At 42.1% G+C, this 250,576-nt stretch overlaps 1 protein-coding gene across 13 annotated transcripts; it reads right to left on the minus strand.

The window, feature by feature from the left end:
• Positions 1-61,022: 61,022 nt before the first annotated feature.
• On the minus strand, positions 61,023-205,743 carry RAPGEF2 (Rap guanine nucleotide exchange factor 2). Of its 13 annotated transcripts, none has more exons than XM_072120470.1 (30): positions 205,385-205,743; positions 155,334-155,404; positions 148,023-148,079; positions 138,582-138,665; positions 115,237-115,312; positions 114,392-114,559; positions 110,786-110,803; positions 84,265-84,396; positions 78,319-78,496; positions 77,367-77,503; positions 76,862-77,020; positions 76,164-76,316; positions 75,821-75,985; positions 75,335-75,442; positions 75,016-75,219; positions 74,684-74,792; positions 73,693-73,939; positions 71,919-72,076; positions 70,982-71,222; positions 70,299-70,682; positions 69,744-69,955; positions 69,538-69,661; positions 68,899-68,922; positions 67,738-67,961; positions 67,147-67,323; positions 65,465-65,572; positions 64,975-65,191; positions 63,614-64,173; positions 62,963-63,286; positions 61,023-61,395 (listed from the first exon to the last, which is right to left on the minus strand). In XM_072120470.1, exons 1-30 carry the CDS (start codon positions 205,451-205,453, stop codon positions 61,370-61,372), a joined length of 4,914 nt encoding a protein of 1,637 aa, XP_071976571.1. In that variant the 5' UTR covers positions 205,454-205,743; the 3' UTR covers positions 61,023-61,369. The 13 variants fall into 13 exon arrangements, with proteins under 13 accessions (XP_071976571.1, XP_071976539.1, XP_071976529.1 ...); XM_072120438.1 differs by having other exon boundaries at positions 62,963-63,268; positions 65,465-65,617; XM_072120428.1 differs by having other exon boundaries at positions 65,465-65,617.
• Positions 205,744-250,576: the final 44,833 nt, after the last annotated feature.

Consider the following 250,576-nt stretch of genomic DNA (forward strand, 5'->3'; position numbering starts at 1 on the left):
CATATTTTCTTTATATAAGAAATTTTGAATTTCTATACAATTTTTGCATTTTATTGCTACTTGCTACAAAGTTGCATGAATGTGGTAGTGTGTATGAATTAAAAAGTTTTTCTTTTTTACATAGTAGGTGTTGATTTCTGGAAACAAAATTGATTTTGACAGGATAGGAGCTTTTTATTTTGTGTGTACTATATTTTTAACACATTTGTGGATATCAACCAAATATTGCATGGTTTTTGTTTTAGCTTTTTTGGGAATGTAACTTCTTGATGTTATATTTTGTGGTATATATAAATCTGCTCACTTTGGGTTATTATTTTTAAATAATAAATAAACATCCACTTTGATGTGAGTTTTATGTAAAAGTCTAATAATCACAATTACACAAATTATTAAACAAAAAGTCAATTGAAATGTTTAATCATTTGTGTTTGTCGCAAAGTTACCTGAGGGTGGTCTGGGATGTCAACTGTTAATTAAGGCAAATGCATCGCCTGGTGGTCTGCTTTCAAAAATATACAGGTTTTAGGGGCGCCTTTACTTTTTAATCTGTGTTTTTGCTATATTTTGCAGGTTGTGACTTTCTTAAAATTTTTAACTGAAAAGCAAATTTTTAGTTATTTCAGTTTTAGTGATATTATGATGATTTATTCATGTGAACATATGACTATGAGGTATCTGTGAACTCTAAACATGTCCATCTATTACATTTAGGAGATGTGAAGGTAAATAGTTTCTGTTCGGAGCACAATTTATGCCCTCAAATTAAAATTTTAAGTATTTTTTTATAAAATGATTCAGTTTGAATCAAAATTGCATGATAGCGCCTATGTCTATAAACTCTTTAATGCAATTTTGAAAATGGGGCAAGTATCTGCTTTCAGAAAATGGTTTGTTGCAGTTTACTTTAATTCTTTTTTGCTGTAATTTCCAGAAATGTCTGGCAGTGAAAGGGTTAATAACCCATGGTTGAATTCCCGTGTGAAGATGCTTATCATCTATCTCCTATCTACAGTATATATCTATCATCTATCTATTTAGTTATCTGTCTCCTGTAATCTGACCATTTGTATATCTTGCTTTTCCTCTATCTATTCATCAATCTTTTATCTCTCTATTTCTGTCTTCTATCTCTCTTCTTTTTCTACTCTTCTTTCACTCTCATATTTATCTACTGTATATATAATCTACTTTATAGTTCTGCATCATATTTATCTTCTATCATAATAATAATTCATAATTTCTCTATTTATATAGCGCACACAAATTACGCAGCACTGCACAAAGCTTGCCAGATCAGTCCCTGTTCCCAATGGGGGTCACAAGCTATTCAACCTACCAGTTTGGTTTGGAGAGTGGGAGGAAACCGGAGGACCCTGAGGAAACCCATGCAAACACGGAGTGAACATACAAACTCTTTGCAGATGTTGACCTTGGGACTTGAACCCAAGTCCCCTTTCGCTGCAAGGCTGTAATGCTAACCACTGAGCCACCAAGCTACAAGGCTGTAATGCTAACACTGAGCCACCATGCTGTCCATAAATCTCATCTATCTATCTCTTAAAAAATTCTCCCATATTACATATTGTTTTACCATACTAAAAGGAACATCTTACTGACTGTGAATGGTCATAAAATAGTTTTACTTTGGGGCACAACTTTGTCCAGAACCCCACTTTGTCTAAAACCGGCATTTGTTAAGTGACTTGCCAGCTCAGATGGGTACAGTAAAACATGTGTACTGTTACAAACATATTATGCTGCACATTGTACAGCATATTAGTTATATAACATACCCTTAAGGCCCTGTAGCACCTGCTATGGTTTCTACCCCTGTTGTAACACCCCTGCATTTGCCATATGATACTGCGGAGACAATTTCAAAATATATCAAACTGTTACCCAAATCCAAACATTGTTTCTTGGTTCTACAGTTAAATATGTTATACACAGGAATAAAGGGCCCATCGTTCATTTAACAATCTACTGAAATAGTTAATTGTGTGAAGGATCAGGAAAAATTAAATATTCCTTATATTAAAGTATATTTCCTGAACGAGGCAGGAGGGTGCAGGGTACATTATAGGCCCAACACTTGTACAAGCTTTATTATTATACAGTAAATTAGAAGGTCCCTTATGTCATAAATAATTGAGAGTCCCACTACGGAAACCACAGCTGCTGGAGTCATGCCTGCCAAATAAATATACATGAAATCTGGGTTTGATTCCTTTATGTGTTTTTCTTTTTTTTTTTGCTTTCTATATTGTACATTGTGCACATACAGAGACGATCCTGCAAGTATTTCTCTGCTGTAGTTTCACCTCATGAGACATATTCTTTACGCCCTAAAGCTTTAGGTCTATTTTTCTTCAAGTCAGTTTTCCTTTAGTATTTTCATGTTTACTCAGTATTTTATACAACATTTTACACATCTTAAGGGATTGTTAATTCAATACTTTCCATCTAATCAAATAATAATGAAATTACCTTCTTTGCTACTGGCAATCTCCTGATTACGATACTAGGGAGGTGAGAAAGTAGAATAAATGACTGTGCCTTAGGTTTCTACATAACAGATGCCACTAAGTATTGTATATGATTAAGGCACCTTGCACCTAAATGTACGCATTAGGTGGCTGCTCCCAATGGACCATGTGCCAATGACTATAGAATAGCTTGCCTAAGCCACAAACACGGTCAGGAATAGGACATGATCTAGAATTTGTGGCCCAAGCAGATACTTCTTACATAGGATCGCCAAATAAATAGGACCATGTGCCAGCTGTTTAAATAATGGCAAATAAACAGAAAATCAGTGTGCATGTGGCCAAACCTATATCCTTTCACGCACTTTATTCTTTATTTAAAATCCTTTTTCCAGACAGTGGAGGAATAATACCCAAAATGATGCGAAACTATGCTTTTTTATATATCAGCCAGCAAAACATGTTTGCTTTTTTATTATTAACTCAATTTGGCCATTTTTTACAAATACTTCAAGGAAAAGATACTCATTTCTTCTCCAGTTTTTAATATCAAGCACATACTCCTTTAACTCCTTAAGGACCAGGACATTTTAGTTGTCTTAAAAATCCATTACTTTTTATTTTTCCATGTACAAAGCTTTAGGAGGCCTTGTTTTCTGTGTAAAAATTGTAAGTACAGGCGGTCCCCTACTTAAGGACACCCAACTTACAGACCCCTAGTTACAGACGGACCCCTCTGCCCACTGTGACCTCTGGTTAAGCTCTCTGAATGTTTTACTTTAGACCCAGGCTGCAATGATCAGTTGTAAGTTGTCTGTAATGAAGCTTTATTGATAATCCCATTACAGCTAAATAAAAATCCAATTGTCAATTGTTACATTTATAAAATATACAAAATATACAAATTCAACTTAAGAATAAACCTAGCCCGTACTTAACCCAGGGGTACTTCCTAGTGGCAGCATTTCATATTCCATGCTGGTTACTGGAAAGCTGGAAAATTGTAGAAAAAAAGCGCATTTGCACCATTTTCTTCTGGACACAGTTTTTACAGCTTACACTGTGCACTCTAAATGACACCTGTACTTTAGTCCTTGGGTAGGTAAGATCACGAATACCAAATTTAAATAGGTATTATTATGTTTTAATAGATTTTAAAAATTAAAACCTTTTGTAATAAAAAAAATTCTTCATTTTGCCCTATTCTGACGCTAATAACTGTTTCATACTTTGGTATATGGTGTAATTTTTTGTGGGACATGACAATGTTTACATTGTTACCATTTTGGGGGCTGTACAACCATTGATCACTTTTTATAATTTTTTTTGTTGTTGCAAAATGGCAAAAAAGTGGTGCGTTGGGCATTTGGGCACTATTTTCTGTTACATGGTTTACAGCTGGGAATATAATAATAATATTTTGATAGATCAGGACCTTTGCAGGCATGCTGTGATCATGCGGGGATACTGCCATGTGATCAGATACATACATGGGGTAGATGTTGCAAATGTAACTGGGTGAAGAACACACATGATGTGCTGAGAAGTCATGAGATATTGGAAGTTGTAAATGGGAGAGGCCAGCTGAACAGGACACACCCCCTCTGATGCCAGGTAATATTAAAGTTGATTTATAGGGATGTGAGGGAAATAATTTTTAGCTAAAACTAAAACAGTTAGTTAATACGGCTCTATGGGGAACCTGTCACTAGCTGTATTGGTGAAAATGTGGTGACTTGTTGCTTTTAAATGCAGATAATCTATTTTATGCTTGTTGTTGTTATGGAGGGTGGCAGTTAGTTGTGGTCAATTTATAAAGGTCACCTCATCTCTAGCCTCCAAGAAAGCATTTATCAAGTTTACAAATGTGCTTTATGAGGAGGTGTTCATGTAACAATTCCTATCCTGGAGCGAACTTTATGAACAGAAACAAAACTTTTCCTTGCAAACAGAGTTGATAACAAATTGTTCATTTTCTGCAACAGAAAAATTGCTCAATTACCAGGAAAAACCATCAAATATGGAGCATGCACATTTCCTCTCTATAACAACTAATAAACAACTGCAAAGAGAAAATTTCCAATGGAGCTAATCTTGTACATACCGTAATACACTATGCAATATATTGTAGTGGATTCTACTAAAGATGCAGAGTAGTTCTTCTTTCCAGCAGTGAAGCCATTGTTCTAGATAGAGTAAATACCAAAGTTCCTGCCTCAATGGTTAAAAAGAAAGTTTTAGCACATTATGCCTTGTCCAGACACAGGTGGGGGCACTTATTTTTTGCTTTGCGCCAGTTTTTTGGCGTCCACTTTTTTGTTTGTGCACCATGTGTGCCATATTTATTATATGACGGTTTCACAATTTAGCTTCCTTCCACACTCACTCTGGTTTTTTAATGCTGAATTTAGGCACAGCTTTTCATTCCCGACACTTTTCCAGCACTTCTAGTTTCTCTTGTAATTTCAATTTTTTACATTACACCAACAAAAAGCAAGTCTAGCAAGTTCTATTACACCTTCTTGAATGTGAAGTTATTTCAGGCACTTTCTGCTGTGCGTCAAATTACTAAGCCCTTGCAACAAGTCTAAAATCACAGTCTAATAAACCATACAACTGGGCACCAAAAAAGTACCTTGCAACACTGGTCACTGCTATAACTGCTATCACTGCTATTCTATTCATCTCTATGGTGCCGATGGAAATAGCCAAGTGCGCCGTACTTGACTATCTCCATCAGCGAGGGTGAACCTAACCTATTTTCTGCCTGAGGTGAACTATAGAAAGACAACCCGGCCTCTGTAATGCTTGTAATTGGGGTATCTACAGTTGGGGTATCTACATGCTCCCTGCTACTGTATTTATCTCTATGGTGCTGAGGGAGATACTTCTGCACTGTACTCAGCTATCTCTGCCAATGCCAGAGACTGTGAATGGAGTAGCAGCGCTCATATCAGTCCTGCCACTCCATTAATTTGGGATAAGACGAACCTCAGTTCTTGTGGCACTTAAACACCACAGCCCTGTTCTGTTTTTGGCTTCTCACCTTCCAATGGCTATACATTTTTTATTTCTCCATTTCCAGAGCTGTATGAAGCTTGTTATCTGGAGGACAGGATGTGCTCCCTAGTGGCACCATGTTATATTTAATGCCATGTACTGGGAAGGGATAAAAAATCCAAATGCAGGAGAATTCTTATGGGTTGGGATGCACATAGGGACAAGTAAAATTTTTATGATTTCAGGGGCCACACCTCTGCATCTACCATGTGATGTTACATCATTTGTGCAAAGTAAAACAAGGGAACATATTTCCCTCATAAAAACCTCTGATGTACCCCCTTCCTCACACAGTCCCCATGTCCCCCCTCTACTCACACATCCCATTCTGTTTCCCCTCTTCTCACACAGACCCCCATGTTTCCCCCTCTACTCCCACAGCCCCCATGTTTCCTCCTCTCCTCACCCCCCCCCCCCCAGTGTTTCTCGCTCTCCTCAAACAGCCCCTCATGTTTCCTCCTCACACAGCACACCATGTCCCATCCTCACATAGTCCCCAATGTCCCCTCTACACAAAGCCCTCCATGTCGCTTTCTCTTTCAGGCTGCAGCCTGAACACTACATTTCCCTGCGGATCATGTGATCACGACATCATCACAGGTCATACAGGGAAATACAATGGATGCAGTGCACAGGCTTCATTGCGTTTTTGCCAACAAATTGCAGCAAAACGCAATGAAACTGGACTGAGAGAAAGTCGGGGGCTCAGTATTAGTCCAGTATTAATCGCCCCTGGGCAATTTTCGTGAAATGTCTCATGAGTGGTGCACCCCTGTCTGTCAGTTCCGTAGAAAGTGAATGGCGTGGGACCGTGCATGTATAACCTGCTGCTCCAGTAATTTGGGGTGCAATGGGGGTTCATCGAAGTGGTGCCACTTCTGAAACCTTCATTGATCAGCAAATTTGTCCTCCAAATAGAGAGTAATTTGATGTTACTAGAGAACCTCTTTAAGTCCTTAGTCTAGAGAGAGTTTGCTTCAACAAACTTGCTTTAATGGACTGAACCTAGAATTACTGAACTGAACTCAGCATTTTAGTTCAGTGATTATAGGTTTGGTCTGATAAAGTTTGAACAAACTTGTTTGTGGACACAAAATAGAGAAAAATATTTTCACTATGACCGGAGCTCCAAGGATTCTTCTTCTCCCTCTTATTTTATCTTAAAACTTCGATGAACAGCATCAATCTTCAGTTTCTCCTGCTGAAAGTATGTCACCATTCAGACTAGCACCATCGCACTCTCATTCTCCTCCTTTAATTGTATTGTAACTGGAAGAAAATATGCAGGCAGATGGTGTGGTACGTTCCAACAAGGTTAAAATTTATTCCAATTCATTATACTCACAAAAATCCAATAAAAATGTGCATATCACAAATTCACATAACGGGACGCTAGCTTTCTATCCGCCCGACCCAGGGTTTCGCCGGCAAGGCTTCTTCCGGGGCCTGCACAGCGTTTCTCTTCTACACCAGGACCTACATGGCCTAGAAATAAACGCAACAGGCGAATTTTCATGGCACAAAGATATAAAAAAACATGGACATTAAAGGGCAGAAACTTATAAGATAAGTTGAATGCAACATGTGTATTTTCACGTATTTAATGCAATAACACGTAAAGAGCTGCAAATATGCAGAGATATATTTATTTCGGTTGAAATTGTTCTTCTCAGATGTCACCTCATGTACTCCCTCTCTGTTTCTTGGCTTGTTTCACCTACTGAATATGCACAATCTCTCATTCTCTTCTACTTCATCAAATGAAGCTTACAAGCAAAATCAACAGATTTTGGTGGAAGTGGTCATTTCCATTTGGCAGATGAGTGTTTTTTAAAATTTCCAGATAGATATGAACATCAAATTTCATGTCCTAGAAACAATACTGAGTTGAGGTGTTTTCTCATAATGATACAGTTTTTTTCTGACCAAATGTGTCAAAAGCATATTGTACATGAATTTGTCTGAATATTTGTACAAAGCCAGATTTAAGATAAATGTGCCCCAAGTTAAATACATTCTTGATTGAATCATCTTAAAACTACATCACAACCACCTTTTCATCATATACTTAGGGATCACCAATCCGATCTTTTGTAATTAAATATAATGAATTGTATAAATAATTTTATGCTAAACAAAAATGTATGACGTATGACCACTTTTATAATGATGCCAAAGATGTGCACTTCATTTAACCTAATCATCACTGTAATACCTAAAGATTGTCATATTACATATATATTCATTGTTTCCTGCCATCAGCGGGTGTATTGGCTCACTTTATATGCTATATTTAACACTTGAGCTAGAGATGATCGTGTCAACTAACTGTATAATCAATAGGATCATCGTATCAAATCATTTAAATTGCTGCAATAAACAAGGTCTGGTTTGTGTAGAAGTATGCGGATACATGCAACAAGAAAACACACACCCTGGCTCCAAAGGAAAATCGTGTAGATAAAAGTCTGAGAACCCACCAAAAATGTAAAAAATGTACCAATATTGATAATAGCTAAGTTAGTTATTGTGCATGGGCTTCTGTCCCCCAGTTCTCTGTTTTTCTCTTTTTATGTGCACTTTATGATTTAAACAAAATCACCAACTCCACACCCAGTTAGCAGTAAATATTATTTGAAATAAGTCTCCTAGTTAGTCCTCTTTCATCTCTGCCATCTATATTTACAGTCCCAGAAGGCTTTTAAGTCATTTTCACGTAACACAATATAGAACAGCAAGTAATTTCATTTAATAATAATATGGGAGTAGAGTTCATTTTTTGGCTAACCGGAATACAGGCATAACTGGAAGCTACTGTGCTTCAAGCAAATCTTTAAAGGGGTTGTCTACTTTCAGATAATAAGTGATATTGTGTGTGTAATGAAAAGTTATCCAATTTTCCTATATACTTTCTGTATCAATTCCTCATGGTTCTCAAGATCTCTGGTCATGTGATGTCACAGGTGCACGATACTAGCCACCATACTATCAGCTGGAATGTTTAGGTGACCTACACCAGGTACACCTCGGGGGGTCACTACCACCCACCTTGCATACATATATACCCCATGAGTCAGACATCTCTAATGACCACATCTTTCTACATATTGGCATCCTTTCATTTGTTATCTATTTTTTCTACATAATCACATTCCTATTGGTCAGCATATTATCTTGTTTTCATTTTGGCAAGTGTATGCCAGCACACAGGTGTTGTAACTTTTAATGTATTTCTAATACATTTTGTGAGTTTTATACAGTAATTGATTTAGGAGCTCTCGGTAAGTGATATGCTGTTTCAGAATTTCTATAATTGGAACGAATGTGAAAATTTACTCTTGCGCTTCAGAAGAATAATCAGTTTCCCATTTCTGTTGATTTCAATCATAAATGTGCGGTATGTACATTGTGACTGCATACTTATGCAAAACATGTTCAACTGCCTATCCTTTGATATATTTCTGGGCAACTTGCATCCTCACAGATTTGATGAGATTTACTTTGTGCCGAGTTTCCTGAGCATCCGGCTTTCTATTTACAATGCAGCTTAAACATGGACTAATTGAAGTGAACACGCAGCATGTTTAATTTAGAAGTGATTGAATTTTAATGGCCCGTTTGGGAAACTTAAGTATATTTCAATAAACTGACTAAATCCATTTGCTGTACTGTATGTGATGTGAGAGGTCACATTTTACTGAAGGTAGTATTCTTTCGGTATTTTTCGGAAGATATTTTCCAAGTAAGAGATGTAAACTTAAACATTGAAATGCACCCAGTGATTTTCTTAGTCTCTCATGGAGCCTGCGAGTGATTCAATATAATGAATAATGAAGCTGCACCTAAACAGTATTCTTGAATTGTAAGATATGAAATATATATTTCATTTTGGCATGAAATTTGACCAAGAGCAAGCCCTTAGCATGGTCATATTGTGCCTGGTGAGGCAGAAGTTAAAGAGAAAATATGATGGATAGCTAAGGTTTAAAATGTACCATGCAAATATTATGGATGCGATTCCTTGCATTTCATACAGTTTACCAAAGAACTTAGCTTTTACTGTTTTTACCGAGAGAAAGCAAAAAAAAAAAGAGTATTTTCACTAACTAGAATAGAAGGTAATGGAAAATACTAAGAACTTAAAATATATGGAACATATTAAATTGCACTTCATGTTAAGAAACAAAATTGAAGGGAAATGAAAGGGTCTAAAACAATTCTTATATTTTGAGATTAGAATGTCTCATAATAGTTCTCAATAAAGTCAGAATCCAAACACACAATTTTGGCTTTGTTGATCTTGATGTCTATGAAGCACATCTAGGATCTTTCTTTTTTATTTACAACTGTGCACCTAAAATAATCTCCCTTTATAGTTCGCCATGGTCAAGTTTTCTGCAGTTTTCCCACTCAAATAAGCTATCACCCAACTCTAAATGTGAAAGTTTTGACTTTTAGTTGCTAATTATGACCATGGACTCTCATTAAATTAAGATCTGCTCATCAAAGGTCAGGAAATAATAGATCAATATATGTCTATATCTTAACTTAAACTGCAGTCTGAATATTCTCATGCAATACACTTCAGCTCATGTCCTGACTCCTCCTTGTATTTAATAAGCTTCTCTCTGTTAGTAATTACAAGCAGGAGGCAGAGAATAGCAGTATCAAGCTACATATCATGAAAATACACAGGAGATCCTGCGTACAAATAACCGGGATAGGCGAGGAGAGTAATGGGGAGAATTTAACTCTGCAGCTAATTATGGTAGGTTCTCATATAAAACAGTACATCACTTAACTCACACATTAACCCCTTAAGGACCAGGCCCTTTTTCGTTTTTGCGTTTTTATTTTTCACTCCCCACCTTCAAAAATCTATAACTTTTTTATTTTTCCATGTATAGAGCCGTGTGATGGCTTATTTTCTGCGTAACAAATTGCACTTCATAGTAAAAAAAATTCTAAATGCTGAGAAAATTATGAAAAAACACATTTGCGCTATTTCTTGTGGGCTTGGTTTTTACAGCTTTCACTGTGCGCCCCAAATGACAGGTCTATTTAATTCATTCGGTCAATACGATCACGGGGATACCAAATTTGTATAGATTTTATAATGTTTTCATACATTTACAAAAATTAAAACCTCCTGTACAGAAAAAAAAATTCTTCATTTTGCCGTGTTCTTGCGCTAATAACTTTTTTATATTTCAGTGTACGGAGCTGTGGGTGGTGTAATTTTTTGCGACTTCTGATGACGTTTTCAATGCTTCTATTTTTAGGACTGAGCGACCTTTTGATCACTTTTTATAGAATTTTTTCTATTTTTCAAAATGGCAAAAAAAATGCCATTTGCGCTTCGGGCGCTATTTTCCGCTACGGGGTTAAAAGCAGTGAAAACGGTTAATATATTTTGATAGATCGGGCATTTTCGGACACGGCGATACCTAATGTATTTATCATTTTTACTGTTTATTTATATTTATATCAGTTCTAGGGAAAGGGGGGTGATTTGAATATTTATGTTTTTTTAATATAATTTTTTTTTTTTTTTTTTTTTACTCCCTAGGGTACTTTATTCCTAGGTTGTCTGATTGATCCTACCATATTGATCCTACCATATACTGCCATACTACAGTATGGAAGTATATGGGGATTTTGCATACCATCTATTACAATGTGCATTGTAATAGATAGCCTCGATCATGATAGCCTCGGATCTTTGTGTGATCCGAGGCTGTCATGACAACGGATCGCCGCTCCCTGGTGACGTCACGGGGGTCGACGAACGGAGCCAAGATGGCGGCGTCCACGCGCCGCCGGCACTTTAATGCCGGCGGCGATCAAAGTGTTAACACCCGCAATCGGTGATTGCACTATGAAGCAAATGCTTGGTGAGTATGAAGAGGGCTCAGCCCGTGAACCCTCCTTATACTCCCCCATGCGCAGCAAGACGTAAGGGTACGTCTTATTGCGCTATGGGGTTAATAATAGTGTGTCTCAGGTTCCCCTTTTTTGAGCCTGGTTTGTTCCTTTTCTTGTCTTGTAATTTGTCTATGTTATTTTTTTGCCTTCTTAAATTTATTTTGAATTGTTGCATTGATTTATTTGCACCTAAATTATCGCAACTTATTGCCTCTATAAAGTAGATCTCATTTGCAACCAATAATGAGGCTAGAATGAGAAATGGTGACATTCAGGGCTTAAATTTTGCACAATAAAGTGAATGCTTGTACAATGTCCATACTACAGTCTCTGTAAGTGCAGTGTAAGATACTGTATGTAAAAAAATTAAATATTTCTTTCTCAAATGAGTATCTGACCTTTTTATTAAAATGTATATTAAATTGCGCTTGCACATTAAGATTGACAATAATCCCACTCAAAAATGTGATTTTCTATAGAAAATGATAAAGTAGTTACTTGAAGCCATTTTAAAACTGTTCAGAAGTATTTTTCATGTTGCATAGAGTTCATTTGTAATTTTGAAGCGTTGGCCTTTGTTTCTAGAAATGAAAAAGGTGTTTTTTTCAAGTGCACTTGCTCAGTTTTCTTGCAACTTTTTAGGCGCAAAACATCTGCAGAACACCCATTCATTCTGTCAGATAAGGTGCAGAGACTCAAAACCACTGCTTGCACCCAAAAAAGTCACAAATTAGAGATGAATTTAATAACTGCCTCAAAATATTGTTCAAAAAAATTTGGAGACTGGAGACATCCAGTCTACATAGAAGAGAAAGTTATGTGGTGGAAGTCACGCTAGATGCCCATAGTGAAAGAATTCATAAACATATAAATGCAACTGAACTGGGATGAAACATATTCATATTCAACTCCAGTTGGATTTTGCCTGGCGATGTTTTGCAGATAGCAGTTTGCAATGCAGAAAATAACTATATGGTGAATTTTAGTAACATACAGCGAAAAAATGCTGTTTAGGGTCCGTGACAACAGCAAAGTTCACATTACAGCAATGAGTCAACAAATCTGCTTGAAACATCTATAAACGTGGCAGAGAAAAAATATTATAACGATGAAAGAAACAGATGTTTGTTAAACAAAAAATGTATTTGCATTCATGCTGGAAGATGCTGTAGTACTGGTCTGCAATTGCCATAACCGCTTTGCCTAAAGATGGGCATTTCTAGGTGCATAATTATTATTATAGAAGGATAAGCCAAGGAAATGTTCAGAGTTTGTTAACTGTATTCAAATATTCAACTTGTCAAGTTTCATATATCAAAAATTAAACATGCCTCACTCTGAAAACCATTTCTTGCAGAACATTGTAGCCCAGTGCACTGAGATTCCCCTGGCAGGTTAGAGATGCTGCCAGTCAAGCTAAATCGATGCATTTGCCCAATTTTTGAGCTGTATTTGAATCAATTTCATCAAGCTAACCATCTGGTTCATATCAACTCCCTTCTCAGCCCTCGAACAATTACAGATTTTGAATCAATCATTTTTAAACAAGCTTTAGAGAGCAATGCACAAGTTTCCAAGCCTCTCATAGAGAATAATAAAGTCAAACTTCAGCGAGAATTTCCAAATCTCTCATAGAGGAAAATAAGCTCCAAACTTTATTCAGTATGATTAATGCTTCAAGTAACACCTAGGAACACTTTTTAAATATGCATTTTATTCAGTCTAGTCCTACAGATACGCAAATAGTTGAAAGTGTTTTCATATGTAACTTGTTAATGCACAAGAGTAAGAAAGTAAATCGTTATGAATAATTTGTCTTTCTGCACTCATTACCAATAAAACTGTGGTCTTGGGCTACAAGCAAAGGCACCGTATATCAGCCCTGAGCTAGCCACACAAATTGTGACCCCTATTGACTACTTTTAGATATAGTCATGGTGCAGTGAGGGCACTTTGTCTTAGAACATCATGAATGGGTCATGCGGGTCAGGCACTTTGAAAGGACAAGGGCAAGGGGAGCGGAGCTCTTGGGGAGCTGTCCATACAACAGCACACAGCCTGTTGTTTGCAGTGTAGATTTTGCACACAGTCATGTGTATGCAGCCTAAATGTTATTGATCCTGCACTTATGCCTCCTGACCACTAACACTGAGTGCTCTCAGACGACAAACAACAATCCCATGGACCATTGCTTGCAACCCTTGTATAATCAGTGTGTTCTGCCTGCGTACATGATAGCAGAAAAGAAGTACGGAATCTAAAGGCTCAGACAGGAATAGGACCTTCTCTATAATTTTCACCTCTGGCAGGATCCTCATACACGGGGCCTGGGAAACCACAACCATGTGTATGAACCAATTGAAATAAATGGGTCGTGTACTAACTGTTGAAGCAGATCACCAAAAACAATGTTCATGTGAATGAGACTTCATAGACAACATTTTTTTTAAACTAATTATGCACATATATTGCAGGGAAGAAAATAATATTGATCCTTGACAGAAACTGTCTGTGGGTACTCATTATAAGCTATCACCTCCAAGGGCAGATACCCATAATGAAAGGTATGCAATTTCTTGAGATAAGGGATCCCTACACCATAATGGGATGCAGTAAATTAACTGTATCAGCATCCACAGGACGCCAATGCTCTTAAAAGATTTGGCAGAGCGTAGATTAATAAAATCCTGCTGTACCATTTGGAGCAGATCAGTTTCTGGGGCTCCAATCATTCCTTAACTCTGGGGTCTGGTTAATCCACCTCTCTACTCATTTCTTTTGCCTCTCCCCTCTGCCAATAACATCAACACCCACTGCCCAACAAAACAATACAAAATATTAAGACCTGCTAGCCCGTCCAAAACTTGCCTTCTCCTTACATCTAAGGACCAATCTCCTGCTACATCTCCCCATGAAATCTTCAATTCTCACAAGGCATGTGCTTCCTATATAACCATCTCAAAGATTTTTCCTGTGCATTTACCTTATTCTGGCTTGTGAGTAACGCAACACATCAGACCATCCCTCATCATCTAAGCAACCTGAAAACCTGTCTCTGCAGAAAAAACTTATAGTAACCTGCTGCCACTAATGACTTAATCTCCCTTCTCTTATAGAATGTAGAACTCTTGTCTTTGTCTCTGTGTTTTGGACTTTTTGCACAAGGAGGGAACATCTTCTAGCTGTCCCTTAAAGCTGAGGGTAAGTGAGGCAAGAAGTAGGGACAGCTGGTTGGGGGATACGTCTCAGGGTCCACTGTCTCTGTCTTTGATCTGTTACCAGTTCAATATAAAAAGTATTGTATTGTATATAAAAATAAATTGTATTTAACATGGAGAAAGTGAAACTAAATTCTGGTGCAAATGCAAAAACTCCTATAGAAAAATAAAAGATATTCCTACCCAATGTTACTATAAGGATATTAACCAATTTTCTTACGGCTACTTGCAACATCTGTCCCATAACATTCTCTCGCACCACTTGCATGCAGGTTGCATATGACATCAACTTGCTACAAATTGATAAGGAAACTATCAGGCTAAATACACATCAGTGATCGACCGATAAAAATGGGCACTTAAATCCCTTTTTCATGCCCTATTTATATCAAATTGCCTATTTATATTAATTTGGCTTTATATTAAATTGGCAAAAGTCAGATCGTTTTAAAAACCTATGATTTTTACAGTCATACAGTGGATCGCTGTCTGTTTTTTTCATCGTTCTATTGGACAACAGGACAGGGAAAAAGGATCTTGTATAATAAAGTATTTGAATTTTAGTTAATGCTTTATTTAAGATTCAATCAACTTAGTGATCAATTAATACAATCCAATACTGAATGCCTTAGAAATCTTGTAAAGCATGGATGGCCTGGTGGATATACCATCTGGAAAGAGTGGCCTAGGCATCAGTAGTAAAGTGTGGTTTATCCGCTGCATAAAGGATACTCTACATCTTACTTTTGATGCCTAGCTCACTTTTTATACACACCAGGTCATCCATTCTATCCAAGACTAAGGCAATATTTGTCTCATGCAGGTTTTTCATAATTAAAACATCACAAAACAGTATTGTATTGTATTATTTGATGGCTAAGCTGATTTCATCAAAAGTAAAGTATTAACTAAAATTCATAAAAAAGCACCAATTACTTTAGTATACATGATACAAGGGATTTGATCCGCAATGGGAACAAGTTACCTACCCAAGGAGTTATGTGTACACATAAGTGAAAACAGATTTAGCACGTGCTCTACTTTACTAATGGACATGCACATCCTTCCATTAGAAAGATGGTGTTCAGTGTTGCCATGTACTTCTCCCCTAAAGTGTTTTTCATTGATAACCAACTTGTGTGCTCCTTTACGAGCCCCCGGACACCCGCCACTGTGCTTACCTCTCCATGTTGCCATACTGGCTCTGGTGGTCAGGCGTGTGTGTCCCCCACCTCCTAGGTCGTGCATGCGCAGGCTTCCAGAGATTTAAAGGGCCATTTGGCACTGGCCGGCTGCCAATTTCTGATAAATTCTTGGCCCCTTCCTGTCTTCCCTGCCAGATCTTTGTATCTTGTTGCCATTGAGAAAACTTGTTCCTATGTCCTCTGCATTTATAGTGATTTCCAATTGTGACCTCGATTCTGTTCTTGACTCCAATCCCACGCTGCCTGTCTTGACCTTTCGCTATATCCCCGACTCAGCTTCTGTGCTGCCTGTCTCGACCTCCTGCCAAGAGTTGCCTTCCAATTCTGCACTTGGCTGCCACCGCGGACAACGTCATGCCTGTGGAACAACCTGGTGGTACCATGCCGCAGGAGATACAACCCGCTTTGCAGCGGACCCTGCTGAAAACCGGGTACCACTTAGGTTCCGGTCCCAGGTGTCAGCTGCGGTGGTCCAGAGGGTCCATTATCACTGATCCTGATCCATATTTCTAAATAAGTCAACATTTATAGGGAAAACTGCCAGGAAAGCAACTATTAATATAACTGTAGCTGATAAGGTATTAACCACAAACAATCTGCCATACATTTTATCTTAAATATGCATAATAAACTTGTTATAATAAAATATTATAATAGATTTAAAATTTCATTTGAACAATCTATCGCTGTCTTGATTGTTTGTTGCTGTTTACTACAACATCCCTGATTCATTATGTTACATTCGTAAAACAATATTATCAGATTAGTCTGGACAAGTGTCAAACATGTGTTTGATAAATTATGAATGATCAGAACAAGTCTTGAAATGTGAGTAAATTAAATATCATGATGTGTTTTCCTGGAGATTTTGCCACTGGCAATAGTGGGTTGCAAGAGGTTTTCTTTTTTCCAGCATGAAGTACAATCCGGATTATATACAATCATTGCAGCAGCTGCAAGAAGAATATTATCCGGGCCGTACTGAGCCTGGCATCTGTGTACAGAGACTTTTTTCTGATTCCTTGTTTCTTGTATTAATGTGTGCATACTATTTCCTTAAAAATCAATAGTCCTTGAGCTCTTTATATTGGTTCACTGGCATCTGTAGATAGACGCCTACTGTTCAGAGATTTTCCCTTCTGCAATGTTTTTACATCAGCGGCCTTCTTGTTTAATCCTTTATCACTCATTCTTGCTTTGCTATTGAAATTTCAGTCAACACTTATTGAGTAGCTTTGTGAAATCATTGGCTGCACATTGATAGTTTTCACATTATACCTTTCCCACTTTTTCCAGATGACTGACTTGCTGCAAATGTTTAGGTTGCTGCATTTAACAAACATAAATGATGAATAAACAAACACATTAGCTCTTTAAACAATAACATTTAAAAAGTTACAAAGGCTTTTTAGCTAATAAAGCATATGGCATGCAGCATTAACTATTATAACGCAATAGTAAAGGATTGGGAGGGCACTCTTCAATAAAAGAATGTGCCTGAGGAATGTGCCTGATACTGTCACGTATTTCCTCAGGCACATTCTTTTATTGAAGGAAAACGAAAGTTACAAAGCAGGGGAGAGAGTGATGCATACAGTGCATAGCAAAAGCGCGGCCATTTCGCGCTTTGTGCACTTCTTCCAGGTTTGCTCGTGATCATGTGACCAAACGGATTTCCCTTTATTCATCAATAAAGGGAAGTCCTTTCGGGCCCACATGATCACGAGATAAAAGAATAAAAAGAATGTGCCTGAAAAAATATGTGACTGCTACTTGGTGATTGCCCTCCCAATCCTTTACTATTGATACTAAATAATTGTTTATCTTGGGGATTGAGGACCCCCTATTGCAGCACTTTTTATTTACTACTTTACTGTCCTGCAAGAGTCCTGGTCGGGTCAGAAGAGAATTATGGTCACAAGTCAGCGAAGGGAGTAGTAGCCATCATTTTTCTATATTTTGTTATTAACTATTATAACACTCAAGCGAGAGATGGATTTAGTAGGAGATGAAAAGTTGGACCTTGTTTATTTGAGGCATGTGATACTCAAATGTCATATATTGTCTTCTGATAATATGGCCAGTGTTTTCTACAATTGTCCCATCACACCACATCACAGCTCCCACAATGGAAACAGTGGACTGGCTGGAGTGAATTTTAACCTCTTCACATGTACATCTACATGTACAGCGTAGAGGTGTGGAGGCTATATGAAGAGGGCTCACGGGTTGAGCCCTCTTCATACAGGGGTGTTTGCTTCATATTGCAGCAAACACCCACCACTAATACCTGTTATCAGTGCTGGCACCAATTGCAGGTATTAACCCTTCCGATGCCAGCAGCATCATTTAAAAGACATCTTTGCAATCATGTTGCAATCATCGCTCCCCCAAATGTCATCAGGGAGCGACGATCGATTGCCATGACAGCCTTGGGTCTTCGGCAGACCTGAGGCTGTCTGGTTTCTGCAGTTTTGTTACAATGAGCCAGTATGAACGATCAGACCATCTAGGGTTAATGTAGCCTAGAGGGTCAAAAAAATTGTAAAAAAAAGTTTTAAAAAGTTCAAAAAATGATAATAAAAAAAAAAATCTAATCACCCCCTTTCCCTAGAACTGATATAAAACATTAACAGTAATATAAAACATTTTAAACTGTAAAAATAACAAACATGTTAGGTATTGCCATGTCTCAAAATGCTCAATCTATCAAAATGTAAAAACGGTTATTGCCGGCAGTGAACCCCATAACAGAAAATAGTACAGGGCCATAGTTGTACAGGTTGTTACTGTGTTCAAGGAGCACTCCCTGCTCCCACTGTATGCTAAAACTTCCTCTTCTGCAGTAAGATTACATCAGACAGAGATAGGGGGAAGTGCTAATGCAAGCAGGGGGAGGAGAGGTGCTCCTGTACAGTGTAAAGGAGCATGGTGGGGCTTTAGTAACGCTTCCCAGAGCCCTTCAGACTCAAATCAAAAAGTTGATTTTAGATGGAAAGAAGACAAGGATAACAGATATAAGAAAATTACCACAGTCACAGTGCTGGAATCTATGAGTAAGGTGGATTTCATTTAAGAATTTCAGTACAAAAAGATTTACATTTACTAAAATGTTGAAAGCAAAGTACTGCTTCCAACCCATTTAACAAAATTTCCGTTTCATTCATCGTGTACGAAGACCCCAAGTTCTCTGATCAGTCCTTGGAGAAAAACATTTAGTAAATGTATTCATAAGATTTACCCAATATAATTCAGAGACAGAATCACTTGAGCCAGTGAGCCTGTTCCTCTATTAACCTTTCAAGGTTACATTTTAGCAATATTTTTCTGACTGTAATACAGTATTACCATAACGCCATTTTATGCTGCATATTTTGACTTGAGGGAGGAACACATTTTTGGGGCATATTATATATTTATTTTTTTTTCACTTTATGGCCATCAAAGGTCAGAATAGACTTGGTTTTGGCTTTTTAAAAAACTTTTTTATCATTTAACTTATACACCATAGCTGTGTTTACAACCAAGGTCTCTGCTCTCTACACAGCAAGCTGAGTTCTACCCATGGGTCAAATACAAGTTCAAAAGAATGCAGCACCTTATTTGTGGCAAGAGCTCAAACGACGGTCGCGGATGGGTCCCCTGCAACTGCCTGCAGCAGGGAACCCGCCATTCAAGTGTCTAATCGCTCAGGTAGGCGCATAAAGAGGGTGGTCAGTAACCACTGAAACCACTACGACAGAAAGGGGAGGAAGTTCTCTGCAGAAACCAATGTGAGAGAAAGTGAAGATATAGAAGATGTATACATGTATATGTGTACAGATAGCTTGAATTCAGTTTGGTCTTCATTTATTAATCACAGCTCTTTATAAAACCTTTCCTGTTATGGCTCTTGGGTGCTGAGATTGTTACAAGGCGGATGTACCTAGTCCTACAGCAATGTGTCCATGGTCAAATGACCGTGGCTGGTCAAAAGGAAATAAACAATACAGGTTTTGGGATGACTTGAAGGGAAGATCTTTAAATGTATATGGAACAGATAATATTATATAATATTTATTTTTGGAAATCAGAACAGATTTTTACTAAATGACGCATGCTTCACATTTTGTTACTAACCATTTCTGAATGCTTGACAGAGAAGAAGCATGGACTTGTCTTCAAGCAGTTTCTTAAATGGTATTCTCAAGCTGAGTCTCCATTTGTAGTGGAACATTTCTGCTCTGTCAGTCGACTCCCACCATTGCACTTTTCCCTCATTTCATTAAAAAGTCAGTGGTGTGACTGCTTGATACTGTGTCTTTAGCTTGAGGACTAAAGGCAAAGTTGAGGTTTTAAAAGATGTTCTGGTAAAGTCCTCCCTGATATATAGAATATGAAGTCCACATGCCCAGTGTGTTTGTGTATTAACCCAATACCATTGCACAGGGCATTAGGTATTAAAAGTAACAGAAGTTTAGTGAGAGCAGTAAATGTGTGCATAATAAACACTCTAAGCTACAGTGGCAAACTGGGGAACAAGATTGAATCAACTTATCTGCAGGACACAACATTTACAGTAGTGTCATTCTTCGCTTTACAGTCCTTTTATTTTCTCAATAAAAGCGTTTTCCTACAGATCTAACTCCAATGTTAGAGTGCCCTCTGCTGTAAATCTACAACTCTTCAGGTTCTCCCAAACCTCATTGTATAATGTATTATTTAGACTTAAAATAGTAGAATATTCATTACATCGCTACATGTGTATTAATATTTATTTGTTACTCTTAATGCTCATTTTGTATGTGGTAAATTCGATATAATTTACTGTAACAATCTAATCATTTATTGTTTTGTCTCATGTAGAACATTGTAGAAGGTAATCATTTTTGATCTATGTCAATGTAGTTTGCTACATTTTTATAACCTCAGGAATCAGTACATGTACAGGTATATATAGTGTAGGTGCAGTAATGTCAGGAACAGTATTTTATTTACAGAGGGGCTTCTGCTGAAATGGTCAGCATTAAAGTGAATATGTCAGTTAAACGAACCCTCGCTTACTAAACATATCTTTGAAAACTGCAATTATTCCCCTAGCCTGTAAATTTCTACAGTCTGTAAAGTTGACTCACAATCTATGTATATTCATGTTTTTCCAGCTCAGCCGTGCCACCAGCTTCTTGATTGGCAAGGAGCTTGCTTTCTCTTCAGCACAGGGAACTTGGCACAGTGAAAGCCTCCCGTGTGTTTCCCGAGTTCCCGTTTCCTATGTGTTCCCCGAGGTCCCGTTTCCTGTGCATTTCCAGAAGCCTCCGTGTTCCTGTGTGTTTCCAGATGCCTCCGGTGGTCCGTGTCTGGTGGTTCATATCCTGTGGTCCGTTCCCGTACGACTGTGCTCCTGCTGTGCCATCCAGGGTTCCAGCCCAGTGGTGACCTCCTGCTTTCCGGTGCTTCTGCCATGCCTTCCAGGGTTCCAGCCCAGCGGTATCTTCACTCCGTACCAGCTTTACCAGTGCTCCTCTGCGTTCCTATTGTCATCTCAGGTTGTGACTATTTCCTGCATTTGTTGCCTTGAGATGAACCGCGGTGGTCCAGAGGGCCCACAGACTCTTCCCAGAGAGACTCAGAGGGTTCGTCCCTCACAAACTGTGACATCACAATAGTCGTCCCTTTTGCCTGCCCGAAACTATACATATTATATATAAAAATGACCATCACACAATAGGGAAATCATTTATATTGGTCATTTTAAGCTAATTTGAAAACTGAAAAAAATATATATTACAAAATTAAGGTTATGGCACCTAGACCAATAAGTATAAAAATTTAGAAAAATGCCCCTGTCATTAAAGCCTTTTAAGGGTTTAAAGACAATTCTGATCATTTAGCTTATGTAGGCCATCGTCATAATGCTTTAAAGAGGTTTTCCCACAAAAGAAAATTCTCATATTTCAATCCCCTAGTGATGTTAACAAAATAAAAATCATTTTATTTCCAATTTTACTCAGTTTTATTGCTGTTTTAGCTCCTATCACTTTCTAGGCTGTGCAGTGCAAAATCCCAGGTTATGGGCGGGGCCTCTCTAAGCAGACACATTATCACCCATCTAGTTCTATGGGGTGACAATGTGGTTACATTATCAGGATACAGGTGTAAATACACTTTCATCTGGCTTCTGACATTGTTCTCTGACACAGAGAGATAAGACAGATAAGAGATGCATGAGATTACAAAGATGCATAACAGACACAGGCTGACAGGCAGAGGCTGACAGACTTTTGCACAGTTACACTGTGAGCTCTACTACATCTCACAGATATGTGCCTGCCTCCCCCTTCCCCTGGATTACTTATCTCCTTGTAGTTTGCAGCCTCTTTCTTTCTGCTCATGATGTCCTGACAGGAAGTAATCAGTAAGTGTATCTGAGCTCCATGCAGGGGGTGTGGCTACAGGCTCAGAGCAAAGACAGAAATCTCAGCTACACAATCTCACCCAAAAATCCAAGATGGCAGCCCGACCCTAAGTCAGAAGTTACAGGGTTGTGTCTAGGGGCAACTGAAATTGTGTACACCAGGACTGATAGAGACAGGTTGGACTTATATCTGTGAATTGGAGAATGTGTTATTTTGTTATCCTGAGTATATTTAATAATCTTTAATAATTACCGACGTGTGCCGTAATAGTATGGTGCACGTCAGGTGCATGGAGAGGGCTCATGGGCATGAGCGCCACCATCTTGATGATGATTGTCCCTCCCCGTGATGAGGCTGTCTCATTTTAACCATTTCATTACAATGTGCAGTGGCAATGGCAGTATATGGTAGGATCGATGAGACAACCCAGGGTTAAAGTACCCTAGGGTGTCTGAAAAATAGTAAGAGTAAAAATAAGAGAAAAAAAAATTAGAATAAAAAAACCTAAAAATTCAAATCACTCCCCTTTCCCTCAAACTGAAATAAATATAAATAAACAGTAAAAATCATAAAGACATTAGGTATCACCGCGTCTGAAAATGCCCAATCTATCAAAATATAATAATGTTTTTTTACTGTGTTAAACCCCATAATAGAAGTTGAAAATGGCACTTTATTACCATTTTGTAAATATAAAAGATGGATTAAAAAGTGATCAAAAGGTCATACAGTCAAAAGTCACAAAAATGACACCACTCACAGCTCTGTACACCAAAGTATAAAAAAGTTATTAGCGCCAGAAAATGGCAAAATCTCCAAAAAATTTTTTGTAGAAGAGGTTTTAATTTTTGTAAATGTATGAAAACATTATATAACTTATACAAATTTGGTATCCCCATGATCGCACCAACCCAAAGAATAAAGTAGACATGTCATTAGGGGCTCACAGTGAAAGCCGTAAAATTCAAGCCTACAAGAGAACGACGCAAATGTATTTTTTCACCATTTTTATTGCATTTGGAATTTTATCCCTCTTCCCAGTTCACAGCATGGAATATTAAATACCATCACTATGAAGTGCAATTTGTTATGCAGAAAACAAACCCAAACACAGTTCTTTAGATGGAAAAATAAAAAGTTATAGAATTTTGAAGGTGGGGAATAAAAAATGGAAATGAAAAAACAAAAAACGGCCAGGTCATTAAAAGGTTTATAAAGACCAGGAGGAGGTTACAAAAGGAAGTGGTTAGCAAAATTAAAGCAAATCTACCATCAGGATTATGGATTATAAACCAAGTACACTTACATGCTGGTGTGTGCTCTCTTTGTCAGGAACCACTCTTCTTTAAGCTTTTTATGCCTTTATTTTTACGAAAAAAGGCTTCAAAATGAGCCTAAAGGGCTCCATGCTCCACAGAAGTTAATGGAGTGTAAAGGCCCTCAGGCTCATTTGCATAGTTTCTAAAGCATATTTTCTTACAAATCGAGGGCATAAAAAGTTAGAAAAGAGCAGATCTTGATAAAGGGGGCACACACCAGCATGTATGTGTATTTGGTTTATAATCCATGATCGTGATGGTAGATTTCCTTTAAGTGCAAAGGTAAATAATATGAGAATATTTTTTTTCATATATAACTTGTCAATGTTTTATCTTTGGGGTTTTGTAATTTACTATTGTACACTTTAATATGATGACCAAATGTGCACTTCATATTTTAACTTTGCCTCATTAAAAATCTACAGGTCCCAGACCACCACAGTGTTCCAGCTTATGATAATTCAGCACAAGTGGTCAATTTCTAATTTAAGCTTGGAAGTGTTTCCAAAAAAAAAGAGTGAATGCCTGTTCATCTTTATGTTGATGTTATTAACTGTGATATGATTAAAGAGAGATAGACAGTCACACTGGGGATAATTAATGGTTTCCTCAGCGAGGCAATTACACCAGGAATCACTAGCTGGCTGCATAGAATTAGCCTACGGCTCTTTAACCCACTACTTTTACATTCATCCACATCATTACTATTCTCTACTATTATTAAACCGTTCTGCCCTAATTACAATGTTTGCAGTAAAGATGTTAAAAAATAAAGAGATGATGGTATTTACTTTTTCTTTGTAATCATTGGAGGATTAATTACCTTTACATGTATTCCCAGAACAGGCCTTCAAACACAGGAAATTCAGACAAAGGTGTATGAACTAGGAGGAAAGCAAATTATGATAAAGCCTTTAAAAGTTGTTTGGGAGAGTAAGATTGTGTTATTTAAAGCTTGTAAAGTTTATAAAGTTTTTACTGTAGCAGCAATAGCTGAAAACTAACATTTTCCAGTGTTTATTCATTATCTTATTGCAGCTGTTTGTTAAATCTGTGATTTCTGCATCAGCCCCTCTCCCTTCAGCCCTGCATTCTGGTTGCCAAGAAGAAGCCATAGAGTGAAACAGGAGGCATCAGGAGGTAACAGGACAGTCTTCAGGGTGGTGAAGGGGCAGCAGGCTATGTACTATGCACTCCTGTCTCTGTTCAGTAATTACAGGAAGCCAGCAGCTGAGGTACATGTCTGCCCTTTATTGTCTACAATCTGTCCACCATGGTTCCACACATAGTCCAACTACCCCCCTGCAGCTGCTCAGCTTAAAAAATGTGCAGATATATCACAAATAAGCCTGCTCTACTCACCACTCCTTCTCACTAGGATTTGACAAGGCTTAACCAGGTCAGCGAGGAGAAGGGTCAGCACAACAGTCCAATACACAAGATGAGGACTATTTACTTGTGTATATGCTGTGTCTTCTTGTCCTCTTGCATGCCAGCAGCTGCTTTCTTATGGTTTTCTGTACTCCCAACAGATTGCATAGTAATCATAAGGCCATATTAGATTATAGGTCCATCTGTGCATATGTGTGTGTAATAATCTGTGTATGTAATAATCTGTGTGCGGGGCCACTCATCTGCCTTCGGAGGGAGGAGGGATGAAAACACCTCCTCCTAAATTCAAGAGAGCAAACAGTAGTCCTTACTGGAAATGTTTTGCATGTTAGTATGGATGTGAGGATGTAAATCTGACATTGAATGTGTCAGGTTAGAGTCACATCTGTGTTGTACAGCCGTAACGCAGAGGAGAAGTTTCAGCTTGAGACAGTGGCATAACTAGGAATGAGTGGCCCTCATAGCAAACATTTGGCTTTCCCTATTCCTGAATACCTTACAGAGGACAGAAGTACTTGCATCATATCAAAATATGATGCAAGGACTTCTGATCTACAGCTAGCTCAGTTAATACAGTTCCAGGGCCACAAGAAGACCTTACATCATATTTTGATATAATCCAAGGTCTCCCATCCTCTATAAGGTGTGCAGTCCGTGGGGCCAGGCCGACACCCCTGGTGGCTGTGGGTACCGGGTAATGATAAGGGGGTTAGTGTTCGCCTTTTTTACTGGCTAACACTAGGCCCCAGCCCTAGTAATGGGTGCTGTCTTTCAGACAGCACCATTACTAAGGCAAGTTTTCAGTTTGTTTAAAAAAAACACTATTTTTTTTTTGGAAATATATTTTATAAAAATAAAAACTCCCCAACACACCCTTGTTAGGCATTTTTTTAAAAAAAATTAATCTAGGTCACCAATCAATGTAGATCTGAAAAATAAAAAAAAGCGTCAGTATATATATGTATATATACAGTGCCTACAAGTAGTATTCAACCCCCTGCAGATTTAGCAGGTTTGATAAGAAGCAAATAAAGTTAGAGCCTTCAAACTTCAAACAAGAGCAGGATTTATTAACAGATGCATAAATCTTACAAACCAAAAAGTTATGTTGCTCAGTTAAATTTTAATAAATTTTAAACATAAAAGTATGGGTCAATTATTATTCAACCCCTCAAGCCACCAGAATTCTGTTTGGTTCCCCTAAAGTATTAAGAAGTAGTTCAGGCACAAAGAACAATGAGCTTCACATGTTTGGATTAATGATCTGTTTTTCCAGCCTTTTCTGACTATTTAAGACCCTCCCCAAACTTGTGAACAGCACTTATACATGGTCAACATGGTAAAGACAAAGGAGAATACCAAGGCCATTAGAGACAAGATCATGGAGGGTCACAAGGCTGGCAAGGGGTACAAAACCCTTTCCAAGGAGTTGGGCCTACCTGTCCCCACTGTTGGGAGCATCATCCGGAAGTGGAAGGCTTATGGAACTACTGTTAGCCTTCCACGGCCTGGACAGCCTTTGAAAGTTTCCTCCCGTGCCGAGGCCAGGCTTGTCCGAATAGTCAAGGCTAACCCAAGGGCAACAAGGAAGGAGCTCCGGGAAGATCTCATGGCAGTGGGGACATTGGTTTCAGTCAATACCATAAGTAACGTACTCCACCGCAATGGTCTTCGTTCCAGACGAGCACGTAAGGTACCTTTACTTTCAAAGCATCATGTCAAGGCTCGTTTACAGTTTGCTCATGATCACTTGGAGGACTCTGAGACAAACTGGTTCAAGGTTCTCTGGTCTGATGAGACCAAGATCGAGATCTTTGGTGCCAACCACACACGTGACGTTTGGAGACTGGATGGCACTGCATACGACCCCAAGAATACCATCCCTACAGTCAAGCATGGTGGTGGCCGCATCATGCTGTGGGGCTGCTTCTCAGCCAAGGGGCCTGGCCATCTGGTCTGCATCCATGGGAAGATGGATAGCACGGCCTACTTGGAGATTTTGGCCAAGAACCTCCGCTCCTCCATCAAGGATCTTAAGATGCATCGTCATTTCATCTTCCAAAAAGACAACGACCCAAAGCACACAGCCAAGAAAACCAAGGCCTGGTTCAAGAGGGAAAAAATCAAGGTGTTGCAGTGGCCTAGTCAGTCTCCTGACCTTAACCCAATTGAAAACTTGCGGAAGGAGCTCAAGATTAAAGTCCACATGAGACACCCAAAGAACCTAGATAACTTGGAGAAGATCTGCAAGGAGGAGTGGGCCAAGATACCCCAGAGACCTGTGCCGGCCTGATCAGGTCTTATAAAAGACGATTAGTAGCTGTAATTGCAAACAAGGGTTATTCCACAAAATATTAAACCTAGGGGTTGAATAATAATTGACTCACACTTTTATGTTTAAAATGTATTAAAATATAACTAAGCAACATAACTATTTGGTGTGTAAGATTTATGCATCTGTTAATAAATCCTGCTCTTGTTTGAAGTTTGTTGTTTGAAGTCTAACTTATTTGCTTCTTATCAAACCTGCTAAATCTGCAGGGGGTTGAATACTACTTGTAGGCACTGTATATATATATATATATATATATATATATATATATATATATATATATTGTGGAAGGGTAGCTGCCACTACAGTAGATTTTGGGTATAGAATGAGTACGTTGCTGGATGGATGTGGGAAAGCTGGGTGTTTTTGTCACTAATGAGGATTCATTTGCATCCAGCTGGAAGTCCTGCATAACTACCTGGTGCAGACTTCCCACATTGGCTCCACCCTGGGGAAGAGACAGGCTACGCCAAAGGCCTGTGGAGCTGTGGCAGTGAACTGTTACTGTGAGTTTTTGGGGTGCCTGGCAGTAGGCCAGCACCTGGTGAGGTAGGGAACCTCAGTGTATAGTTAGTGCCAGAAAGGCATAGGCATTATTTTTGCTGTTTTGTTTATTTTGTTTTTACTGCCGAATAAAACTGGCTGCGGTCAGTTATACCCAAGTCGCACAGTGTGGACAGTGAAGTTACTTGTGTGCTGGTGAATTGTGCCCGTCTACCCCAGGAGACGACGATCCCGGACCTAATCCCTTACAATATATATATATATATATATATATATATATATATATATATATAGATATATATTCATATATACAGTGTCTTGTGAAAGTATACAGCCCCCTTGAACTTTTCTATCTTTTGCCATATTTCAAGCATCAAACATAAAGATATAAAATTGTAATTTTTTGGTGAAGAATCAACAAGTGGGACACAATTATGAAGTGGAACTAAATTTATTGGATATTTTAAACTTTTGTAGAAAATAATCAACTGAAAAGTTGGGGGTGTAATATTATTCAGCTCCTTTACTTTCAGTGCAGCAAACTCACTCCAGAAGTTCAGTGAGGATCTCCAAATGATCCAGTGTTATCCTAAATGACTGATGATGATAAATATAATCCACCTATATGTAATCAAGTTTCTGCATAATTACCACTGCTCTGTGATAGTCTCAGGGTTCTGTTTAACCGCTTAAGGACGCAGGGTTTTTTCGCTAATTTCTCGCTCTCCACCTTCAAAAATCCATAACTTTTTCATTTTTGAGGGCTTATTTTGTGCGTAACAAATTGTACTTTCCTGTGATGTTATTTATTTTAACATGCCGTGTTATGCAAAGCTGGAAAAAAATTCCAAATGTGGAAAAATTGAAAAAAAAGTTCTTGTGGGCTCAGTTTTTACTACTTTTTACTACTTTAGTTTTTACTACTTTGTAAACACTGCAGCTTTATTCTTTGGTTCGGTACGACCACGGTGATACCAAATTTATATAGGTTTTATTGCGTTTTAATACATTTTTAAAAATTAAACGAACGTGTACAAAAAAGAAAAAAAAATGTTGCCATCTTCTGACGCTAATAACTTTTTCATACTTTGGGGTACGGAGCTGGGGGAGGTGTCATTTTTTGCAAAATGAGCCGACGTTTTCATTGCTATCATTTTGAGGACTGTGTGACATTTTCATCACTTTTTATTACATTTTTTATGTGATGTAAAAAGGTGTAAAAGTCGCATTTCAGACATTTGGGCGCCTTTCCGACATTTGGAGGTCACCGTCGGCCGTAACCGTTTTTATATTCTGATAGCTCGGGCATTTTGGGTCGCGGCGATACCTATTGTGTCTGTGATTTTTACTGTTTATGATGCTTTATATCAGTTCTAGAGAAAGGGGGGTGATTTGAATTTTTAATATTTTATTTTTTACATTTTTTTTTCTTTTTTTTCACTATTTCTTAGACCATCTAGGGTACATTAACCCTAGATGGTCAGATCGCTCCTATCATATACTGCAATACTTCTGTATTGCAATATATGGCATTTTTGCAGGTCGCAACGAATCTGCAGAAGCCATGTAGCCTCTGGTCAAACGAAGACGCTTGGGGGACCGCCGATCGGATTAAGGATGGCGGCGCCCATGTGCCGCCGTCTTTTAAATGCTACCGGCGACTTTGCCAGCGGCAACGAATGGGTTAATAGCCACGGTCGGTGCTTGCTGCAATATGCAACAACCCCCATCATTGTATGAAGAGGACTCAGCTACGGCGCAGAGGGTTATGGGGTTAAAGTACAGAGAGCATCATGAAGACCAACGAACACACCAGGCAGGTCTGTGAAACTGTTGTGGAGAAATTTAACCCCTTACCGATATGTGACATAGTATTGTGTCACACTCATGGGCGCCGCCATCTTGGATCCAATCACTGCCCCCCCATGACTTCATCTGCTGGCGACGATCAGTTGCCATGAGGCCAGACAGCCAGTGGCTCATTGTAATGAATACTGTGCAAAGTGCCATATACTGCAAAACTGTAGTATTGCAATATATGGTAGGAACAATCAGACCATCTAGGGTTAATATACCCTACAGGTCTAAGAATAGCAAATAAATTCAAATAAACAGTAAAAAAAATCATAAACATGTTAGGTATCGCCACATCCCAAAATGTCAGATCTATTAAAATAAAATAGCAGTTTTTACTCCAGACCCTTCTCAGGGAAGCCTGAGGGCCTCACAAGATTCACAAGGGGCCATGGATAAAGCTATGGCCGAAATAGCTTTCAGCCAACAGAGCTCAGCGGCCTCAATTGACACAGAGCAGCCTGAGGTAGGTCAAGGGGACTATCACTACTCTGGAGATAAGATCCTGATAAATTCTCTCAACAAGAACTAGGCAAAGCCTGTAAAAAGATTACCTCAGATATAAAAGAGGACTTTCAAATGCTGGGCAACCGTATCGATTCTATTGAGACTAAGGTGGACTCGACAGTAGCCAGGGGCGGACTGGGAATTTAAAATGGCCCTGGAAAAAAATATAAAAGTGGCCCCATCTTATGGGCGGAGTCAAAACAAGTGGGTGTGGTCAGATAATGTGGGTGGAGTTATAACAGACAAATTGTTGGTAGATGGCCTTAATGCAAAACAAGAACATCTTTTGCTAGTAAGTGAATCTAATGTGCAAGGAATGTGACCTGTCGATCAGTAAATTATGCCTTAATTACCTTTCCCCTGTGCTATACATGTAGAATTCAGAGAAAGAATATATTGATACTGCCTCCTATGTACAGGAATAATGCTACAATAACACATTTAGAATAACACATTCAATCCTGCCTTCTATATACAAAATAAAACTACTACAATACCTTCTCCCATATACAAGCCAACTACTATAATACTGCCTCCTATGTACAGGAATATAACTCCTATAATACTGCCCCCTATGTACAGGAATATAACTCCTATAATACTGCCCCCTATGTACAGGAATATAACTACTATAATACTGCTCCCTATGTACAGGAATATAACTACTATAATACTGCTCCCTATGTACAAGAATATAACTCCTATAATACTGCCTCCTATGTACAGGAATATAACTCCTATAATACTGCCCCCTATGTACAGGAATATAACTACTATAATACTTCCCCCTATGTACAGGAATATAACTACTATAATACTGTACCCTATGTACAAGAATATAACTACTATAATACTGCCCCCTATGTACAAGAATATAACTACTATAATACTCCCCCCTATGTACAAGAATATAACTACTATAATACTGCCCCCTATGTACAAGAATATAACTACTATAATACTGCCCCCCTATGTACAAGAATATAACTACTATAATACTGCCCCCTATGTACAAAAATATAACTACTATAATACTGCCCCCTATGTACAAGAATATAACTACTATAATACTGCCCCCTATGTACAAAAATATAACTACTATAATACTACCCCCTATGTACAAGAATATAAATACTATAATAGTATGAATAGTGACATAAAATTACGAACTATCTTAAAGGAGGGAGTGCAATTTGTAGCCAGACGAGGTAGAACCATTGGAAGCATAGTGTCCCCTAGTCTTTACAAAGAACAAAAAAACAAAAAAATTTGGCTCTCACAGAAGGGCTTTTTTCCTTGTCATGGGAGTAGGTGCAATATGTGCGCATATGCCAAAAAATGTAACACTGTGAAAAGCAATGACAGATCCTTTGATATTGAAACATTCATTAATTGCAATTCAGACTATGCGATTTATGTCATTGAATGCACAGCATGCTGCATAAAATATGTGGGCAGCACAAAAAGAAAAATAAAGGACAGAATAAGTGAACATATAGGGGATGTGTCAAAGAAAAGTAAGGGAATATCAGGGGCGACAAAGCACTTTGTAGAAAAACACAATAGAACAACAAATTTTTTGAAATTCTTTGGTGTAGAGAGGGTTAACCGACCAGAAAGAGGTGGTGACTGGCTAAAAGCATTAAGAAAAAGAGAGGCTTATTGGATTATGAATTTAAACACTAGGATCCCCTCAGGTATGAATTTCAGGGAAGACCTTATGATGATTTTTTAAAGAAATGTATAAAATGTTTTGTAATGACAATTGTATCCACTGTGTATTTGTAATTGTATCTGCTGTGTAAAGAGGAAGTGATGTCCAGACTTGGGTGTACCCGCCCATGTCAGTCCTCTTTTCTTTTAAATATGGTTGTGCATTGAGCAAAATGTTACCATGATTAAGGGAGATTATTCTCCTGAAACGCGTTGGTCTTTGCTATGGACTTTTTAATTTAAATGAAATAAAGAAGAATGGATTTTTACTACTGATGCTGAGCTATTCCTTGAATTTGAATTTTCACTATTTGTGTCCGTGGCCGGCGGACTAGGCTCTCTTGCATCCCAGAGGAGTGGAGACTGGATTACAGACTACATGTCCAGGTGTGTGAGCGCTTATACCTGTTTCCCTCTCATAAATACTATAATACTGCTCCTATGTACAAGAATATAACTACTATAATACTGCCCCCATGTACAAGAATATAACTACTATAATACTGCCCCCTATGTACAAGAATAAAACTACTATAATACTGCCCCCTATGTACAAGAATATAACTACTATAATACAGCCCCTAAGTACAAGAATATAACTGCTATAATACTGCCCCTATGTACAAGAATATAACTACTATAATACTGCCCCCTATGTACAAAAATATAACTGCTATAATACTGCCCCCTATGTACAAGAATATAACTACTATAATAGTGCTCATATGTACAAGAATATAACTACTATAATACTGCCCCCTATGTACAGGAATATAACTACTATAATGCTACATATATACACAGAAGCGAACATGAAAAAAATCAGTATTTACCATATACAGCTACAGAAAACACATGAGATCCTCACCTATTGCATCCAGTGACATCAGGTGAAGTGTCCTCGGATAGTATTCGTTCCTCATCTTCTCCATTAGTTCCACCATCACCTTGTCTCTTCCTCCAGGTACACAGCTTTCCTGCAGAGTTTACCACACAGACGTCTTATGTTCTGCACTTTCCCATTGTCCCTTCTTCTGCTACCACCAATACTGTGCCCCAAATACTGTAATAGAGCCACCTACAATATTAATACCACACAAATAGTGCCCCATAATGTAACTGTAATGGTAAGGATAATTTATTTCTTCTTTCTCTTCTATCCACTACTATCCGACTGCCTCGAAAGACGACGCCTCTTTCTCCAATATGGAAGAAGAAATTGCCAACTACCTGAGGTTACATTCTAACAAAGTCTGCTGATAGAAAGACACTATGACGTAGAAAGGTGCCTTATGTTTTCATTCCCAAATTACTAATTTTTTTCTTTGATGTAGAATGATGGTTGGTAGGATACCCTTGCTGCCTTAGGTCTGGGAGGTAGTCGCTTGACCTCCTCTGAATTTGTGACCCACCCTGGTAGCCAGCTGGTCTGCTCCTGGGATGGATCCAAATTCCGTTTTGGGGTTATGGTATTTGACCGTGACCTTACATTGATGAACGGAGTTTATGTCTGTATATAACATATTATGTTCTGTATATGTTAAAAAATTTTTATTGTATGAAGTTTTCCCTCCCCCCCCAGATTCCTTTCCCCCCCTGGCTGTGTCTAGGTGAGAGTGAGGGTTTGCCCAGAGTACAACAAGATAATGATGGCTGCTGAACATTCTTCATCTATCCAGTCATTTAAATTAACTTCCCACAATGTACAGGGCCTTAACTCTCCAGTCAAAAGGAGAACGGCCTTTAAATTATTTCACTCCATGCATAGTGATGTAATCTTCCTTCAGGAACTCCATTTCTCTACTACATCTTGTCCCAGATATATGCACCATCATTATCCATTGTTCTACATGGCATCTACATGTCGTTAGAAAAGAAGAGAGGAGTGGGCATATTTTTCCCAAAAAGGTTACATTCTCATTAGAGCACACACGACCCAAATGGCAGATATATACTTATTACTGGATCGATTCAGGGAGCTCCGGTAACATTTGTAAATTATTATGCACCAAATGAAGGCCAACTGTCCTTTTTTTCTCAAATGTTTAAAGACTTATCACCTCACTTTTAGGTGGGGACTCTAATTTAGCATTGGATCATATTTTAGATAAATCGCATACCTCTAACTCAACACTACGTCCACCACCTAAACAGGGGCTGAGTCTAGCTAAGCTCCTACATTCTTTTGATCTAGTAGATGCTTGAGGACCAAAAATCCTTCCGCCAGGGATTACAATTACTTCTCGGCGGCTCCATGGAGACTTAACGAGTCAATACTCACAAACCCAGAAATAGCAGATCGAATAGAAAAGGCTATCAAAGCATATTATAGCAAAGAACAAAGAGTTCCTACTTCACCGGCAGCTAGCTGGGAGGGACACAAGGTTTTAATTAGAGGCCTACTAAAGGAATCGGCTTCTAGATTGAGGAAACATCAGGATAAAGTGAGAAAGGAGTTGGAAAGGAAATATTATTCTATACTGGCCTATCATAAAGAGAACCCTAATAAAGACCTTAAGGCCCAAATTGAGGAGGCGAGGACGGATTTTCATCTATGCCTTACCTCAGCGGCGGAGCGCAGTATTAGATGGCCTTTTCTATTCCCAAAATTCGGAAGCCAGATGGTAGATTAACCCAGCATCCCAAAGAGGTACTGGACATTTTTGCAATTTACTATAAAGACCTCTATGGTCATGAAATTCCCTGTCGGTCTCCTGACCTTCTATTCGCAGATATACAGCTTCCGGTACTAAGTGAATCACATAAAGATCTGGTAGATGCCCTCTTTACCCCTATGGAGGTTCTGAAGGCTATAAAATTGCTTAAACCATCTAAATGCCCGGGACCAGATGGATTTTCTAATTTTTATTATAAGAAATTTGATGATCTATTGGTGGCTCACTTAGTACAATACTTTAATTCTATTAGAGAGGGATCGTTTCCCTTCCCAGAAGCCCTAGCGGCTCATATTTCTCTAATACCCAAACCAGGGAAAGATAGTACTAAATGTCAAAAATATATGCCAATATCTCTGATCAATAGTGATGTGAAGCTCCTTACCAAAATTCTGGCTTAACTAATTCAGAATTAATACCTTTCTAGAGGGTTATATTCATCCTGACCAGGTGGGCTTTGTACCTTCCAGACAGGTGGCAGACCAAACCCGTAGAGTGATAGATTTGATCTCCCTGGTTCATGCTAAGTGGGATAATACCCCACCAAAACAGGCTATGTGTTTATCAATTGATATTCACAAAGCATTTGACTCCCTTCAATGGGATTATCTTTTTTATATCCTCAAGCGTTGGGGTTTTGGGCAAAGTTCATAACAATACTGTCTAACCTGTATTCCGTACCAACTGCGGAAGTTAACATTAAGGGGTTCATGTCAGATCGCATAAAAATCAAATGTGATACTAGACAGGGTTGCTCCCTTTCTCCCATTCTTTTTATTTTAGCTGTTGAACCCTTGGCCCACTTGGTCAGGATGAATTGTAATATTAAGGGTATCGGGGTGGGAGGTAGGGAACATAAATGTGCTTTGTTTGCAGACGATATTTTATTTATGATTACGTCCCCTCTAACTTCGCTACCAAATTTGTACCAGGTTCTGGACAGGTTTGCATCCCTCCCAGGCCTTAAAATTAACCAATATGAAGCCTTGAATTTAACTGTTCCCCCTCATATGGCGAAACTAATATAACTAAATTTTGAGCTGCGCTGGAGGGAAGATAAAATCTCCTATTTAGGTGTCAACCTGACGTCCAATTTTGCCAACTTATTTGAAGCAAATTTCAAACCATTATACAATAGATTTTTAGAGGAGCTGAGACCGGTTATAATGTGCCCACTCCTCTTTTCCAACCTAGCAATGTGGGATAGGTTGAAACGAAGGCTTAAGATGGTTTCTCCTCATACACCAGCTGCGAGGCTTTTCTCCAATCCAAGCTTCTCTCCGGGCTTAATACCATCAGCTTTTCAATCCCTTTAGGATCCCTTTGGGTTGTTCATCAACACACTGCCGCTAGATGACACCGGCAGTTCTGGCCTCACAGAGTCACCACTGCTGCAACATCCGCCTTACTCTGCTGCGACCTGTGCCTGCTCCACCTGTCACCTCTCTGTCTGACATATTGGTTAATCAACTATGTTGATTTGACACAGATTTCTTGATATCTACTTCAAGATAGAAGTAGCAACAAAAGAAGAATTGAAATTTGGGGGAATACAGAACCCTAAAAACTACCACCCTAGACTATGAGATAAAAATCACTCCAGCAACTATGTGGATTTGACACAGATTTCTTGATATCTACTTTAGCAACAAAAACAAATTGAAATCTGGGGTATACAATTCACCCAAAATGGACACCATGGACTTTGAGCAAAAATCACTCCATCAGCTACTGAGTACAAGCAGCTAGACACTAGAGACAGCACATGCAGTGTGAAATAATGGGATTGCAAATGGCGGTCTGTTTTTATAGGGCTGTAACATCACATAAGCCTGCCGGTTGCAGATTGGCTTACAATGTAAGCCTTACATGTCTGCACATGTAATCGAGGGTGTGTCTTTCTTCTTCCCAGAGTTCTCTGCCCCATGTAAAACGTTGTGCTCGCGGCCATTTTGCTAAACTTCAGATTCGTTCAGAACCAAAGTTTTCCTGAAATTCTAAACAAATCACCCATCTCTACTCCTTTCCTCATACTAATGTGTCCTTTATGTTTTCAATGGACGTCCTCTCCTGAGCTGCTGTCAGAGACCACTGTGAGAGGTGGAAAGAGGAGGAAAACTAGGCAGAGGTTATGTCATCACCTATTGCCTATTGAGAATAATGGAACATCTCACAGGAGATGTCTCCTTTTCTTCTAGATCATAGAAATCCTCTACTGCGGATTCTCACTTATAGGAAAAATATATCTCACAAAGATTAAATCTGCTGCCCCAGACCAGGTATTCTTGCTGAGGAAGGAGAATATGCAACATCCCCCACCGGGGCCTAGCCTTTTCTCGGGGCCTGGAGTCAGCCGGGGCCCGCAGTACCTGAGTGGCTGGCGGTTGCGGCCTAGGCACGCTATTGTCACGGTGCTTGGTATGGGGAACCGGAGGGCTGTCCTACAGCCTGGCAGGTCTCCAGCAGGGTGGTGTTGGCAAGAAATGATGAGGGAGAGGCTGCTATAGCGGATCTCCCTGGGGCAACCCTTTGGTCTCTAGAGGATGAGTCTCTGTGTAGTGGACAGGGTGCCTGTGATGATAGTAGTTGTAGTAGCAGGGACCAGACGGAGGCAGAGGTTGAACAAAAACACTTACAGTTCTTTATTGGAACCGACAAGAACTTCAGCAACGTGCCTTTAACAGAGTGATGGAGTACTGAGATGCTTTTGGAGGAAGCCACAGGAGGTAGATCGCCAGCCTGGATGCAGAGGGCAGGCTGGGAGGTAGCTGTGTCCTAATAGGAAGCTTCAGCTCGTCCTGGAGTGCTTCAGGTATGACCTTTGAAGGTAGGATGATACCCCTTTCCTCACTAACTCTAATCTATTAGCTCCACTCTTCAGAGGCAGGGGCTAGGCTCTTCCTGCTCTTATCTGGTATGCTGGCTGAATAGATTCTGGACTGGAGTTCCCAGTCTGCTTCTTCTCATCTAAGCTAGGCTAAATCTAACCTCTAGCTGGTGTCCTGCAGACCCTCAGGTCTGACCAGGACCGGTCTCTTCTCCCTCCTGGGGAGAGACTGCTCTCCTCTCTCTCCTGAGAGAGACTCCTCTCAGAGTGTCCTCTAGAACATTCCTGGCCAGGGGTTTTGTAACTCCTCTGGTCAGGTGGTGGCTGCTCCTCCAATCACATCTCAGCTTACATAGGACAAGATGTCACACAGATCATTGGATAACAGATCTAGCATCATACAAAACACTTAACTCCTGCCCTGCCAGGCAGGAGCTACCACTGCAATGTCCCCTGTGTGATGTGATGACATGCTGCGGGGCTTATTCGCAAGCACTCCTTCGCCATTGCATCGGCGAGGGTGTTGCATACCCCCGGGGCAATTGAAAGAGCCGCCCTCGGCTCGACTACAGATGGTTGGGGGGCGCAGAGGTGGATAAGGGCACTTCTGGGAAGTGCAGGCTATGTGAGGTGTAGGGACAAACCGCCCATGGTCCTGGAGACAGGCACCTGGGTTGGTGTCGGACTAAGACAAAAACATGTAAGTGCTTGACAGTTGGTCGCTGACGCCATTAAACCGAACTGTACAGTAGGAAAGGTGTGGTGTCATGTCCTGTAATCCACTCCTTGCACCAAGGCCTGTATATTTGTTATGTAAACACTTCTTCCCTGGCGACAATTATATAGTGTGTATATCTGCATTGCGTTAGCATATGCAACACGAGTACCTCCTGACTGACATCCTTACCCATAGTATGAGCGGCATCCAGGTGCTATCTCTGTAACACCCCCGGTCCCCTAAAGACCCGCAGTTTACGGACTACCCTCACGTGCAAACCTCGGTTTGAGGGATAAGGTAGCGGTCAGTGTTTTACACAAAAAGACGGTCTGACACAGCCACACTACAACCTGTAAAGCCTTGAAAGGGTTAATGCAGACTACTGGCATATATGACAGTGTGCAAACATTTGGTAAGTTTACATTGGCTTAAGAGCCCAATGGGTACACATCTTGAACGTTACAAACGTTACAGAGGTAGATAGGCTACTCAGGGTAGCAAGATAGTAAATGTCTCTTTACCTGAAAAGAAAAGGCATAAAGAGTGCAAGCAGAATGTCCATACCTAAAAAGTGCAAAATGCATTTGCATTAAGTGCAAAATGATAATAAATTACATGGCAACTTTTCCTTGGAGTTGGCAAAAGTCTCACAGAAGGTCTTTAATGACAAAGTCCATCTTCTGGGTACAGCCCTTGAGGTGGGGAAAAGTGCACTGAGAAGCAAAGGGTCTCCTCTATATGCAGAGGGACAGAGTCCTTTGAAGAAATCTCTGCGGTGGCAGAGGAGGGGTGCTATCATAGCACAGGACAGTAGAAAATCTCTTGACTGAGATAAATAAGGGTAAGAGTCTCAGGACAGTTTCTGGCTCTATAGGGTAAGGGCAGAAATAAATATTTACAATGGACATAGTACCTGGAGAGGGCTACAGCCCTTCAGGGGTTAGTCAGATGCATCTTCGCTGGGTTCAGCAGGGACAGGATCCAAAGTCAGTAGGGAATTCTGTGCATCCTCAGCGGGAGTAGGTGCCGGCTGGGGACACCCGGTGGCAGTAGCGGGTACTGCAGGTGCAGCAACATCCTCCGGACCTTCAGGGGGAGGAGCGCTGTCGCCCGAGGTGTCGGCTGTTCCAGCCGGGGGCTCAACTGAGCCAGGGACCGCGGAGGGGTCCAGAAAGACATAAATAGGAACCTGCGGCAGCGCCGCGGCTCCTTCCAGCTCCGGTTCTTCTGGGGCCGGGTCATCACCCCATTGGTAACCGGCAAACAGAGAAGTGGGCCTCGCTGGAACCTCCGGACAAGGTTCACTAGCCGGGATGTCATCTCCCACAGAAGAGCCGCGGGACCTGGCAATACTCCCAGCAGGGGAAACGGTGGGGGTGGAGCCCTGGATCATGCCCGGCCCATGGATGGCAATGGGACCCGTACTCACGATCACCGTGGATGGAGCATTCACGTGGGTCACCGCCCGGGGACTCGCAGCCGAGGAAGAAGAGGTGTTCGGGGATTACGGCCACTCGTCATCCTCATACAGGTCGTTGTACGGTGGGTAGCGGTCCTCATCGGAGTCCGGGATCCGGATCACACCAGCCGCCCAGGGTCCTCGGGGCCCCTCCTGCAGGGAGAACTCAATGCACTCGCCTGGCTTCAGGTTGTGCAGGCTCTCTGGCAGATCAGGCCTCTTGACAGACCGGCGGGGAATAAATACCTCCCGTCCGGTGTAGTCTTGAGTGGCGAAGCCATAGCCACGTTGTTTGTCAAAGAACCGGACCATACCGGTGGTGCGGTTCTTTTCCACCCAGGCTCCAGCTGCAGACCGGCCGGCCATGTAGCGTTGGGCCTCCTTCTCGCGGCGTCGCTGCTCCGAGACAGCGTCTCGGAGTCTCTGGCGGGCGGCCTCACCTCGGCCTCCAGGCTGCGGAGGTGCCGGTGCTGGGGCTCGTGGCTCCGGTGCAGGCTCGGATCTCCGTGATGGTCGGGCAGGTGTCGGAACAGGAGCAGGAGCAGCCGGAGGATCAGGAACCATCACAGCAGGGCTAGCAGGCCGAACAGCAGGGACAGTAGGCCTCGGAGCAGGTGGCACGGCAGCAGTAGGCCCAGGCGTTGGCTCGACAGGAGTCGGGGCCTCCCCACGTGGTGCCTCCACGTGGGCCCGCGGTACCGGCATGGTAACCGGGAGAGGCACGAGGAACCGCCCGGGTGGTAATTGGTACTCCGCCACCGTCTGGACATACCTCCTGGTGACGAATGCTCGGGTCAGTCCTCGATGCAGCCGGTGCCGAGCAAAGGGCCTCCGGACCGGCTGCGCAGAGACCACCACCATGGTCTCCAACACTTCGAAAAACTCGGGACGCTCCACAGAAGGGAATGGCGGAGGACCCCACATGATGCTGACCTCACTGTCCAAGATCCGCACGAGTTCTGGCGTTTCGTTGAGGCGGGGCAGGAAGTCCGCTTCGCGCCAGAGGGAGGAGTCTAAGTCCTTCCCGCCAAGAGCTGTGGCGGGCTCTAATTTTTCCTGCGCCACAGGAGGCGGGGTTCGCGCCCTTCGCGCGTGGGTGGAGCTTGGCGTGTCGTCTGGGTTTCCCGCCAGTGAGGGTTTTGGCGGGCTGGAATTACTTGCTGCGCCACAGTTTCTGAGGTAAAATCTTCAGGCGCAGCAGCGCCGGATGTAGCAGAGCTGGTACAGTTCTTGCAGGGATTAACCTCTTGAGTGCTGTAGCGGCGCTCGACAGCACGTGGCAGCATTAACACAGTTCAATCCAGAAACACACAATCACTTGGGCCTAAACCCGGATGGCAGCAGGGTTAGGCAGCACAGTCTTTTCAATAAAGGAAAGTCTTTAATGCCGGAATAAGGCACAGAAGTATCAATCCTGTTCGTGACGCCACTTGCAACATCCCCCACCGGGGCCTAGCCTTTTCTCGGGGCCTGGAGTCAGCCGGGGCCCGCAGTACCTGAGTGGCTGGCGGTTGCGGCCTAGGCACGCTAGTGTCACGGTGCTTGGTATGGGGAACCGGAGGGCTGTCCTACAGCCTGGCAGGTCTCCAATAGGGTGGTGTTGGCAAGAAATGATGAGGGAGAGGCTGCTATAGCGGATCTCCCTGGGGCAACCCTTTGGTCTCTAGAGGATGAGTCTCTGTGTAGTGGACAGGGTGCCTGTGATGATAGTAGTTGTAGTAGCAGGGACCAGATGGAGGCAGAGGTTGAACAAAAACACTTACAGTTCTTTATTGGAACCGACAAGAACTTCAGCAACGTGCCTTTAACAGAGTGATGGAGTACTGAGATGCTTTTGGAGGAAGCCACAGGAGGTAGATCGCCAGCCTGGATGCAGAGGGCAGGCTGGGAGGTAGCTGTGTCCTAATAGGAAGCTTCAGCTCGTCCTGGATTGCTTCAGGTATCACCCTTGAAGGTAGGATGATACCCCTTTCCTCACTAACTCTAATCTATTAGCTCCACTCTTCAGAGGCAGGGGCTAGGCTCTTCCTGCTCTTATCTGGTATGCTGGCTGAATAGATTCTGGACTGGAGTTCCCAGTCTGCTCCTTCTCATCTAAGCTAGGCTAAATCTAACCTCTAGCTGGTGTCCTGCAGACCCTCAGGTCTGACCAGGACCGGTCTCTTCTCCCTCCTGGGGAGAGACTGCTCTCCTCTCTCTCCTGAGAGAGACTCCTCTCAGAGTGTCCTCTAGAACATTCCTGGCCAGGGGTTTTGTAACTCCTCTGGTCAGGTGGTGGCTGCTCCTCCAATCTCATCTCAGCTTACATAGGACAAGATGTCACACAGATCATTGGATAACAGATCTAGCATCATACAAAACACTTAACTCCTGCCCTGCCAGGCAGGAGCTACCACTGCAATGTCCCCTGTGTGATGTGATGACATGCTGTGGGGCTTATTCGCAAGCACTCCTTCGCCATTGCATCGGCGAGGGTGTTGCAAATATAATCACCAGTGGAATCCACTAAAGATACAGAAGGGAAATGACAAGCAAAAGGTGATTCTACTTTCCAGTCACTGAGGATAACGTCTTCCTTACTAAACCAGTCCTGTCTATATATCTTCAGAGTGGATGGAACAGGCTTAAAAATGGCATTAGCACTAGAGGTCCCAGTGACCAAGGGATGAAATCCTATAGTTTTTGCCACTACTGGCCATGTAATCTATCATAATTCCTCTTTGATGCTCCTATTACCAGCATTAAGGATTCCTCTGAAGTCATGGTTGCTTTGGGTGTGGCAAGAATAAGGAATAAGGACGCTCCAGCAAAAGGATTATTTGAATTTTCACAGTTTTTGCTTTGAAGACTGAAGTACTTTTCTTCAGATTGGCCAAAGTCTTTATCAGACATCTGGTGTCCTCAACAATACACTGAATATACACACCTGTAACCTTCCTGACCAGCAATCTGCTCACTGTAAATCTCTGCCTCAGAGGTATGACTGCACGGCATCAATTGTCCTATCACAACTTTATATTCCCATCCTGCCTCCACATCAGGAGAACGTTAGGACTTCAGACTCGGGTGCACTGCATTGCCACTCATGTCATTAAAGGTTCCATATCTGGATAACTGGTTACTCCATGGGACGTCTGAATCTTAAACTTCAAATTATTCCAGACACATTGAAGAACTACAACCTCTTTGTCAGACAGTCTTATCTTCCTCAGGCTTGGAAATAACACTTATATCAGATGAGCTTACGAATAATGAAAGACTAGAATGCATTTTTGGAAATATTTCTCTGCAGAATGGACTTCTCTGCCTCCAAAGGCTTCATTCTTCAACAAGGTGGCGCTTCAACAGGCGACTAAGACCCCCCCCCCCCCCCATAACTACTGCTTGCTAAGTATGTGTGCTGAAGGTGGAGGTCTGCAGGGGTCTTGTAACACCAGTGCTGGTGTTGTGATGTGTGATGTCCCTCAGCACTCCTAGAAGAAGGGTTTAAAGGGGATAAAGGAAACCTACCAGCAAAATCAAGCATGATAAACCAGGGAGATTTACTCATACATCTGGGAAGTGTGACTGTGCATAATTACAAGTGTTTCTGGTTTATCATGCTTGATTTTGATGGTAGAGCTGTCACCAGAATTTTATACCAGTGATACCTGCTGGTAAAGGGTTACAAGTAGAGATGAGCGAACACACTCGTTCGAGCATTAGCGTACTCGAAACTGCTCGTTGCTCGGACGAATATTTCGCCAGCTCGAGAAAATGGCATCTCCCGCCGTTTTGATTTCTGGCGGCCAGAAACAGAGCCAATCACAATCCAGGAGACTCTGCACTCCACCCAGCATCACGTGGTACACTTACACGTCGATAGCAGTGGTTGGCTGGCCTGATCAGGTGACCCTGGGATAGACTAGCCGCTGCCCGCGCTGCTCGGATCATTCTGTGTCTGGATGCCGTTAGGGAGAGAGCTGCTGCTGGTCAGGGATAGCGTTAGGGTGTTATATTAGCTTACTGTTAAGGCAGGAGTGAGTCTACAAGAACCCAACAGCCCTTGTTAGGGCTAGAATATTTTTTTTTCTTTGCTTGTGGCTTGGCTTGCTGGCACTAGTAGTGCAGCTAGTACCATATTGTGACGAATTTGCAGGGAGACTTGCGAACGTTATATTTAGCTCTTAGTGACACACATATCCATCTCAAACACCTAAGTGGAACAATCTATTAGGGGTTTGATTGAATTAGGCACAGTTTGATGATTTTTTTTTTTTTTCAAAACTGAAAGTCATCACAGGCACAGCTCAAAATCCTGTTGTGTGCTGTCAGTGTAGGTTAGAAACTAGCCATAGCAATCATCATCATCTTCTGTGGTTGCTGTGTGATTTCGTCTGATCATTTTGTTAAAAAAAAAAAAAAAAACACCAAAAATTAAAAAACAAAAAAAATTTACAGTTTACACTTTAATTTTGAAAATGTTGAACCCGAGGGCTAGGGGTAGAGGACGAGGGCGTGGGCGTGGGCGTCCAACTACTGCAGGGGTCAGAGGCCGTGGTCCTGGGCGGGGTGAGACACCACCTGCTGATGAGGGAGCAGGGGAACGCAGCAGAGCTACACTCCCTAGGTTCATGTCTCAAGTTACTGGGACTCATGTTGTGGATTGCGGACAATGCTTCTAGCCATTTGTCCACCAGTCTGTCTTCCACGCAGTCCACGCATGTCACCGAAATCAGCACTCCTCCAGCTCCTCCAACTCAGCCTCCTTCCCCCCAGTCTGAGGAACTGTTTTCTGGACCCTTCCCAGAAACACAAACCACTTGTCCGGTTGCTGCTGATCTCTTTCCCGATGCCCAGGTTTTCCACCGGTCGCAGTCTGTGGGTGATGATAACATTGTTGAGGTGTCGGACGATGAGGAGACACGGTTGTCAGACAGTGGTGAAGTTGTTGTCAGGGCAGGAAGTCCGAGGGGGGAGCAGACTGAGGGATCGGTGGATGATGAGGTGACAGACCCAAGCTGGGTTGATAGGCCGGTGAACACAGTGCTTCTGAGACGGAGGCGAGTCCTCTTGGTCCCCTTGAAAAATGCTCCAGTCTCCCATTGACTTCAATGGGGCCCGTTATTCGAAACGAGCAGTCGAGCATCGGGAAAAGTTCTTCTCGAATAACGAGCACCCAAGCATTTTAGTGCTCGCTCATCTCTATTTACAAGTTCTCCCCATATCACTAAAAAATATCTGTTGCTGGTTGGAGTCACCAGAGCCCCCTCGAGCTGTAGCTTCACGGGTGTTACATTGTACAGAAGCATGTCTCCCCCTCCCTCTGACTGTTACAATCTCATGCAGTGTGGAGGTTTAGCACACAGTGGGAGGGTGAGACGTGCCCTTGCACATTTTAACAGCCTGTGAAGCTACAACATATAGGGGCTCTGGTTATGCCCCTCAGAGCCCTCCTGGCTCATTTGCATAATCTTAAATGTTGATTTTTTTTTTAAAGATATTAAAAAATTATTAGTAAATCTCCCTGGCTTTTCGCGCTTGATCTTGATGGTAGATTGCTTTAAGTTCATTTATAATCTTACACACTCTGCCACTGTTTCCTCCCAAGCACAGCATTTATTCTATACTGCTCTAGGGTCTGTCCAGTAAAGTGGAAATGAAGATTTATCTCTTCCCTTGTGATTTATTATAATTATTAGACCAGTTCATTGAGTGCAGGCACAAAGGTAAATTGCAGTCCAAAATTTAATTTGCCTTTACAGAAAACTTTCACTGCTCTACATAATTGCTGAGGTTTTAAAGCAAGATAAAATATTATCTACCTTGACACTTGAGCACCAAAGAGTCCACTTATGGCACATTAGGGATGACATCAATTCTCCAGCGTCCATGAAAATGTTTTTTCTATTTCTTCTTATCCCACAATATCCGTTCTGTAATTTATGTGAGATGCAGGTATGGTTGATGTAGGTCTGTCTGGGATGATCATTTTGCCATTGTTCTGATAAGACAGCAAAGTCCTTATATAAGAAAAGGCATATTGTCTTACATTCAAGTGTAGGGAACATGTTCTTCTGCACTTGGTCATTTAATAGATTATTAAAAATGTGTTTACTGTATATGGTATATAATGTATATGGTTCATACATTACATTTACCAATTAGATTGAGAATATATGTTTGAAAATGTGAATGGCAAAGTATTAAGGGGTCACATATGAAGACAGTTTAGATGCTGATCTTGATGTTCCCCTCTACTGGTGAAATGTTCACCCTATTTATGATGATGAACAGAGGGATGGCAAAGATTTCTATAAACTATTATGGCAGTTTCTGGCATAAAAGAAGATGACTCTAGCAGAGGTCAGTGGCCCCACCTATTCTCCCGCTGATAACTCCAGGTGAAGTTAGTGGCCCAGACTATCCCCCACTGATAACTCCAGCATAAGTAAATGGCCCCACCTATTTTTCCGCTGCTAACTCCAGCAAAGGTCAGTGGTCCCACATATTCCCCGCTGATAACTCCAGGTAAAGTTAGTGGCCCAGACTATCCCCCACTGATAAATCCAGCTGAAATCAGCAGCCCCAGATATTTTTACTCTTAACTCTAGTAAAGATCAGTGGCTCCATCCATGCTCTGCAGATTACTCCAATGGAAGTCTGCAGACCCACCTATTCCCTAATTAGAAGTTCAGGGGAGGTCAATGGCCCAGACTATTCCCCATTGATCTCCAGCTAAGGTTAGTGGCCCTGCAATGTCCACGCACTAGGGCTTGACCACAGCGCAGGGGCAGCTGGATCCCTGAGTTGCAGGCTTGTAGTGAAACCTAGCACCAGGATCTGTCATGGCGGTGGGGTCAAGGTGAACAGGCCTCATCCACACCCATCAGGAGATGCAAGGAGAGGGGAAGTTGCAGTATAATGAAGGCTTCTGAATGCCTGAGGAGACACAAGACACACAGGACCTGAATGCATGAGGAGACACGGACACACAGGACCTGAATGCCCGAGGAGACACAAGACACACAGGTCCTGAATGCCAGAGGAGACACAGACACTCAGTTCCTGAATGCATGAGGAGACACAGACACACAGGTCCTGAATGCATAAGGAGACACGGACACACGGGACCTGAATGCTTGAGGAGATACAGACACACGGGACCTGAATGCATGAGGAGACACGGACACACAGGTCCTGAATGCATGAGGAGACACGGACACACAGGTCCTGAATGCACGAGGAGACACGGACACACAGGTCCTGAATGCATGAGGAGACACGGACACACAGGTCCTGAATGCTTGAGGAGACACGGACACACAGGTCCTGAATGCACGAGGAGACACGGACACACAGGACCTGAATGCATGAGGAGACACGGACACACAGGTCCTGAATGCCAGAGGATACACAAGACACACAGGTCCTGAATGCATGAGGAGACACAGGCTCCTCCGCTGGTACTCACCACAAGCTCTCTGAATCATCATTGTTCCCCTGCTGCAGCTGTGTGTAGAGATGACATCACAGCAAATAGCAGCAGAAGAGCAAGATGAGAGCTTTAGGGGAGTGTTTATTTTTTAATTAAGTTAAAACAAAAAAAAAGTAGGTAGAGTGGGCCACTTAGAAGGGGAGATGAGGGGGCTACAATTTGGGGGGTGAAGGTGGCAGAATATGAGAATAGAGATGATCGGGGTCCACAGGACAAGGGGTGAGATGAGGGAGGCAACGATATGAGGAGAGATGATAGGGGCCCACACAGACGTCATGTTAACGCCTGTACAAGCATCAAAGACACTTGTAAAGGCAATTTTTCTCCTTCAAAAAAAAAGGGGGAGGGGCCATCATTCATTGTCTTGTATGAGGGAGGGGCCATCATTCATTGTCTTGTATGAGGGAGGGGCGCCGTCAGCCCTAATCTGGTCTGAGGGAGGAGCCATAGTAGGGGGCGGAGTGTCGATTTTGCATCAGGCTTAGTCAACCCTTGTTTAATGCATGATGCAAGATTACTAGAATTGCCTCGATTGGAAATTTAAGCACAGAAAACAGGCAGGAATCATTTTCCTGTATAAATTGATGTCTATTAACATTATTTATGCCTATAACACTATACACTTATATGTATAAATAAAAATGTCACACTCCTTCTCCTTGATAATTACCACAGGATGAGGGTGAGAGGCAGAGGGGCCATAATATGAGGGAGAGATAACAGGGGCCACAATATGAGAAGGAGATGAGAGGTCACCTGGGGTACTGGGTGTGAATATGCTGTATGTGTATATTTGTGATGTGCTCTAAATGTGCATGCATATGTGATGTTTATATGCTGTATGTCTGTGTATATGATGCATGGGTGTATATGGTAGTGTATGTATGACTGTATATATGGTGTGCACATACTGTTTGCATAATTGGGACCCCATTCAGTAGTCTGCTATGGGGCCCTACCTCTCTTAGTTTCTCAATTTTTTTCTCCCCACTTCATAAATGTAGAAAATTTTACTACCTAGTGTCAGTATTTATTAGTCAAAGCAATGCATATCTAAATATATAAATTATTATTCCTGGAGCTAAACCTTGTAATGGAACATCCTAATGTTGAAATCAACGCTTGTTTGTCATTTCGCAACGTCTATTTCACAGAACCCATTATTATTTATGTTCTTGGGGGTGTTTTTTCTTTGTCTCTTTAACTTGTTTTTAGTATGATGGCTTATACCATATAGTGCAAAACTACTACAGATTCACTGCTGGTAAATGATCAGTACTCACCTTCCCATCTCGTCTCCCTGTGCAGTAAACTAAAAATTTTCAAGTTAGGCTGAGGCACTCTGCAGAGCCCATCTTAGCTCAGCCAGCAGAACTTGCAGAGAGCCGGTGATGTTTTTTTCCCAGCCACACTGCTACCCAGCTAACTGTGCAAGGAGTGTGAGTCCTCTCATTAAGAGGTGGGTATCACCATGATTGTACAGAACCCAAGAATAAAGCAGAGGTGTTTGGAGACCACAGTGAAAGTGACGCAAATTAGGTTTTTTGCCAATTTCACCACATTTGGCATTTTTTTCCAGCTCCCCAGTACATGGCATGCAATAATAAATAATGTCACTGGGAAGTTAACTTTATACCCTCACCCAGCTCTGGACATGGAAAAATGAAAAAGTTATGGTTTTTGAAGGTGTAGTGGGAAAAAAAAAACTGTGTCCTTAAGGGGTTAATGACAACTCTTTACAATTTACTGGATGGTCTAAGCTGCTCAGAGAGATGAATTATTAAGTGAAATTTGCTCTAGGTATAAGAAGATTTGAAGATTTTGACTTTAAAGGGTTTTTTTCTGAGGCTTATTAAAAAAACAAAAGGTGGCCGGGAGGGGGCTGCTTAAAAAAAATAAATATGTACTTACCTCCTGGTGCCCTCCAGGTGTCCCACACTGCTATCGCTCCAGTCCGTGCATGGCGGACAAAACACTGGATTCAGCTTCCGGCTGATCCCGACACCCATCCGCCCAGCATAAACAATGCTGGGAATAGGTATGGGTGGGTGTGGCTGGCCGGAAGTTGAATCCAGTGCTGCTCCCGTGTCCATGTTTGTTTACATGGAGCACGAACCGGAACAATAGCAGCGTGGGACATCCGGTGGCCGCCAGGAGGTAAGAACATCTTTATTTTTTTAAGCAGCCCCCTGCTGGCTACCTTTTGTTTTTTTTTTTAAACGCCTCAGACAATCCCTTTAATTGCCTGAATTAGGCGGACCTCAAACGGCTTTCAGATACCCTGCTCACTGCAGGATAAAGAGCAAGAAAAAGGCACATAGAAGCTGGTATTGAAGTATATTATAATGTTTACTATTGTCAGATTCTCTCTCCTCTGAGTCAGAGGTTGAAAAAAATTGCATAAGAATATGAGATTGTTTCATCCAAAGATTTGTTACCTTACACCAGTGATGGCAAACCTTTTAGAGACCGAGTGCCCAAACTACAACAAAGACCCGCTTATTTATCGCAAAGTGCCAACACAGAAATGTAATTTGTGATTTATACTCCCTTCTTTGTCACAGTTTTCATTGATACCAGCACTCTGAGGCACCAATAAAGCAGAAAATAGTCCCAGGTACAGCTGTCACTTTAAAATGGCTCTGTGCACAGCAAGTCCTGGGCTGTCTGGGACTGCAGGAAGATACCTGGAGTCCTCTCTGGTGATGGCCTGAGTGCCCACAGAAAGGGCTCCGAGTGCCACCTCTGGCACCAGTGCCATAGGTTAGCCATCACTGCCTTACACCGTTTACATCTTTAAAAGGTTCTACATTGCTTGTTGACAAATGTCAAATTTGCTATAGCGGAGATTAGTCAAATATCGAAAGAGCACTGGGTAGAGGATTGATACACACGGCACTGAAGCATCGAGTCTTTGTCTTGACATTCTCTTCTCTAAGCATTTTTATATTTTTTTACAGATATAGAGTGACAAAAATAAACTTTCTGCTTATCAAGTCACTAACATAAATTAGTACCTTTCTGGCCCAGATAGTATAAACCCTAGGCATTAGAGGGAGCATCTTACACACACTAAAAAGTAAGGAAACCAAAGCACAAGTTGGGGCAGCACTGCCTACAAACATATGGCCACTAAAGGGATAAAATCTGATAACAAACAATGACGCAAAAACACAACAGCATAGTAGTATTCAACTATAAAGCATGATGTACATAGCTGGAAATCTTATGCTGTACTAAACTGCATTTCTCACAATTACCACTAGATGTCACCAAAGATTTATATCTAAGATTTTAAGTACAGTCTACATCAGTGATGGCAAACCTTTTAGACTCCAAGTGCTCAAACTACAACCAAAACCCAGGTATTTTTTGCAAAGTGCCAATGTGACCATTTAAGCAGTAACTTATTACTCCCTGCTCTGTCACAGTTTTAAGTTGTATAGGCCTATGAGGGAACCAATATAGTAGAAAGAAGTTTGGATTATCATTGTAGCTTCTTTCCAGGGTGCTGGGATGCCTGTGACAGCAGGAGGCGTTGAGTCCTATCTGGTGAGCCCTCTCTGGGGTGATGGCATGGGTGCCCATAGAGAGGGCTCTGAGTGCCACCTCTGGCACCCGTGCCATAGGTTTGCCACCACTGGTCTACATTGACTACATGGTAATGATAATAAATAACACTTGCAGCATGTAAAGGACAGCTATTATTACAGCCTCTGATACTTAGTATGCAATACGTGCAGAGGGGGATGAAAGAGGGAAATCATTTAAGTGTAAAGAGGCCACAATAGGAGCTGGCAGAGGCACAGATTGCTTCTAATAATGCCTACCTAATAGTGGACCGTAGGTCCATGACCTTAAAGGGGTTGTCCACTCAGAAAATAATCGATATTATTCCTGTAAGGAAAAGTATTACAATTTTCCAACATACTTTCTTTATCAATTCATTGTGGTTTTCAAGTTCTCTGCTTACTTTTATTCTATAGAAAGGTTTTATGTTTATTTACAGTGGATGGAAATGATGGACAGACGCAAGCCATATTTATCAGAGAGAGTACTCGGAGTCGTGTTGAAACTAATGGCTGCATGTCCATCACATAACCATGGACGGAATTCTATTCACTGTCAGCAAACAATGAAACAGCAATGACATTTTAAGAACAGCAAATGTCTAGAAAACCATGAGAAATAGATACAGAAAGTATATTGGAAAATGGTATAACTTAACCTTAAACAGATCATATTGATTATTTGCTGAAAGTGGACAATCCCTTTAAGATTAAATTTGTGTTTTAACCCCTTCCCGACGCACGTACCCAGGGAGCCGAGGCCCGAAGCAGTCTTGTTTTAACCCATTCATTACAATCAGCACATTGTAATGTATGAGGAGTAAAATCCCCATATACTGCCAGTATGGTAGCATATGATAGGATCAATCAGACAACCTAGGGTTAATATGCCCTAGGGAGTCTGAAAAATAGTAAAAAGTAAAAATAAAAAAAAGTTAAAAAAAAAATTATAATAAAAAAAACCTAAAAATTCAAATCACCCCCACTTTTCCCTAGAACCGATATAAATATTAATAAACAGTAAAAATCATAAACACATTAGGTATCGCCGCGTCCGAAAATGCCAGATCTATCAAAATATAATAACATTTTTTATTGCGTTTAACCCCGTAACAGAAAATAATGTCCAAAGTCAAAAATGGCATTTTTTTGCCATTTTGAAAAATATAAAAAAATTAATAAAAAGTAATCAAAAGGTCGCACAGTCCTAAAAATTATAGCAATGATATGCCATCAACAGTCACAAAAATGACACCACCTACAGCTCGGTACACCAAAGTATGAAAAAGTTATTGGCGCCAGAAGATGGCAAAATCCCCAAAAAAATTTTTGTACGGGAGATTTTAATTTTTTTAAATGAATGAAACCATTATAAAACCTATACAAATTTAGTATCCGCGTAATCGTACCGACCCAAAGAATAAAGTAGACACTGTGGTGCTCACAGTGAAAGCTGTAAAATCCAAGCCCACAAGAAAACGTTGCAAATGTGGTTTTTCACCATTTTCACAGCATTTGGAATTTTTTTCCTGCTTCCCAGTACATGGCATGGAATATTAAATACTATCACTATGAAGTGCAATTTGTTATGCAGAAAATAAGCCATCACACAGCTCTTTATGTGGAAAAATAAAAAAGTTATAGATTTTTGAAGGTGGTGAGTGAAAAATGGAAGTGAAAAAACTAAATAAAAGGCCAAGTTGTTAAGGGGTTAAAATGTATTTCAAGCTCAAGCATCCTCCCTGAATGCAGACGTGTTTAGATCTAAATGCCAGAAAAAACACAGCAAAATACATTACTACCTACTAAACACAAGCATCTGTGTTTGGGGAGGAGTTACTCCAGATGCGCAAGAGATGCATTTTGAAACGCAATTGAGTAGCATCTTGTGAACATGGCCATAGGCTGCACTCACACAATGGGGCAGATTTACTTACCCGGTCCATTCGCGAGCCAGCGGCGCGTTCTCTGCGGTGGATTCGGGTCCGGCCGGGATTCACTAAGGTAGTTCCTCTGACGTCCACCAGGTGGCGCTGCTGCGCTGAAGAGCATCGGAACGCACTGGAATACACCGAGCCGGGCTGAGTGAAGGCAAGTGCAATTTTCACGACATTTTTATTTTTTTTTAAATGCGGCGGTTTTTCCGAATCCGTCGAGTTTTCGTTCGGCCACGCCCTTCGATGCGCCACAATCCGTTTGCGTGTGCCAAAATCCCAGGGCAATTCAGGGAAAATCGGAGCAAATTGAAAATATTCGGGTAACACGTCGGGAAAACGCAAATCGGGCCCTTAGTAAATGACCCCCAATGTGTTTGCGCCTCAAAATACATGTGCAATTTTTACTGTCATTAAAACTGATGTGATTTGTGATGCGATTTTGTGTGATGCATTTGCTATTATTTTTAAAATGTAATGAAAATGCATTGTGTAAGCGCAGTCTAAGAATGTACAGGAAATATTTCCATGTAGCAGTAGCCCCCAGAATTAATTTCACTGGTGAGTCCTAGGCTCCACAGTCCAACCTTGCACACGGACACAAAATGATGAAAAAACGGTCATGAATAAAAAGAATTGAGCTGATTTTGTGACGTGCGCTCACACACCGATGACAGGTGAGTTGTAAACAAGGGATCATGGGCCTAATGCATGAGGCCTAAGAATGATGGCAACTGGGAGGAGCTGTTGCACCTTTTTCAAGGCTGCAGTTACAGGAATAACTGGAGGGCCCAAGAAGGAACTGAACACATCAACTATGGACAAAAATGGAGTGGCAACGATGGATATGTTCCTCTCCTCCTCCCAGGGTTCCAAAAGCCGGACAGCGGCCCCCTATGTGTCTCCCCGCCTCAGACCCAGCGCTGCGGAGTGTCAAGCTAGCCAGCTCAGTCTTGTGACATCAAGCACCCTCAAAGACAAGTACCAACCACAGCCATTGCCAGACCCCGGGAGACTAGTTCCAGCTCTCTCAATGGCGCCAGCGACACGTCAGCAGACACCATGCCATTAGAGGCTCAGTGATGGGAGGAGAAGGCAGGTGGGATGGCAGGTGACATATGCTGCTCATACAGAAAGACTCAGGCAACTTAGCTGCAGCCCCCGGTGAAGTGTCCCCTAACCCCCCTTACACAGTCACCAGGAGGGGAGCGGTGCCAGGGCACAATCTCCTTAGACCGCCAGGTTTCAGCAGTGGCCACACATTGATGGACCCCCCCAGAGAGATCCAAGGCTGGTCACAGATGTGAATTCAACACAACTGTTCCAGGGTGCCGTCTCCCCTTTACACAGCCATGAGGGAGGTTGAGGCAATACCCTTGGTATACCACAGCACCATGTGACAGCCATGTAGAGGAGTGCACCGCCCCTAGACCATATGCCCTACCACAGATGCTACCGCAGAGGCTTCTTATATCCTCTAGTGCAGTTAGCGGTGAAGAGGCAGCCTAAGCTTCCTCTCAAAACACTCACAAAATCAAATTTCACAAAGCTCTTGGTCCATGGGGACAACGACAAGACCCAGAGATATTATTTGCCGTCTGGTGGACTACGAGACAAAAGAACACATTGTGATGAAAGCGAAGAAAGCTGCTTCTCTAGAGATGCAAGATGCCCCGGTCCAGTTCTTCGCAGACCTGTCGTGGGTAACACTGTATAAAAGGCATCAGTTGAAGCCATTGCTATCCCAGCTACGAGACAACATTCCATATCGTGAGATATTGGGCTCATCTAGCCCTTGTGGTTGACCACTATGACTGGCCTAATCCTCGTTAACTTGCTGCTCCCTATGTTTGTGCAACACCCTTACCAATGTGTAGGCAAGGGGGTAGTTGCGAATAAGGCCCTCTACCTGTCAGGATCCATCTAGTGAGTCTGATAAACTCACCCAAGGGATAATACAGAGAGATCTCAGGTAATTAACAGCTTTAGATTCTGCCTGAACAGGCAATAGTCAAGTTGGTGTAAGTTATTGACCAATGAGTTGGCTGTATTGTAAACTGGAATGTGATTGGAGAGGTGCTACCACCTGACCAAGAGAATAAAACCACTGGGCAGGGAGAAGCACATGGTCTGATTCCAGTCCTAGTTGGTCTTACCACAAGTTCTTGGACCTCATGCTACTTCTCAGGAGCCTGCTCTTTAGTATCCACCAGCAGTTCAGACCACGTGATCTGAGTGAAGAGATAGACAGTGTTCAGTACACCTTTAGTGCTGACAGTTAACCTAATCCCAGGACCAGTGTCAGGAGACTCAAACCTGGAGCTGCAGCTTCCACAGTTTGGACACAGCTCCATCCAAATTTTCATTTCCGGGCTGGTGCACTATTCCTGAGGGCCCTCTCCACGACCGATCAAGTACCAGAATCTGCCATTAACTGTTTATGTCCGCTGCCTGCGACTTGTTGTTCAATAAAGAACCGTGAGTTGATTTGCACAACGTTGCCTCAGTCTGATCCCTGGATACCGCTGTCTATCACCACGGGCCTCCCCATCTATTACCCAGGGACTTATCTTACAGACACTCAGGGGTTGCCCCAGGGAGAAACCAGTACATCAGCCTCTCCCTCCATATTTCTTGTGCACACCACCTGCTGGAAACCTGCCAGGCTGTAGGACAGCCCTCCAGTCCCCATTCCAAGCACCATGACATCAGCATGCTCTTGGCCGCAATCGCCAGCCACTCCAGTATTCTGGGCCCCGGCTGCCTACAGGCCCCAAGAAAAGGCTAGGACCCGGTGGGGGATGTTCCATTTGGTTTAGGATTTAGGCCTAATTGATTTATCTTTCAGTAAGTATCCAAAGGGGAGAGAATTTTTATACACACATGTGTTTGTTCTGACCTAGGTTTGCCTTGCTTTGCCCTTCTGCCACATCCAGAGGTGCAGTGTGACTCCCCCTGGTGGTGTCTTAATTTACCAATGTCTTAAGAGTGCATTTTCTGGGAAACAGTCACCCTTGCAGTCACTGGACATCTGTGTGTATGATCAGATCAATTAAAAAAAAAGTACTATTTGTGCTAATTTGTCTTTTTTTTATGTCCCCCTCTTCCTTACCCTTTTACTTCTTCTTTCCTTATAGGTGAAGACTCTGATCTGCTTGATAGGGCTCTCCACACCCCGAAGGAATTGATGCAGCTGGGCTCTCATGATGCTTCTACATTCCGGATGGGGTAGGAAATTATTTATGCCGATTAACCATTGTAACCATGTAAAAAGGGGGAAACTTCTAACAGTAACTGTGAAGGGTCTCAATTCCCCTTCTAAAAGGAGGCTTGCTTTACTAGAGGGTACAAGGCATTGACGTGGTCTTCCTTCAGGAGACTCATTTTGACTCTACTGGTTCCTATGACTTTGCCAAAGGGAGGATTCCCACTTCATATCATGCCATAGGGGAGAGGAGAAGCAGTGTAGTAGCTGACCGGCTGCCCGTCATCTCGGGGTGCAAGGGGAGGACCCATCACTGATATCCCCACCGATCAGAAAACAGGAACAACTTACCGGTAATGATTTTCCTCGAACCACGACAGCACCACCTGAGAGAGGGAGATCCGCCCCCCCCCCCCCCCCCCCACGGAGAGGAAACTTTGAGCAGAAAAAGGAAACACCTCTCCTAGCCTCAGTGGTTTACACCATACAGACTGAAAAACCGAAATTGGAGAGACCATTCTTAACAAATTGTTCTACCTAAACTTTTCCCTCTACACAGTTACCGTATTTTTCGGACTATAAGGCGCACAAAAAATCCTTTGATTTTCTCAGAAATGAAAGGTGCTCCTTATAGTCCAGTGCGCCTTATATATGAACCGTACTTACAGACAACAGCTGCCTTGAACTGTGCACAGGTCTGCCACCTGCTGGTCATTCATCCTTATAATCCGGTGCGCCTTATATATGAACCTAGACATTTTAGCAGGCATTTATTGAAGGTGACCTTATATTCCGGGGCGCCTTATTGTCCGAAAAATACAGTAGTTGTTTAGAATGGACACAGATTTGATCTAACAAGAGACAACTAAAGAACTGTAGGCTGCGCTAATAGTCTAAGTAATACAACTTACTTGACATAGATGTAGATGGTGCTTTATAAGGTCTAGACCACCGGAGAACAGATTACTTGCCTTTCACCGAATACACATTCTTTTAAGATATACCATAACAGTGTTCCTGGCATACAGGTTAGGATAGCTTTCTTCCCCTTCAGACTTTGGTTTGGCACAAAGGAACGGAATAAATATACTGTATGACCAGTGAAAGATGGTGGAGGCCAGTTCCCAAATACTACTGGATAAAGCTACAATTGAAACAGATCCTGTGTGGTTAAGGACATCCGACTGTGGAACGTAATGTGGTGACTGCCTGTATGACATAATCACCCATAGATTACATATCCACATACTCTCCAGAAAGCAGAATGTTTTATCTCTTCCGGAGGAAATCTGATATCAGAGAATATTAGAAAGTCTTAAATCTAGTAGAGATTTACATATGAAGGACAAGGACTGCAGATTGGCCAACTATATTCTTCTTAGAAATACCGAAGGAACTTGTTACAGAGCATTTCCCTTCATATGCTGCTTACAAGAACACACAAGAAGCAGTTTATGCCAAAGGAGGTAACAGTTGATGGTTATAATCTTCGGCTCTTATGGTTCCTAGACCCTAAATGGTTATTGTCCATGATCACTATAAGAACGTCCATTAGGAATCCTAACAGCACCTTTTTTGACTTCAGGGGTCTTACCACTAGACTGTCTAGTGAGGATTACAGCCTGTCCCATTCTCCCAGACACAAAGTTGTAGTGGTCTTAACAGGAACTAAGCCCAGGTACAGCTGGTATGGGGCCATCATCAGACATAGGAGGGAAATGGCTGACCCTAAGACCTAGATTCTAAAACTGGTTTATTCTATATATTTTATACCTTCCTATAAGAAAGGACTTTTGCCAGGATGGCAGATAGCTTCCGATGATACAAATGCAGTACAGAGGAATGAATGGAAACATCAGTGCCCTCACCCTTATTGTTCCAGATGACTGCTTAGAGTCTGCAAAATATTACTCCATCTACAGGACCTGAAAAGCATCAATGAATATGACGACACCATACAAAGACCATCATCCTCATTATCCTGACTTGGTCTATTCTTTGTGTCCTCAAGTCTTGAAGGGAGGCAGAATGTTGGGTTTAAAACCAATAAGCAAACAACCATATCTGATGGGAAAAATACCCTGACCCAACACATTGTTATTTGGAGCCTGCTGCACTGGTAAAACACACAAGGAATAAAGTATATGCTATGAGTAAGGATGCTGCTCACTTGTAGAACAACTGCTTCCAGCAAGGATTCTGGAACCATTCACATTAACTTGCTTACTTGTGGAACAACTGCTCCCAGGGGAAAGAAATGCCCAACTGGATACTTTGGGCATACTTTGTGTCGCCTGCCCCGACAGAATCTCTGTTGGCCCTTAATGCCCTGATTAGTGCAGAGAAACTTTGACACTTTAAACCAGATCTTGCTTGCCCCACACTGGATTGCCTACCCGTTTCAATAAAAATCACTCACGTTTGATTTGACCCTTGGAGTGCTGCCTGCCTTTTCCGATAGATAGAATAGGATATATAGATATATATATATATATATATAGATATACATATATACACGTGCTAATACATACAACTGGATACTTTTCTACCCCCCCTTCCCCAATAACAAGCATATATAAATGGTCCTAAATACACAGTCCCCTCACCCTGTAACAAACATATTAACTATAAACATATTAACTGGTCTGGGGGGGGGCATAGCTCAAAACTCATATTACTCATCTTAAAAGGACATCTACCACCAGAATGAAGGATTGTAAACCAAGCACAATGACATACTGGTGTGCATCCCCCTCTGGCAGGATCTGCTCTTCTTTTCGTTTCCTAAGCCCTTGTTTTTAAAATTATGCATATGAGCATGAGGGGCTCTGGGTTCCTGAATGCCAATGGAGCCTGGATCCCCTCATATAAATAAACTTTACAACCTTTATTTTTTTGTATAAACAAGGGCATCAGAAGCTAAAAGGAGAGAAGATGCTGCCAGGGGGAGCACATACCAGTAGGTCATTGTGCTTGGTATTGGGATGCTAAAAGCACAATGTTCTCACAGGCCACAGTAGTGTCATCCATAGCAACAGAGATACAAGGAGAAAGTCACAGAAAGACATAGCAGTGGATGTTTTTTTTTAGCCACATCCCACAGTGACTAACACTTTAGTGTGAGCAACTGCCTGTGGAAATGGATGATGAATGACAACTCCAGGCTGATTTAAGGGATTTAAGATACAGTTTTATGTCAGCCCATTCAAAACCACAGTGTGGTCTATGTAATTGATACCCGAACACAACACCAGGTGGTACAGAAGTCATAGTCTTGTATGGGCCCTGGGACATCTATGTTGGATGAGGGACCAGTTGATCTCAGTGCTGTTCACTGATGAAAGTTGAATTAGACCAATCAGAAAAGATGTTCACTAAAAATGTTGGAGACATCGAGAAGAGCGCTACATGTCTGCCACGGTTGTCAGCCGATGAGCCGTTGGTGGTTGCGGTGTTCGCGGTGGGTGAAGTGTTAGGTGGCTAGTCAATACTAAACTGCCCTACACTTAGAGAATGGTGCAGTGACAAGACCATCTACTTGTATAGCGTTGTTAGTCATTGTCCCTCTGCAAGAACACAATCCCTAACGTTTTGTGAGTAGTGTATGTATATGAGGATAGAAAAGTTGAGCACTGCCACAGCCCAGGTATTACAGAGCTGTAATAATTTGTTGGGAATCTGTTCCTTCCGGAATAGATATCCTGGTTTTGCTTTAATCCCACATCATTTTGTTAGGCTTCCTTAAAGTCATGCTTAATGGTAAGGGGGCTGCCTTACAAGGAAACCAATAGAGGCATGGTATTCCTTGTCCCATTTAGGAAACCTTATTTGCATATTACTTTGACATATGTGACACTGATTTAATGTCCAACACAGACTATGAAATGAATGTTAGATGTGTGCACATACACAAGTGAACCAGCCGAGGAATCAGTCACCGGGAACTGTTATAATATTTATTTATTCTCCAGCTTCATACAAACTGGATGTAGAAGCATAAACATAGTACATTTCTACCATTTTCAACAAAAATATAACCAATATGTACAATTATTGTATTAAAAATACAAAAGAGATACAGACTATACCAATGTCTTTCTAAAAGACATACAGGTACAAGTAGTATCAAAAGCATGATGAAATCACCAGTTAGTTGTACATTCTGCACTTGACATCACAGAGCGAGGTTAGCAGTCCTATAATCTACCGTTATATGATGCTTCAACGTTTGTGCAATGTGAGATAGATCTGGTCTTCTGCCTGCCTGTGTGCAGCAGGTCCATCACCTACATAAAAAAAAAGCTGGCAAATAAATGCATATTACATGGAAAATTACATAGGCATAACTAACAATGTGATATAGAGGGAAGGTAGACAAAAGCCATGATAACAGGATAGAGAATCATTAAATAAAGCACTGTCGTCATTGGAAACAGTGAAAAAAACACTGTCAATTCATTCCTTGTTTTCTTTAAAGTTGTATACACACACATATATATATATGTTTAACTACTGATCAATATGATCAGTTTAGATCAAAATGGAAAAAAAAAATCGTAATAATCCAAGATCATAAGTTCCTCACACAGGAGTATTACTCGGATTGGCAGCCTTCAGATATCCGGAGTCTGTGCAAAGGGATGGCGATTCAGTCATGAGCGTGTACAATAGCAGCTGTGAGCAGGTGAATGCTACACATGAGCCTTCCTACAGTCCGCACTTCATATTCATATACATGAAAGTGCTGCCTCGCTAGGGATAGCAGAATGACAATGGCTGTGGATTTTTTTTTGTAGATGGAAGGATGAAAAAGAAAAAAAAAAAAGCTACCGATTTACTCAGTATTAACAACTAGTAGCATTAATTGAATGTCCCAAGCTGCCGTCACTTTTATATAATCCAGTTCTTATTTCCACTTAAAAATCTCTATATAAACATAAAAAAATAAGTCATAACTTAGGTGTGAAATAACACTGTAAATATCCTGATGTAACAAGTCAGATCTCCAAACTCAATGCGTGCACCTCCTCTCAGAGGCCGATTCACGCCGGGGGTCATATTGTAACAGTATTGTAAACAGAACAAAACCAACTAGAAAAAAAAAGAAAACTGTGTGTAAAGAAACTATTGAAATGCAATCTCAGCTAAAGTTAAAAATGGCTGATATAAGCACATGGGCTAGCTTGCCATACAAAGCGTAGACAAAGCTAGATACAGGACTAAAAGTTAAAACCGAGAGTTTAAAAAAAAAAAAAAAAAAAAAAAAAACACCATCCAGGCATGAAGAAGTGCAATAGAAGTCATTGCTGATGTGGTGACTGACAAGTTTGGAATGATACTGTGCAAGATTCAGCCAGCTACCATCAGATCACAGCTTCCTGCACAGTCTGTCTCAGAGAGGACGAAAAGTGCCACGGTGATGTCTTCACAGTATTTCACATGCCAGGGAGTAGGACAGAAGTATATTGATGCCCAGTGCTGCTTATAAGGCAGAGGGGGAGGAAACGGGTCCACCGCCTCCGGTCTTAGCGGGCATCCTCTTGTGCTCTCCTTTACAGGTGGCTGATCCTAGAACCGGACAAGGTCTGAACCTCATACAGCAGACACTTGCTCATCATCTGCAGGAGGAAAAGAAATGCATATGATGAGACACATTTACAGAACAACTCTCAGAGTGCATCTACTGTCGATAATATGGGAATACTTGTCAATAACGACTCAGGACATACACTCCCCCCCCCACCTTGGAAGCTGGGATTAAGAAAAAAAAAAAAAAAACTCCACAGCAGTAAATGATTATGTTTCTTAGAGGACATTTACCACCAGATTAGTGGGGTTTTATATAGGCTGCTCATTACTGGCAGAGCGGCAAGAGGAGGCGGCTTACAGTGGGAGGCGTGCATAAATTAAAGTCCTTGGAAGACGAGAAGGACTTTTACAAAAAGTTATTTCAGTCCCCTAGATGTAACGAGCAGCCTATTTAGGGCACTCTACCTCCAGTAATCTGGTGGTAGATAAACAAAAAATCCATTTAAAGGACAACATTATGGAAAAATATTAATAATAAAAGTGAACGTTCCTTGTTTAAGAAGGCAGATTATTGGTCACCTGCACCAACATTTAACCCCTTACTTAGTGCAATACTTGTGGGCCCGTTTCATGTATCCCTAACAGCGATGTGATGTAACAGCATGTCATGTGTTTAATACATTTTACAGCTCTTGAAACTTAAGTTATGAATATCTGAAGTTACAAAGCCTTACTTAACTCCTAAAGAGTAGCTAGTCCTTTGAGCAGGTGATAATAGTAAACTCTGTAAAATACTTTACCAAGTATACTATAATATACTATGTACTAATGTAAGCAAAGCAGCTTCTTTATGAAGAGATTAGAATCTCCAGGGGCTGTCTGTAAAGAGTTAAGTTGTTAGGAGCTCTATCAGATTAGTATCTGTGGAGATGCCCATGTTGTACAGAGAGACAGAGCCAATTTACATTAATTGCTAAAATAAGGAAGAAAGGGAGGGGAAAAAGACACAGAACCCCTCTCTTTAATAAAGGATAGTACAAAGTTTACTATCTGCACTTTTCATTTATGAAATGTTGCAGGACGTTTAGTTATACTTTAGTGCTTTAGGGTGGTCTCACCTACAGTTTCCATTTTCTTGGAGCAAAGATGTTGTATATATCCACAATGGTCAGTTCCAGTGGGTCATGTCGAAATATAAGCCATATCAAAGACTACTGGAGACCACCAGAGCTTGGCCAATATATTACAGAATTATAGCTAGGTTCTTCTCTTAAAGTTAACTTCTTAAAAGGTCCCAGCATGTGCAGCATTCAGTAATTACTCTCACTATAGGCTTTTAAAACCTTACATCAACATATGAAACTCCACCTAATCTGGGCATGTGACAGAGCGGCTTCTGACATCAGGGTGCGAGTCATGTGGTCCTCACACTAAATCACATCCTATGAAACAGCTTCCTGCCATGTGACTAGTTAAGGTAAAGTTGCTTATGTTAATATAAGGTTGTGAAAGATTTCAACTGGATATTTAAGTAGCAGAAATCTCAGTAAGGATTACCATATCTCATTACTTGACGCTGCATCTACACGGAGGAACCAGTTTAGAGCAGAAAAAACACCTGACAGTTTCTCCTATAGAGACCCTTACATCACTTACCGTCATCTTTTGCAGCTACCCCTTGCGTCTGATATATAGCAAGCCTCGGGTCCGTCTCATTTGGTTTATGCCACTGTGGCTTGTTAACCGTCTTGCTACAAGGCGTATTATGAGAAGGTGGAGATGTGGCAGGCGCTCCTTCGCTGTCACTTCTTCGGGCCATCATCCTGGAGCGCTGTAGTGCTACGTTATAATCTGGAGGTTTCCTAGATAACTGTGGGTGTCCGTCCGTAAACTCTGCTATGGGAATTCCTACATATCCTGGCGGAGTTGGAGGCGGCTCTCTGTATCGTCCATCCTTCCGTGCTGTGGTAACACAATACACTACCATAAGAGACAATTATTGTCACAACAGAAACGAAACAAAGAAAATAAAACAAAACTAAGTCTCAAGTCTAAAAACGTCTAATGCTTTTCAGTAATGTCTAACTACACAGCCGTGTCGGTAGGCTCTAAGGCCCACTTCTTTGAGGGAAATCTATTACCATAATTGTAATTACAAGTACAGGGAGTCTTAGGTGCAAAAGTCTGCAAAGCAACCCTGCCTCCCACAAGTGTAGAACTAAAGCTTTTTCTATTCTACGAATAGTGCCTAGAATCTAGAAAAAAATTATACAAGAAAAAGCAAAAAGTGATATAAAACTTTCTTACCGATCAGGCCTTTTGATGAAGATGCGGTTACTGCTATGTGGGTGGGCACAGGCGGAGCCTTTGTGTCCTCTGACGTATGGGAGGTCAGGCTACTGGTTTCTGCTTCTAGAGAAACATCTTTTCCACCTCTTCTCTTAATGGTGCCAGTGTCTCCCTCAGAGTCCTCTCCCCAGTAGCCAGTGGATGATGCCCAGCTTGCTCTGGACTGTGCTTGATCTAAAGACTCTCTTCCCTGATTGTGTCTGCCATACTTTGTGCTATGATCAGGAAAAATGCCCTGGTCTAGATGAGTCCCTGGTGGCCAATATCCTGCTCCATCTGATGTGCCATCATAATGTACATGACCAAATGGAATAGTGTCCCAGCTCCTCTGATGTGGTATAGTCTGTATGTTATCATGAGAACCGCTAGAACAAGAGGTCCAACTACCACGTCCACTGTCAGCAGCATCCAGTGATGCCCTGTCACCTTGGTCCTGGGAAAGCTCCTCCATGCTGGGGGACGACAGAACTGTTGCAGCAGCGTATAAGCCTCTATTCTCTGCCAGATGTGCGTAAGGGCTAGAAAAGAGGGGGAAAAAAAACATTCAATGATGATGTCATTTTCACCATTCCCCAACCGCCACACACCACGCAGATGTAGTATTTCCATTTTCATGTTGTCCCCTGGTCCAAGGTAGCCACTCACTGAGTAAGGCGGTCTTATGTACCCCTCAGAAACTCTGGTTGGTGGAGAATGTGCGGTGGGGCTCACTTGAGGGTACATTCACACGACGTATGTTCGCCCAGACTAACATACAGCCGCACGCTGGAGAGCCCTGCTCACTCCTCCTCTTTCCGTAGAGAAGCAATTGGCCGCACCGTAACACAGTGAAATATAGGACATATCCTACATTTTGTTGTGCATGGTCAAAATGCGGTGTGACAATGGGGCTTATTTACGGGGCGGATGCGCTTTCGTCGGATATTCTGACTTATTCAGGGATTGCGCGGCTGTGATAGGTATTTAGCAGGGGATTGTGTCGCACGTGATCAAATTTTGGCACAGCTGTGCTGGCTTTTATGCAACAGAAATCGGGGGGCGGACCGTCAGACAATCCGACTGATTTGGACTGACCGCGGGATTTAACATTCAAATTGTGTCACAATCCAATGCACTTACATGCACCAGGAAGTAGAAGGTGAATTCCAGCGTACCTGAGCGGGGAAGCGACACATGCAGGATATCTGGTGCACGATCTTAGTGAATTAGTGATTTCCTCTGGACGTGTAAGTAAATGAGTTCCTGAATGTGTGCTTACTGCACTGTAACCGGGCACTGTGGACATCACACGTAAAAGAACCAGATACTTAGACACTTACCCTATGCAGGGGTCTACTTCCATCATGGGTCTTCTGTCAGGTCGTCCCACTCCTAGATTGGTCTCCACAATGCTCACAGAGTGCCTCTGTCGTCGATCATCATGCAGATGCATGCCATCAAATGAGGAATTGCTGACAATGCTGGACCGGGAAGAGATCTCACTGTGACCAGAGTCTGAGAAGTTATCCACAGTGCCACTGGCTGCCAAAGTGTAACCTGCAATGTAAATCAGGAAAACAAGTTAATGGAGGGTGAAAATTTCAGCGCCCACTACAACACTAATTTCTACTTTCTACTATTCCAATTTACATAAAGCATTGGAAAGAAAAATTGGTCTGGTCATATAGTCTCATGAATGGTTAATAAACTTGCTAGCTAAGAGTTGCAGATGTAGAAAGATGGGATTACTGTTTCTCTTCTGTGTCAGGCACAACAATTACAGAGCTACACACGAGGGTGACTGTTTTTCGGAAGAGCGGGCCATAGTACCTTTTCTAGGAGAGCTCTGTGGAGAGGTGGGTGGAGAAGAGAGCTGCGATGAAGCATTCGACAATGTGTCATCTGCCCCTTTCTTGTGCCGTTCTAAGCTTCCTTCTTCTGATAACGAAAGAATTTTCTTTAACGCTTGTGGTGAGTTGATGCCTTTTAGAAAGGATATACATCAGAATGAAAGAACCTTGTCTAATTGTATAAGGGTGGGGGGAAGGAGTCTGACTCATTGTAACTTGATAGTTACAACATGACTTAAAGAAGCTACATGTCTATAGAGCAAATAGAAGGAAACTAAGCTTTAGGGGATGTTCACACAATGGTAATCCGCTGGATCCTGCTTTCAAGCTTCTTTTTTCTGCAAACGATTTTGCCACAGATTTTCCAAATGAAAAATCTGCTGGAAACCATCATGCGAGGGAACTTCATTCACTTGTAACGAATACTAAGTTAAGACATTTTAAACTTTAGGATACAAAGGTGCTAGTGTCAAGAATCTTTCCTGGCTACTGTAGTGAACTAGCTCCTAAATCTACTCCTCACCTTTAATGGGAGTCTGCCTCCTCCACAAGTGTTATTATCTACTGTCAGCATGTTCAAGAGGAATGCACTTGCCATACACTTATATTATGTATGCCCATGATACCATCTACAAGATACCCAATATAATCTGTATGCTAATGAGACCGTTGGTGCGTCAGGAAGTGGCTGGAGCATCCAGAGAACTGCTATTCCTGCCTAAATCACTTCCCTCTTATTCCAGTGTGGCTCAGTGCTTCTAACATGACAAATCTCCTGCTTATCTGATAGAGGGTAATGGTCTAGGCAGGAATAGCTACACTATGGGGTGCTGAGGTCACGTCCCGGGTGCACTAACTGCCTCATTAGCATACAGAGTAAAAAGGAACTTCACATAATGGACAGAAATAAAAGTAATATTTCATACAGCATTTCTATAAAACATGCTGCCAACAAATGATGAAAAATGATGGGGGGGGGGGGGGTAAAATCCCTTTAAAACACAACACACTAAACTGATTATCATCTTGGAACAAGAGACAAACGTCAGTGGCATTATAAGATGAAAAAGTGGAGAAATTTTAATATACAGATAAGACCATAAAAAATAAAATACTCACCACCACCGATCCTCTACCTTTTCCTGTGTTCCCAACTCAGTTCTGCCTGCTAGTACATCTCCACATACAGGAAATGCTACTCAGACAATAAGTGGACATTTCCTATGTGTGTAATGGGACTAAGAAGGAGAAGGCAATGGTGACCTGCGCTTGGGATGGTTGTAGCTGGGAATCAATAAGGCAAGTTTATATTTAACCCTCTCTGAAATGTACAGAAGTTGCAGTCATTATTAGGACCGTCAACACGCTAAATTAATTGTGTAGCATAGATGTACTTGCTTAATATATGCAAGTACTTGGGTATGTAATGGCAGTGGTGCCTACATAGGACATGCCGGTGATAAAGGGAAAAAAAAAAAACAAAGCCAAAAAAATGCAAACTGCAAGCCCTGTATCCTCATCTATGTACCATTGTAGCACATGAGCTATGGTCATTGTATTTAATAAACATCTGCACCTACTGCCCATATTATAAACTCCACAAAATATGGTATCAAATGGTAACAAAATGGTAACAAATCCAGGAGAATTAAGTTCACTAACCGAAGGGAGGAAGATCCTTGACTGGCACCTTCTTTCTAGAAGGGTAGAGAGATACAGCGGGCACCTGCAATGCCTGATTGGTCTTTAATGTCTGCTGCTTCTGCTGTGTTGCTGCCCGTGGTGCCACTGGTGATGTATCTGCTTTTCCTGATCTCTTCTCACAAGGTGTTTTTGGCACTTAAAAAAAAAAAGTTATAAAATGAATGTACGTGACAACATCTATACCGATGTATAGGTAGAATCAGAACATGTATACAATTGGAGGCATTTTACGGTGTACAAGCCATGAAAAAGTTGATACTCCTAGTTGTGTGCCCCTCTACACCATCTCCATGACAATAGGACTGGGACGGCCAAGCCTGGTGTTTTAGCTGGTAGAGGCCAGAGTAAAATTCTCCGCCAGGGAAGACTTTGCATACAATTCACTTGTGAGCCTGATACACAGAGAGCGCATCGTGGGCCAGAGAAGGGAGTATCAGGACTGGAGGTGGGCATGTCCAGTCGTGGTAAATAACCCTGAATGAGTGCAGTTTGCATGAAGCCTTCATGCCAAAAGTGAAGCAGTAATACTATACGTAACATGTTTCTTACATGTATTTGTTGCTGGCTCACACTGCACTGATAACGTCTGTAGATTTTCTTCATCCATTTCAAGATCCAGATCGGACAAGTACTGTTTTACTTTGCGAGCCATCTGTGCATCTTCGTACAGTTTCTTGGCATTTAGAAAAGAGCTGCGCCGCACTCGCTTTTTGTGACCGCCCGTCTGCGCCACATCAAGGACAGCTGCATTGGTGCTACCTTGACTGAGTGACCTGGAAACAAAAGACCATTACCAATGAAACAACTCATTCTCTATAGCATGTTATGTAAAATAATGTAGTCATGCAAGGGTCACATGAGGGGAATTTACGCTGAACATGCCTCATTCCAGTAAGTTAAGCTACTACAAAAACAACTAAAGATCTTAAGGGGAAACAAAAAGTACCTAACAAAGCAAAAGGTTTTTAAAGCACTATCCACAAGCCATCACTACAGTAGAAGGATGAAGCAAAAGTAACCTAATCCCAACCAATCTGACTCTGGATAATGCTGCAGTTGCTTACCGCAAATAGGAGGAACTTAATAGGAATAAAAATATATATATCTACAAATACTCATGCAGCAAAAACTGGCTGATTTTACTGCAGTTACTGGAGGCGGCAGCTAAATGATAAGGATTAAAGTGTTAACTACGAATGTTTTATGGTCAGTATAGTAGCTGGTTAGTGTATGAGGCGGTCCACATTGATGACCATGCAGCACGGACCTTTAATGGTTATTGAGAAGGATGAAGCAGTCTTGTCACTTTGCGTTACCCTCTGCATAATATTTCACTTACCAAGCCCATGGAACATTTGTAACCAATGCTTAAGAGTGGGTAGGCTCAGAATGTGTAAACTAGATCTATGGCAATTCAGCAAGTGATCAGATATACACTATCTGACAACAAGATATCGGACTGTTTTAAGTGAGTTGTTAGCTCCTAAAATCTCCTAATATTACAGTGGTGTCACTTTTTACAGGAACCGCTATAACGAATGACATCCTGTTTCCTTTGAGGGACTGATTTCACAAAATCAGTAAAATATCAGTCTGCTGGCAAGAGGGTTAAAAGGTAACAAAAAGCGAAAAGCAAAAGAGTGGAAATAATGCGAATGGGTAGAATGGAAATAATGTGGCAGTGGGCAACGTGGTCACCAATAAACTCACCCCAAACTTCTCCACTTCTTCTTCCTGCAAGTGAGAGCCATGGAGGGAGAAGCAAGTGTATAGAAAGAAACAGGGAGAAAGAAAGATCACAAGCTCAGAAAGAAGGGCCAAGACCACGAGACACATGGGAAGCCAACAGACACTTCTGAATGGCACACATGGGGGCGTTATCAGTGGGGGATATTACCCTGACATACCAATATGGAGAACCTAGTCAGACCCAGCAAACATTAATGACATAGAGATATAGAACTGTTTTTTTTAATTTGAAACAGGTTGAAGAATGCCAATTTGTATGATGAGGTAAAGTTTCATAGTAAACCAAAATATTCTACATTTATATAAAACAGTTTAGTAAAACTAGTAAGGTCAAAGAGATTTTCCAACAAACACCCTTTATCCATATGGATAAGCTGGATGTGCTGTGTCGCCCTGTATGACTACGGTAGTCATACATTATGCTGTAAAGAGCCAATTACTGTAATAAGACACTTATTCGCTTATCACAGGATTGACAGCATCTTTAACACAAATGACTAGTGTGCCACTTATACATTCTCCAAAATACACAGAAAAATCTGTTGTAAGCAACAATTTTGCCACACGAAAGGAAAAAAACCTCAGAAAACCTCAACACACCTTGTGCGGAACATCAGAGCAGGGTCCATGTTCACCGAGGCCATTCTACCAACATGGCGAATTTCCTTTGCAATCATCCTCAGTTTCTCAAAGTTTACTAATCCTTCCACCTTTGAGTCATTGCCTGGATGAAAACAAAAATGTTAGTTTTGAGTCACCCTGAAGGATTTCTTATATGCAGACAGACTGGAATGTAATCTGATCACCTTCATGTAGGAAAGTAAGGTCTTTCTTAATAACAGGAAACAGAGGGATGATGGGAGGTTGTAGGTTCTGGCTGTTCAGTACATTCCGATATTTTGCCATGTTCCTTGATGGGTCAAAGAGGTCTTGCAGATCTTGGAAAAGTTTCTCATATTTACTTGGAAGTTTTTCCCAGGTTGTTCTCAGTCTTGACACTGGAGCCAAATTTAAGCCACTGGAATGTAACAAAGAATAATAAACGTGTATTCTAGATCTACCAATTTCTCACAAATCAGACATCAACATTTCAAACTTACAAAGGGGTTCCTTTATATACTGAGCATTTGTGCTCAGTATCTTATAAAATAGTAGCTATTATTTTAGCCTAGAGCCAAAAAATATACAGATAAATGTGTTTTGAAAAGGTTCCTAAAAAAGGCAACAGATTACAATATTAATTTTTATTCCTGCATGCAATTACAGTGCAGTAATTATCAGTTGCTATTTATCACTGACAGCTGGATGGAAAAGCAAAAATCTCTAAATTTTAATTGTATTATGGGTAAGATTAAGTTTACCTTATAATAGCAAACATAGAGTTAAAATTCTTGCACTCTCTACAGTGCAGTGCGATTTTGATGAAATGTTTGATGATCTTCATTCTTTTAAGCTGGTTAGTCTCTCTTAAAATTTCAGAAGCCACCCAAAAAGTTTCTTGGTTAATGACTTCTTCAAAGTTCTTCAGGTTGACACAACCAGTTTTTGACTTTAGCTTGAAAAGGTCGTCGATGTACTCTGTTGGCTCAATGTTCCGGAAAAGTTCAAAGTTTCTCATTGACAGCTGAGTTGCCACCTCAATAGTACTTAACTGAAGCAAAGAAATCTGACTCTCTCTTAACAAGTCCTGGGCATCTTCATCTGAACATAATGTCTCTGTTTCCATGTTGTTTTTAAGGTAATACCTGCAAGGAAAAAAAATGGTAATACTGACTGGCTTACTGATAGGACAATCATAAAAGCATCTTCAAATAAAATGTGAAATGATTGTACACTTAATTTGTTAGGGACATGGCTGCAATTAAATAATTTGCCACTAGATGGCGGTATGAGCCAATGTTAATAAACAGCCAGCAGAGCTATAGGATTATGTCATCTTGTGGAAATTCAAGGATCTGGGCTGGAGGGGCTGATGCAGAAGAATCAGGAATTTAGCATCTATTCCACTAAACATATACGCTTATAGAAAGGACATGCAGTATACCTGCCGCTGAGCTGTATTCTGTCTGCTAGCTTAGACAGCTGGTCGGGGAGTCGCCTCTGCTTGATGACACCTTCAGGAGTAACAGAAACCTCACACAAGGAGTAAGAATCGGGTACGGCAGTCAGGGCAAACTCCCTTATAGCCTGAATCACCACTTCCTTTGCAGTGGTGTCTTTGCTGATCATTATATAGCGGCTTTGTTGGTCGGCCTTAAACACTCGCAGCACCTGATCGGGGAGTTCTAAGCAGGGGGGAAAAAAAAAATAGACAAATACGAATATTAATTGACATCAATTGATATAAAACCACTTGAAAATGCACATCCGTGACTAAATGCCACTATAGAGCTATGAATTATTATTCTTTTTGGAGAGCCCAAAATATCTGAACCTATTAAAGCAAAGGTAGTCTTACCACCAATATATATTGGAGCACAACTACAAAGGGCAATCTGTCAATTTAAAGAAAATCCTGTTTTTACACTAGCAGCCTACACCCTTGGTCCACTGACAAAATTTGAAGGCAAAAACAGAATTATCCCAGAATTTTTTGTGTTGGAAGACTCTTTTTAAGTGCAGAGAGTAAAAATAAAGTGTGACATCTGCACAAAGCAAACAATGTACAAGCAGAACAATAAAGTAAATCAGATAAACTGAGATTTATCTCAGCCCAGTTTAACGATTTACTTTCTGTACAAGGACAGGTATAATAGAATACAGTAGATTAAGAAAATTGTAGATTAAGAGAAGATAATTAAACCTGAGAGAAACCTGAAATCCATACATATTCTAGAAATAATGGAGGTCAGATAAAAATAGCTTTAATGTGGAAAAATAAACACTGGTTGAAAGCCGTGGCGGCCGCATGTTAATGGGAATAGAGCAGTGTTAGCGGCTTCTTGAGAATGTCACTGCTTAGTGACAGGCAAAGGTCTTACCTGGGGTGGTATTAAAGTCTAAGATGCGATGATGAGACTGCAGTAAATCAGGGTTGCTGGATGACAGGGTGCCACTGACTGGGAGTGTGGCGGGCATGTGCTTGGTTTGCCTCAGACCTACAATGCTGTCATCTTGAGACTGTCCTATTCCAATGTCACTGGGAACAAAGAAACAGCACATGTTAGAGAGTAAAGGACAGCGGTGAATGTGGAGTTAGCACTAACCATCTAAGGCTATGCTCTATTCAGAGCTTCTCTCACAGGGACTGACAAGAAAAATATCACTGCCAGCAGCAGTCTTTTACAGAGACGCAGTCCTCATCATATGTTTCCTGACAGATCTAGCACAGTCCAGTCTTCCATTGTGAACACAGAATAAATCTTTCCCAATAACAACACTATGTATTATCCATTCTGCATAAAAGAGCTAAGCATAACCAGCAGATAGCCATAAAACCAACACAAGATCTTCAGAAATAGACCTGTGGATGGCTCCAGTGTTGCGTGTGGTGAAGGGGGATGGTATAAGATCCACTCGCTGTGCGGTGATAAAATGTCAGCGAGCATCCAGAGGTAATGTGTGTTTTCACCTGATACTCAGGAGAATTGCTAACGGGGAAGTACAAATTCTGTCAAGTGAAAATTTTCTCCACATCTACCTCAACAGCCACAAATTAACGTCAAGTAGAAGGACCATGGGGGTTGTGTGATACAGAGAGAAGAATAGAAAATATTAACTCTTCATTTGACATCAATTTTCTCATTATGTAAAGATGCAGAAGAGACCCGTAGTTATGGCATTGCTATGTTATCAGGTATCTATGGTGTTTATTCCTTGGAGCTCCTCATACACTACGTCACCCTGTCTTTATGGCATATGTGTTGTGAGGTATCCATGGTCCTTATACACTATGTCACCCTGTATTAGATATCAGTGGTCCTCATACACTACGTAACAGTGTAGTTATGGCGTATGTGTGAGATATCCATGGTCCTTATACATTATGTCACACTGTAGTTATGGCATATGTGTTAGATATCCGCGGTCCTCATACACTATGTCACGCTGTAGTTATGGCGTATGTGTGAGATATCCATGGTCCTTATACACTATGAGGACCACGGATATCTAACACATATGCCATAACTACAGTGTGACATAGTGTATAAGGACCATGGATATCTCAAACACACGCCATAACTACAGCGTGACATAGTGTATGAGGACCACAGATATCTAACACATATGCATAACTACAGTGTGACATACACTGTCACACTGTAGCCAGCGCCATGGATGATGTGAATATAGCAGAATTCCTAGGAGTCAGGCAAATAATTGCCATTTTCCAAGGATTCAATATAGGACAAATAATTTGATTACACAAATCTTCCACCCAGAAGATATTGTGGTCTGAAATTACAATGTGATGGGGAGAGACTCCGTTTTATGTCCAGTCTCTGTGATTGCCTTGAAAAGCCCTTCTGCAGTGCAATGAACTTTTCATGACTTCAGGAATTAAAGACACAAGGAGCAGTACAAGTCTTTTCCAACTATCACACATGTAATTGGAAAAGGAGAAGAACTATACAGTTTTCCGTACGTAATACATTTCATGTAACAAGAGGAAACTAACAAGTTGCTATTAACACACATAAATCTCATTTGCCTAAAAACTCCATCAAACGCATCATACTAGGACATCAAGAAGTAATATATGACTAGACAAATATTCATAAGGAAAGGAAATATCCCATAAATTGGTCTCCTTACTTATAAGGCTTCTGAGGCAGAATGCTGATCCTGGTTTTATCAAGAATCTTCTTTAGCTTATTCCTTCCCCCAACAGTATTGGCTTTGCCCTTCTTGCTGACTTTTTCAAGCCCGATAACTTGTTCGACGTCAACGGCGAGATCAGGTATAGAGTATCGACTGGCCTTCTTGATATCACCGATTTTGGGTAAATGAGGAGCACTGTTTCTCTTTTCTTCCAACATTCTTGCCAAGAGCTCTTTAAAGACTAGTAAAGAAAAGACACCAAGAAAGATGTATAAATAATAAAATATAATAATACAGGAGGTTCACATCAGGGTAGATCTGTCATATCTGAAAGGAAAAAGAGAAATACGGACTAAATATTTTTCCCGTTAAATTGACGGACACCCTAGCAGACCCCACTATAAGTCAGAAAGACTGTCAGGTACTGCTGGTGTTCATTGTGTAATGGATCCAGCATTGCGTAGCAGTGTGAGCAAAGGTTTACAGAGCAACATGAAAGTGAATTATCAGGTTGTTAACAGTGGACCTGTGCTCCGTTTTTTTGTGACTTGTGCGTCACTGCTCTGTGAGGTGACAAGCAAAAATACTGCCCGAGTCACAAACTCACACGGGAATGGGACCTGCTCTAAATTTGAGGGTGGGGTATTCGGCTCATACATGGGGCAGTGGAAACAACAGCCATATAGGAGACTCCATAGAAAAGCATGATTTCTATGTTTGTGTGCAAGAAGCCAAAATCCTGCAGTGAGACAAACCAGAGCAATTATTATTGAAATAAATCTAGACACTTATAAATATATACTAGTATATGGGATAAGATGTATAAAACAAAAACTATATAAAATTGTAACCTACACAAGATAACATATTGCTATTGCTATGTTATCTATTGCTATTCTGTATTGCCTCACCTATTTCACAATAAATATTACTTGGGACATGCATGCTGCTTCTAATGAATGTTATTTCCATTAAATCCACTTACCAAACAAATTGGTTTTCACAGTGATAGACAAGTGAGTGTTATTCTTCAGGATTTCCATAGCCTTTGTTAGCTGAATGTTCTCAAAGTTCTGACCGTTCACCTCCAATATCTACAAGTAAAGGGCAAGAAGCTCTACGTGATTAATAATCCAAGCTGTGACATTTACCTTCCTGAGACAGAACTGTTTGGAGCTGCTTTTTTCCCCTTTAATGTACAGAGATTGTAGAGGTAATAGATTTAATTGACATGAATTATTGAACTGGCTCTTTCTTCCCTTTCTTTCCCAGCAGTCGCTAGCATAGATTTCTCACAGAGTAGGTGGTCTACCATACCTGATCCCCTCTCTTTAAGCCGGCCTCAACAGCCTTGCTTCCAGGATCCACGCTGTCAACAAAGATACCAAATCCCTTGTCTGACCCCCCCAGCAGGGTGAAAGGCAAGGGGGCTTCACGAGACGGCTTTGTTAGTGTTATCAATCTTCTTTTTGCCTTGGCAGCACATGCAATATTTAGTAGCCTCAGATGGCCTCCCATTTTCTGAAAGAAAAAAAAAAAAACACAAGCATTAGAATTGTGGTAAAAATGAATGAGAAGATACGAAAGGAGGTGCTTATTGTGACAACAAACAACAAGTAAATAAATAAAACTTTACCTCTCGTTCCAAGTTATTCTCAAATTCCTCTAGAAACCGCGTCATAGCAGGGTCACCTTCAAAATCATTAAAGTGATTGTTCACCCATAGCAGCACGACTCGGGTCACCTGAAAGTACAGGACAGGAGGGAAGAAACACTGTCAGACAATGATTTATAAATTCACACAAGAATATGTCAACCAATATAAAAGCCTGTTAACACTTTACACTGGAACTGAAGGAAATATTTACTAGAAAATGGTGTGCAAATTACTCATTTCATACAGTTCTTATTCAGCCATATATTGGATTATGTGACTGTATGTATGTACAAGCTCAGTATATAAAAAGCAGACTAATCAGCAGAGGCCTTTAGAACTACAAACCTCATAATGATGACAAAAAGAAAACTTGAACATTTACACCCTCCCCAAGGTAACAGATGTAAGAGGAGGTGTGTATTTTTCTGTATTTTATAAAAAGTATCATTTTATTTTCCCTCTAACCTTGTCCCTAAGGCTTGGGTCATTAAACCACTCCAACAACTTCTTCCCAACTTCCATAGGACTTGACAAAAAAGTTCTGTATGTTAGGAGGAAATCTTCTATATATGTTGGGTCAACCACAGAATGTTCTTCTACCAGATGCATTGTTAGTCGTTCCGAAGTCCCCTACAAAGAAATGTAAAGAGTTCAAGAATACATTAAGCACATTACAGCACCATAGGCTACTATTCTAGTGTATGGAGAAGTCTCTAGGAGATTCACTGCTTCATGTATAGTATAGTTTTAGTGCTGTCATCTCTGCTTTATAGTACCATTACATCTGTGGCACATGTCTCTCTGTTACCTTGATGACAATGTGGCCTTTCCTGGTTCCAGTACGATCCAGCTCTCTGTGCTCTTTTACCATCACAATTTCTCCCTCCTCTTCAACTTTTTGCATGTTCTTCTCCACCTGATTCAGGATGCGGCAATAATCCTGCTGTGCTATGCAAACAAACTGTGGAAAGAAGGCATACATTTACATGATGAATAGAAGATATCAAATCATCCGTACCAAGTATATGGGTGACTGGAGCCTGGGGATGAGCCACATCACAAATAACTGTGTGTCTGACACAAAAAGATAACAACTTCAACAGCTTTTTTCTCATTGTACCAAGTGTACAAAGTCTGAATTTCACATGTCTATAAACTGTATCTTTTAAATTGTACCATAGAGGCTTTATAGAGAACAGTCTGGATTCCTATGCAATAGGTGGGCAATGTTTAAACGTAATCCCCAATACTGCGGACCTTTATTACTTTTAGATAGACCCATACATATCCCATAATCACAAATGAATACTTAATTGCTAAGAGCTACATTTTTTTTTTTATCTCTACACACTTTGAATGCCTGTTTTTACATTTATAAGCCTCAAATTTTAGCTGAAAAAGCAAAAAACTAATAATATGCGCTACTTAAGACATTGAAATTCAGCAACAGTTACACGGTACTGAAGGGCCAGACTCTCCGCCTGGCTCAGATCTTCACCTACATACCTGGCAATCGTCCACTTTGGTTCTCATCACTCCCTTCATGTATTCCTTCTCCATGGTTGGAGAGACTCCAAAGCTGTTTCCCATGCAAAGAATTTCTGTCCTCCCGTCAGGATATGTCACTTCAACTGAGCCATTTAAAATGACTGACCAGGAATCGAGCTATAGCGCCAGAAAAGGGGGAAGATTAATTAAACCGATATTAAAATCCTGCTGAATGCGTTTTACACACTGCAGTGATCAGCTCTGGGTATTTCACCTTTGTGGGCTTATGGAAACTCGGATACAAATAATATAGATAATTCTTACAACAAACGAATAAGAAATATATTACTTTTAATTTTTTCTCTATCCTACATAATTACTGAGCTCACAGTCACCATCTGTCTGTTTTGCGATCTTCACACATCTATAGCGTAATTCGCACGACTACAATCATGGCATATCCACTTCTCACACTGTGTCACACTATGTCATGTAAAGAAAATCTAAAAATCCAATCTCTCACCTCCTCCCCATCATTCAGTACGACTGTCCCTGCCCGCTCTACCACAGCAAACACCATGACGGCACACAGTTCACGCCTGACAGACATCGTCATGTTGGCAAAGGCTGGAAGCTGATGCATGAACTCCAGGAGTTGTTCTAAAAGTCAGAAAAAAAAAAAAAAAAAGAATAAAGATATGTAACATCAAAAACACATTCGTTGTATAGAAATATAGAAATACTGAGAAACAATAACAACTACCCAAGACCCTTGACATCACAAAACATTGATGTAGGGAGTAACTCTGAGATACCACTAAGGCATATTAAAGACTGAATAAAGAAGGACGTATAATCCCTGTTATCCCATAATACATCTGTTCTTGGTTTTATTTATACTTCTTATTTTTAAGGAGTTATTTAATATTAAATCTCTCCAGAACACCACCACACATTTTACCTACTCTATGGAAGTCGCCCCCTTCTAAGCAGGCTTTTTCAGTGTAAAACTGGGAGGTCTGCTCAGAGAAGTTTCACTGTGTGCAAGCGTATATTCAGATGGGACGAGAATTCCAATTTGTAACAACCAATATTTAAAATGTTATTTTATGTTAGGATAAAAATTTTTTAAAAAAACCCTACTGACGGCAGCACAAAGTTCTTTAAGAAAGTGATCAGCCATGTAAAGCACTCGATGTTCAGACCTTACAAAGTAATTGGGAGTATAAAGAAATGGTGTGTGCAGATAACATGGAATACAAGGTCTTGGGAAGGGGATTATCACTCATCACAAGGACAGAGTACATTATGTGTGTATACATATTGATGAGGGGGCTTCATTCATCTCTGACCACTATCTGGAGTTGTTCTAGTGATTGATCACTAGATTGTGACCTTTATCTGAGGCGTCTAAGTCAGCAATATATAGGATTAAAAAGGTGGGGATGTCTGTCACCGCCTCGGACTGCGCTTACCAATGTCGTCATCCGTCCGGTCAATGGGATCTTTCTCCAAGCAGTCTCTTACAATGTCTCGGCTCATTAAAGGGTCGGATGCTCTCTCAATGTCCTCTTCATCGTCATCGTCTTCAGAGTCCACAGCAGTTTCTGGTAGCCCACTCAGGTCCATATCTCCGGGCTCACTTTCTGTGGCCTGAGAACAATATGAAAGGTATCATTAAAATCTGTAGCCAACTACACCATGTGATACACCCCAGGCTTATGGGAATGATAAATAGCCATTTCCAGAATCGTATATAGAATGGATGAACAACTATAATTTCCTCACATAAGCTGTTTGGGATGGAAGTGGATTTTACATTTCGTGATTTACAGGTGAAATCTGTCAAACTACAGCAATTATGCCATTACACCCAGCGAAACGTACACTATTCCGTGCTGCAGATATGCCAAGTATTTTTGCATAACATTTGTATACAGACATACCTTACTATTCCCTCCCAAACTGCAGCTGAGTCACTAGACATTTATGAAGAAGAGGGATGACGCATGAGGTCATTTTATCATGCAGAGATAATTTATACTATAACAACCATACAAAAACCCCAAGGCCTATTATCTGCTGCTAAGATGTGTATTATATGTAACAGCAAACGCCCCCAGGCCAAGCCTGCAGGGGGTAAAGATGTATCACACATGATGCCCTGAAATGTTATGCGTCACAGTGAAAAGATGACATATCTCTCAGAAAAGATGGAGAGCACATGCTCACTTCATGAAGGTTGTATAATGACAGTACAGAACACCTGCAGACCTTCCTGGCACTGAAAGTGTTAATGAAGCCTGAATGGCTAATACCAACATTGTAGGAAACAGAGGAGTGTGACAGCGCTCCTGCAGAGGACATAATGAACCAACATTCAATTTGTCTGCATTAATGCAGTCTTCCCGAACGGCCACAGAGAACAGCCAGCTGCTAGCTGCTTCTTCCAGGTAGCCACAGGCTGAAGGCTACACACCGACATACAGCCCCTCGTGTGTCATGGAAGCAGCATATCAGCACTGTACTGCATTAAAGGGGTTTTCCACTTTCAGTAAATAATTGTTTATAAAATTAAAAGTGATACAGAAAATATATTGGAAAATTTGTATCAATTCCTTATACTTTTCTAGATCTCTGCTTGCTGTCATTCTATAGGAAGCTTCATGATTTACTTCCTGTGGAGAAAAAAAAACGGCCCCTGGTCATGTGATATCACACAGGTGCATGGCTCGTAATATCACTCATCTCTGAAGCTTCCTACAGAAGCACAGCCAGCATAGGGTTCATTCACATTACCGTAAGCCCACCCGCATACCGCTGGAGAGGAGGAGGAGGTGCTGGTGACCCCTCCCCCCTCCATAGAGAAAAGCGCCACACACAAGGGGAAAGATAGAGCAGGCTGTATGTTTTACCCCTGTAAGGTGCGGAAACTGTACTGCCTCCAGGCACCTTTGCAGTCTATGGGGACGTATATGCGGCTGTAGATTTGAGTCCGCATATATATCCCCCCAGACAGCCGTCTGAAAGTACCCATACATCTATGAAACCATAAGGCAGTGGTGGCGAACCTATAGCACGGGTGCCAGAGGTGGCACTCAGAGCCCTGTGCAATCACCCCAGGGTAGAGTTTGCCAGGCAGGAGGGAGGAGGGGTGTAAATTTTGGTGCAGATTCAACTGTGTATGTCAATCAATGGCGCTGTGAGAAATGTGATCTATCCACAAAAAAACAGGGTAATCTCCACATAAAAAGCTGCAGGACGCCCACAACTTGATTTTTATTTACACCATGAATGAATAGTGTCTGTGGATTTAAGTCATGTGCACAGTACTTTATAGGTGTGTGTGTGTGTGTGTGTGTGTGTGTGTGTGTGTGTGTGTGTGTGTGTGTGTGTGTGTATGACACTTGTGTACGTAGTGTGTGTGTGTGTGTGACTCTTGTACGTAGTGTGTGTGACACTAGCGTATACAGTGTGTGTGTGTGACACTAGTGTGTGTGTGTCACTAGTGTACGTAGCGTGTGTGTGACACTTGTGCACATAGTGTGGGTGTGTCACTAGTCAGCCACACTGATGTTCTACAACATTGATGTAGAAGACCGTGGTCTGTAATGACATTTCTTACCTTACTCCACTCTCTTTAAATGCAGAATTCCCTGGTGGCTTCCCCTTGCATTTCCACCATCATAATATAATTGCTTTATGGCAACACATGATGCTATTCAGGAAGCAGCATGCCCCCACTGCTATAGTAAGCATACATTATATAAACGGGGGCCGGTCCTCAGCCGCTCCTTACACAGGCCATAATATATTATCCTCACAGACAAGGTAATAATCAGGTCATGTCACAAGTGCAGCCAAGGTCACTGTCCACCTTTCTTAACCCTTTACTAAACACCTCATGTTTATTGGTAATAAATGACATATCTGAACCTGTACAGTCAGTATCAGCGCTCTCTCTCTGTGGGATAGCAAAGTAGAGGTTGATGGGGCAGCGTCCATCCAACAACACACAGTATTACCCCCGCTCTATATGGATTCCCGCCATCTAAATTCACAGAATAATACTAGAACCGGAGCACTAGACTCTATAGGAAAGAGTCAAAGAGCAGACAAGCAGCAATAGATTTCACAAGGCTACAAGCATGTCCATCAACCCACCATACACAGGAGACGCTGCAGGAGCTGAACAAATGATCTGTCTGATTCATTTTACCAAATATGTCTGTCTCTTTCTTAATGACTCTTCTTACCATGCAAAATGCTTGACATGCAAAATTCAGAAGGGGAATGAATATTTAAAGAGGTCTGTTATGAGATCAATCCTGAGAGCCATCCATGATTTATTCACATATGAAGAACACATCTGTGTTATTTTCCCTGTGAAATGCCCCCCGTGCCACGATTACCATCAATGCCCGTGGTAACCATAATACCAGACTATGCCAAAGGAAAGAGAACAAATCTTGTGAGGGTTTACTGATTACTTATCAACAATACAATTCGGTAAAGGAACCAAGTTTATAATTGGTGCTGATTAATGGGGGGCTTCATAGTGACAGCCCAGGTATATATATCTCTGATCACTCTCATTATTCAGCCTGGAGCACTGAATATGTATGAGGGCGCCCACAAGACCCGATACCTTACAAGTGAATGTTTGCACTCGTTACAGACCTTTAAATGGCTATTAATACTAATGCCAGCGCTTATTACCACAACCAAGTAGGCAGAATCATTTGTCTTGATTAGAAGCATATTGATTTTTACCAATAAATTACCATAAATTGAGCTGAAGCACAGTACTCCGTTACCAATGATACACCTGAAAAAAAAAAACAGGGGCATAGGTGATACTAAAAGGTGTTCACCCTATGGATTTACCTACTTCGGCTGCCTTCACAGAGCAGTTGTGGGGACGTATATATCTGGTCGCATAGACGGCTATGGTGTCCGTTGGTGGTACAGTGACCACAAACGTGTGGCACGTACCATACATAGGAAAAGGATATTGTAGTGCAATAAAGAGCAGAGAGGTGAGCAGTGCTCATCCCTGCGCCTCTCCAGCACACTGCTGTAGCTGTATGCTTAACCTGGATACGGCCGGCCAAGCAAAAGGCAGTGAGAAAATGGCCTAAATGCAAAAAGGGACATCTATAGCCTGCTTGCTCTAAGGAAGAAAAGGCCAACTCCTGACCCCACAGTAGACATTCAGTACAAACCCAGCAGAGTGATAAGACTGTATATTTTCTTTACTCTACATGGTGACTCCAGGGTCATATTTTATCCTTCTTATGTGTAGACTCGGGTGACACCGAATTCTATTGTACCAGGTTGTAGCTTTCAATTATTATTCATTATTATTCAACCAAAACCATAAGCGTCCGGTCTAATACTTCTAAATTCAGTATATGACTGCTTTCCTTCTGACCTAGGGCTTAAATGGTTACACCAATATTTATTCTTATCCCTATGCACTGGGTAGGGGTTAACAATCTTATATGTGGGGGTGCAAAAGAAGAGATCTCGACCAATCGCGAGAACAGGGGTCTGGTTTACACCCAAAATGAATGTAGCGGCAAACATTTAACACTGGGAGCATTAGAAATTGACAAGCACTGTGTTTAAAACTCCCATTTACGCTACGAGTGGCAGAGACCCCAACCGTTTTGCTTGTTACTCCCTATCCTCTAGATAGGGGATGATGATAAATCTTGGGACAACCCCTTAAAGATGACACTGACTTATAGCAGTGTGCATGTATGCATATCTTATGACATGTCATATAGAGTGCCATGAGGGAGCTACATACATAGGTAGGTGTGTGTAGGTGTGTGTGTAGGTGTGTGTGTGTGTGTGTGTGTGTGTGTGTGTGTGTGTGTGTGTGTGTGTGTGTGTGTGTGTGTGTGTGTGTGTGTGTGTGTGTGTATATACACACACATACACATATATATTTTAGAAAGAACTTCTATATATTGTTGAAATGTTGATGTGATGGCAGATTTTGCAATCCTGCGCTGCCTTCTTCTGCCAGGCCGCTGGGTTCATGTTAAGCTGGCAGAAAGCTTTTAACAGACCTTCTTAGTACATTACATCTGCCAGCTTTGGATTCAGTCTCTTGGTCCGCATGCAGCAATTTAATTACTAGCAGATTCTCAATCTGCCCACAGACTGGAAGTGCAGGACAGCGCTATCTGATGCCATCTGCCAGAACAAGATGAACTGAAGGAGGCTGCAACTAGTAATCCAATAACAAGTACGAAGTGTCACTTTAAAAACGCCCTGTTATTAGACTGTACTTGTATCTGAATTGTGCGGGGACCACGTGAAAAGACTCTCAAGCAATGACCGGAATAAGGGGAGTAGTAGTAATACAGACACACAACCTTTTACTCACAGATACTAGTCAACTATCAACCCCCTATCCAATCGTTCAGGCAGGGGTCATACATAGTAAAGCCACGGTATAAGCAATATGGCTGCAAACATCTGTTCTCTAGAGATGCATTTAGGGAAACATGCAGCTTCATTACCAAGATCTTTAGCCTTTTTAATACAATATACATCCTGTGTGAATACCGCCTTACAGTGGCTCAGATCACCTTGAAATCCCACATCTCCCATCCAGAGTGCCTGCAGACCATGTGATGTGAACAGGAACCTAACCTGCCATTAGTGCTTTGGTCATCCTGAGTAGAACAGGATATTGTTGACAAGGTCAGACAAGAATAGATGTGAGTCAGTGTAAGAAAAATAGACATCAGTTGAGAAAGAAATGCGGCCATAGCACCACGATGGCTTCTTAGCTCACAAGACAACAATGTAATAACAATCCTGTGGTAGCGCAGTGTCACCCTTCACTATAAGGGTAATGGGTGATGTCGGAGAAGGTGCAGGCAGATCGCTCTCTGTGAGGGGTCTGCTGAAGAGATGGTTTCACGGAAGAAAAACCTTCTTAGAATGAAGTTGAATGAAAGTTGATAGAATTTAAAAGGGATGCCTTAAGGGTTCACAAGTAGCATTACAGGAAGTCCCCTACTTAAGAACACTCGACTTACAGACAACACCTTGTACATACAGACCCCTGGATTTCGGTAATTTACTGTATTTTAGTCCAAGGCTACAATGATCAGCTGTAAGAGTTATCAAAGGTGTCTGTAATTAAGATTTATTGTCAATCCTGGTTCTTTTCGATTGTCATAAGTTTTAAAATCCAATTGTCAAAGAGACCAAAAAAATTTGGACTGGGTTTAGGATTATAAAATATACAGTTCCAACTTACATACAAATTTGACTTAAGAACCTCAGCATGACTCCTATATGATTTAATGAGGGATCATCCCACCCCATATATAAAAAGAACACCGGACTAACATATAAATATGTGTGTGACAGAAGACATGACAGCTCGTGCCTACCTGGTAGATGTCAGACAAGCTGCTGCTCCCAGAATCGCTGGTGATGCTACATCCTGAATGACTGGAGGACACCTGGGTCACCTGTGGATGGAGGCTGTCTGTAATGTGCAGCTTGGTGAAATCAGCAGGGAGCTGAGGAGAAAACAGGAAGAAAGTGAGTATACACCAGGAACACGCACACAGAAATATGACAATAGAGACGCTCATTCATGAGACAAAACATGAGAGTATTTATCATGAAGAGGACAAGTCTATATTCTTACATTTTCACAATTCCCAACAGAGACAAAGTGTAGACAATTTTTGGAGTTCTGTTAGTTCCCAATATCTAAAATTTCTTACCAAGCATTTTTCAGCAGAGTTTGCAGAGTTTATTGTAAGGACTTCAATACACCACCATTTCTACAACTCACCCTAAAGTCTGTTACCCACCACAGGCTCGGTGAGCTAGTGGGATTTACCGGACCGGACCTAGAATCACTGAACTGTATGGACATGCAGAGTTCTGTTCAATGATTCACTCTGGTAATTCTTGCAAGCACATGCAAACTTTCTTGTGGGCAACAATCTCTACTCCCACCAGGGAAATTTAGCAGCACCTTTGCCAAAACTAAAATAAAATTTGACAATTTTCACTGGAGACCACCTGTAAGAACCTTGCGGGTCTCCCATGCTTTGCTATGTAAATGCTGAAAGCTACAGATAAGACTCCTAGCAATAATGAACAAAAATACAACAGTGTGTCAGTAGGGGTTTTTGTTTCAGCATGTGTATGATTCGATAATGGGACTTTCGGAAATCACATAGTACGGTCATTGTTTTTTTGCAAGGCAGGAAGAGGCGAGGGAGGATGTTTTTATAGAAAGAGTGCTCTGGAGATGAACAAGACCATGAGAAAGAAGAAATGTAGGATAGTGGAGAGAGTCGTCAAAGGAGAAGGCTCGATAAGGAGTTCAGGGCCTCAGGAATTGGGGATGAGTAATCTCGTGAATTGGCTACTTCATGAAGGCTATACATTAGGCATGATTTCTAGAATTTTGTAATAATTTTTGTTGTATTATATTGTCTGAGAATTTATATCTGACACATGGATTATGTGTGATACCGCTGCTGGGGGAATGCATCATCCACTTCTTCTTAGGTAGAGGCTATGCTCCTACAGCACAGAAATCATCATCTCAGTGATAAGCAGGAAGACTGGTTAATTATGCGGAAAGCAAATCACTGGCAATTATCAGTGTGCCGCTACATACATGGGCAGCAGCAAGATGCTGCTATTATAATAAAGACGACAAGCCTATAATCAGGCGGTATTCACACACACTGAATCACCTCACATCAGCCCTCCCCCACCTGCTTCACTTGTTAGCATCACATAGAACAGCTGCACTGACAAAGGCCAGCAAGGGCCAAGCCACAAACACCAGCAGGCAGAAAGGCCACAGTGTTCATGAAGAACCTGGAAAATCCGTGCTCGATATAGGAAGAAAGCCAGAAATGTTATCCAGATGTGAAGCGGTGCCATTTCTCTCTCTTACCCCCAGTACAAGTATAGACCCAGGTTCTTTCTATAACAATAAACGCATGCATATAGAGAAATTGAGACAGTAACAGTCCTGGGGACACTGTGGTTTCTAGAATGTCATCTTCACGTGTGCAAATACAGGTTTTTTTTGTTTTTGTATTTTTTAGAAGAAATCCTAATACTAATTATTTACCACTATGTACACTATGGTATCAAAACTGCATAAAAACAGCAAACACACAAATGATAAAACTGCAGCAGAACCAGAACACAAAGTATCCGGGTGTAGCATTTGTGTATCTTCTTGCAACAGCATGAATAGACCTTCCAAGAGCCTGGCCTATCACTCCAGGGCTGTGCATTAGGCCATAGGTGTGTATATGGCAGGATTACAGAACATATGGGCCTTTACTGTACCTCCATATTTCTTCAATTCATACAGAGGTCTGCTTCATACGATCGCAGTGCAGTATTTCAGAATTTGATATATAGGAGTGTCTTTAGGAGACAACTCCCTGATGCTAAAGATGACAGTATATGTATCACATTGGGGAGGTTATTAGAAGCCACTAAAATGAATTACTTTTATGTATTTTATTGGGATAAATAACAATCTTGTAAAGCTTGGTCACCATGTCATTCAGTGCACAGCTATTGATACATCACAGAGTTGGTGCTCTAAGATGGAAAAACAAATCTACGGCTTTCATGTGTTTGCACTGCATTCATTTGTACCCCTGCTTTTTTTCGGACTAACTAAGCCCCTCAAAAGTGTATTTGACTTGGGAACTATCATCTGTGTGTCACCTACTTATAAGTAAACATGTTGATTAAGATAATAACACTGTCCCCCCAGCAGGCAGAGATGCTACTAACTGTAGTGAATATCTGATGTTGTGATAAGACATAGGAGGACTTAGAAGCAAACCATTATAGAAGAGAAGGCTGTGTGCAATCCAAAATTCAAGATGGAGCCTGGTCATATGGAATCTTATGACGCAGGCATCTAAAGTATATAAATCTAAGTGAGAAGTGCATTAGTTATATATACACACATACATACACACACGTACGAATATAAATATATATATATATATAATTTTTTTTTTTGTGGAGAAAAATCTTGCAAGATTCATGTGATAACTCTTCCTAGTAGCTAATGAATATAAAGTCTGATCTATGTGTGAGGATAGCTCACTGGGCTATTGATCTCCTCCAATTATGTTAATGATTATCATAAATAACATTTTTATGACATCCATTACTATAATGAAGAATAAAAGTGATAAAAAACCTGCTTCACGCACATATAAAGGGCACATGCTGTATATTGTAACAGGGGGCTGGGAATTAAGATAACGCACCTTGAATGCCAACCTTATTTTCGAAAATTAATGTAATTAGAAGAATATTTTGGTCCACCAGAGACGTTACAAAGCGGCCCTTCACGTTCTGTGCTCTCAGACACTTTACAGTTTGCATTACTACTACTTTTTCTACCATAAAATTAATGAGCCCTTAAAAGATTTCAGCTCCGCGGCTGCACAAGCAATGGCTCTGCCATTTATCTCCAGGAATATGATTTCATCGCGTTGGCAGGGCTCCACCTTGGCACTGATCATGTAGTACACTAGAATATAAATACAGGCCTGTCTCCTGGCATTACAGGAATCCTTACTTTCTGTTTTTATTTATAGAACAGCATCTACTACTTTTTTCAGAATAGTAAGAATAAAATAATAAAAGTGATGATTGTGTACAGGAAATGGGTACATAGTGCTTGAAGTACGATCTGGTCATGGATGTGTCCTCGCTCTGTGATCCACTGCTGGTCTGTAGGGCAGGCTTGCCCTAAATTCTGCTCTCCTACACCTTATGGCACCATTCACTACAGAAAGAAGGTAAAGCAAGTATAAAGACCCCAGTATTACATTTTGGCACCAACATGCTGCCATTGCTTAGTGCCATAATTAAAGGGGTGTTCCCATCTGGGCATTTACATTTAATTTCATTCATTTGCCATATGTAAACATTTCTTCAATTAGATGTTATTAAAAAAAAAGTTCCTGCTTGAAGATAATTTCTCATAAATGTAGCCATGTTATCCCTTAGAAACGAGATAACGTCCTCGGATACAACCACCTCACATTTTGGCAGCAGTGACCAGACATGGGCTATTGAGTCCTGCCTGACCACCTGGATTCAGCGATCATTACCACAGAGATTTCATTACCACCGGAGATTTCATATACAAAAACCTTTTGTGTCTTTGTGCAATCACTCCACTAGAGGTGGTCGTATCCAAGGAGTCAGTCTTGTTTCGAAGGGACCTTAAACCTTCACACAGGTACATTTTCTAATTGAAGAAATTGTTTATAGATGGCAGATTAATGAAATTGAATGTGAATGAGAATACCCCTTTAAGAACAGTTCACCTGTTTGAACACACTGGCTCTTTTACTAGATGCCATTCTGAAGTTTTTAATGTATCATTAATAAAGTTACAGCGTTTGCCATTTGGCTGGTTCGCTCAAAATTTTTACTAAATCCGCCCAAATTGCATAGACATTACTCCTGCACGTAGTGACCTGGGAGTGTCCCCAAAATTCAGTTCCTGTACAAGGGTTGAAAGAGTGAAAACCAAGCGACCACTTATATAATGCCCTTATGGAAAACCTCACATCAAATCTTTTCAGGGATACTGGGGGTCCACAATGGCTGCAATACAGGGTGGTACAGTGATGGTCACCATATGCCTGCTTCACAAAAAAAATGCACTCAAAAGGAATATGAATGTATTTTTTTATCCATGTGCTAGACATTGCTTCCCATGAATTTCAATGGGATCTCACACACACAGTTTCCGCAGCCCTGTGTACGAGTATCCAAAAATATATAACTGGACGGTATGGGCAATCGTAAAGAATTTTTACCTCCAGCTGTACAAATGTAGATAGCCGAAAAAAGGAAATTCATTTGTATTTGATCTATACATTTAAACAAATTCATTTACTTTGTTCAACTTTTCGGCTATCTAGCCCTTTGTATGAGCCAACTGCAGCCCATTTCTTCTACCACCACTTGAGTGGACCTTCATGTATATATCTTGAGGCAAAAATGCCAAATGTTTAACAAGGTTCACATACCTCCTAGTAGGATCTCATATTCCATCAATCCAGCCATCCCTATGAATTGCACATGGCCTTTACAAAACCCTCAGATAAAAATGTCATTAACATACAAGAACCAATTTCCCATTAAAATTTACTGTGTGCCTAATGTAGTACAGAGAAGCATCTAGCAATTAGGGAGGGATTGGACACTTAGGCGACATGTAAAGATTATGGCCATTCATCATGGGGTATAATGCATGCTCATTCCCTGTCTACAGATAGCAAACATTAAGGAGCGCAGCGGTTGTAGGGTTCAGTGATTTAACAGCACAAGTCAATACATGTAATTACACGAAACAAACTAATTTCCATTGATCCTACTTAAAGGCATAATTCGCAGTGACAGGTAAATTGTCAGAATTTCAGAAGAGATTCCCTTATCTTAGTGGGAAAAAAATTAAAAGGAAGAATGCCTTGTGCAGGAATCTACATTCCGTTCAAGGACTGGAAACTAAGAATAAAAGAAAAAGTTTAAAAAGTAGGGTGCACAACCTGTGAATAATATCGATACCTGGTCCACAACAATGACGGATCCTGCTGCCCCGATACTACACACCAGTGACTGATGCATGTCCGTTGTTTTATGTCACATGACTATTTGCAGGTACTGCACACTAATTTTAGCTTTTCATTTGGTCCCCAAAGCCAGTTTTAGAGAGCAAGTGATAAATATAACGCTATGACAATGCCATGCATAATGGGCCGCTTCCCTTTAAGACCACTGGCATCTGTACTGTTGGTTACTGCACACTGCATTGTAACCCAATGGAAATCATAACGGTAACCATATATGACGTGACGTGTAACTTGCCAGCTTTCTATTTTAGGGGATGAGTAATGTGTTTTGGTTGGCTTCTGCGTCCTCCTTACAAGTCCAGGGTATATATTATTTTGCACTTTGGTAACTATGAATTTTTAATGGCCACACGGTTTTCAGATGTCAGCATCTCCAGTGTCCTACTGCTATTACACAGAGGGATACAATGGTTAGGTGTCACAATATTTTGTGTGTGATGTATCGTATGTCGCCGTTGAATGTTAAATCTCTTTAAAATTTTGTATGATCCGTTATATAGCTATATAGAACTTGTACAAATCTCAGTCAATATTAGAGATGAAAATCTACTTTTCCCAGTATTTCAGGGATTTGGGTAATTTCCAAAGATATCCATTAACAAAGGTCTCTCAACTATCCTGCTTTAGTCTACTCAGGTCTTCATATGTGGAAAACTGTCCTGGATTATCTGTGCATAACTATTCTACTGAGTGCTACAATTTGTGGGGTGATATGTATTATCTAAGGGAGTGGGGCATGGCTCATTTCATTGGTGAGGGCACATAGTGGCACCATCTCACATCAATACAAACAATGCTTCTATGTTTTGGGAAAATGAGGGACATTATAGACCCCCAGCTGTTGCCTATACAAGTAAAGTGGTTGTTCTTTGGTGCTGGCTAAAACAACTGAACAACAAAAATGACTATGTGCCAAAGTAAAGTCTGCAGCATGTGGAATAGCAGGGTCTCTGTATACACTACTTCTTCACACCAGGCAAGCCATCACGGCTCCTATAATGAACTGAAGCAATGAATTCAGAGCGGGAGGTTTATATTGAAATGCAAACGTAGCTTAAAATCTGGGCTAAAGTAAACTTTTCCATGACTGCAGCGAGAGAATAAATCACTTCATCCCGTCCAGACCACAGGGCTCTTACAGTCAGGTTTTGGTCACATGAATGTCCTCATTGAGAAGGCCGCCATCTATTCTCTATGCTAGGCTTATTATAAGGAGAGATAATTATAGGGTAACTAATCCCCTCCCAGACAATGACCCTTCATTGGTATTTGGTTTTATCAGATGACTACCTGGGTGTTCCCCCACATAATACATTTCAGAAAGCTCTCTCTTAGCACCTCACATGGAAACACACTTTAGGCAAAGCCGAAAGCCTAAATTCAGCCAAAAATATTTAACAATAAAGTGTAACTCTGAAGTTATCTGGCCAAAATTAGTATTAACACTGCTGGAGAGAGACTTCAATGACAACAATTTCAATGACACCTTCCGTATATACTCAAGTATAAGCCAAGGCACGAAATTTTAACACAAAAAACTGGGAAAATATATTGACTCAAGTATAAGCCTAGGGTGGGAAATGCCTCCCCGGTATATGGCCAGCACCTGCCCCAACCACCCCAGAGTGCTGGGCTGAAGGGAGAGGGGCTGAGGCAGGTAGAAAGGAGAACATTATAGTGATGGATCATGCACCAACCAGCCGGTTGTGTCAGCTAAACTACGGGAGCATCCTCCTGGCCGAGAGCAGATAGCTCACTTAACCACACTCCCTTTAATCTGTTAAAATCAGGTTTATAGTGATGCTGAGCTGGTTACAATGTATTACTAAAAATAGGTAAAATAAGGAGCCGTTTTGGAGCTCTAAGAGATGGTTCTTTTTAATAAGCTGAGCAAAATGATCCAGCTCGCTAAAAAGAGCCGCAATTGCCATCACTAACAGGCAGCAATCTGTAATAATGTAATAAATGTATATTGGAAAAATGTTAGTTTTCAGCTATTTCAGCTACAGAAAAAAAACTTTATAAACTTTGAAGTTATGCTTTAAGGTACAGAACTGCTTCACCTACCAAGGACAAGATGTACATCTACATAGAAAGGCAAGAAAACAAAGAAGACAACATTTTCAGGCAGATATCAGGCATCAAAACTGAATCCAGCATCAAAAATGGATCCAAAGCCAACAAAGTTGATGTAATAGTAGGTAGTCAGTCAGCTTGTTCCCAGTTTAGGCACCCCTTTGCTTTTCTATGGGAATAGTTTTGGCATCTGATGGATGCCTGAACTTGTGGTTCTGCATCCAGAATTTCCATCTTTGACTACATAGGATCCTGGGAAAATATGCAAATACGTTTTCCATAACGGGATAAGGAAAACCACACCTCTGTACCACCTTGTAAGGCAGCTCCCCTGACATCAAGCATGACCTACAAGAGGCCTTAAAGGAAACCTACCACCCTGTAGGATACTTAATGCTGATGCTGGCACATAGATTAGTTCGGCTCGGTGTACTTTTGTTTAGCAAAAAAAAACTCTTACATATGTAAATGAGCCCTCCGGTTCTACCCTACGTCATCTTCGGGGTGGCGATGGCTTCCGATGTTTAATTATTCCCGCCTCCTTCATATTACCCGTCCTCATTCAGGTGCCGAGAGACGCAACGTCACCAAGCTCTCGGCACTTATCACCGGCTGGCTGTGCCGAGAGCTTGGTGACGTTTCGGCACCTGAAGGAGGACAGGTAATATGAAGGAGGCGGGAAGAATTAAACATCGGAAGCCATCCGCAGCAAAAGATGATGTAGGGTTAGCACCGGAGAGCTCATTTTTTGAAGCTTAACTTAAGTTCGCCGAGCCCAACTAAACTATGTGCCGGCATCAGCATTAAAACAAAGGCTCATTCCGCGCCGAAAAGCGGGTCGGGGAGGGTGCCATCCCGGACAGTGGAGCGTTACCTTTAAAATACCAGGGTAAGACCTTTTTTACGATGAGGCGCTATGTCTTTTGATTACTATGTACAATGCTTGTATAGCATACAGCCTTACTGTTGGTTCACGCTAAGTGTCCCATTCTCATCTTAACAAACAAGTCTTACCCATTTATATATGTATATATGTTCCTCCACCTTTTGTGTCCAGCGATGCCCCCCTGTTCCTCTGTTTTTGCCACCACACGGATTTTTTAAAATGTTTTAATGATTTGTCTAAATAAAGTAATTTTCTCTATCACTTGTGTATATTTCTAGTCTGGCTTCTTTCCTCTAGGGGGGGGGGGGGAGGGGGGCTAGAGGTACAATAGGATATATGTATAGCTATTAGCCATTGTCTAGGGTGCATTTACAGGGGATCTAGATGCTCAGGCAATTGAAATGTAATGATCCCATCATACCTGTCTCAATATAGTTTCCTAATCAGCATTAAGTAGCCTACAGGGTGGTCTGTGTATGTGTATGACCCTATAAACTGAAGCAGTACAGAATAGCTTGGGCAAATACTGTCTGAAAATTCGATGTAAAATGATGTACAATAGAGCGCCAGGTCATATTTTGTTACACTGAGTGGTCATACATGAAGAAACATTTGGGTACAGTGATTGGATCCAGTCCAAAGATCTGTTCCACATGTGTAAAAATGTAAGGAAATAGACAGAGCATTGTAGTTCCCTCCCAGTTAACCAGAGAACCTCTGACCTTCAGAGTCAGGTTTCAGTCTCTTTGCAGGAGACTTAAAATCAGTTACTGGACTATTTTTGGTATCACATTTCTGCATATTCTTTGCTCCTAAGGGTGCGATCAAACGTTCAGTTTTTTCAGATACAGTTTTCAAAGCAAAAAGCAGGTGTGGATCATAATGGGCGAGAACATGGGTGCTACGCCTCCTCTTTTTTTCACTCCACTCCTGGTTTGGACATCCAAAGCTGCATCGGAACTTGTGAATGCACCCTTAAATATTGAAGACAGGAAAGATAGGTATACAAAAGCAAGAAATGTCGGTAAGATGGCTACTGCTACTACGAATCACAAAAATTATTATCGCCACATAGGGAACGCCTTCCAAGTATTGTGCAGAGGAAACATCACATGCTATGGAGGTGCTCTAATACAAATTACCGAATTCAATGAATACAAGGAGACAAAAGAACATCACCCACCAAAACGCAGGTTGGTCACTTTTTATTTCATGATTCTTGGCAAATTTAGTGTAGGGGAGTGATGCAGTGCTGCTCTAGGATACCAGCTTCAGCCATTTCCCGCATGTAGCGCTTCTTCCGGCTTGTTGAAGCACGACACGCAGAAAACAGACGTCACATGTATCAAAGAGCACCCTGAATAACTCCCTTACCCTGAATTTGTGCAAAATCATGGACTAAAAAGAAAAGATAGGTATGCAGACCTATTGTTATAGGAGCTCAGTATTTGCAAGAAACAAAAAGTGTTAAAACTTCATTCTCTTATTTCTAAAAATCCACGTAAAACTTGGGTCTGGAGACGGAAATATCCGATATATTGTATTTGTTATGTACAGTATTTGATGGATCAAACCAAGCTCCATTATTTGTAAAGGATTATCCCAATGATTTCCCTTTCTTTTATCTCAAACCTCCTGCCATCTGAATTAAACCATTGTTCATAAACTGCAAAGCTTCAACCGTGACCATTAATTTTCCAGAAATTATTCATACACAAAAGCTTAGGCTCCGAATCCCTGCAAGGTTTATGTCTATTAGATTCCACTAGGCTGGTCACCATCAGAATAATAAGACATGAATGAATATCCTCAACTCTGACAAAGAGGTCTCACACATGGGTCTGTAAGAGAGCTCCAGGATATGCCTACACCCCCCATCACAGGAAATACAGGTAGGCCACCATCCGGTGTGGCATGTATGATATGGTAACAGGGTCCCCTGAATTCACTTCCTTATACAGTATGTAGGTTATATCTGGTATGGTTTTACCACTTGTGAAAGCAGTTCTCACTATGTGGGGGGGTAATAGTCATTACCAAAGATTTTTTTTATGCTTAGTGATATTAATTATTTATAATTCGTCACCAATGCCACATAGCAATTAGTGGAATTGTGTTATTACAAGCAACTTCCAGTCAACCTTTCGAGACACTTGGGAACCATTTAAGGGGCTGCATACTAATTATACATTTGCTTAAAAACTATAAGTAGCTATAAGGAGTGAGCCGGTCACATCTATTTTAGGTTTTTTTTTACAATAAGGACAAAAAAATATGCTGAATATGCCACTGTGTTTTTTTTTTTTTTTTAATAAACTGCACATAAATTCCCCCTCAAAAAAGACATGTAGGTCTATGCATGTCCTATACTGTTGAGTTTTTTTCAGACCACAATTGTGTATTCAAGTCTAGGGGAGAGTGAAAGAAAGCTACATTACACAAATGACAACCATCTGTGGTCCTTTTTTTCTTTTAACATCCCGTAAGTCAAACCATGAGGTATAGATGTGAAATTTGGATGAAATACGGATGTACAAAATGATAGAATGAAAAATGGTGTTTTCTGAACATGCAAATCAGAAACTAGTGTGTATAAGGTCAAACTAACCTTGTCCTGACAAGTTCTGCCACCTCATATCAGCACCTTATTACGTTTGGCTGTTTTATTGGTCTATAACAGTTATTTCTCTGATGTATATATTGAACGCTCCCTACAAACTTTGATTTAGCTCAGTATGCTAAGGAAGGGGCAGTGTTTTAAGTATATTTTGACTCCGGGGTCCTCTACAATATCCATGACACTAAGGCACATGTGTCAAACACAAGGACTGTAGGCCAAATCCAACCCGTCATCCCGCCCCTTCGCCACTCTAGTCAGGAAAGCAGCATAGAGGTAATGCACTCCGAAACTCGCAATTTCCTGGTCCCCGTGTTGGGTAACTCATTCTATAAATTTCTTCAGGTAAAACCATAGAATTCCCCTACTATAGCTATAACCATTGCATTAAAGTCCAAAAACAGACGGCCAGTAGTACAGAATAGTGTGCAATTCAGTATACAGGTTTAAAGGGGTACGGTACTGAATGGGCGGCACCGGAGATCAACTGGAGCGACAGAGAAGATAAGCATAAAGTTATTTTTTTATAGACCTCCCCGAACCAGTTATTTAGATTTTGCAAAGTTGGGACAACCCCTTTAAGGCCAGTCACTGTCTCCAGCCAGAACAAATAGGCACATCACTGATCTTCCAGACATTTTTAGATATCAAAAAGAGGGGGTCAATGTTTAAGGTATTCCAATGGACACATCCAATTTCATATTATTTAGGATCCTAGCCAGTAGCCCAAGTGCTGGTACCATTTTGTTTCTATGCTACGAAAATGCTATTAATCCTCGTATGCCTAGAGAGAACGTAACAAGAGGGATATCCAACTAAATGTCAATGATATTTCTAGGCCCCCCCCCCCCGCCCCCAAAAAAAAAATTAGATCCCTGACTACATTAAGTCTAGCTTCTGTAATTGTTATGGACCCACTGGGATCATGCAGCCAGTCATTTGCTGCACACCATGTGATACTTATAGAATTTATAGCTTTCACTGTGTCCCCCAAGATTCCTTTTCAAAAGAGACAAGTAAATTTCCTTGGAATCACTAGCGCTAAATAAACCAAGAAAAAGTCGATAATAAATCATTCACACATTAGGTTACATCTGTATATCGACACAGAGGAATACAAGCTAGCTCTTCAGCGCAGTCACGCACATACCAATTGTAATTTATGGGAGGTCGCGTGTATCGTAACTCAATGGTTGGCATAATGTCCATAAATATAATAGACCCTGCAAATTTTCTGTCCCTCAACAGAATGCCCAGGAGGGTGGAAGTAAATATCACAAGACTTATAGCTTCAGGGCATTATTTCACTATTAGGCGCTTTGCTATATCCTGCATCCCTGAATAACAGAACATTCATGACATTGCCTTCATCCGACAGACAAAATAGGGAATTTACCGGGAAAATATCAAGCAGTTTATGGCTTCACTATAATCTATATATAAATGGCTCTTGCCACACTTGCATTTGGGGGTTCAGTCAAGCTTTCTTACATATTGTTGTTAGCAGCTTAAAAATACAGGGATTTTAAAGTGACCAAAAGAGTCAATACGGTGTGTCTGTCCATCCAGTGCACTATTATTAGGAATAGAACTCCTTTGCACAACACACAGAATGTAGCACGCTCTCACCCTAGAGGTAATTTATAGTAAGTCAATTAAACTAATGGTTATGAAATGATATCATCTAAATATTTTACCTCCTGAAGGCAACAGTAAAATATTGCAAAACACAGAAACTAAGTGAGAACATAATAGAGATCCTAAACTCAAGCCCAATATCTCTGATTATTAGTTAGTTGAGAAATGGATTATGTAATTTTGTTCTGTGGCTTAACTCACTCCATGACTTTTAAAGCACCTGCTGGAACCTTAATATGTTGCTAAGTAACAGGCAGAAAGTTCCCGAGGTCGGTAATAGAAGAGACTTCACTAAATACAGCAAATGGCTCCAAAATCAGAAAAATAACTGGAACCTAGCACAGTAATAAAATGGATGACAACTAGTGACACAGAGGTGACACACTGCACTAAAGTATATAGTCATACACCGCGACAGAGAAGATGCCCGTACATGCGGGTGCAAGGCGTCCACCTCTGTCACTAGGCCATTACAAGTGTCTGGTTACACAAACTTGGAAACTGGGCAAAGTCCAGAATAGGTGAACTTTCAGCGCTCGTCACCGCATTGGACTTGTGGCTCAGTACAGGTTTGGAATACATAAGGTTATTCATGGCTTTCCAGCAGTGTGTCCCATTCATTCCAAATGGAGGCAGTAGAAATGTTTTCTTCTCCCTGTGCAGGAGTATCCGACATGAACTATTTCCATGTGTATTCCTCTCCAGTATGGAAATTAAGGAGGGGAGGCTCAAAACCCAGGTCAGATTTTGTCAAATTCCGTGCATTTTCTCCCTGTATTTGTATGGGTTTATTACAGGCCCTGAAGTAGCTTGTCTCCTCTGTGACGCCATCTTTCCTCCTATTCCGTGAGCCCATGAAGGTAGTACACAACACTGGTCTATGGGTCGGACAAAGGCTGCTGACAGCTATAGTAAAGATTTGTGAACAAAAATTTCTGTTTGTTTCAGTAACTTGTAAGTCCTACATGGACTTTGGCCAATCATTTCTATGAAAGTTAATATACAGGGTCAGAAGTGTAGGATGCAGGTAACTACCTCGGGAAGCACCTACCCTCACTAGATCACTACAAATATATTATTTCTTGTCTTGTTGTCTAAGTTTTAAGCATACAGAAAGTTAGCATGTCTACTGGTGACAGCTATGTTAAGGTTAGGAGTCTACTTAGGCTCACCCCTTTAAGTATCTTTTACATATAGAAAACAACATATTGCTGGGCATATCATAGGACAGCATAACAGCCGTGACAGGTCCGCCTGAAGGTAAATGCAACCCTGGTCATTTGTATGTAAATGTATGCACGTTCCCAAATGCCATGAAATAAGTTTCTAGGAATGGGGGTGGGGGCATTTCTGCCATCTTTACAGATGGAAAGTCGCTATACAAACAAATTTGGATGCATAAAAGTGCAATTTATTATTTGACTGGAATATTAGAAAAGAGGTTCTTCATGGCCAGTGATGACCTCCTAGGCCAGAGGGTGACCTGCCCAGTATGGTATGTCAAACAACAACAACTGGAGCTGCAGCAGCTGGCGCCAGGCTGCTGGCACAATGGTGGGTACAGTCATTTTCACTGTTTTAACAGAAAGCAGTTTTGTGCGTGAATTGCACAGGCCCGGGGATTCTTAAATGTGCCTCAATTTTACATTTTTGTTGTGGTGTTTTCATAGTGGTGTTTTCCATCACATTATTTTAGTACCATGCTGGGATAAAAACCAAGACCGCAGCGGCAACCATCAATCCTTGTGATGGCTTTAGTTGCCACTTGCTGTGGAGGCAAATGTCCATCTAGGTGTACTACACCCCTGCCATAGCTAATGAAACAGGGGAGAGGGAACTACCGAGCTTCTGGCAGTCTACATAGAGCACATGGAGCAGTCATTTATTTACATCTTTTGAAAAGCTGGTGACACCTAAGATGGACACCATTTCAATTCCTCCAGCTTTACTAAAGCACTGAATGGCAAATGGCATGGTTTTTTATACAGTTACATACTATTTGCCCATCAGGATCCTGGGAAAGAGGAAGAGCGGCCAATATATGGCACCAATTTTCCTGGGTATGTTTCACAGAGCCACAATCATATTGTAAACCAACAAATCTTATAAAGCAGATCAGTTCTCATCTGCTGCTGCTAATCCTTTTCTAAAATGACTATGTCGACGTAAACCCCAAATCCTGCTCCTGTCCGGGCAGCAAAGACCTCATGTGAGGACTTGGGAAGCTCTGCCTGTGTATGCATTTTAACAAACATAGGGATTACTGTGTGACAAAAGTGGAGCTGACTCATGGGATCAATTATAATACAGGAGAACCGGCTCATTAACCCTTGTGCAACCAAAAGTCCAAACCTAGTAGATCTCCAGTCATCTTCTTATTACAGGCAATACATTTATTACGGCAGAACATGAAGATACGGAACCCAGGGGGAAATGAAAACTTTAAATGTTGCTGAATTACGTAGACATCCAGGCACAGGGAAAATGGATGCCCGCTTTAGGTACCAAGGCAGCGCAAGACATGTCATATTATTCACATCAATACAGAAAGCCACAATTATCACCCACTTCTACCAAAACTTGACTCCTAGTCCAGTCCCCAAACTTTCTATAACAATATGTATATTCAATGTGCAATATAGAACGCTATGACAATTACAACATCAGACTTTAAAGTAGTCAGTAAATAAAACTCTCAGATGTCAATTAAAAAGGCCCAAAAGGTATGCATTCTAGATTTTATGGATATACATGTTATACATTTTTAATGTATTAAAATATGGCTGAAGAATGAAGACCTTTGAGCTCCTCTGTTACTAAGGAGACACCATAAGAGACACTTGAAAATAAATGAAATAAGTAGAAGCTCCCCATCAGCTCGTAGCATCTGCCGTCACTAGTGTATATCAGCAGACAATAGAAAATAAAGCACGTTGTTTACAGCCGGGCACATTTCACCTCTGGTATTGCACATACTCACATAGTGCTTCTCCTGCTGCCCCATAATTCCATGGCTAGATGAGAACGCAAGAGGTTTCATAATGAGGTAACACAAGCCGGGACGGATTCACACATCGTGGGGAAATTTCTCAACGGCTGCAACAATCACATCCACCGACACGCAGAAAAAAACGCAAAGGCAGCAGAGAACAACCTCAAAAACCATCCAAGGCAAAGGGATAAAGGATGATCCGGGATGCAGCAGAGCCGTCCTCACACCAGCATCTGTCTCCATGTTTTACAATGCTGGGAGCCCCAGCATCTCTGAATGCAAAGTGACTAATGAAATCCTATCCATCCAGCATTCTTTCAGAGAAGCAAGACCATAGCCCAAACTGAAGAATAGAAGGAAAAGAAGAGAAGGAGGAGGGGGAGGAGGAGGGGGAGGATTGCAAGTGGCGGGGGTGAGGGGTGAAGAGAGGAGGAAAAAAAAAAAGGGGAAAAATGGCTGACCGCCCACAGAGTCTCTTCCGAAGGGCTTAATATTGGATTGGATTAGTCCGAATAGGAGACAGCCCTAAGTGAGCAGCCAGGCATTGCAGATACAGTATTCGGGCATGGTGTACAGACATTACATGGTGTGGCAGCAGTTGATGCATGCATGTATGTCTGTGTGTGTGTGTGCAGATGGGAGGGGGCCCGGGTGCTGCTGCTGCTGAAGAACCTCCTCCCTGGATGAAACGCTGCGGTCTGATCACTGACCACTGGGCTCTGCTATGCACAACTACCCAAGTTTGCACAATGAATCACAGCGCTGTGACATTGATAGACATTTCATTTCACCACCCCATCCAACAAGCGTATCTCCAACCCAAAGAACCCCTGGCATCACAGCATGGCACATCAGACACACACACTATAGACGATCCCCCTCCTCTCTAATACCCAGAACGTAATACGCCAATATAATGACATTATTGTGCTTACTTTGGAGGACCATGGCTGCAGGCAGTTGGCATAGCAACGCACAAGGAAAGCCATTTCCTGGGTAGCGAGAAGGCTTCCTTTTCTAAATAAGAAATAAATTCCTCTTAGGAAGGGCTCGGCATTGCTGCTTCCTGCCGAAAAAAACAAGGCACTGCAGTGTGTTCTCCTACAGGGCTAGTGATGTAACAGTAAGCTGAATTCTCCCCTTAGTGTCTTCTCGCCTCATATTCTGAAATATTCAACTCACATGAAAGGCGCATTCCTCCAGAATCGCCCCCTCACGTTCTTAACTCTTTCAGGTAGCAAAAATGGACAAGTCAGATAATCAGTGGCAGCCTCCGATCTGGGTTACAGCAGCTTTTAGAGGGAGGGATTCCTGGGAACACAGTCCAATGAAGTCAAGGTAATGAGGAGAACCGAGGGAGAAATCCTCCAAAAAGGTGCACTCACTCCATAATCGCCCCCTCCAAAATGAAGATTGTGGCACACCCAGGCTCTGACACTGCATTGGCACAGTCTACAGCATCCAATTCCACACAGCCTGCCATCGCTAGTGATGTCCTTCAGCAGTGAAAAGGTTAAAGGCTCTTACCTTGCTGACTTCACCTCTGACTCACTCCCACAGACCCACAAAATAAAAACCTGCTATTACATATTCAGCAGGATGGTGGCCGCATGGCAGAGGGGTATTTTATTGGTCCTGCCACAGCGATGTAACATTGTAACTATTTCTTCCCTCTCTGGCTTATGGAGGCAGACAGGGGACTTCTTGTTAATTAGGATTACGCTGCCAAGCATGAAGGCGTAGTACCACTGCTTTATGTCCTTCCACCTACATCCTTGTAATCAGAGAGCTTTTATATGCCTGAAATGCCCCATAAAACCAACATACTAATAGGACACTAAATGAACGCTAGCAGCGAGGCGTGTGCAGGGCATCAAACACACAGGATAGAAGAATATTAACATTTTTAAAGCGTTTAGAAAAATCCTTAAGTGTAACAATTGTCCATTCTGTGAATCAACTTAAGGACTCAAGAGTGTCCAGCGTGTCCATTTTTTCCCACATCCATGCGGAATCTATGATCCTTATACATACATACATACATACATACATACATACATACATATATATATATATATATATATATATATATATATATATACACACATACACACACACGGTCCCCTACTTAAAGAAAACCCGACTTACAGACTACCCCTAATTAAAGACGACCCCTCTGCCCACTGTGACCTCTGGTGACGCTCTCTGAATGCTGTATTTTAGTCCCAGGCTGCAATGATCAGCTGTAAAGTGTCTGTAATGAAACTTTATTGATAATCCTTGGTGCAATTACAGTGAATAATTTTGAAACTCCAATTGTCACTGGGCAAAAAAAAAAATTTGTCTGGATCTACAATTATAAAATATACAGTTTAGACTTGCATACAAATTCAACTTAAGAACAAACCTAAGAAACCCATTTTGTACGTAACCCAGGGACTGCCTATAAATGGAACTTGGTTCTAATTCCACACGCTACCCATGGTCAAGCTTAGAAATATTTTTGATGAAAAAAGTCATGTTTTTCCAACCCCAGGCGATCTCTTCATAAAAGTGTTTATTAAGGAAAAAAACACACAAAGAAAAGCAATCATGTTGTTCCCTCATCTGCAATAGTGTTTTTTTTAACCTCATTATGAATTAGTGGGGGCCCATAAGTTCACAGCAGACAGAGGAGGGGTAAAACCAGCACTCCAGCTTATCATCCCAATATTTTCTGGGTATGATGATGGCATGATGGAGTAGTCTACTGTAATGCTCACATCTTTTAGGCATTGAGTAGTGTGAAAAATAACAAAACAAGCCATTATTAAATTGGGATAAAAATACAAAAAAAAAAAAAAACAGACAAGCTAAGAGGAGATGTATTGACAACCCCAGCAAAAATATAACATAGGTTGAAAAGTTCCATGAACTTTTTGAAAAAAAAAACAAAAAAAAAAAAACAGTGGAGCCTTCAATGCTAAAGTGAACACTTACCGTACGTAATTTTTAAAATATTTTCTTTTACATTTAATGGCTTGTTGAAAAAAATAAATTATGGTATATCCTGACGAAAAATAAACTAAAGTAAAACCTACAATACGAGTAGAGCCCATGAACAGACCACACGGACATGGCGCAAGGAATAGGAAAGGGTGGCATACAGTGCTAAATAATTTGCTGATGCCAGGAAATAGTTTCCTTCCAGGAAGGTCACAGATTTTGTTATTGCTTTTAGTGCAAGTCTATTGTTTCCACCAGCGATACAACAGCTCTGCCATCACAAGTAAAAACTGATCAATTGTTAGGATAAAAAATACTTGGGCTTATGGCAACCAGTTTCAGTATGTAGATCTGCGTGAATAACCCAACAAAATATACAATAGGAAAACATGTATAATTAATCCAAAGTGGACTTGTGGGAAATAGATTGACAACCCTTAAAAAAAATAGAACAGTAGACCCAACCCAAAGAAAGCAATGGATGTTGATAAATTCCCCAAACTCCGCTACGCTTGGGTTAAGGGCACTCATCAAACTTTGGATACCAAACTAATATGCCTGTTACCCGCGCTCTAGTTTGGTCTGACAAACTCATTTCATGTGTTTGTGGGATTTACAAGGCCAAACCTAGAATTGACCTCAACATCTCTGTTCAGTTCAGTAATTCAAGGTCCATTCCAGTAAATCCTGCAAGCCCACAGAAAGAGCTTTTCCAACTGGACCTATAAAGTAGTCAATGATATCTAAAGGAAGACTCTCAGTCACTTAAATGTTTTTTTCTACCTTAAAAGGGGAAGTCCTATAAAGACAAGATTCGTAAATATACTCAGGATACCAAAATAACACATTCTCTAATTCAATGTTATTAACAGCATTTCACATATAGAAATAATTCCAACCTGTCTCCATTAGTCCTGGTGTATACAATTTTGGTTGACCTGGGATCCGACCATAAATCTTCTAATTATGGTTGGGCAGGACAGATTCTTTGCATTAATAGCTTCTCCTCTCTGCCTCCAGCTCCTCCCCACTCATTTACAAGACAAGCTCAAGCACAAGAAGTGTCTTATTCTACAAGCTAAAGGCAAGATAAGATCTTTATCTGGGGAAGGTGGGTGTTAGATCTATCTCATGGATCTCATCTCGGATCTGTCTCATCTCTTTTTCTCTGTGTCAAATACTAGTAGAATATTCAGAAGCCAAGTGTAGATAAACCTGGACCTGATGATCTAAGTACATTGTCAGCACACAGCATCTCACTGCGCCGAGGGATCATGAAGGGACTTGCTCAGAGAGTCACATGTTCACACTCTGGGATTTAGCAATGACCATCATTGAGTTGCAGGAGCTAAAACAGCAATAAAATTGAGTAAAACTGTAAAGTAAGGGGGTTAAAATGTTCTTTATTGTGTGAATATCACAAGGAGATTCAAATTTAAGAGCTTTCTTTCATGGGCAAACCCTTTAATTTGATATTTCTTCCAGACCACTAATAAGGTTTAAAAAGGCTACATTTTCAGCAAATCAATTGCCTCCATTTATTTTTAGATGTCTATTTCTCAATCTCAGATTTTAAGCCAGGGAGATTTATGTCAGCTACCAGATAACAGCAAGAAGTAAAATGATTATGTCTTTGATCTACAGAACATCATTTTTCTTTGTTGTAAAACTGCAACATCAAATATTGTTCACATTCAAACGGTAATTAAAAAAAAGATTCCCTTCTCACAGCAAAACTTTTCTGATATGCTTTTGATACATATTTTACTACAGTATTCTATACACTCTGAGGAGATATGGTCATTGTCAGACTTTATCTGTATACTAGACCCCATAGATACAACAGATACAACCTAGTTTGTAGGCTGGTAGGGTCTTTTGCAAGGGGTTGAAGAAGGCTGGGCCACCAGAATAATTTAACATCAAATATGTTGGATTTCAAAGGTGGCATGAATTTTATTTCTGTTCATTTTCACTTTATTGGTCAACTGTGTGCATTGAGGCATTAAGGTTATGTTCACATGCAAGATTTGTGACACAACAAGGTTGCAGGAATCATAAAGAAAATCTTCCATCAAAATCATGCATAATAAACCTGGAGCATTTACTCAATTCAAGCACCATGGCTTTTAAAAGAGAGGTGGGCATGGATAATAAATATAAGAAGATTACCAGTATCCGTGTCTGGATCTAAGAATAAGTGCCCCTGGTTTACCATGCTCGATTTTGATGGTAGATTTCCTTTCAGCGTAGTCACAAGGATACAACGATTGTGAATCTACACAAGACTTCGCACAATTTAGTGCATGGGGGAAAAGACAAAAATTACATGCACATCTAATTTACAACAATATTTATGCCAAACTATCAGGATGAAGGTTAATGTGTCTTGGGTTGTTAGTATATCATTATAGAAAAAAGGTATAAAATAGCCATTTATGGTACTTTTGTGATACTGAGCAAGTGCATATAACAGTATAATAATTTCTGCCCTCCAACCTTTAAGAGTGTATACTAATGAAAAGGAACTGTGGGGAACAATTATGACATGAAATGCAGCTCTCCTTTCAAGACAACTGAAAAGAACAGCAAATCCCTGAAGACTTGTGTGCTCTGCAGCAAGGATGATGCAACTTGTAAAAATAGACTTGTAGCAGCAGAGCCGGAGATTGGTACAGCACACTATTCACAGCCCATCCACATGACTTGCTGCCCTTTCTTTACAGCAGCCATTATATACATCCATGGTAAATATATATATATATTATATATAGATATACACACATTACATACAAACACACATACAGAACTATTCATTCGTTTGTCATGAACCAGGGCCACGGGCCACACTCCTTATGATTGGGTTCAATCACACTGATGGCCATTCTGGAGAGGTCACTTAAAAAAATTAGAAAAATCTAAAAATCAATTTGTAGTAAAGAATGTGACCAGAATATTCAGTAAGACACGGCTGGTGACAGATGCAACAAGCAATTCATAGAAAGGTTGCACAGGCAAAGAATAAAGGAGAAAGGCTTTTCACTCTGATGAAATTATTATGTCGTGCAAAAGTCACAATATCCTCAGAATCGAGGTAAACCACATAGACAGTTACAGACTAAGGCTAGCTATACACAACCAGGATCTGGCCGTGAAAAACAGACCCTAGGATGGATGGACCACAGTGCAGAGGAAGGGAGTCCGAGCATTATAGTACTTCTTATGGTAAAAAGTGTTCCTGTTTACTCCAGAATCTTGATTATAGTCCACTGATTTTTGGCTTAGGGAAAGAAGGGAATCCTCAGGTAATACATCACTATGATGCAGGAGTCCCATCCTCGGCTTGTGAAGTATAGTCTGTGCGCAGAGAACTCGTTCTGTGAAATATGGAGGATACATCTGCTGTACTTCTCGGACTAAACACTGTCCAAGGAGCAAGACTCCCATCTTCATTGTGCTATATAGTAATGCCATAGTCACTACCTCCGTGTGAAAGCAGGATTGGTGTGGGAGACAGTAGTCATGCGGGGAGGTTGGGGTCCCCACATCATACAGGACTCCCTGCACAGACCAGATATCAAAGACAAAACATGGGTGGGGCAGTATCCTGGTAACTTGCATCACTATTTGTAGACTATAATCAGAAATGGATCCTAAAAACGAAGATTTACAAATCTATCACTAATATTGCTGTGTAAAACTCCTCTGCACTTGACTAGCAGAGAAATCCAGCTGAAATTATATGCAGACACATGATCATTGTATAACAACTGTTTACTATATAGAAACTATACATCTGATCAGCCCCTTTGAGGAGAAATCGGCACATATTGAGGGGATCTTTTTAATCCCTATTATATCTGGCCCCCGATATAATTCATGGTTAGTGATGAAGGTTCTTATTTCTCCTCATGAGAACACCTCTTCAGATGACAGGACGTGTAATATTCTGACTGAAATCACATCTTTACCTACAGAAAATTCAATGTCGGGTGTATTATTAAAAGCGCCTGGTAAGTGGCAGGTACCAGCCAAGCTTGCACATGAAACGGGATATTATGAGTCTCTTCACAGGTTTTCACTTCACTTTTCACATCAAACTAGGTTAATTTTCCTTGAATATTTCAGTGTGGAGCCTGCAGTCGAGCGTTCACATGGCAACCTCAGCTGCTTGAGGTGCCGCACCCGGCCTGGCATCACACTGCTATTACTACTCTGCAGAGCCCAGACACTTGTCACAGAACACCCCTAATCCCAGCCTGACACCCTAATATTACAACACCCCGTCCCCTTACATCTACACAGGAGCAATGGATTCATATAGGAATATTACATAGTGCCAGGAAAAACTAGCACAAGTCTATAGTGTAACCACTTCCTTTCCATCTACATCAGGGGTCTCAAACTCGCGGCCCGCGGGCCAACTGCGGCCCGCGGGACAACATTTTGCGGCCCCCACCTGGAAACCGGGTCGCGCTGCATGGAGAGGGCTCACGGGCTGAGCCCTCTCCATAGCCGGTAAGTCTTTGCTGCATATTGCAGCAAAGGCTTACTGGTAACACCCACGATCGGTGCCAGCACCGATCGCGGGTGCTTTCACAGCGATGGCTGCCGGCAAAGCTGCCGGCAGCCTCAAAAAGATAGCGGCGCATGGGCGCCGCCATCTTACCCGGGATCGCCGCTCCCCGTGACGTCATTGGGGGCGGCGATCCGTCTCCATGGTAGCCTCGGGTCTTCCGTTTCGTTTTAACCCCTTCATTACAATGTGCTGATAGCACATTGTAATGAATGAGGAGGAAAATCCCCTTATACTGCCATACTGTAGTATGGCAGTATATGGTAGGATCGATCAGACAACCTAGGGTTAAAGAACCCTAGGGAGTCTGAAAAATAGTATAAATAAAAATAAAAAAAAGTTTTTAAAAAAAAAATTAGAATAAAAAAAAATTAAATTTCAAATCACCCCCCTTTCCCTAGAACTGACATAAATATAAATAAACAGTAAAAATCATAAACACATTAGGTATCGACGCGTCCGAAAATGCCCGATCTATCAAAATATAATAACGTTTTTTACAATGCGTTTTACCCCGTTACGGAAAATAGCGCCCAAAGTCGAAAATGGCACTTTTTTGCCATTTTGAAAAATATAAAAAAATCTATAAAAAGTGATCAAAAGGTCGTACAGTCCTAAAAATGATATCATTGAACATATTATCAAATTTCGCACTGAGCCCCTGACTGGGCTCAGTGCGGTAGGAGCTTGGGACCCCTCGGTGCACAGGACGCGTTTATAGAGAAAACACGTCTCCCAGCTCGGGGCTTTCCTTGCGCTGGGAGACGCCATGACATTTGAATCTGAATAATGATATTTTGTAAGCGCATTTTGTGTGGAAAACTTGATGCGGCCCAGCCTTACCCAGAATCTACCTCCAGCGGCCCCCAGGTAAATTGAGTTTGAGACCCCTGATCTACATGTATGACACATACATGTAGTACTGTGTATATAACCATGCCATGGACATGATCACAGAAACAAATCTGTAATCCCACACTTTAATACATGCGACCAAGGCCCTGATCGCTCCTCTGTTCTGACCTCGCACTTCTGTCATTGTGGTTTCAATTGCACACGGATATGTTAAAACGTCCATGGATTTCAATGGACAATTACAACTTGTACCACTGCCGTTAATGGAACGCTGTCTATCTTTTTATTTTTTCAAAATAATGGAACTAAAGGAATTCCTCCTCTATAGGAGAGTGTTTATATGCAGAAGAACGACTGACATCCCCCATTTATTTTCCACCAATCAAATTATTTTTCTTTAAATATACCCCACCACCCCCACCTCAAAGTTTATAGGTGTTTATAGTACTGTGAGAATAGCTCAATATTGCCTTGACAAAAATCATTGTTATCAGCCACACAACTGGTAAGTGCGCCTTATCTGGGGAACATTTATCACCAGCCAGGCTTTTCTCACTAGCACAGCGACTTTATACAGACAAATCCAGTTATCTTACCCCCAGCTTCACAGCCATACTACAAATTCACATCCAGAAGAGTTCACATACTTATCACTCTTATTTTAGTGAAATTATCCAATAAACTTCATAAATGTAATTTTCAACACTCCGTAGGCTGACCTCTCTGTGAAAGGTCAGGACGTCTAGAGAAACAGCTGCTTATGTATGTGTGTGTGTGTGTTTTTTGTGAAAAGCACAGCCTAGCTCCGAGTATAATAAGAATTGACATTTCCCAAGACCTAATAAACATACAAATACACTGCTGATGTGACCCCGGCAGAGGGAGCAACAATGTGCAGCATCTCATTTATTTATACGACTGTAATCCATCACATTAGTGTTTACTTGTAATCCCTTACAACCTCTTCTTTTACAGTGGTTTATGGGACGGTCCACCCCTTCCATTGGTCAACACAATGCAACTACATGGCATATGATCCATGTATTAGTGAGAATAAACTATGTGAATACAAGTATCATACATACATATATGCACACAAGCATTTGCCATCATTTCATTGCTTGTGCGCCAGAAAACTGGCATTGGAGCAGTGATAAATCGCCCCATCAATTTCCATTTAGGAGAAGAGCAAAATCGGTCAGTGCCCCGACTGTGACTGATCCATTGAAAAGTTGTCTTTTACGGATTACTCAGACTATACAGTGAAAAGCTAAGATGTTCTAAGAAGATCCAAAAACATAACTGGGCTTTGTTAGTACACAATGAAATAATTTCTATTTCACACTTTTTTTCTTTAAAGAAACCTATTACAGAGGAACCCCAATATCTGCCCTGCAATAGGTATATTATATAAGCAGGAGCAGCCGAGTAGATCTGCAAGCGGCATGATGTAGGATAGAAGCAGAGCAGATTGATGGATAGTTGTCAGACAATTCAGAAGAACTTGCATTCATGTGACTCCCTAATAGCCCTGGGCGGGATTAGCTGCCATCTAAAAATGCTCTCCCATACAGGAATGGCTGTCAATCATGGAGTAATACTGATACTGTGATTTTTCCCACAAAACTATACGCCATATATACTCCAGTGTAAGCAGAGTTTTTCAGCACAAAAAAAAAAAATGTGCTGAAAAACCCTTATTTGGCTTCAAGTCAATGAAAAAAAAAAACCCTGTGTATTCACTTATCAGACACCCCCATAGGTCGTCTTCTGAAGCTCCGGCTGCTGCGTCGCATACGCCATGATGTCAGCTGCTTGCAGCTGCAAGCGTCATGGTATATGCAACGGCACCTTGCGGGACCCGAAGACAGAGCTGAAGACAGAAAAGGACCTGTGGGGAGTGTCAGAAAGGTGAGTACAGAGTTTTTGTTTTGTTTAGGATGGACAGGGGGCTGCTGGTTATATACAAGGGGACAGGCATTGGCTATATACGGGGGGGGGGGGAAGGTACTGGCTATATACTGGGGGAAAGGCACTGGCTAGATACAGGAGGCAGCTGGCTATATACTGGGGAGCTGTGACCAAGGCATTTCACACCCTCAGCTTATACTCAAGTCAATAGGTTCTCACAGTTTTTTTGTGTTAAAATCGTCTTCCTCGGCTTATACTCTGGTCGGCCTATACTCAAGTATGTACGGAAATCAACTTTGCTCCACCTGCTCTATAAAAGGCTGCCTGCAGATTACACTGCATTTCATGACGACAGGGTCTCATCAGATTGTACATGGCAGACATGGGACACAGTCAAATACAATCAGTGGAAAGCAGTAAGGCCTTGTTCACAAACTGGCGAGCACAGGTCAATATTGTGAGGTTGAAAAAAGAACCATTGGGATTCATCTTAAGGGACTTTTACAGGTATAAACCATCAATAACCCCTGAAGAATGGAGCCGCTGGGAGCTGAACCCCACAATCAGGTATTGATGATTCCACCCAAGGATTAAATTATATCATAAACTTTAATAAACCCCTTTAAATTAATGGGGAAGGTGCCTTTTGTGAACTTAGCCTTACACAGTTTGAATTTGATCTCACGACAAGACATGTAACATTTACAATACCTGAGGTTTAGAGCATTCCTGCGAGCCAAAATGAAATGAATGCCATAGGAAAGGAAAGGAAGAGATGAAGATTATCAAGACATGCAATTAAAAATCGGTATGACGTTCAAGTGAAGGGCTTTTTAATGGGAACCTCTATTTCTACAAATAAGTACACAAATATTTCTGTAAGTGGTACCATGGAATGACCAAACACCATACCCCACAGCTTCTTACAAATACTCATTCAGCCAATCACTGCATCCTGGAGAGAAGGGTGCTGGATATAGTTGAGCACTTGATAGGGTCTGTTCTTGTGATCAGCAGTGGTCCCAACAGTCAGACCCTCACCGATCAGATTGTTATCCCCTATTCTGTGGATAAAGGATAATTTGCAAGTTTGATGCAACCCCTTTAATCTCCATGCGGAACATGTGATTGACTTGTGTTATACAAAGCAACCAATAGGAGGGAGCAGCACTGGAGGGAGGTGGAAGAGATCAGAATCAAACCAATTAGGAGGCAGGAGGCGTGTCTCAGACACCCTGCCGGCACTGCACCTACTGACTAGATGATTGCTTAAAAGAAGAATTACGGGAAGGCCAAAATAAAAATAAAGAAGGTTTTTTTATGCAAATAAAAATACTGTATAATGTATATATCTTACAGGACTAATGCCCCCATATAAAATACTTTATACTTAGACCTCATAACATGAAAAGTCTGCTTAGAGAGTCTTCATCCACACTCTGGAATCTTACACTGCCCATCACTGAGTTATAGGAGCTAAAACAGCAATAAAACTGAGTACAATTGTAAATGGGGGGTTAAAAATTAGCTTTATTGTGCAGACTAGGGGATTAAAATTTTATATTGTTCATGGCAAACCCCTTTAAGAGTAGGATGATAAGGAACGGACTATAAATGGAATACAAAGAAGGGAAGGTGTGGAGTGGATATCCCATGAATGCATCTGCAGTACCGGATGGAGGCATTGGCTCGGCTCAGTAACATAAACCTGTGCGGATGAATCATGTGCCTGTAATACATTCTAAAGCAACAATGGAAACAGCAACATCAGACAAATCTTACATTCCTAAAGACTTCTACAAAAATATCCCGAATGCCTACAGGACAAAAGCACATAGGATGGAAGCAGACTACCGTACTCAACATGGAGAAAATCATGTAACGCCAAAATGCCACCTAGTAGCGGTACAGCACAGAGTGACAACGCTGCATCGGAGAAACCCAGGTCATCAGCCTTGATCTACCGAATAGCAAATTCTGTTCCTTATTTATCACACAGCCAAAAATAAATGATTTGCATATAAACTCCAGCATGTTATGCTAGGACATGGCTGCCAGGGGTGTAAATGAAGGAAGCACGAGTCAGGATGGAGGCTACCTCTGATATCACCTCACTGCTGTATACAATCATATAAACCGAACCAAACATGCAACCTCCCATTTTGGGAAACAATAGCCCTAACCTTTTTGGCCACTATGGTCAATGGAACCATTGTGGTTTTGTTTTGATAAAGGACACCTAATCCCAACTAATTTGTACCATCTCCACTAGGGATCCCCTTCTCTGACCTTATATACACCCTGTGTAATACATGTTCTCTGCTTACATCATCCATACACTGGCAGCATTCAGTCTCTCCTGAGCTCTTCTGTTTTCCTAGGAACGCCTGAATCCTCTTTGTGAATAAATAATTATCGGTTCAGTCACTTCCAGGAGTATTTCCATCTCAACATGATGACATATTCCAACAATATCCCATCATTTTTGATCATGGAGAACAAGCCTCTGAGAAACCCACTGATATTAAGAAAAAAAGAAGCCACGGCTCTAATTTATGGTCTCTTCCAGTACATTAGGGCTTCAGCCATACAACACTCATGGAAAATGGTGAATGGGGCTGGCATCGGACCTGTACACAACTAGCTAGGGGCCATATGGTAATAAAACAGAAGCGTACGCCCCCTCCACTTATTTTATTTTTTATAAAGATCAGTGTTGGTCTCTGAGGTTGCCCCCAATAAATCATTGATGACATGGGTATTTTCTGCAAGGGTCTAACCTATCAAATTCCATGTAGGAACTCCATATATATGTACAAAATCCATATAGAAAATCGGCACAGTTAAGTTTAATTTTTTAGTACCCAATACTTTTAGAGGTTAGTAACTGACACTTTAAATACTCAGATGAAGACCGTAGCAGAAAAGCGATTGTTGCAGACAATATAAAATGCAGCAGGTTTGTAATAAAAACGTTCCTGTATTTCTGAATAGAGAAATCCATGCACTGCCCACCAAAACCACTCCAGGTAGACGCATAGCACAGACTTTCACCCACCCAATCTCTGTAAAAAGTCTGCGGTGTCTGAATATATCCAAGCAGAGATCCCAACCCAACAAGAGGGAAATGACTATAGATTAATAAGTGTAGTTCTGTAAAACCAGGAGGAAAGTTGTAATATATGTGTAATAATAGTTTACAAATCACCTTCCTCTATGTGATCTGGGACAGTGTATACGGTATCAGGGCCACTAACAAGTAAAAAGCCTTGTATTCCAGCACGGATCATGTTATCAGGGGGGTTTCCCATCATCTGGAAGCAATATGAACATGTAATAAACTAGGAGATTCTTTCCTAAGAAAGCCCCATGTCCAAAGCATGCCAGATCCTTACAGGCCAATAAACCATATGAAACCGGAGAAAAAGCTCATTTCTAATAGTTCCAACTAGAAGTGACAGATAGGAGCCTCCATAATGTAGTAAAGATATACCCCTCAGACCAATGCACTGTACCCAATCAAATATTCTGGAATCAAGTATTGGGGACAAGTACATCTATCTGATTAATATGCTTCCCCATGTAGCATTTTAAAACTACAGGTCAATACAAGTAACTAAAATAGCACAAATATGTGTTGACTATGTGACCTCAGAGAAAATACAGGACTCATATTTATGAGGAGCGTCCTCTCCCCAATGACTGACTGGTTACTGTGTAGACACATATACATATCTGCCTGTCATGCAGGTGGAACGCTTCACTATACTCATGAATACAACGGGCTCATAAACTATGCATCCTGTGTATTATTTCAGCAGTCCTAGCAACTAAATGACACTTTTTTGAGCTATTTTTGACTGTACCTTGTATGCCCGAATAGAAGTCACTAATGGTTTTAGGAAATACTGTTCACCAGCTTAGATTTTAGATACTCTTAATAAATCAACATCTACAGCAAGTAGATTACATCTGAAGTAATGATAAAACTTTACTTATAACCAATATACTAAAAACTAGGGACTTTTATTTAGATCCTAGTTACCTAAACAGCATTTCCTGAAACTATAGAAAGGCAATGCCCCACAGTTTTATGATATGCCAATTAGGAACATCATAAAAGTTATGTCATCTTTAACCTCCTAGGAACCTCAGAACAGGATGGGCAAGGTGCTAAGGTTTCACAGCATTTGTGGCCAGTAACTATTACCATAAATGAAAGGTACTGAAACTTACATGTAGGCGCATGGTACATCAAACATACAGTAGATAAAGCAACATAACATTACAACTTATAGTCACCATGTTGTTACTCACCGTGTGGTAGCCTCTCGGCAATGGAGGTTTTCCAACTGGATAGGGTTCCACTGTATCAATAATTGTTTGCCGCTCTCCTTTCTGATTGATCTTTCTAAATCTCCGGCGGGACTGCCGATGGGAAGCTTGTCTCTGGAAATACTCTTCATTTTCATCCATATAGTCAACCTAGTGTAAGCAAGCAAATATAATGTACTCCCATGAACACTGTGAGGGCACTTCCATGTGCAGTTACATACATTTGTCATACAGTCTGTATTTGTGGCCATAATACAGTTGTAAATACAGGACAGAAAAAGCATTTAGCCGTGTGAATGTACCCTTAAGGCCGTGCGCTGGAAAGAAGGAAACCCCTCCCCCATCCATAGAAAACATCGGCGCACGGCCACAGACACGGGGGAAAGATAGAGCCATTGTCGGGCAGTCATTGCCGTCTATGGAGACATATATGCGGCCTCAAATTTTCGGCCGCATATGCATCCCCACAGAAGGCAGTCTTAATAAGGCCTTAACAATACAAATACTTATATTTTCTGCTCCTGAACTACTACTACCACTGAAAGCTGGTTATTTCTATGAGGCAATGAATGAGTTAATATATATTTTGCACTAATGTGAACAATTTTGCAGTGAATAGAACAAGGGGGATTGTGATGGTTTTTGCCCTGAGGAAGGAAGTGGTCCGATTCCTCCTCCTGAAATGCCAACGTTCTCACACTAGCCCAGGCCCACACCCATCCCACAACTTATCAACTAATACTAGGAAAGTGTCTACTCCGGGAAGACAATAAACAGGCCTGTGAGTAAACAGGGAGCAGAGTGAAATAGAGGATTAAAACACTTACCACAATCATTTCGGAGGGTTCCAAGACAATGCATTCACAGCCACGCCTGAAGCTTCCCGCAGATCTCTTGCCAAAGCTGTGGAGACATCAAACAAAGAACAACATTAGCTGCGAGTAGAAATCATATCTATGGACATAGGCCATTTCTAGACAATTAAGGGCACATGGATCAGAAATAAACATAATCTAATTCTTGAGAAACAGCAAGGTCTCTGGATACCAAAGCCATGGCGGCAAATATGGTTCTTGTTCACATGCTCTGCATTTCTCAGCAGATATCCTGATGACAGAACACATATTCCCAGAGAAATATTTCATGGACAGATGTTACTTCTTTACACACTGGATCTTACTGGCAGATTGCCACATCGCTCAAACCCACAGTCAGAAACCTTCTTCATAAAAACAATGAAATAAGAACACATCCTACAAATCATATTATTAAAATCCATCATGATAAACCAGGGACACTTACTCATAGATCCAGGCACCGTGACTGTGGTCATCTTATATTTGTTATCCCCCTGGCCGCCTCCTTTCTACAATCAAACGTTTAATATTATGCTAATTAGCCAGAAGGGCTCTGGGGGTGTTACCAGAGACCACACCTTCTGTAGAATCACAGCCTCTTAGATCACATCAGGCAGAGGGAGGGAGAGAAACTCATGCAGCAGAGGATGTCTCAGCGCACATCGGGAGTGGGGTCCTCTTCACTATGTAACAGCCTATGAATCTGCGGAATCTGCTAACACCCCCTAAAAGCCCTTCAGGCTCATTAGCATAATTTTCCAAGTTGAACATCTCTAATAGACCTGACAATTCAGATAATAGCTTTAAAGAGGTATGAATCACTGGTTGTGCTAATCCCACAGTGCTGTATGGATGTAAAGATAATGGGATTCTCCCATCCAGAGACATCAGATTCTAATCAATTACTGTGGTCTCCAAAATGAAGACTGATTATATAAAGAGGAGTCCAGGCAGAAAGAAGCCTACTAATATCACCCATGTCCTAATAAATTATTTCCAATTTGTGTGGTAAGAATAGAATTCTCATAACGGGAAACAAAGGTTTGGAGAGGTGTTCTCTGTATAGACGTCTATAGAGTGGGATATCATGGGCAATGTCCTTGCCATTGCAGTGCAATTTTGCATCAACTTTTTGAAGGCCACGTATGTATACCCCTGTGTGAATATTTTAAAAAAAGAAAGTACCGTATATACTCGAGTACAAGCCGACCCAAGCATAAGCTGAGGCCCCTAATTTTACCACAAAAACCTGGGAAAAGATATTGACTTGAGTATAAGCCGAGGGTGGGAAATGCATTGGTCACAGCCTCCCCAGTATTTAGCCTGCCGGACCCTGCCCCATAATATATAGCCAGCACCTGCCCCCCCAGTATATAGCCTGCCAGCCAATGTCCCCCAGTATATAGCCAGCAGCGGGGGAAGCCAGAAAGGTGAGTTTTGATATATATTTTTTACTCGAGTATAAGCCGAGTTTGGGTTTTCAGCACATTTTTTGTGCTAAAAAAACTAGGCTTATACTCGAGTATATATGGTAATTTATATACTGCCATAGGATATATCTACTATAAATGATTAATAAGTTAATGGTTACATGCGGAGTAGTGCACCAATAAATAGTATATAGCTGCAGGAAGAAGAGGAAACAAGCTTCACAGATAATTCTGCTGCTTCCAATAGAATTATTTTTGGCGGTCGCACTCGGGTGCCTGGGTGAAGTAGAACATGCAAGCTGCGCTTGCCATCTTTCTGCCGGCACCGGCTGCCAGGCCTGTGAATTGTGTATACAGTCCGCCCACACGCACTCAGGTATATTGTACTGATAAAAACAAGTACTAAGAATAGACCTCCACTTCCACATTGATTGATGACTCTCAGAGCTTCAGTGGCTCCACACACACACAGGACTAAATTTAGCGTTATTAAAACAAATGGCTCCTCTAATCTACAAAGTGTGATAGCACCCCCAGCACCGGGCATGTGACTTACTGCAGCCCGGCCATTATGCCGGACACATCACAGGTCCAGATTAGCAGGAAAAGCCGATTACTGGATCAAAAACATATTTAGCATGATAAATTAGGTCAGAGCTAGCCACCGAGCGAGACACATGACAGATCCTGCTTACTGCACTTTACTGCTAAACTTCACCCTACATCACACTATGATCACATGATAATAGTAGTTCAATGCAAAGGCCGAATACAGTATGGACAAAGCCTATACCCTGTAGGCAGTATCTTAATCCAGTTTTTTGTGCCTATTTACTTGGATTTTTCACATCACATACTGTATATTATGGTTGCTTAGCTAGAAAACAAAAAGGTATCATTCTGAAACTTGAGGTGTAAGAGGGAAGCTGTCAGGGTGATATGGGGCATTAAAACACTAATGTCTTTATGGGTCAGTTATTTAGTGCCCCAAATCGCTCTATAATGCTGTAGATAGGGAACAAGCCTGACGAAGCCGAGGTGTACTTCAACAGTTTCATAGAACCACTGTTCATGGCCAGAGATGCCCGAAAAGCCTCAGATTTATCTCTAGACAATTATAAACCTATTTTTTTTTTAATAGCAGTCATGGACACGGCTATAGCAGAATGATTTGGGATACTAAACCACCAATCCATAAGCACCTGTATTTGGTTTAGCATCTAGCAAAAAAAAAAAAAAACAGGAGGAATGACAGGCTTCAGGAGGAATGAGCACTTATAGAGAGTGCTCGATTATCACTGGAGCTCCTACTTTGGAGTCCGTGATTCTTCCTGTTCAGGAGGGACCTGGAGGGAAGCTACGATGATCGTCCAAATTTTTCTTCTTTTTTTCAACTGTATTGATGTTCTTACGACTCCAGTGTGATTGAATGATGTGGCAGAGAAGTTAGAAACATTTTACAGCCGTGTTGGCACCTAAAAGTAGGTTTTGGTTGTAGTTTGGGCACTTGTCTGAAAGGTTCACCATGACCTTGTAATGTACAGCACTGGAGAGGAAGGACACATAATTACATTTCAGCCTGGCCATACACATACTCTGATAAATGGAGTTGATTAGCTTGTCAATGACTGGAATAACCACCCAATTAGGAGAGGGGGAAAAAAACTGAATAATGGCATTAAAAAGTGCGGTTCACATAGATAAAGCACTGAATAACCAAGCGTGATTGTCATATGAGGGGGATCTGCTCTCAATTCAGACAATGCAGTGACATAACCAGATAGAAAGTGGCTTTTTTAGTCCACACAGTAAATGCTCAGAAATATCATTTTAGACCTGGAAAAATTATTTTCACTCCTCCCCTGGGTTGACAATCTTGCTTTTCACACACACACGTAAGATCCAGGCAGCCTAAACAGGGCACAAAGCCGGCTATTCAGAAAGCAAGAGGGCGGCCGGGGGGAGGATGAAAGTACGTCTGCCACAGAATCTGGTTATAATAGCTGTTACAGAAATGTAGAGGAAAAGTCCACCCATCGCCACCCACCAGCTTGTGCATACACATCTCTTTCCATACATGTTCCCGTACAACATATAGGAAACACAAAATTATACTAATAAACTGGTGGGGGAGGTTGGGGCGCACGCACACAATGAAACAAAGCAGGTATTTGTAAGACAAAAAAAATCCCTATTTCCTAGACAAGTAACTCTCACGCTATAATTACCCTTGACAGAAACGTTGAGGTGACGTCAGATCTCATTTCCGACTAACTCAAAGATTTGGGGCTTGATTTTTACAGACAGAACAGTTGAGCTATAATAACATTAAAAAATGTACGAGTTCAGCTCTTGAGGACTCCGCATTCTCCTTGACCTCATTCTGACAAAACCTCATCAATATGTACTTTTAACTTTTTCGGCTGCTCACTCAACTGGAGCTCCTCCCCAACCGAGGAATCTATGAAATAAAACGCTTATGTTTCTGCAGGTGTCTTTAAAGCAGCTCCCACTCCCTGCCATCGTAACACGTCTCTGTGTACCAGCACAAGCTTGCAGCAGTAATGGAAGGTGGAGAAGGAATTGTGAGCCCTAAGAGCGTAAGAGGAAATTAAATTTACCAGATCAATACATATTCTCACTACTCTCATGTGACTGACAGGACATGTAAAGACAAGGATGTGACCAAACGCCTCAATGCACACAAAGCTTAAAGTTGTTTGGGTTCATATGGAATTCATAAGCAATATTTTTTATTGTAATAACAAGTGGATACTGTATGTCTTGTGTTTCTGTAGCCTTGAAGTGTCCCTCTGTGATAGTTATGGCAAGTTGGGTTTGCCTAGTATACATCAAATAAGAAGAACTCAGAAGTGTTGGGGGGATGGGGCAGAAAGATTATTAGAAGTAGTCAGAATTTTATTTATTACCGGTACATTAATTTTTTTTTGATTGGCGTTTTAATTCTTTTCATTTTCATTACCCAAGAGTAAAAAAATGAATACCCATCTCCAGCACTCACCCATGGTGTCCTCTTTTCGTCTTCTCCACTCAGCATACACATTGCTCCGGGAGGGAGAAGACGAGGCCGGGAGGGAGAAGACGAGGCCGGGAGGGAGAAGACGAGGCCGGGAGGGAGAAGACGAGGCCGGGAGGGAGAAGACGAGGCCGGGAGGGAGAAGACGAGGCCGGGAGGGAGAAGACGAGGCCGGGAGGGAGAAGACGAGGCCGGGAGGGAGAAGACGAGGCCGGGAGGGAGAAGACGAGGCCGGGAGGGAGAGTGCTGAGTTTATTATTTTATCATGAAAAAGGTTCTGCTGGAAATTGTTTTTTAAAAGGGGGACACTGCTGGACATTTCTTTGAAGGGGGTCAAGACTGGACATGTTTTGTAAAGGGGGAAACTGCTGGACAATTTTTTAAAGGGGGCTCTGCTGGGCATTTTATTGATGAGGGGAGGCTGCTGCTGAACATTTTATTAAAAGATTAGTTGCTGCATTTCCCACCGTAGGCTAATACTCCAGTCAACACGTTTTCATAGTTTTTTGTGGCAAAATTAGGTGCTTAGTAAGCCTAAGACAGAGTCTGGTTTATACAATAAGGAGAAAACCTTTAAAGAAAAGGTCTACCAACACCCCCCTCCCCCAACCCCACCCCAAGAAATAAAAAAAACACCTCTATAAACACGGTCAGAGGTTCTTAGAAGAATATGCTGAATGAATAATAGAGCAGGGTTGACACTGTAATATCTGCCTATTTATTAGAGTAGCAGGATTGCGATGCTTTTTCTGCCGGGTGTCTAGCTTTGTACTAATTTCTCTCTGCAGCTTTATATCTGCACAATAATAACACTGCCAGTTGTTGGCTCGAATGATTAAATCAGTGGTTGGCTTTTACGTGATAGCTTCTTCCACTCCCATCATCTTCCTACTTCCATCTATACACAAACACAGAAATAACTTCTCAGCTATCGTGAGTGTAGTTCTTTGTCAGCCCATGGATGGACATCTTACCCCTGACAGAACCTTCTGCCCAAAGAAACATAGTCACTTTATAATCTAAATATATAAAGCAGAAAGTTCACTCAACAGTAGCTGACCCTAAAGCTGAAAATGGAAAGGGCAGAGGGCAAGTATCTGACCTCTCAGTGAAAAAGAAAGGTCTTGAATACTTGATCTTCTTTCACCAGGAAATGCTGCAGGCATCAATGTAAGAAGTGGCTTTCACTGTGAAAATAGCCTCCACTAAACGGGAATGACCTCGTATGACTACTAAATTGATGATACCAAACTATTGGCTTTATGAAAACATGAATTATTTTGTACATTTTATCTTCAAATGGACAATTTTGCCCAATTACCAGGTTTAGAAGAAAGCTAGTAACCAGTCGAGTTAGAGGAGGGGACACACCTCATCCACCTTTGGGGGAGGGGGGATTTACAAACATGGCTTTTTGGTATTTCATGTAAAAAGATTAGGAAAGTAGCAGAACAACTCAGTGCAAGTAACTAGACTGGTTTCTAAGGACTCGCCCATTAGTTTGATTGTTTAGGTGAGATTTCGGAATTCAGCTACAGGATTTTTTTTACATGTAATTATTTATTATTGTTGTTGTATCTACCATTCTTCCCTTATATTCCGAGCTCATACATAAAGCAATAAGGCAGCATATGGGTTACTATATCATGTAATAAGAATATCCTCATGTGAACTTTCATAATTTGAACAGGGTGTGCTCTGTGTGTACGAGAGGGATCCTGAATGAGTTTGTTTCTGCCGAGGGCTTGACAAATAGGTCTGCATAAAATACAACCATATGTTCTACTGGAGGAGCGTCTACCGACATGCACAGAGTGAAGAATGCAGCTAATCAAACTTTTTTGATAGGTTTTCCTTTTCAAAATGCTTTACTTAATCAGGAATTTGTTATAAAGCTCTGACCCCTCTTTGGATCCTGGTATTATTACAGTAGTAATTTTAATGAGAATTTAAAAAACATTTGGAAAGAAAATGAGGGGGTTTTTTTTCTGATAAAGCTATGATTTATTCATACATTGCTTTTGAAGTCTCGTTCTGGCTTAGTTGTATCATTTGATAGGCTGTAGTAAATACCTACTACAGGAATGCAACAGGACAGCCAAGTCTGTTCTTACCAGGGGGGAGGGGAGAGTGTATGACCTCAGACTAACAATGGTGGTACAAGATTCCCTCTCCATTTCAGGAAGCAGATTGTATGGGGGGTGTTTTCTATAAAGGTCTGCTTGCAGTGCTATTCTTTGTGCATTTTAGTTGAGCAGTGATGCACAGTTACAGTCACACCAGACCCTACACAAACATAGTGCATTGTATGCAACGCACAGCCCCCAAGTGATTCTACCACCAACTGCAGCTCTTCACATCACATCATCCGTGCCCCTTCACTGATTCCAGAACAGTTAGAATTTTTTAAATAGCCCCCATTATTCCACAGCAATCCATGCTGCAAAACAGCGCTCACACGTGGCGTTTGCATTACGTTAACAAATGCAATGCAAACGCCTGGGGACAGGGTTCGACTCTATCGCATGTGTATTTCTGGTGAAATGCTCGCAATCGTCAACAAGCACACGGCGTTCTGCATTGTGTACATGTTTATTATTCAAAGCCTCCTTTCATCTAAAATAAACTTTTAAAATGAAGCTAATAACCCTGTAGGACTCTAGTGGGTGTTTCCCGAGCCCCACTGTGCTGTATATTCACAGGCTATTACAATGGCAAATCAGGTCTCCCCTTTACCTGCAATTCCTGCTGCTGCTAGATTATACATTCAGAGGCAGGGGGGATAGGGAAACATGTTCTGCTCATTGTAACAGCCTGTGAATCTGCAGAACTCAAAACCTTCTGGCTTATTAGCATAATGTAAAAGTTGATTTTAGAAAGGAGGCAATGGATAACAAATATAAGAATATTACCACAGTCCTATATTACCTTGGTTTATCATGATGGATTTTGATGTTATATTTGCTTTAAGGCTGCATTTGAAATGCGTTTTTATAACACAACAGAGAGGGGTTTGGCATAGTCACTAATGCATTTAGACTGATACAAATGCAATTGATAGCGAGCACTACGTGTTATGTAATGTTTACATGTGTTGCTCGTTCAATGGGAGTACAATCGCACCAAGCACCTCCCTATTGCGTTTGAATTGTTTTCAAGATGTAATACAAACACAATGGGGGACATTTACTATGGCGTTTCCGACAGCTCTTTGGCGCTCTCACCGCATGTTCTGCACTCCGACCTATTTATTAGCTTGTGGCGCCAGAAAAAAAATGACTTTCCACCTGCTCCGACTCTTCTCCAAAAAGGGGGCATGGCTTTGGCAATTAATATGTGTCGTAAACTGGTGCTGTAAATTGGCGGAAAGTAGACCAAAAGAAATTTGGTCTAACAAAGTTACTCCCGGATACTTAGGTAGGATTTTCAAGTGGCTTATAGGGCATCAACCACCAGGCTCATTTGCATACAGTCACTCATCCTGGTGGTAGATGTCCTTTAAATGAAACCTACCAGCGCTGAAGCAGCTTCTGCTATAAACTTTAAAAAGTGTTAAAACCGCGATACAGCGGTTAATAACACTAACGAAAGTAAGCACCGGCACCAGCTCACCCTGAGCTGGTGCTCGGTAGTTACAGCTTACACCGACCATTTGAAATGGTAGGTTTCCTTTAAGCCTCCTGATGCATAAGAGGGCTGCCAAGCAGCGTAAATCTCTATGCCAGGTCCTACCTGGTGTATGCCACAGCCTGTGAACGGGCTGCAGCATGTACACAGCCCACTCTGCCGCCGGCTGTGCATCCCTTCATGTCCCCTTGGCATTGGGGCTGGCGTAAAGGGGATAATTATCACAATGTCTGCAGGTTTATGAGGCATAACAGTTTTAGGGTTTCTATGCCAGTTTTCTTGGGTAGAAGCCCTGATAAATGTCCCCAATGAAGAAGAAGCTGGGAGTTTTCTTCACTTGCCTTAGGATTCATGGCATTACTCTTATTACATAACTGCATGACGGCCTGTACGAGGTCTGAAGACATGTGACAATACAGAAATAACTCTTTATTTTCACAGTTATTTATTCTGGAGCTGATGGGAATTTTCACATCAAAACTGTTTGACAAGAATTACAAAAAGCTGAACATTGTTTGCCAAGCAGATTTATCAACAATCCCTTTTCCAGGTGTGGCTCTATTCACAAAGCACTGAATTTAAGTATAGAAAGAAGAAAGCACCTTTTACTTATCTCATTAAAAGAAGTGAAACAACTTAAAATATTGGCTGACAGTATACTGGAATAAATGCCAAGTTATACGGAATCATTTCACAAATCTGCTATCCAATCTGTTCCTGCTCTATAACATGCTGCCTGGAGAGTGTTTACTATGTACAATCTGCTCAGCTCTTACTGCTCTATAACATGCTCCCTGCAGACAGGGCACTACATTCAATCTGCTCAGCTCATCCTGCTCTATAACATGCTCCCTGCAGACAGGGCACTACATTCAATCTGCTCAGCTCATCCTGCTATATAACATGCTCCCTGCAGACGGGGCACTACATTCAATCTGTGCAGCTCATCCTGCTATATAACATGCTCCCTGCAGACAGGGCACTGCATACAATCTGCTCAGCTCATCCTGCTATATAACATGCTCCCTGCAGACGGGGCACTGCATACAATCTGTGCAGCTCATCCTGCTATATAACATGCTCCCTGCAGACAGGGCACTGCATACAATCTGCTCAGCTCTTCCTGCTCTATAACATGATCTCTGCAGACAGGGCACTGCATACAATCTGCTCAGCTCTTCCTGCTCTATAACATGCTCCCTGCAGACAGGGCACCATATACAATCTGCTCAGCTCACCTTTATAAGGTGTTGCCTGCAGGTCAGGCATGAAATGAGACTACATTTAGCATCCTAGCATTATAAATATGTAGATGTGTATTAATATCATCCTTGTGGCTACTCAGCTGCTTTCATGGTTGATCGATAATCCCATAGACAATGACCAGCAGACCTACTACACAAATGACCGGACAAAGAGGCCTCAAAACTTGTGTGAACAAGCCTATACTTCACTTCAATCCCAGAACAGATCTCAAAGTCACCTACAACTAAAGCAGCCAATTATAAAGAGTAATTAGGAGGTAATCAGTGAGTAAATAACCAGTAACGGCTGCAGTTTATGTGAATGAAAATGGGGGTGCAAAAGTGGAGATACAACAAAGAATTCATGTTTAATCCAGTTTTCATATAAGAGATTATTACCTTCTTTCCACACTCTTCACAGCAGCTGCCCTGCCCTCCTTACAAGACGCAACAAGCAGCATGATTAAGGGAAGGCCGGAGAGCCGAGGAAGACTGATTCAAGGAGCAAATCCTTTCACTGAGCTGCTGCAGATCTGCGCTTCCCTCAGTTTCATTTTGTCTATTCCTTGTTGTAATGCAAGACCCCGTTCACATTCAACACTGCAGCTGTCAGATGTTACATCTTAGTGAGCAGGGATTGAAAAAAAAAATCCTATTCATAATTGGCAAAATGACTCTATGGCCAATGGGATTCAGCACTTGGTATTTTGTGGTTGGTTTTTCCAAGCTGTTTCCCAGCAGATCTGAGCACAATTGTTTATGGAAGGTTTAAATACAATCAAGATATTATTTGTATTATGGTAAATAAAAAAATTAAACCTGAATGTAAAGCCCTGAATGGGTCCAGACTGCAGTATTGCCAGATCAAAAGGTGAATTTATCAAACTACATATGAAGAAAATGTTGACATTTGGGGATATTAGGAAGACTCCAACTTTATGGGGAATTAAATTCCAAGCAACTCCACACTATGAGGAGCAAGGGAAAGACACCTGATTCTCCTACCACATATACCGGTATATATATTAATTTGAGGGTAAATAAGCTATAACACTCCAGTTTAGCGCCATATATTTGCAGTATGAGGTGACCTTTGCACCAGAGGCCACACTTTTAAGATACTGTGAACTGCTAGGAGTTCAGGGTTCAGCAATGCAGCTGCACCTTGTCTTAGCAAATAGTTAACATATTATAAACCGATACAGATAATGCAAGGGAAGTTTATTCTGTAGAAAAAAAACTTAATAAATTATGCATTAAATCTCTGTATTGCATAAAGTTTGGGATATTAAAGGGAGGTCACATTGGTCCCCACCCGTCTAGCACCTCTCACCAATGCAGTTATTTCATATAAATTCCTTATGACCCCTAAAAGCCCAGAATTCCCTTTCAACCTTGAAAGTAAGTTTTGCAAATCACGCATAACCCAAAAAGTTTATGAGACTCTCTAGGACAATATATTCCATAAGCAATAGCAGTGATAAGGAACATTCAGGGTATTACACATAAATGAGAACTTACCTCTGTATATGCTCTACAGCTGTAGGGTATTTCATTAGCCCCTAAAAACTATATACATAGGGAACAAAAAAAGGGGGTGTATTGATAAAAAAAAAAAAGAATTTCCCCGCTGCAAATCTCCTACTACCTACATTATAAGGTTCTGTACAATCCTGGATAGTGGGTGTTCTACCACAGTTCTGAAAGTTATTATCCAGAGAACACAGCAATCAAATAAGTTCCATGTTGAGAAGAGGAAATATCAGACACGGCTTCCAAATAAACTGGAGGACAAACGCAATCCAAGCCCTTCCTTCAAAGCCGTCCACGCCGGACCCCGGAGAACTAAGCATTGCAAGCAGAGTCTCCCAGAGATGACGTCTCCAGGAACATGGAAGGGCATCCAAGATTCTCTCTACTTTCTGCAGCCATAGAGATAATGAAATGTCTCTGTATGTAAATCTTCCCACAGAGAGCAGGGCGTTGCTGTGCAGCTGCTTTAAAGCTAGTCAATCCTGAAGGAAGCAGTGGTGTAATCCAGAAGCTACTACTACTGGATGTGCTGTCACCACTGCTCCCTACTCAGGGCCTCCCATTTCACATTCCTCCTCTGCACGTCAGCTACAGCCGGAATGTCACTTCTCAGGCCTGGAATGTAAACTTGTTCATCATCACCAGTGTTCATGGATCTGTGTCCCCCCAACCCCCACTGCCTGCCAGGAGGAGGAGGAGGGGAGTATCTACTTAGCACCTCTAGTCAGGGTGGGACCTGGGAGGCAGAGCCATGGGAGCTCTTCACACACCTGTGCTGGAAGTGTTACTGGAGCTGAGAGATTACAGAGAAATGCATTAACCCTAATCTGCCAGACACTCTCCTGCTTCCCTGGTACCTCAATATGTGTGCAATAAGCACAGAGGAACATACATAATGATGAACCTCTCATTCCGCTGACAGAGACAGAAGCAAGACCCATCTAGGTTATTTTTATCTAAACCTGGCCCCTTTATAGAGCTTTACCAACCACTGATGCTAGGAATAGGCAAGGATACAGCATACAATCCAGAATCCGGCAGATGTTACAAGACATCTATTCTGCACACGTTCAGGTATTTTGGATGCGTGTTAGCAGCTGTGGCTTCAATGGCTAGCACACATCTCCATTCACTGGGTCATATTTTTGAGAATAGTTTAGAATTATTGGGTAATGTTATGTGCCCAGGTCTCCAGTTGTAGGTGTTGGTCTTTTTAGATGGAGTCTTTAGGAGTGAATATATTCAATACATTGAGATATCACAATTTCTAGGATTACTGTCAGTCATTTTGGGTTTGGGTCTTTATCAGTGGACCTCACCCTCCAATGACACACAGGCCTATGATATGCACAATAGCTCTCTTCCATACACATGTAATATAGCAATCCAAATGGGCATAATGTGGTCATTTACTGATACTTTTATCCGCTGAAATCTTTGGTTTCCAGTGATCATATAGAGCAGACATGTATCCATACTGGAAGGAAGCTCTCTATGGATCTCTTCACACAGCAGCTGCTCTACAAATAGGTTTATTCCTATGCTACTACTGAGAACAGATTGACTGTCCACTCTCAAAGGCACCACCTATGTTGTATATATGAAGTGCACATCTAGAACTACAACTTTTTTCTATAAAGGGACCCGATACTCACACCCGCCTGCCATGGCCCGGGCTGCTGCAGCGACTTGTTTTGCCTGGTGGCAGGATACAGCATCATGTTATAATACAGGGGAGAGATAACATGGAACCTGAGCCATCCCAAAGCCAGCGTTACATTCCTCTATTATCTGATAACCAGAACTACATGTGGGGACAAGCCTAGTCGCATACAGTACAACTCCCACCACTGTCTATGTGACACAATCCATTATGCATTTGTATAATATACGCACACATACACTATTGCCTTTCACCAGTGCCTATTGTTATCTGTATTTACCACTCATGGTCCCCTGCAGTGCCTTTCAAACCATAGATTTTGTACATCCAATTTTCCCTCTTACTATAACGGACTATTGATGGCTATAAATATTAGATAAATGTCAATTTCATCAGGAAACATCAACCATCTAAGGCAGTTATGGAAAACCTTTAGAGACTGAGTGCCCAAACAACCAAAACCAACTTATATATCTGAAAGTGCCAACATTGCAATTACAGTAGTAACATATTGCTCCTTCCTTGTCGCAGCTTTCAATCATATTGTTGTCCCAAGGATCCCTTGAACACAAAGAATCGTGGGGTCTGGAGCAGGAGATCTAATAATGATCCAGTTCTGTCTGCATCTCCGAACTCCTTAAGTTGTCCCAGGCAGCCAAGGATGTGTTGCTTTAAAATGGCGCTGGGTTTACCTGGGACTGCAGGAGGAGGTCCTGTGTTCTGTCTGGTGAACTCTGTGCTTGGATGGAGAGCTGTATGCCCAACATAGAGTGTCACCTCCACCACCACTGATCTAAGCTGTACATGTGATAAGGTCCAAAAAGACGACTCACTATCCAGTAAATGTGAACAAAATCTGTGCTTTATTTTATTTTCGGGTGTGCATGTTCAGTAAAAACATCCGGAAGTCTATGCGTTTCAGTTGGTATTACCACCATTCATGACCGATTATGATTATGGGTGGTAACACCACCTGAATGGCGCAGACTTCTGGATGTATTTACTGAACATGCACACTTTAAAAAAAAGTAAGGTACATGTTTTTTTACATTTGTTGGATCGGGATTCCTTTTTTTCTAACCTTCAGCAGAGAGGAGATCCGTGCAAAGATAAGAGACTGTTCATGGGTAAGCTGGTCCTCTTGTACATATATGTACATGAGATAAGGGGCTACCTGGGGAGTCTAGCGGCAGATCTACCCACAGTCAACACAAGGCCTAAGCTGCACACACATGTGGAAGTCAGGAGAGATAACCGACAACTATGAAGTGTGTCCGAAGAACATTAAAGTGGATGTACACTGCATTGCCTTTACACCAGTACAGTATCTAGTGCATATATCCACATTCACCTAATGACTTTCCTAATGGCAAGTAACACATGTGGCATTTAGGTGAACGTATTTAAAGGTGGAAATTTTCTTTTTTTTTTTTTTTTTTTTTAAAGTTTAATGCTTGATGTGGGTTAATTGACTAGATCCGTTCCTTAGTATTCAAGAAAACGCAGTGTCATGTTGGATTTTGGTTCTTGCTTTTAAATCTTGTGCTCCCTGCTGTTTGTGCGTGTGATTGAATGAGTTAAAAAAAAAAATGCAATTACAAGCGCACCTCCTCAACACAATAGACAAAACCGCAAACTGGAGACACTAAATTGTGAATCCCATTTGAAGACAAATGAAGCAAAGATGCTGCGTCTAAAAAATGAATTTAAAAAACACCACTTGTGTCAACAGCCTCTGTTTTTGTGCGGTTTCATACAAAAGAAGCAGCATATACATCTGTAAGACTTTTCCATTCAGATATATTCAGTTTATGGACTCATCCATATTCCGATAGTGTCATTAGTAATGACGCTGCTATGTTCAGCCGGTCCTCAGCAGCGGGATCATACGAAGGGTCCAGCCTCAGATCATCCAACTTAATTAATCTCCACTGTAAAGGAGAAATGAGCAAAAAGACTAAACGCTGTGGATGCCTGTAGAAAGACATGCAGTCGCATGCGTCACCCCTTCTTCCTTAGCTTGTAAGCCAAGTCCCTTCTTTCCTATTGTTATTGCGCTGTAATGTCTGATTTCCTTTGTATATGTACTCCATGTTCTGTAAAGCGCTGCAGAATATGATGGGGCTATAGAAAGATTTCTGGGACTCTCCTGTTCTTCTGAATCGCAGAATTTTACAGTCTTTGTATGAATATTAGCCCAGTGTTTATACTTCCTACACAACAGGGTGAGGCATATAATGGATCAGCACAGACACTTTCCTGCATGTGGAAGGAGGAGGCCGCACTCTTCAAACATGTATTGTTCAGCTGAGAAGAATGGGCGCTTTTGCTGATAATTTGAATGACATGTAAATACAAGACATAATAGAGGCACAATCCACCTGCACAGGTAACAATGATCTGTGCACTCAATAGAGCGCCAGCTTATCAGTAATCTGCATCCATATGATCCAGGAGGGGTGGCCCTATAAAGAAAGACACACAACTATACTCCAATTTCACTTTTATGTGGATCATTAATGAACAATGTTATCCTTATGCAAAAACCCTTAATGACCAGCGGGAATGAGTTCTTTACTCAAGAACCCAGATACATAATACAAGGCTTCCCAGATATCCAAAGCCAGCTAACGTAAAGAAAACTGTATTACACAACCACAGGACTACACATCATCATATGAGATTTTTTGAATTAATGAACGCCACTTATGATACTGCGGTTGCGTTCACACGTAGCAGAACAGAACAGAGCATGCTTCACTTCAAATAAATGGCTTAGAAAAGTCACCCGACCCACTGCAGAAGTCGTCCAAGAGTGAGCCTGCCACAAATGAGCATTGGATTGCCATACATGTAACATCAAGGATTTTATATGAATGGAAGTTGTAGAAATCATTATCTTAAAGGGGTTTTCCAGAAATTACTATTGATGGTCTATCCTGGGTATAGTAGAGAAGAAGCACTGCCACAAAGTCCCCATGTTTACATGGTGCTGAGCAGCTGGGGGGCAGGTATGGACCTCCTGCAGATCACTTGTCTGTCCATAAGCCATCAAAAGGACTTGCACTGAGGCTGCGTTCATATTTGGCGTTTACATTGTGCTTTGAAACGCAATAAAAAACAGCTGAAGAGAGAAGATTTGCCTTATAAAATTGATTAAACATTTGCGTTTACAAAAGGCATTGTTAACAGAATTCACTAACAAAATACAACAGTTTATATGATGTTAACAGTTTATAGGATGACACACAAATGTACCGGATGTAGTGTGCTCCAGTGCGAAATGGCCTTCATTTATGTTTATTGTGATGTCCTGCACTTTTTGTCCTACTCTCCCCTTTGCTTGAATGACATGTCGCCATGCTTTGGTGAGTACCGGTATATAACAATAAACAGGAAGATCTCAAGGTGGTGAGTGCCATTTCTTTTTTCTTCTACAAGGCAGCAAGTTTATATAATGTTAACACTGCATTTTGTGAATGCAAATTTTAGGCAAATAGGTTCCATAGGTTTGCTCTTAAGTTGAAACTGTATATTTAATAATTGTAGATCCAGGAAAAAAAAAAAAAAACTTACTGCCCCAATGAAAATCGGAGTTTCAAAATTTTTTGCTATAATGGGACTAGGGATGCTCAATAAAGCTCCATTACAGACACCTAAGGGTGATGCCACACGTGGTGTTTTGAACCCGTTTTTGGTCCGTTTTCTAAGCAATCCGTTAAAACACGCTTTTTTTTGTTTTTGATTTTTTTACACGCATGTGTTTTTGACCATTTTCAATCAAGATAATTGGCAAAACCTGTAAAAACGCATGCATTTAAAAAAAAACACATGTGCTTTTTAAATGGAATGCTTAAAAACGGACCAAAAACGGGTTCAAAATGCCGTGTGTGGCATCACCCTTACCGGTAATCACTGCAGCCTGGGACTAAAGTAAAGTATACAGAGAGCTTCACCAGAGGTCACAGTGGGCAGAGAGGTTCGTCTTTAACTAGAGGTCGCCTGCAAGTCGGGTGTCCTTAAGTAGGGGACCGCCTGTATTCAATTAGGCGAATCTCCTCAGCTGTTGTATTATGTTTCAAAATGCAATGTAAACGCCATGTGTGAACGCTACGTTAATGGGCTAAATCTTCATGTATTTGTTTTGTAAAGGTTGTACAAGAAAGAAATGAACGTTCCAGGAAGATATAATTTCAGAGAGGCTGATGAGAAGTTACTAGCGTACATTAAATCCATTGCACAGAACCTGCAGCTTTCCCCCAGAATTATTCCTCTGCATGGGAATAGGATTTCTACCTCACATCTGTAGAGAGCATGTGTCCTTACGTTCATCAGAATGACATGCGGGTGTCTTAGTTTAGAAAAAAAACATTTATTCTGAAAAACAAAATCCCACCGGAAACATTCCAGCCCTGCTGCCTTCCCGTCACAGCAGTAGAGCGGCTCCTTACAGAGGAGACGTCGTGCACATGCTGCACATACAGGGCCACCACATACCATTTTCATGAGTTGTATGACAGCTGCTCATTATCACGTCTATGTAGAAGGGTAAGCATGGCTGCCATCGCTTACTACCTCCAAGGTCAAACTGCCTAACCTTCAAAATAGTAATTACATCCAAAAAACGGCATGTAAGATTGAGATAGCTTATGCTGACAGGGTAACACAAGCTGCAACTCCAAGTATACAATGCACCTTAAAGTTATAGAACAGGAAGAGAAGTGCAGATAAATCAAGAAAAAAAGAACAAGAATACAAGCGCGACTGGTACAAAAGAGTTGCAAGTATCTATAAGAGAATGTGGCCTAATTTGCTATGCAGAGCACAAAAAGTAGTAAAAAGAATCCAACTAATAGAAGGTGCACAGTTATCACGCCGCACACTTACATGCACAGTCCGTTGAAACAGAGCGGTCACTGGTTGGATCCCAGAGACAGTGCCCTGGACTGAAGTCCTTGCATCATAGCGCGACAAACTACAGTAAACAGTTATTGCCTGCACTGCTAAGTTCAGCCAATAGGACAGAGTTGGGCTGTTTTAAACTGCACCAGATATCCCAACCTTTCCGCTGCTGACTTATAAATAACGTGTAGTATAGAACGGTCTAGTCGTACTTTGTACCATATGGTGAATGGCCTAATTAACCTAGTTGTAAATTTGGTTGCGACCCTTTTTAAAATGTGGAGCAAGGAATTTAGTGTTAATTAAGACAGATTATTATAGATATTTATAAAGATCTGTGCTCCAAAAAATCCTTTAAGGGAACCTACCACCACAAATCTACCTATAAAGGTAGATTGGGTGGTAGGTGGATCAATGGGACGTGAGGATAGCCCTTTTAAGGGCTAATCCTCACGTCCCCACACTTTTTTGTTAACTTTTATTAGACATATATTCAAATTTACTTATGCAGCTACTGGGGCGTGGAGTAGCCGCATTTGAGGTTACACGAGGCGGCTACTCCACGCCCCGGTAGCCTCTTTTCCCCTCCTACTCACCCATCTTCGTCGCACAGCTCCGCGTAGCTGTGGGCCCTCGTCCGGCGATCCTGCCGTCTGTGCATGCGCAGAAGAGCAGGCCCGCCCCTGCGCAGTCACTGCTCCGAAACAAGCGCGGGCCTGCTCTTCTGCGCATGCGCAGACGGCAGGATCGCCGGACGAGGGCGCGCAGCTACGCGGAGCTGCGCGACGAAGATGGGGGAGTAGGAGGGGAAAAGAGGCTACCGGGGCGTGGAGTAGCCGCCTCGTGTAACCTCAGATGCGGCTACTCCACGCCCCAGTAGCTGCATAAGTAAATTTGAATATATGTCTAATAAAAGTTAACAAAAAAGTGTGGGGACGTGAGGATTAGCCCTTAAAAGGGCTATCCTCACGTCCCATTGATCCACCTACCACCCAATCTACCTTTATAGGTAGATTTGTGGTGGTAGGTTCTCTTTAAAGGAAACTTACCATCTTCCTATCAAGGTAGATCAAATGGTAGGTTCCTACCCACACTGTATGTGGCTAATAGTAGATTTGTGTAGAACCTAAAAAAAAACTTACAGTATCTTATAATTATGCAAATTATCATCTGCAGCTATTCCACGCCCAAGTGGAGTGGGAGCAACAGGTACTCCATGCCCCAGTAGACGTGGCCAATCCCTCCTATCAACGCATTGTACGTGGCTAATCTGCGCGTCCCCACCATGCTCCTATCTGCTTTTTGGGAATTCTCATTGGGAAGCTGGAGTTCTATGCAGAACAACGGCATCACAAAGAAGATATGGTCCTGAGAATGTGAGCATAGGAAGGGGAGCGCTGGTAGGTGGGATGCCATTCTCGTCGTGAAGCTTCCCAACATGAATGCAGAAAAGAAGATAGGAGCTTGGCGGAGACACGCTACAATATGGGGATTAGCTCAGCAGTAGGAACCTACCATCTGATATACCTTGTTAGGTAGATCCCAGATAGTAGGTTAGTAGGAATCTCTTTCCCTAGAACTATACATCAATCTGCTCTGCTGTACCTGCTATGTAAACGTCAAATAGCATTTTCCTAATTACATATGGCAAGAAATATGGAGCTTCGACACTTGTGAATGTAAATATATTCATTTTTTCTCTGTTAGAGGAGCGGTTTAGCTATTTAGAAGCTGATCAGGCTTTTAGTGCCTTATGATAACCTGGATTGCCACACTTCTCTCTACACAGAGGTCAGTGACTTTCTTAGAACTTGAAAGGAACAAGTGAATATCTTTTTAGAAAGGAGGAACATGACCTTTTCTTTGAATAATGTGTGTGATGCGAAACAATTGGACCTTTTCTTTTAATAATGTGTGTGATGCGAAACAATTGGATATTTCAAGCCATCTTCTGTCAAGAAGATATGTAGTAGCTGTGATCCTCCTTTGGAGGACACATGTAATAATCCGTTCTTCATACCCAGACACGCTTCAGTCATGAGTCCACAGTGACCTCTTCATAGCTATGTGACACAACCATTTCTCATGGGTTCTCCTGCCGACTGATCTACAGTAACCAGTCAAAATCCCCTATACCCGCCATTGCCAGTCTCCGCATGTCATCCTCACTGATCCTTGAAAAAGCAACTTCCAGTAGGCGCCCCCTCCCCTATCTATTCAATCCCTGGTGTCCCACAGTGGCTCCTCTTCTCCTTGTGACTGGGAGACTTTTTTCCTCCAGCGTCCTCTTGTGTTTGTGATCTTTATAGAGTAGAGATACTAAAGTATTACCCACACCTCAGTATGAGATCTATACTAGTAGAAGCAGCTTCTACCTTCACATAGCATGGACAAACACTGGTCAAGGTCAATTATTACATCTAATTGGATCACAAGGACAATACAATATCATTGACATAACTGAACTTGTATTGCAAATTGGAGGCTATACCCATTTTATTGGTGACCAATGTTTCACTAGTCTAGCTAAGTCCCTGGACACACATTTGCACCCTTGGTTGAAAATAGCTGGTCATAACACTTGACAAACCTATGAAGGAAACAAAATGCACAAGTATGACCGGCTTTAAAGTGGTTTTCTCAAAGACGACTGACCCTATAGCCAATACTCTACTAAAACATAGAGTGACATCCGTCCCATGTAACTAGACCAAGCTTCCTAGGACTATTTAACAGAAGTAAATGGATAGGCAGAACATCTCTATCCACAAGGTATCCCCCTTAAATCCCTATAAACCTTATCCTAAAAATAGAAATCCCTCATTCTAGGAATCTGGGTTCACAAGTCCTAAAAACTGAACCACAAACTCGAAGTACAAAATGGAAAGAAATACCACCACAAAACCTGGCCCTATGGAGGATCACAGGGTGATGTACACGCCTCTGGACAGGATCTTATGGTCATGTATGTTAGAGCAGAACATCCTAAATATGCACATTATCGCCATCATCCGTAAGTTTCTTACTCCATAGTCCACAAACACTTAATTGCAGCTATATATACATAACCATTACCCAGAAACATCCATAAATCTATAAGCAGATGTTTATCCACATATTTGGCATGCCTCAATGTTGTAATTCACAATGTAACCATTGTGTAGGGAATGAGACCAGCATAACTAAAGACTAAAGTCTAGAGATAAACTCCCTAGAGACTGTACCCTTCCCCTAACATGTTCAGCTTAAAGGGAATGTGAGCTGGCATGTCATGATGCATCTGAGGATTTGGATGTGAACCCATCTATATGAAAGCGGTTCTCACAATTTATAATAAATGAAGGAATAGAATATAGATATCCAGGTTCCACACATTATGGCCAATATCGTTGAGAACAGTTCACAAAAGTGGACACAATTTACTTCCAAACTGAAAATATTAATACCATATCAATAGTAAAGGTTCATCACCTATGGGAAGAGGAGGGGGGAGTTATCATGTGGCAGCACTCCACAGATGAGCTGAGAAACAGAGAAAACCAATGAAACAGCTCCGCTCTCTGTGTAGTGGTCCCAACAGGTTACTGCAGATCAGCTATATAAATGGGAGATAAGATATAGTTACTCCCTTCGTACAACACACCAGAGGATGGAGCTACAGCTAATCTATGAAAGTTGTGGATTATGGACCTCACTATTTTGATCACTATCTTTAAATTGGTCATCAATATTTTAGCTCGAAAAAAAACCCTTTAAGCAAACAAAAAAAAACAAGGACAGTTTTTCTTTTAAAGGTTTCATCTTTTTGACCTTCAATTCATTTTCTTGTTATGAATCAAGCCCCACAGGGAAGTGATTCATGTTACTTAGTAGGATTGTGGGTGATTCATTCTGCACAGAAAGGGAAGGCCACTTACACCCTGAAGAACCTTGATACGGGGGCAGTCAGTACAAACACATAAAGCAAATAAAATAGTAACGAGTCACTACAGGGAGTGTAGCAAAGAGAAATAGTGAGGGAGGGATCTGCCCTCCATGCAGTACAATGACAACTAGAGCAAATGCCCTATCAATAATGCATTTACAATCCATAATCCTTTTGTATTTGGAGGTGAAGACAGGCAGGAAACTACTTTCATATGCAAAGTATCTTTACTTATTCGATAAGAGAACAGGGAAAAGACAGGTACCTGTTATATTATCGACACTGTCTAGACCTGCACTAAACTCTCCATCATTGCCTCAATCCACTACATTTTTTAGCCTTTTACAGGGAAACAAACAGCGTTTAGTCTATACCCTTGTGCCATATAGAGCACATTTTACAATTCCTTTATCTGAGACAGGAATAAATCTGCAATAAAATAGCTATATTTAAAAATAAATAAATATATATATATAAACGTTACAAAAGTGTTTGGCTTCGTTATAGTTTACCCATCAATGTGTTCATGCAATGTGATGGTTTGCAAAGATTTTTTTTTTCCAGTAATTAACTTCAACCTCCATGAACAACAAATACAGGAAAGTACAGAAATTATTTTATACCAGCATTTAGTAACCTGAATATCATAGAATACTCCTGCAGGTCTGGACAGATCCCATGACTTATTTAGCCAACGGGCCTAAAACTTTGCTGCTGTTGCTGCACATGGCGGCCTCACCTACTCCTACTGTAATTTGGCTTCGCCTCCTGTGAAGTGTGGGGAAAAAAAAGAAAGAAGCAAAGAAAAGCCAAATGTTGTTTTATCTCTTAGAAGTCTTCCTTTACCTCATCTTTCAAACTTTTCATGTGAGTTTTTGACAGGTGACAGGCTTGAAAGCCACAGCACAGGTCACTTGGAACAGCAGGTTTTAACAATAGCGTGTAGATAAGAGATGTTTAAAGTGGTTTACCATGTACATGAGAAAGGTGCAAAGAAGAAGGTAAAAGAAAAACAAAACAAATGCTTCAACTCTGGCTACCATATCCTGTGTCGCTTTGGTACTTCCTGCACCCGACAGGAAGTTCTGGAAGGTCAGGGCAGCTGCTTCATCCAATGGCTGGCCTTCTCAGAGACAGGATGCACCTCTGTTTCTCAGGGCACTTTACATGCTGTGTTATTCGCTGGTCCAAGGTGGGCCGTCATTGGATGAGGCGGGTCTTGTGACCATTTGGAACTTCTGACCAGCTGCAGGTTCAAAACCTTAAGTACTGGAGCAACGCAGGAACTGGAGGGGTGTAATTTTTTTTCCCCTTGGCCATGGCCCCATGAGATTGTTCCATATTCATGGAGAACCCTCTTAATTCTCATTCACAATCCTGCAAGTATATATTGTGGTTCAAATTGCTCCTTGTATGAACCCAGCCTTGATTATGTTTTCTAGCATAGAAACTGATGATATATCCATGCAATAAGTGCTCACTATTAGAATGGCAGGGGTCCAGTAACCAGCACCACCACTGATCAGCTCCTCTCAGCAGCAGACACTGAATAGAACAGAAAGCAGACAGCTCCGTTCTCTGTGAAGTGGTTGGTCTAGGCTACTGCAGATCAGCTTAGCTGCAGTAAATCTATTCAGCCACTACAGAGAGAATGGAGATATGTTCATTCTATTATTTGCTTATCAGAAGCTCAGCAGAGCTGATTTGTGGGTGTTGAACTCCCAAAAATGTAATATTAATTTAAAATTCGTAGTCCAAAAATCCCCTTTTCAAAGTTTGTTTGTGATTACCCAATCCCCCAGTCTCTACTAATAGGAAACACAGAGATATCTATTCATAGGTCTTTTTTAACAAAAATATGTTTAGCAATTTGTATATATTAAAATACACTGTGTAAATATATATGTCATACATTTATGAAATTATTATCCACGTGTATAGTGCATCCACCTACCTGCTCCTGGGGAGAAACATAGACTCTTTGATGAACACAGAACCAGACAGAAGGATATACCAGCAACTTCCAATATCATCTGGGCTGAAATAATAGAAAGAGAGATCACATTAACCAAACTGAATGATCAACACAGTTTAAATATAAATGGTCTCTAACCTACAGTAATCATATATTCTATAAGTGGCAATGTGAACATCAGGCAGCCATCCATGGTGTGGACATTAACAAGAAATGATGAAAAGTCGGATCTCTGACTTCTGAAACCACAGACAATTGCACAAGACTGGCTTTACCAAATGGAAAAAAACTCTAGACAGGAAGTGAAACAACCAAGTTATGTCTTTTTCTGCTTTTCCTAAGCTTTTAGTTTTAATTTTAGCATTTTTCTGAACTTTGCTTACAATTTAGCTGATGAGTAAAAATACAGAAAGTGTTAAGAAGTTTCAATAAGAAAAAGGAAGTAAAAATGAGGCAGAAACCCAGCAGATGCTAAAGACACACTTGAGTTTCTCTCCACCTTGTGGACATAGCCCTGCCTGGCCTGGTGACCAGGATGTGATACACTGAACAGTGTGGGTTTTGTCTATAGACAGACATGTTTCATGTCATCTGCTATGAAGGTGCCATTGTAATGTAGAATGGCCAATACGCATTTACTGACGTCACACCTGGACAAAAGGCCCATTGTGCGGCTACTGATAACAGGTTATGCAGGACAAAGAAAACCATCAGCAATAAAAACATAAACCCAATGTGCCAACATCTAGGTCCAGGAAGTTCTCATTTACCAATTATTTCTTAACACAACATGTAGCCAATACAAACCTCTCACAAAGACTGAAAACGTGTCCCATATCTTCATGATCATCATACAATACTGATGTCACACTCACAAGTCATACAAGGTTGCATTATGGGGAGGATAGAGAGACACTAAATATGAAAGGAAGTACAGAAAAAGAAGTAGTGAGTCTAGAAGTAACCTGCCGATGCGTCTTTATAGATTGCATTGGAAAAACCATTCCAGAAAGCATTAGCTTGTAGCCAGGAACACATGCTGTGCTCCACTGACACGTGACACGGCTGATACAAAGAGGATGACGACATCCATCAGACTATGTTCATCAGCCCACAAGCCTGTCATTAGCATCAAGTAGCGCTGTTCTGCTCATATGGAAAAAACTAAGATTACTAGACTAACCAAATGTTCACAAATACTATATTGTTAGGCTTGTCAAGAGGTCATAAAGGGGTTGTCCACTTTCAGCAAATTATTGATACAGTTTGTGTGATGAAAAACTATCCAATTCTTTAATATACTTTCTACATCAATTCAGACAAATAGGGATTGATTTCTTTTTAATGAGGTTTGATATAGAATGGAGTAAAATTACAGATGGAACACTAGAAGGACCTATGAGTTTCAGCACCAGTCACGTGAGACCATGACAAGCGCCACATACCAAAACGTGTAGGTCCTTTCGGCGTTCCATCTGTAATTTTACTCCAAATTTTATCCGACTTAAAGAGGAATTCAATCGATGTTTGCTGGATAATTATCATAGTACTCATGGCTTTGGGGTTTTCTTTGGCCACTAGATATACAATTCTGATACGAGTTTTGGACCTGGAAAGAGTTTGTTATTCTATATCAATTCTTCATGGTTTTCTAGATCTCTGCTTGCTGAGATTCTATAGGAATCTTCATTTCTTACTTCCTTAAATCCAACGGCAGCAGATCAGATTTAGGTAAGTGGGAAACAGGTAGCGGCCAAGTGGCACAAATCCCTTCAATTCTGGCCAAGAGTGGCCCCCCACCTATTGGTGTACGCACAGGTTACACTCAACAAATCACTAGAGAAACCAAAAGTATCCCCCCAAAAACAAGGTCGGAGGGAAGAAGGAGTAACCAGAAACCATTGTATGATCAACAGATAAAATACTTTTATTTGAACAATAACAATAAAATGACAAAAGATGGTATAAACAAATTGATACAGTAGATGACACAGAAAAAATAGCGTTCAGAAACCAAGGCAGTGATGGAAAATTAGTGTGTATAACATGATGGACTGTGGAACCCAAAATAGGGGGGGTAGGGAACCAGGGGAGGTACCACTTGACCATCACCAGGGGAGGTACCACTTGACCCACGTGCACCAATGTGTAAATTTCTATTGGCCGTTAGATCATTTATCTTACGGCCCTCAAACACCATGACGCCACCCCCAGACGAAGGCTCATTCCAGAGCCGAAACGCGCGTCGGGGCCAGCGTTTCAGTCCAGGCAGAGGAACATACTGTCACCCCATTGGTAAGGACCCTCTTCTATTATTGTGCAGGTTCCCACATTTTTGTATGAGCACTAGGCACGGTAGTCATTACCAGCCAGTACTTCAGTGGGTTCCCTACCCCCCCTATTTTGGGTTCCACAGTCCATCATGTTATACACACTAATTTTCCATCACTGCCTTGGTTTCTGAACGCTATTTTTTCTGTGTCATCTACTGTATCAATTTGTTTATACCATCTTTTGTCATTTTATTGTTATTGTTCAAATAAAAGTATTTTATCTGTTGATCATACAATGGTTTCTGGTTACTCCTTCTTCCCTCCGACCTTGTTTTTGGGGGGATACTTTTGATTTCTTACTTCCTGCAGATAAAAACTGGTCCCTGATCATGTGATGTCACACAGGTGCGCGGCTCGTTATAACACAGCTTTTATTACTTTTTGATACTAACGAGCCGTGCACCTGTATCCACTGGAAGTAAACAAAGCTTATAACATTACATTACACAAATAGTATCTATTAATTGCTCTGAGTGGACAACCCCTTTAAGAATGGATGTAGAGATTCAACAGAAAAGGGGTGGCATCTACACTTATGAATCGGGTTTATTAATTGTTCATGATATTACACAACACTTAACAGGATTATATAGTATGTTTTAGCATTTACATGCATGCTGCATTTTGTTCTATGTCTGGCAGGTGACCAAAAACGGAGCAGGTGTAGAAAATAGAATAATATTTTAGCAGCAAAGAGGAGTGTCATCTCTCCAGACAGGTCTGTTGTAATAAATAATGGTATTTTCATATTAAGAATTGTACATCACTTTTGTTTCTGTAAGCGTTTGGATTACGTGTGTCTATTGATGTGGTCCAGCTGTATGGATTGGCCCAGTCCAGTTTCACACACAGCAAACTTTATATCCAAAATACTAAGACATGTGCAAAAAGTGCTCTCCTCTAGGCTTTTTTTGTAATAGTCACTAGAGGTTCATCCATGTTAAATAAAACTTGCAGTAGTGGGGGTCCAATTTATTCCAGTGTGTTTGGGGATGGGGCACAGCTGCCACTACACCCCGACTACTGCCAAGCTGCGGCTCCTGGATATCCTTGGAATTTGAGCAAATATCAGCTCTTCATATCTTACAGAAAACAACAATGCTTGATTTACTGCAGTGCAGGGCTGGCACTGGTCCAGCACAACTTTGCCAAGTGCCTGCTTAATAGGAGGTATAATACACCTTTGGGAAGAGTGAAAAGGCAATAGAGCGGCCCTTCTGCAGAAGCCCTTTGCATTATTAAATATCCTTCTGGATGACTTTCATGTCGTCTCCTGGACGGGCAAAGGAGAAAGCAGAGAACTGTCAGACACAAGAATGCTGGCATCCCTCGCCCAGCCCTGCCCATTACCCTACTGCTCATCGCTTCTCAATAGGCACAGATATTTCTAGCACATTTGTACCACATTTTCTAACCACAAAATTAATACACATCTATAAAACTGGGGAAAAATAATATTATGGTCAGGGCCTGAATTCCTCTATGGCAGAAAAATGAAATTCACAACACAGATTTGAACAAAAGTATTGGATACGGAGATTCTAGAACAGGATCTCTACATGACTGCACATGAGTCACCTGTATGTATCCTGGAGGTAGCCATTTCCTAATTCATTGCCAAGGCCGGTCTTTTAAGGAAGTGGTAAAACGATTGAAGCATGAGGCAAAGAATTCTTCCATGTATCCCATACATACCATACATACCATAGCCTCCTCATGTAGGGAAGAGGGGTCAACCTTTACCAGTATGGAAGGTAAGAGGTCAGTGATCCATTGGGGGGCAAGAGTCATATAGATAATTCATGCACAGGATCCTGATGTCATTTTTAGTATGCTATATGTGCCTGCATTTTATATAACACTGCTGAATTCTTCACACATGACCATAGCTTTCTACTATGGGCAGCCAGCGAGTCACAATCCAGGGAGGTAACACACACCATGAAAAACCAGACTTATAACATATACAAATAGATCACAAGATGCTTTTCACCATTATTGTGATTAAAAAAAAGTTTACACACAACACCAAATAAATTGCAAACTAGATGTTTGTTTTTCCTCCCTTAAATATTATATGATAGAAACCGAACCATAAACTAACCACATAATGAGTCAGGGAGGAAGACGTGCCGACTCTATTACCTAATCCTATATGTCATACCCAGCCTGATGATGTCATTACAGGAAGCTAGTCACATCTATTCCTATAAAATATGTGCAACTTCCACGGGTACTATTGCATTAGAACAAGAAAACAAATAATCATATTGATCTACTCATCTACAGAGTAGTACTCAAAAGGGCCTTAGATGGTGGCGACATACAGACACGCCAGAAGATAAAGGGACCAATAAGACAGCATCGGACCACAACCTAAACACTCACCTTTAAGGGTAAGGTCGCAGCAAAGTATCCAAATGTAAGCAGCGAGGATTAAACTACTTGAACATTAACTATGTGAGAGCAAATCTTATTAAAGCTAATCTGACAAGCAGTATGGTGGCAAACTGCACGCACACAGCCCAGGACTTCTCTAGCGTCGTCTCGCACACCCGCAGGTGTGGTAGAGATTTTATCAGAAGATATAATAATATTTTCTATAAGTCCATTTCTAAACACGTTTATAGGTAAAATACATAAGAGAGGATGAAAGTCAAAAACCAGTAAATGAAATTAAATGGGGGGAAAACTGTGAGATCACTAGCAACAGCCTCAAATTAGAAGCCAAGAATTTACAGGGACCGAACCCGGTTCATATGTACCCATCATCTTACATCTATCAAACCATTTTCACCAGTCCCCTTGAATGTGATGGCCGGTGCAGAATGAAGTCAGTAAGCCAAACGTCCCGTAATCTATATAAACAGTTTTCCACCCTCCATATTGAGCTAATATTAAGTCACTTGGGTAGAATTATTAGAATTTTTTTTATCCATGTTGCTAAATGTCTGTTATGTGGCCTGTGGTAGGGACAGGATTTTGGGCTGTGGAATAGGTTTACTACTGTATATGAATCCAAATGAATACTGTAGTTGAAGTAAATTAGTCTTCAACTACTACTTCTTTCTCCAGTCTAATATGGAACATATTCAATGATTTCTGTAGATAGACTAAAGTTACTAGATCTATTAAACACACTGGGGGACATTTACATAAAGTGTCGGTGTCTGCATTGGCTTTGTTACCGATCTGCTCTCAGAAAGAAGATACACATTTACTAAATAAATAGGTTGGAGCTAATAAATAGCAGAACATGCGGTGAGAGCGCCACATAACAAAATGTCCCCCACTGACGATGTCATCAGGAGTGACAGAACAAAGTACCTGGGTATAATTAGGCCTGGATCAGTTCTATTCACATAATAAAATCCTAACAGGATTTTTATAATAATACTGCAAAGTAATTTTAAATTTATGGGGGGTAAAGGTCCATGGTGTTGAAGACCACAAACTGCAAGTAAATTACTTTTGTTATTTGGGGATATTGAGGCATAACAAGGAAAGACACAGATATCCATCCAATCATAATGTTAACATGTCTCTTGTACATGCATCTTGTAATGGTGTCAATGAATTTCAATGGGACTGTGCATACCTCTATGAATATACATGCGGCAGATAGTCTGTATAAAAAGCAGTCTGCAGCATTGGGTGGCATGACAGCAGGGATATAACATGACTATCCACAGGTTTCCTGTTCAATAAAAGCGGTGACAGACCCCATAGTTATCCCTTAGTGACGCCTCATACTGCAGCTATATACAATGAGGAGTGCTGGCCTCCCCACCCCGCTATATGTAACCCACGTCTCACAATTATATGTTTATTCTGCTAACAGGACCGGAGACGATGTGTCATATTAGAAGCGCCAGGGTAGGAGCCATGCCAACAACAAGGAACTCTGGAGAAATTGTTACTTCTTATGTACTAATTACATTGGCTTTATTCACTGCGGGTATATTATTACTTAGATGGTAACCAAGTTTTTCCGATCATGGAAAAATGATGGAAACATTCACTTGAAGTATAACCATGTCCTCTACTTCATCATGACTTAAATCACTGCAGAATTATACAAACATAAAAGTACTTAGTAATCTATCAGCAGAGTTCGGTTGCTTGCTGTATGGTATGCTGAATGTGTAATCTACACTTCCACCTGAGAAATTAGGGGCCGGATTATACAAAGAGACTGGTAAACAATTCATAGTGATAATACAGATTTATATACTGAGACCATTGTGTACTCGGCCACGGTAAGATTATGTACTTACGACAGGGAGCACTAATACAGGCAGTCCCCGGGTTAAGTACAAGATAGGTTCCATGGGTTGGTTCTTAAGTTGAATTTGTATGTAAGTTGGAATTGAATATTTTATAATTGTAGATCTAGACAAAATTTTTTTTTGCTACAGTGTCAATTGGAGTTTCAAAATGGTTTGCTGTAATGGGACCAAGGATGATCAATAAATCTTCACTACAGACACCTTACTCTTAATCACTGCAGCCTGGGACTAAAGTAAAGTATCCAGAGAGCTTCATCAGAGGTCAAAGTTGGCAGAGGGGTCAGTCTTTAACCAGGGTTCGTCTGTAAGTCAGGTGTCGTTAAGTAGGGGACCGCCTTAGTGGTCACCATCTCCCAAGAAAAGGCAGAGGTCACTTAGCAAATATGATGTGTCAGCTCTCCTAACTTCGGCCTCTTTCACACGAACGTACTCTCACACGAACCGTAGCGAAGGCGAGCATAGAGCCGCACGCTGGAGAGAGGAGGGCGAGCGCTGCCAGGGCGAGGCAAGGTGTCGGGCCGTACATACGGGAAAAGATAGAGCATGCCCTTTTTCCTGTGGACGGTACAGTGACATGTGTGGTCACTGTAGGAGTTTAAATAATGGCAAGAAAAAGCTTTTTGACATTTGGACGTCATTATCTGTTACAGGGTCCAAACCTATATCTAGGCAAGGGGTGGGGGGGCATTTGAACCTAGGATTTTCTTTTTTCATTATTTTTTTTCTACTATTTGTTTGCTGAAAGCTCCTACCATATTGCAGCACACAGAGAATTTGATCACAGATCATCATGTCAAGCATCGCAATGATCAAAGCCAATATAGCGGGGCCCAGGTCAGCGGCAGACCAAAGGTGTTCATGTTGGGTGCTGCATATAGCAGTAATCACCTTGTATGGAGAGGGCTCAGCCTGTGAGATGTACTCCCATAACGGACTTGTGACATAGTAATACGTCACAATTCATTACATGTAGATGTATATTTGACTAAGTTATTGCCTGCCTGTGCCTGGAAAATGGGACGCAAAAAAAAACAAAAGTAACACACATAAATTCCCTTAATATAGAACAGGAAAAATAAGACTATTGTATCAGTACAAGCAACCAGCCTGTGACTTAATAGATCGAGAAGCCACGTGGAGCTGGATTACAAAAGTGGGCACTGCTGAAGATACGTCTCTAGCTTGCCAAGGAGATAGCTGAAGGCAGACGTGACAAAATGCTGTCCACGTGAACCAAGCTCTCCGGAAAATACTATGTGTAATAAGATAAATGAGCGATTGTTGGATGTTCACGTGAACATGCAAGAAATATGCAGGAACAAACAGTCCGGCTGATTTACCTAAAATAAACGGATGTGTAATTAATAGACATAAGCCGGCAGTGCCAGGGACACACTGTACAAATCATGCCCCTTCTCCCTTTATATACTCACAATGTGACACAGAAGAGATCTGGCCACCCTGGGGAATTGATAAACCGTGTACAGCTACTCTTTGTGGTTTTAGCTTTCAGGCACAGATCCAAAGACTATGAGATCATTCATTTAGATAGATGTGAAACAGAATACCTTGCTAAAATGCTGATAAACATGGCGCTGCCACCTCTATCCATCCTCCTGCCATATTTCATACTTACAAGAGCTGGGACTGTAAGAAGATGTTATCAAACATGCAACTGCTAACAATTTCCTCTACAGATTTCTCTGCCAGCCCCTATGGAGTCATGAACTGTCTAGACCAGGACCATATGTGGATGTACAATGTCCCATACAAGGGCACTACACTGTAGGCAGTCAAAGGGTACAAAGCAGGCAAACCAGAGACCACAAATACTTTGGTGCCTACCCATCTGTGTCCATTACGAGAGATAAAAAAAGAGCAGATTTTATTAGCTTTCAGCTATTTTTTTTTTTTTTTTTTAAGAGTTGATCCTATTCTCACAATCAGTCCTAGTTTGAGGATAGGAGCCAGATAGAGCTTGCTGCACAGACTACCCCTGAAAATTATCAGGGCCTGTTCTATTCTTAGCCTTCACATATTGGAAATCATATTTTGTAAACAGGCTATAGGTTTATTTGATCCGTTTTTTTAAAGGTTTATTAGACACATTAGATCAGATGTAATAACTCCTGCACAATGGATTTTATTCAATGCTATCAGAGTACAGAGGGCTGAATACATAAGCACGCTACAGTTGAGTTTATTCCTTTGCAAATATCTGGAAAAGCTCATATAATTTCCTTTAAACTTTAAAAATACATTGTGTTTCTCCATCAGATGTCTACAAAATACAATTAAGGGTCAATGCACATGCCTGTATTGTGGGGCTGTGATCTGGCCAAGCAAATTGCAATCATCTACATGGAGCCAAAGTTTGAGGCTGAAACGTAGAGAAAAATGGGGATATGTTCAAGGCAAACCACTGTACGTATGCTGTATGTTTTGAAGGGGGGAGCTTTTAAATGTTCCTTTGGTTCTCTATAATCTCCAGTTAGGCCCCTGGGTGCTTCTTGTAAATGTACATTTAGTAATTCCTATGATGCCTCTAGTAGAAGTGGTAAGTATGATGACAGCGGTTAGATAAAAGCTGGAGACATTCCTGTGTGTCGTGTAGAATACTACGCTTCTATGTTCCCCACAAATACCTCACATTCCCCGCTTATCATTGTGGAGTGGGAATGTGCAGAACATGCATTCCTGGGACTTTACAATGAAGAAAAGTAATAAGAAAACAAATTCTGGCATCGAATATGACATCTGGCGAGTATCACAGGCAGAAGGGAAAACTTCACACTTACTAGAACAAGACTTCATTAGCCTCGTGTCTTTCATATCGGACAGTTTCACACATCAATCTGCAATAAAAGAAGACAGATTAACATCGTTGTAGGGGAGCCACATATTCAGTCTATGATACTGCTATATACAGAAATATCTCAGTATATACATAGTTATTCTAACTGTTTAGAGAAGAGGAAATAACAATAATCTTAGGCACATATAAAAAAATCATGTTGTAGGGACAGTACTCCATACAATCGAGTATTATCCAACCCGAGTATAAGCCATGGACCCTAATTTTACCACAAATAAGTGGTAAACTTATTGACTGGAGTATAAGCCTAGGGTAAAAGATGCATTAGTCACTGTCCTCCTCAGTAATGAAATCCCCCATGTGGACTTCCCCAGCAATGAGATCCCCTATGCAGCCTTCCCCAACAAAGAAATGCGCGCCCCTCCCTGCTCCCTTAAAGAAATCAACTAAAGCAGTCCTTTGCATAAAAAAAATAAACTTACATACTAACCTTTCCATGCTCCCCAAGGCTCCTCTTCATTCGTACATGGACACGAGTGATGAGGAGAAGGAAAAGGAGTCGCAGGGAGCATCGGGAGGCGAGGATGCAAGTTTTATTTTATTTTTTTATTAATACCCAAATGCCCTGAACTTGCTACATCATGGGGAGATATGAAGTAGTCAGCTAGGGACAGTTGGAGCAATACTGCACCATGCAGGTCATTTATGTGAGAATAGTCAGCAGCCATAAGAGGCACATGGGGGTCACCGAGGCAAAATACATTTTATTCATCATCATCAGGTCTCTCTAACCATTACCTGTTAGATCAGCTCACAAGGATCTACCCCAGCCTTTATCTAGTTTATTCACACGTTAATCATTCTAAAATCATCTTTTCTTTATTATGTAAAAGAGCCTGGGTACATGGATAGAAAAGGCGATGTCACCCCTGTTACTCCTCCCCCTGTCTGTGTGCAATGTATAGTAAAGCATTGCTAGTGTGAGAGACACAGACATCAGCTACACAAGTAACGTATAGGGATAACATGAGGCCAGGCTGTTACAACTGCCTCTAGCCTGAGGCTACCAATACCAGGCTGCGAGCCACTGCCAAACAACTTTCAACCAGCAAACTTGAACCAGTTGAATTGTTTCCTGCTGTTTTGGCCATTGCCGTGTTCCAGAATAAACAAACTGATTTTTTTGCTATCCCTCGCCTCCCAAGTGATCCCTGCGTAAAGCTGCCAACATAAAAGGCCCCCCATTTCCCATCACCCAGGGATCCCTACATCTACATCGGGGTTGCCCCATGGAGAACTATCCAACACCTGCAGCCTCTTCCTCTTTTCTTGTGAATCCACCTGCCGAACAGCTGCCAGGCGTGGTCAGGGCCTGTTTCTCCGGTATCCAGTGACCGTGACCCAGACAAGCACTAGGCCACGCTCAGTCAGGCACTCGAGTACGGAATGGAATCCAGCTGCACCCCCCAAGTCCACTAGGCCCCAGTGGGGGATGTTGCACATAGAAGCAGCAAGCACCAGGAGTGTGACATCATTATACAGGCTGTCAGTCACGAAGCAAGGGGGTGTGACCTCCCACTCATGAATAAGCTAAACTGCTGAATATGATAATGACTCATTGGGCCCATTTCAGCTAATTTGCATACATCTTTAGGACCTGATCGTTTGAGCTTACAGGCATGTAGAGGGACAATGTAGCGAAAGGGGCAATGTTGTCTAATGGCAGTTTATGAAAATATATTTAGTTTTGGGGGGTTAATTTGCCTGACAGGTTCTCTTTAATAAATATGGGCCATTGTGGGTCTTCCAATGATTCTACAGGCAAATCTATATACACTTAATATAAGCCCTGAAAAGTAACTTGGGGAGGGATTTATCAGTGATTCTGTGGCTACACCATGTGTTTGTGCCCTGTGCCTGCATACTACTTAACAACCTGCGTTTGTTTGCAGGTTTTTGTTTTTTTTCCTCTCAAAATGATGCTAGGACGGATCTGGTATTGTTTTGCCTAACAACCCTTCTGCCCAACAGATACATGAAGAGGCCCCATAACTTGATCTATCTGCAGCGACATGGGTTCATGGCCTTTATTATACAGTTCTCCCCCATAGAGTCTTAGGATTAGCACTGGGCTCAGTGACCACTATACAGACTCCTTAGAAAGGAGATGGCTTCCTTGGATACGACCACCGAAAATTTTGGCAGCAGTGACCAGACATGGGCTATCGAGTCCTGCCTGACCTCCTGGATTCTGCGATCATTACCACAGGATGGCTGTGGGACATTTAGTAACTTCCGGATATTTCATATACAAAATCTTTTTGTTTCTTTGTGCAATCACTCCAGCAGAGGTGGCTGTATCCAAGGACACAAGGGACCATATGACTACATTTATGGGAAATTATCTTCACACAGGAACATTTTTTTTATGATAACAACTAATTGAAGAAATGTTTATATATGGCAGATTAATAAAACTGAATGTGAGTGACCAGACGAGAATACCCCTTTTATGCTCCAGGAACACATACGTGTTTACACCCTAACACTTTGCTGGCAAGACACATGTTGCTACTTTCCAGAGGTCGCATTAACGCCTCACCAAGACACATTACTCCCCAGAATAACTGGCAAGCATAAAAGTACGCTTAGCAATTGTCCACTATAGTTCCTCATGAACTTGGGCCGCTAAACCACCAGTAACGGTTTCTGGTGCAAAAAAATAACATCTGATTAATATTATATACGCCTAAATATTATTTATTCACAGTATTACAAGATTTGTACTCCTTGTTGACCAAAAATACCCCTCCAAAATGCCAAGAGGAGTATTTTTACTCTGCCTTGAAAAAGTTAGTGCAACCTCTGCTTGTCAGGCAATAGGGCAAATCATTTGCCATTACTTACAGAACGCACGACTTGAGGTCTAAAACACATACAAGTTTGGAAAGAAGCAGCTCCCGATGTGCTTGCGTGTGTGTTCATACGTTCAGCTTTTCAGATTCTGTTTTGAAGCCAAAAGCAGGGGTGGATCATAATGGGTAAAAACATAATTGAGAGAAGCTGTTTTTCCTCTTTATTTTCACTCCACTCCTTGTTTGAACATCCAACTACAGCTGAAAACACTGAACATGTGAACACAACCTGAAAAATTTTCAGAACTCAACCAATTGCAAGTCAATTTTTGGGGGTTTCTGCATCTTCTCCATCAGGCAACTAGGTCTACTATTTAGGTTATGAGGGAAAAAAAAAAATCTATAACATATAACATCACACAACAAATGGCAGCAAATAGAGGTGAATACAGCCTAGAATAAAAACTGACCTGCCAACAATGGGTTAAGTAACTCTGGGGGAGACAAATGTCCTCCACATCATTGCATTAACTATAAAGAGGAGAAAAATGGGGAGAAAAATAAAAGCTTGCTGACACATTGCCTTCTGCCCGCCATGGTTTTCCAGCTTGGAGATTTTCCATCCCAATTAAGTAATGAAGAGACGAGAGTTTTACTTGAACAGCCCTGCGTAGCTGTGCGCTCTGCGTTCCTGCAAACTGCTCCCGAAACGCTGCAGCTGCCGCTTCATATTGCTACAGATCGTGCACAACAACTCCTACACAGCCCCAGTCCCCGCCATGTCAGCCACGTCATGTGTAGTGTGGGACGGCAGGATCCACTAAGGAGGAAATTATTCACAATCTAGTATTATCTTCATCCAGCAGGCGTCTGCAGCCTCAGCACCGCAGAGATAATGGTCTACAACATAGCACTCATCTCTATACAGGTGTGCCCAACCATCCCATGGCATTCACAGAGGTGGATGTGGTCATATCTTTACTTGGCATGAAGAATGGCAAGACAAGCACAAACAACCTCGCTCAGTCTGCAGGATCTCCTGTTTGATTTCCTAGGAGGTGGGGCATTTATCAGGGTTTATACACCAGATTCCTGGGCAGGAATTGCAATTTATTTCCCCCTTGACTCCACGTATGGCAAATAACATGATGTGAACTTAGCCTTAGTATTGCACGTTTTCTACGATTGTTGATTCTATTCTATAGACATTTCAGGGAGTCAAAGCCTTTCGCATGCACAAGTTTATGTCAAAAGAAAAATAGATATCCCCTTATAGGAATACTAAGAGTGCAACAAACATAGACCCTGCATGCGACAAGTTCATTATACTGGTTTTGGTTATTTTTCACAAAAGAAATGAATTCCTGTAATGTGGCTTTCAGTAAAGGTGGGACTGGTGTCTTGTGCCTAGTGTTCAAGCCTAATACATTGATGGTGGCGTTTTGTATGCTTCTAAACACATGCGTCAGAACGCATCAGTTTTTACATGTTATAATGCGTTTGGCTACCCTGGAAGCATTTTTCTTCATTGCTGTAAGTGTAAGCAGCTGTGTAAACATTTTCATAGCTACTTACTCTTACAGCAATGAAGAAAAAAACTTCCAGAGTAGCCAAACACATTGCAACATTAAAAAATGCGTCCTGAGGCATGTATTTCAACGCATCCAAAATACCAAGAGTGAATGCACCCTCAAGGGGTTATTTGAGGGTTTGTAAAATTGTGGGGGCATGTTGGTGAGGCATTTAAAAAAAAAAAAAAATACACCTGTACTCCCCTCCGTTGCTCCTGGCATCTTGCGCCGCCATCTCTCCAGGTCGTGCCGTCCGCTGAGGTGACAGACCATGCCCACCCTTCCCCATATCTCACTGCCTGATACGGCAGTGCTGGACGCCTGGAGCGATGGAGAGTACAGGTTTGGTTTCATTTAAAAAATGCCTAAGCAGCCTGCTCCCAGAATTTTACAAATAATTGGACAACCCTTTTAAGAACACTTCAAACAGATTTATTAAAGAGCAAGAAGCCACTATAATAAAGGTGATGGGCAGCAGAGCTCCAAAGACCAAGAACGTCAAAGAACTTCCCTGAAGATCTGCCCAATGATAAATATTCACCTTTTCATATATTGGGCATGAGCACATCTGTAATCCACCTTGAGCACATTACATTTGATTTTCTATTACAGAAACATTCAGCTGGTTGTATTGAAATAAACAGGTCCCATTATATTCCTGGCATTTATTCACTGCCGCTAACAGCATAATTCACAGTATTATGTAACAGGCTGTACAAATGGCTGCTGCATGTTGGTAAAGAAAGCAGAACGGAATTAACACAGGCCGCTTAAGAGATGAGCATTATGCCAGGTAACAAGTAAAATGGGAGCTGACAAATGAGTCCTGCGGCCCACACACTGCCGCTAATCACCCCGCTGATTATATATCATTATGTGTCCCTGCAAAACCTTGCCTGTAATTGTAGGTAAAGTCATGTCACATCTAAGCCGATCTGCTACTCCACACACTATTATTTACCATATAAAACATGCTTAGATTTTAGAAGCCATATGAAAAATGTGTCCCAAAACTTGTACTGGAACTGAATTACGCCTCTATACAACTCTGGTTCCTCTATGGATCTGACATACAGTGGTGTACATAAAGCCTTAGGCCTCATGGACATGAGTGGGTGCCGCAAGTCCTATATTATGCACGATAGGCGCCTGTGACCGCGTGTGCTCACCGCACATGACTGGGTGCCATAGACGCTTATGGGGGCTGTGATGCTGCTGCATCAATGGCCCCTATACGGTTGTGTGCATGACGCCTTGAGGGTTGTCCACTTTCAGCAAAAAAAAAATAATGTTTGTGTAATGAACAGTTATTCAATTTTCCAATATACTTTCTGTATCAATTCCTCAAGGTTTCCTAGATCTCTGCTTGCTGTAATTCTAAAGGAAGCTTCTAGGTTTATTTCCAGTGAATGAACAGTGGTCGCTGGTCATGTGATGTCACACAGGTGCAGGGTACCTAATAGCAATTAGAGTTTTGTGATATAACGAGCCCTGCACCTGTGTAACATCACATGTCCAGGGGTCACCGTTCATCCACAGGAAGTAAACCTAGAAGCTTCCTATAGAAGGAGAGCAAGCAGAGGTCAAGAAAACAGCAAGGAAAAGAAACAGAAAATATATTGAGAAATTGTATAACTTATCATTATACTAACAATAACATTTATTTGGGCGGCATGGTGGCTCAGTGGTTAGCGCTACAGCCTTGCAGCGCTGCAGTCCTGGATTCAAGTCCCATCCAGGTCAACATCTGCAAAGAGTTTGTATGTTCTATCCGTATTTGTGGTGGGTTTCCTCCGTGTCCTCCAGTTTCCTCCCACACTCCAAAAACATTGGTTGATTAGATTGTGAGCCCCCTGGGGACAGGGACGGATTTGGAAACCTCTGTGTAGTGCTGCGTAATCAGCGAGGGCTATGTAAATAGAGGAATTGTTATTATTATTAGCGGAAACTGGACAAACTAAGTGTTATCTGGTCACAACATGTTATCTCCTATCCGTCAGTGGGGGGTCAGGAGTGCGATACCCAGAAATTGGAAACAAAAAAGTCAGTTACACTGAGTGGAACAGACACACTGAGGGTCCTTGAACCTCTTATGGCTCTGTCAGAAGTACAGTACTGTGCTACACTATCTCCTAGAGCAACAGGACATGTGTGGGACCAGCTGCTCCATCTGTTTGGGGGTACAACAGATCCTCATTCTTTTATTTTGTGGAGTACCTAAATTTAAATGCACCATGTCATCCTTTAGAGATTCTTTTACCCTTAATTTCATAGAACAGTTTATTCGAAGCTGTGTTGCTTGTATCCAGATATAATGTAGTTTGACGATTAACCACTAGATGGCAGAAATATATTATTGCTCCTGCTGGGAGTTAAAGACACGCCAGAAGAAAAACAAAAAACCTGCTGCTCCAGACCCAGTGCTTTGCTTGGCCCTGGTGGACTTTTGTTTTCATGGAGAAATGACACAGTTATGCTATAGATTCCACATAATCATCTCAGCCCATCACAGACTTCAGCAAGTGAGAGCCGTCCATGCCAACATTACTGCAATAATAACTTGGCTAAGGCACATAACCACTCCAGAAAAATAAAACACAGACCAACATGTGAGCGTTGGCCATTATAAGCATTTCCCATTAAATAACGACACACTAAATTTGTTTTCCTACAATATGTTCTTCACAAGAATGAAGGATTTGTGTGAACCATGCTCTGAGACAAACACGTTTTAAAAAATATACAAGGATCTGAAATGAACAATGTGAAAAAAGATTATAAATGTCATAAATAATGTTAACACAAGTGAACCAAAATCTCAGCTGTATATTGCCCCTACTCCTGTGGTATATAGTGAAGAAGACCTACCTCAGCTGATGCTCCCGAAGGTTGGACAGGGCTTCCATTCCATGGAGGTAGGAATATACAATCTCCAGGTCCTGCGAGGGAAAAGGAAAATGTTAACAAAAGACCGAAAGAGAATGCATGTATATAAACTGCTTGGTAGCTTTGGGTATATGCCGTGCATAAGGCTATATTTTTTTTAATGAACCCATTTCAATGGAGCATGATCTGCTATTTTGTCCGGCGTGTCAGGCACCATGATGGAAACCAGATTCATTTGAAGCCAATGGGGTCTGTTAAATAACTATCTTATGACAGATCTGGCACTTCAGTCATATTCTGTTCTGCTCCTATGATGGACAGTAAACATAGATGTCAATAGATCTCTATTTGTCCTGGATGAATTTGCGGATATTTGGTCTACATATCTACATATTTGCTACATAAGTGCTCAAAAAAAAAAATAAATGCACATTGATAAAACATTTGTTGAGCAACAGGAATATCAATGGATTCATAAATATATACAGTACAGACATATTCTCCATCGCACCTAAAACAACAATTATCTGTGGGCATCTACTTGCCTGCCCTGTCTATACCACCGGATACAACACAGGGAAGGTTTGATAGGTCATGACTAAGGAGGAGAACAAGGCTTCTGCCAGCACGCTTTTGTTTCGGTAATTGACAAGCGCATGTAGGAGTCATCGGTGAGGGTTTAATGCAGCATTTAAAGAGCTTGATGAAATACCCTGCAGAATAAATATCAAGCTGGATATTATGCAGAGCGGCATTCCAGATGGATTGGAATATTGTTATCCGCTAATCATTAGGCACTAGGCCCAGAGGAAGAGGAGGAAGATTACACATTAAAGGAAAGAAAAGTCACACATACAGTGTTGTATACGCTCCCTTCCAAGATGAGTAGCAATCTCAGGGTGGGGAATAAAACAGATGGAAAAAGGGATCTCTACACTCCATAACGGATAATGAGCTCCAGGGATAATGAGCTAAGACACAGGTTACACGGGGCAGCAGATAGCGATTCTGAGACCCACACCGAACCCTAACATCAGGACCATCACCACCTGCTAGAAGGATGCAGCCTCGAACCATCTATAGGATAGGAGCTTCTCTTACCAAGTTCATACATGGTCATTACAATGAGCACATGACTATGTAAAGATGTCAAAAACATCACTACAGAGAACATGATTCCATCTGTAAACTAAACCACTAGAAGGAAACTAATATCCGGGACCAAGCAGGGGTTAAACGCACATCACACCCCAAACAGGAGCTCCCAATACCTGGCCTGACACGAAGCCACATTTTCAGCCACATAGAAGTTTTCGGTGACTAGGGGATGAATAAATCTTCGATCAGTTGAGGCCTGACCCCCATTACCCGCACCTAACCATTCACCACAGCTCTATTACATTTATGTGCATGCCATACTAGACACAGCCACCAAGATGCAAGGAGTCATATCTGGATAACAATGAAGAGGACATGACAGACTACATAATCATAATATCCTTTGCTGTAGGGCTTTAATAAGTGCATAAACAACAAGGCAACAAATCCACTTTAAAAACAAAAATATGTAAAAGACTCTTGTGAATAGGATGGAAGAGGATCTCCCACCTCAGTAGATGGTAAATGACACATGGGAATGGTCTAGTCTATCTATAATGGCTGAAGAAAGCAGACAGAGCAGATAATGAGACGCAGACCACCAGGAGGATTGGCTGACATTTCAGGATATTGCCAATTGTACCACAACCCCGTGTCCTCATTTACCCCAAGAATAAAATGTACAAAACTAGAGAAGCTTCTCCCTGTACAAAGCACAAGCTCCACTCCTAGCAGCAGCCTCTGGGAGGTCAGTCTGCTGGCCTCATATATAACAGAGCTAATAAGCAGACATGTGACTGATCACAGCAATCATACACGGGTCTGCAGAGGTTTACACCTATACAGAGCGGCAGGAAGGACAAGCACAGCCTCCTAGATGACTTCACTGAAAAAGCACATCATGTCTAGGTTGCCAGGGGTAACCCTGGCAGGATGATGCAGCCTGGGATCCTGCAGCGTGCCAGTCACTGAGCCTTACAGCCAGCGCACACACAGGGGGGCACTATCCTACAAGTAGGGGGATGGGATTATCAACATCTCTCTATGACAACATCATAACATGAAAACCCTGCCCATACTCACCCCCACCTCCATGCATAGGACACAGCTCACTGGATGTAGCTGGTTGTGCCCTTATATCTGTATCTAGATGAATGTAAAATGAGTAGCATGAGAGGTACATGTACTCTGTAGACCACAGTGTACAGGATCTCACGAGGAATCACACGAAATGCTGCAATCAGAATCTACAGCAGCCGCACAATCACACAATCCATGGGACCATCAGTTATATTCACATGAAGTCTAATAATGCCCCAATAGAAAGCACTTGTCTTGTAACCCGGCTCCTGGGTCCTGTCCAGTCATGGGTTCGTATGGGATTAATATGAGGTGGATTGTTAAAGGTTTAGGGCAGATTCACATCCCAGTTTTTTGTTTGTATAATGATACAACCTTTCAATATACTTTCTGTATCAATTCATGAGGTTTTCTAGATCTCAGCTCGTTGTCCTTCTATAGGAAGCTTCATAGATTTCTGTTCACTGGAAGTAAATATTCCCTGATCATGTGATGTCACACAGGTGCATAGCTCGTTACATAACAGGGAGTAATCAGAGCCGTGCACCTGTGTGACATCACATGGGGACATTCACGGGAAGTTAACAATGAATCTTCCTATAGAACAGTGATGGTGAACCTTTTGGAGACCAAGTGCCCAAACTACAACCAAAATCCACTTATTTTCCTGTGAAGTGCCAACATGGCATTTTAAGCAGTAACTTTTTGCTACCTGTTCTTCAACATCTTTCAATCATATCGGCCCCTGAGGCCACCAATACAGTTGGAAGAAGGAGGGAGAATTCAGAATCTCATTGTAGCCTCTCTCTGTAGATGAAAAATGGTTGGTCCAGCAGTTCTGTCAACACCTTCTCACTTTTCCTGCAGTTCCTAACAGCCAATGAAGTGTTGCTTTAAAATAGCGCTGAGAGCAGCATCTCTTATGTTGCCTGGGACTTGGTGGATTTGGTCCTATTTGGTGAACTCCATCCTGGGGTGATGGTCTGAGTGTCCACAGAAATGGCTATGAGTGCCACCTCTGGCACCCGTGCCATAGGTTCACCACCACTGCTATAGAATGACAGCAAGCAGAGATCTAAAAAACCATCAGGAAAATTGTATAGGTTTTTATTAAACAAACTTTAAAATGGGACATGCCCTTCATATACATTGGGCCACTTTACCAAGACCCCGGATCAGTGTAGTTTCCTCCCAATAACTGACAAATAAATGAAATGTTAACTGAGCCTAAAACTTTCAAATAGACCGCACACTAAAAATGCTATGTAAATGCCCCATGTGAAGGCCGCAACATAAAAGTAAATGCACCAACACAATGAGGACCATTTAGCATTCTGTCTGCAACAGTTTTTTTCCGTGCACTGAGGTTTTTGTGACTTCTGAGCAGCTTAACAATATACACCACTTAGGCCGCGGTCACACGTTCCGCCTGCATTGCGTTCATAACGCTTCACTACCGCAACGGGGGAGAGGGAGGGGCCTTGTCCCGATTGCATATCCTTTTCCAGGGAAGCACATGTGTTCAATAACCAGGTCCTGGTGTCTTGCATTTAAACATGGCCTGGTTACCTTAAGTTTAAAAAGTTGCACATTTTGGTGCTAAATTACTACAGCCAACCCCCCCACCCCCCACCCCAGAGTAGGTTGAATAGAGTTGTTGTGCAACTTAAAAAGTAGGTAAACCACATGAGCCATTAACAGTTCATCTACCAGATCTATCAAACATCAAGGCCAAAAAATACAACTGATGGTATGTGGAGCTCCTAAGGTTGGCGCCACACGTGGCGCTTTGTCTGCGCTTGCAAACGCAAACAAAGTCGCGCCCACCGGGGCGGACCTCGGCCCGATCGCATCGGCGTTTCTATGGAAACGCCTGCGATCGGGAACGAGCCGCCGGTGTTTTGCGTTAATCTAATGCCAGAGAACCAGAAAGGAAGTGTTGCTACAGAGGTAAAGGTTCAGTCATTTTGATAATTTGGCTCAAGAATCATATTTTTTTTATGCCGGTTTAAAAAGCCTTTCTAGCAAAAATGTCTGTATTTTGTTCTATACCAATGAACTAGATATCAAAAGCAAGGATTTATGTGCCTGCAACCCAAAACACCAAAAACCCCTATTCATATTTTAAGGTGCCAGAAAGCTTGAAAAAAAAAAAACCATGTCTATAGTACTCTAGATGTATCACATTTCCGACAATTGAGGTCACGTTTATAAAAATGAAGAACTAAACTGAAAACTGAGTTGTGCAATTATGGAAGCAGCATAAATAACCAGAAAAAGGAAGCATCGTATTCTTATTCACAATAAGAGAGACATTTCATAGCCTCCTGCTTGATCACACACGATATTATATGTATTTCTTGAGTTTACAGACACCCAGCCTCCCTAGTAACAGAGCTCATGATGCAGTCTTCCACATCGCCACAAGATGGCAGTCTTTGTCTGTGTAATTCAGCCTTTGTGATGGAGTTTCGCTGATACTCCTAACACAAGAGACACAAAAGGAGGAGATCTACTACATCTCTGTACATAAAACTATCCTCCCAGACACTATCCATGGAAATAGGCACCTGCTAACATTTGCTCCACAAGAGATGGACTATTTAGCTTTCCATAGAGAAGTGATGCCCATTTCATAGTGCACATGGCCACTAGAGAACAGACTTGTGCTTGTCAGCTCTGTAGCATCACATGTTTATGGTCAGGTTCTATTTTACTTTTTTATTCACATTATTGAAACACATCCGCATTCACTAGACAGATTGATCTTTACACCACATTTTTTAGCCAACCTGATGAGTGCAGAGTTGTCAGGCAGGTAGGATGATCTATGTACAGTAAATACATGCAGTGTTTACTGGGGTTCTCATATACAAGACTTCTTCATCCTCCAGTAGTAATGTGATCCCACTACATAGAGCTATTCAGCTTCTACAAAGAACACTGGTTTCACACTGGAACCTAATACTATAGTGGTATAGAGGTTACTAAGCTATGGTTAAGATGTCTGATAACACCCCTCACATTAGGCAGCTAGAAGACTTTCTATGGAAAGATCTATTCTCCTCCAGAGGTTGCTCTCAACATTGCGTTACAAAATGTATATGTTAACATATTGTTAAAACACATACCATTAACACAAGTGTTAACATCACATTAACACATGTTTTGTAAACAAAGTTGACAGCAATGTAATTGGGCGAATCTCCTCTTTCCAGCAGGTGTAATGCGTTTGAAAAGGCATTCGTTAACGCCATGTGTGAACGAACCCTTAGCAAAACATGGAGCAGCTTTCAGGTCTCAGAAAATCCACATCCTCGGCATTCACTACTGCTTCTAGCTCTAGCACCAACTGAGAGAACAATTCTAGAAAAACTCAGAGCAGGAACAAGACACTTGTGATCCCAGCGCTGGGGAATTAGGACAAGCTTAAATGAAGCCATTGTCAGCCCCATGGGCCTCTCTGAGAAGAATGTGAAGTGCCCGGCTACAAATGCCACCCTCACAGGCGTAGTACAATGGGGCCAGGGACCCTCTATGGCCAACCACAGTGCGGAGGGCTCATTAGCCGCTGTAATACTCTGAACATATGCCGCAGCATGGTAAACATTGCCTCATTATTACATCCACCAGTCTTCCTATATACACCCAGCCTCGCTGGTCAAACAAGATGGCAGCCTGCCAGACCTTTCTCTGAACGCCAACTAATTAGTATTTTGTAGCAATTTCTCAAGAGGATGGCACAACAACAGTTTCGGGAACTTGTGAGCTGAATGAATTTGGCAAGGCAAAAATTTTTTTTTTTTAAATACGTAATTAAAGCCAAAATACTAAATATTCTTTATAGAACTTTGCACATTTCCACAGGAGCACAGATCCCAACTATATGGCCCTCTATAAATGCTCCCGGCACTAGCTGTAACCTCAACTTCATTTCCAGCTTCATACAACAGGTTGACAAATTTTTATTTGGGATTCCTAACAAAACGAAAACCTATCAAAAATTCCTGTAAAAGAAGGCACAAAACTGATGGCCATAAGCTTTGTGAATCTTAACCACATTTTGGAAATTACACATCCTGCCAGCTATTAATCCTATGACTATGGTGCTGTTTGTGGGCATCAGGAGGTGACGTCTGCCTAGTTAAAAAAAAACAATTAATGAGGGCGTCACGGTGGCTCAGTGGCTAGCGTTACAGCCTTGCAGCACTGGGAACCTAGGTTCATGTCCCAGGGTCAACATCTGCAAAGAGTTTGTATGTTCTCTCCGTGTTTGCGTGGTTTTCCTCCGGGTCCTCCGGTTTCTACCCACACTTCAAAACATACTGGTAGGTTGTTAGATTGTGAGCCCCATGGGGACAGGGACGGATTTGGCAAGTTTTGTGCAGCGCTGCGTAAACTGTAAGCGTTACATAAAGGAATTAATAATAATATTATTATTATTATTATTATTATTATTATTATTATTGAGACTTTGCTCAAACTAAAATCTGGAACTGGGTAGGTCCTCACTCAAAATACCTTGTGTGGTGACAGGCAGCAGAGAATTTACCTAGAGCTCAATAAGGCCAGTCCAGGAAGCAATGGTCTGTTCTTGAAGAGCTGTGTATCGTAGGTCACATGATCTTGTCAAGATATTTTCACTGGGTGACAGAGATGTGATTCGGAGGAACTATAAAAGTACTTTGTGGTGTCCTGAGGTTCCTTGGCGGAAGCACCACATTGCCCCAATGTAATGATATCATTGCCAGGGGTCACTTTAAACCTTATAAAATGTACCACCAGATTGGGTATCATAGGTAATCGATGGCAGGAGGAGACTCATGCCATTATTATAGGTTGTCCTGCTAGAAGAGATGCCTTACCTACAAGGGTGGGTGGTAAGATACTGCACACAGTTACCATGGAACAGCTACTCTCAGAGGGAAAGGACCTGGTAGTAGATAAAGGACATGGATCCCCTGTGTATGGATCACTCCATCTGAGCTGTAAAACATCAGAACTAAACCATCATAAACCAAGATCATGGAAAATAATACAATTTTAAGGGGTTTTCTCATGGCAGAGTAGGAAGATCTCCTATACTGGACCAACTGGTCCATAAGGTCAAACCCAATCATTTACTAGATGCCTTCATCTGGCAATAGAAACCCATCACCAGGGCTTAGTAAAAAGCCTTCTTAAAAAGAAATAAATCTAATCCAGAGAATAGGGGCACAGGAGATGGCACAGCACCTCACCCTTTGTCTCTGAATGCTGTACTTGCAATGTCCAACACAACACAATGCCTAAAAGGAGTTCATCATGGACAAGTTTTTTGCAGTGATCTCCGAGTTATCACCGAAATCTAGATGTGACATTTGAAAAAAAATGTAACAAAAAGGTTGCCGAAAAACCACCCCTGCCCCCTACCAGGTATAGGAAATCGCTTAGAGCGGTTGGCAACTTTGACTAAGGCTGCGGTCACGCATGGTGTTTTGAACCAGTTTTTGGCCCAATTTTAAGCAGTCCGTTAAAAAATGCATACGTTTTTGACCGTTTTTAATCAAGATGATTGGGAACACCGAACAAAAACGGATGCGTTTAAAAATGGGCCAAAAATGGGTTCAAAACGCCACGTGTGACCGCAGCCTTAGTGTGGTGAAAACACATCAATGAAATAAGCTACACCTCCTCTTTTTTCCCTCTACTCCTGCCTTGGACATCAAAAACTGCACCTGAAAAACTAAACTTTTGAACGCACCGTTACATGAAATTTCTCTATTGCTCCTCAAACACCAGATGCATTTATAAGGAAAACTAGCAAAGTACATAGCACTGTAATATACACCTGCCTTCATGCAGCCGCGGGGGCGCAGTACATAAGCAGATAAAATGTATGTAAAAAGCCAAATACACAAGGTTTATCAGTTTCTCTTTCCAGAAACCTCGATTTTTCTATGCAAATATTGGAAAATTATGTGATGCCTCTTTATAGAGAAGCTGTGAATTGTTGCTGCAGCTTTCCAGGAGAAGGAAACACTTCAGCGGCACAATCCCATCAATCTGAATATATAAGCGAAGATCTTGTATGAAGGAGCAGGAGTTTAGTGTCTGCCATCTGCTCCTCCATAGGGCTGTAATACTGAGGACATGAAATGCTCCGTGGTATTGCACTTCTAATGCAAACCCAAATCTAAATTGTGGGATGGAAATTTTAGAAGAGAAGCTACCACTTTCACCTATAATTGGATTCCCATAAACGGATGTGACACAGATACATATAAAAGAGAAAGAAGAACTGCACAGTATAAAGTTCTCTATGTGTTAAATTAGAAAAGCGAAGTCAGAACCAAGTCTTCCTCCTAATAGCGGCTCCTATAGGAAGGAAATTCATGCTAGTGGCTTCAGTGAAGTTTCACTTCTGCACAATAAAACCATACGGGGGAGCCACAGGACATGTTCACGTGTAAGCCGGATATGTGTGTGCATTTAATACTTTCCTCCCCTACCCTCTAAAAATATACATTGCCGAGTGGCACGAAGGCGGCTTTCAGCCTGGGAAGGAAACCGGATTCATTATTCATAAATCGTCTTTTTTCACTCTTCCTCAGCCCACCACACACTTTCTGCGCTGATCCAATATTTATGAATATGGAGCACTAGGTACATGAATGATGCATACAAGGCCATGGTGCTGGGGCAGTCACTTACATAGAACTGCTTACACCGCTGACAGTGGTAAGTGACTGGCCCCAGCGTAATAACACCAAGACCACCAAATAACAAGAGGGAACCACTGACCACTATTGGAAAGCATGCCGTCCCCAAAGGATCCACAAATTATTAGTTACAGTAATAAAACTATATAACTTAACTCTACTTTTAGACACCTTGGAGAATGAAATGTTAAAATTAAGAAGTCAAGAATAAATATGGCAAATATACAGGCAGTCCCCGGGTTACGTACAAGATAGGTTCTGGAGGTTTGTTCTTAAGTTGAATTTGTATGCAAGTCGAAACTGTATATTTTATAATTGTAGATCCAGACAAAAAAAATTTTGGCCCAAGTGACAATTGGAGTTTAAACATTATTTGCTGCAGTGGGACCAAAGATTATCAATAAAGCTTCATTACAGACACCTTACAGCTGATTATTGCAATCTAGGACTATAGTAAAGCATTCAGAGAGCTTCACCAGAGATCAGAGGGGTCTGTATGTAACTATGGGTTGTCTGTAAGTCAGGTGTCCTTAAGTAGGGGACCGCCTGTAATTAGGATGAAGGAAATGGTCATTAAAAGCTTTGCCCTACAACGTAACAGTCTGTAGATTAGAAGAACAGAGCTATTGAAAAAATTAGTAAAAAACACTAATGTCTATATGTAAAGCCAAATACTTTACATAAATAAAGTAAATAACTAAAATTATACATATGTCTTTGAGAAGATTGTTCCCCAGGGCAGTACCCATCTACAGTCACAGGATTGGCCTATGTTGACATTAAAGTCCTTTTCGGTCACTTTTTATGCTTTGTGAACAGAGACCTACGTGATTGAAGTGGATAACTGGTTACTTTACAAATATAGACCACCTGTCTGGATGGAAACTACATAACAGGTATATACCTGGATGGCTGAGCCTGGCACACTACATAAATGTATACGGATCAGTGGGCACGTGGCTTCAGGCCGCCTCTAGCCGTCATTTGTGCTCGGTTCAGTCTAATTGCTTTATTGACTTAAAAGCATTATTCACAGCCATTCAAGCTCAACAGCAACAGCTTGAGAGAGAAACCGAGTCCTCATGCCTTAAGGGATTAAAGATGGCCGACTACAAATATATTCTACCAACAGTGGGACAGTCTCTGCTCCGGAATCCAGTTCTCTCATATGGAGCACAATCTATACCAATACTCTATACCAGTGGTGGCGAACCTATGGCACGGGTGCCAGAGGTGGCACTCAGAGCCCTTTCTGTGGGCACCCAGGCCTTCACCCCAGCACAGAATTTGCTAGATGTGACTCAAGGCTTCCTCCGGCGGTTCAAGACAGCCATAGACATGCCATGCTCAGCGCTATTTTAAAGCAACACCTCCTTGGCTGTCCTGCTCTAGGTCCACTGATTCTTCCTCTTCAGGGCACCCTGGAAGGAAGCAATAATCCAAATGTCTCCATCATCTTTCTATTGTATTGGTGTCCTCAGGACGCCATCACGATTCATACAGCTGGGATCAATAGGTTACTGCATAAATTGTCATGTTGGCACTTTGAGACATAAAAGTAGGTTTTGGTTGTAGATTGGGCACTCTGTCTCTCAAAGGTTCGCCATCACTGCTCTATACCAATGACCTGATATGGCACTACATAACCACCCCTAAAACTAACACAGCTTCTGGTATTTATCCTATAGGGGTTCACCGGCTCATCTAGATTCCTGCTTAATCCCACAGCTGTATAACCAAGCAGACTCGTCATTCAGGAATCCAGAAGTGCTGGTAACCACTTACCCTATATCTCAAGGAACCATGAGAAAAATATTACTACTATGTGAAGCGACACCACATGATGTGGAGTAGTTTAAGTTTTCCTTTGGACTTTACCTTCCTTTTATACCCACTTCTGGCTGTGACTCAAAAAACTGCTTCAATGAATGAAATAAATACAAATTTGGGTATTTTTATATAAATATAAGTTTTCTATGACTTGAAACACAAGAACACATACCCCCCGGGTTTGTGCTTACTACTCGGCCTTCAATGTCACTCACATGACCAGTGCAGCCAATCACTCAGCAGTGATGCCATTATGTAATGCACAGGGGCCTCTGACACAAGCGATTGGCTGCCAAAGTCATGTGACTAAAGTTTGGCACGTCATCACAGCGGTGGACTGAAAAGAGAAGTCCCTGAAACCCCCTCTACATCTTCACATTGTGAGTCACAAGGCAGCTATTAATGGGCTACTGAAAAAGGATCTTGGGTGAAAAAGACTGCTACATGTCATAGTTAAATATTAAAGTAAACATTTGAAGCAATTGGGTTTTATTTCAGAAATAAATAGAACTGGTGACAATAGTAAACTTTGTAATATACTTTATAGCAAAGAAATTTCTAAGTCTTTTTTTCTGCTTCTTTCTCCTTTAGTGAGCAATGTATCTGAAAGCCTTCTGTGGTCCATACACCATATAAGGGAGCAAAAAAATTAGTTCTTTCTTCCCAGAGAGTTGAACCATCAAGGGACATATCCTCTAGTTATTGAGACTCTCCTGGTCTGTGAAGAGTTAAGGGGAACCTGTGACCACATTTTCCCAAATTCAGCCGTTGGCAGGTTCCCATAAAGCCCCGTTAACGGACTCACACGATTCTTTAAGCTAAAAATTGTTTCTCTCTCATCGCCATAAATCAACTTAATCTCTATGTTATACTATACTATATTATATTAGTCTATATCTCTATACTATATTACCCGGCATCAGAACGGGGCATGGCCTGCTTGAATAGCCCCTCCCATCTACACCTCCCCTTGTTCTACGCTTTTTTTTAAGCAGGTCATGTGACCAGGGGGACATCTCAGGTTTTTTAGCCTCCAAACATTAGCAAACTGCATACCATGCATATAACTGATCACATGGCAATATGATGGTATGATTACAGCATGCCACTGTGGTCTTCTATCAGGACCTTCTCAGATGATGTCACCCTGGTCACATGACAAAGTGGCCATTGATGTAACAGAGCTCTAACCCAATTTTCTACATACCAAGGGTTCTGTAGCAATGAGACTTGTCAATCAGAAACTGGGACTATTTACACAAACTGTTTTAATACTAATGGAAACGCAGAAGAAAAGGGGCATATGTCTTTAAGAACATAAATTGCAAAGTTTACCACCTTCACCAGCGTAAGTGTTATTGATCTATAATATGTTGTTGAAAGTTTAGTAACACTTTAAAATTTATGTCTACGATTTAAAGGCATCTTACGATATCCAAACAACGTGACAGCACTATTTTTGACAATTTGTTACTAGCCGAGGTCTTACTTTGGAGTTCACAGGATTCGACGGATAAAACATAGAACAAATAGATATTTCTATGGGAATTTTCATACAGGCTATACAAGAAGCAGGTTTTTCATTTCCTGAGACTTTTTACCGACTCATTATTTAGGTGGATAATGATCACAAGCAAGCAATACCCCACCGATGTCCAGCACTTGTCCAAAGCAGCAGCAGGAAATTCATCCTTTAGTCTAATAAGTCCCCATTCACTGAGCGGTCATTTATCTCCTCCAGCAGATTTCAGCGATCATATAAAGCTAACAAAAAGATTACCTCCTGCAAGTGTAAAGAGCTGGAATATAAAAAGCTGAATCAAAGCTCTATCCAGTGACACTACACAGCATTTCATCCATTAGCCCTTTCCTGAACTAATATAGGCCGACAGTATTGTGCCTTTTTAACCTGGGCTAAGGGACAAAGAGTCAAGTGGGGGGGGGGGGGTTTGCGGGTGGGAGGAATCAGCTCTTAACTTTTTATAAAAGTCACATTATTTCTCTCCAATAGAGATACACTGCCATAAGTGTCCTGGCAGGTGCTCGGTAACTACAGATTTCAGCCTATATTACAATGCCTTCTTTGATCATTAACCCAATTTCATTGAATTTTTAAATAGAAATCTACCATTAAAATCAAGCATGATAAACCAGGGACAATATCTCAGAAAAGCAGGCACTGCGAGTGTGGTAATCTTCTTATATTTGTTAATAATGATCTCCTACCTTCTAAAATAAACTTTGAAAATTATGCCAATGAGCCTTAGGGGCTAACCTAGCAATCTGTAAAGCCATATCACAGATGGGGAGAGCTTGTACCTCACTATTCTGTGCAGGAAACATCTGTATTCACTGTATTGGACACATCCAGCACTGCTACATATACATAGTCACATGACCTCATCCTCTGTGAGCTGGAAGCAGCAGCCCCAACCCTCCCATGAAACCAATAACCAAAATTTAAGCAAAGTATGGACTCTGGGGCTTACCAGCACATGAACAGGAAGCAGCTATTGCAGCACTGAGGTAATCTGAGGTGGATAGCAAAGAAACTGCTGCATATAGGTAGCAAAGATAATAGGCAAAGATATTTTACATTCCAAGAGGTATTGATTTTTAGGGGGAAAAAAAGCTTTACAGTTACTCTTTAAATAGAGCTCCAAACACAAGATCATTCTGTTCTTTAAAACCATGAAACAAGTGTCCTCATTTCAAGATTTGCCATCAGTGAATAGAAATTGTTCATTATATATAATGTTTAAGGGGAGGGTCAAGCCTACTCCAAGAAGGTGTATAGAGACCCAACTACATCTTGGGTGGTCTGGTTTTAGAGGCAGACATCTGCCAATGGCAGTCAATGGCAAGAAAAGCAGCAGTGTATTTCCACAATTCAATTAAGTTGGGTATAAAAAGGTGAGAGCCGTTCTTAATGTTACAACTGAGCGCTTCCATCCACTGAGATGAAGCAAAAATCTGACATCTGTGTGAAATTAAGCATCAATTTTGTAAACAACAAATAAATAAAGAGGGGAGATTCCCATTTTTTTCTCAGTCAACGTCACACTTGTCAATCATAATGAGGCAATGTACAGTTCAATTGCCATTAAGGAAAATCTTACTGAGGATTGTTAAGATAAAATAATCCTGTATCAGTCCCACAGTGGGGAAATTCACAGCTTTACAGCAGCAGAGATAGTACAGTAAATACAATGACAGAACAATAAAAATGGCTTAAAAAAGTAGTAAGTATTTTATATATCATTGCATCATACTTATTACTGAATATACTCACAATTGTCAGCTTCCCAGAGGATACATATTCCCAGATATGTACCAAACATGCAATGGACCTACATCTTGTTACAACGGGTCTCACTTCCAATTAGAAATAGAGTTGGTGACAAACAGGAGACTTGTCATCCAGCTCTACACAGAGGTGAGGGCAGAAAGATCCAGGAGATTGTAAGGACAGGTTGGAGGAGGAAATCCCCAATGTTATCTCACTGAGGCAGGACTGATGTGGTCTGCGACTATTTACAGAACCAGGGGCAATGAAACAGACATTACAACATACGATGGGACAGCAACCTAAAATAACACATGACTCACTAGTTCAAAGGTCTCCCATACAATCACATCAGAAGGTGCCCAGCAAAATACTGACACAGCGACACAACAGAAACTTGTGGTTACTATAAAGCCATGGTGGAGCCAGGCTGGTGCCACCGAAAGCATCTAAAAGAACCACAAATTAGTAACAATATGCACAAAACAGAAGGGAAAATTATTCAGCTTTGTAAATAAGTTGATAAAAACTAGTTACAATAGAGAGGAAGATAAATACTTAACCAGTAGAGGAATGTGATACAAAGAAAAGGACTCTCCGCTATACTTTACACTACAGGTCAGCTTATTCACTAGACAGCTTCTGGGCAAATGTAAGTATGGATACTACAAGAATAGAAAGATCAACGTACAAACAAGCAGACCACGACAGATGATCATTTAGGAATTGCCAGGTAGAGAGACTAATGAGCTGCCTGTACAAGGGGGGGGGGGGCTGCAGATCCACTTTAATTATCCAAGATGAGCTTGAGAAATTTTACTTTCTGCCTCTGCAACTTGCTGATAAATTTGCAGTTAATTTAACTTAAGAGCAGACAAAGCCTCACGGATCAATAGTGCAGGCCTCATTACAAGATAGCAGTTCTCATCCACAGCTGAAAGGTAACGCTAGCAGTCTGATGACAGCGCTCCTAAGTGCCAATGATTCACTGCACCTCACACAGGATATCGGCCAATAGGAATCTATACGCATCAGGGGAAATCCTCTCCCCCTTCCCAATCCTAAGCCCTGCAACTATCAGGTGTGCAAGTCTATATACAAACGTAGGCCAAGCTGCCTGTACATCTGAAATATGAAGATGAAGTCACTATTCACATGGCAGATCACTTCTATGATTGATCCTTTCCATATATCTGCCATCATAGTCATAAATATATATACCAATATGTATATAATGATGATTCCCGAAACCCTGTGGTGGTTTATTTATTCTGGTTCCAGATTATGCAAATTCAATTCGGAATCTGACTGAGCTGAATGCAGTTGTTATACCATGTACAGCATCTAAATTCTGCAATCCCCCCAAACAGCTGATCGGAGGGGCGTTGGGTATGAGACCACCACCTATAAGCTGTTCTGAGGACAGTTCTTCATTATCTATGTACTCTAATACCCTTTCAAACACATGGAAACCCTGTATAACCTTTGTGGATGTCAATTAAATAGAAAAAATAAAAACTATAAAAATGACACACACATGGAAAAATACATCGAAATAAAGACACAACAGCTTCCCAAAACATCAGCATAATCTAAATATGCACTTGCACTCGATACAGCTAGTTTGTGGAGAACATCATGTGAGAACAAAGGGCACCAACCAGCAAGTTTCAGTATATTTTATGCTGGCGTTGTAGTTGTAGAAACAGCAAGGCCATTTTTCTCAGGCTATTGAGAAATTTGTTTAGGAAACTTTCTTTGATCAGGAGACCCGCTGAGCCAAGACCAGTCTGATTGTTCTGCACCCCAGAAAATATTCTGATAATAATATACTTTGAGCAAAGCTCCGGTCTTCACAATGGCATGAAACGTCACAAACCCTCAGGCAATCACAACAAAGCACATTTCAATTTAGGTCTCATGCACATGAGCGTCTATGCATGATGGGCCGTAAACAGGTCATGTTTGTGGCCCATCGTGGCCAGGTAGACATCAGCTACTCCTGCCAATGTCATGCCATGAAATTAGTGACCCCTCCCCCCCCCCCCAAATCAGAGAATAGGACATGTATTATAATTTGTGGCATGAATCCTTGGCACAATCATGGTGAAGTACCGAAACCACAGGGGCCATAAGCCGGAGACTATCTGTGCAACCAGGTCATGGCCAAAATATATACCGTATATACTCGAGTATAAGCCAAGTTTTTTAGCACAACTTTTGTGCTAAAAATTCAACACTCGGCTTATACTCGGGTATACAAAATAATAAACTTACAACTCACCATTCCGGCTGGCTGGCTGTATACACAAAGGGGCTGGCAGGCTATATACTGGGAGGCTGTGACCAATGCATTTCCCACCCTCGGCTTATACTCGAGTCAATAGGTTTTTCCAGTTTTTGGTAGTAAAACGAGGTACCTTGGCTTATACTCGGGTCGGCTTATACTCTAGTATATACGGTAGTTATGTGCATCAGGCCGTACTCAATCTTTGTTTCTTCCTTTGCTTGTTGAGTTTTTTAATTCTCTGTGTGCCTTCAATATTTTCACCCATACGTCTTCTTTTTCTACAAGTGTCACCCCTATGTCTTTCGTTTTTGCAGATCCGCAAAAAAGACTGAAGTCAGGCCAGGTCACCCAAAGCACAGAGCCTAAAGATACAGTTGTGTAAATGAAGACTAAAGATTGCAGCAGTCTGGACTTCATCACTGCTGCCAAAAAGAACAGTGACCTATAAAGAAACCTCAGCTTCAGTACAGGAGTGGCATGGGATGGGTAAGGCTCATTTAACCCACTTTCAGACTTGGGATATAACCTTTTTAGTAAATAAAGCCATAGACACGTCTATCGCTGTCAGTCAAAAGCCTACCCCAGCGTCAAAGCCTTATCCACCATAAAGCTGCTTCCACCTACGCAGACCTTAAAAATGACCTTCAGTAGATTTCCAGGAAATTGTGACCCAGTAAAAAAACACACAAAAAATGTTCACCAAATTAAACAGAGGGCTACAACTTTCCTTTTAATTCTGTACATTCTGGAATCAACATAAAAGAAATGTTTATGTAGCGGGAGATGTATCAATCTGACTACACCAGAAAACTGGAGTAATTTGCTGTGCAGCACATTTACTGAAAGTTTATGACCATTTTTAGCGTGCAGCTTTACACACGCCAATGCAGTGCAGGCACAACTTGTGAGTCCACCCTTTGGACATTTTACGACCCCAGGAAAAGGGGGCATGGCCGCACCAGAAAATAACCTGTGCGGCCGAAAATTCCATATTGTGGGGCAGCAAACTAGACCAACTAAAAGGAGGTACAAAGCACAACTCCCCAGTCTTATAGTGCAGAGGTCCCCAACCTTTTTTGCACCAGGGACCGGCTTTAAGCTAGACCAGTTTTCCATTGCCCGGTGGGGGCGGGGCTTTGGTCATATGGGGTGGGGTTATGGAGGGGTGGAGCTTAGTGCATACTTATCATATAATTATGATATTTATAATGAGAATGTGATTCAACTTACCATAGGTTCAGAATGAGTGGGAGCACTGGGCTTGTTTTCCTGCACCCACCCGCCCCACCCAGTCCTGCATAATGTTCTCTGCCGGGAGCTGCAAGCTGTCACGGCTATGGCAGAAAACATTATAAATCCACACAGAGCGAGCTCTGACCAGGCGCAGGGCCGCAGAGCTAGCTGTCAGCGGCGCCACGGACCGGCTGATTAACTCCAACGGCCCGGTCCTGGTCCGCGGACCGGCGGTTGGGGACCTCTGTTATAGTGCACCAGACTAACCGTCCAGCATCAGACACAGGGTTTTGTGTGATGCTTCAGAGAACGGTCTGCTCCTACTCTGCACAGAGTATTAGAGTCTTCGTAAATCCAGTATAAAGTAAAATCAAACACTTAGAAGATTTCAGATTCTTCAGAGACAGCTCTACTCTTGGCAAGCAAAGCAACCTTCAGCTTGCTCCACAATACTGAGATACTTCTTCCAAATCTCAGTACGTTGGATGAAATCTTGGCCTCTCCCAGGGTATTCCATTCCTATTTTTTTCTCAGAACACCAATAACCTGGCCTCAACAATAGGGAGGCTTTCATGTGCACAAAGAGGATGCATCTGTTTCCATTTGTGATGAAGATATGCCGAAATAGACCTCCAGTCCATTGTGTCTTAGATGAATTCATATACAATCCGTGATAATGGTTTGCATATTTTGCCTTTCAACGTTATTTGACTAAGATATTATGCTGATGTGCTGACCATTATTATAAAAAAAAAAAACTGGCAAGGAACGTATGCTAATAAGCATCCCCATAGAAAGCAAAATTCATAACATGCAATACAATATCAATAAGATTACAAGGAATGACCAACAAATTGATTAAAAATCTGGAATCCAATAGACTATACTAGGCACCTATGTAACTTTTTGTCATGCCCTAGGGTTGGCCGCCTCACGCCCTAGGGCTGCCTACATTACCCTATCCATATAAGAGACTGCCACATACCATGTCTCACAATCATAAACATAACTAGATAGCAGTGTGGAGCTTGTCAGGAATATACTACTGCTGTTTTCTTTGGTGCGCCCACCCTGTCCACATAGTGTGCTGTAATGTCATGTGTAGGGCTTATCTATTAAAATAATAAATAATTTTGCATTAGGAATTTCAGTAATTTGGTTATATATTTAAAAAAATAAATAAATAAAAATTCCTGCACACCAAGCAGTAACAGAATAACAAAGAGGAAACATTTTCAACACCAGCAGCGCCAGCTAGTGCTGTGGAGGACTAACAACACTTAGCATAATGTGTCTATGTAAAAGAGATATGTTGTTCTATGACGATGACCCCCCCCCCCTATAAGCACATTCTCCAAATAACAGGATACACACAGGCTATCCATATGAGGCAGGCTGAAAACTCTGTCATGCTTCATTTGCCTGTCTTTCTGACTTCAGTAACATTTTTAGGGCAAGTAGTATCATGAATATTTCATTTTTGATTAAAATATTTATATGCCAAGTAGACATAAAAAGTTAAGAGGGAACTTAACTCATTCACTGACAAGCCGACACGGCTCTTCTCGGCATCACTTCTGGCACTTACAGCTCTGCGCCCGCCTGGTTACCAGAAAATACAAGTTAAATATTGATTTTCCCTCAGTGTAAAGTCTATGGGGAGCTTGACAAAGAGGCTGGAAATATTGAGTCTTCTAGTAGAGAATTTCCGTAACAACCATTACCGGGTTTCCTTTTTTTTTTTTTTTTTTTGGGTAGTCTCGTAACTATTGAGAGTTAAATCCCACTGCCATTTAAACCAATAAGTGTAGACTTTTGGTTGTGTGTAGTTATATGCCTTAAAAATACAAAGCTTAAGGTGGAACAAAATCTACGACACTTGATGATCTCATAGAAAGCACAGCCGGCACATTTATAAATCTTCCAATTCCCTGGTACCCTCCTCCCCCACTAACATGTAGCCTGACCGAGTGGGAGGGATGGGTCACCAGAGGTTGACCACAAGCACTTATGCCAAACATAACATCTTTGTGCTGGCTCATAACTTGAGATAATTTCATTGCTAAAACATCAGATTCAATCTTCCTGTCAGAAAAAGCGGGTGATGCTTTGGGTCTGCTGATGGGTTTCTGCTCTCCTGCTTGTGGGAGTTCAACTAATAAAGAGGAAAAATGAGAATGTGCTCCTAGATCAGCCGACAGCTGAAAAATGTTATGTGGACAAGAAATGTCCTGAAAGGAGCGCATCTATATTAGACAGTGTTATCTGCACATGTAACCGGAGTGACAGTGAGGACAGGCAAATCAACCGTGCCATTCACAAGACAAACTTATATACCAAGAACCATTACCCAGGGCCAATCACTGCTCCGACCAAAAGCTAGAATATAATGATAGTCAACAAGGAAGTTTGACATAGTAAGTGCTGGATGGCTATGAATGGATATTATACTAAGAGTAAAACTGGCCTAACCTGCTGCATGGGAATGACCTGTACAATGTCTTTATGGCGCTATATAAATAAAGATTATTATTTATTTACAGGTCACTGGTCATAGCTCCTTTTACCATATTCGTTGGATTCAGGCCCCAGTTTTAGTCTGCCCCTATCCACAAGGGAAAATGACCACTGAAAAGGAGGTCAGCGCGGATTCCAGAAACCAAGACTGTAAGACAGCATAGGACATAAAATAGAGAGCAATTCAATGTGGTTTAAAGGAAATCCACCACCTGTAAAACCTACTTTTGAGCCGAGCTCAATTAGTGGTAGGCGGTCAGAGGAGAGGGGAGGGAGGTGTGCAAAATTATGTAAAGTACATATTCGAGTATAAGTAGAGTTTTCCTGCACAAAAAAAAAGTGCTGAAACAAAAACTCAACTTATACAGGAGTCAAGAAAAAAATAAAGTCAAAATTCACCAGGTCTTCTCTTCCAGTGGCAGGTCTGCTGTACTGGTACTGCTGCTGGACCAAAGGGACCTACATGGGGCTCTGGAAAGGTGAGTTTTGACTTTATTTTTTTAGGAATTTGGCAAACTGAAAGGGGCTGGGTGGCCATATACTGAGGGCAGGGGCTGGGTGGCCATATACTGAGGGCAGGGGCTGGGTGGCCATATACTGAGGGCAGGGGCTGGGTGGCCATATACTGAGTGGGGAAGGGGACTTACTAGCTATATACTGGCAACGCATTTCCCACCCTAGGGCTATACTCAAGTCAATAGTAAGTATTTCCCAGTTTTTGTGGAAAAATTAGGGGCCTCGGATACTCGAGTATATACGGTAAATCAAGTATAAGTAAGTAAGTATGGCGCCCCAAGCATCGCCAAAGATATCACCTGGATTGCGAGAACCTCATTTAAATATTTTTATAGCTCAGTTTGTTTCCCACTTTTCAGTAAGTATAATATAACTACCTTTTTCAGTAATAAAACAGCTACCAATAATTGGGTTTAGCTCAAATGTATATTTTACAAGTGGTTGAGTCCACAGATACTAGTATTTTACCATGTACCGGTTTATACAAATATTCTATAATGATTTATGGTTGAATGGGATGCACAGTTTTCACAAATAGTAAAAAAAAATTATACCAAAAAATAAAGAAAATTGAAATACTTAAAGGAAATCTACCATAACAATCAAGCATAACAAAACAGCCTGCTAGAATCTCACAGCAGCAGAAGTTTCAGCACCCAGTGGGAGGGGGCCTCTTAGTGTGCCACCTGCATGGATCAATGTAAGAATACAATGCATCCAGTCATTGTAACATGCCCAGAATTAAGTTCTGTTTTGAACTTTTCAAATTGGGAAGGGGAGGGTGAAGGGCAAGTAATATCATGGGGGGCTGTGTTTATGCCCCCAGAGACCAGAGACCTTTTGACTCATTATCATAATTTTAAAAGTTGATTTTAGAAGGAAGGATGTCATGGATAACAAATATAAGTCACAGTCACAGTGTCTGGATCTATGAGTAAGTGTCACTGGTTTATCATGCTCGAATTTAGATGGTAGATTTCCTTTCAGCTGTACAATAATAACAATAAAATGTTCTTCTATAATCAATCCAAAAATTGACTGAATCAACTTTAGCTCTAGTCTGGAAATGTCTTCGTATATTTGTGATTACAAGAACAAAAGGGAAATCCCTAGACTTACAATCGCTGGCTCATAGAAGAGACTGCTCATACAGGCGTACGCACCCACTTCTGGGCAACCTTACAAAATTCTTTATTTACTGCACAAAATCCACCTGCTTGGCACACAAGTCTCTCAATTTACGATAACAATGCATCCAGATACGGTGACATGTTAAGTCCAGAATAAAGCATTGTTTTGGGCCTCATGTAGTCATTTTTCATATATGTTCAAACCTCAGATGGATTTCAATTATCATGCCATAAAATATTTTGTAACAGTAATAACGTCATAATTTTTTGCTCCACATCACAGATTTCCTTTGTCAGAACAGGCCCAATGAAATCGGAAGTAAAGAGAATGTGCAGCCTCATGTTGCTTCATACTTGTGAATTTGTGGCTGTCACACGGCTTCTATTCTTCCTCACACTTTAGAGAGTATTAGCCAATATAGACACAATATAACCATACTGTAAATGTTTACTGTTCATGTTTAGGAGAGGCAGAGGCTGATCATTTGACACAAGTCCAAGAAAAACTTAGAAACCCCCTGCACACCCGCCCGTTATATATTATATGAATAAAAGCTGTAATTTCTAAAAAGCCTTCTAAATAATATATATAGGATGTGGACTAGGAGCATCTTGGCGATTACATTTCCACCATCTTACAGCAAGTGCATAATTCATGATACGGGAGAAAAGAACATGTACGTCTCTACATACACAGCACTCCATGAAGTGCTCATAGGAACATACATCCGGCCCAGCTCCCTATACCAACAACTAGAAATTTAACCCAAACTTCTAACCTTTAATGGCAAAAGATGAAATAATTAAGCATTTGCTACAATGTGTGGATGTTTCTCATATAACCAGCTAAGGCTCATTATATATTGGTGAAAATGACCCCCGTCAGCCTCATATACATTAAAAGGAGAAACAGAGGATGTACATGACCACTGCGAATCTTCAATGTAGACATATGACCGATGGCAGTCATAGAAGTGTGGCTCAAAGTGGACAAAATTAATCTTCATTGTAGGAAAAAGCCCTTAAAAGGCAAACTATCACCACATTTGCACATATAGAACCATTGACAGGTTCCTATAGAGACCTAGTAACTAACCGACACCCTTCTTTTAGCTAAAAACGTTTCCCTTAAATCTCCATACATCAACTTTATTCTATATTACCTTGCACCAGAGGGGGTGTATCCTGCTTGGCCACCGCCTCTCATCTACCTCCCTCACCCCTTGCCTTATGCCTCCTTACTATGCGGCAGTTCATGTCATGTGATCAGAGTGATGTCATCTAAGGTCCTATACATTTGCAAAATGTGCCCCATATATGTATATGATGACATAAAATGACAGCGGCCTCTATGAATTCTACTACTCTCCATCCTCCATGGAGGCTGCTGTGAAGGTACTGTGTAAAAAAATAAAATGACACAATACTTCCTATAAGTAAAAAGAGTTTTAAAGCTTTGTAGTTGAATATTTGCAGATGGCCCCCAAGTAAAAGGATGCAGGCTTAGGGATTTGAAAAGACACCAAGCTGTCAGTTGTCAAACCCAGGAGTCAAGAAGGCTAATTTGCATATCAGAAAAATGACTAATTAACATACAATGTCACACTGGCAGTTAATTTTAGGAGATATGTGGATGAATTTTAACCCTTTAAACTTCTAGTGACAAGCCTTCTTTAAATGGATTGTGGCAACAGAAAAAAAAATAGAAAGAAATCCACTACCCTGGTCTATTTTTGCCAATCTTTGGGGAAGGATTGTAACGCGATCCATACAACACCCAAATGTAACAGAATCAATAGTAGTAGACCATCGTTAAGAGTAATTGGCATCTGCCACCAGTTGTACACCCTTTTGCAGCATCGGTGTGGCCTAATTTTGGGGGTTTAGTGCACCAAGAGGATTAGGCAGTGTCCTGACCTCAGATGAGCTCTTATGGCGACACATGTCCTGCTATATTTTAAAGAAAAACTGTATAAACAACAAGTATCTTAGTTGCTACTCTAAGGATTGTCACCAAGGTTTTCACATATACTGACATGTATTGAACGGCATATTATAATTCACACAGACCGAACCTTACAGTTTCAAGTTTGATGCTCAAAGTGAATAGAGATATACCATAAGTCACCCAGACAGTCTATATAAATAATTGGCCCCGGTTATGCCCCAAAGCCACATCATACTTGGAATAGTTAACATCACAAAATGTGTCTTGGTGATATGAAATTATTTTGGTCCGATAATATACTAAAGTAGCCATCTGTCATAAAACCAGACATCAACTACACATGGCGTTTTGTCTTTGACCCAAGGAAAACTCCATAGTAGGTATAGTAGTAGGTATAGTACTGCCCTGGTCACGTTCCAGATCTCTTCCCATTCTTCTTCAATGAATAGATTCCCCTGAGAGGCACCTGAAGCGCAGCTGCCCCTCTTCTTTCCTTGTCTTGCACAAGCCTGCCACTGTAAGCACACAATGTCCGCAGTCACACAGTCACTTATGTTTAATTGCCAAACCTTGAACAATGGCCTGTTGTCATAGCAAACTTGTTAAGGTGTAGACCACTCTCCTTCCTCATGTCAAAACATGTAAAGGGTGCAATCATTCAGTGCAGCTCTTTACCCAAACCATTTTGATAACAATTAGGTATCAGGTCTCTCCGAAAAGACCAGATCTCCAGCTTGCACAATGGAAACCCACCCCTATAGGGGGCCTGTTAGGACTGATGAGACCACCACGGCAGCTGCAGCCATGTAGACAGAGGTTTCCATAATAGGTGACAGCAGAACCTTCTTTTGATCTTGGACAAGCACAAGCCCATTAACATTGTCAGAAAACCCCTTTGGCATGGATCTCCTACATCAACTAAAGGAGACCACTAGAAAACCAACACGATGGTTCTCGAGGTGAACGTCTTAGGAAATGGGGCAGAAATGCCTCATATCAGAATAAATCTGATGCTGGGAGTCACTGCAATACAAGAGCAACTACAATAAGGAGCTTATCTTGCCTTCCGCAGAATGAGCAGGTCAATGGGTGTCTATTGATCTCAGAGGTTGCTGGCCGTATCCCAGAGAGAGCAGCTTGCGTCAGCTAAAAAAGATGGCTAAAGATAATGTAATTGCCGTGAACATGGACTGGACATTGACCGATCTTCAGAAGACTAGGGTCCCTTCTGTGAAGTCCAGAATGACAGCAGTAGGTGCACATAAGCATCTAATAGTGACCACATGTTATTTTAGGCTTAGGAGTAAGCAGGCACCTGGATGATTTTTTTTTTTTTTATAATTATGCAGAAATCTATGAAATCCAAACACCTACAGTGTTTACAACAAATACTACTACATGCATGCGATCTGCTGAATACTGCAAGTGGCCATCTAGTAGCGTTCTGGATATAAAGGACAGTGGAAGTCTATCTAAAATACAAAAACAAGAACAGGGGGAGAAAAACAAACCACAAGGCTGTTGCATCATTTTAGGTTACGCAAATTACGAGGCCTCTTATGTGCACTCCAATCAATCTGGATCAATGACTTTTTATTTGATCATGCACATTAAGACCAGATATAATGTATCCAGGGCAGACTAAAATGCTTTCTGCCTGACTCATCATCGCTCCCTCCCAATCCCCCTCTGTCCATACATTGGATGCACTTACTAGTCCTGCACTCCTTATTTCTCAGCACTGCTTCCTTTTAGTCAAGATTTTCACTCATTTTAACCCCATCCTTAATAATTGATAGCAAACACTTAATATAGGACTGCAAAAAGAGTCCCAGGCAGGTCCAGTGGCAGTTACTATATTAAAAGTCACTTTGTTCCCTGGAATCAGATTGAATTCTGTTCACTGTGTCTGATGAGGATCTGTGCCATTCTCAGACAAGGCTTAGGCTGTGTCTCAAGTGAGTCTTATACAAAATACATTACATAACCCCTGCTGGGGAGAGTTAGGTAAAGGGTAAGCCCGGTATAAATGAGGGTATTGTTCTGTGGCAGGAAAGCTTTAAGAGCTGGCTTCAATTCTGCTTTCCAGTTTATGAAATCCCTGTAACAGGGCGGCCCTGCCATGTGCTCGCCTTCTACTACAGGGGCATACAGAACGAGGGAAAGCGATTAGGAGGCAGACAGTCACCATGGAGACAGAAGAGAAAAGTAGGAATGACTAGCACAGGAAAGCTCGCTGCTGCAGTCAGCCGGCTACCAGGGCGCCTGCCCGCTGCTGCAGTCAGCCGGCTACCAGGGCGCCTGCCCGCTGCTGCAGTCAGCCGGCTACCAGGGCGCCTGCCCGCTGCTGCAGTCAGCCGGCTACCAGGGCGCCTGCCCGCTGCTGCAGTCAGCCGGCTACCAGGGCGCCTGCCCGCTGCTGCAGTCAGCCGGCTACCAGGGCGCCTGCCCGCTGCTGCAGTCAGCCGGCTACCAGGGCGCCTGCCCGCTGCTGCAGTCAGCCGGCTACCAGGGCGCCTGCCCGCTGCTGCAGTCAGCCGGCTACCAGGGCGCCTGCCCGCTGCTGCAGTCAGCCGGCTACCAGGGCGCCTGCCCGCTGCTGCAGTCAGCCGGCTACCAGGGCGCCTGCCCGCTGCTGCAGTCAGCCGGCTACCAGGGCGCCTGCCCGCTGCTGCAGTCAGCCGGCTACCAGGGCGCCTGCCCGCTGCTGCAGTCAGCCGGCTACCAGGGCGCCTGCCCGCTGCTGCAGTCAGCCGGCTACCAGGGCGCCTGCCCGCTGCTGCAGTCAGCCGGCTACCAGGGCGCCTGCCCGCTGCTGCAGTCAGCCGGCTACCAGGGCGCCTGCCCGCTGCTGCAGTCAGCCGGCTACCAGGGCGCCTGCCCGCTGCTGCAGTCAGCCGGCTACCAGGGCGCCTGCCCGCTGCTGCAGTCAGCCGGCTACCAGGGCGCCTGCCCGCTGCTGCAGTCAGCCGGCTACCAGGGCGCCTGCCCGCTGCTGCAGTCAGCCGGCTACCAGGGCGCCTGCCCGCTGCTGCAGTCAGCCGGCTACCAGGGCGCCTGCCCGCTGCTGCAGTCAGCCGGCTACCAGGGCGCCTGCCCGCTGCTGCAGTCAGCCGGCTACCAGGGCGCCTGCCCGCTGCTGCAGTCAGCCGGCTACCAGGGCGCCTGCCCGCTGCTGCAGTCAGCCGGCTACCAGGGCGCCTGCCCGCTGCTGCAGTCAGCCGGCTACCAGGGCGCCTGCCCGCTGCTGCAGTCAGCCGGCTACCAGGGCGCCTGCCCGCTGCTGCAGTCAGCCGGCTACCAGGGCGCCTGCCCGCTGCTGCAGTCAGCCGGCTACCAGGGCGCCTGCCCGCTGCTGCAGTCAGCCGGCTACCAGGGCGCCTGCCCGCTGCTGCAGTCAGCCGGCTACCAGGGCGCCTGCCCGCTGCTGCAGTCAGCCGGCTACCAGGGCGCCTGCCCGCTGCTGCAGTCAGCCGGCTACCAGGGCGCCTGCCCGCTGCTGCAGTCAGCCGGCTACCAGGGCGCCTGCCCGCTGCTGCAGTCAGCCGGCTACCAGGGCGCCTGCCCGCTGCTGCAGTCAGCCGGCTACCAGGGCGCCTGCCCGCTGCTGCAGTCAGCCGGCTACCAGGGCGCCTGCCCGCTGCTGCAGTCAGCCGGCTACCAGGGCGCCTGCCCGCTGCTGCAGTCAGCCGGCTACCAGGGCGCCTGCCCGCTGCTGCAGTCAGCCGGCTACCAGGGCGCCTGCCCGCTGCTGCAGTCAGCCGGCTACCAGGGCGCCTGCCCGCTGCTGCAGTCAGCCGGCTACCAGGGCGCCTGCCCGCTGCTGCAGTCAGCCGGCTACCAGGGCGCCTGCCCGCTGCTGCAGTCAGCCGGCTACCAGGGCGCCTGCCCGCTGCTGCAGTCAGCCGGCTACCAGGGCGCCTGCCCGCTGCTGCAGTCAGCCGGCTACCAGGGCGCCTGCCCGCTGCTGCAGTCAGCCGGCTACCAGGGCGCCTGCCCGCTGCTGCAGTCAGCCGGCTACCAGGGCGCCTGCCCGCTGCTGCAGTCAGCCGGCTACCAGGGCGCCTGCCCGCTGCTGCAGTCAGCCGGCTACCAGGGCGCCTGCCCGCTGCTGCAGTCAGCCGGCTACCAGGGCGCCTGCCCGCTGCTGCAGTCAGCCGGCTACCAGGGCGCCTGCCCGCTGCTGCAGTCAGCCGGCTACCAGGGCGCCTGCCCGCTGCTGCAGTCAGCCGGCTACCAGGGCGCCTGCCCGCTGCTGCAGTCAGCCGGCTACCAGGGCGCCTGCCCGCTGCTGCAGTCAGCCGGCTACCAGGGCGCCTGCCCGCTGCTGCAGTCAGCCGGCTACCAGGGCGCCTGCCCGCTGCTGCAGTCAGCCGGCTACCAGGGCGCCTGCCCGCTGCTGCAGTCAGCCGGCTACCAGGGCGCCTGCCCGCTGCTGCAGTCAGCCGGCTACCAGGGCGCCTGCCCGCTGCTGCAGTCAGCCGGCTACCAGGGCGCCTGCCCGCTGCTGCAGTCAGCCGGCTACCAGGGCGCCTGCCCGCTGCTGCAGTCAGCCGGCTACCAGGGCGCCTGCCCGCTGCTGCAGTCAGCCGGCTACCAGGGCGCCTGCCCGCTGCTGCAGTCAGCCGGCTACCAGGGCGCCTGCCCGCTGCTGCAGTCAGCCGGCTACCAGGGCGCCTGCCCGCTGCTGCAGTCAGCCGGCTACCAGGGCGCCTGCCCGCTGCTGCAGTCAGCCGGCTACCAGGGCGCCTGCCCGCTGCTGCAGTCAGCCGGCTACCAGGGCGCCTGCCCGCTGCTGCAGTCAGCCGGCTACCAGGGCGCCTGCCCGCTGCTGCAGTCAGCCGGCTACCAGGGCGCCTGCCCGCTGCTGCAGTCAGCCGGCTACCAGGGCGCCTGCCCGCTGCTGCAGTCAGCCGGCTACCAGGGCGCCTGCCCGCTGCTGCAGTCAGCCGGCTACCAGGGCGCCTGCCCGCTGCTGCAGTCAGCCGGCTACCAGGGCGCCTGCCCGCTGCTGCAGTCAGCCGGCTACCAGGGCGCCTGCCCGCTGCTGCAGTCAGCCGGCTACCAGGGCGCCTGCCCGCTGCTGCAGTCAGCCGGCTACCAGGGCGCCTGCCCGCTGCTGCAGTCAGCCGGCTACCAGGGCGCCTGCCCGCTGCTGCAGTCAGCCGGCTACCAGGGCGCCTGCCCGCTGCTGCAGTCAGCCGGCTACCAGGGCGCCTGCCCGCTGCTGCAGTCAGCCGGCTACCAGGGCGCCTGCCCGCTGCTGCAGTCAGCCGGCTACCAGGGCGCCTGCCCGCTGCTGCAGTCAGCCGGCTACCAGGGCGCCTGCCCGCTGCTGCAGTCAGCCGGCTACCAGGGCGCCTGCCCGCTGCTGCAGTCAGCCGGCTACCAGGGCGCCTGCCCGCTGCTGCAGTCAGCCGGCTACCAGGGCGCCTGCCCGCTGCTGCAGTCAGCCGGCTACCAGGGCGCCTGCCCGCTGCTGCAGTCAGCCGGCTACCAGGGCGCCTGCCCGCTGCTGCAGTCAGCCGGCTACCAGGGCGCCTGCCCGCTGCTGCAGTCAGCCGGCTACCAGGGCGCCTGCCCGCTGCTGCAGTCAGCCGGCTACCAGGGCGCCTGCCCGCTGCTGCAGTCAGCCGGCTACCAGGGCGCCTGCCCGCTGCTGCAGTCAGCCGGCTACCAGGGCGCCTGCCCGCTGCTGCAGTCAGCCGGCTACCAGGGCGCCTGCCCGCTGCTGCAGTCAGCCGGCTACCAGGGCGCCTGCCCGCTGCTGCAGTCAGCCGGCTACCAGGGCGCCTGCCCGCTGCTGCAGTCAGCCGGCTACCAGGGCGCCTGCCCGCTGCTGCAGTCAGCCGGCTACCAGGGCGCCTGCCCGCTGCTGCAGTCAGCCGGCTACCAGGGCGCCTGCCCGCTGCTGCAGTCAGCCGGCTACCAGGGCGCCTGCCCGCTGCTGCAGTCAGCCGGCTACCAGGGCGCCTGCCCGCTGCTGCAGTCAGCCGGCTACCAGGGCGCCTGCCCGCTGCTGCAGTCAGCCGGCTACCAGGGCGCCTGCCCGCTGCTGCAGTCAGCCGGCTACCAGGGCGCCTGCCCGCTGCTGCAGTCAGCCGGCTACCAGGGCGCCTGCCCGCTGCTGCAGTCAGCCGGCTACCAGGGCGCCTGCCCGCTGCTGCAGTCAGCCGGCTACCAGGGCGCCTGCCCGCTGCTGCAGTCAGCCGGCTACCAGGGCGCCTGCCCGCTGCTGCAGTCAGCCGGCTACCAGGGCGCCTGCCCGCTGCTGCAGTCAGCCGGCTACCAGGGCGCCTGCCCGCTGCTGCAGTCAGCCGGCTACCAGGGCGCCTGCCCGCTGCTGCAGTCAGCCGGCTACCAGGGCGCCTGCCCGCTGCTGCAGTCAGCCGGCTACCAGGGCGCCTGCCCGCTGCTGCAGTCAGCCGGCTACCAGGGCGCCTGCCCGCTGCTGCAGTCAGCCGGCTACCAGGGCGCCTGCCCGCTGCTGCAGTCAGCCGGCTACCAGGGCGCCTGCCCGCTGCTGCAGTCAGCCGGCTACCAGGGCGCCTGCCCGCTGCTGCAGTCAGCCGGCTACCAGGGCGCCTGCCCGCTGCTGCAGTCAGCCGGCTACCAGGGCGCCTGCCCGCTGCTGCAGTCAGCCGGCTACCAGGGCGCCTGCCCGCTGCTGCAGTCAGCCGGCTACCAGGGCGCCTGCCCGCTGCTGCAGTCAGCCGGCTACCAGGGCGCCTGCCCGCTGCTGCAGTCAGCCGGCTACCAGGGCGCCTGCCCGCTGCTGCAGTCAGCCGGCTACCAGGGCGCCTGCCCGCTGCTGCAGTCAGCCGGCTACCAGGGCGCCTGCCCGCTGCTGCAGTCAGCCGGCTACCAGGGCGCCTGCCCGCTGCTGCAGTCAGCCGGCTACCAGGGCGCCTGCCCGCTGCTGCAGTCAGCCGGCTACCAGGGCGCCTGCCCGCTGCTGCAGTCAGCCGGCTACCAGGGCGCCTGCCCGCTGCTGCAGTCAGCCGGCTACCAGGGCGCCTGCCCGCTGCTGCAGTCAGCCGGCTACCAGGGCGCCTGCCCGCTGCTGCAGTCAGCCGGCTACCAGGGCGCCTGCCCGCTGCTGCAGTCAGCCGGCTACCAGGGCGCCTGCCCGCTGCTGCAGTCAGCCGGCTACCAGGGCGCCTGCCCGCTGCTGCAGTCAGCCGGCTACCAGGGCGCCTGCCCGCTGCTGCAGTCAGCCGGCTACCAGGGCGCCTGCCCGCTGCTGCAGTCAGCCGGCTACCAGGGCGCCTGCCCGCTGCTGCAGTCAGCCGGCTACCAGGGCGCCTGCCCGCTGCTGCAGTCAGCCGGCTACCAGGGCGCCTGCCCGCTGCTGCAGTCAGCCGGCTACCAGGGCGCCTGCCCGCTGCTGCAGTCAGCCGGCTACCAGGGCGCCTGCCCGCTGCTGCAGTCAGCCGGCTACCAGGGCGCCTGCCCGCTGCTGCAGTCAGCCGGCTACCAGGGCGCCTGCCCGCTGCTGCAGTCAGCCGGCTACCAGGGCGCCTGCCCGCTGCTGCAGTCAGCCGGCTACCAGGGCGCCTGCCCGCTGCTGCAGTCAGCCGGCTACCAGGGCGCCTGCCCGCTGCTGCAGTCAGCCGGCTACCAGGGCGCCTGCCCGCTGCTGCAGTCAGCCGGCTACCAGGGCGCCTGCCCGCTGCTGCAGTCAGCCGGCTACCAGGGCGCCTGCCCGCTGCTGCAGTCAGCCGGCTACCAGGGCGCCTGCCCGCTGCTGCAGTCAGCCGGCTACCAGGGCGCCTGCCCGCTGCTGCAGTCAGCCGGCTACCAGGGCGCCTGCCCGCTGCTGCAGTCAGCCGGCTACCAGGGCGCCTGCCCGCTGCTGCAGTCAGCCGGCTACCAGGGCGCCTGCCCGCTGCTGCAGTCAGCCGGCTACCAGGGCGCCTGCCCGCTGCTGCAGTCAGCCGGCTACCAGGGCGCCTGCCCGCTGCTGCAGTCAGCCGGCACCTGCCCTAGCCGGCTGTTCTTAAGTAGGGGACAGCGTGTATGTATATAATGCATATTTGTTGTTATTCAAATAAATTTTATTTGACATTAATTATAAAGGGTGCAGCAGGAAACAAAGCAGATTTGTCTTTTTATGATCCTATTGTTCAGCTTTGCTTTCAACTATATTGTTCAGATGCAACACTGTAGCCAAGACACATCGGCTTACAGGAGTTTGCGTTCATGGTTACTAGCTGCTGGCAGAAGTCACCCAAATCTCTTCCACCAAGATCATTGTTAGAAGCAATCTGGGCGTCTGTATACATAAACAGGATTAGTCATAGCTACAACTCCCTTGTCATATGTGTGAATACATACGTGTATATGTAAGGTTAGTATTCCTCCATCACCACACATTCCTGTAACAAAGGCCTCATTTATCTGGGGATGTCTCATTAACATGTTTTATTACTAGGATCCAAAGTATCTGCCTGCAATGACATCATCGGATTAACTACAACTATAAATTAGGCTTCCATCATCCAGTGCACATCCATTAGGAGCACTGAGCTCTCTCCCTCCTGCATGAATTAGCCATCATGTAGGTAACAAGTGCAACCTAAGGCTATCAGCACAACCGTGCGGATTACGTGCAGATTCATGTGCAGCAAATGCTCAGGGTTATTAAAAAAAAAAAAAAAACGCAGTAGCATTGTATTGTAGATGATTGATGACAATCCCATATACACAATGTTAAATAAGTCAGCAGATTTTATATCCTGAGCAAATAAGTAACATGTGCGGATATGAAGCTTTGCAGAGTCACGGCAGGAGTGTGTGTGTGTGGGGGGGGGGGGGCTTCTTCAGCCTATTATGCAGCTTCAACACAGAGGGCATCTGAGAACATGCCCATAGCCTCTGGCTCATTATCATAATTTTAAAAGTTGATTTTAGAATGGATAACAAATATAGGGGAACAGGTGCCAATATATTAGGTTGTTGGGCTCCCTGAAAACTATTTTTATTATCCTTGGAAGCATGGTAAGGTATGTAAACGCCCAATTCCAATTGCTTGCTATATGGGTATGTTTGTGTGTCCGTGTAAAAGCACACACTGTCCACGCAGCCAAACATTAGTGTGACCAGTCCACTGCATTCACGGTCCACAATGGATAAGAAAGCATTTCTATGGGGATCTTTTGCACACATCTTGTTAAATATGGTCATGCGCACAAACCAACAGAAAAATACTTTATATATTATAATACTTTAAATACTTAAAGCAATAACCCACAGAAAAATAACAACATAAACCACTCTTTAAAAGAGTGTACACGGCATGGAGCAGAGTCATCCTCAAAAGCTGGACCCCATGTAAACGCTCCATGAAATTATAGGATTCAGCTTTATTTCCTGCCTTCAGAGGCAAACACCCACACAAGTCTTTACTCTGTTTACTTGGCAGAGGTATCATTTCCCTGACACATCACGGGGCATGTCTGGTGTTAAACTATGCCTGGCATGAGAGGGAAGAAACTCAGAGTATGCCACATGCTTAGAATAGCTTTACCATGTGAGAATCGCAATAAAAAGGACTGAATAAATAACGGGACACAATCCCAGCCTCAGAGGAAACAACTATATAGAAAAGTAATGGATTTGTAAAAGTGAACTGTTCCTATAAATATTCTTCCTGTTTATTGGCCATGCAGAGCAGTCCGGCTTCCCGGCAGGAGAATATCACAATGTCCAAGTTTTATTTCAGGAGTAGACGGCCACAGGATGTATCCACATAGTCAACAGGATACGTTCCAGCAGACACACATCCACTTACTATTCTCCGACTCTCGGGGAAGGAGGATCTCGATTCACAGCAGCCAAAAGCGAGTACAATGTAACATCGCCCTCCAACAAAAGCACTTACCAGGGGAATCCATGTGGAAGAACACACATATTATAGACCAGCAGCTTCAATGAAGTCAGCGCACTTATAGCAGCAGCCATTTAGATCAATGACATAACACATTACAGATACTTACACTGTATGCTGCCGGCACTAAAGCCACACAAATAAATAGAAGAAACTGATCACGGCTCCTTTATGAGAGAGCATGTCTAAGGGCTAAGGTTATTTTACATGTGAAAAAAAAATGGAAAAGTGATAAATATAATGCACATAACACAGCCATCCAGACTCAGAGGTAGGGGGTATATACTGGTGGTATATGAAAGACATACTGCACTATGGACACCTTGACCAGGCATTACAAGTCTGAATACACACAGCCCGGATTTTAGTACGTCCATTGTACTTAACACAGCACACGCACAATTTTCACCAAGACTTTAACTTTAATGGAATCTGCAGCAGAGAATTGATATGCTACAGATGATAAACATCAATCGTAAATCTAAGCACACATCCACATCTTAGGCAAATTCCAACACACACCGCAGACGAGACTATTCATTTTATATACACCCAATTTGCATCAGTCTGGCATCCATTTTCACAGGTCCTTATAAACTATGGTCTATGAATTCAGACTAAACGGATTGGTCCAGCAAAATAAAAGCGGTGGGCACTTTTACACCACTAAACAAGCAGCACCTCAGATAGGGTGTGAAATATCCTCTGAAATCTCAGTAGTTTACCTCCAAAGTCATGTGAAAATGAAGAGGGGTAACATCACCAACCATGCCAATATCTTAAGTTGTACTGAAGCTAGAACCTGGTATCAGGAAGATGGGTTCTGGTATAAGCTTAAAGAGGAGAATTTTATCTTTTTTTAATCACTTTATTGTAGCTCTTCTGTATTATAAAGACTGATATGTGGAAATCTGAAACGATACTAGCACCCCTGCTTCTCAGACTGACTTAGACATAGACGAGTCAGGAAGAGAGGCTGATGGGGGTGCGTCACCTTAGATGCCCGCCATTTTTGATTCTATAGCACAATCTCGTCTTTCAATCTGAATCACACTTTTGGTGCTGTTAGCTACAGAACCAAAGATATGAACAAGTAGTTCATAGTTGGGAATGCGAGCTACAGATAAAAGATCAAATTACCACCATTTTCTTTAAATACCTATATCTCCAGAAGCAGAACCACAAGCCTCATGTAACTTTAAAGATTAGATTCTCATCTGATAACAGAACCATTACCACTCTAAAGTGACAACCACCTCCTTTATGTGACTCAGCCTGGCTGAGAGGTTGGCGGGGAGGAGGTATTTAATTTGCTAATATATTGGGCTTTATAGTAGATAAAACTATGTATCATATTAAAGATAAGCATCTCACTTTTCAAATTGTAACAGATTTGAGCTACAGAACCGAACATACAGAAACTAAAAGTACTGGTGCATTACGGAGTATATAAGATGGTCTGATGTAGAATAGCGCTATAACCTGCATCAGGAACGGCTCCCCACTCAATGCCACTCCAAGGTGAGTGGCGCAAGGGGACAAACAGTTGGTGCCCCATGAATGCAACTTCAACATCTAGTGTACACCAGTAAAATCCTTGATAAATCCAAAGTATGGAATTGCGTCTTTATCTGCGATGATTGTAATTGCCCATATATCCAGTTCTATTAGCCTGATGCGGTTGGAAAGATACAATTGTAGCTGCTATAGAACCCAAAATAAAGGCATCTAAAGTGACTCTCCCCCACAAGAATCTAAAACGGACTCATGGCAAAAATTTTTCTTCTCATTTTCACCTGGCTTTGGAAAAGATTTTATAGTTAAATGGGCGACGAGATTTTACATAAAAGAGGGAATTATATCATAGCATACCTAAACAGTACTGCTAGTTTTGTGGGGAAAAGTAAGTAACCGGTTCTCTTTAACCATTAAAAGTATTGCATTTAGTTCAGCAACACACATACCCTTATAGCAGGTAGCGAAATGCCACATTATAGAACTGCTGACATAAAATATCTACCACGTCAGAACCAAATAAAGACCTTTAACAACAACCCTATTACCATGAGCTAAGCGAGAGAGGGACGCCCATGACTATAACGTGTTACTATGAACATGATCTTCAGATTAAATGAATTGCTGCTCCAGGAACCAGCACATAATCTTCATAGTAACCAAGAATAGAAAAGGAGCATGAAACTTCCCAGAAAAGTTATAACATGCATTAAGCCACTTGGCTGTATTATTCTTCTCCTTTTATGTCGGAGTGGTTAGTAAGACTTCAAACACTGCATGCTTGGCACACCCATGTTTACTTAGGTCCACCCACTGGATCATGTGTTATTGCTAGGAGAACAACAAGGAATGGAATGTACACGGCGGGCGAATGCATTCCACCCATGTGAGCACAGCGCAGGGCATGCACCACATTTACCAGCCACCGCTGGGTACACAAATCACTTCATCTGATAAACCTGTGCAGGCGCCCATACACTAAGCACACAGCCTGGTAAGCAAACCACAAATAAAAGTGTCAAGCATCCAAGAATTGGCAAGCCACAAAAGCTGGGCAAACAATATAAAAGTATACCATCTGCTGCTGGCAGAGAAACAAAGCGCAGAACGCTAAATAAATGGGAAACCTGCTGGAGTGAGAAGGTTACATATCACATAGGATGTACCGTACTCATCATGGTCAGCTTTTGCTTCTTGAATTAATAGATTTTGGTGGACTCTTTTCTGAATATAAAATACCAGCAGTTTTTTTTTAAGGCCCCTGGTGAGAAGCAGTATTTGGGCCAATCAAAATGCAGCATTTTGGCTTCATTTACAAAACTCTCCTGAAATTTTTCTCAACTGAACTCATAGAATCATAGATCTCTAAAGCCATGAGTTCAGGAATTCAGAGACACATGGGAGGGGGTTAATGTGCACTGGTGTATGATGAAATCCTCAGCCCTCCACAGCAAGGCTTTGGCCGCCTGATGTCTCCAGCGTTCGGCTGCACAGAAATTGCTGAATAATCTGCGCATGTGCAGACCTGAACGGGGGGCAGGCTATAAGTAGCAAACAGATGAAGGGCAGGAATGCTCCGTGGCGGCCTACTCTGCTTCCGGCATGCCTCCCTTCACACTTGGAGTTGGCAAAAAGGGGGAAACATTATCAATTCCTGGCGGTTCCCAAGGAATTGCTTTTATTTCAGGACTTATACCCCCTGGAAATGTCCCCCATAGGGTGCTATAATTGTCCAGATCCCCTTAAAGAGAACCTGTCAGCAGGAAATCACTTAATAAATTTCTGCCAGTAAGTAACTGAACACCTCCCAGATAGTGTTTCTTTTATGAACCAGTGTAGTAGCATCAACCTGAAAATCTACTTTAGGCTACATTCCCACGTTGTATGCCCGCCGTAATGTATACATCGGCACCGGGGAGAGGAGCAGGGGATAAGCGGTGCTCACCACCGCCCCTCTCCATAGGAATATACAGCGCACGGAATGTAGCCTTAAAGGAAACCTACCACTTGTAGTGGCAGATTTCCGATGGAAATACCGGGCACCAGCTCAGGGTGAGCTGGTGCCGGAGCTTATTTTAGTTAGTGTTTTAAACCGCGGTATCGCGGTTTAAAACACTTTTTAAACGTTATAGCCGGCGCAGGCAGGTACGCGCTCGGCGCTTACCTTGCACGCGGCTCTCATTCACTTCCTATGTAGCCGCGTGCACGGTAAGCGCCGAGCGATACCGCGGTTTAAAACACTAACTAAAATAAGCTCCGGCACCAGCTCACCCTGAGCTGGTGCCTGGTATTTCCATCGGAAACCTGCCACTACAAGTGGTAGGTTTCCTTTAAAGTGAGATGGAAATTGGTTATATGAAGTCAAGGAGGCAGAGATTCAAAGTGAATGATGCCACCACACTGGACCAAGAAAGAGACAAAAACTAGATGGTGTTACGCTGCTGGACAATATTCCGGTAGTGGTTTATTAGGCCAATTGCTAATGACAGGTTCCCTGTTCACAACTGGCCTATTTTCAATTATTATGAATGATTATGAAAATTACAATGGATTCATGTAAAGATAAGCCCATAGTCATTGTACCATGCACTTCATTTCCATGCACTTTTGCAGAATGTTGGACTTGATGAATATGTGCGGGGTTTGGGTGTTGGGCCCAACAGTCATACTCTAAACTTCTAGATATTTATCCCTATTCCTGTGGAAAAGATATAACACTCAAACTTGGTGCAAGCCCTTTAACCACGTAGAAAACCATCTGTGTAAACTGATGTTTTCCTCGCAGTATTCAGCCACAATTCACCTGCAGCAGAGGGGTAGGATCCACAATTAGAATATGCTACAGATTCTATTCTGGCAAGGCAAATTATGCACAGGGATGGGATTCGGGTTAGCCACCATCACTTCCCCTGCAGCTCTCCATCAGCAACTTTGCTGCAAGTGACCTCAGTCTAAATGGTTAGTCCCTTCTTATAGTGGAACTAGCTCAATGCCTAAAGATTCTGTTCCCAACTGACTATGGCTTATGTCACTGCGCAAGCCACTCACATCAGTCACATGCTGTTCCTTCCTACAGGTCTTTTCTTATTACAAACCTGAATAAAAACTAGGAAAAGATATTTTGGCTCCATAGGACTCTACTAACTTACTGGGGCATCAAGCTGGCCAGCATAGGCATGGGTCAATAGTATTAACTAACTTAAAATCCATTGATATGAATTATATTTACTAAGAAAATATATATCATTTTTACCACTTGTTCAAAGAGAGGGACCCAGAAAGTAAACATTCAGTACAGTTTACAAAGGACATTTCCATCAAAAGAAATGGTTGTTGTAATAAGTATAATTCTATAATTTCAGGAATAATGCCAAGTCCTCCCCCCTGCTACATGATGGCAGCGCTCCAGAGCACACAATGGGAATCAGTACAGAGATCATTATAGCAAAAACGTTATTCAGAATTTTTTTTATTTAACAAAACAGTTTAACTGTTACTGCATGTCTCTGACCAACGTCTGACAAACTATTTTGGTTAAATGGGTTGTTCAGGATTGAAATAAATATTATGTATGGTTGTGGGGGGGGGCAGGGGGGGGACTATATAAAGACAATAAGACATTTATAACCAGGTCCTGCGGCGCTCCATTTCCCCCGCAGTGGGGACCGCTTTGCAAAGACAGGCGCTACCATCCCTGAAACACATGGTGCAGGAGGCAAGCGGCTGTAGTCGGGACACCACCACCAGAAACCCGGCAGTGAGAGGCCCTACCATAAATGAATGGGAGCAGGTGAGTATAAGAGGTTTGTTGTTTTTGTAAAATCAATGCTAGCACCACAAGGCAAGTTGCCCATGAGCAGGTTTATTCTAACAAACTAGCAAAGTGTGTGTGAGGGATTTACCAGACCAATCCTACAACTGCTGAACGGCACTTCAGTATATCAGTTCTGTAGTTGTAGGTTTGGACCAGTAAAACCCAACCACCCATGGAGTCTGGAAAAAGAGACAACTAAGAGGGGACATGATTAATTTATATAAATATATGAATGGACCACACCAAAAAAAAAAAAAAAAAGTATAGTGGAAAGACAAGAGGCACCGTCTTCATCTGGAGACAAGGTTTAATCACCAGAGGCGACAGGGCTTTTTTACTATGAGAACTGTCAATCTGTGGAATAGCCTGCCTCAGGCACTGGTCACAGCAGGGACAGCGGATAGCTTCAAGAAGGGTCTAGATGCCTTTTTACACCTAAATAACATTGATGGTTATGTTATATAGAATTGTTTACCCTAAATCCCTTCCTCATGCAATCCCTTCCCTTCCTTGGTTGAACTTGATGGACAGGAGTCTTTTTTCAATCGTATAAACTATGATATCAAGTTGCTCTTTTAGTATTTACACCAAGGACATGCTAAAAGACTGAGCAAGCACTTTTATTACTGCGTTCCAAGAACAAATCTGCTGTATTGGCAGCTGCTTCCCCCACCAATTATGGAAAAATGTCAACTCGTTTCTAAGTGGAAACCTTCACCTGAAAACATCCTAAGAAATTCAGCTATATAGGAAGACATGTGCCAGTCACTGAGCCAAAGCACTACTACAAGGCCAGAAGCCTCGGAAAACACAAAGATCACATCCCCAGAGCAGAAAGCAGCCCATCCTCCTTCATTCAGTGTGTGGACTGAAGAAAGGGGGAAATTTTCCCATGAGCCATATTGTTTATGTGCCAATTTATGATCCGTCACTGCAGCTCCTGGTTGTCACCCAACTTTTCAAATTATTGTAATCCAAAAAATTCAGGAAATTTCTATTTATTTTTCTAATTGCCTCATGGTCAAAAATAAATATGTAGAAATATCTTTATCATCCACAACAACCAGTGCTCAGTACTTGTGGTCCTGATGGTGAACTGCGCCTGTGACATGAGAGACTTCTAGGCTTTCCTGCTGGCATTAATATTCCAGTTTCCCCAAGTGATTACTTTTAATCAAATCCATACTTAAATTTCATTATTGTAAATGGCCCTCTGATGACATATTATGAAGACATCAGAGGTGCATCAATAATGGCTGTGAATGGAGAGGAAATCCCCCAGCCAACGAGAATGGTGCATAGTAGTCACACCCGCAATGAGATCCACCGACACTCATTATATTTACCAGACAAGTCGTCCTGAAATGTAATTTCAGGAGACAACCTATTCATATCTGTAAGTAGCAGCTCTGCATTACTAGAAGCCCGAGACAAATAAGGGTATTACATACTATGCAAACTCCATTAGTGGAGGTATGAAGGAGGTCATCAGCATCTCTGCTAAATAGCTATGCAACTGATGACACGTAGAGGACACTGTTTCAGCTGTAGGATCATGGAGCTGTCCAAATATCATACTAGGGCAGTGGTAGCGGAACCTATGGATCAGAACCCTTTCTGTGGGCACTCAGGCCTTCACCCCAGCACAGGGTTCACCAGACAGGACTCAAAGCATCCTCCTGCTGCCCCAGTCCACCCCTAGGGCATCCCGTGATCAGCGCTATTTTAAAGCCACACATCCTTGACTGCAGGAGGAATAAGGAGATGTGGACAGCGTTGGATTATCGTTGGCGATTCTTCCTATTCAGCGAACCCTGGGAGGAAGCTACTATAATAATCCAAATTATTCCTTCTTTCTACAGCATTGGTTTCCTCAAGACGCAAGTATAATAGAAAGCTGCGACAATGTGAGAAATAAGTCGCTGCTTAAATTGTCATGTAGGCACTTTGTAATAAATGAGTGGGTTTTTGTTGTAGTTGTAGGGAACTCGATCTATAAAAGGTTCGCCATCACTGCACTAGGGCATCCAAATCCATTTCTCAGATGAGGCGTGTCCACACCTATTCTTCTAAGAAGCATTTCTCTGGGATCAAATAATTTGTGGGCAAAAAAATGTATACTCTCCTCCTCTTTGGTCCAGGCAGGTCTTTTTTTGTATACAGAGAAAGGCCAAAGACCACAGATATCTTTTATGAAAATGATTTTTATAATGATGGATGATGTTTCCCACCCAAGTACACCCACCTTTCTATGGGCGTGAAATTAATGGCCTTCTATGCGACAGAAAAATCTACATGATACAAATAGGCATCAAAAGGTTAACTCTGTGTATTAACTATTGGAATTCATGACAGGATCTGAGTATTTGATAAATAATGAGAACAATTTTATGCATTTTAAAACAGGTTTTGAAGCAGTAACAATAAAACCAGCAAGTGTACTTTGTCCTTCAACTGGATGATAACGGCTCCAAGATTGCTTTCAATAAGTACAATGTGAATAAGAAAGCCTCCAAAGAATGTACCTAGTAACCCCTCAGTCCTCACCGAGCACATTCCTGAGATTGAACAGCGGTCACATCATAATACAGGCGGCCAGACACCACACAATGCTCACAGCCACGTAAGTGGGAGAAACTGAAATGCTAATTTCTAGCAGCCGCTTACAGAACAGATAAGTATAATACAAGAAAGAAAACTGCTTTTATACCAATAGTTCCTACAAATCAAGCACATGTGACCGACAGGATGAGATAACTACAGATTTCGGATGCTCTGTGAAAACATAAAGCGACCTCTGAGTTAATCTATGAGGATGTATCTAGTTGTATGCATACAGTGTACAGGGTCCCAGGAGAGAAGCATAAAAAATGGTTCCAGTCTAATCAGTGAAATGGGACTAAGAGCAGTCACCGCTGGTTGGTGGTGGACACCAGAGACCCGAGCAACCTGACAAAATACCCAGAGCAATTATACAGCAGGTTTCGTCATGCAGCAGCAAACCCCGGGGGAGCGCTCCAAACACCACTGCCGTAACATCCTCATTTGGTTTAGGTTATATTGTCATACTGATAGGAGCAACAAAACAAGATCTGTTTTCACATAAGGAGTATTTACATATAGGACAAATTAATAAAAGAATAAATAGATTTCTGGTTTTGTGTTGATAAAGAAAAAAAAAAATCAACACACCATAGGTCCGAATAGTCATTTAAAATTGGAAAAATCATGAAAAGGTCTCTTTCCAGACAATTTTAACAAAATTCACAAATAAAATGTCAAACTCAAATGCCTTAAAGGAAATCTAGCATCAAAACCAAGCCAAAAGGGATGGTGGAGCATTATCAGATCTCCTCCCTGCTCTGGCCTCACAGGCTGTTACACTGTCCCATCCTCTCCCAGCTGGAGATGTACTACACCAGTCTGCTAGCCATCACAATATGTAGTATTCAGTTGCTGTCTAAGGATTTTTATTTTAGAGCAGATTTTGCTGAAGTTTTTTTAAACCTTGACTTGGATTCTGCAGGGAGGATAAGAGCAGTTCTTTCCATTATATTTACTATTCTTTATAATCCACTCCTGACTTTTCTTCAAACTCCATAGGTGTCTCAAGCACAAGCATATGTTTTTTTTCACCCAAATTCTAAAAAAGCATAGTTTCCTCCACTGCTCATTAGGCAATAAATAAAGTATGTGAACATTAACCTGTCAAACATATGCCAAGGAGACATACTTTATGAATTACGCTTGAATAACAGAGCTCTGTATCTACGTTACAGGTTAGAGAGTTTTTATTGTTATTTTTTAAATATACATTTCAAATCTTTTAAGGCAGCGACAAAATACTTGTGAGCATCGTGCAATTCACACGTTTGTAGAATATATCTAGAGATTGTTACACTTGCTCAGAGCCCACATAACCCCCTGTACTATCCAGAACATACTTATATCGTAGTACAGTTAATCAATGATTACTAAGTAGCTAATGGAAACCAAAAGTCCAGTACACATACTATTCCTCAGCTAAACATCGGGAATGTGCTGTGAAGCAATCGCTCCATGCCGCTCTGCAAATGTTTCCAGATGCCCTCACACGAGGTGTAGACGTACCAGAGAGTAATGAACCCTTCTATCAAAATATGAAACTTTGCTTCAAACGATAGGAGGGCGACTGAAAGAAGATCATGTTTAGTGTAAAAACATTATAACCTTTGAGCAAAGTCCAGATTAAACACTGGCTTAAAGTCCAAGATTATGAAAGACTGGAAACATTTTTACAAAACAAGACATGTACATGATAAAATGAATGTTTGCCAGTGTTCCTCAACAAAAGCTTACTTATGTTACTTCCCAACAAAATGCATGTGTCACACAGAGGTTCTATCATCTGGAAAGCCTACATATCCGGGCAATGGCAACATATCTGGGGACAAAAGCCTTAGGACCAATTGCAGGAGTCAAAATTAGACGATATGAAGAATCATTGTAAAATTCACAACAGCCCAAACCTAATGACACTAAAATATACCACACAAGAATAGTAGGAGAACAATATAACACGAGACAAAAAAAATATATAACTGTGACCTCTTTGGATCTGAAACAAGGCCTTATGCAAGTACAGGCAATTCTCTAAGTAGTAGTAAACGTAAAGAGAAAACTGAACGGATGCATACTTGAAGTAAATTGGGTACATTCAAACGCCCAATTTACTTCAAGCGGCAGTACACTGGGAAAAGCTAGAGCCTGCTCTCTTTTTGCAAGTGTGTGGTATGCCCTGTGAATGCTAAAGTCTGTGTGAACAAGCCCTGGCACATAGATGTAAAATACATGCCCACTTCAGGTGAAGTTGATGCATTAGGATTTTTGCAACATCAGTACCAAACCAGGACTTAAAATTTAATCTTTGATAATGCTTTGAACTTTCTAATATGCAGAAAAAAAAAAAGTTAGTTGACAGAAAAAAATAGATCACTGAATACTTGGCTGCTACAAAATGCCCTATGCCCTGCATATCGGCATCGGAAAAGGAATACACAGGCAATGAAATAACTGCAGAATGGTAACGTTCGATTCCCATAGTTTGACAATTACTCTTTAAGCAATAACTAACTGCTGGGGATCCATCGCATTGTGAGAGTCCATTGATGTCTATATCAATATTCCTGGAAAGCAATTTCTACTAGCTATCATCATGAGAAGCGGGCAGGAATCAGATAAAGAAGCCGGTGGCCTCATTACAACCAGAACCAAGAATAAAAGATAAATACATAATTATCCTGCTATTATCTGCCCCCCATTTCCACATGCCTGCACACTGTGCACAGATCATACAGATGAGAAGAGAGGCCTGTGATGGAGAGAGGAGCCCATTAACACACATAACCAGGCACAGGAACATTGTGGGGGAGGCAAAAGTTTCTACAAATATTGTAAAGACAAATCAATGCAAAATAAGGGGGAGGGAAACGGGTCTGTTTCATCTCTAACCACTAATAATGCCAAGAGTGCAGACAAAGGAGCAGGCGTCATTCATGTCATACACTATGGAAAGCACTTGACAAGTGGCGCTGTGTACATCAAACTACATAAGCACTACCAAATAGTGGCTCATATGACTAATGTGAAAGCATCAGCCAAGCCCTGTACAGCTTAGGAAACAATGACTACTGGAAGCAAAGCTATTAAGTGTAATAGACCTCTGCATCCAAGCTGAAGCTTGAAGGAATCATCAAAATCTCCCAGAAATAGCCCCTTGACCGCACATGCCTACAGGTTGTGTCTGGTACCACAGCTCAGCTCCATTAATGTGATTTAAGTGAAGGTGCAATAAATTCCTATGAACACAGGTGATACTAGGAGATCACGTGTATGTTATTATCCTGGTACAGCTTCTTTAAATGAGAATATACTCAGATACTCCCATAGAAGCAAATAGAGAAAACAGCACACAGAAACATTTCCCCCAAAATCTTTACCTCTGCTTTGAACCCATTTTCTCAACTAAATAAATAAACCCTGTATAATTTGATTCCACAGTTCTTATCTATTAAAATTGTTTTAACATAGGTTGAAAAGCATATGATGCAATAAATGTTAGAAAGTACAGTCAGGATTCTCCCCTACTTCTTTCTCCATTACCAGTATTTATCCACAAGTCCAGGGTATAAGAGATGAATGTAAACCCATTGAAGTAGTAAAAAATGTAAACCACACAATGGAAAATACATTGTTTCAATTCATAGCTAAAGACACCTACTGCTTCCAGTATATAATGGTAAAACTTGTAGATCCAGTAAGAAACATTCAGTTTAACATACAAGCTAAACAATGCAATTTACCCTCAAGTTACACCTAGACTTAGCGACTTCCTGTTGTAAGCTGTATATAGCCACAATACAGGACTCACCGAGATCAATAGGCCTTTACTGCACCACCAAATGCCTACTATTTTATTGTAATTAATATAAATGAAAATTTCTTGTCGGTAAAGCGCACGACACGTAACTGTTCGACCCATATGATCACAGCTATTGTCATGGTATTCTTCTTTGTAGAAAGTGACTAACGCTACTAAAAATGAAAAATCGACAGATCCAAAATTTGGGATCATTGTTCATACTTTTTCAAAAACAAACATTTGGACCTTGTTTAGTGCAGTCGCACCAGTCACCAATATTGTTTGTCGTGGAGACCTTAAGCTTATGGCTTACGCAGATTGCCTTCAGAAAAGTAAGCCAATCATCTACATGGACAAAATCCAGCCATTTTCCTGCTTATCCTTCTTGATCTTTTCACCGATGCAAATACTTATGTCACTGTACTGTACCATGTAAATCACTGACATATAATGTACATCTTATGAGCTCCACTGTGTCAGCATTGTGGATACAACTACAAGAAGTATATAGAGAATATATCTTATAAGTTCAACTGATCATCATCTCTACACGGATTCCATGACCAATATACCAGATAAAACCAATGTAAGCTAGCCCCACATTGAAGATATACAATAACTTGTTTCACTCCAAGGATGGGGGATAACACTGTAGACCATGAATACTAAAGGAGCCAATTACTTCTTATACGAGTTGTACTACCACAGCCTTCAATTTATATTATACAATGGTCCATTTTCTCCTAATATATGTACACAGGCGGTCCCCTATTTAAGAATACCCGACTTACAGATGGCTCCTAGTTAACAGACCTCTGGATGGCAATTTTCAATGCTATAATAAACATCTCTAACAGTGTCTAACAAAGGTTGGTTCTTATGACAATACAACAATTTTAAAATCCAATTGTCACAGAGAGCAAAAATATTTGGCTGGGGTTACAATTATGAAGTATACAGTTCCAACTTACATACAAATTCAACTTAAGAACCAAACTTGTATATAACCTGGGGACTGCCTGTATAATATATATAATAGGCTTCTTCAATGCCACAAAGAATGCTACAGTGGGTGAAACACATCCAGGGAAGGGCGATGTCAGATGACCTGAGACAGGTTCTTTCCTACAAGACACATAAGGACTTACTAACACCTCCACTTGATTGGTCCTCAGTCAACAGATGCACGATTGTTCACAAAAATCTTTGAGACTGCTTAGGAATATTAACAAATCAATGAGGTCCAACTTCATCAACCTAGCCCTATCCCTGGATTGTTCTTTATTGCCCATGTGAGCCTCTTCGCAAAAAACAATTGGAACCCCAACTACAAAAAGCAAACCTGTCCACTTCCATGGAAGGCAGAGACAGACTTCAAAGTGAACCAGGAATGTGATTTTTAGCTGGTGACAGGTTCTAAAAGCCTATTCTCTGCGGATATTAAAAATGCCTTTGTCAGAATTCTGAATACTGCCACTACTTTATAAAATTTTATTTAACCTTACCTGGTTCCATGCCAGCAGCCTGTGTCTCCTCATGAATTCTTCCTCTCCTCCACACCATCCCCCTCCCTCCCCTGCCTGCTCAATGCACATGAGAGGTGAGGGGGAAGGAGCTGGATGAGGAGAGGAAACAAGTCACAGGCACACAGGCTGCAGCAGCAAGACTTTTGTATTATTATCAGTGTGTAAGCACACTTCACATGACACATGGACCACAGACAACGTGGCCACAGTTGAATTGTTTTCAACCTCCTTCGGGTGCAGGTAGGAAATATGCATGAACATGAGGAGAGTGCTTTAGTTAATGCAGAGGAGGAAGAGGTACCATTCTACACGGGTGTACAAGCTCCAGCAACACTGAGCACTAAGAGGTTTACACATGAAGATTAGCAGGATCACAGTCACATGCAATATAATGTGTCCTCTGTGTGAATGACAGACTGTGGACAATGCAGGCAATGCTAAGGAAACCTTATGGCAGGTTTCATATGATTTCAGCCAAAAATTATTCTGTAGCTTTCTGCCAGATCACATTTGCACATTTGATATTTTACATTAGAGAAAGCCAAAACAAATTTATTGCATTGCGTCCCTTTACCCCCCCATTCACAACTTGTAAATGGTGTCCCAGGGTGCGTTCATAACTATAGATGATCTTTATCCACTATTCTAACATTTCCGATCATTAGTATTGTACGAATGATGACAATAGGATTAATAAAAGTACAAGTTCATCCTTGTGTCAGGAAAAAAAAAATGATTCTACAAATGTAATTGGCTAAATCAAAATGTAGCTTTGTCCTCTCCTCATTTTGAAATCCAAGCTGTACTTTTCCTTTAGCTGCACTCCAGCTATTGCTGAAACAATCACTGGCAATTGAGTGTTTCCTTTCCCGAGAGAGTAACAGAGGCAATGCTTAACAACAAAGAAACTGGAAAAAACAGCTCCTTAAAAGGATCAATAAGGAATATATAGTCTATAGGTGAACAACTGGTATAGGTTTGGTCTGTTCAATCCTCCAGTAAAATTGCATGTGCCATATCTTCCCAGTAACCTCTAGATCTGCAGAGGAGCTCCTTGTATAAATCTCCCATGGTTCCTGATCACCTGAGGACTAAGCTAGTAGTATGCAGTGCAATACCTCATATGCCTACATCCTACCCCAATGTTGGTGTAAGAGGCAATATGGAGATTTTATATATCATCCCATCTAGTGCCACAAGAAAAGCTTGACACCTTGAAATGGGACCACACAATGGAAGCAGCGGCTCCAGCAGGTGCCCTCTGACACAACCAGCAAGGAAATGGAGAGAAAATGTCCCTCTTTTGTTATTGTAAGACAACTGAATCATTTCCTGCATGCCCCAATTGCTGCCAGTAAAAAAAAAAAAAAAATTCTACCCAGTTTAGCCACCTGCTTGCAATGCCAGACACCGCTCCAACAGTGACATATCTCCAACAAAAGCTGCCTGGCTACTAAGACGAAGGTGACAATTAAAAGTTTTATCTTTGAACACATTTAAAAAATATCCGATTTTGGGTGGTCCAATTCTAGGACCCATGGCAAAATGTCAGAACAGGTGCCCGTGAGCTTCCCATACAGTTCTTCCAGGATTGGACCTTTAGGATGGCGGATCCATTTTGACAACCACCAGTCACGTGACAGCATAGGGAGTTTATGTCCCTATGTTGGGTCCCAAATGTAGGTCAGAACTTATCAAACATGAATAACGCAATTTCCATGTACAAAGAGGAGAACACAATGGAGTAGGTCACAATTACAATCACAAGCTGTCCATATAGAACACTGGGTCCATGATGTATCCCACAATATTAGAAGACATAACTTATTGAACCCTGTGTGCCTGCATTTTTGTTTAGCCCAAATATTTAGCAATTATTTGCACTTCAGAAAAGTGTGTAGGAGAGCTGCTTGCTTACCCTTGTCACACAGTCACATTTTAGTATAGGAGGAAGGGGAGCATATAATAGGGATAACAAATAGATGCATTCAATGTATCAAACATTAATAACAATGAAGACTCCAGCAAAACTCCATAGTTTAATAAAAGTGAGCGTCTATGATACAAATATCACAGAACACAAAGGACCTGTGGGTCTGTACCAGTTAGTATGCCGTCATTCAGGGTCCACATAACTGACACTACTGTGTGCATGAAACCTTTAGTTGAGAAGATAATGTACACATCTTTCTCCTTGTCTGTGTGCGGTACCTCCTTATGCCTTTGTTTCAGGCTTGTCTCCATAGTGAGATTTGTGCACCCTAAAAATAGCTGTTCCTCAGTGCACGTGTTACCACACAAGAAAGGAGATGACATCTCCTCTGATGAGAAGGCCAAAAGCACTATATACCCAAGCGTCATTTGTGTACGCTTGCACAGGAGATGGCCCGAAGGTTAAGAAATACTCATCTTTTTGTATCCAGAAATGGGTGTGATAAATCATACATCAATGCAAAGGTTTACCGCAGGAAGCACACAGACAATGGTGCTCAGATATAGTTCAATGGCACCCAGCACAAAACAGACACAGATGCCACCTACAATCACCATAGTCACCTACAGGGCAGCACCATATTACAATACACAAGGTAGAATAAATAATCCTGTTCTGGTTCGTACCCACATACAGAATGGGCACATTGTACAGCTTTGCCCACACGCTGGCGGTCTATGACCTCATCTCTAACCTGTCTATCAGGAACGGGCCTGATATTATTCTAAAAGGAAACAATGACTTGTTGTGAAGGAACTTGTGACAATTCCTTACAAGTCTTTGTGGCATTTATGACGTTGCTGAGGCCCATCACCTCTGGCAGATTATTCAGGAATGATGTGGGAGAGGCGCGGGCACCCATCCAGCTCCACTACAATGCTACTGTGTCTTCATCTAGGCAGGGGCAATCATCTGGGGCGCAGGGGCAAACCCCACAACTAGGAAAAGCCAATAGCTGTGCCCGAGCCAACGATTATATACAATGATAAGTGTAAGCAAACACTGGGCATCTGAGAGGGCACATCCAAGGGTCCTGAGGTGACAATAGCCCAATAGCATCACTAGTGGTGCCCATGTATAAGATGGCAGGGAAACAAGTACAACACTTAGTGACTTGTAGCTGGCATGTAAGTGACACTGCAGACTTGGCTGGCATCTCCGCACAGATGTGACAGTACAATGCTCTGGCACTGTGCCCCCATGTCCTTCCTATGGAGATGCCAGGCGGTGGTAAAGTTGTCCTAGAGTTACAGGGCAGGGGTCATACCTGGGCGCTCCTGTCAGCCGGGGGCTTCATCACCGCTTGTCTGAAACTATTATCCACATAGGACGCCATGTTCCTGGCCGCAGCCTGGCGCCGGGCTCTCGCTGTGTCCCGGGCGGGCTGCTCCGTCCTGGCGGCGAGGAAAGTGTCAGAGGGAAACCCCGCAGAGGAGCCGCCGGCCACAAACACAAACTAATCCCAGAGTTGTGAGGCGAGTACCGGGACAGCAGTGTCACACACACCGGGGCCGGCCCCCCGCACACACACAGAGGGGGCTCAGCACTGCAGCCATGGTGAGAGGGGCGCTCCGGAGCATCACATAGGGCAGGAAGAGGGTGTGCAAGTAACATGGGAAGCCCGCCTCTTCCTTCCCCTTCCTGTGCTCCTTACACAGCTCCTTGTGGCTCTCTGCTGCCCCCTGGCGAGTCTCAGCGGCGGCGCCTGGTGACAGCAGCAGACGGGCGGGCGCTCCCCTCACATAACCCGCCCGTGTCTTCTATCCCACAACCAGAGCAATATGTCATGTGAGAGGAAAATAATGACAGGAAACACTCACAGGCGCTGATATCTTCTGTAGAGACCGGTGTAGCCGGCTGTGTACGGATGTCATGGTAACACCTCAGGTCACAGGACCACCAGGACATGGAGGTGACACTGGCTGTGAGGGGACAGCCTGGAAGACCACCACCTTTACTGTAACCTGTAGCCATGAGGCTACATGCTGGTGACCCGTGTGTCATACATGTACCCGGTCACCTGCCAATGACCACTATATAGCCTGACCCCATAGAAATACATGGGACGTGCGCTAGCCCAACAATCAATGGCCCCAAGCAAGGGTGGTGGGTATGTCCGCTCATAGATGTGCTGCTGGTCATGTCCTGATAACTTGCCTCCATAGTGCTGCTACAGAATCCTCTGCAGCCCTTCTGTCAGGGGAGTAACTAGGAGAGACAGGGCCCCATAGCAGACTTATGAATGGGGCCCCTTACCCCTCAGAAATAATATATATTTGTATACTCATTATACTCATCTATGCACATTTAAACACTTATATGCACACACACTTATGTACTGAAAAATATATTTATACACTTAGATCTGTCCCAGTAGCTGCTGACCACATGAGGGAAGTACACGGCAGGAATTAGAGATGAGGGATCCCTAATCCTGTCTCCTGCTGCCCCCTCCTTCTCCCCTGACATTTATCAGAGCTGCCTATTCATGCTGTGCCCTGTTATATACTTATTATTGTCGTTCACTGTTCAGCAAAATATGTATATGATGGTGCACATCCTCCATTCAGGTCGGATGCCAGGGCCCCCTGACATTTTGGGCCCCATAGAAGCTTCTATGGCTGCTGCTGCTGTAGTTACACCCCTGCCTTCAATGTGTGTTCCTAGTTTAATGAGTAAGTCCTGCAGATCTGGTATGTTATCAAATGCTTTGAACTAGCCACAGGTAAGGAAAGCTTAACCCCTTCTGACACAAGTCAGAATCCAAAAAATCGGGCTGAGCCTTAAGCTACAAAATAGCTGCGTCCTTAAAGAGGACCTGTTACCCATAATTTCGGCACTAGGAGCTGCTTACTAAAGTAAGCAGCTCCTAGTGCTTGAACAAACGCCGCAGTGTTAGAAGGATAGTGTTACCGTAAACCTCCGGTAACGCTATCTAACAGTGCGGCGGGGTACAGTGTAATCGTCGGATCATTCACCAAGCGGTCTGATGTATTCATGAGGGGGCGGTCTGAGGCGCTGCCTCTTCCCTGGACCATAGGGTGGCGGTGACTGCTGCGAGTCATGCAGCAGTCACCGCCCCAACCCCGCCCCCTCATGAATACGTCGGACAGCTTTGCGAGCGGTCCGACGATTACACTGTATCCTGGAGGTTTCCGGTAACACTATCCTTCTAACGCTGTGGTGTTTGTTCAAGCACTAGGAGCTGCTTACTTTAGTAAGCAGCTCCTAGTGCCAAAATTATTGGTGACAGGTCCTTTTTAAGGAGTTAATGGAAAATGAAACTGTATAACCAATAGGACTGCATTCATCTGCACTAGTTGCAGGACTTGTCAGTGATCTATGATCACTTGGCTGCTCAAATAGTCTAATTTTTAACTACTCAACTGTTAAAAGAATGGGGGCAGGCATTTTAACTTTTTGGATGTGAACAGGATTGCTTCCATTTCCTAACAAAAAACATTGCACACCTCCTCACACCCCTATGCCCCAGCACCCCTAAGGTCCTGTCTTCATAAGATAGGCAGCACCCCAATGTCTCATGCAGCCATCATACACATTTCACCTTAACCTGACACTACCAGCACCCACAGATCTCCTCATTACACAGCCAGCACCCACAGGTGCTTCATCTCACATAGTAAGCACATTTGGCATTATCAGCCTGGAGACTGATAGAATGTTTACAGTGTGAGCTGAGGAATAAAGTGGGCAGGCTATGTAAGAAGGAGGGGACCACAGGGTGCTGGTTGTGTGAGGAGGGAAGCTGTGGGTGCTGGCTGTGTAACAAAGTGGACCTAGGTGTGCTCACTATGTAAGGGTAGATTCACGAGGCCACAATGGGGGCTGTGATCCGGTCGCATGATGTGTGTCCAGATCACGGCCCCTGTAGATTTCAATGGCTCCCGGCCATGGCACGGTGAGCACACAGCCGTGTGAATGAGCCCTTACAATGGGGGGGGGGACCTGTGGGTGCTTTCTGTGTAAGAAAGAAGGGACCTGTGGGTGCTGGCTGTGTAAGATAGAATGGACCTGTGGGTGCTGGCTGTGTAAGAAATAAGGGACCTGTTAGTGCTGGCTGTGTAAGAAAGTAGGGACCTGTGGGTGCTGGCTGTGTAAGGAGGAGGATTTCTGGGTTCCCTTCCCTTTATCCAAGCATTGTCTTCCAGCTGGGAGTTTAGGGTATACAGTGAGTACGGAAAGGATCGAGGATCGCTGGTGCGGTTGTAACATATATACAGATATAATATCACTTTACAGTGTACAAACAGTCATATGAAACAATAAGCCCCTACTTAGGAATGATGCAACAAGTTTTTCACACCTGGATTTGGGGATCCGCTGCCTCTTCCTTGCAGATCCTCTCCAGCTCCCTCAGGTTGGATGGTGAACGTTGGTGGAAGCCATTTTCATTTGGGTTTCAGTCAGGGCTCTGGCTGGGCCAGTCAGGAAAGGTCAGTTGTTCTGAAGCCACTGCTTTGTTATTTTAGCTGTGTGTTCAGGGTCATTGTCTTGTTGGAAGGTAAACCTTCGGCCCAGTCTGAGGTCCAGAGCAATCTAGAAGAGATTTTCTTACAAGATATTTCAGTACATGGCCACATCCATCTTTACTTCAATTGCAACCAATAATCCTGTCCCTGCAGCTGAAAACCATGTGCAGCCACCACCATGTGTCACTGTTGGGATTGTATTTGGCAGGTGATGAGCAGTTCCTGTTTTTTTCCACACATAACGCTTAGAATTAACACCAAAAAGTTCAATCTTTGTCTCATCAGACCAGAAAATCTTATTTCTCCTTAAAACAGTTTTTTATTAATATTTTTAGAATCTTATTTCTCATAGTCAGGGAGTCCTTCGTGTGTTTTTTCAGACTGTATGCAGACTTTCATACGTCTTGCACTGAGGAGAGACTTCCGAATGCCCTAACTTGTGGAGACTGCAGTGATAGGTGACTTTGTGGAACTTTCTCCATCTCCCAACTGCATTTCTGGAGCTTAGCCACTGATCTTGGGGTTCTTCTTTACCTCTCACCATGGCTTTTCTCCCACAATTGCTAAGTTTGTCTGGATGGCCAAGTCAAGGGAGAGTTGTGGTCATCACAAACTTCTTCCATTTAACCCCTTAACGCTGAAGCCACTTTTCACCTTCCTGACACGGCCCATTTTTTTTAAATTTGACATGTGTCTATTTAAGTGGTTATAACTTTGGAACGCTTTAACATATCCAGTTGATTTTGAGAATGTTTTTTCGTGACATATTGTACTTCATGCTGGTTGAGAAATTTAATCAATATGTTTAGTATTTATTTATGAAATAAATGGAAATTTGGCAAAAATTTTGAAAAAAACAATGTTTTCCAAATTCAAAATTTTCTACTTTTTGGATAGTTGGTCATATCACTAAAATAACTTGATAACTAACATTTTCTATATGTTTGCTTTAACTTGGCATCATTTTTCAAACATCTTTTCCTTTCTTTAGGATGTTAGGAGGCTTATAACTTTAGGTGCAATTTTTCAGATTTTCACGAAAATCATCAAAACCAACTTTTGGAGGGTCAATTTAGTTAGAAGTGATTCTATAAGGCCCACATGACAGAAAACCCCCCACAAATGACACCATTTCAGAAACTACACCCCTCAAAATATTCAAAACAACCTTTGGGAATTTTGTTAACCCTATGAGTGTTTCATGAGGGTGAAAGATAAATGAAAGTGAAATTAGAGAAATGTAATTTTATCTTACTATAGATTCATTGAACACTAAAATTTGCACCTTCACAATGCGTTAAAAAGGAAAATGCATTTTACAATGTTGAGGGCAATTCCTCCTGAGCATGCCAATACCCATTTTGTCACTGTACCCTGCTGTACGGACACAGGGGGGCACTTGGAATGGAAAGAGCGTTGTTTCGTTTTTGCAGGGCAAATATGGCTGAAAATGTTTTCATGTGTCAGGATGCATTTGGAGAGCCATAATGGTACCAAAACAAAGGAAAGCCCCAACAAGAGACACCATTTTGGAAAGTACACCCCTTGTAGAGTTTAGCAACGTGTAATTTGTGTATTTTCCCCAACAGGTGTTTGATTCAATTAGGCCCCAAAAGGGAAAAAAGGTGAAAATTTTCTCAAAAAAGTCACTTTTGCCCCAAATGTTTGTAAGCCACAAGGGATAAAAGATGAAACAACCCCCATAAATGTGTAGAACTATTTCTCCTGAGCACAGAACTGCACCACTTTTGCATATAAAAACATTTTCCCAAAAAAGTCACTTTTACGGCTAATTTTTGTATCCCATAAGGCATTAAAGATGAAACAACCCCAAAAAATGTGTACTAGCATTTCTCCCGAGTATAAAATTGCCCCACACATGCAAATAAAATATTGTATGGGTACGCAGTGAAGCTCAGAAGGGAAAGAGGGGCGTTGGCCTTTTAGAAGCCAAATTTGACAGATATCCTTTACATATGTCAGGATGCATTTAGAGAGCCGTAGTGGTACCAAAACAGAGCGGAACCCCAACAAGTATCACCATTTTGGAAAGCACACCCCTTAGAGAATTTAGCAAGGTGTAATATGTGTATTTGTCCATAAAGGTGTTTGATTTAATTAGGACTTAAATAGATAAAAGGTGAACATTTTCCTATAAAGGTCATTTTACTCCTAATTTTATATAGCCACAAGGGATACAAAAATGTAATAACCCCCCAAAATGTGTAAACCTATTTCTCTCAAGTGTAGAAGTACCCCACATGTGTATATAAAATGTTGTATGGGCGCACAGTAAAAGGAAAGGGGGATGTTTGCCTTTTAGAAGCCAAATTTGACAGAAATGTTTGATATGCATTTGGAGAACCCTAGTGGTATAAAACAGAGAAGAATCCGAAAAGTGACCCTAATCTTTGAAAGCACACCCCTTAGAGAATTTTGCAATGTGTAATATATGTATTTGCCCCTACAGGTGCATGATCCAATTAGGCCCTTCATTAAAAAGGTGAAAATTTTCCTATAAATGTCACTTTACCCCTAATTTATTTAAGTCACAAGGGATAATATATTAAATAACCCCAAAAAAGGTGTAAAACTATTTCTCCCGAGTGTAGAAGTACCCCACATGTGCATATAAAATGCTTTATGGGCGCACAGTAGAGGAAAAGAGGGATGTTTGTCTTTTAGAGGCCAAATTTGCAAGAAATCCTTCACATGTGTCAGGATACATTTGGAGAGATGTAGTGGTACCAAAACAGAGGAAAACCCGAAAAGTGATCCTAATTGTTGAATGTACACCCCTTGGGGAATATAGCAAGGTGTAATATGTGGTGTAGTGTAATACATGTGGTGAAATGAGCATTTTGAACATATAGGTGGTTTCCAAATATGATGTGCAATGGAGTCCAAGATGGATTTTGCAATTATTTCTGGAAAGTTCAGTGCCCGTTATGTGGCGCCCCTTATGAGATAATCAAGGGGTATAGGGAGCAACGTAACCTAACAGTTGTTACAATTATTCATTTTACCTAAATGAATTCACAACAGCTAGGGCGTGAATTGTGAATGTCTAGTGTATAAGGAGGTAGTATATATCAAGGGACCAACTAAACTTTTGTCACTCTGGAGGTGTCGCAGGTCTCTTAGTAGTATGTAGGGTCCATCCTAACTTCTCTTTTGGAACAGACTCTTTATTGAGTCCTACCATTAGAGGCAGCAGAATTCACTGGGAAAATGCTGTCCTGGCAAAACACAGGAACATCTAAACCAGAGGTACTGGGGCCCGTCCTTCTTGTCCCAATATTAGTTTCCTAATATCTTCCTCTTGAAAACGGAGAAATGATGCGGCAGGACCTGCACATTGGAACAGCTCGTAAGAGTTGTACAGCATCATCTGAACAATGTGCACGACCAGCGCTTTTGTACCATATCTTCGTTTTAGTAGGGAAATTATCGCCAAGTGTTGCTCTTATTCACCCTAGCGATGCCCATTGTGACGAATATTGCTGCTTTTGGCTGGACCAAATCGACCAGCCAATAGCGGCAAACATGGACAGAGGGGGGCAACAAAACCCCTCTGGACCGCAAGGCAAAATTGGTGGCTGTCAGGAACAGCCGCCACCCTGCCCCGATCACCGTGTCTACAGACATGGTGATCGGTATTACTGACGTCATAAGTAAATTCGCTGCTATTGGCTCGTCTGAATTGATGAGCCAATAGCAGCGATAATAAACTGGACCCTTCTGGTCCATGGGGCAGGATGGATGGCTGTCAGGAACAGCCGCCGTCTTACCCCGATCAGTGAACAGCCGCCGTCTTACCCTGACCGGTGTTGCAAAGTCACTACCCGCCGCACCGTTCTATAACAACGCTCGTTGGGAATAGGCTATACAATCTTTATTTATTTTTTAAGCAATTTAGACAAATAAGGGCTTATTTTTTGCGAGACGAGGTGCACTGTAAAAACTTAATTTTAGTGGGTTTTTAGCTTATTGAAGCAATTTTATTAACTTTTTACGTGTAGAGGAAAATAAAATCATCAATTCTTGTTTTGGATTTTTAGCATTTTTTTGGGGGGGGTGTTCACTGTAGCATAACAATAATATATTATCTTTATTCTACGGATCACTACGATTACGGTGATACCTCATTTATATAGTTTTATTTTTATTTGTCCAATTTTATTGAAGGAAAACTAGAATAGAAAAAATTGCATTTGTTTTAGTATTGCCATTTTAATAGCGGCATAATTATAGTATTTTTTGGTTTACGGAGCTGGTTGTAAGCTTATTTTTTGCGTGACAAGTTGTTCTTTTTATTGGTATCATTTTGGTGCTTGTAACTTTTTCGGATCACTTTTTAGAACATTTTTTTCACCGAGCGGGTCCAATTATGATTAGGATTTATTGTACAGATTGTTATGGACGCAGCAATACCAAATAAGTGGGGTTTTTTCGTGATTTAGTGTTTTTTTATACTTTATTACTTGTGTAAAGGGAAATGTGGTCTTTGGGGGGACTTTCACTTTCTTTTATTATTTATTTTTATTGTAAAAAACCTTTATTTATTTTTACTTTTTTTACATTTACTGACATCTTAGCTTGAACAAGTGATCTTCTGATCACTTGTTCAAGCTTTTTTACAGGTTACACAGTGCAATACAGATGTATTGCACTGTGTAATGTAAGACACTGAGCATGCTGCGCATGCCCAGTGTCTTACAGCCGGGTCCTGCCAGAAGGCAGGGACCCGGCTTCGGGAGGAAGATCTCGCAGCCCCGGGCACCGGCAGTCCCGGCTGCGATCGGAGCAGCGGACCCCCCTGGTAAGTGCCGCGGGGGGTCCGATTCAGCTTTAATTTACTTTAAATGCCTCTAACACGCCGCGGTCAGCGCGACCGCGGCGTGTTAGGGGTTAACACCCGTGATCGGAGAAATCTCCGATCGCGGGTGTTAGAGGCAGGTGTCAGCTATAAGATATAGCTGACACCCGCAGCTTCTGGCGCCGCCTCCATTAAGGAGCCGGCGCCAGAAGCTTGACGTAATAGTACTGCATTTTGCGGGAACGCACCTCCCGCGATGCAGTACTATTACGTCAAATGTCGGGAAGGGGTTAAGTATTATGGAGGCCACTGTGCTCTTCGAAACCTGAGTGCTGCTGAAATTTTAAAATAAATGATTAAATATAAGGTGCACATTAATGAGACAAAAAAATTACTTTTTGGATTTTATCAATTGGCTGCAATGAAACAAAGAGTGAAAAATTTAAAGGGGTTTGAATACTTTCTGTACCTACTGTAGTATTGTCATACCCACTACATACCCAACTACTACTGATTTATCAAGTTTGATTGGAATCTTTAATGCCTTAAATTCTTTTCTCTACATTAGTTGCACCGCACAAGGTGGAAGGTGGCTGGCTCTCACATGGCATAGTTTATGACAATTGGTGTTTAAATGGATGTCCAAATGGGTTATAATGGACTATTTGCATTAAATCCACTTCATATGCTGTCTGAATAATTATTTTAAATCTGATTTTTCAGCATTTCCCACATCCAGAGATAATACTTCTCTCTTACATTTGTGAGAAATATGATCACTAAGCATTTTTGAATTTAGAGCTTGTCCTAGATACAGTATGTGTTCAGCTCCCTCATAGATGCCAGTGTATGTCCTCTCAGAGGGGAACCACACAGTGGCATGTGGGTAAAACAGGTCCTAGGCTAAAAAATAGCAGAGATATTTCCTTTCCTTAGACCAGAAGGTCACACCGTCCACCCTTGTCGTGCAAAGCAAAATGCAAGATAAAGGGGAAAGAGTGGCCTTAACTAGTTACTTCTGCCATAGCCTAGCTCCCGAGAAGTGACATAAATATGCACACCACAAAGAGGAGTATTTCTAGACCTGTAATCCTGTTGCTAGTAATCCATCCCTTCCCCCTTACACAATAAGATCCACTTGTCACAGCTACTTAACATCCATCCTAATACCTAGCATGGCTACTTAGAAGTCATGTTTAACCATGTAGAACCCACAACAGGGTTGTTACTATAAAAACATCTCACCCTTGTACTGGATGGATTTGTGTATGTCTTACTTGAGGAGTATTAAAGTGCCTTATCGGTTGTACGTGTTGTCTAAACATCTTGTGAAGCAAACAAAAAAGAACTATGCTAGCCAGTCAGTATATAACAGAATCTAGCTACATATAGACAAGATAATTAAAGGGGTTGTCTAGCAATTTTTAATAATTGGCTTCAATCAATATCTGATCGGTAAAGAAGCCCAATGATACAAACTCGATGCACAAAGCTCTTGCACAGAGTTGTTAAAGGAAACCTACCACTACAAATGGTCGGTGTACGCTGTAAATACCGGTGCTTTAAACACCTTTTAATGTTTATAGCTGTAACTGCTTCGGCGCTGCGTGCGACCGTGCACACGTGACGTCTCCGGCATTTCCTATGTTGGCGTGCGCACCAAGCGCCGAAGCAGCTACAGCTGTAAACATTAAAAAGTGTTTAAACCGGGATGCAGCGGTTTATAACACTAACGAAAGTAAGCTCCGGCACCAGCTCACCCTGAGCTGGTGCTCGGTATTTACAGCTTACACCGACCATTTGTACTGGTAGGTTTCCTTTAAGTCTGTATAGAGAAGGCTTACAGGCTGGTCCCTCTCCATCCAGGGAGGCTTCCATAGAAGTCATAATACGATATGTAACAGATCTGGAGGCAGGGTGTGATACGGATCCAAAATATTACCAATATCAAATACAGTAGCATTGCCATATATTGTATCGGAGATCAGACCCCCTAGGGTTCAAACACCCCAATAGAATTTGTTCAAATCACCTCCCTTTCTCTAGAACAGAAATAACCGACGTTTTCGAGATTTGTGCCGCTGTGACATATTTAACTGGGGATGGTGTTGCACGCAATCGGATTTTGGCGCAGCTGCGCTGGCTGTCATGCAACAGAAATCAAGGGTGGGCTGACTGAGCGAAGGATTTAACTTTCAAATTGTGTCGCAAGATCAAGCACTTACATGCACCAGGAAGAAGAAGGAAAACTCCGGCGAACCTGATCGGGGAAGCGACACATGCAGGATATCGTGCGCACAATCGTAAAGAATCGCGGCAGAGTGCATTCCGGTCGGACAATGCACTTTCAAGGAGCGCGTCAGGATGGGTAAGTAAATGTGCCCCAGTGTGTCATTTGGACTGCATAGTGAGAGCCATAAAGCTAAACCCTGCCAGAAAGTGGCATAACTGCATTTATTTCACTTACATTTCATTTGGAATTATTTCCAGTCTCTCAGTGCATTGCAATATCCCATAAATAACAAACCCTCATAGTCTGTAAATGGAAAAATAAAACATGTTATGGCATATGGAATAGAAACGCAAAACTGTAAGAGTGATGAAGAGTTAAAGGATTCATTTTTTTTTTTTTTAATTTTACTTTAAAAATGTTTTATTTAGGAATAAAAGGCAATACAGGTAAGTATTAAAAGCAAAGTACATTGAGGGTGAACAGATTGAGGGAAGTACATACAGCAGTGTTACAATGATAGCGTTATCGGAAACCTCCGATAATGCTATCTAACACCGCTGCGGAGTACAATGTAAATGCTGGACCACTCTCAAAGCTGTCCTGTGTATTCATGAGGGGGCATTCCAAGGCGCTTCCTCCTCCCCGGACCAGCCAACACGCTCCATAGGCCGGCAGTGACTGCCGCACATCACCGACCCTAAACACACCTACTCATGAATTCACTGGACATCTTTGAGAGCGGTCCAGCGTTTACATTGTACTTTGCAGCGGAGGTTTCCCATAACGCTATCATTCTAACACTGCGGCGTTTGTTTTAACCTTTAGTAAGCAGCTCCTAGTGCCGAATTTCTTGGTGATAGGTCTTCTTTAATTATATGGCACAAATGGCGCTGCTTTGGGAAAGTGTGCAGACAGGAACACCTTTTATTTCTTGGTGACTTTCAGTCTACTCCGTGTGACACAATTCTGTCGGAATCAAAACATAAATGTGTCTGAATCTACGACGAGGCACTGCCACACTCCTTTGATAAACGTGGCACAGCATCAGTTTATTGGTTCAAATTAATAAATCTCCCCCACTATTTGTATTACTGTTATCACTGCTGTCATTAACCTTATTAAACCCATGAGAGAGATGAGGGGAGCAGTAGATTAAACTTTTCGGTCAGTTTACTATGACCACTCTTAATGATTTATACTGTTGTCAAAGGATCTGTAGGACAGACTGCAGGAATGTCACAAGGAATTCAAGCTCTCAGTAGGGTGCAGGGATCCATACATTCAGGACAGGTCCCAGAAACCCATCAATATACATACCTGCCAAACTTGATTGATATATCAGAAAATACCAACACAGAAAGAAATGTGGTGGGAGAAGTCACCAGTGCTTTTGAGGCAATAACTATCCAATTCTATGGGGTTTTGGAATACATTTTAAAGGTAAACAAGGCTATGTCACTTCTCTCACTTGGGGCATAAATTGGCATAAAAATCCCTACCATGCATACAGCAGGTTTTGTGAGTAGCGGGTGAAGACACCAGGGATCTGCTATCTCAATAGCTGCAGGGCTTCAAAGCTACTCTGGAAATAAAATCTGCAAAACAACGGTTCACTTTCCTGTTTTGGTGTCCTTGGCCGAGCAGCTGTACACTGGACTCCAGAATAGAAACGATTTCTATCTAGTGACAAACCTTCCTTCTCTATATGACACTTATGAATAGCAATGGGACCTTACCTGTCTGACAGAGGGATTATGCTAGTGAGGTTACTTTTCAGGGATTACTTAAGGTCCTTTTTACTTAGGTCCTTTTAGTTTCTGTGAAACCAAATTGCAATGCTTCCGCATATGAACGCATTTATGGACAATTTCTAACCTCCACCATAACTGTGGCCCAATGGATAAACTATAATCCATAAAGGGATATTTAGGCGTGGATGAACTTGAATGGCCATCTCAGAACCCTGACTTTAAAGGTTCACTCCAGTTCTATACAAAAGTAATTAAAAAAAACTTTCCTTGATTATTCTCATCATGTGGTAATCCAAAGAATTGCACTGTTCTCAAATATAGTAACAGCTAGGATTCACACTGCTTCTGATCTGTCAAATCATTTTGGAACAAGTTTCATTCTCTGTCCATCGACTTGCCCAGAGGTGGCTATTAATACATGTTGGTCTCAGAGACCTCCCACAATTCTCTGCCACTCTCTAACTAGCCAATCACAGAAATGGTTCAGGTCAGAAATTTTCAGGTCAGTTCTCCTTGTAGGGGTATGAGTAAAACTATAAGCCTCAGATATGAAGACTCAAAGTAAACAGCACTCCAATAAAGTGTACAAAAAATACATAGTTTCAGCCCCTCCATGGAGTGTGCACTCTACCTCTGAACAATCTGGTGTCACAGTGTTGCTCCTTCCATTTATTGATTTATTGCTGATGTAAGCCTCATATAAATATTATCCCCTTTTCATGAATACATACATACACAAAAAACATCTGAACAATCAAGGTGTAGTTAGTAAGGAGGTGCGAGTCAGGAACCCCCTGTTTCAGCCTACCGCCAGCCATGCCCCCTTAATACTACTGTGGCGGGGAGCTGGTGTAAAGGAGATAATCGATATGTCTGGCAGTTTACAAGGAATCATCATTATTTCATGGCTTCTTCACCATAGAAACCCTGATAAATGTCCCCCAATGTCTGATGCTGTATGGTAGATCTTACATAGTACAAGACTGTCTCTATGTAGGTCATCCTCATAGGGAGTCACAGGACAGAAAAGATGCTGGCGAATTTTGAGCTTGTGGCTAATAGGAACACTTACTGTAAATCTAACACATGATGTCTTTGCAGGAGTTCTCTTTCATCTTCTACTTCTATCTAGCTTCCATATCAGCTTTCCAGCCTCAACTCATCTCTGCAGATTTAGCAATACAATCATTTTTGCATTCTAACTATCTGCTGCTCCTGTAGAGATCACTTTTATGGTCACAGTGCCTCCCACAATTGGCAATATAGAAACAGTGCCCCCACAGTAGCCACTATAGTTACAGGGACCCCTCCTGTAGCACATATATTAACAGTGCCTCCCACAATAACTAATATAGTAACTCTATTCACACAGTATCTAATATAGTCACAGTGCCTCCCACAATTGGCAATATAGAAACAGTGCCCCCACAGTAGCCGCTATAGTTACAGGGATCCCCTGTAGCACATATATGAATAGTGCCTCCCACCTCAACTAATATAGTAACTCTACTCACACAGTATCTGGTGAGTAGGAGGGGAAAAGAGGCTACTGGGGTGTGGAGTAGCCGCGCCATGTAACCTCAGATGCGGCTACTCCACGCCCCAGTAGCCGCCAGGGCCGGTTCTAGACAAAGTGGGGCCCTGGGCAAAACTAAAAGTGGGGCCCCAAAATAAAACTATTTTATGACCAGTCACAGTCAGCAAGAGGCTCCCTTTAGTATGGTAAAACAAACTGTAATTTTGGAGAAATTTATAGGAGATAGATAGCTGATAGGGAGATTGATGGGCAGCACGGTGGCTCAGTGGTTAGCACTACAGCTGGTCAACATCTGCAAAGAGTTTGTAAGTTCTCTCTGTGTCTGCGTGGGTTTCCTCCGGGTCCTCCGGTTTCCTCCCACATTCCAAAAAATTACTGGTAGGCTGATTAGACTTGTGAGGCCCATTGGGCAGAGGGACCAATATTTTCTGAAAGCAGACACTTGCCCCATTTTCAAAATAGCATCAAAGAGTTTATAGACATAGGCGCCTTCATGCAACTTTGATTCGAAATGAAACATTTTACAAAAAAATACTTAAAATTTGACTTTGATGGCAAAAAATGTGCTCCAAACAGAAACTATTTACCTTCACATCTCCTAAATGTAATACATGGACATGTGTAGAGTTTACAAATGTCCCACATTGATCTGTTCACATAAATAAATCCACATAATATCACTAAAACTGTAATAACTAGATATCTTCTTTTCAGCTAGAAATTTTTACACAGTCACAACCTGCAAAATATATCAATAAAACAGAATAAAAAGTAAAGGCGCCATTAAACCTATATATTTTTGACAACCAGGTGATGCATTTGGCAATTAACATTCAAAATTTCCTCTAAAATATGTACAAATCCAGATACTTATATAAAGAAAATATACTTTCCTAAAACAGTAGGATGTGAGGAGATCATACATACCCCACACCAATATATTCACCAAAATATGCAGCAAAGGGAACTGCAGAAAATTCACACAGATGTATCATTGTCTGTTCCTTACACAATGGTTACCCAAATAAATAACTATATATCCATAACCCAAGCTAATGAGATAATAAAAGTCACTTTTAGATGTGCGCCATTGTATTAGCTGCACAATAACAGAACCCTCCGCGCTTCATAAGAATGAGAGTGAAAACATCATAACATGGGTGTAAGTAATGGAGGATGGTGGGAAATAAAAACTTTATTCCAGAACATGTGTGTGTTTTTGGTGTTACATATAACTTTATGGACATGTTCTGGGTCGCGGTGTTAATATATAATAGCGACATTAGGCGAAGAGGATTGAATGTTCATTGTATCAGTCAATTTTCCCAACAACAAAAAACTATCACAAAATAAAAGGGAATAAGAGAGAAAGTGTGTTCTCAGATAGTTCTGCATAGAGAAGGGTTAAAAACATGAATATTAGTTGATATTATCCCTTCTCAAAATGTAGTAACATATAAAGTGATTATTCCCATTATCTGGGAGGTGCAGCAGCTCCTGTGTGCAGCAAATTCTCCCTGTAGCCTGATGGCTAAGAATCTGGAGGGGGGCACTTCAGGGGGCTGTATCTCTGGTTCTGTGACTCATAGAACCTCACTTCTTTTTTCTTATGAAAGAAGAGAGTCTCCTCTTTTATATGAATCTATATGTGTGTTTCTAAGTTTTAGGAAAATGGAGATAATAACTGTTGAACTGCCGTTGGGAGTGATTTTTAAATATAAAAATGGCACCTGATATTCTCACTTTAAACCTGAATATCTCTGGATCCATGGCACCTAGAAACAAAATTCAAGATTCATTTGAAAGATTCTCCTCTTTCAGGGGGCCCTGGGCAATTGCCACCTTTGCCTACCCATAGCGCCGGCCCTGGTAGCCGCATAAAAAAATTTGCATACAAGGCTAATAAAAGTTACTAAAAAAGTGCGGGGATGTGAGGATTAGCCCTTAAAAGGGCTATCCTCACGTCCCATTGATCCACCTACCACCCGATCTACCTTTATAGGTAGATTTGTGGTAGTTGGTTCCCTTTAAATATGAGATCAAGTTACATTGGCCCTAGAAAAGCCCATAACATGGTGAAAATATTATACCTGAGATCATTCTAATTATATGGAGCACTGTATTTGTGATGGCATATTTAATGAAAAATGTGAGTATTATTATACATTTTTGCACAGCATTTGTAAATGACAAGTTCTAAATGTTGTGCTGTACAGTAAGGGAGTCTGTGAAAGCAGAAAGTAGAAGCTCAGGGGGATAACTGCTGCATTTGCATTATTAAATAATATCCAATGAGTGGAAAGAAGGGCAAAACATCATTGGTTTCCCAGTCTACAATAAACATTCATGATTCTGTGTGAACAGGATGTGATCAGAGCGATGCCCATTGCTACACTGTGTAAATTGGTATTTCCTAAAAGAAATACAGCAATAAAGATTTTAGCTGCTTTTACACCCTACAGGTTGTCAGAAGCAACCTCTGTGGGTTGCAGACACTTCCTCGTGCTACCACTAGGGGTGAGAGCTATGACAAAATGCAAAAGTGACCAAAACAACCGTCAAAAAATATGAGAACAGAGGAATGTACAGTGGTTACCACCTACAGAACCACTACCTTATACGAGTTGTATTTCTAATTGTTAATTATAGTTCTACCTGTTGTCTGTTCCATTTGTACAATTTGATTCACAATCAGTGTTGATTCATAACTGGATCGGTAGATTTCACAGAGTTGTCATTGACTTGGAGTTACTTTGTGTTGTTTAAGTGTCCCCTTTTTTTGAGCAGTGTATTTGTCAGGATAACTTTAAGGGTTTTTTCCTGTATAAATACTGTGCTGTCTTTCAGAATTAACATATAGGGGTTATTTACTAAGGGCCTGCAGATCACACTTTCATTGGATTTTCAAAATTCTCTGCATTTGCGCTGGCTTTCATGCAACGGAAATCGGGGGGTGGGTTGTTGGACGTTCAGACTGATTCGGACTGATCAGGGATTTAATATTCAAATTGTGTCGCCCCCAATGCACTTACATACAACGGGAAGATGTTGAACTCCAGCGGACCTGAACGAGGAAGCGACACATGCAGGAAATCGGGCGCACGATCTTTGTGAATTGCGGCACATTGCATTGATGTCGGACAATGCACTTCGGGTGAACTTCGTCGGCCGGGTAAGTAAATGTGCACCATAGTTTTTTTTATACAAAACATTTAGAAGGTAATTTGAGGACTGTCTGATACAAGAATGTGATATTTTATATATGAGGCTGTCTTTTACGGTAAAACATGGGTAAGAAGGCAGGTGGTAGGTGTATGGCCTGGAGTGTCAAGAGTCTGCTGATAAAGCATATACCAGACACATTTAGTATGTTTTAGCTTGTTAGCAGTTTATATGAATGGTATTTGAACACATATTTGTGGAAATATTCCAGTCATCTGCTTTTCTTGCTACAGGCTTGGTAAAAGTGCTTAGCACACAATATTAGTATACAGTATGTAGGTCAGGTTCACACAAACATATTACAAAGACATTGCTGTCTCCTGGACAGGCCCCGAAAGGTGATACAGTGTGCTTACTTCACATAAGTCTCATTGGGGGTCATTTATCTATATTTCTTTTCCTGTTTTTTTCTCTTATTTTGAGACATTTTACGGCGCATTGCAATTTATGCGCTTTTTTGGAGATATTTTGACATTTAGCATTTCAAATTGTCTAAAATTTGCAACGTTTTCTGGCACAAATCTCCAGACAAAACCATACTTAAGTAAAACTTACAAAATGGAAAGAAGTGACGTGAGACACCTGTGCGACATTTTTGAGAACTTTTTAACAAATGTCTCAAAAAGAGATCTGGACAAAAAACCCATTTAACACAAGGAAAAAGTAAGATTGATAAATTACCAAAGAAGCAGACAGAAAAAAATGACAACGACAAGTCAAATCAATCAGAGATCAGATAAGATAGATAAGATAAATGACCCTAATTGTATTTTTGATGTGAATCGCTAAAACAATTGGAGTGAGGTATGGAACGTTCCTGCACTTGCACACTAGCTATAGCCGCAGGCACAAGCAATGGCACAATTGTACATGAGGCCTGTGTACCATTGCATCCAGCACCTAATACATCAGGAGCCCAGAGTCTCTTGATATATGCGGAGGAGCACAATCCACTAGCGGATGATAAATTCCACTCTTTGTGTTTTTAGATGGAGTAAAGCTGCCTGTACAAGGGTCTTTGATACTTGTACAGGTGTTAATGTGACCTCTGCTTGCTGGTGAGCAATACGAAATGTCTGGTATAAATAAAAGTATTTTACTAATGTCACATGCGTTTCATGCAGCACTCCACAGTCACTCTTATAACTTCCACAAATAGCTGGGAAAGCACATAGTTGTCATTTTTCACATCCTATTCCACAGAGGTGATAAGAATAGAGCAAGTCTGAAGCTATGTAGCCAAATCCACATGGACAGATAATGGCTCCGATACATTGTAATCTCTTACATTATATATTGAAATACTAAGCGGCTATGGCTTAGATAAATGTAAAATACATATAATCGCCAGGTTTCTTCTCAGTGCACAGCTGCAAGCTATCAAAGAGAAGCACGATTGTTCCTGCGCTTTCATTTTTTGTAATCTGTCAGCACTGGAAAGTTTACAAAGTGACTTGTGACTGGGTAACTTATCAGCCGCTAGTTAATCAGTCTTAGGAATTTTAGGCCATACAGTAATACAAGGCTCGCTCTCCTGGGGTTAACCGTGTGTGCTGTTCACACTGAGCAAAACAGACCCATCTAGTACACTGTGTCCTGTGCTTGTTAAATGATTAAATCCATTAACCCTGCAATAGACAAATATATTGTCTTAAATAAAAATAAACTACAAAAGCATACTTACTTAAAATAAGCCAAATCAGGACACTACATTAGCATAAACAGCCATCCTTCAGGTTTTGTGAAAGCAATTATCCAGTCTTCAATCGGAATAGCCTTTGTACCGCCTTAGGTTTACTAAGCTTTGCTAGGGGTGAAAATATATAATATGTCTCCACTGCATTTCCCTACAATCCTGGCAACCCTGCAGATCCATTTCTAGTGCCTGGCTGCAGTGGCGGATTTAGTCTACCAAGGGCCCTGGGCTGTATGAATATTATAGCTGCTACAAGTCTGGAATCATTTCCTACATAAGGCATTAGAGTCAAGCTTTTTGGGGAACAGAGGATGCATCTCTTCTGTCTGCTTTCAATCTGCGGTTTAGTACCTCTGGAGGACCTTCAAAGGTCCTAAAATTGCTCTTACATTTATACAAAGATTTTATTGGTTTAGGTGTCCCAGGGCCCCTTATAAGGATTGGTCCTCGGGCTACCGTCCAAACCGCCTATGTTATATTCCACTACTGCCTGGATCCTTAATGTAGATGGGCTTATTAATGTCACCATTGCTACAGTGGCTTCATAGCAGAGATACCCAGCAACTATTCCCCTATTACAGAGTCAATGCCTTCCTCACATCAGGGTTAGAACAGGAAAGAGGAATTCTATTTCATGGGTTATTATCCTGGGCACCATACTTACATGTTAACAAACTCAGCCAAAGTTTGGGCAGTTTACATGACATCATTTCATCAGTTTTTGGTATCGAAAACCAGGAGGGGTTCAACTCAAATCTTTCCAGTATTCTTTATCCCTCAACAGATGTACAAATGAATATAAACTGAGAATGAGAATTTTCAGAGAAACTAACATTTCTTATGTGAAGCCACTCCCACGGTCTGCAGAAGTGTTTACCCTCAGTGGCTATGCGAAGGCTTGAGGTCAAATCATGAATCTTTTAGTATGATGTTATTAGGAAAAAGCTGAGTCACTTAGAAATCCCTGCTGTGAGTATGAATAGTGTGTGTTGGCTGTGCAGCTGTCCCCAGGGAGATAAGGGTTCAGTTCATAAAGCCTCTAAGCTCCCATAGCTGATCTCTACAGACCTGACTTGTATTTACCTCTAGAAGTCCACATCTGCCCTTAACACTACGTTATTACACATTGGAACAAAATAATACAGTTTGAATTCATTCAAAGTAGGAAATATGAAATTTCTAAGGTATTTGTCCCACCTAGATAAAGGAGCTTAAAAGTATATTATAAGTTATTCATAATACACACACATCTAAGGGCTCATTACAAAGGTTCATATTCAATGTCACTGGAGGCCCTGGTTAAGTTGTGTAGAAATCTAAAGATAAGGATAAATACTGACAGCACCATGTAGTATCTAAAGGGGATTTCATTCATTTAAAGTATGAGTAGAGCAGGTGATATTAGTAAGCAACTTATCTGCCTTATTCTGATCTTACTCTGGGGTGAGTTATTAGGAACATTATCAAACTACTTTATCTGTGAGCTGTCATTGGTATACAGGACAGGAACACTTGAACATATTTCTTTAAAGGGAACCGGTCACCAGGGACCTTATTTTCACTACAGACAGGCAGTAGTCCATTACAGCTGCATCGAAAATATGCTTTCTCTAAGCATTTGCAGTACAATATAGTTGTGTGTTTTAACTTACCTTGTATCCTGTCAAAATCCTCTGTTAAGTCCCAGGGGTTGGCTTTGGTTTGCATTGATTAAAAAAAAAAACTGTTGACTTGTCTGTGCTGCTCACTCCTCAGCTCTTAGCCCCTACCATTGTGCTCGAGTATAGGATTCTGTCAGGGTGCAATGTAACTTATAACACACAATTGTATTGTAATGCAAATGCTTACAGAATGCTGGATATTTGCTATGCAGCTGTAATAGGCTTCTGCAACCTGTTTTTAGTGAAAAGTAGGTCACTGGTGACAGGTTCCCTTTAATAAAGAATATCTCAAAGTTTACTATTACTATTATCATCAGCACTATTCATTTATGCAGTTTTGTTGAAAGTTTAGTTAAAGGGGTATTCCAGGAATAAGCTGAATTTATATTCAAATTGGTCATTAACATATAAGCTGAAATGTAATGAGTTATTATTTAAAAATGTTTTCCTCGTAGCAGAAAAATGCTGTGGACATAATGGAGAATTAAAATAAGAGTGGCCCTTTAATAAGTCTTGTGACTTTGTCTCTGTGGAGGAGACACAGGACAGAAGTGGCTATTAGTCACATGTCCACAGCACATGGCCTGCATCTTCCTGGGCAGGTCATGTGATCATCACTAAGTTTGGCTGTAGTCAGTTGGTTGCAGTGCATCCAGTATGGCCAGTGGATGACACCTCAGTCCGGTAATGTGCAGTGATGGCAGTTACACATCATTACTATGGTAACATAGCAGGACAGTCTGTTACATCATCATTGAGAGCAGAGTACAAGAGGGGGGAGGAGTTACTCAGAACTGTAGGATCATTGGAGTTGTAGTTGTAGATAGCAGCCATCATGGAGATAACTCTGCCTACTGTAAATAGGTATTCCAGGAATCAGCATAATTCATATACAAATGGGCCCTTAAAATATAAGCTAATATGTAATTAGTTGTTATTTAAAATTTTGGAAGTCCGTTAATTTCCTCCGCACGGAGCAGTCACAGGTCAGAAGATGGCCGCTGGTCACATCTCTACATCACATGTCCTGCACCTGCCTGAGCAGGTCATGTGATCGACAATATGTTTGGCTGTTGTTGGTTGGTTGCAGTGAATCCAGTATGGCAGGTGTTGTGGTGTGGTGGTGGTTACACATCATTACTATGGTAACAGAGCAGGATAGTCTGTTAGATCATCCCTTGGAGCAGAGCATAAGAGGGAGGAGAAGTTACTGAGAACTAAAGGATCATGGGACTTGTAGTTTCCAGTGGCGGCCATCTTGGTGATAACTCCACACACTTTAGAGAGGCAATAACATTTTGTGAATCATAAAATCCAATCAGAAGTAAATATTCGCACAATACCCCTTTAAGCTTTAAGTAAGTGCTGCAGATTGCCAGAAATAAAACATTTTACAAGTGGTGACATTTCCATTGTGTTCAGGATACTAACAATGCCAATCATTTGCCTTGTCTTTTAACTCGACACATTTGGCTTCCTTCGGTAACAACCGATATACACCTATGTCAGTCACTTAGTGGACAACTAACTCTAAATAAGCATCCTCTGTAAACAAAAGAGGAAAATGTACATAGAGGAAAACGATGTGAAGTAGCCAAAAAGTTTAATAATTGATAATAATAATAATAATAATACATTTTCATTTATATAGCACTATCATACTCCACTCTTTACAGATTATGGGTACATATTCAAATAAAATAAGATATTACAGAGCAATAACATCGTCAGAGGAAACAATAGGAATGAAACTTCTTGTAAACAATTATTGTAACTTTAAGTTTATTTTTAAGACAGAAGGTTAGGATTTCATGCTGGAGACCGCACATCAATATTTATGCAAAGGAAGATTATCTCAGAGGAAAGTCAACATTTCAGTGAAGCTGAGCTCTTCATCTAGACCCCTGATGTCACCAGTGTCATTAAGATTTTACCTGACTAGACTGCAACAAAAGATAGTGAAGACATCAAATAAATAATAAATAGGTCACATACAATATCCAATATGCACTGCTCAAAATATAAAGATAACATCCTAGTTCTCAATGAACTGCAATTCTTTATTTATTACATATGCAATGAGAACAATAAAACATAAAAATGGTCAGGTGACGGGTTCATTGCACAGAAGTGGGATTGATTTGGTGTTGTTTAAAGAGTAACTGAAATTTTTTTTTTCCCCACAAATCGATAGCTCTTGGGATGTAAAACAACTTTGTCTATTATCTTTGTTTCCAAAATCAAGCCTGTCCTGTTTAATTTCCAGCCCCTTCCTGTGTCCCTTGCCGGATCTTCGTGCCTTGTGACCTAGAGAGCTTTGTTCCTATGTCCTGTGCTGTTATTGAGATTTCCATTGTGACCCTGGTTCCATTCCTGACTACACTTCTCTGCTGCCTGCCTTCACCTTTTGCTACGTCCCAACTCTGATCCCATGCTGCCCGTCCTGACCTCCTGCCTGTTCCCACTATGATTCTGCTTTACGTCTCTGTACCTCGCCTTGGCTGCCACTGGTGGCATACATTGTGTGTATGTAGCCTGACTGTCTAGTGTAACCTTATGATACTTACATACATTTTCCCCTATGAGTTTACAAGAGCTTACAGATGTATCTTATTTCCCCCTTCCCTGAGCTCTTTTTGCGCCTATTGTCTGATTTGTCTTTGTCAAATAAAGGGTTTTTTTTGCAAATTTTAAAATAGGCACAATTTTGCTGCACAAATCATGCCATTGTCTTTCCTAAGCATGGTCAGGACTAGCAAGTTATTGAGCAATTATTTGCCCCCATATAGGCGCAAATCAATGTTAAATAAGGCGCAAACACCTGGAAGCAGGAGAACTTTTAAAAAACGAATTGGGCGGAAACCAGGATCACTTCTACACAGCGAACAGCGGTGAACTGCTGGAAAAATTGTGCAAATACCCTAATGCCCTCAAAAAGTCACTAAAATACAACCAAAAAAAAGTCCAAACTCTTGAGTTCTTCTCAAGATAAATGACCCCCTATGAGTGTTGGTAAAAATGTGCAACCTTTCACACGTCTTATAGTAGGATGAATAGTAAGGAGTTACAACGCGCACATTTCAGTCCTGACATTGCTACAACATAAAAGTGGATTAATACTTGAATTGTGCTTTTCTTCTCTCTGTAGTGGGCAGCCAGCAGGTTGATAGGATCACGTAAGCCTTGTTACAGGTAATCCGACACTGAAAGGTCCTCTCATACACACAAGCCATCTGCTGCACAAGGAAACATTTGGTGCCTCAATATGACAGATTGAAGAAATTGAATCTGTGACATATGCCAAAAAAACAACCAAATCCTGCTCAACATAAACCATCAACAACACAATTGTACCAACTAAGTGCTTTTTTCTGTTGTTTTCCATTATTTTCCTGCGGCACTAGAACAAATAATATTATTAAATTATATATAAAAGATTGAAATGATTTTTAGTGATATTATATAGTAATTACTGACTCTTATATTGATCACCTGCCAGTGAGTACAGATGTACAGAACAATGACTTCATCAATTAGGCATCCCACAGCCTACACTGGAAATGCTGTAATTGAATTGTATGGCAATGTGGAGCGGAAAATGTTATATCAGCCTCTTTATGTATGTCGACTACATGGGTCCTTTGGATATTTGAGAAGGTGTATTATTAATGCATTTATGCATTGCAGTAATTCTAGAAATCCTGCTGAGAAGCTTCAAAGCTTGTATTTATTTACTTATGTTAAAAGTGTTTTAGGTCATACATATTGCTATGCTCATTGATATGCATGCTACTTTTATGTAGTGTAGCATTTGTCATGCATTTTGCAGAATTATATTGTATTTTTTTCTCTTCATGCAATTCCATGGCACACATCCAGCGGTACAGACTCAATGGGGTTTATTTATCATTGCTTTCGCTGGGCCTTATTGTCTTAAGAAAGTTGCACAGAGCTATTTCTGCCAATATAGTGGTGTAAACATAGAAGCACAAAGTTGCAGTGGCTGTCATAGATTTATGATTTGTGACTTTTTTAAAAAGTCACAAAAAAGGTTGCATGGACTCTTTACCTGCTGCTGGTGCTGTGATTTTTTATGCAATTTTTCAAAAAGACAGTGGGGCAGATTTACTTACCCGGTCCAGTCGCGATCCAGCGGTGCGTTCTCCGACGCTGAATCGGGTTCTGCCGGGATTCACTTAGGTCGTGCGCCCGATGTCCACCAGGTCATGAAGTCCGCCGTAATTCACCTCTTGCTAATTTTGAGACACAAATTTTTTTTTTAATTCAGGGGTTTTTCCAAATCCGTCAGGTTTTGCTATGACCACGCCCCCTGATTTCTGTTGCATGAAAGCCGGCGCCGATGCGCCACAATCCGATCGCGTGCGCCAAAACCCCGGGGCAATTGGGTGCAAATCGGAAAAATTCAGGAAACCCGGCGGAAACACGCAATTCGGACCCTTAGTAAATGTGCCCCAGTAAGTGGGGCATAAGCACACTGCAATCAAATGTATTAAAAGGCTAAAGCCTGTAAAAAATCCAATGAGCAGTGTAGCTCCATAGACAGACATAGAACTGGTCCAAGTAAGGCGCCTATTGATAAATTACCCCTATAAATAGAAACACTACTTCTACGCCAGTTTTCTGGTGTAGAAGCAGTTAAATAATTGCTAATTTTTGTAAAGTGCAAGAATTCATAATTAAAATATTGAATACACCACCTCCACGTCATATGGGTGTGAAGGGCGCAGCGGACATTGGAGAGCGCAGGCATGGGGAAGTTTCGTTCGATGGGTTACGCGCAAAAGTACGCCAGGTCTGACCTGGTGTAATTTTTCCCGATGACCACTCGCCAACCAGCAAATACATCAATAGGCCTACACCACTTGATGTATCTGAACCAACGCACGCGTGGGGTGGGGGGATTCAGAGCGCTGGAGCGCTGGCGTATGATAAATCTCCCCCACAGTTTATGTTGGTAAATGCTGGCGTCCTGTTTGTTGTCACATGACCACTGTGACCAAACACTGGTCTCAGTGGTCAAATGCATCACATGACGAACAGCAGGTGGTGGAGAAGAAATAGGTGGAACTGGAAAGGGGAATTTATAATTCAACAAGCTTCTTGCACTATTTTTTAAGGCGGTGGCATGTGAGGAGTTAATGTCTGCATTGCATTTCAGACTTTTTTGGTGAAATGTACAAAAAGTCACAATTTTGTGCTTTGTCTACCACATGTGGATTCATTTGATTGACTTGGTCTGAGGTAAGTAGACCGAAACAAAAAGTGGAATTAGTTGGCATATGATAAAAAAAAAAATAAACTTTTTGAGCAAAACAGCAGTTGAGACATTTGTGTACCAGGAAACGGACATAACTACAACTGTGTATATATATATATTTAGGAAAAGGATATGCTATCTGCCAACTATAACACTGTAAATTATATAATATAGTGACCTTGTTACATAGTGTTGCAAAATAATAAACTGTGCTGTTTTTTATGACTTTTACGATGCAATTTTTTTTAAAATAGATGGATATTTTGCACTCCTTACACCATACAATTGCCTATGCCTAGTGGATACTGGAGTATTTTTACACATTTTTTGTGCCTTTTTAAGTGAGTGCAAATCCATGCATGCACATCTGGAACCAGGAATGTGATTTTTAGCTGGTGACAGATTCCAATAGCCTATGCTATGTCGATTCAAAAAATACCTTTGTCAGCATTCCCGATACTGAAACTACATCATAAAACTTGAATTTACTTTACCTGGCTCCCTGCCAGCAGCGTGTGGTGAGTCGGGGGGGGGGGGGGATGCTGGGGAGCTCCAGCAGCCTGTGTCTCAGTCTCCACGCTGTTCTTTATATAACAAGCACTTTCACAACCCAGTGGGGGTCATTTACTAAGGGCCCGATTCGCGTTTTCCCGACGTGTTACCCGAATATTTCCGATTTGCGCCGATTGTACCTGAATTGCCCCGGGTTTTTGGCGCACGCGATCGGATTGTGGCGCATCGGCGCCAGCATGCATGCGATGGAAATCGGGGGCGTGGCCGAACGAAAACCCGACGTATTCGGAAAAACCGCCGCATTTAAAAACCGAAAAAGTGTCGCTCGGGAAGCGCTTACCTTCACCTGGTCCGAGGTGGTGCATTCCGGCGCGTTGAGATGATTTTCAGCGCAGCAGCGCCACCTGGTGGACGGCGGAGGAACTACCTACATAAATCCCGGCCGGACCCGAATCCTGTGCAGAGAATGCGCCGCTGGATCGCGAATGGGCCGGGTAAGTAAATGTGCCCCAATATGTACATACCGTATATACTTGAGCACAATTCTTGTGCTGAAAATTCCCCACTCGGCTTATACTTGGGTATTTAAAAAAAAAATAAACTCATTACAGTACTCACCATTCCGACGGCCCGGGCCGCTCCGCTTCCATCTTCATGTTTGTGGCAGGTCCACGACAGCTCCATCTGCAGCGCCTCTTCTTTCTTCAGGTCATTGCCAGGACTGTGACATCTCCGCTTGCACAGCCCGGCTTGCACAGCCCGGTGATGTCAGCAGCGGCAGAATGGTGAGTACGGAGTTTATTTTTTTTACTGGCTGGCAGGTTGTATACTACAGGGGGCTGGCAGGCTGTATACTACTGGGGGGTGGCTATATACTACAGGGGGCTGGCAGGATGTATACTACTGGGGACTGGCTGGCTGTATACTACAGGGGGCTTGCTGGCTATTTACTTGGGAGGCTGTGACCAATGCATTTCCCACCCTTGGCTTATACTCGAGTCAAAAGGTTTTTCCAATTTTTTGTTTTAAAAAAGGTGTCTTGGCTTATACTCAGGTCGGCTTATACTCGAGTATATATGGTATTCATCATTTTGCTTTACAAAACAATTCCCCCATTAAAGAGATCATTTATTTTAATCATTGTGCTATTTTTTACATAACATTAGTGGCATTGAAAAATACAACTGATTTTGTTGTACTACAACATTAGCTGCATTAGCTACAACAACAGAAGAAGTTGAGGATAAAAAATAAACAGCTGGTTGTTATTAGTCTTGTTTTTGTAGGACAAATATGCAAATATATTTATCACGATTGGAAAGGGAAAAACTATTTCCCCAGCGCTACCTTAAAGACAACCTACTATACATCAATTGGGGTGTAATTTTCTTTGCTGCTTTTTTCTTGTCTCTGTGACTTTGGTTGCTATTTCTGCACCTTATTTATCACCTTTAACTTTTTTTTTATTTTTGTACAAAAGCATTCATTGTATAATAATAAAACCTGCAAGCCTCTTCTGAAAGGTTTTGACACCTGTACACTGCACTCATCATTATAGTATTTGGAACTTGTTTGGCTTGGTGAGAGGCCATAAAATGGGTCAGGAAGGGAAACAAAAATTAGTTTTTGTGTGTTAAGTATTTTCCTGTGTAGATGATTCTGTTTTGGAAGCAGAGTTATGTGAAGACCATTTGAAATTATATTTTAGTCGCTCTACACTGAACTGAAAAATTAAATATTTACCTTCTTTTACTGCAGTAAATAATATCTTGAGACGGCTAGCAAATATTAATCTTTGACAGCAAATAATCTGCCAAGCTGTTTGGAAGTGGACCAGCTGTTATTTTAGGGATCCATCCACACATTATATCTAGTGATAGTGTTTGTGGAAGATTACAAAGCTGATTGCACCTTCCCATCTCTGTAGCACATCCACTCACATTTATTGTATGTTCAGAATTAACTCATTGGGGCACATTTACTAATAGGGTCATCGGAGTTCACTGAAAGTGCTGAAAGTCTGTCTATAATGCTGCGTGCGGCGATTCACTAAGATGAATCATGAATGTGTTCTTTCACTGCTCAGGTCCGACTGAGTTCACCATCTTTTTTGTGGTTCATTTTAAACATAGGGCGTGCAACACAATTTGAATACCGCACTCAGTCCGAATTAGGTGGAACGTCCAGCGGCACATCCCCTAATTTATGTCGCACTATCCCAGCGTAGACACTTCTCAAATACCTGTACACTTAGTAAATGAGGCCCATTGTATCCTATGATGAGGGAAGATGACAAATATATAAAGAAGATTATACATACCGTTAAATTTCTATATACCGTATTAATATTTATACCTGCAGCAGCACTGGTATCTGATGCAATGGTATGCCATGGTATATTTACCCACTCAGAGAAGGAAGCTCTTAGACTGAGACACGCGACACTGAGCAATCTGGAAGCTGTTACACCTCTATAACAAATAATGGAAAGGAAACATGAATATGATGTACACTTGAGGATACACTTGCCTGTGTAAACGGCCCCCAGGCGCACAGGCTTTTTATACAGTACAATATTTTTTTTTACTGCTGAGGTTAATAGTTTGTATTCAGTTTGAATTCAATTTCTAAGTTTTGACAGGGCGGATTTAAAGGGTTTTCTAGGAATAAAAAAATAAAGTGTTTCAAAAAGCAGAAAAATCAAGCACATTTTGTACTCCACACCTGTATCAACCAAGGCTACAAATTCTAATAGTATTTATCTCGTACGACAAAAAAAAACAAGTAAAAATAGCAAAACTGATATTTTTATTCATCTATCACACAAAAAATGATATTAATTGGATTCAAAATACTTTATGAATCCCAAATGTGTACAAATAAAATCTACAAGTCTTTTCCCCAAAAATAAGCCCTCACACGTTGACAACAGATTTCAATATTTGTGGGGCTTGGAAGGTGGCATTGCAAAATGAAGTATTTCATTATGCAAAGGAAGATCATTTTTTCTAAAAACTATAAATTTGGTATCGCTGTATGTATATTGACCCAGATAAAAAGTTTCTATGTTATTTCAGTTCCAAGATAAAAACAGAAAAGAACATCAAATTTATGCTCTTTTTTTAAATATACTGCCCAGAAAGGGTTATAAAAAGTTCACCAGTAGGATATATGAAACCCATAATTGTTCTATTAAAATCTACATTTCGTGCCAAAAAAAACCAAACAAAACCCTCAATAGCTTTATTGACAGAAAAATAAAATAGTTATAGCTTGCAGAAGGCATTGATGAAAAAGACACATAAATGGCCTGGGCATTAGCATGGAAGACAGATGCAGAGATAAGGGGTTACGCTTCTCTAAGTGTGCACTGTGTGGTTCTTGCTGCTGTTTTCAGTGTCTCTTGACCCAGTTATATCCCTACTCCCTGGAGTCTGGTCTTCATGAAGAATCTGATGCCATACCACCTGTCTTCTACCTGATGTCCCCTAGGGTCATAAAACCTGCCCTCATCCCTTCAGGTGAAAAACCAACCATGGCCCTGTGCTCCCTGTCTATTATCCTCTCGTATATATATATTATTCTTTATGTGTCCTTATAAGTAGTTCCTGAAGTAGCTTCTTCTATTATAACTTTATATGCCGCAATTGTGGAAATCTAGCTATAAAAGCTAATCACCCTGAGGTGCTTAGGCTACGTCACCCAAACACCTTGTATTTTAATTGATGTACTCCCCCCCAAAGCATTAGCGGCCTTGCCCCTCCACAACGCATAGATAGGTGACTGGACCGCTAGCTCTACAAATCGTGGCGTATAGAGTTATAATAAAAGAAGTCCCGAGGAAATTCTCATTAGGACCCATGAGTAAACTTATGGTAAATGTCCTTTAAATGGGGTTTTCCACTTTCATTAAATAATTGATATGGTTTGTGTAATAAAAAGTTATACAATTTTCCAATACACATTATTTTTCAATTACTCAGTTTTCTAAATATATGCTTGCTGTTATTCTATAGAAAGAGTCTTTGTTTACTTCCTGTGGATAGAAATCTGTCCATGTCATGTGATGTCACTCAGGTGCATGGCTTGTTATATGACAGAGTAATCAACGCTCTGTGTTATAATGAGCTGTGCACCTGTGCGACCATGACCATGGATAAAATTCTATCCACAGGAAGTAAACCTAGAAGCTTCCTATAGAATCACAGCAGGCAGAGGTCTAGGAAACAGTGAGGAATTAATACAAAAAGTATATTGGAAAATTGTATAACTTTTCCTTACACAAACTAATATAAATTATTTACAGTGAACAACCCATTTAAAGGGCCAAAGCCACTTTAAAGGAAATCGTACAATTTGATTTTATGCATTATAAACCACACATACCTTGAGAATGGTGTAGCTACACCGATTCAGGCACATATCTTGTTTAATCCCTGTGCTGAGTGGTTTTGCTGAAAAACAATTATAACATTCAGGACCCCAGACAGGACTCATCAACCTGAGCTGGATCACTCATACACAGCAGTTGGGGGATGGTGCACGATTGATTACTTCTGCCTCTGAGGGATAACACAGTGATTACATCATCCCCCGGTGCAGTGCATAACAATAATAATAATAATCTAAGAGGAAAAGCGCTGAGCCCGGGCAAAGGAATGACAGAGCCTCATTTTCATAGTTTTATAATTGTTTTTTCAGCAAAAACACTCAGCACAGGGATAAAACAAGATATGTTCCTGCATCCGTGTAGCTACAGCAGTCTCAGGGTATGTTTGCTTCATAATTCATCAAATCAAATGGTAGCAGAGCATCAAAGGCAGCAGAGCATCAAAGCCAGGTGACAAACTTTTGCACAGAGGCTGCATAATAATAAATGTCCCATAATAAAACATGCATTCCCATATGTAGAAAAGTAGAGGTAGCACATTTTTTATATAGCATGAGCTAATGTACACTGATAAATTTGAATGTGTAAAAAAAACAGCTTTAATATATTTATCTAGGATATGTGGTAAACTGAGTAACTGAAAAGCTCAGTTTCGTTACATCAAGCTTTATGGATAAAAGATAAAAAAAAAACTTTAATGCCATTGAATTTAAAAATATTGAAGGAAATACTATAAGTTTCTGTTTGGCAGCCACCTAGAGTGCGCTGCTTATAGGCTTGTAGAGTAAGCACAGTCCGCTCACTTCTCTATGAACCTCTGCCAGTCTGTTGGTTTGTAAATAAATAGGCATTGATGTGTGTGATGATGCGGTGATGTGTTCAATAACCTGGTAAGACTTTTTTCTTTTATTGCATGTTAAATCCAGAAGTTAAAATTATACATAATATACTAATCCACAGGATTCTCAGAGTTTGTATTCAATAATACCTATTGGGGTTAATGAAGATTCCTGCAGAGTTTCTTTACAGTTCCGTCCAACATTGATGAGCTCACAGGGCATTGGGCTATGCAGTGTAAGAATGCCAAAGTCACCTGTAGTTTCCCATTATAGTATTAACTCTGAACTCATTGGGGCACATTTACTTACCGTCCACGTCGCGATCCCCGAATCAGAATGTCCGGCGATCATAGATTGTGCCGCTATTTACTACGAGCATGCGCCCGATATCCTGCATGTGTCGCTCCCTGCTCAGGTCCTGCATGTAAGTGCATTGGTTGCGACACAATTTGAATATTAAATCCCGCGCTCAGCCTGAATCAGTCGGATCGTCCGATGGCCCGCCCCCTGAAATCTGTCGCATGAAAGCTAGTGCGATTGTGCCAAAATCCAATCGCATGCGACACAATCCCCTTCTAAATACCTGTCACAACCATGCAAAACCCGAAAATTTCTAAAATCTGACGAAAATGCGTTCCGAGGGACCCTTAATAAATAAGCCCCATTGTATATCTACCTATGTACCATGCTTAGCAGCAGAAAGTGAACCAATTCACTTTCTATACTTGGGTCTATGGAGATCTATGTCACCCATAACAGAGATAGTTGAGAAGCTTTGCTTTGTAATATAAAAAATGGTTGGCAGTGTTATGGGTACCTTGTTTGGAACCAGTGGCATAACTCGTAGCGGGCAGGCCCCACAGCAGACTTCTGACTGGGGCGTCCCCTACGCCCTTAGGAAATAAACAAATTTGTATATGAGCCCTTATGTACATATTATCCTGTACAACATGCAGCATAATATGTATATAATGGTACACATCCTCCATTCCTTAGTGTGTCTGGTCAGATGCCGGGGTGCCCTGACACTGAGGGCCCCATAGCAGCAGCTATGGCTTCTACCACTGTAGTTACGCCCAGGCTTGGAACCATCACTTCATATGGAAGCACTGTAACTAGAGATGAGCAAGTCATCCAAGATTCGGTTCAGGTCCAAATTGAATTGGTCCACACTGGTGTTGTGCCAATTGTCCTGGAAATTGGTATATTATCCCCTCTAGTCCTCCATAACACAGATTTTTCATTAAAAAAAAAACTCTAATCTCATTTTGTGAATTTTTACAATTTTTTTTTCCATTTCCCTTTTCCATCCCACTTCCCTTAGCTCTGGGGTGATTATTATTAGCTTGTATTAGTATTAGCCCACCGCTATTTAAATGATTTTGTCAATAGCAAATCATAGATGAATCAAATTCAATTCGGTGCCTGAAAAATACCACATTGGTATTGAATTTATGAACCAATCTGTAGTAAACACTATCATTGGGACGTAATGGGGCACATTTACTAAGGGCTTTGCACGTTTGGAGGGGCATTCCAGTGCTCATTCGGACCGTGCGCCTGATTAAACACGCAAAGTCCGTAGTACGGAAGTTGTACCACAAAAAAGTTGGTGAACTCTGTCGGGCCAGTGCAGGGAAGTGACAGATTCATGATTTCTGGCGCATTTTTTAATGAATCTGTCGCACCCAACATTATACACGGAAAAAGCACTTTTAGTGAAGTTTCCCACATTCTAAGTAAATGAGCCCCAATGTGCTATATATTGTATGTACCTGTTGTGTCTACAAAATCTGGAAGTGATGAATCTGTCATATGTTTGGAGAATTTGTAGTTTGCTCCCACCAAATTGATTCCATATGAATGACATCTGTGCCCAGTGATAAATGTGAGTTTGTCTTATGATGAGCAAGAAAATCACTGCAATACAAAAACCATAATTCATAGAGTTAAAGTTCATTGCAAGTCAAATGATTTCTTTTTCTTGGGTGTCTTCAAGCATTTTTCTGCTTATTATTAGATGAACTGGCTGTGAGACATGATGTTCCACTTCAGTGCAGTCCTTTTAGAAGTTTTAATGAGAGTCTTTGGAGATTAGTCTGGATTTGCTGCAATGTGGAAGGCAATGGGCTGGTGATAACAGACATCTATTTCTAGGCTTATTCCATTTTATTGGTATTTTCCACTCTTTACTATTCAAGTCCAAATGGTAAAATGAAGAATAATTATTCAAGTCACAACACAGGCCCAGAATTATCAAAAGTGAAGCTAAGTGCACTAAGTGCAGTTGCCTCACGAATGTGCAGGGTGTGCCAGATTGTTGAATACTGGTGCACGGTCTTCAATAATCCCTGCACTGCTCAGGAAGTGTGCACCATTTTTTAAGTGCACCTTTAACATACATTGGGGCACATTTACTAAGGGTCCGTCAAATGCATTTCCGTCGGGTTTCCCGAATATTTGCCCTGAATTGCACCGGGGTTTTCGGCTCACTCGATTGTGGCGCATTGGCGCCGGCTTTCATCCGACACAAATCAGGAGGCATGGCCGTTGGACAACCCAACTGATTCAGACAAACCACGGAATTTAAAATTCAAATTGTGTCGCAAGATCAGCACTCCGGTGGACCTCAGCGGGGTAGCGACACATTCAAGAAATCGGGCGCATGCTGTAAGTGAATCACGGCAATTCCGAATCCTCGTTGGACATTCCGGATCGGCGGACGCATCAGGACGGGTTGTGCAAGCTCCAAAGACGTTCTTCTAGTGCAAAGTCAGACATAAAACTGGTGCAGCCATAATAATAGATCTTGTCCACAGATTCCATTCTATTGCAGTGGTTTTGTTTTTCTCTTTCTCTGCGTACTGTATCATTAGAGTTGCCAGATGATCTGTTCATACTGAAATGAAAAGGATTATTATCTGACATGTTCATAAATGCTCCAGGAAAATGATCACCAATGATCCATAACAGCCTCTGCATGTGGAGATTCTTCAAATGCACCAATGATGCAGAAAGTAATCCTGCTGCTCCATGGGAAGGATGAACGTCCAGATGTTAGTATTGTTACCTTTAAGTCATAAACATTAGGTAGAATCATCCTATGAGAAAAAAAAATATATATAATTTCATAGCACGGAAAAATACCAAAGAAGAACCTTTGTGACTTTTTGTATATGGTCATATTTATCCTATGTGCAGTATAGAAGAAATAGGAGAGGAGGGTAGGGAACGCACTGCTATATATCATTTGTATTAAAATAGAGAAACCCAATGCATATTTTTGAGAAGAACGGGAAATAACCCACTAAACTACCAGAACACTCAGGCCGGGTACATTATTATTATTATTTCTAGGGACACATTATTTACATGGTTCTGTACAATTATAAAGGGGCTTATATACATTAACCACTTAACGACCAGGCCCTTTTTTTGTTTTTGCAATTTCATTTTTCACTTACCACCTTCAAAAATCCATGACTTTATTATTTTTCCATGGTGCCGTATTTTTCAGACTATAAGGCACACAAAATATCCTTTGATTTTCTCAGAAATCAAAGGTGCGCCTTATAGTTCAGTGCACTTAATATGAATCGTACTTATAGACAACAGCTACCTTGTACTGTGCACAGGTCTGCCACCTGCTGCCACAGTTTAGCAGGCATTTATTGATGGTCCGCCTTATAATCCGGTGCGCCTTATAGTCCGAAATATACGGTTTTTAATATTGGTATGGTAATATTGGTATTGGCATGCTGTGAAATTGTTGAAAAAATACATTTGCGCCGTTTTCTTGTGGGCTTGGATTTTATGGCTTTCACTGTGCGCCCCAAATAACATGTCTACTTTATTTCTTTGGGTCGATGCGATCATGGGGATACCATATTTATATAGATTTTATAATGTTTTCATACATTTACAAAAATTAAAATCTCCTTTACAAAAAACAAGTCTTCATTTTGCCGTGTTGTGGCGCTAATAACATTTTCATATTTCAGTTTACAGAGCTGTGGGTGGTGTAATTTTTTTGGTGCGAATTCTGATGATGTTTCCAATGCTCCCATTTTGAGAACTGTACAGCCTTTTGATTACTTTTTATTTACTTTGTTATATATTACAAAATGGCAAAAGTGACATTTTCGACTTTGGGCGCTTTTCTATCCCGGGGTTAAACACCAAGAAAAAATATTATTATATTATTATTATACAAAGATACGTAACATGTTTATGATTTCTACTGTTTATTTATGTTTATATTAGTTTTAGGGAAAGAGGGGGCTGATTTCAAAGTTTTTTTCCCATTTCATTTTTTTTTTTTTTTAACTATTTTTCAGGCCCCCCAGGGTACTTTAACCCTAAGTTGTCTAATTGCTCTTACTATAAACTGCCATACTACAGTATGGCAGTATATGGGGATTTTACACATCATGTATTAGAATGTGCAAATTGCATAGTAGAAAAAGAGACAGCCTTGGGTCTGTGTGTGACCTGAGGCTGTCATAGCAACGGATCGTCGCTCCCCTAATGTTGTTATAGGGAGCAACTGTCCAAGCCAAGATGGCGGCCCTCATGCGCCACTTGCTTTTTAATGCCTGCTGCAGCTTTGCTGGCACCAATCTCGGGTGTTACCAGTAAGTGTTTGCTGTATATTGCCAGTGAACCCTCTCCAAGCACCAGCAGCCGACAAGTGACGTACAGATACGTCAAGCGTTGATAAGGAGTTAAAAGGGTATTTCCACAAAGACAAGATTCTTAAATATACTCAGGATAACAAAATGACGCATTCTCCAATTCACTGTTATTAACAAAAATACAACATTTCTTTTTTTTTTTTTTGTGAATTCTTTATTTTTCATTCATTATACAATATATAAAACATATAGGTGTCATATCCACACACAGTATCGCCTTTTGCCATTTGCAGAATGGCTTTATGCATGATATCACATTTCATATAAACCATATAAATATTCTTATTTTATCCTATACAAAAATATATAAAGAATGAATGAGGTTTTTTATTTCAATCCCCTCTTCCTCCCCCCACCCTACCCCCTCCTCCTCCTGGCGACTGGTGACCCCTATCTGATCCGTGACTATGAATTTATTTACGAGAGCGAAGGTAATAATACCATAGGGAACCTTCCACCCTCTTCGCTTATACCTCCTTATGTTGTTACTCATTCGATCTTTCAAGCCATCTATCCCTCGTTCCAACTCTTTTTATACCCTTCTCATATTCATCATATTTTTCTGCAAAAAAGAGAGTGTCGAGTCTTCCCTCCCAGTCCCTTACCCTGGGTGCCTCTTGGTCTTTCCAGTGTCTTAAAATTGCTATTCTAGCCATCAGTAGTCCTTTCAGTACACTTGGAATGCAACTTGCTAAACCTTTAATACCGATTCTTGTGCCTAGTATACACGTCTGGATATCAAATGGAATTTCGCAGCCCAATACTCTCTGCAATTTATCTACAATATTAGTCCAGTACCAATGTAGCTTTGGGCACCTCCACAGCATATGCACGAGGTCCGCATCAATCAAGTTGCATCTAGGGCACTTCTCCATTTTTTTTTCCAAAATAATTTAGCCGCTTTGGGGACAGATGAGCTCTATGTACAATAAAGGTCTGGGATATAATATGGGACATATTCTTAATATACTTGCTAGTCATATACAATGAGTCTGCCCACTCCTTCTCCGTCAGGTCTGGTATGTCTTTCTGCCATTTTACATAGCACTCCTTTACCGGAAGCTCAGTCACATTTTTGGCTAATAATTTGTATATTCTGGACATCAAACCTTTTCTGTGCAAGGGATCGAATATATCTCTCACAGGGTACTCTTCCTGCACGAAGTCCTTATCTATTAAGCAGACACTGAATGCGCACCTGAGTTGGGTGTAAAAGAACCAGTCCCTATCTCCCAAATCAAAATCTCTCTTCATTTTCTCAAATGACTTTAGTCCATCCTCATCTAGTGCCTGATGTACAAACAATACCCCTTTCTCACTCCAAAAATTGATCGAATCCAAGTGCAGCGGATTCCATTTAGTAAATCCCCATAGTGGTGTCACCCTTAAATATCCCCTAACCCTTTTTTGTTTTTTAACCCTATCCCACACCCATTGCATAAGTGTAAACAACGGATACCCTACCTTAGAGTCCAGCTTCAAAAAAACCGCCGTCTCCAGTAAGCTCCATATATCAAAACTACTTAACCATCTATATTTATTTTTCAATGTAAGTTTGACCATTTCCCTATCATAATCTATTAAATTGTGCCATTGTGCAGCTACAAAATAGCAGTGAAAATCAGGTAAAGCTAAGCCTCCCTTGTCAATTGAAGCGTGCAATTTATTCAAACTAATGCGAGCATTCTTATCACCCCACAAAAAATGTCTTAGGAGGGAGTCTAGAGTAGAAAATATCCTTCTAGGAATAATCATTGGACTGTTCTGAAATAAGAAGAGAACCTGAGGTAGAATTACCATTTTGAAGATGACTACCCTGGCTGCCATCGGGAGGTTCAGTCTGTTCCACACTAAAATTTTTTGTCTAATCCCAGAGATGAGAGGCTTTATATTATGGTCGACATAGTCCCCTAGCCTATTGCTGACTATGATACCCAGATAGCGAATCCTCTCGCGCACTGGGAGAGGTCCGACCGCAGGTAAAGAAGCCATAGCAGGATCCAAAGGTAAACATGCCGACTTGCTCCAATTTATTCTGATACCCGACAGGTACCCGAATTTTTCTATCAGGTCCACCACTCCCTTTATGCCCTGCTCAGCATTGTCTAAGAACAGGAGCATATCGTCCGCATAAAGCTGGATTCTTCTTTCTATCTGCCCCCACACAAATCCTCTTATATTCCTAGCTGCTCTTATGCTGCATGCCAAGGGTTCTAATACCACTGCAAATAGCAGGGGAGACAGGGGACACCCCTGCCTTGTTCCTCTGTATAATTGCCAAGCAGCAGACGCTTTGCCGTTAATGCTAACCCTGGCCTGGGCCCCACTGTATAATAATTTCACCCAATTTATAAATTGTGTACCAAACCCCATTCTTTTCAGGACTACCCATATATATTCCCACTCGACGCGATCAAACGCTTTCATCGCGTCCAGTGAGACCAGCATGCGCGTACCTGATGCTTCACTCGGGCATTGCATGCACCACCACATCCGCAGGATGTTGTCTCTGACCGATCTCCCCGGCATGAACCCCGACTGATCCTCATGTACAATGGAGCGTACAACCTTCCGCAATCTAGTTGCGAGCACTTTAGCTAGGATCTTATAGTCGGTGTTCAGCAGGGAGATCGGCCGATACGCATCCAAATCCGTGGGGCACTTCCCCTCCTTAAGGATCAAGACTAAAATTGCTTCTCTCATCGACTGCGGTAGTTGTCCCACCGACAATGAATAATTTAGTACCCCCAGTAAACGAGGAAGCATGGCGTCTGCGTAGTGCAGTATAACCTCAGGTGGAATTCCGTCAGAGCCAACCGCCTTACCCCTGGGAAGATCCTTCAGTGCCTCGCCCAGCTCTTCCAGACTGAGAGGACGTTCCAAACTCTCCCTCTCCTCAGTTGCTAATCTTGGAACTACAATGCTTTTTAGGGATTCGTTTATTTCCCTTTCCCCTAACATTAACTCAGAGGAATACAGACCCTCAAAAAAGAGCCTAAACTCCTCCCTAATTCCTTCTTGTGTTGTTATTAACGTTCCATCTCTCCCTTTGATGGCACCCAGGGTATTCCTCCTATTCTGAGTCTTCAGCAGGGCCGCCAATCTTTTCATTGACAAGTACTCTCCCAATATGGTTTTTTGGCCCTGTCTCTTATGCTCCCACGATGCTTTTTCAAGGCAGTATCTCCCAAGACATTCCTGCGCATCTACCCATTGACTTCTATTCTCCTCTGTGGGATTGAGCACAAATTCATTCTCCAAATTTAACACCTTGTCTTTTACCAATTGGATAGTCTCACGCTTCTTTTTCTTGAAAAACAAAACCTGATCCCGAATCAACCCCCTCAGGTACGCCTTCAGTGTATCCCACACCACCCTTACATCCTGCCCCTCTGTATTCTGGTCCCACAGAAATACAATTTCTTCTTCTAGGTTTTTATAATCTTTTATTAAGTTGAACCAAAAGGGCTTAACTTTATAAAAAGTAATACCAGTGCAATTCTTCCTTTCTATTGTAAACCACACTGGAGAGTGGTCTGAAAGGCCTCTCGCCCCTATTGCTACCCCCGTCATCAAATCACTACCGGAATCATTAGCCAGGACCAGGTCGATTCGCGAAAGGGAATTGCAAGATTTTGAATAGCAAGTATAGTTCCTTTTAGCAGGGTTCCTCTCCCTCCAAACATCCCTGTACCCCAGCTCTGTAATCAGCCTCCCAAAGATGGTTGATGACTGTTTAGCCGATGTTCCACCATACTGGTTAGTTTTGAACCTGTCCAAGCTTTCATTCATGACCTGATTGAAATCTCCCATCAGGTAAATTGGGACCCCCTCATATACCTGAAGTTGGTTCGCAACCTTTACCAGTACTTCTAATGGTGCAGCGGGTGGGAGATATATCCCCACCAATACTATATTGACTCCATTAAACGAGGCATATAAGATAATATATCTTCCTAGGGGGTCTATTGTTATCGCATGTTCTGCAAAACTGGCCCTCTTACTAATCATGATACTAACTCCACGGGCATACGAAGAGAATGTAGTGTGATAGTAGTGACTTATCCAAGTTTGTACATCTGCCTGCAGTTGTCCCCCGTCAGATGGGACAAAAAAAAAAAAAAAAAAAAAAAAAAAAAAAAAATACAACATTTCACAGATATAATTCCAACCTGTCTCTTTCAGTCTTGCAGCCTTATACAGGGATTAGATGGAGGCAGCATTGTAAAAATCAACTTACAGTTCTTTAATCAACAAACGATATTCGCCCAAACGATAACTGCAGGTTTAGCAAGCTGGGAGAGTCATAGAGAGCTGGTCCACAGGAAGGTTACACGGGCTGGTAGGAATGGAGCTGAGTCCGGTGGTGGATCTCAGCTCATGGGCTTATGTCTGCTGACTTGCCCTGAGTGAGGCTGAGGCACCTGTGGTTCCTGGTGTTAGAACACTGGCTGTTGCAGCACTGACATGTGCTCCAAGATGGAGTCTCTCACTGTGACTAGACCACCAGGGGTTTATATACTCCCTTGGTCAGGTGGTAGCACTTCTCCAAACAGCTTCCAGCTTGCTTTACAAGAACATCATTGGACAATAACATTTGACATTGTTAACTCTTGCCTTACCAGGCAGTGGCTACAGCTGCAATTACTAAGTTATCTAGTACATAGAGACCTCTTAGAGAGGTGATCAGTCTCCCTAACAGCCCCTGACATGGAGAGGGCGCTATTCGCAGCTATCACCTTGCCTATGCATTGGCAGGAGTGTTGCACATGCATCTCATGGATCTCATAATCTGTGATCCGTCTCATTTCTCCTTTTCTAGGTGTCAGATACTAGTAGAATGTTCAGAAGCTAAATGAAAGCGTATAGAAACCTGCACCCTGATAATCTAAGCACATTGTCAACACACAGCATCTCATAGCACGGAGGAATCATGAAGTGTCTCCAACACCCCTGCCAATGCATAGGCAGGCTGGTAGTTGCAAATAGCCCCCTCTCCAGGTCAGGACCTGTTAGGGGGAGTCATGAGCCTTCTAGGATGTTTATAGAACTGGTATATTATGTAATTGCAGATGTAGTTAATTGTGAAATGTGCAATTGTCCAATGATGTTTCTGTAACACAAGCTGGAAGTTGATATAGTATATAAATCCCTGCTGGGAGGAAGCAGGTCAGTCTTCGCTCTCGGGTTCAGTTCAGTCTGCAGAGTCAAGCCAGAGTAAGCAGCAGATGTCAGTGCTGCCACTGTCCTAACTTCAGGAACCTCTAGTGCCTGAGGCCTACTGCCTGGCACCCAGGGAAAGTCCGGAGACTTAAGCCCCGAACTGTAGTTCAAATACCCAGACTCAGTTCCACCTGTACCAGCCCAGCCTGCAACTACTATCAGGCTGTGTGTAACCTTCCTGTGGACCGGCTCTCCATGACTCTTCAAGCTTAAGAAATTTGCTGTTATCATACTGTAAGTTGATTTACACAACGTTGCCTCCGACTTAGGGGTTGCCCCAGTGAGAAACCACTGTAACAGCCTCTCCCTCCATATTTCTTGCACACACCACCTGCTGTAGACTTGCCAGGCTGTAGGTCAGCCCTCCGGTCCTCATACCAAGCACTGTGACCATAAGGCTGCACTAGCCTTATTAAATTATCTTTATTGTGTAAACATCACTAGGGGATTGAAATTTGAGAATTTTCTTTCATGTGCAAACCCCTTTAAGATGAGAACAAATGCAAATGCAAAAGATCAGTGGAAGGAGGACTCTGCCAGTAAGAACTCTAACAATCTATATGGGGGATAAATGGAGGTTTTCAGGTTACGTTTGAAGGTTTGGAGGATGGGAGACCGACAGACATGTTCTACAGTATGGGAGATGCACGTGAGAAATCCAAAAGAGAGCGAAGTAGAGGGTCCTGTGAGAAACTGAGATTGCGTGTGGGATGGTATTGGCTGAACAGGTCACAGATAAATTGAGAGGACAGGTTGTAGACAGCATTGTAAGTCATGGTTAAAGGAAATTACCATCAGAATCAAGCATGGATAAACCAGGGACACTTAGTCATAGATCCAGGCTTTGTGGTAATCTTCTTATATTTGTTATCCATGGCCTCCTATCTTTTAAAATTATGCTATTTATCCAAAAAGGTTACAGGGGGCCATTTCCAGAGTGCTGAAACTTCATTTGCTGCAGTGAGATTACATCAGGCAGAAAGAGGGGAAGTGCTGAGGGAGCAGAGGGGGAGGGTAAGGCAGACTACCAAACTGTGAATCTGCAGCATGGAGGGGCTCTAGAATCCGCCACATTAACGTTTCAGACTCATTAGCATAATTTTAAACGTTGATTTTAGACAGAAGGAGGCCATGGATAACAAATATAAGAGGATTACCACAGTCATGGTGCCTGGACCTATAAGTAAGTGGCCTTGGTTTATCAGGATGGATTTTGATGGTAGATTTCCTTTAATATTTTAAATTGAATTCATTGCGCAATAGGCATGAAATATCCCTTCTATTTACCTCTTTTATGTGAAAATTAACCACCAACGATACACTTTTAGAGGTTGAAGAGGAAGCGTCACTTCACACAGTTCTATAGCACCTAGAACTATGACACCAAATGCATTAGAAGTCCAGGTTCAACTCAACCACCCACCGGCAACGTCTGTGATAAGTGCTGGCACCAATTTTGTCGCTCTCTGATGACGTCATTGGGACAGTCTCCAAAATAGCAGAGCACGGCTCATCCACAGTGATTTAAATGCTGTCGGCAACTTCAGTGATGAACATGGCTTACTAGCATTAGACCTTAGCACGTGCTCAGTGCCTGTTCAGTGAATGTTCAGAAGCTAAATTAAAGTGTACATAAAGCCTGTACACTGTTAATCTAACCACATAGTCAGCACTCAGAACTGGAGGAATCATGAAGTGTATAAAATGCAAATAATCCAGCTCCACGGACACTCCGGTTGTAGATAAAAACGTGATGTTTTCTTTATTGAAGTACAAAAAGAAGGTATACAGCCGAGCAGAGGAAAGCAAGTATTCAAACCTATCAGAGGTGGTGACCATAGGCGCAAACTGTTAAACAGAGAGAGTTTTTGGATTTTTTCTCTAGCCACAAGAGTGCCACAAGGACTAAATAAAAGGCAAGACAGTATATATCAAATCTAAAAGCTTATTGATTATCCTCCAACTCTCTCTGTTATCAACATCTTTTTTCTTTGCTATTCCATAGTTGTTGTTATCCCATTTTTATACACGTGTAACACTATTTGTATAAAATTTTATATGTATATGTTTCCTATGTAAATTTAACATTAACATTAACATGCCCAATCAGGTCATGATTAAGGAGTTTTCCGAAACGCGTAGATCATAGCCGTGGCTCTGTGTGTGTTTCCCTCTGCTCGGCTGTATACCTTCTTTTTGTACTTCAATAAAGAAAATATCACGTTTTTATCTACAACCGGAGTGTCTGTGGAGCTGGATTATTTGCATTTTATATATTTCTTGGAACAAAGAGAATCCGTGCTTGGACTCCTGGTCATATACTGCTGTGCCTCCAGGTGAGCTGACTTCCACTTTTCTACATACATCGAATCATAAAGTGTCTGCTTAGAGATACCCTGCCCACACTCTACAATTTTACTCAGTGTTATTGCTATTTTAGCTCCTATCATTCAGTGATGGTCAGTGTAAAATTCCAAAGTAAGTGGTTAAAAAAGATCTTCATTGTGTAAACATCACTAGGGGATTGAAATTTGAGAATTTTCTTTCATGGGCAAACCCCTGACAAGTTCACAGCAAATAATTCCTTTCAACAGGATGATGGTCAAAAATATTGCTAAGCAGCAGTACAATCTTATTGTACTTATCGAAAGCCTATGGCCGGACTACACATATACAGGCAGTCCCCGGGTTACCTGGGCCACAGTATCTGTGAATATTGTTGTACCTGTACTACCATTTTCCACCATTGCAGTCAACTTTATCTGTGTCTAAAGGATGCAGATGGAGTTGGCAGATGCAGAGTGGCCAAAAGGGAAACTATGGGTCACTTTGGCATTCTTACACAACACAGCCTTTTAATAGTTGTGGCTTTATTTTTGTATTCCAGCTGCAATAAGACTTAAAATCAAGTAACTCTAGAAAAAATAAATAAGACATTGCATTACTACATCTGACCTCTAGATGTTACAGGAATTTGCAGCTTAATTGGTTTTCCAGCAACTTTTACTGAACAACACTTCAATGTAGCAAAAGGAGGCATTGTTTTCCATTTCCCACCTTGAAAAACATATTTGCATACTTCCCAGAATTCCCTAGAGGAGCATCTATGGCTTTAAGGCCCCTTCCACACTAGCGTTGCATTTCACGTCAGGGTGCAATGCGTGAAAAACTGATGTTTTTGGCTGCGTTTTTGTTCCATTTTTCCTTGGAGTAATTAGCGTTTTTGCGTTTTTCACGAGCGTGTTGTTAGCGTTTTTGGCGCATTTTTCACGCGCGAGTCAATGGGAGACTCGAGTATTTTTCAAAGGGACCATGGTTTGGGATTAAAATGCGTTATTTAATTGAAAAATAATGTCTTCTGATAAGTTGCAAACATCTGCGATCTATTCTTCACTGTTCCCCGTGTATATTATCTCCCGACAAGTTAGCAGATGTGAAGAACAGTGAAGAATAGAATAAAAACAGTGAACACAGTGAACACAGGATCATTTAAGAGAAAAACACAGTGCAGAACACAGTGCAGAATAGATTACAGATGTTCGGCACATCTGCTTACTTGTCGGGAGATACGCGCGGAACGGTGCGCCCAAAATAGCATGTGAAGAACAATATATGTGTGTGTGAAGAACACATTGCAGATGTTTAAATACATCTGCAATGTGTTCTTCACACATATATATATATTGTTCTTCACATGCTATTTTGGGCGCACCGTTCCGCGTGTATCTCCCGACAAGTAAGCAGATGTGCCGAACATCTGTAATCTATTCTGCACTGTGTTCTGCACTGTGTTTTTCTCTTAAATGATCCTGTGTTCACTGTTTTTATTCTATTCTTCACTGTTCTTCATTGTGTTTTTTTAATTAAATGATCGTTCTCGAGCAGGGGAAATACTGTTATTCTGGTCACCTAGCAACCCTTACGTTTAAAACGCATTGCACTCGCATTGCACTTGCAATGATTGCGAGTGCAATGCGTTCTTGATGCATCTCCATAGACTTGAATGGGGCGTGAAAAACGAACGCAAGCACGCGCGTGAAAACCAACGCTAATGAAGAAAGACCCATTGAATACAATGGGACAGAGTGCAATGCAAGTTCTGCGCGTCAAATG

This window comes from Engystomops pustulosus, chromosome 1, assembly GCF_040894005.1.
Source record: "Engystomops pustulosus chromosome 1, aEngPut4.maternal, whole genome shotgun sequence".
NCBI lineage: Eukaryota > Metazoa > Chordata > Amphibia > Anura > Leptodactylidae > Engystomops > Engystomops pustulosus.

What these genes read in the sequence shown, in the direction of transcription:
- RAPGEF2 (XM_072120428.1), bottom strand. Translation starts at nt 205,453, where the DNA reads ATGGCGTCCTATGTGGATAATAGTTTCAGACAAGCGGTGATGAAGCCC. An exon ending in GCTTAAAGAGAGGGGATCAG is followed by an intron (nt 74,793 to 75,015) that starts GTATGGTAGACC and finishes CTTTACTTGTAG; the next exon opens with ATATTGGAGGTGAACGGTCA. An exon ending in AAGAAGTGGAGAAGTTTGGG is followed by an intron (nt 67,962 to 68,898) that starts GTGAGTTTATTG and finishes TTTTGTTTCCAG; the next exon opens with GTCACTCAGTCAAGGTAGCA.